General features: G+C 43.9%; 8 protein-coding genes and 1 long non-coding RNA gene across 15 annotated transcripts; 3 read left to right on the top strand and 6 right to left on the bottom strand.

The window, feature by feature from the left end:
* Positions 1–39,322: 39,322 nt before the first annotated feature.
* map3k7 (mitogen-activated protein kinase kinase kinase 7) lies at positions 39,323–54,333 on the top strand. Of its 3 annotated transcripts, XM_076083690.1 has the most exons (18): positions 39,323–39,541; positions 40,121–40,240; positions 40,377–40,487; positions 40,672–40,737; positions 40,896–40,941; positions 42,234–42,372; positions 43,212–43,340; positions 44,828–44,952; positions 45,377–45,507; positions 46,447–46,528; positions 46,937–47,067; positions 47,146–47,293; positions 47,942–48,022; positions 49,828–49,895; positions 51,462–51,558; positions 51,923–51,984; positions 52,295–52,410; positions 52,659–54,333. In XM_076083690.1, the coding sequence occupies exons 2-18, from the start codon at positions 40,148–40,150 to the stop codon at positions 52,837–52,839; spliced, it is 1,806 nt and encodes a 601-aa protein (XP_075939805.1). In that variant the 5' UTR covers positions 39,323–39,541; positions 40,121–40,147; the 3' UTR covers positions 52,840–54,333. The 3 variants fall into 3 exon arrangements, with proteins under 3 accessions (XP_075939805.1, XP_075939806.1, XP_075939807.1); XM_076083691.1 differs by having other exon boundaries at positions 39,323–40,240; XM_076083692.1 differs by lacking the exon at positions 47,942–48,022 and having other exon boundaries at positions 39,324–39,541.
* Positions 54,334–80,329: 25,996 nt separating this feature from the next.
* On the top strand, positions 80,330–171,994 carry bach2b (BACH transcriptional regulator 2b). 2 transcript variants are annotated; one of them, XM_076084002.1, is made up of 5 exons: positions 80,330–80,583; positions 140,485–140,739; positions 154,959–156,470; positions 164,863–165,069; positions 166,241–171,994. In XM_076084002.1, the coding sequence occupies exons 2-5, from the start codon at positions 140,497–140,499 to the stop codon at positions 166,718–166,720; spliced, it is 2,442 nt and encodes an 813-aa protein (XP_075940117.1). In that variant the 5' UTR covers positions 80,330–80,583; positions 140,485–140,496; the 3' UTR covers positions 166,721–171,994. The 2 variants fall into 2 exon arrangements, with proteins under 2 accessions (XP_075940117.1, XP_075940115.1); XM_076084000.1 differs by lacking the exon at positions 80,330–80,583 and adding an exon at positions 95,468–95,556.
* LOC142942296 (uncharacterized) lies at positions 106,389–121,264 on the bottom strand. Its single transcript, XR_012951580.1, has 3 exons — positions 120,628–121,264; positions 107,354–107,513; positions 106,389–107,141 (listed from the first exon to the last, which is right to left on the bottom strand). It is a non-coding gene; the product is annotated as an uncharacterized LOC142942296 (long non-coding RNA).
* Positions 171,995–173,300: 1,306 nt separating the features above from the next.
* gja10b (gap junction protein alpha 10 b) lies at positions 173,301–176,494 on the bottom strand. 2 transcript variants are annotated; one of them, XM_076084004.1, is made up of 3 exons: positions 175,611–176,494; positions 175,133–175,538; positions 173,301–173,339 (listed from the first exon to the last, which is right to left on the bottom strand). In XM_076084004.1, exons 1-3 carry the CDS (start codon positions 176,492–176,494, stop codon positions 173,301–173,303), a joined length of 1,329 nt encoding a protein of 442 aa, XP_075940119.1. The 2 variants fall into 2 exon arrangements, with proteins under 2 accessions (XP_075940119.1, XP_075940118.1); XM_076084003.1 differs by having other exon boundaries at positions 175,133–176,494.
* Positions 176,495–177,440: 946 nt separating this feature from the next.
* On the bottom strand, positions 177,441–188,570 carry casp8ap2 (caspase 8 associated protein 2). The gene is made up of 10 exons (XM_076083937.1): positions 188,249–188,570; positions 186,881–186,954; positions 186,268–186,342; positions 186,016–186,116; positions 185,664–185,738; positions 184,741–184,856; positions 181,927–184,382; positions 179,174–181,838; positions 178,567–178,666; positions 177,441–178,459 (listed from the first exon to the last, which is right to left on the bottom strand). Exons 2-10 carry the CDS (start codon positions 186,912–186,914, stop codon positions 178,397–178,399), a joined length of 5,685 nt encoding a protein of 1,894 aa, XP_075940052.1. The 5' UTR covers positions 186,915–186,954; positions 188,249–188,570; the 3' UTR covers positions 177,441–178,396.
* An 88-nt stretch (positions 188,571–188,658) lies between these two features.
* On the top strand, positions 188,659–241,136 carry mdn1 (midasin AAA ATPase 1). The gene is made up of 102 exons (XM_076083610.1): positions 188,659–188,937; positions 189,218–189,444; positions 189,584–189,808; positions 190,179–190,286; positions 190,508–190,700; positions 190,782–190,991; positions 191,721–191,852; positions 191,996–192,099; positions 192,529–192,643; positions 193,459–193,637; positions 195,092–195,173; positions 195,349–195,444; positions 195,571–195,683; positions 196,144–196,292; positions 196,406–196,466; positions 197,294–197,505; positions 197,600–197,703; positions 198,184–198,328; positions 199,104–199,200; positions 199,991–200,104; positions 200,661–200,808; positions 201,010–201,117; positions 201,607–201,758; positions 202,337–202,515; positions 202,732–202,940; positions 203,026–203,172; positions 203,279–203,420; positions 203,518–203,652; positions 203,979–204,117; positions 204,260–204,392; positions 204,655–204,785; positions 205,471–205,609; positions 205,777–205,891; positions 206,900–207,160; positions 207,264–207,461; positions 207,951–208,159; positions 208,247–208,369; positions 208,521–208,718; positions 209,063–209,170; positions 209,299–209,487; positions 209,879–209,968; positions 210,070–210,333; positions 210,427–210,691; positions 210,786–210,945; positions 211,061–211,177; positions 211,268–211,476; positions 211,569–211,717; positions 212,414–212,613; positions 212,986–213,209; positions 213,327–213,440; positions 214,170–214,299; positions 214,581–214,687; positions 214,852–214,985; positions 215,710–215,876; positions 216,139–216,259; positions 216,458–216,671; positions 217,197–217,437; positions 217,532–217,655; positions 218,222–218,386; positions 218,477–218,691; positions 218,775–219,162; positions 219,663–219,775; positions 220,620–221,295; positions 221,409–221,570; positions 222,205–222,490; positions 222,617–222,855; positions 223,212–223,307; positions 223,442–223,536; positions 223,682–223,806; positions 224,092–224,244; positions 224,414–224,523; positions 224,630–224,703; positions 224,833–225,016; positions 225,118–225,262; positions 225,719–225,865; positions 225,957–226,083; positions 226,431–226,536; positions 227,140–227,255; positions 227,679–228,086; positions 228,159–228,385; positions 228,542–228,679; positions 229,374–229,582; positions 229,930–230,091; positions 231,138–231,275; positions 231,545–231,680; positions 231,834–232,009; positions 232,175–232,306; positions 232,456–232,603; positions 233,244–233,560; positions 233,664–233,822; positions 234,786–234,887; positions 234,970–235,168; positions 235,262–235,432; positions 235,552–235,709; positions 235,853–235,942; positions 236,959–237,074; positions 237,311–237,485; positions 237,735–237,808; positions 237,899–238,013; positions 238,745–238,811; positions 239,786–239,928; positions 240,026–241,136. The coding sequence occupies exons 1-102, from the start codon at positions 188,842–188,844 to the stop codon at positions 240,209–240,211; spliced, it is 16,623 nt and encodes a 5,540-aa protein (XP_075939725.1). The 5' UTR covers positions 188,659–188,841; the 3' UTR covers positions 240,212–241,136.
* Positions 241,137–258,933: 17,797 nt separating this feature from the next.
* Positions 258,934–264,433, bottom strand: gpr63 (G protein-coupled receptor 63). Its single transcript, XM_076084670.1, has 2 exons — positions 263,871–264,433; positions 258,934–260,555 (listed from the first exon to the last, which is right to left on the bottom strand). The coding sequence occupies exon 2, from the start codon at positions 260,438–260,440 to the stop codon at positions 259,244–259,246; it is 1,197 nt and encodes a 398-aa protein (XP_075940785.1). The 5' UTR covers positions 260,441–260,555; positions 263,871–264,433; the 3' UTR covers positions 258,934–259,243.
* Positions 264,434–265,632: 1,199 nt separating this feature from the next.
* Positions 265,633–268,453, bottom strand: ndufaf4 (NADH:ubiquinone oxidoreductase complex assembly factor 4). The gene is made up of 3 exons (XM_076084603.1): positions 268,294–268,453; positions 268,043–268,140; positions 265,633–267,271 (listed from the first exon to the last, which is right to left on the bottom strand). Exons 1-3 carry the CDS (start codon positions 268,436–268,438, stop codon positions 266,966–266,968), a joined length of 549 nt encoding a protein of 182 aa, XP_075940718.1. The 5' UTR covers positions 268,439–268,453; the 3' UTR covers positions 265,633–266,965.
* Positions 268,454–270,467: 2,014 nt separating this feature from the next.
* Positions 270,468–285,717, bottom strand: dse (dermatan sulfate epimerase). Of its 3 annotated transcripts, none has more exons than XM_076084667.1 (5): positions 285,299–285,717; positions 281,304–281,557; positions 276,139–276,378; positions 274,179–274,386; positions 270,468–273,318 (listed from the first exon to the last, which is right to left on the bottom strand). In XM_076084667.1, the coding sequence occupies exons 1-5, from the start codon at positions 285,715–285,717 to the stop codon at positions 271,578–271,580; spliced, it is 2,862 nt and encodes a 953-aa protein (XP_075940782.1). In that variant the 3' UTR covers positions 270,468–271,577. The 3 variants fall into 3 exon arrangements, with proteins under 3 accessions (XP_075940782.1, XP_075940784.1, XP_075940783.1); XM_076084669.1 differs by lacking the exon at positions 285,299–285,717 and adding an exon at positions 277,399–277,415 and having other exon boundaries at positions 276,139–276,364; positions 281,304–281,427; XM_076084668.1 differs by lacking the exon at positions 285,299–285,717 and adding an exon at positions 277,017–277,024 and having other exon boundaries at positions 276,139–276,367; positions 281,304–281,427.
* Positions 285,718–288,358: the final 2,641 nt, after the last annotated feature.

The raw sequence follows: 288,358 nt of genomic DNA, 5'->3' as shown, positions 1-288,358 counted from the left end.
TTATTTATTAATTCATCAAACATTTAATTGAGTTATTGAAGCTGTTTTGACAAAAACAAGTATATAGATTATTTGAAATGATCTCTCATATTGTGAGGAAAGAGCCTGGAACGTTCAAATCAGGGAGTACAAAGTATAAAATAAATACCTACAATTGTACATAATATTTGTTGACGTCATGGTAACATGATATGTTGCAGCAAAGTGCTTTCCCATTCCTATTTACACCATTTCAAGCCCTCACAGTCTATCAAACTCAACCACTTACCAGTGATGTCAGTAAGTCCTTGAGGATTCAGGGTTTAAGACCTTAGGGGGGGGGGGACATTGGGATTGGGCCAATGGCTCGTTAGCAGTTTGTTTGAGAAGCAATGTGGACAGCATGTGGGTACAATCCGGACTATGTGTCAAATTTAGGTCTCAATCATCATCCCCCCCACACGGGGGGTTCCGCAGGAACTTGCTCAACTAATTTAAGCACTGAAGGTCAGGTGTCACCGAAATCATCCTTTTGTGGACCTTAAAGATACGGTTCGGCGATGTCTAGTGAATTGGCATATGACGATGTCCACAGCAGTGTTGTGGTACTCAAGGTCGGTCTTGGTGTCGAGACTGCACTCAAGGCCAAGGTCTCGGAATCGACCGCATTTTGACTCAGTCTTGTCTTGGTCTCAGACTAAGAGGACTCTGGATTTTATTTCAAGACAACAACTTCGACTGCCTGCGCATTGTCTCTGATGAATTTGTTAACATCATTACTGTGATTGCTCATAGAAAACAAAGTGAAATTCCCACACATAAGAGGGAGTTGTCTCATGGGGTACACCTAAAAACGTGCTATAATTTTAACTGATCAAACTATGATGATTTAGTTGAATTCCAAATTGATAATAATTAATATTCCGGCATCCTGCTCCCCGTGCACTCTTGCTGCTCGTCTGTATGGGCCCCATCTGTCTCTACACGAGTCATCCAAACTGATCAAATATGGACACAATGCCAGAGTTATATCCAACAAAAGGATATCTCTCATCTTCACAATTGTGACGTTCTTTTGCCAGAAATGTGTGCGTTCCATTAGCCTACAGATGTTTAAATCACGATGTTGGGCTCAGTGTTCGATGACTGTCAGCCATCGCCGAAGATCCTTATGTAAATAGTTTATACTGTAAGTAGCCTGACTGACTGACATCACCGGTCTTCGACTCCATTGCAGCAAAAGAACGTCCAGCACTAATTAGTGACATAATGCTTTTGTCCTCTACTTGTGCGGCTCCCTTACAATCACTATCGGAATCTCTGCTGACTGTCACAACCAATACAGACACTTTGCACATTTATCCTTGCGAACCACCATGAAATACTGAGGTCCAGCTTTGGCTGCTGGAGTACAGCCAGAGGCAAGAAGTGAGGGAGTGTGGAGGGACGAGACAGAGGCAAGTGGAACTTATTCTGTGTGTGTGTGTCTATATGTGTGTCTGCACAAAATGAGTGCGAGGCTCTCCCTTCACTTCAGAGGAGTCGTCCAAAGCTCTCTTGGGAAGAGGATTTCGGTAGAAGACATCGAACAGGCAGGGAGAGTTCATACACTCGACAGTGCTCCGTTGTGATGTGAATTATGCACTGTGGAGGCATTAGGGCTGAATTATTCACCCTGGTCAAAGGGAGCCTATGGAGACCCATCGCAGACAGTCCAAAAGAACAGAGAGCCTGTTTTCTCTCATTTCCTACAGGGGAATTATCTGATGGAAGATTTCTGAGCAGCTCCTTATCTATATCGAGGTCTGTCAAGGTGTTTTGAACATCTTACTCATGTAGGAGGCAGCTCTTAGTGATATTCAACCCCAGGGGACGCTTCAGTACATTTCACTCACTGGTCGAGCTGCAGTTGTTTGTTAGATTCATTCAATCTTTGTTGTTGAAAAACATATCTAATCCACTTTTTTGTAGTGAAGTTGTTGTGAAGTGGATGTATTGTGTAGTGAAGGGGGGGTGTTGTACAGTTAAGTGGGTGTGTCCTATAGTGAAGTGGGTGTGTTGTGTAGTGAAGGGGGGTGTTGTACAGTTAAGTGGGTGTGTCCTATAGTGAAGTGGGTGTGTTGTGTAGTGAAGTGTCTGCGAGACTGAATCTAGACCCTTCATACAGCCCTCACTGCCTTTACCAACAAGGTGTAGGGCCTGCATGCTGCCTCTCAGTGTACTAAAAGCTCATTGCTAAGGTTTTTGTGTTTCATTTCATGTTTCCAGCAGCTACAGGTATCTGTTTTCAACAAAAAAAAACACTACACTAGTAACCTGTCCAGCAGGGATCAGCAGACGGACAAAAAAACTTTACTCAGGAGGTGGTGGAGACCAAAACAGAGCTAAAAGAGAGTGGACCCAACACGACACGGAATGAATGCCAATGTTGCCCCATGTCTGCTGGAAATTTTGTACGAAAAATACAATGACAGAACAGACTTTAAAAAAAAAAAGAAATGAAGCACACATACAAGAGGAAACTACGAAAATGGCGGACACAGCGACAAAAAAAACACTAATACAGCGAGGTCGAAGTACCAAGCCGACAAAGATGTATCAAAATGAGAGTGAATCTGGGGCTGGCTATCACTTTAAGGTCAATATGTATCTTTACATCTGCAGAGCAACATGTTCTACAGCAGTGGTTCTCAACTGGTCTGGCTGCGGGACCCACCATCACCCCTTAATGTCAAGCCGCGACCCAAATGTTCAACTTCTCAAATGTATTTAATGTAAAGATGGTGCAGTTTGAACCTGAGCTGAAAATGTCCTCTACAGTCGTAGTGTAGGGAGCTCTCTAGTGCAGAGAAATTGTTCCTGTCAGTCCCCGTCCCACACGTTTCACGTAAACAAGTAAAACGGCTTCATGCTTTATTGTGCCAGAACCTCCCTGCACAAAACACACTGAGGTTTTTGCCCTCTTTTGTCCTCAATGTAAGAAAATCCATATCTTATGTAGTCGGTGTCGTACTTGCGTTTCACTCAATTAGCATGAAAACAAACTGTGTGGGTGTTCTTCTATGCTGTGAAATGGCGGGTGTATATTAGCATTACAAGGCATTAACGCCAAATACTGTTAAGAGGTGTGAATAACTCCGCTGCATAAAAAATCCCCTTCAAAATAAAAGCACAGGATTTTTTTTTTTTCTTCAGGCAAAGGCCTGCGACCCACTGAAAACGGGTCCGCGACCCACTTTTGGGTCGCGACCCACCAGTTGAGAATCACTGTTCTAAAGCATTTGATTACATTTTTTTCTGAGTGATTTAGAACAGGCATGTAATATTTCACTTTCAGAAATGTTTAAAAATGTTTAGAAAACCGCTACACTACTGTGTACACTTGCATTGTGTTTTGTGTTTTAACTTTAGGAATTGCTTGGGCAGTTAATTAATCTAAATAAATTGATTGGTGTACCTGAAGTGTACTATTGAAAGATTGGCCCAGACGAGTGGGCGGTGTAACCACTAGTTTGTTTTGTTCATTGATTACCATTTGGATCCTCGGGCTAAAACCAAACCCGATACACATCTGCCACTGCTTGTCTCCTCCGATGTGTGACTCTGTGCTACACAACAGAAGACAAAACCAAATCTCTGTATCATGGCTATATGTCCACATGTCCGTCTTCAATCACACTTCATTTAATGAGATGCAAATATGATGATTTTGCATTCGCGCAGCTGGGAAATTAGACTTTTAGGGCGGGACTGGATTGGAACGATCAAACGTTATTATCCTAAACAAAATCACAACTCATGTCAAGTGATAAATGATACCCATAATTAGCACCAGTTGCTTTCACGTGATTTTGTTGCCTGTGTGTAGTAATCAGGTGAAGTGTGATGCACTAAAGACTCTCAGGGGAATATAAACTGATGAGTGCTAACAAACAGAGGAAACACATTTCCTGCCACCAGCCCTGAAATATCTAACCACTTTTCAGCAAAACGCAACTTCAGGGTGACTTTCACTTCGTTTGTTCTCTTTTTTTTTTTTTGTAAAAAAAACTTTTTTTGTTTGTTTGACGGTGTGACACAATGAGGGCAAGCCGCTAGAACAAATTTGACAATGGCAGATTAAAAGATAGATAAAGGGAATAGATAACAGCAGGAACGATACTGAACAGATGTATATGAGGTGTGGATATGACAGGGTGGTACAAAAGAGCAAATGTGACAGGAAAATATGAAATATTATTAGTATAAACAGCAAAAAGATATGGACATGAACTCATCAAATATGCACTTGGTTACCCACGCACTGAGGATCCCTTTCGCGTGTGTATGAGACGCACTTGGCTTTCAACTAACTCCAATGGAAACCCATCCGCATCATTATTAGACGCCCAGAGCAGCTGACGTAGTATAAAGAGCAAGAAAGGGGATGTTGGATGGGTCACACAAACAGGACCTTCACCCAGGAGACCGGTGTTCTGTGTGAATCCAAGTCATCTTTGACTAATTTTGCTGTCTTTTGATACGTAACTCATGTATATGTAGACTATATGCACAGCAAATTAATGAGTGATGAAAAATAAATTAATATGGTAATGTTCCTGGTCAACGTATCCTAACGTAGTTATTCCTTATTATATTATAATTATTTATATCTTGTATTTATTTTTCGTGCATTTTCCTACAAAAGCAAGCAACAGGTGTCAATTTCCGGCCTTTTCAAAATAAACTTCCGTCTTCACAGGTAACAACTTAGTTAGGGTTAGGCAACAAAAGTACTTAGTTAGGTTTGGGTGAGAGACCGCCATTTGGGTTAAAATAACTACGGAAGTTACGAATTCTATGTGACAAATGAATGAACCATGACTTCTCGTTGTACACGGGGAGCGAAAAAGCAATCTCCTGGCTGAAAGATGTTTTTTTGACCCATCCACCTGCCCTGTGTTGGCTTTCACGACCTTTATACTTCCTGGTTCATGATCAAGTGGATAACATACAATAGGATTTTGTGTGATATCTATGAATTACGCGGCATTATTTTTCATAGGTATAGCTTCGAACGCTGTATGAGAAGAGCCTGTCCTATTATCGCAGGAATGTGTTCTTAGCCCAGATAAGAAGTTTCAATGGTTCCTGCATCACAATCAGTATATCCAACCAAAACATCCCATATTCTTTGTGTCGTTAACTAGATGTCATATCAATAAGCTGAGGGGCCATGTGCGCAGGAAGATTTGCAAAGATTCGCTCAGTTCTCTGTAAGGGATGTAAAATTGGACTCACTACATTTTTGATATGCTAGATAATGTGTTTTTCTTACCTTGTGTATAGCTTATTCATTAATTGAAAATACACAAACTTGGCAGACACATTTCCAATGTTGGAATAAAATCACGAGCAATCGTAAAATCATGTTTTCTTTGAGTTGTGACACGCTGCCGTGATCTTGATCATCTGGTGTGAGGTGGTCATAACTAAGTCATCTTAAATCAGTCAGTTTTTTATGCATGTAATATTATTAGCAGTGTTTAGTCTGGGATCATGCATATATTGAAGTTCAATGACGTGAACATTGTCATCAACCAATAGGTGCGTTCTCTTCAGGTGGCTCCTCCTGTCTGCTCTTTTGTTACTTGCTCCAATACGAAGACAAAAACGCAAACACAGCAGACCAGACACCGTGGTAGCGATGTGTCAATCCCAAGGTAGCCACGCACTAAAGCATACCCTGCTTTATCATCTATTTTATTTGAAATGGGACCACAGTTTACTAAATGAACATCATGCAGTGTTGAAGAAATGTGAAACTACCATCATAAACTCATGTGTACAATGTCAATTTCTGCTCGTTAAATGCATATGGTCTTTTCAAAATAAACTTCCAGCTTCACAGGAAACAACTTAGTTAGGTTTATGCAACAAAACTACGCAAGTGTGGGTTATTTAAACCCAAATTTGCTGTTTCGGTTAAAATAACTACGTAACTGATGTATGCAAGTTACGTGACAATTAAATCAGTGTGGACTTCTCGTTTCTTGCGGGGAACCAACAGCAGTCTCCGGGCTGAACGATTTAAAGTTTGTTTGACGCATCCACCTGCCTTGTGTTATACTTCCTGGTTCATGTGGATAACATACTGTGTTGAAGAAATCTAAAACTAGCGTCATAAACTCATGTTTACAATGTTTAATGAGGTAATAAATGAAAAAGAAGTAGGGTCATTTTCTCATTGACTTCAATACAAGCAGACTTCTTTTTGCAACCAGAGGAGTCGCCCCCTGATGGCCATTAGATAGAATGCAAGTTTGAGGCACGTCTGCATTGGCTTCACTTTTCAGACCCGGAGGTTTTCATGTGGGGTTAGTTGATAAAAAAAACCTCATCGTGGAATGTTTGTAATACTGACAACAGCAGTGTCAGTTTAAAATATGAGTCACATCTGAAAATATATGTTAACAGCCCTAAAAATAAATATTACATATTGAGTATGAGCAGCAGCAGCTGAGCATGGTGGCCTGTGGTGTCAACACAAGCCTTATCTTCAGTCCCCCACATCAACATGTTTCCTATTTGCTGCTTGATAGATGCAACAGCCCAACAGGTCCTTTTCAGCATATGGTGTGATTCTGTGTTTCCCAGCAGGTGGTGAATCCTGCGGTGAGAATACATCCACAGAGTGCAGCAGCTGTGGACACAAGAAACCTTTCTTATACATTTCACTGCAAAGCTCGACACACTTGTGACATGTCCCGTCTTCTTTCACGAAAGGTGACGCTCTTCACAAAGAAAACATTCCTATCCTCTACTGTCAGTTGACAACAAGCACGCTGACATTGACTTGTTAAAACTTTCCTGTCATCCCTGAAAATTTTTCTGAGCCACCTCGCCGGGTGAACAAAATACTTGAGATGACGTCGGGATTGCTGTTTTTCAAAAAAGGTTTGACTGGCGTGTCTTTTCAAGCGCTCATCAGCGGCGCGTAACTTGTGGAGAATGGCGAATCGCGTAGCCGTCGTCACTGAACAAATGTTAGAAAACAAATGTCGCAAAACAAAAACGCCGGCGTGAAAGGGTAGTTCGCTTTTGTCGTGATCCCAGCCTCGCATTTTTTACAGAGCACATAACAGTCCATGTATGAAGACCTGACAATGGTTTAAAAAAGCTGCCCTCCGGAGAGACGCACTGCGGTGGTTGATGGCCCATTCTCTGCAAACGGCGCTCCTTTTATTGCAGGTGACTTCTGAATGGCAGCCTGTCTCTCTCACGAGAATGTGAAGACTCAGTCTTCCTGTCAGCAGGCGCTGCCTACCCTGACATGTATTAGACCTCCACTGAATTAATAAGCTCCCAGGCAAGACAAATCCACGTCCTGTATGGATGTAGCCCTGCTGATAAAAACCACAGAAGCCAAACGATTACCACACAAACGGTAAAAAAAAAAAAGCAAAAACGAGGAGAAACAAATAAATTTGCCCAGGCATGATAGAGTATCCTGAGGGGCTTTTACATAATATTTCAAAGCGCACACACAAAAAAAAAGCACTTCATTTTCTGTTATCTAATAGCACACTGTGCAAGGGAGGTAGAATACGGCACAGTGGAATCTGGGTCACACTTGATTTGAATAGCCAATGCTGATACTCAGCTTATTATCAAGTGATATATTAAAAAAAGGAAGAAAAAAAAGACTGAGTTTCAGGTGAGTCAGAAATGGTGAAAAGTAGAAGATGATACAGTGTGGTTGGATAGGGGTTCACCTGCAGGTCATAGTGGGGGTTGCAATGTGGGTATGTTTTAACAATCTGAATAATCAACAAAGCACAAACTTGATTTCTAAATAAATATTCCTTTTTTAATGTTCACTTGCATTCAGAAGGCTTAAAAATCATAGCTATACATGACAGACCAACACTTATTTTCTTTTTTTAAGGGACAATAAGAAAAGAAAATAATTATTTATTATTATTTAAACGAGAAGATTCATGTAAATTTCAGGTTTGTTGCATACAGAGCTGGAATTGGGACGTGGTTAGCCCAGCTCTGCTTTAAGACTAGGGAAAACCGTAAACTGGCATCGGTCCAGTTAAAAAAATACATGTATCAATTCCTCTAAATTCACTAATTAACACATTGTATTTTGTTTATTTAATTTGTACCCAAACAGCACGGAAGAAAAAAGGACCAGGAACACACCTAGTCTTGTAGTCTTGTCATCACTGTGTCTGCTGTGTCTCTGCCTGCTGTGATCGTAAACAGTAAAGTTGTGGGCCAGACAGATAAACAATGAGCTGAGAGTCAATATAAAGCTCCGTAAAGCCAAGCCAAACCATTTTCTGTGGTTTCATATTTTGGAGAGACCACTTTCACATTGACACATTGCTTTCACATTGTCATTTGATACATTGTTACAAAATATATATATATATATTGATTGTAGCTGCTTTAATCACAGTGATTTTGAAGAGCGTAAAGTGTTGCTGCAGATTGGCGAGGGAATGTGTTCCATTCATTTCAGTTCACTATCGAGGTCAACCTGCAGACACTTGAAGTTTGCACTACGGAGAAGTCTCTGTTTTATCATTGTTTGTTTTTTTAAATCAAACCTTGAACACATAAAAAGCAAACACGGACATTGTGAGAAGTAGAATTTGAATTTGACAGCTGCTTGTATTAAAATATGGCTGTTTAGCAGCCAGCTGCCATGGCATTGTTGCTACACTAAATTATTATAATATAGGCAATTCACAACAATGGCTTTGATTAATTATTGACTCAACAATCAGCGTCGGTGACACATAAAAAAAAATGCCCTATTCATGGCTTGATCTAAATACGAGCGCAATTCATTGTTTTGTTCAAAACGGCATCAGGGGTCCAAATTTGCAATTGTTGATTAATAATTGAGCTCCATCATGTTTTGCTGTTTGCTGTACAGAGTTTTACAAATTGTTTCAAGAATAGTTGTGTGAAGCTCTTCATCACTGATTACTTTTTTTACAGCACAAGCTAGGCCATCAGTTACTTTACTCCTGGTCGGTCGATTTATATTCACATATGCCAACGTTTAGGGCCAATACAGGAAGCAGTAGTGTGTCCTTCTTGTAGCTGTGTGACCGAGCTGTGATCGGACGGTCGATTGTTTGGCACTTTGGATGACGCGTTTCTATTTAGAAAAAAAGTCTATGCTGACCTCTGCTCGATGACACTGAAATGCAATACGCTTCTTCACATTGATTTCTGACACCTTAACGTAGCATGGACAATTCAATAAGTCTTCCATAGAAAATGAACATTCACCTTTTTTCATACTGGAATCGTCCATTATTAGACCTGGATCCGTGACAACCTCTGCTCGGACCACTGTCTGTCGAGGTGCAACGAATCTGCAAAGTGACACTATACCTTCTGTCACCTAACACCAAGTTGAACATCAACACCGCTCAATCCAAAATGAACACACAGCCTCGGTCACACAGCATGATGTCAATTGAATTTGTTAAATCCGATGGGGCATCCATGTAAAAGCCAATGGGGCCAGTGTTGCTGTTGCTGACTTTTGATTTAATAAGGGAATTGAGATGGTGATTGAGGTCATCTTCCTCGCCCGCTTCTTTCAAAAATAGTCTAAACATCTGAGCTCATGAGACCGCCTGCACTCCCACTTCCACACACTGCTGCTGACATCTTAATTTTCCTTCTGCCGTGGCAGGTTTACTCCTCTGCAATCTTTCCGAAGAGGATTAAACACAGGCCCATTTTATTCATCTCCAATTCCAATAGAAATGTTTTAGCTAGTGGCAAAAAAAAAAAAAAAGAAGAGAAATCTTATTTGCTTCAGTTCAGAGGGCTGTTTGCTCATCCAGGAAAATAAAGAGGACTCACAGGTGAAACCTGCTTGATAATTGCTCTATTTTCCACATTCCTTTTCCTCTGCCGTGTTTACACACAGGCCACGGGAAAGAGAAAAGGCTCCACAAGTGAAGTCATTACGCAGGGGTCACAGCCGCTGGCTTCCCGACCATGGCGGGAACTCCGTCGTCTCATTCTTTTCGTACGGCGCCGCATGCCGCTCGGGCTTTCTGCAGCAGACGCATTCAGCCGGCAAGCAACCTGCTGCAGCGGTGCATTCATGAGGTGAAGTACCTGACTGCTCTCCCAGGAGGTGGGCCGCGATTGAGCAACTTTGGCGAGTTCTCGAGAAACAACAGCACTCGGCCCGGGCACGTGGTGGTGGGGGGGGGGGGTTGAGCGTGGACGGGCCGGACTCTGCTCCTGTCTAATCACAAAGAGACGCCGACTCCCAAAGAGATGAGCGAGCGTTCCTGCCTCATTATTTTTTCAGCTCGACACAGGTTGTCACTTTGGCTCAGCGGAGTCAAAAATAAAATTCCAGACTCCTTCCTCCAGACTCATAGTTTGAGCTCTCAGTAGACATCTTTATTACCCTTGCCGGTGGAGGCTGCGCCGCACACAGTGTTCCTGCTTTTTGACAGTAGAAAGACATCTTTGTTCTTTCCTGTGGCTTGGGAAAACAGAAAGAGTTGCATCTGATAATATAGGGGGGGTGGGGGGTTCAAAATTAAAGATTCAATTTTACTATAGCTGATTACACATTATTGTATCAGGTCATCTATGACACGAAGGCGATCAATGTCATTGTACCGGATTTCTCAATGTGTGCCCTTCCTTTACTACAACTGCAAAGAACTTTATTAGAAACATCCTCATATTATAGACCTATGTATTAATTAAGTATTATTTATCATATCATAGTAAGAAGCCTCCCTGTTGCCTGCTCTGTGTATGTGGGAGAAAAGTATTGCATACCTAAGCCACCTGGAGGCAGTGATTATGCAGCTGGTGGTTGGGTTTGCTGCAGCACCTCCAACACCCCTACTTTTACTTTTTTTGTCTCCCTGCTTATGGGTTATTGAACAAAATGTTCTTGCATTTCATTAAAATTATGTCTGGGGTTGCAAAATCAATTTTAGACCTGCAATTAGAATCCTGAGCCATTCCAGGTTGGGAACGTCTGTCATTATCGCAAGTAGGCTTTAAATTGTTGAGTTTCATTAACGATAACTTAACTTGAATATATAAAATTAAATATATAAATCCCTTATTAGTCCCGCAGTGGGGAAATGTATTCTCTGCATTTAACCCATCCCTAGTATATAGGGAGCAGTGGGCTGCTGAGAAGTGCCCGGGGAGGAGTGAAGGGTTCAGTGTCTTGCTCAGGGACAAGTGGTAGGCAAGGATCGAACCGGTTAGTGGACGACCCTCTCTACCCCATGCGTCACGGTCGCCACTAAAAAGAACACGATGAACAGCATATGAGCAGTAAACTGGAATTATTGAAAGAAAACAGTATTTGTGATAACAATTGCAAGTCAGCGTGGTGTGTATGCCATGCCTCTGGGTGATGCTTCAAACTAACAGGACTTTCACCCAGGAGACCTCTGTTTGTGTGGCATGTGAAACCAAGTCAGCATTGACTTATTTAACAGTAGATTTGTTATGTAACTTACATAGCCACAAAGTCACAAACTTGCTTATATATTATGTAACAAACTTACTTATTTTATGTATCCAACTTATTTTTCAAAACAAACACTTATTTTACGTAACAAACATGCTTATTTCAACCCAAATCACCAGGCGCCTTTGTTGTGTAAGTAGAATAAAAATCTAAGTAAACCTACGTTGGAAGTTTATTTTGAAAAGAGACTTTATGCATGTAATAAGCGGAAACTGTACTTTTCCTATGAACACGGAGGTTTATTTTGAAAACACACCAGCGAAAACTGACACGGCGTCCCCTACACGTCCAAAACTTTGGGTTGGGAGTTGTGAGTGAAAACATGTTGACTGAATTTACCATGCAAGCCATTAGAGTACAGCTTATTTCACACCCACTCTGTGTTCTGTACCCTGCCCTACTACCAAGTTGTCTTGACTCAGCCATTATTAGGCCATACGCCTGCTTCTATTTGAGAATTGACAGTATTACCCATTCATGTGAAAAACGCCCCTATCGTCAGCACAAAGTGTACAAAGCTCTGTTCTTCTAAATAGCCTCTCAATAGGACTCTTTCATGTTTATCTGCTGTAATGAATGCTCTTTTGCAGGTGAGCATGCTGAGGGAGAATCTGCAGTGGGTCCCCTGACAGAAGAGAAATTTTAATTAGCATTGCTTGCAGTTTGGGTCACCAACATAGACATCCATCTGAGACTGTTCAATATTTAATTAAATGGCTCTTGCTTTACACCTTTGTTCACCTCAGAACACAATTCCCAGCAACACCTTTTATTCAGCTTCCCAATTAATCAGTGCAAAACACTTAATGAGAAACAGCTGTCAGAGCAAATACACAATAAATCCCAAAAGCATCAGTTTGCTGTCGTCCTAAGTAATATCAGGTGCCTAAAGTGCTACGCAGAGGCTGAAGAGCAACAGATTTCATATCATGTTCAACAGAAAATGCATCAGTGTTGTCAAATCCTAGAACATCTTTTGACGATGTCTAAAAGGCGGGTTGGGGGGCAAACTCATCACTCACTATCACCCTCATCTCATGTATTATCCACTTGCACTGAGGAATCTGAACTGTTTATCTTCATCACTTGTCATATCAAAGTAACATCAGGAAGAAAGTAACACAAGTGTAATGTGTGTACCGGATTTGGAACATTAATGTTTTTTTATTACGAATAACATACAGTATCACTTAAACACTGGCCAGCATCTATTAGATTCTTAGCAACAATAAATTGTACATTACTCAAACGCACTGCAAATTATTAATTGAGTAGGGCTTCATGTTTAGCCCAGTTGCCAGGAAAAAGTATTGCCATTTGGATGTTTTCTGGGAACCACGGATACGATGAATGTTGACGTTTTTGCATTCGGTCAGACCAAGTGACATATTACAACATGCGACCGTTATTGAAAGTTGCAAGGTATAACAACGAGAATGTCCAAGTAAGGGCGGGGTTAGACGGGTGGTGGAGGTTAATGGGTGAAACAAGCACAGGACTTTCACCCAGGACACTGCTAGTCTTGTCCTGTGTGAAACCAAAAGTAAACGTTGGCGCTTGTTCTGTAAAGTTACGTAAGAAAGTAGGCTTCGGGCAGTTGTTTTTTATTTACACTCGTTATAGTGTTACGGTTGTTACATTGCGTTGTTACATTGCGTTGTTACATTACGTTGTTACATTACGTTGTTACATTACGGTTGTTACATTACGTTGTTGCATTACGTTGTTACGAAGTTGTTTTGTTGCCTAAACCTAACCAATTTTTCACAACGTTAAGCACGTGACACGTGCATTTCTGCAAGCGTGATACAAGGCAGATTTGTACTTAGATATTCAACGAATTTGTGGTTCAGACATGTTGACGTTTAACTTATCCCGTGGTTTGCAGAAACGTACAATGCCAATTTTATTCTGTCGACTGGGCTGTCTCGCTTGTGCATTTCAACAGGACACATGGTGGTCGTTAATAATTTTTTTGACATTTTTCACTCCTGGATGAACCTACCAGTGTCAAAAATACATCTACTGTATAGTCATTTGAATGTTTTGTGAGTTTGCCTCCTTGTTTAGTGCGATTCAAGTGTGTCCTCTCTCCTGTTTGATCGCAAGGATTATTTGGAGGTTTAGTCTTTTAAGTCCTGTTTCATTTTGCCCGTCTAGCTTGTTAGCATTTAAATGGCTTTTTGTAATTGCCTAGGCGAATCTTGAAATAACATGAGGTGAAAAGCTTGTTTTTTTTTTCCCGCTCCTCCTCTGCACTCCCTCCTTGTTGTTAACCTCCCCATTCAGTCTCAAGAAACAAACAAAAGAAACCTGTCAGAAATTTGGTTCACTTCATATGATTCACGTTGCTGCTGCGAGTCTGGCTTTGATGCTGGTCTTTGCAGGAACACTTTGAGTTTTTCTAGGCCCCCCCTATATGGAGGACATATTCGCCAATTATTTGCACAAAACCCCTGGGAATGAGCCATGAGAGACTCTAAAGTGCAGCATGCTGCTAGTGAGCACACATTGCAGTCGCAGGAGCTTCTTTGAATGTGTTGTGTTTGTGAGGACTGTATAAGGATGCCTGAGATGGCCTGCGGGGAAAGCCCTTATCTTGTATTTACACATAAGGACTTTGGGCAGGGCATGACTTCATTTTTAATCTTTAAGCCAGCTATTCCAATATGATTAAATTCAAAACAGGAAGCTATAGACGGAAGTGTGGCCCAAACATCCAGCAGCACTAACCCCTGGCTGTCCACAGCTATTATACAGTTACGGCCAGCAATCAAGGAGGCCGCGAGAGTCGGAGCTCAAGGAAAAATGTTGTTTTTTTGCCTGTGAGAGTTGCGACGCTCACCTTCTGAAATTAAGACTGGATGCGCTTTTTTTCATCTGTCGGGAAGCACCATTGTTTTAAAAAGAAATACACAGAATCACCGACTTAAATTAGCAGAGGAAACAGCTTTGACTTTCAGACTGCTACATGCCTGTGGGGCACACTTTACCTGAAGTAGGAACTCTCCTTTCAAAACGGAAGTGTTTTTTTTTTCCCACAGTCAAGATAAGTCAGTGGATTAATGTAGAATCAAGCACTGTTAAAAAATGTTTCTGCATCCTACTGATAAGCAGGTAGTATGTTAATAAATATCAGCAATACAGCATACACCATTGGAGGGAAACGGCTCTGTGACAAAAAATGATAAACCCAGTAGAGAGGAAATGCGACGCACTACATTTAATGTGATATGGGACATGATTACAATGCTAACGCTCGGTATAGCGGCTTTAAGTGTGATTAACAGAGATAGGTGAAAGGTGGGCCCTTGTAGGATCGCCGTACATATCAACACATTTCACACGTGAGGAGCATTTGGAAGCGTAGTAAAAGCAACTTTATTGATTCCTGAGGGTATTAAATTGCAGCAGTGAGGCGTGAACATAAGAACAACAAATGAAATGAATGGAAATAATTAAAAAACAAAGAAGAAAGTAGGGTGACCAAATCCGAATGCTCAATTCACTCAAGCAAAATTGTCAACATGCGATCATCCACCTTGTTTATTTCATTACCGTTATCTGTAATTGTGTGTGCAAAGGTAAACGCAGTATAGGCTGCATAATTCTGTGTGTCTTCCATATGAGGAGTTTTGATTTTAGTAGTGTGCATTAAAGTGACCCCAGCCCGCTGCCAGAATCTTTTTTGGCTATCTGATTGTTTTTACTCATTCCGCTGTTTGGGCTCAACTAATCAGTGAACGTTGGTTAACTTCAAACAAAGCAACCTGAGCCACGGCATGTAATGAAGGACTCCGCGTCCAGGTGCTGGGATGACAGGAGGTGGATATTTCAGTGCTGTCATGGAAGTGTTCAAAGAGGTCGCCCACTTCCCACTAGTGGACGTGAACTATTATTACCATGGTAGCTGATTGACATTCATATATGAACATGATAGTGAATGAACGAAACAAGGGAAATACTCTTCATGTAGTAAATGATGCAGTCTGATCTGGAGCTCACAGCTGATATGTACGTGGTTTGTTTTCTGCCATAGTTACGGTTATTATTGAATTACTCCTTGTTGCTTCCACGCTCCACATTAATATATATTCATTAATACATTCGTTGAGAGTCCTAGTTTCCACCCTACCGTCACGATTCAGTCATGTTATAATGAATGATTCTGCTCCGTGAAACGAAGAAGTGGAAAATTGTGAAAGTGGAAAGAGATGCAAGACATTTTAGGTCATTATCACCGTTATCATCTGTACCATGAGACTTAATAAAACTGCAGGCCTCAGTGGATTTAATCAACCCACTGCCTCCGTCTTGTACAACTATTACCATCGAATGAATCCAGCCTGTCCTCATTTGCTGATTCCCCCAGTGATTCATTGTGGCTTCACTTTACGTTGGCGGTCTACAGTATTGTCTGCGTCTCCAATGTCTTCCCTTGTTCTCCCGGGCAGTTCACTCACCTCCCGGTGAATTAAATAGTTCCAAATGAAGAGCTGCCAGCAGCTATTCACTGTGAGCTTCTCTTCCCCCCCCCCTTCCCTTCCCTTCCCTTTTCAACATCTCTCACAAAAACACAAAGGTGACCTCGGAGCCTTGTGTGTACCTCAAATCAAAAGGAGAGGAGTTGGGAGATACAAAAAAAAACTGTCAAGGACTTTCAGATGTTTCAAGTAGCCCATGTCTGGCTAAATAGAAAAGAAGAAGAGAAAGAAACTTAGATGTATTCTGTACTTTTGCTCTCTTCAGTGTCCGTACCATTCTGTCTGACACATGACGTGTTGTTTAAGTTTGCCGATTACAAATAATTACAATGCAATACTGATTCACTGAAGTTACTTAGTATTTTCTGCTAGTTTTCAATTACTTTCATATCTTTTTAAAGGGTTTGGAGGGGAACTGTTTCAACTCACAGGAACATAGGAAGGAAAATACTGCACATGTGGCGGCCGCTTATAAGCTACCTTACGCCTCGGTTCCCGTACATGCAGTCTACTCAGTGAGCAAGAGAGAGAGATTGATTTTTTTTGCAGTAATGTTGCTAATACAACAGCACTACAAAAGCACTACAAAACTGATTAGCCTACAGGGAACATTTCAAAGGCCAGGCCTGAAAAACAGACAGCTCCATTGAGTGCTTTAATATCACTGTTGGCCCTGGGGCACCCCCTGTCAACGAATAGCGACAAATCTTAAAAGGAGTGTCCTCCTGATACAATACAATATGAAACTCATCAATATGAGACAAATCTGAGGCTGTACCAATAGTTCAAAGCTTCAAAGCTTTATTAATTGAAACAAACACAGGACTTTCACCCAGGAGACCACTGTCCGTGTCCAGTGTGAAACCTAAAGTCTACGTTGACTTTTTGTCACGTTAGACGTTAGTCACATGACTCATTAGTAGTCAAGCACAATCTTTTCCTGACCCTAACAAAGTATATTTTTGTGTAAACCTTACTTCCTGTAAAGACGGAAGTTTATTTTGAAAAGGCACTATGCATGTAAAAGACTGTATATTGATACGCCATCCCTGATACGTCCAAAAGTGATGCGTTGAAGCATTGGGGCCACTGACCAAGCGTCGCTATTTGATTAGTTGGGCGCGAGAATGTGTTTGTTATTCACAACGGTACACCAATTGAATACTGCTGCACACATAATTGAAAATACAAAAGTAATGCATTTTTAGTTTTCAACTGCCTTTGGCTGATCTGGTGATGATGTTTTCCTGCGACTGACCTCCCTTGTCCACCCATGAAAGAGTGTAGCACAAGATCAAGTGATTTGCTCTCACAAATTACTTAAAGCTGTATTATTAATAACAATGGATCACATTACTATGTGTAATATGAAATGGGAGGGGCTCGTAAATATAAACCCACAAAGAAATGATCACCAGCTGTGCAGGTTTCCCCTTAGCTCTATGAGCCTCTTTTATCTCAGTGCTTTGGTTTTCTGGCACTTTTATTGGCCCCATTTCCAGCAGCATTTTTTATTTGTTTGTTTTTTTGTGTTAAACCCACTGTACACTTCCTGCCCAGCACCAAACAGCAGACAGGCACAGTTAGAGACTAGCTGGTGAACATAGCGGAGCATTTAGCAGCTAAAAAGACGGATAGTGTTTTTTCTCAGGAGTTGGTGGAGCAAAGCTAAAAGAGACTGAATATTTACTTACATTCATGAGGTAGACTCAAACACAACTCCAAATTCTAATATATGTGTCTGCCCCGATGTGTAAGCAGTAGCAGTGCTTTGCTAATGTCGGTCACATCAGGTTCTCTAGCCATACTATGTCTACTTTATCTGAGATAAAGGTCTGAATAATACAATTGTATGCCACTCACTTCGACTCCAATTTATTTCAGGGTGAAATATTATGCTCTTGTAGTATATAAAGAGTGAATTATTTGCTATCACACTAGCCATAACAATAAGTTCAAAAGATGTTTTCAGCTTGGCCTGCAAACATCAGTGAATGCAACATTAAAGCCCATGTGTTAAATGTGTATGTGAATTTTACCTTTCGTCAGACAATCCGAGTGAAAACTGGAGCGCAACTGGATGTGTTGTTTTCTGTTCAATCATTCGGATTATACCACGAAAACCTTCAGATATTTTTACATTTTACCCAGGCAGCAACCTCCGGTTCTTCAAAGTGAAGCCCGACAGTCTTAAACTTGAATTCTTTCTGATGGCCAGCAGGGGGCGACTCCTCTCGTTACAAAAAGATGTCCGATTGTATAGAAGTCTATGAGAAAATGACCATAGTTCTCACTTGATATATTGTAAACATGAGTTTAAGGTCTGAGCTCTAGCTTACCATTAACTACCCATTAATTGCCTATTAAATCAATAATAATAATATATCGTAATTATAATGATTTCTATTATTATTATTTAGCAGAATTATGATTATTGTAGAATAGATGAAAGCCTATGTTATGCTATTGGTAACAATATTGGACAAGGTGAAATAAAGGTAATTTAATAAAAAGGCAACAATAGCACTTCATATCATTCACATTTTTATCAGTGTAATAATGGGAAAAAAAAATTTCAAAGATCCAGAAACTGTATGACTATAAGGTCCACATGAGTGAGTGATGCAGCTGGTCATGCAGCAGGACAAGGCCCTTCAGCTCTCGCTCTCTCTTCTGCAGTGACATCCTTCAGTGTTTGCTCCCCGGCAGAGCTGGATGGCACAAGGTAGGGCAATAAGGAGCGACGGCGACAAGAAGAAGGAGTGCTGTCGTCCTCGCACTCAATCACCGTGAATTCATTTTGGGGGAGATGGAGGAAGTCTAATCAGTCTCGCAGGATCACCCGTGGATCCTGTTCTATTCACAACAGCGGCATCTGCTCCAGCTGCATGAAGCGTGGCACTCTCTGCGGCGTCGCTCCCCGCTCTCAGGGCGGAATGACGAACGCTGTCTGTGCCCTCTTTTCCTCTCGCTCCTGTCAAAACACTATGTAATTATGTTGAAAGTTCCAATTTCGGAGGGTAAGAGGCCCGTGTTTCTTTTCTGTCTTTCAAGTCCCAGCTGCTCTGCTAATGCCTTGTAAAACTCACGAATTACCACCATAAATAATCCTTTAAATGAGGCTTAAAGTACACAAGACTAAACCTCAGAAAGGAGTTGCAGGCTGCAGGCCATGTGTGGTCTCAAATCTAAAATGCATTCCTCATCATGTTTGCAGGTAATTGTTTTCATTTTGCTTTCGTTCTCATTATGTATTTGTGTGATTCAACACGGACAAGGTCTAAAGAAATTGGGTATAATGCAAACACTCCAATTTCATCTTTGCAGAGGTGGAAGTGGAATGTACTGTAGAAAAAAATGCCTTATAAGGTCATAAAGTTGATTTATTAAACCACTGCTGCTACTCCGTCTACATCCAGCGGACACTACAGAACAACATTAGCATTTCAAGTCATGTTTCTGATGAATGAAAGTCCAATATTCACTCTCCTTTTAGCTGTTTCCACTATGTTCTCCTGCTAAGGCTGCTTTCATCCAGTGTTCGTAGCTTTACTTATGAAAAATAATGTCCTGATATTCGTAAATATTCCATAACATCATTTTGTATGTTATCCACGTAATCACGAACGAGAAGGTATGAAGACCGCAAAAGGGGAAATGGAAGGGGAGGTGAATGGGTCAAACGAAATCTAGTCTTAGACTCAGGAGACCGTTGTTCGTGCCCCGTGTGAAACAAGAAGCCAACATTGATTTATTTTTTTACATAACTTGCATACTTCAGTAACAACACAGTCATTTTAACCCAAAGGAGGACCTTTTACGAAATGTGTGTAGTTCTGTTGCCTCAACCTAACTTAATAGTTCACGACCTTTACATAAACCTACCCAAGTTTTGTTGCCTTTACTTAACAAAGGACTATTTTGAAAGGACTATGCATGTAACGAGCGTTAATGTGCACATGTTGCTGGCTTTTGAAGGAAAACTAACAAAAAATGAGTAACTTTACCTAAGATATCAAACAAAGGACTATGAGGATACGTTGACCTGCTAGCTGACAAGCAACATTTAAAGGGCCAGTGTCAAGCATTTTGGGGGATCTATTAGCAGAATTGAAATATTCAGAGCTCCGTTTCCATTCATGTATAGTCCCCTGAAACTAAGAACCATTGTGTTTTTTGTTATCTTAGAATGAGTCCTTCACATCTACATTGGGAGCGGGTGCTCTTCCACGGAGTCCGCCATGTTTCTACAGTAGCCCAGAAAGGACAACACAAACACTGGTTGCGTCACTTGAAACGAAAAACATCTGTAAAGCTCTGGTATTTCATACGGTTATTAAATTTCAATCTGCAAAGTAATTAGGATTTATAACTACTTTTAGTGTTACGGAGGGATAGAGTAGCATACCGTGGTAATACTCGGAGTAGAAAATACAGAGTAAAAGTTTCTTTCCACCACTTTTCACAACATATTTTGTCTTAGATTAAAACAAAGCTCAGTCGTAGCTTGGACTTGACCCCATGTGCTTAAAGCTTTGTGTATATCATTTATTTTAAACTCTAAAAATTCAACTCGTATCAAAAAGTATTGCATTTCCTAAGATCAGCACTGCAGCTCTACAGTGTTCTCTTTAAGCATCAAAAATCATCATCCATTTTTCCAGTCGTTCGCTGGATAATGGTTGTAAGGAGAAACTTTGTCACAAGTCTGTCACTACCACCCAAGATGGGTGAGTAGATTTCCAACAGCAAAAAAAAAAAAAAAGGGGGCAATCATCTGGTGTGTGCGCATGTTATTTTTCACAGAGATAGTGTTTTGATTGCCTGGGGGGAGGAAATGGTATTATTTACTACAAAATTGCCTTCGCTTGATCCACATTGGGTGAACTGGCAAGCTGAGACTAAATATGTCTTCACTCCTCTGCGCCTCATCCCCTCGACACAAGCTCCCTTTTTTCTGCTGCTATGAGGAGTGAGGCAACACTCTTTACAGTCGGAGAAGTGCAAGTCTTACCAGTTCTCAGCTAGATGGCTGTGTCAAAGGGCTTAGTGGGAATACTTGAACACAGCAGGGCCTGAACAACACGTCTCCTCAGATGAGTTCTTCATAGCAGGATGGGCTTGGTGTGAGCGGTTCAGGGCCTCTCCTGACTGACCGCCAATAAGAAAAAGAAAGACAAATCTGTCTACTTTGAAACTCTCTCCCCCACATTTTTTGTTCTTTCAGCATGACATCCTCCAGCAAAAAAGTAGTGGACTTTCTGTTTTGATATTCTTTTCTGTAATCATCACTGGCACCAATTAGCGGCTACGCTCTTGTCTCGTGTGGGCAAAGTGTAAAAACAAATAGCAGGTGCGAGATGAATCACTCCGGCTTGTGAGAGCATTGAGGGAAGATAAAATGAACGCATCACTCATTTCCTGGAATGCATACTTGGGCATATGCAGCAGTCTGGATGACGAACCAAACCCAGAAAAGGGCCTTGAGGCGAGCTCTGGTTTGTGCGAAACAGCTCGCCATCGCTGCAAAAAGCGGCGGATACGTCCCAGGGAACGGATTTGACATGCTGTGTTTTTGTTTGGATTTCCAACTGAAGTTCATATAAAAATGTCGTCCCCACTGAGCCGGTGGAAACATCACTATAATCAAGCGGCAAAACGCACTCCGCGAAAAACACAGTGGAGACAGAGGTTGAGCCGTCTCCATCAGCTAAATCACTGTGCTAATCAATGGCAATAAGCTGGGGGCATCACGGGGGACGTCACCCCTCCTTAACACTCTACCCTTACATATCAAATGGCAATTAATTCCTAAAATGTGTTAGAAATTGTCTAATTACCACATATGCCCGATACTCCCGGTCGCCGTTCGGGTTTAAACGGGGGGGGATGAGTGAGCTGGTAATGATGCTCTGTTCAATGCGGCGCACTGCCGCAATCTGGCGCGACCCAGACACTGTTCCTAATTACAGGCCTGCATTCTGTATACGGCATCATCATTACTGCCGGGAGAGCGAGGACTCGTCGGCTCCAACTGCAGCCATCATCAGATGAGGGATCTACCTGCATGCATGTCTTTTATTGTTGTTTTGCTGTGTCAGTCTGACTTATATGTTTTACATACTCTGCGTGCTTTTACGTTTTGTGCTTCCGACATGTTTTTAGTGTCTAACAATGCAACATAGTCTCTAGTCCATGTTTCCATTTAACATAATATTCCCTCATTTATTTGCTTCGTATGTGTTGTTTTATGAGCCTCTGTGTTGCATGTCTTAGTAGTACTTGTCAAGTACAAGGGTGTCCTGAATGATGTTTCTACTTATAGTAATATTCTATCTTCTTTTATTGTTTCTGCCTGCTTTGTAAAGGGTAAATAATGCATAACTTTGTCATTTTAAACTTATATTCTGTTTTTTGGGTGACTTTGTAACATCTGTCCAGGGACTACAGATGAAAAATAGCCTCTGGCGCATTAACAGGAATGTTTTATTAATGTGCACTGTCAAATAAACCAATAAAATAAATATTAAATAAAATAAGCACTGTCTTGTCCTTCGGGTTTAAAAAAAAAATAAAGTACTGCACCCAGTTTTTGTAACTTCACTTTTTATATTTTTGTCACTATTCCAAATGATATGATTTGCATACTATATCATGTTGACATGTAGCATGTACACGGCCAGATGATTGAGTACCACTTTTTAATTAGTCACACTTAAAGGTTGATTATGAAAATCAGAGCTTTTATTTATAGTGCAATACAAATTATCAAAGGGAACACACACATATAAAACATATGACACAGCACAAGATAAGCCTGAGAACTAGACTCAAACCAACCAAAACAAAAGAGTAAGAAACAACGGGGGCAGCAACAAAAAAACAACAACAACAACTGGAACACAAGTGTTTAGGTGTGTGTGGGTGGATTGGTTCTTGGGGTGAAAGATATATCTAGGGTGACGGCTGAGAAGGTGGCTAACAGCTAACAGTGCATACAGCGCTAACAGTGCTTACAGCGCTAACAGTGCAAATGACGGCAACAGTGCTGACAGAGCTAACAGTGTGTACCTAAGGGGGAACCGGAGGGTGTGTGCTACGCTTCTGTAACTGTATGACCACAGTGCAGGGCGGCGGCCATGAGCTAGCCCAAATGGTGCATGCTCACATGGACTAACATGCACTAAAAGGCATGCGTGGTCCGGCTACGTAACGAAAGCACAGAGAAGATCGGACTATAACACACACACAGAAAGAGAGTGACAATTTTTGTCAATTGCAATTAGTCTCAAAGATTGCAAATCAAAGTTAGTGTTAAGAATCTGCCCAACATCTTCATAAAACTCATAATCCATCTTTACAGAACACAATAACACTGGCAAGAGGAACTGATAAGGACTCAATATGATATTATTCATGAGGATTGGCTTCCCTGTGATATCATTTCCAGTCATCTTTAATGAGTAAAAAGAGATGCTCATTATTGATTGCGCTGTACAATACAGCCAAAACATTACCCTTAAACACAAGCTACAGGAGGTTTTACCCAGAGCTATGACCACTGGCAGTGCCAGGGATTTTGGGTAACGTACTGTCGCCCTTTCTTTTCTCTCTCGTGTTTATTTTGGAAAGAAATGATGCCAGGGCTGTAATCAAAACCAACTCAATCGAGTCCAAGTCAAATCGAAGACCAGAGTCTAAGGCAGTCGAGGCTACGTCAGCACTGAGTCAGAGGCAATCGAGAGCGAGTCAAGATTGAGTCCAAGGCAGTCGAAACCGAGTCCAACGCAATCGAGACTGAGTAAAGACCAAATCCAAGGCAATCGAGACCCAGTCCAAGGCAATCGAGACCATGCCTAGTCCTGTTCAAAGACCATAATAAGCAATCGAGTCATTCCAATGCAAATTTGATCTACAAACACGATTTATCTATGTTCTAACATCAAACTAAGCAGTGCATATAATTTAGGATTCAGGACCACTACAAGTTCCTATAGGTATGTTCGCTTTCCACCTCGGACACAAGTGGTAGGATTTAGTCTGCAGCTACTTCATTTGAGTTACATTAGTAGAACAACCAAACCTTAAATAAAAAGTATTTGCTTGATTTTTCAGATGTTTCCAATTGCCCAGCTCATTAATATAAGACACAAGCGCAGGTATCTTTGTTACCGTGCGTACACAGCACATCATTTCGGATAACGCAGACAAAATGCTTCGTAAGATGACAGACGGGGAAGAACCCCCAATACGACAGCCCCGGCTGTCACTCACTGATGTTTCTCATTAAAATGAAAATGGATTTTGAGCGTGACATTGCATGCAGGTCGCATCACAAGCCTGTTTCAAGTGAATGTGAGGTCATGTTTGTGTTCCTTTCATGTCCTGATACCAGAGGAGTGGATGGCACACACTCTTCTTTCTGCTGCCTTTGTAGCTGCATAATGAAAACGTCTCTTCACACTGTGAAATTTGAAACGTCTCCTTTCTTGGTACTGTTTCTGCCGGTTGAAAGGCAAAACAAAGAATGGATTACCTTCCTCTTTTCTTTTCTTTTCTTTTTTTTTTTACAAAAATTTCAACAGCAGTGCTCTCAGTTATTTTATCTAATCCATCGTTTGAGTTTTCGTCTCGGTCACAAGAAAGCGATTCTTTTCACACATACAGGAAGATGCTCTGATTTTATCTCGCCTCCTGGCTCATCTCGGCTCCAGCTAATGCTTTTTTTTTTGTCCTGTTCAAAAGCAGCTCAGGGTTGTTAGCTTTTGATAGAACGTCAGAAGTGGTTAAAATCCTAATAACGGCGTATGTCATTTCGTGGGCGCGCGTAAACCATCGCAGAGAATGCTTACATACTGAGAATGAGTGTTTTCAATGTCACTGGCAATGACAATCAGTTCCCTCGGCCGGTGTTCGTCACGCGCTCCGTGCGTGCATCCGTGTGGGGCCATGCAGTTAAATACAATCCGAAGACGTGGGAAATCGCAAGGAGAGCTTGATTTAGTTCAACCTGCAGAAAAATACATTTGCAGTGTGAAGCGGTGAGATGAATGAAGTGAGGTTCAAAATCTTCGCTCGGGGTTTGCAGCTTGCAAAAGCACCGGTGGGTAGATCTCTGCCATTATCAGTGAAGGAATCACAATTATTCTCCAGTGATACGGAGGTTTATTACCGTCATACACACTGGCTGTGAGTATGGCTTAGCGATAAGCGCTTGTTGGTCATACCTATCTGCACTCATGATCGTGTTATCAAGCAAATGCACATGTTAGCTTCCATTGTCGGCCTTGGCGACGGAAGGCCCGTTGAGGGCTTATCATTGTCAATAGGCAAATTCAACTTATTTCACTCCCAGGGCGTCAAATACCGACTCTTGGTCAGCGCCGCCCTTGGCGTCTTGATAGCCACGAACAAGGCCCCCTTTAGCGGATGTATGAGACTCACCAGGCTTTAAACTATAGCGCAATCTATGCTCGACGCATCCGCGACCTCTCCCTGCCCATTCAACATTCTCCAGCTACGCGGATTTGCGGAGAAAATTGGGGGACTTTTGAGGAAATGTGAGAGTGACGGTTTGCCGCTGGGAAAAATCTGCAAGGAGTGTAACAGATTCAAAACGTTTCCACCTTTCCCACGATTCCACGTCAGCTCAAAAGGCACCACATTGAACGGAAAATGAGCTGCAATGGCGTCACATTTTTTGATGTTCAAATATTATCTGCCCAAAGAATTCCCCAGTGCTTTTGTGCTTCTTGATGCAAATTCAAATATGCACTTTTTTTTTCGTGTAGCATAAATGGACTACAACTGCATTTAGTTGTGCAACCCTGTGTTGCGGAATGACAATAGATAAACCCTCAAAACTTGAATCCTTTTGTTACCATGTCATGTTCTGTTGCTTTGCAGATACAGGGAGTCAAAAGGGAGCTTGGAAAAAAATGTCTTTCATGTCGTGGATGAAATAAAACAGGGGAAGTCAGGTGAATTGTGACAGCAAGTTACAAATCCCTGTGAGCCATGTTGCTCCACTTCACATAAAGCAGATACTGTACTGATGATTCAATCAATTGAGGTGAAAATCAATGTGAAGAGAAACATTGCACCATAATGTTTGCATTGCAAACCCGGCTATTTTATGTACAGTGCTCTGCAACTCCTGTTGTTGCAGAGTAGATTCATATTTTTCGATAATGTAAAACCTCTTCTTTTTTTTTTTTGGAGCAACTTATGAAAACAAGTAAGAATATCTTCGATACATGCAGTCGGCCGTGGTCTCCAGATCACTTTAACGTTGCCCACCAGCTCCAGTTACGTGATTGAATCTGATGAAATGAAGAATTCGATTAAAGCCGTGCAGAATTCGGGTAAAGTAAGGCGAAAGTTCTCATTTCATTTTTCATACTATAGCGAGACATGCAGGAAATGAAAAAAGAGAGGGAAAACGCTGACTCGAACATTGGAGGGAAAATACAGAGGAAAGCTGTAACTCAGTTATGTTCTTCCTGTGGAGTAGACAATATACATGTAGACTGCGGCACCAAACTGAGATGTGGATAAGAAACAATGATAGTTGTGTCCAATGACCCGAGAGGGAGCCACCATGAGGAGCAAATTAAGCCTCATTCAGCTCATCAGGGAGGAAAGCATGGCTTGTCGGTTTCGGGGAGATTACTTCAAAATCTGTAATTTACCAAATGACTAACAGGAAATAAATTAAAAGACATTCTTAGTACTGTCAATGCAGTATAGTTTTGTCAAAGTAACACGTATTCAAGTGCATACTAAGAAAAGGGTGGAAAAGGGGTATTATATGGTCTTTAACCTTCATTTAGTGCCACAAAACGTAAGGTTCTGGCCACTGGTGATGGAAAATAATAAAATTGACTGGATCGGGAGTAACCATTAGAAGAAACAGCGATTTAGCATTGCACTTCGAGTTGGGGAGATACACATTTGAAAAACGAATGGTGCAAATCAAAGCAGTGGCCTAGTATGGGTCATGACCCTGGATCCTACACTTCCCATGAGTAGCGCCTTTCACTAAACCCAGCCTGCCTGATAAAAGCCCAAATCTTTAATACTCCACACTCTCAGCTTGTAACCATAGACTGCATATAAGAAGTGGACTTAGTCGCTGTGACGTCAACCATCGCTTTGTGGACTCGCAGCCTCAATTTTGGCCATCGCCATCTTGGATTTTGGCTGCCGCCATCTAGCTTCTTTTTTTTTTTGCAACCACTGAACGGAAGTGACCATTTTTGGACTGTGGAGGAGTGACGTCGGGGTAGAGACGCCATATATGGCTCTGGTGGACCTGTCAATCACAAGGTAGCCAAGCCCTAAAGCGCACTCTGCTTTATCGTTTATCTTACTCTTAATGGGACCATCATTTACAAAATGGACATCATGCTGTATTGAAGAAGACTGCCGCCTGCATGCTGTCTGTTACAACTATGATGTCCCATAGCAAATCTAATGTAACCCCATAGTGATTTCATCATCTTATATTGTCCCGGATGGGTTTACATTGGAGTTAGTTGACAGCCCGACGCTATCCAGTCGGTATCAGACGCTGAGAGCCATGACAGGACGCTAGTATTTGACGCCCGGGGAATGAGACCAGGCTGAGATATGTGTGAAAAAACAACATATTTTAGCCGGCATAGCAGAGTGATGTTTGATTGATGCCCAGTGATGTTTCCATATGTGGCTCTTTCACTAAAATCCACAGAAGCAAGCCCTGACAAGCTCTGTTAAATGCCCTGATCTATTGCTTTTACATAGGAATAGATGTCTGCTGCTGGCCACAGAGAACACGACATCGTGTTGGAGCTGGAAAATAAGCAATTTTCGACTTGGCATAGGGCCTCCTCTATTGGAAGCATGGATATATGTGACCTCTGCTTGACAGTTTTGCTGATGTGCCTGCTGAGGCCGGCATGTATAAATGAATCTCAATTTCCTTTATTAATTTCAAACGTCACTATAAATTTGCGTCTAAGTGGACCTGACCCAACGTTTCAGCTCACTACCACACAAGAGGAGGTGACTCCCATCACATTTGCACACATTGTACAGAGGACACCGAAAGTTACCTTTGACTCCTTAAAACCTTTACACATAGGTGGCGTTTTTTTTTTTGCACATCAATATATTTTCACAAACTGTTGTTTTTTGTCATGAGTTAACACAGAGCGTGAATATTACGCGCCAAAACAAGCAAGAAAGTTTTTTCGGAACAACCGATTACAGACCTATTCAAAATGTACACTATGGTACAACAACACGGGGCTTCCTTAGTCTGAAATCAAGACGGCAAACTTTATTACTCCTTCCAACTTTGACAAAGGCAGCGTGGACCAGAGCCACCTCTTCCCGTCTTACCAATTTACAATAAAAGCTCTAGACATGCTAGAGACATGCTCTCAGACAACTGTTTACCAGAGGGAACTCCAATTTTACTCAGAGTATTTCCCGAAAAGGAAACTCAATGAAATAGCTTACAATAGCTTAGGCTCTACAATGACAGCTCAGACAGATTGCCAGACAATTCTCTTGGTCAATCGGATCCTGGTAGTTGGTCTTTCCATTAGACAAAAAAAAACATCCACTAACATCTGTTTTTTGTCTTCAGTGGGAAAGGTTACAATCTTTATTCATTCCTGGGAAAAATGACAATTGTTTATTGGTATTAATCGTCTCCAGCGCCGATCGACAGTGATGGAAACCTAACACACACGTGCAACGTGGAAATTTTCCTTCCTTTTCCGACTTTGTGACATGTGTTGAAGTGAATATATAATAAATAACAATAACCGGGTTTTTGACAATTGTTACAATTTAATAACGTACAAAGCATACAATTAATATAATATACAATCATTAACTCTGGTTTGGTCAAAATACAGCCTAAATTCATTGAGGTAAATCTCACCACAGACACCATTGACAGAGACAGTGATTTACCTCACTGATCATTGTAAAACACACTTTATTCGAACTGGACACAAACTAAATAAAACTCTTCTTTGTTGGTCTTTCTGCAGTTCCAGAGAGACACTGAGTAAATAATGGATACAAAAAAAAAATGACCACTATAACATTGTCACTGTTTATTAACCTTGTTGTTAGCTCTGTCAGCCACCAGCTCCGCCTTACCCGTGTTGAGAACCGTATGGAGGCAATAGATATGGATAGATAGAGATTCATTATTAAAATATTGCAACATTATTTGAGTAATTTCACCTTGATGACAACAATTTTTTGACAGAAAGCGTGCATTACAAACTGTGTGAGTGTTGAGTTTGAAAGACATGGATTTCTTTTCTAGGCAGGAAGGGTCTAATGAAATAAACCGCTGAATTGGATTATGGGAAGTGTAGGATTGACAGTTTTCGGAGCTTCTCCATACAATCAGGGGCTAAAAGCCAGGATATCTCAGCCTCTGCAACATCAATTTTGATTATTCTTGTTTTACGTCTATCGTAAGTTCCCCAAATTTACTCGATACCAAATAGATGCCTCTTTAAACCCTTTAATTGAATTGTAACTGTCTGCAAGTCCTGCCATCTGCACCAGTGACAGGTCTGTTGTGGAGTTTTCAGAAGTTTGGTGTTTGAATCTGCCACTGCAAAACTTGTAACACGTTCAGCTGACTGTGATACAACTTGGGAGTATGCCGACAATTTAAAAAAACGAAAAAAACAAACTTGGCATGAGAGCAGAGAGTGTCTCTGACCACAGAGAAATGTAAGTTTTATACAGATGGATATATTAATTATGTACTGATGGATATATTAATTATGTACTAATGAAAATGCTAGTTGTGCTGTAGCTTTAACATAGCTAAGTAACCTTCAAATCAGTGGGAAATGTAGCTTTTCAATTCAGACTCCAAGTACAACTCCAGCCAAGACTGATTCCTATTGTTGTCTAAATCAACACAATCTGGCTTTGAGTCTCGCTTTGGCCTGTTTCATCCTAAAGGCAGCTGGCCAAAGCACGACTGCAGGCCAGATTCTGTGTTTTCTATGAAGCTGTATGCGACGAGCCACATTTTCACACGTGTAGGCAGGGCCAAGATATTCGCTTCTCCCCCCTCTGCTCCCACGGATAGTGATCTCAGAATAACCCACCAACGCCACGTGACAGCCACCGGCGCATTGAGCCTGCCAGAGCCGGTGAGGCCCCGGCAGAGCAGGGGAATAACTTTATCTGAAATATGATGGCATCTGTCTCTCAAGCAGCAGACTCCTCATTACAGGCAGTTTCTTTCACTGGTTGTTCAGACATCAGCTGTCACAGTTCATCAGCCATGCCAAGGTAGGGGCAAAATAAGCAGCTGCCACAAGTCTCCTCTGCTGCAAAAGAAGCCATGTGGAGATAAATGCTGGGCCACAGAGCTCTGCATACACTCCAGACCCCTCAGTCACTCTGATGTCGGTGCAGTGTATAACCCCACATTACCATTGAGTTTCCGTCGGCAGGATTAAATGGTGATCGTTATTGAGGAAGTCGAGAGAAGAGTTTAGTGTTGATGTGTCAATGGACTGCTTTTATATAGACATTCTTAAAGTTACTACAAGGAACTTTTAACAGTCAATTTAATACTGATGCATCTGCATGCATAAGTAAACAAGACCATCAGTGGGAAGATTGTCCATTTCTACATCGTTACTCTTAATGCTTGTCATCTGTGCAACCAGGTCTGACTCAGACAAAATCGTGCCGGTTTAGAAACTCCTACAGCTCAGACTCCAGCGGGGCCTCTGGCAGCGACCAGCGCACCATAGACAGACCCAGATCCGGCTTTAATGCCGCCTTCAACCTGCAGTCGGAAGCTCTTGCGGGAGGTGGAGAGCTCTGCAGCTGGCAGCAGCTGCTCCTCCTATGGCCAGGAGCAGAGCTTTGCCTTGCTGCTCCGCTGGTCCCCGCTGGGCCAATACCGACACCACACTGCTGGAGGGAAGAGAGACACGGCAGAACCAGGACGTAGCAGGGCAGACTCTCAGACCCTGCTGCAGTAAAATGTGAGGTTTTCTGGTGCTCATGAACACTTTTGTCCACAGGGACCGCCAAAAACAACATAACGTTTAAAAAAAAAAGAGAAGTAGAAAAGAGTATTAGTAGCTTTAACTGAATTTAAAGCTCAGTCATATGACAGTGGATATTCATTGTAATAAGAGACAGAATTTTAATCTTGCTGATTGGATTTTTTATGATTATTTTTTTTACCTCGGGAGCTATAGTTCACTTCTCTCCTTGCATTTTTATGTCTTGTCCCTTGGACCTGTTATCAACAAATCAGACACAATTGTTCATCTTTTCTACTGATTCAAACTCAGCCACAACGTACACCTACCTTAATGGTTTCAAAACATCTTGCCAAAGCACTGCAGCTGGCTAACCCTGGCGCATTTACGGGGATTAATTTGCGTAGTCCTTATAAATAGATTATAAAAGAATTGAAGTCAATGTCCATCCAAGTCTTGAAAGTGCTCCAACAGCCAGTCGCCTGACATTGTCACTGCAAAGAAAATGAACTTCCCCCTGCATACCTGTCACGTAAACACTCCCCGGCGTTGTACAGGTGCCGGAGTGAAAGTCTGGTCAGGCGAAGAGACTGTGCTAAAGGGTGGCCATAATCCCCCTAAATCCCCGAAAGGTTGTACGCCTGACCCAGTGGCACTGAAAAGAAATGAGTTCCTCGTACTGTAACGATTTCTTACGGGGATTCTGAGTTGTGAAGGAGTGGCTCCAAAACGCCGTCCACTTTTCCATGCTGTTTCTTATCACCTTCAAAAGCAGTCCTGCAGATACTAGGAGGAGCAATCACAAATAACAAGAACGCCCTTGATCCCTGTCTGACCCCCCTCTGGAGACAGCCACACTCTGCCCCTCTGAGTTCTCGCCCCGATACTGTCCGCCGGCTCAAGGGTATGGACACTACCTTATCCCATTCCTCCAGATGCACTGCTGCACTGGCCGCTCGCTTGGATAAGGGCCCCGTCTTTATCGGAGCTGCAGACTCTTGACTCGGTGACTACCAAAAGAGAAGATGCCAGGAATAACTGATTCTATCAACTTGTTTCTGATGTGGAAAGTAGTGTGTGCCAAGCACAAAAAACAGAAAAAATACTCATTTTGGATGCGCTGTTGAGGACACAACCAGGTGAAATAGGTTTGATAAATGAGTATTTATCAGGAGCTGAGTGGGAGCAGTCGTAACTCCATTTTGAGACCGGGCTATCAGACGTTCTTTAAGACGACGTCACGGGCTGTATGAAAAGAATAACACCACCAAGCTTCTAAATGAGTGTAAAACCACTTCAGCTTTGAACCACAGTGTACCAGTGATTTGTTTCCATAATCATATACTCCAAAGCCAAAACAAATCCGCAGACAGGCCTGTCAAGCTGGTGGCTCCGGATGAAATGTAGTGTTTACCGAGATCAGTCCCACGGGAGCTCTTTGGAGAACTAATCTACAGCTCTTGATGCTATCCAACCGTTTGGCAATTTGTTTAAATACGATTGATGCCCTTGGAAAATATACATATGAGCAGTGAGCTAAAAGCAAAAAACAACAACAGACAAGGCCTTTCAAGGAAGGATTGACTGATATGGCTGGTTATGCTCAATGTGGTGACTTTGTTTCAGCCTCAGACACATATAAAGCTGAATGCTAGACATTCCATAATCCTTCTGTTAGTTATCTTGTTAGATAGAAGTCTGGATGGAGAGAGCGTTGCATGAAAGGCTCTGGGGGAAGTGAATGACAGAGCAGCAAAGTTTGGCTATTATAATTGATGAGGGAGTGTAACTGTTTTTTAAGCTATTAAATTGGAACAAAGTTTGAAGGTCTGGAGAAAATATTAAAAAGATAAATCTCCCAGTGTTACTTTGAACCAACTTTATTCCCGGCCAAAAACGCTGATATGGGACCATTCTGCAAACTCCCACACACAATAAGTTCAATGCCCACTTCCAAATTCTTGCCTTCCAGAATATCTGCCCAGGGCTACGGTTAGGGAAAGGTTTTGGTTTGGGTAAATTAAAAAGGCAAATGGTCAATGCAAGTCGTAAACTAAACCCAGTTGCCAGGAAAAAATGTTGGCATCGTTCATTTCTGCAAATTCAACAAATTCAACAAAGCTACGTGGTATAATAACAGTATAAGATGCAAGAAAGTCAACTAAGGATGTTGGGTTGGTTGGTGGGTCCAACAAACACAGGACTTTCACCCATGAGACCGCTGTTAGTGTCCAGTGTGAAACCAGAAGAACATCTTGACTGTACGGTCATTACATAACGTTACTACACTTTACTCGTCACGTAACGTTCAGTAAGAAAGTTCGCTAAGAGCAGTTGTTCTTTTGTTAATTTAAGGTAGTTTTGTAGTTACGGCAGTTAAATTACATTATTATTTCTACAGAAACCCTGATCTTTTTTCTAACCTTAACCAAGTAAACCTGACCAATTGTTCGCAATGTTAACCACGTGGTATTGTGCGTTTCCACAAGCATGATACCAGGCTGATATGAAACATATTTAGGAAACTTGTTTCAGAAACGTTGACATTCAACATATCCTGTGATTTTCAGAAACGTACATTGACAACTTTTTTTTCTGGCGACTGGGTTCTGCATAGAGTTGTTCTGATACTGATACCAATATCAGAAATGCCTGCGATACAGCCTAAAATGCTGGATTGGGTATCGGTGTTTGCGCGAGTCTATGTACACAACCCATATCACATCATCCTATCATTTATCAGCTCATTTACGTTAAACAAGAACAACAACAACACGTGTCCCTCGCTACCCGATCTGAACATCCTCTCCAATCGGTACTGCACATGCGCAACTCTCATCATCAATGAGAAAAAATCGAGGTGACTCACTTAGTACCATTTGGGCATGTGCTAGCAGAGAGTGTAATGTTAGCCAGAGTTAGCTTATTAATGTAATCAATTTTGCAATGTTTTACGCTGGAAAATCTGTCAAACTAGACAAAAAAAGAAAGTTCTATGGCATTCGTTCTCTATGTATTTGTTCATGTTTTACATGGTGTTTAACCTGGGCCAGGCCATAAAACAATGATAGCATACATTATTGCATCAGTTTAGAGTGACGTTACGGTCCAGATTGTCCATATAGGGTGACCAGGGCCTGTAGGATTCATGTTCGGGGAATATGTCGCTGAGGCTTAACTGAATGTCCAGTAGGCTACTTCATCAAGTCAACCGGCGGAGAAAAGTGGCTGCTGGCAGGTTGACTTAGGGCTGAATTAGCACCATTTCCCCGGTCAGACAAGTGAACACGTATAAACGCGAAAAGCCCTATCTCGAGCCAGTGTTTAGTTTGTCCTTTCTGGGCTACTGTAGAAAAACAGCAGTGCAACATGGCCGACTCCGTGAAGACGACCCGCTCCCTAGGTATAAAGATCTCATTATAACGAAAAGACAATGTTTCTTATTTTCATGTGATTATACACTGAAGAAAACAGACAAAATATTATATTCCATCTCTTTCAATAGATCCCCCTAAATGCTTGAGCACTGCTCTGTGCCAATGGAATTAGGTCTTGGACACGATTGTGTTATCATTGATATTTGTAGGTATGTGATTTAATGTCTCCCCTCTTATAATGTTGAAAAAGTACCCCTAAAAAAAGGTCTTCACAGTCTCTCAGGCGGATTAATTCAGTCTCTACCTGTTTTAAAAAGCTTCAGCGCATCATTTAGGGAAACAAAATGTAATATGTGACATCAGCATAGCATTATATGCCTTTTTTTAGATAACAGTAAATTCCATACTCGAAAATATTGAAAGATGAGCCGAACGAGGCACAATATTTTGAACTCATTAAATATTAGGTGAAAAATATTGCTACTTTCAATATAACAACCAAACTTGTCTGAGGCTATTCCAGCACATCAAACAGAATCACCCAAAAAGTAGCATTAGTGTTCAAAATGAAAAGGTCTTCCACTCCCCCCCCCCCACCCCCAGATACACCTGGGCGGAGAAATGATCCCACACGACAACCAAGGGAGGGTTGGCGTTTGCGTGGGGCGGCAGCATGGGGCCCCCAGTGCTCTCCTCTCTCAGGGCCACTTATCAAGTCTGATGCATCCCAGTCTTGGTGGAACAATACAGAAAGGTCATTCTCAGCTGGTAACCCACTTCGCCCCCCCTCCTTCCCCCGTCCCCCTGCCCCTGACGAGCAGTCGGCCTGTACCGTGGTACAGCCACCACCAACTGTGACTGACTGGAGCCGCTTTGTCACTCGGTGAACAGGAGGGACAGGAGGTCGGAGTGGCAATCCGATTCAAATCAGCCCTTCAAGTGAGAACAGAGAGGCAAATAATGCATTCATCTCTACCCTGAGCTTTGAACATGCCTCTGCTGTAATAGTCCCATCGCTACAGTCTTTGCAAGGGCCTTCTACAGTGTTTAAGCCACTCTTTCAGGTGTAGTTCTTTGATTCACACTGTGACTCTCTATTGGGTATTCGTGCCGGGGCGCGAGCTGCAGAAGCGGTTCCTAAGACTAATACTAATTAGCCTCTGGGATTATTTTTCAGGTGCCGCACTTCATCCGTCAAATAAATTCCGGCAGCAAGTGAACGCAGCATTTAGATGAAGTTAAAATGATTTTGCAAAATGACTTTTTGCGCCGGTCCCCAGTGTCTACAGTGTTTAATTGTCGCTGGGGTGCAGCGGTGGGAGTTGCTCCACTTATAGAAAATGATTTGGGTGAATATCTGCAAACAGGGGTCTTTTTTTTTCGCCCCCCACCCTCCCCACTATAATTAAACAATGTAAGTCTTATCTGGGGACAGGGGTATCCATAACGCCAACCTGGAGCACTTAAAAGCCATAAACACAAGACAAATGTTCATCAGCTGCACGAGTGAGCCATAATCAATCATACGACTTATAGCGGAGGAAACAGATTATTTCCCGTGCAGGAGAGTGCTGATGCTGACATAAGAATATAAATGAATGCTTTCTAATTGTGAGAAATTCCCGTGCATAACCGGCACACAAATACTGCTCTTATATAAGTGGAGGACAAGAAGGGAGCTGTGATTGATCACTATCAGGCTCATCCATGGGAAGTACAACAGCAGCACCCTGTGGCCGTGGGAACACATGACACGCTGAGTCCTCCTGTGCGTGAGAGATCAGAGGGTTTAGAGAAAGTAGTACGTTTATTTATATAGCACATTTCTGGAGCAGAAATATTGATATGATAAAATAAATACATTTGAAGCCAAGGCGCGTCTGAAAAGGTAGATCTTGAGCTGCTTTTAAACCTGAGAGACCCACATAGACCCATTTGTTTTCCTTTTTTAGAGGGAACAGGGGATCTTTAGGGGGAGATAGCAGGTTAACAACATGCCACATAGAAGTACCATTTTTTAACAGATTTGGTGTGAATTTTTTTAATTTTTTTCACTTGAGAATTCATAAAAATGTCAAAAAAATCCCTCCAAAATACCACATTAAGACATCAACACCTCGAGGAACACCGTAGGGAAAAAACCAACAGAGATTTGGTGTCAAATACTTTTGACATTTGGTAATTACTGCAAGAATTACATTTTTTTGGTGATTGGATGGCGAGCATGTCTGTTCTGGAAACGGCTCAGAAACCCCCTTTATGTCCATAAACCTAGGAAAGACATACATCCTCTGAATGACCTCGGTCTTTGTGGTTGTAAAGTTTCATGAGGCTGTGATTACCCTCGAGGTCACAACAGGTCATTTTAATGTCAAGTTTCAAAAAGTGCAACGTGAAATGGCCACTATGGGGACTAACATCATCACACATGAATACAACTGGGCTCATTGTAGTCTCAGCTTTCTAGTTATACAAGCTTTATTTAATTCAAGATTAGGGACCACAGTGTGCAGTAATATTAAAATACACATTTTAGAAAAGAAATAAGTGGGCATGTCTATGAGGGGGAGACTCATTCAAACCCATTTTCAGTCATGTATCTTGTGGACCCTTGTGAATATGGAATTGCCAGTTATGCCCTCACCAAAAACAATGCAGCTTTTGAAACATTACTAAGCCTCCTTCCCAACAAGCTAGTCACAAGCACGACACGGATGGTAACAATGGCTTCCAGCTTCATATGATACCAGTATCTTCAACCGAGCCCGCCACAGCCTCTCGGAGACAGTAATGTTGTTGGACGGGATCGCGCAGGTCTCGCAAGTGTCCCTAGAAGGGAAAGAGTTCCAAGGTTACCAAAACCTGCGGGTGATTTAGGCCTGCAGAAGGCCGTTATTTAGTAGGGATAGACTTTCAAAAGAGAAGGCATTGTTATCAGTGAATGAAAGGCCAACTCCTGACTGAAAGAGCCATATTGATATCAGTACCGCCCTCAACTATCCAGCATCAGTTACTTCAGGCATACCTGGTCCTTTAGCCTACAGTAGTCCAGTGTCAAAAGCCACAATGAGAAACCAGACTGAAGCTCACCGAGAATATTCTGCTTATCTGCTCGTCTTTTTCCAAGACTTCCACTATTAAAAAAGGCATCTTGGAAATTGGCATATAAATGCAACCCTGTCTAGCAGGGTCTGCCTGAATGCATTGTGCAGCCCCGGTGACGGCTGTATTTTGTCCTCTCAAGCATCCCATTAATTAAACTCCATCCCCAGCTGGTAAATGTGTTTGTTATTGCAGGACTCAATATCCTCATGGTGCTGCACGCGCGCGGCTGCAAGCTGTGAAGCGTCACCTGTCCAGAAGGAGAGCACTTCATCAAGTCCGGGTCCTCGAAGATTTTAGGTAGCTCGGAGTCAACTTCCTGTTGACCGCAGGTCCCAAACCATATGCCGGCGTAGTCCCCAGAAAAACTGCCAGGTGAGAGGGTTTTAATCACCTTTGAAATGAGTGATTAGAATAATTATTTCAGGGGAGAGGGATGGCTCCTGCTATTAACAGCCCTCTGTTCAATATCACAACAAATTAGGTCGTGCTCATTAGTATGAGTTGTGCTTGCCTAGTGGTTTGGAAAGCATCCATTGGGAACCTGCTTTATTACTTCCCGTGAGTGGGGCATGTAATTAGCATTCGTCAAGTGCTGTGTTTATATAATGCCCCTCCTTTACAAAATGAAATTTTGATGTTACATAAGTGTAACTTACTTGCCTGATCAAGGAGGGTCTCCCTTGCGAGGCTAAATTGTTAGATTATAGGTCGGCAGAACTTCCTCTTGAACTCAAAGTCCGTGGAGAAGGACTTGCAGAGATGCTGCGAATCAACAGGTTGTGTCAAGTCAGAAGTCAAGTTTATTAGCTTTTATCACATATTAAATGGCCCACTGAGACATGCAATAATTGTAGATGAGCCAACCTGGGAGATCTACAGTATAATAGAAAAAAAAAAATCTAAGCACATAATAAAAAACACAATGAGGAAAACCTTGGTAGGGGGAATTCAAAAGGACAGAGGTCCCAAATGGACATAAAGTTGTACCAATCAGTAGAAACACAACTTACAACAACTGGAATAGAATCAAACGGTGGCAAAGAAGTGTTCAGATATTTTAGTAGTCAAAGTATCAAAGGTAAAAGTACTCAGCAGGCAGCAGAAAGGCCCCTGTCAGTACTGTATAATGCATTATCACACTGGATACTGATGCATTCACATGTAAGGAGCATTTAAAAGGAAATATTCTTTGTCCTTGCATTGTTGATGATGTTGATACTGTAACTTGATTGTATTCATGCCAATGCATCTTTAACTCCGTCAGTCAGTTCTCCAGGGGAGCAGAACCAAGCCAACAACCAGCCATTCTTTATTATGTTAATCATGTGTTGAATAAATCTTAAATTAATCACTTGTTAGGCGACTGTTCTCTTGTCTTTTCTTCTAACATTTTTAACAAAAATATTGACTTTTGAATTGCCGTAGGATTAGAGTGGTGGAATATAACTAAATACATTTACTTAAATACTGTAGGATACTTAACCACAGTTTTGTGGTAGTTTTACTTTACTTGAGTATTTCCATTTTGTGTTGCTTAACACTTCAACTCCACTAATGTTTCATTCAGCGGGCAATACTGTAGTTTGTGCTCCACTATATTTTACTATTAAAATTACATTTTGAATCACGGTTTTCATACAAAACAAATAATCATCTTGAAAAATATGATGCTTTTTTTATAGCTTAAACTATCACGCAGTATATACATTTGAAAGTTACAAAAAAAAGTTACAATATGAATGAGAGCCTTTCCTTTTTTAATGAATGAGGTCTCCTGGTCAGTGTGCAGGGGACACAATTGCAGTGCGCACACACTTCCTGATGGAGCTGCTCCTGCGAAGAATAAAAATACACTCCTAGCAAAGCCAGCTAGACGAGTTGTGAAAAAGTTATGTCTGGCTGTCAAGTGGATAGAGAAAGACTATTTTTAAAAATGGACGTCATTCCTCGGTTTTCTGTACATTAATAGCAGAAAATATCCCCATGTCCAGAGAGCCACCGGCACTGGTGACAAGACAACTGCGAAGGGTTGGATTGTTAAAGCTAATTAAGTCCCGGTACCTAGCGTTAGCAACCAGGCTAGCCAGCTAGCGCAAACTGGCTAGCCAATATACTGCAGGCCTTAAGTATCTTGCTTTTACTCGCGAATGTTGTATGGTACTGTTAAAATGTGGTCAGCACTAGTCTGTAATAATGCTATAGGCCCGTATTACGTTGCAAAAGCTAACTTCGAGCACTCTTTGGTGTCAGTGACAGTTTTTGCTAGGGCAGCTACAGCTCGCTCTGCTAGCTAAGCTACGCGGTTAGCCAGTTGGTTGACTGCATCACACTAACGTAGCTGACAGGAGGCTAACATTAAGCCGTTGAATCTTGTTTGAGAGGATGTGTAACCAACCGTGTGGCCCCCTTTTAAAGTATAGCTAGCTAACCGTAACGTTATTCATTATGTTACTTAGCCACGTCCCTGGCCGACGACAAGTTAGTCTACAATTGTGCCATTGTGGTAGCTAGCTAAATGTCTTGAAGCAAGTCTTCTCTTTTGCCCAATTCAACTGTGAAAAGGTGTCAACATGTGTGTTCTTCTTGTCTGCTGTTTGCTCTTTTCAGTAAGCTGCTAGCTGACGTTAGCTAGTAATGTCTCTAACGTTGCCATCCGTCGATATACTTGAAACACCTCCTGGATATCCATTTGAAGAAATCAACTATGAGGATATTGAAGTCGAGGAGGTGGGTTGTGTTTGGTTTTGTGGTCTGACACCGACTTAAGACCAAACGCTCATGCTCTACATGAACGTCCAGAAGACAAGGAGCTGACGTTTACTTTGGAGTAATGTTAACTTTCTGATGTACTGTCCCTATTCAGGTGGTGGGGAGAGGAGCTTTTGGGGTTGTTTGCAAAGCCAAATGGAAAGGCAACGATGTCGCGATCAAGACCATCGAGAGCGAATCGGAGAGGAAAGCCTTTATTGTCGAGGTATTGTTGTGATTGTCTTTACCCCACGACCGCAATATGTTTAGTTGACACACAAACACACACACGCTCTGTCAAGTTCTAGTGGGACAGAGTTTGTGTAATGACAGCCTGTGTGATACATATTTGTGTGCTTAAAGTATTAAATAGCATGCATGCAGATGACGTTTTTCCTCTTTGTCTCCAGCTCCGGCAGCTTTCGCGTGTGAATCACCCCAACATTGTGAAGTTGTACGGCTCTTGCAATAATCCAGTAAGTTGGCTGGACTTGTATTACATGTCACGCTCTCTTAACCGCGCAGCCACATCGACGATTTGACTCCCCAGCAACGGCATGTCCCAGTGCGATCCTGTGTGTTTTCTATTATCTCTCTGGTTGCGTTTCTGATGATTTTTCCTCTTCCCTCTCAGGTCTGCCTTGTGATGGAGTACGCTGAAGGCGGGTCATTGTACAATGGTGAGTTTACACTGCTGTATTACAGATGGCCGCATTTGTCTCGCCTTTGCTAGTGGTGAAACGGAACACAGCCTTGCACAGACATGAGAAGCAGCCCTGTTCAGTTTTTACCCTCCCACTGTTTGCATGTTCAGTCGTTTGTCCCAGTTCCTTGATAATCTAGTCTTTGCACAGTGACATGCGGCACAACCTTGTTTGTCCCTGCAAGTTAATATCCCAACGGACCTGGGAAATAGGGAGCTGTAACAAACAGCAATATGCATTAATGTTATAATGTGTTATTAAAGATACATATGTGTCTGCAAAGTTCAGCATCATAGAATGTGTGTGCATGTGACCCCCATGACTGTTATGTTATGTTTTTAATAAGTTTAACTTAGTGGATGTGGGCCACTAAAGCTGACCAAATGTATTACTCAAATTTCACAGAATTTGGTTGGCACTTGGATAATTCTTTTTATTGCAATTTGGGTCTTGTTTTGACAGTTTTGACCATCATAGCTATTGGTAATAATAAGACTCAGTCGATTGTTGAGGTCTGAGAATGTAGCGACATCGTTTGAAAGAAGTTACATGGGGTCGAGAAATGTGAGCAGATGTCGGACGGTCGACAGGTTTCAATCAAGCCCCCAGGCCTGCTTTCACTGTGACCTGCTGTACATACAGTTCCTCTACAGTGAGGGGTTATTATCGACATCTTGGCGTGCGTGTTTCGTGAGCATATAGGCCTTTTATCTGCTTTCCCAGGACATCAGTGGCTGGAACGGCTTTTATTCCCAAAAGGTTTCGGATCGGGATGCTTTTGTTGTTTCCAGGATGTGAATCCCACAGTGTGAGACGCTGTGCTGCGCTTCACACTTCACAATTAGCTCTCCTCCCTAGTTACCGAATCTCTATCAGAGTTACTCTCGGGGGCTACACTATGGGCGCCATATTGCGTTGTGAATGCTGATTTTGAACAATCTGTTCTCAGTTTTCCCACCTGGAATAAACTTGTGGAAAACGCTGACAGAGAAAGTCGTTAAGCCCTGTGTGTTAGCCTTGTGTTCAGCCCCCTTTTCGAAACACAACAACTCCCAATTGACCTAATCTTGAGACCGCTATGGAAACGCTGACAACAATGGGATGAAAGGAACCTTTAAGTTCCTTGAAAAGTAGTCCCTGGAATAAAATACCCAGGAACTTCTTGCTTGGAACAGGGCTGTCTCGAAGCCCTACTTCCTGCGTGGTTCCTCTCTGTAGGTTCATTGTGTGTGGTGGTGGTGGTTGTGACTGTGCTCTCTTGTCCACAGTGCTGCATGGTGCTGAACCCCTCCCCTATTACACTGCTTCCCATGCCATGAGCTGGTGTTTTCAGTGTTCCCAGGGCGTGGCCTATCTCCATGGCATGAAACCAAAGGCTCTCATTCACAGGGACCTCAAGCCACCCAAGTATGCTCCTCCTCACCTCACTCTCTTGTCTCCTGTTTCACTGTGCCAGCAAAGTGCCCGGTGGTTTCCCCCTTTTTCTTTGATTTACTTCATGTTCAACAAATATTGTACTTTTGAAATTGATCTGATTATTGTGTGGCAGAAGTGTAAACGTTTATATCTTTACATATGGGGTTATTGTGTCTTTACAGAAGTGTGCAGAGGTGTCAGAGTAGGCAGGGTTTGAACTTGTCTCTCAAGCTCTTCTTTAAAAGAGAGTTTTCGTGTTTATTTTGAACACTCTGAACCCCATTTAACTCTGAAGTCCTGCGGAAGTAGAGAGAACTCAAACGTTTGTGCAGTGTAACACAGTTATGATGCCATATATCAAAGAAAAAGAAAAAACGGCTGCACTTTCACTGAATGTTTGTCATTTATTTAAATGAGACATGTATAAAAACGTCTTGTTTTAAAAAAATATTTATATTTTAAGCTTGGATTTGGTTATTTTTTCTGATGGAAGCATATTCATATTGTTTTACGTGAAACATATTTCCATACATGCACACACACACACACAGAGTATTTCTATAAAAAGGATCCTTTTTCTGAGCTCAGAGCTTTTAAATGAAACAATCTGGGGGAAAAAGAAGGCGTCAGAAGTATAAAAGTTTTGAAACCACTGTGTGTACGTTGTACCTGTCGCTGGTTATAGCACTCTTTTATTCCAGCACTTTTCTTTTTACTCAAACAACTCCGAAAGTTAACTTTCTTTTATTTTTTTAATTGATTACTTCAAGTTCAAAGCATTGTCAGCATCTAATAGAGTTTATTTCTTGCTCTTTTTGTTTTTCTTCCAGTCTGCTTCTAGTGTTAGGCGGCACTGTGCTGAAGATATGTGACTTTGGAACAGCATGTGACATTCAGACCCACATGACCAACAACAAAGGAAGTGCAGCATGGATGGCCCCAGAGGTATTTGAAGGCAAGTATGAGTGGCATTCCAAGTAGTTGAAGAGCTTTGGATACCTGCCCTGTTAGTTGTTGTTTTAACTAAATAGTGTATATTGTTTGATTTCTGTAAATGCTCACAGAATCACCACAAGCCAATGAAACCAGCTCACTAAGGACAGGATTTGAGAACTTGTTCCCGTTGAGTGCTTGTCTGATTCGTTGAGATCGCATATCTCCGAGCCAATTGATTCCTCTTAGTGATGTGCAACGTCATTGTCAACTGTCAGAGAAGTTGCTATTACCCTGAGGGGAAGCACCCTCTTTCCTCCCAGCTGATGCTTACATCTTAAACAACTAATCTGTGTTGAAATCAGCAGGAGAGCTAGTTTTTGTTAGCCGTTAGCCGTTAGCAGCCGCTGGGCAGCTGCTTGGCAGCTGCTTGGCTAAATAGCAGAGCTAGCAGCTAATGCTAACAGAGGTTACAATGATTATGATGGGTTCAATCTCTGATTGGTAGAAATTAGTATTGGGCGAAGGTAAGGGCGTAAGGGCGTGTTATCTTGTAAATTGCCGTAAAACTTGACCTGTTTTAACTTCCTATAACTAGCTCTGAGCAGCTTAAATCATTGAAAATATTTACCAAGATTTGACATCATTACAGTACATCGTTTGAATTTTGTGTTTTTTATGCAAACGACCACTATAGATGACAATAACAAAGTAAAGGGATAATATTTAGACTCTTTGACGGATTACACTGAATCAGCAACGGAATCAATAAAGAATCGATAAAGATAAAATCTCATGAATTCCCATCCCGGCAGCTCACTCATTTGTATATGCTTTGTTCTTGCACCCACCTGTGCCTGTTCACCATTAGCTTAGCGCTTGCAGCATCGTGGCACTAACCCTTGAGTCAGCATCAGCAGCCTGACTCTGCTGCTCTATTGATGGTGGTCTCCCAAGCACAGTGAGACGATGAATGGAGTGATGCCGCTGGCTTTATTTCCCCCAGGAGATGACGGTGTAAAATGTGTGTTCTCATTCAGCCAGGAGCCTAATGTACTTCTACATGATGGGACGGGTTCTTGGCCGTTACCTTGTTTTTGGAGGCAACTTACAAGACTCCAGTGCGATTAAACAACTCACTTCTGCCCTCTCTGTGAACTCTTTACAACTAATTTGCATCCGCTTTACCCACACAGCAACTTTTTGAATAGGTGCGTGATGTGCACTTAAATTCTGCAATAATAGGCCAAGTAATTAAGCAACACAGGAGCCGCTCCTCGGTTAAAAAATTGCTCCCTTATTCTCTTCCTCGTCCTCCTCCTCCTCCCCCCTTGAAAGCAGAGATGAGATAAAAGCTGCTGTGCTTTCTCTGGCTCATCCTCTCTCTCATCTCAAACGTGCCACGGAGAATTACCTTTTTATCAAGTCAGTCAGTGATGTCAAACGCAGCCTGTCCGCCCCGTTTGAAGAGGACCTAAGTGTTGCTGTGTCTTCTGATGTACGTTGCAGGCAGCAATTACAGCGAGAAGTGCGACGTGTTCAGCTGGGGGATCATTCTCTGGGAGGTGATCACTCGCAGGAAGCCCTTCGATGAAATCGGAGGACCAGCCTTTCGCATTATGTGGGCCGTGCACAACGGTGAGTCACTTACTGTGTGTGTGTGTGTGTGTGTGTGTGTCAGGTGGGGTGGGGGGAGGAGGAGCTATAGGATGCAAAGGCCATGTCCAGCTGTCAGCTGCTGTGAGCCTTCAGACGTGCCCGCCCCGCTAGGCCTGCTGGGAGACTGTGAGAGTATGAAGAGCCTGGCAGGAGAGTGCAGCTGAAAGGCATGTTCACCTGTGCTAGTGCGGAGATGGATGGGGGGGAGAATACTAATGGGACACTAATAACATCTGGCCACAGGTTTAATATTTGAATCTGCCTGCCTGAGTCATTATGGTTGGTGCAGCGGGAGACGGGGGATTTAGCATAAATATGCAATATTTATGTCTGGTGTGATGGTAAATGTTGTTTCTTTGTTTGACTGTTTTTTGTTTTTTTGTTTTTTTTCTTACACATTCAGGCACAAGACCTCCTTTAATCAATAATTTGCCCAAGCCCTTAGAGAGCCTGATGACCCGCTGCTGGTCTAAAGACCCCTCTCAGCGGCCTTCCATGGAGGAGATAGTGAAGATCATGACTCATCTAATGAAGGTAATCTGCTTCCCCCTTTTCTCCCAGGCTTTCATTAAACTGGAGCGGATGAACGGGATTAGGTAAAGTTTTAATGCGACATAAAGTTACAGTACACACACTATCGTTTTCCACAGAGGTGTTCTTGTCATTAGGCCGTCCCTCATTGATATGAATGGGGTGGATAAAAGTAATCATTTCATTTCGAGGTGTTGTGACTCATTCCTGCAGCACTGCAATCTACATCCTCCAAAACGACCGTACAGTTGAATCAACACGTCTCAGTTTAAGCAAATTCATATAGTAGCAGTAGTTTTAGGTAGGTACCTAATGAATATAAATATTTGAACTTTGATTCAGCACGTCATTACCTGCAAGTCTAACTCGTGATGCGGTCACTCCAGCAGCTCGGGAGGAATATTTGCTGATTCAGAGTTTGTGTCATCCTGGAAAGCGGCCTGGCTCCTCATATTGACAATTTCCTACGGGTCACTCCCCTGCACATCCCTTCTCTGTTTATTCATTCAAACACACTTGACACTTTACATTACACTTCATCATACTTGTATATAGTACTGTTATCTGTTTGTTGTGCACTTTATTTTATATTCTTTTATATTCTATCGTTAATCTTAAAATGTTTCTAGCCAGACTAAATGAGAAAACGAGCACTGTGGCTTATGAAAGTGCGCTTAGAAGATGTCTTTCTTCCTTTCTTGACAGTAAACCATCAGCACATATGTTTACTGGTAGTTTAGCTTTTAGATTGAAGCTAAAAATCACACGTCTACTGTCGAAATCCGGTGGTTGGTCTTCATTGCTTTCGCACTACAAATTAACCCACAGTCCAATTTAGAACAGAACCGAAACAGATGTTTTCAGGCCATCTCTGCCCAAATAACGGCGCAAATAAGAGGTACATAATATAAGAATGAAAGTCATTTTTTCTTCTTTTGGCAGTACTTCCCAGGATCTGATGAACCCCTGCAATATCCATACCAGTATTCAGACGATGGGCAGAGCAACTCTCCAACTAGCACAGGTACGGGAGTCCCACCAGCACAGGAAGTTGATGTTAAAGCAGTACCCGGCACTTACTGCACGGCTGTCCATGATGCAGACACACACAGACGTTTTACTCACTGTTGCCGCCGTTCAATGCTGCCGATCACAACCCCCTCTAAATCCAAAGTCGCTTAAGTTTGTTACATTGTAGTAACAACTTTGCGTTTTTAAATCCCCAGATAATAGGTAGGTGGAGATCTGTGATTGTCTGGTATCGCAAGACTCCTCCGTTTGTCTGTTTTTTAATTATTTTGAGTTTTTTCAGTGTTGTGAAACACCAAATATAAGCAGCAAATGCATTGTAAAATCTTAAAAAGGCACCACAGTTGAGAAATTATGAAAGCTATAAAGCCTCTCTCCTGTCCTGCGTCTCGGGGAATGCCAGGTTCCTACGTGGACTGCACCGGCACCAGCACAAGCAGCAAAAGCGACGCCAACATGGAGCACAGTGATTCTCAAGGGAGCAATGACACTATCAAGATCACGCCTCAGTTCGCCCCTTACTTCAAGCCAAAGGTAAACCAACTCTTCAGTATGATTAAGTATTGTCCCAAACAGGCTCCTGTAGTGACGGTTTGTCTTTGGTTCCCTCAGACAGACCCGCTGAGGACTCTGCCTCTGTCCAGGGGGGGCAGCGTTGAGAGTCTGCCCGCACGGACGCAGTGCCTGGCGTCGTCGGACAACAAAAGAATGAGCGCCGACCTGTCGGAGCTGGAGCCCAAGATGCCGTTTACGCCTGCAGGTAATGCCAGACATTTACACGGCACACGGAAGCAGGAAGAGGAGCTCATCGAGGCAAATTGGGCACGTCGCTTATGAGATTCAGAATGTTCTATTTAAATAAGAAACGTTGCACAGAAGGCATGCAAGTGTTATTGTCAAGTCTTGTTGAAATGAGGCCTCTCCCAAGTCCACAAGAAACTCCTCCCATGACACTTTGTGTCAGTTTATTTTTCATGTGCTTTCATCACATAGAGTAGATTGATTCCTCATATAAACACAGCCATGTCCCCCCTGAACGCTAAGGCAGCAGAAAGACAGCAGACTCACCAGTGCTGAGGAATTTACATTTGAGCACACAGAGTTCGTCAGGGCTTTTGTTGTTGCTCTTTTAGTTTTGTCACACTTTGATGCAACGTTAATGAATGGAGTTCGTGTAATTCGAGCACCGGCGGTCTGTGTCCGAACGCCCCGCTGTCGTTTGTGCCGAAAAAAGCAGCGTCTGGAAACGGACGTGCATGCTGCACGTGCACTGTATGCTCTGCATGTGCGTGGCCCACGATTCCACACAGTCCTGCCGTGGGCCCCCCCACCCACCCACCCAGTCTGTCTTAGTCCGCATGCTTGTCGTGTTCGCAGCTGTATGTGTGTATGTGTGTGTTTTTCGCAGCACGTCCGCAGTTTAAACGAGGCCACCGTAAAACGGCATCGTACGGCACCATTCTGGATGTCCCCAAGATCGTCGTCACAGGTATCTCTGGGGCCACTGGGCTTCCTGGTGACCGGGTGGAGCTGGCTTGGCTTGGCTGTTGTGGGTTGCTGTGCTCTCTGACGGGGCTCTCTCCTGTGTGTGTCACTCCATACGATACCAACCGCGGAATGTTCATTCATATTAACGATGTTGCATGTTAAGGGCAGTCTCTATTTTTAAGAAAAGGATGTTATTGACCCTTTGCTAAGCCCCGCCCCCCGCTGCTAGTCTGACTAGCTGTCAGAGCTACCGTGGAGCCCACACTGTCACTAACTGCACTCCATGAATATATATAATCGAATATTTAAAGATAGAAGCTAATGCTACAGATCACAGTGTAAAAGGGTCCCACCACATCACTCTGGCGGATGCTACACTATGGTTGGCCGGTCCGCTTTTCGAGCGGCGGGACTTAGCAAAGGGTCAGTTGAGCCGGTCCTGGAGTAACACACATCGGAGTTGCCTTTTTGTCTCTGTGTCTTCTGTGATTTTCCAGTTGGCAGAAGCGGGACATGAGTTAATATCCTCATCTGGTGTCACTTTTTTTTGTTACACCCAAAATCTAGTTCCAGCTCATTAAGTGTCCGTCACCTGTGTCAATAACGACACATTTTGAGCTGACTCCAGGGCATCCAATCATTAGATCCGTTGGGCTGACACAGGTGAGATGAACCCTTTAACTCACGTCCCCGTCCTCTCTGTCTCCTCGCTGGCTTGGCTGCAGCAGATCACGAGTAACTCAGTGCTCCAGTTCTCTGCATTTCAGCTCGTCCTTGCCTTTCATGCATCGAGGACTTGGCTGGTGGGTTGTTGTTTTTTTGGTGGGTTTTTTCTCCCCCTCTTGCTCTCTTAACATCCATTAACTTTGGAAAAAAACTCCTTTTGATTAATTCCTCTCACATTGAGGGTCAGAGCTATTATTACAAGCAGAGGTACCAGTGAAAGGAATGGGGACAGCTCTAGATTTCAGGAAAAAAAGGGCTTTTATTTTGAAACATGTTGAATGTAATCCGGTGACGAAAGGAGTCAGCTGATGCATGTTATTACATAGTGCTCGTGTACACGAGGTCATAACTCCTTGGTAGCCATTGAGTAGTGATGTAGCGCTATACAAAGTTCACCATTCGGTATATATCTCAGGTATGAGGTCACGGTACAAAACCTTTTCAATAGCAGGAAAATTCAATTCAGTTTCATGACACACAAAAAAAAATAACTGTAGAGAGTTCCACTCAGTGTATTACAACAACAGAGGAGGCCGAATCTGTCCAACAAGTTCTTTGTGTTCTCTTCAGTGTGCTTGTCTGTTAATGTGTTGTGCCTTCAGTGTGTCGTAGACAGAGCTTCTAGATAAACCCAGTCACTGTATTAGCTTTGAGTGAGTAAGTGAAATCAACTTGATGTGTCCCATGTCATGTAAAGTTTGGGAAATGCGCAGACTATGGAGTAAAAAACGTGTAATCCCAATACACATGACATAGTCGTGTTGCATCTTGCTATGTGAAACCTGGGAGTGCTATGTTATATGCTGTATATTGTGGTTGTGGGTAGGTTTAGTCTACGGTGGTGTGTGTGTGTGTGTGTTTGTGTGTTCGTTGTGCACCGTCAGAAGTGCTGGGTGCCTTTTAGCACCTCCGTCCCTTCTGGCCGTGCCACAGCGCCGTGTAGACGGTCCAGCACACGGAGGGTTAAATCAGTGCAGCTGTCCCCGGGGCACCAAACATCCCAGCATCGCTGTCTGCTAGCTCTGCCGGGGTCTCACTCTCTGTCCCCCCCCCCCCCCCCTCTGTCCGTCCTGTCCACAGCCACATGCGAGCCTCAGAGACGTCGGTCCGTGCAGGATCTGCCAGGCATCGGCACAGAGTCCAGCCAGGTAAGACACGGTCACTGTTGGGATCGAGAGCGGATAGGGGTCGGTGTAGCTGCGGTTATATTTCAAAGATAATCTAAATTAAATTACTCTCTGAATGAATGAGGCATGTGTACGTGTCAAAGTACATGAAAACAGTTACTGTGGGTAATATATATATATATATATATATATATATGTATATATCTATTTATTTTTATTTTTTTTCTCGTGGCATGTGTAATTGTAAAAAAAAAAAATACTTTCCTCAAACTTGCGGTCATTAATAACTTCTATTGTACTTTGCTTTGCTGTTATTGTCTAATGAAAGAAGACGGCAAAAATGGGACTTGAAGGCTTTTCCTTTTTATTCCCATAAAAACTAATTTGCTCGTATGTAGGCCTATAAACAAATATATGAATACACAGACTGTATCTTACGCCAACATGAAAGACTTGGCTTTATTGAGACTGTCTATCGATCTCCTGCGCTGCGTTTCAGCACCCGGGACAGCACCACACACACCCGCTACACAAACAAACCGAGAATAACTCATAATATTTACTGTTGATGCATCATGAATAATGTGAGATTGATATTCCTTATTTCACGGGCTATTTCGATTTTTAGGGTAATGCATAGCCTATTTTAAAAAAAAAATCAATGTCAAAAGCACTTCCATTGTTATTTAATATTATTTAACATGGAAGCTAATAAACACCTCGTCTTCAAATGTAAGCTTTATGATGCTCGGATGAACTCCAGCAGAACCCGACCAAAGGGGTTTATCTCTTTGTAGTGCCGCTGTCATCATTCCTCCAGCGGAAGCCGTGTGGATGTGTGACTGATGCCGTCTTATCAAGAGAGAGAACCCCTTTGGGAGGAGAGGTCACGGAGTATGACACGTGTCAGACGAACAGCCCGGCGCTCCTTTTTTCTCAAACCGCTCTGGGCTTCAAACGGACTCCGGGGCTCGGGAGTGTTTCTCCTGCTTTCCCAAACATTTGTCTCCATTTGTAACGGATGTAAAGCCACAGCTCTGTGCACTCAGAAGTTCATCTGGAGTTCAGCGTGAAGACTTTGAACACAAATACTGTTCGCTGAAGAAGATAAATCGCGCCGTGCTGCCTGTTCAGATTCCCAGTAGCGTGACAAGTGCCATTGATCATGGAGTTGTGTGTTTGTGTGAGTTTTGCTTTGTTACCGTTCTGATTCTATTCCCATGTTTGGATCCAGAGAGACACTGAGACACTAACCTCAGATTCACTGCATACAAAACAGTCTGTTTGTTCATTTTAGACCAATGTTCATTGTTTGAATTCTCCTTATTTTCAATGACATTCTATCACACCATCCCTTTGATGGCTGGACGTACTAATTGCAAGCGGACACAATCACAAATCTCACCAGTACGAATGGAATTCAGCTTCATTTGGCCCACGCCTCCAAATGTGCATTGATAAGCAGATTAGAGCGGCATTATTAGTTTTTTACTTTTTATTTTTGTGGTGGCCCAGGTCACATGTTGCCACTCAGGAGCCGTGACTGGCTCGCCAGATGACTGACGGGTGTCTCGTGTCCTCTCTTAGGGGAGCAGGAACAGCAGCCGGTCCTCCAGTCCGAGTCTGAGGATGATGCCTGACAAGACGAGCAGCAGGGGTTACTTCTCCCCCGACGAACCCACAGGTACTTGCAAAGCCAAAATGATGTGTTTGCATAAAAGTGTTTCCTCTTTTGTCTTCATAAGGCCAGTTAATAACTGGTTCCTGCCAAACAGATGCAAGTGTGAACGCCCCCCTGACTGGCATGCATTTTGTTAATATTTTGCAAACACGCCAGTTGTAACAGCATCTGTGTCATTGTGGCCAGATGTTTTTACATCTGTCAGGCTCCACTGGAGACACTGTAGTGTTGGATCACTGATTTCGGGTCAGCCCGAGCTGAGGAGGCGGTCAGAAAGGTTATTTCTGAGGGTGGTGGAACAGCCGACACCGTTCCCGTGCAGTCACAGAGAAAAACCAACTCTTTTCTCTTTCCTCTCTTTCCTCAGACACCAACGGCTCGGACAACTCCATTCCCATGGCTTATCTCACCCTGGATCACCAGCTGCAGGTACACCGTCGTCGTTTCATTTAAATATTGTCCGATCGCGACTTTAACTTGGGTGGTGTTGCGGCGCCGCTCTTTTCCTCTCAAAGATGAGTTGAAGGGCATTGTGAATGACTTCATTATGAAGGGATTAGCCCTGAAACCATGATGCTGTCTGAAAAGTGGAATGTGCATATAAATACACGTTGGCAGCACCAGTGAGATGTTTGGCGTATTATTAACTGCTCAGACTAGCCGGTATAAATACATTCTGCCGTCATGCGCGGGCAGACGTCAATTAACAGCAGCATGCGTGTTGTTGTTTTTCTTCCAGCCTCTCGCTCCCTGTCCCAACTCCAAAGAGTCCATGGCCGTGTTTGAGCAGCACTGCAAGATGGCCCAAGAATACCTGAAGGTGCAAACGGAGATCGCCCTGCTGATCCAGAGAAAGTACGTTGACTTGCAACAAGTGTGTTGTGTACTACGCTGCAGATGGTAAAAATGACCAATAATGATACAGATTCATGCCACTCAAGTGAGGCAGCGGAGGCTCCAGAAACGAGCGGAGCAGTAATTCACTAAATTCATTAAGTCTAATAAATTCCACATGTTAGTTTGAATCGATCCGAAACAAGCGCCCCAAAAAACAGCAGCCCTCGCTATAAAAGATAACAGCGCTTCATATCCCGTCTGCGCAGGAAGGAGCTCATCGCTGAACTGGACCAAGACGAGAAGGACCAGCAGAACACGTCCCGTCTGGTGCAGGAGCACAAAAAGCTGCTGGAGGAGAACAAGAGTCTGTCCACGTACTACCAGAAGTGCAAAAAGCAGCTGGACCTGATCCGGGTCCAGCAACAGAAGAGACAGGGCACGTCGTGATGAGACAGAGACGTCTATGAACTGCTACCAATCTCCCCCCCCCCTCCTCCCCTCACCCCCGGCACTATAACACTACCCACTCATTCTCTGCACACACACACACACACACACTGTTCCCAGTCCAGCTTTGTAAAGACCCCCGTGTCCTGTATGTCGCCTTGTAGACCCTCGACGTCTGTCCAGCAGGAAGATGACGTCCTCTGTACAGACATTTGCACATCCTCACAGTGTATTCTGTGACCGCCGACCAAACAATCACTCCAGCCCCACGGACCCTGCCGCTTCGCTCCGGGGGGGGGGGGGGGGGTTGGACCTTTCTCGGGCCCCCCTCCCTCCCCCCCTCTCGGGTGCGACGGCGGGCCGACGAGTGCGGGTCGTGTGTTCCTACATGATTGCTCTCAGGGCCCTCTGGGCTGCCCGGTCGGTGTGCGTCCACGCCTCAGCAGCCGGGGCGGCCACACCGTCCTCCAGAATGTGAAAAAAGGCTTTTTCGGGGGGGGGGGGGGGGGAGTGTGAATCATATGCAAGAATCTTCGGAGATCGGTGAGGTATGTTTGGAACCTGTTCTGCAGCGCGTGTGCGTGGAATCCCTGTTATGCAAACCACACACCCCTTAAATCAACTTATTTATGTCCCCCCTTTTCCCCTTTTTTCTAATTGTGAGCATGAGCCCTTTCCCACAACCTGCCGGGGGTGGGGGGGTAAAACCTGGATGCAGCGTTAATAATCTGCTCCTTATGCTCTTAAAACAAAAACACATACCGAGCTTCCCGAGCAAACACGGGGAGCTGCGGATTCCCCTTTTTATTTGGACTTCAGTATTGTTGTTTTTTGTCTTTTCTATTCAGTAGTTCACTTTGTACGATAGCTCTTGTGTCATTTCTGCGTTACAACATGTTTTATCTGGTCTGGGAATGCCCTGTATAGGGAGCCTATAGCTCCCTATACAGTATCTAGTTTGTTTTTAAGTTCACATGTTGCCTTAGAAGTTGCCTGCATTTTAAGTGCTTGTTTTATGTGACATGTAGTGGGGATAAAAGCAAAAAAAAAAAAATAGATATATTTTTTATGTAATGGACAGTGAATGAAATTGTGAGCGAGAAGGATCGATGTCAGTAAGCTGATGATGTAAATGCGTCCCACCAGCTTTACATCCAAAACATGACATGTACTCTAAAAAGAATGTGATTTTTGTTTTGTTTCTTTCATATCCCTCAAGTACTTTTTGCACAATCACTTTTCTTTTTTTCTTCTTCTGGTCATGTACAAATTTTAATCTCTCATTGAAGCAATTCTGATTTTAAAAGGGCAAGACTTGACGAGTCTTACTTTTAAAATGTGTTACTGTACAGGACCTCCCTCCGTTCACAAAGAATGAATTTACCACGCGCACACCACACTGTTCATGAAGTGTTTCCTAGGCCATTGGGAACCGAGCTACAGTACACGGCGGTGAGCAAGGCATTACGAAATAAACTGAATGGTGAAAAAGTTTCACTTCTTCCATGCGTGTGTGTTTGTGGCGGATGCATTCATTTGAAATCATGAATCATGTTTCAAAGTTATGATTATTTATTTTTATCTTTAATTTGTAATTCCTATAATTGTAATGTCTGTAGTGGGGATGCTCCCCCGGAACTCTGTTCTCAACGGGAACCGATAAAACAGAAGTAAATACCCGGAGTATCGTTAAGGTCCGGAGTTAAAGGTTCTGCTATCTCCGCGCAAAGCGGTTAGTACAGCGTGAGACACGCAGCATGGCAGCGAGAAGAAGTGTGGCTACATTTTACTCCAGTAGATGCTGAGAACTTGTCGTTGTCTCAAATGCATTAAAACCCTCACAAGAGAGGAAACACCAGCGATTTCTCAAAACATTTGGGGAACACGCAGAACATAAATGTGCAGAAATGCACAGTTTTCTACCGTTTGTCGAGCAGCCGTCCGTCCTCGTCCACTGCAGGTAACGTTAGCGATGCCATCGGGAGTTTGGTAATAATAACAGGCTAATGGATGAAAGCTAGTCGCTCAGCTAACTGTATTTTAAGGATTTTAATGAACTTTATTTAGCTAAAAATGTTTATTTTATATATTTATTGATTTATTTACATTTGTTGTTGGCATTGAAATTGTATAGTCTACAATAGTGAGTTATTTCAACATTGCTGCTGTTGCTGCTCAAGAAAGACTATTTGTTTACATAACAATAATAAAGTTATGTCTTTTTTTTACCCAAAATAATCAAAAAGAACCGATAAGAGTATCGAGAAGGAACCGAACCGATAAGCGGAGTAAAGTGTATGTAGAACATAAGACAGGTTCTGACAGTTCTAGCCCGACGGTGGAGCACAAATGGTTGTTTTTTTTGACCGCCATGCTGGGTGAACGTTGTGTTGTAATGGTGAAAAGTCAGGCTGTCGTTACGGATTCTGGCGTGTTACACGATGAAGACCGTGAACGTGAGCATCGAATGTTCCATCAAAGACAGAGAAGCAGAAGTTAGACTCCGTTATTTTCACTAGACAGGACTAAGCACGTTGTTTAGCCTGTCTATGCAACACCTCGGTGGCTAAGTTTAGCCTTAGCCGCTACAGACGGCTAACGGTTACTATTGGCCGACGCCATACGTGATGATAATAAAATAGCAGAGTTACTTTCACCGGCTCTCAGCAGCAGTTGAATGTTCCTTATACTTGCCCTGCTATTAGTCCGGCTTTTGTTTTTGTTTTTAATAACCAATGACAAATTTAGATTGTATGGATGCAGTCTTGGAGGTAAATGTTCGGATACCCACATACTTTTGATTATTTAGCATACACCCCAAAAGCGGTAAGCACCCAATTAGGCGTGTGTCCCATTTGCCTTTGAGATGATTAAATGCGCCCACAAGGGTTAACAGCTAAAACCCAGAAACATAGCACGTGCATCCGGAGGCCATTGCAGTACAACTCCACCATGTCCCTGCCGCAGTGTCTCCGTCCAGCCAGCAGGTGGTGCTGAACGTCCAGTCTTTGTCATTAAGAGGAGCTGCGGAGCTGTTTTTCTGCAGACAAAGAACCGCGCACCTTCAGCCCATCAATGGCCGGGATCAAAGTCAACCTTTATTATGTCATGGCCGACCTACTTCATTGATTGTGCGAACAGCCGCTCCTTTGAATTCAGCTGATTTTGATGTAATAAAGCGACGGGTTCAGTTGCATAAGCAACCTTTTGATAGCAAAGGACCCTGCACGTGACCTGGTTGTCTGGTTTATTTCACAGTCGGAGAGCTCGGGCTTCTGGTTCACACGTCGGCCTTGGAAATCATCTCAGCGTTGGTGCTGACAAAGGCCCCCGTCTCCGTTAGCCGTCTGTGTTTTGAAGTCGATCGCTAAATGGGGAACAATGAGTCATTTCATTGTGGAGGAATGATGTCATCTTCCTTCTCCAGCCAGGTATTGTGCTTGTGCTCCTGCTCGCCCCTCGCCGAACTGGTGGAAATGGAGGAGGACGGCGTATTGCTGCCAGCCTCGTCCTGTGCTCTTTTGTTCTCAGAGGGACGCGCAAGCGTCGGGTCCCACTGTGGGCTGGTTATGGGAAATCAAGGGGTGGGGTCCGTTAAGTGCGTGTGGCCCGAGGAAGGGAGGCTACTTTCTAAGACTTCTTAGAGCTCGCTTCTTTACATTCCTGTATGTAGAGTAGAGCTGGGTGATGCTTTTGAATTATTCCTAAACAATACCCAATAAGTGTTTTGGTGAGGACTAAAAGCATAACAATACCAGAAATACATCTTTTAAAAAAAGACACTCTAAAATGTAACATAGTAAATGAAATCTGCTACTCTATGACCACATAATACACCCAGGTCATGTTTTTGATACTACAGATATCTTTTGTCCAGCAACTGAAAAAGGTTTTCGGGATTCAACACCTGCTTTTAGTGCGTTTACTCAAAGGCACTTCAGCAGCACTGGTTCAAGCGCATGAATGACTCACTTTTGGCAAAAGGGGGAAGTTGATGTTGCACTAGAGTGTGTGTGTGTGTGTTCGATTGTATCTATGGCAAGGTAGCCATGGAAACTGGGTGACATAAATAGGCTAGCGCCGAGAGAGAGAGAGAGAGAGAGAGAGAGAGAGAGAGAGAGAGAGAGAGAGAGAGAGAGAGAGAGAGAGAGAGAGAGAGAGAGAGAGAGAGAGAGAGAGAGAGAGAGAGAGAGAGAGAGAGAGAGAGAGAGAGAGAGAGAGAGAGAGAGAGAGAGAGAGAGAGAGAGAGAGAGAGAGAGAAAAAAAAAAAAACAGTTTTTAATAATGGACAGAATTTGGGTCATAACGTCTTGTATGTTGGCCTATAAATTGCGCCGTGTGCCAGTTAGGATTCCATTACTCTGCGCGAATCCCCCGGTCGGTCCTCCAAAGCGGCCGCGGGCGTCTGTGTGAGAACTCGAACGAGGCCTCCTCTGCCGAGTCAAGGCCGCTAGAGGAGCCCAGAGACCTCCACGTTCTTTGTTTACTCCACTTCATGCATTATGTAATTACGCGCTGCGTTTTTAGCTACAGTAGCGGGCGGCAGAATGCTAATTGAGATGGTGAATTAACAGCGCTCCGTCATTCTTCATTCATAATTTCACCGCCGGTCTATTTAGAGGGGCACTAATGAGGAGGAGGAGGGGAGGGAGAGTTCTTCTGATGCTAAATTTGTTTTGCTGTGATTATTATTATTTTATTTTTTTTAATCGACTTGCCGCATCAGCAGTCCGGAGAGAGGCCGTGAATTAACGCTCTTGAGATTCGTCGGTAGCAGAAGGTGAGACGGGCCGGGGCTCTCCGCGCAAGCCTGCTTTTGGAGGACGCCGAGGAACGACTCGGCGATTGAATTTCCACGCCGCACACTGTGTGGAGGGCGACGAGGGGGCCCTCCACCCACTCACCAAGGCACAGCCTCAAAACCAGTTAGTCACGGGCTGAAATGGCCATCGGCAAAGCTCCCTTACGCTTACAAACTGCAGCGGACAAAACATTAGACTCAACTGAAAATGTCGGTTGCAGTGAGGTACTGCGGTCAAGTCAGCAGACACTCAGATCTCCGTGGTCAACTCTGCAGACACTTAAATTGTAGTGCACATATACGCTGAAACTTACGGTAAACGGCACAGATCGGGAGCGAGCGAAGAACTTTGCAAAGTTAGCGGAAATATTAACGTGAGACAACTTCCGGTTTTCTACAGACGAACATCCGGTTTTCAGAATAAGATGGCAACAAAGTATACATATTGCATAATGAGATTAAATTAATTATATTCACATTAAGTATAAAACATGCTACCTGCATCTCCTGAGTTGAAGGGAAAATACACTTAAATTGTGCGTAAAGTGTCTTTATTCTTTGATTTGAGGGTTGCTGGAAGTTAATAATACCTGACTGACGGTCAATTAAGATATTTTACGAAGCAAAAACTCTGAACTGAATTTGTATCTTCAAATGGCACATTTTTTAAATGTTTAAGGTGCTATAAAAATGTTTTTCTCAATAATTCCACACGACTAATGCATATATGTTCAGGACAAAAATGGGTAATATCACAATATTTAAGGTGCTACAAAATATATATTTCTCAATAATTCCAGACAATGACTGACATATATGTGTTGGGGACATCGTTGACTCCACCCACACTGAATATTAGACATTTTTACTGTCCCAATTAAGAGATATTTCAAATTAAAACTCATACATTTGTACCAAGAAACGGGTACATTTCTGAATATTTGAGGTGCTATAAAAACTATTTTCTCAATAATTCCAAACAATGACTGATGCATATAAGTTGAGGAAATCTCTGACTACACATATACAGAAAATTAAACATTTTTACTGTGGTAATTAAGAGATTTTTTAAAGTAAATGTCCTACATTTGTTCCAAGGAATATCCAATAAATGAATATTTGGAGTGTTTCCTCAATAATTCCAAACAATGGTTAATGTATACAGGTGCATCTCAATGAATTAGAATATCATCGAAAAGTTAATTTATTTCAGTAATTCAATTCAAAAAGTAAAACTCATATATGATATAGATTCATTACACACAAGGTGATATATTTCGAGTGTTTATTTCTTTTAATGTTGATGATTATGGCTTACAGCTAATAAAACCCCCAAATTCTGTATCTCAGAAAATTTGAATATTACATAAGACCAATTTAAAAAAGGTTTTTTAATACAGAAATGTTGGCCTACTGAAAAGTATGTCTATGTACAGTTTAAAGTATGCACTCAATACTTGGTCGGGGCACCTTTTGCATGAATTACTGCATCAATGCGGCATGGCACGGAGGCGATGAGACTGTGGCCCTGCTGAGGTGTTATGGAAGCCCAGGTTGCTTTGATAGGGGCCTTCAGCTCATCTGCATTGTTGGGCCTGATGTCTCTCATCTTCCTCTTGACAATACCCAATTTTCAGTGTGGGTGGAGTCAACGATGTTCTCAACACATACATATCAGTCATTGTCTGGACTTATTGAGAAAATACTTTTTATTACACTTCAAATATCCATTTATTAGACGTTTTCTCAGTTCAAATGTATGACTTTTACTTTGAAATATCTCTTAATTGGTACAGTAAAAATGTCTAATTTTCAGTATGGGTGGAGTCAACGATGTCCTCAACACATACATATCAGTCATTGTCTGGACTTATTGAGAAAACTGTTTTTATTACACTTCAAATATTCATTTATTAGATATTTTCTCAATTCAAATGTATGACTTTTACTTTGAAATATCTCTTAATTGGTACAGTAAAAGTGTCTAATTTTCTCTATGGGTGGAGTCAACGATGCCTTGATTACATATACATCAGTCATTGTATGGAATTATTGAGAAAAAATATTTTTGTAGCAGCTCAAATATTGTGATATTAGCCTTTTTTTGTCCTGAACATATATGCATTAGTCATTGTGGGGAATTATTGAGAAAAACACTTTAAAAACTTCAGAAATTTGCCATTTGAAGATATAAATTCAGTTCAGAGTTTTTGCTTCGTAAAACATCTTAATTGACTGTCAGTCAGGTATTATTAATTTCCAGCAACCCTCAAATCAAAGAATAAATACACTACGCACAATTTAGGTGTATTTTCCCTTTAACTCACGAGATGATGGTATCATTTTTTATACTTATTGGAATATAATTCATTTAATCTCATTCAATATGTATACTTTGTTGGCATCTTATTTTGAAAACCGGATGTTCGTCTGTAGAAAACCGGATGTTTTCACGTTAATCTTTCCGCTAACTTTGCTAAATCTTTCGCTCGCTCCCGTCCTGTGCCGTTTGGTTGCGTTTACCGTAAGTTTCAGCGTATAGGTGCACTACAATTTAAGTGTCTGCTGAGTTGACCACGGAGATCTGAGTGTCTGCTGACTTGACCGCAGTCGGGAGGTCCTGTGTTGAAGCACTTAAAGAAGGTGAAGTGACAGTTGAAACAAAGGCACTGAGATAATAGAAGTGGCAGATGTATTAAAGAGTGACGTATTAGTGGGCAACACAGCTGTTTGTATGATATCTTAGGAAAGGTCACTACTCATTTTTCGTGTGTCCAGCAACACGTGTCAATTTTAACTTGAGACATGCACACAGTCTTTTCAAAATAAACTTCCGTCTTCATAGGAAACAACTTGGTTCGGTTCGGTCTGGTACTGGGGGGGGTGTTTTTTGTCTGGTGTTTTTTAGACCACACCCATCCACCTCGAACTTTACCTTCATCATGCTAGTAATAGCTTACTACAGCAATTAAGTCAATTTGTTACTGTAACCAAGTGAAACTGACGGGGTGACACTATTGGGTCCGGCGGACCAGTAATGAGGTGCACGGGCCTGATTAGGTGAAAAGATGCACCTGCTGGCAATTCGCGGCCGTTGTCTTTCTCTCCGCCGTCACGAGCGGCTGTGTGTGACTCGGCTCTGTCTCCGCCGCCACAAGCGGGGGTGCCGAGTCCAACTACTTCCTCTCCCACAACAAGCATAGACGTAGCGTGACGCCGCATGAGAAGTTGCGTCGTTGGCGCAGTGTCTGGGAGGCATCCGTTACGGAGGGGACAGCGTGTGTTCGGGGGAGGTTGACTCGGGTAAATATATTTAGAGTGGAAGGGTTTTTCTTTATGGATGTCGTATGTTGGGAAATTGGGTATAATTAAGAAAGATGTAATGTTGTGTGGTTTTTAGAGCTTCCTGAGCAGCTTCCAATGGTAGCTGAGGGGGAATCCAAGTGGGGGTGGCTGGGTTGCTGAACATTCGGTGGGTGGAATTACAATCTTTTTGGGTTTGTTTTCTGTTTATTGGCAGTTGTTTGTGATTACTTATGTTTTTGTTTTCATTTCTTTTCTAGTTAGTGGGACGCTGCCTTGGTTTGTTGTTTTGTTTGTTTTGCTTTAAATTGTTTGAGGCCGATCTTAGTGCACGGTCTGTGAACTCCTCCTGCCCGCTAAACCAGCTGTCACTGGTTGCTTCACACAGTTAGATTGGTATTAATAAAAGATTTATATTTGTATAACACTGCTTCCTGTGTGGACGTGCCTTTACGGTGTTTTGAATCGGATTTCTGTGGTAACGGGGGGTGCTACAGTTTGGCGCTGTGAGTAGGGTAAAATTAGGCAGTGACAGTTTGGTTGGGCCTAGTGCTGGAAGGGCAGGACTGGTGCGACGGCAATAGATTTTAGACCAAGGCAGTGGGTCTCACGAAGTCTACACAGCTACAAGAGCCGGGACAACATCAAATCCGGCCGGGGTCGTCAGCTGGCGTGGACGGTGCGAACGGTGAAGATGGAATATCTTCGAGAGGAGCTAGAGGCCCTGAAAGAGAGGGTGGTGTCAGACAAGGCAGCTATGTCGGCCTTAAAAGACATTAATGACTCCTTGAATGCACAGTTGCAACAACATGGGTCTCCTGTTGCATCCAGTGCCCCGTCTTCCCTACAACCGGAGGAAACATCAGGGGTAGTGGGGGATGGTGCTGCTGGTCCGAGGGGTAGAGAGCGTGTCATTTATGTACCAAAAGAAAAAAAGTGTCCGGTGTTTAATGGGGGGTCCTGTGCTGAGTTTTATGAGTGGTTGGATGAGATAAATGCAGTTTTGGGTTATCGTCATTTTGAGGATGCTGAGAAGGCTATGTACATTTATGACCATTTGGGAGGGGAAGCCAGACAGGAGATACGATATCGGTCTCAGAGCGAGAGGAGAGACCCTAGGCGCATTCTGGAGATTCTGAAGGAAGTATATGGACAGCCTGATTCACTGACCAGATTGCAAAAACTATTTTTCGACCGGAGGCAGCGAGAAAGGGAATCCGTCAGGGAGTATTCGCATGGGCTGATGGCTATTATTGATGATATTAATCATTGTGACATCAAGCAGGCCTGGTGTAGTGACTTTGCTTTACGTGATCAATTTGCAGAGAACGTTCGGGATTTAGCGCTCCGTAGAGAGCTAAAGAAGGTGATTCGGCAGAATAATAAAATCACTTTCTTTGCGTTACGCGAGGAGGCATTGACGTGGGAAGATGGGGAACCAGCGGGTGGTCAAAGTCGGCGGGTGACAAACTCATGTGAGATGGGAGCTGTGGAGTCCAATACAGTTGTTGCGGCTGCTCTCCCCGAACCTGACCCACTGCTGGTGGAGATTCTGCAAACTTTAAAGCAGCAGCAGGTCCAGGTTGAGAGCACGCTGAAGAAACAGCAGGCTCAGATTTTTGATTTGGCACAGAAAGTGTCTGATTTGTCAGGTCTAGGGATTAGCCGGCCGGGGGTACGTGGGGAGCAGCCAAGGTTTGACGCTGATGGTCAGCCTATCTGTTTTAAATGTCGGGTTGCGGGTCACATGGCGCGACAGTGTCGGGTAGGGGCTCCAAACAGAGGGGCAGCTCCGGTTTTGCGCCATGAGGTCTCCCGTGACAGGTTTGCCCATGTAGCTGAGCAGCAGGGAAACTCTCCCCCCCTGTGGTAATGAGTCCAGCTACAGGTGAGGTTCAGTCGGGCTCACACTTTGAAGTTCCAAAGGAGGAATATGAATGTTTGGTCGGCAAATGTCCAACTGTGGAAATTTTGTTGGGTGATGTGAAAGTTAAATGCCTCCTAGACACTGGGTCTAACGTGTCAACTATTACAGAGACATTTTTTGAGCAGCATTTTAGGCCAACTCTTAAAACCTGTGAGTGGCTTTCCCTGTCGTCGGCAAATGGGTTGGGCATTCCTTACCTGGGGTATTTCGAGAGGGATGTCGGTGCCTTGGGCAAGGTTGCAAACGGGAGGGGCATTCTGGTTGTTCGGGACCCTACGGACACCGCAACATTACATCGCAAAATAGCTGTTCCTTGCATATTGGGCATGAACGTAATCAAGCGGTTTTATGAAATGGAGCAGTTGGCATCAGATGCCGAGCAGGATTCGGCATCTGATTCGGATGAAGTGTGGGGTTTGGCGTTTTCGGTTTGCCAGCAGGAGCAGGCTGTTTCACCTATAGGCTTTGCCTATTCCACCGTACCTTTCTGTGTTCCGGCTGGATCCATGTGTTTTGTACCTGTGTCAGTTCCATCTGGGCAGACTTTGTTAGGCTCATTTGTGTGTGTGGAGTCATTGGGGGCGGGGGAGGGGAGCCTCCCGGGGGAGTTACTCGTTTCCAATGCAGTGGTTCCAGTGGAGAATGGACAGGTTGCGGTGCCGGTGGTGAATGTAGGGCATGTGGATGCGAACATTGCATCTCAGACCTGCCTTTGCTCAATACATTCAGTGGAAGTGGTGTCGGGTGGTACTGCCCCTGTAGCCTTTGAACGAGTAGGGCCGCAGGAAGAGCGAGTCTTTTTGTGCGAACAGACTGGTGGGGTTGCGGAGCGGCAGCAGCTGCCCCCGGAGGTAGCCGCACAGGAATTTCCAGGGCTGACTGTTGAACAGGTACGGAAAGTGAGGCAGCTCCTGAGTAAACATTCTGGGGTCTTCGCAAAGTCAGACATGGATTTGGGGTTTACAAACGTGATAGAGCATGAGATTCCAGTTCTGGATGAAGCCCCGGTTAGGCAGCGCTACCGGCGTATACCCCCAAGTCAGTATGAGGAAGTCAAAACGCATATAGCACAGCTATTGCAGCAGGGCATTATCAGGGAAAGCAGTAGTCCCTACTCCTCCCCCTTGGTGATAGTGAGGAAGAAGGATGGGTCGCTAAGGCTCTGTGTGGATTACAGGCAGCTTAATGCGAGAACACGGCGAGATGCGTTCCCTCTTCCACGTATCGAAGAGTCCTTGGATGCTTTGAGCGGGGCAAGGTGGTTCACCACCCTGGATTTGGCGAGTGGTTACCATCAAGTGGGAGTGGCGGAGAAAGATTGCAGTAAGACTGCATTCTGCACTCCTTTTGGCTTGTATGAATTTACACGGATGCCGTTTGGGCTCTGTAATGCGCCAGGTACCTTTCAGCGGTTGATGGAACGAATTTTGGGGGATCAGAGGTTCCAGTCGCTCCTCCTGTATCTGGATGACATTGTGGTGTTTTCGTCTACCATTGAGCAGCACCTTGAGCGCCTAGATTTGGTGTTGTCCCGGCTGGGGCAGTTTAATCTCAAGGTCAAGTTGAGTAAGTGCTCATTCTTTCAGTCCGAAGTTGTTTACCTGGGACATGTCATTTCAGCTACTGGAGTGGCTACTGATCCGGAGAAGATTCGGGTGGTTGCAGAGTGGCGTCGACCGCAGAGTGTGGCAGAGTTGAAATCATTCCTGGGTTTCGCTAGTTTCTACAGGAGGTTTGTGAGAAACTTTGCTAAGTTGGCAGTCCCCCTCCACACTCTGTCCACACTGCTGTCAGCTAAAGGGGGGAGGAAAGCCTCTTCGTTCCTCGTGTTTGGCCAGTTGTGGGATGCAACCTGTGAAGATGCTTTTGAAACATTAAAACAAAAGTTAATTTCCGCTCCCGTGTTGGGGTATGCAGATTTTAGCAAGCCATTCTTCCTGGAGATTGACGCTAGCCATCAAGGGTTGGGGGCTGTTTTGTCGCAGGAGGGGGAGGGACAGCGACGGCCGGTTGCATACGCAAGTCGTGGCCTCCGGTCGTCGGAGCGGAATATGGAGAACTATAGTGCCATGAAACTGGAGCTGTTGGGGTTGAAGTGGGCTGTTACGGATAAATTTAAGGATTATCTGATTGGGAACAAGTTTACAGTGTTTACTGATAACAATCCGCTAAGCCATTTGAACACCGCAAAGCTTGGAGCTGTAGAACAGAGATGGGTGTCTGAACTTGCTCAGTTTGACTTTCAGTTGGTGTATCGGCCAGGTAGCCAGAATGCAGGGGCGGATGCTCTCTCTAGGCAGTATGCAGAGCAGAGGGGGACAGAGGGGGGAGGAGTGGCACAAAGTTTTCAGGACACACGTAGTGTTCTGTCCAAACCCCATCGAACGGCTCTGTGTCAGGAAACCAGTGCGAGCCCCCAGCAAGCTTCTATGTCTAGCTTTCCCTCATTTGACATGTCGGCCTTGGCTAGTCTGCAGCAGGTAGATTCCGTGATATCATCTTTTCGAACATACTGGGTGAGGGGTGTGAAACCTTGTAGGGACGAGAGGTTGCAGGAATGTGACAGAACAATTGGACTTTTGAGACAATGGGGAAGGATTGTGGAGCTGGGGGGTGTGCTATACCGGAGGCTGTGTGATCAGAAGGAGGGAGAGATTAAGCAGCTTTTGTTGCCAGCGGTATTACATCGAGAGGTGCTTGCTCGCATGCACACTGACCATGGGCACCAAGGGGTGGAAAGAACATTCAAGTTGGTTCGCAGTCGGTGCTATTGGCCGGGAATGTTTGCAGACATTGAGGCTTTCTGTAAGACTTGTGAACGGTGTATTGTTTCTAAAGCACCACAGCCAAGGGTGGTTGCAGCGTTGGGGAGTCTGTTGGCTTTTAGGCCGCTGGAAGTAGTTGCAATGGACTTCACCGTGCTGGAACCGTCGTCAGATGGACGAGAGAATGTCTTGGTTTTTACCGATGTGTTCTCCAAGTTTACGGTTGCGGTGCCAACCAAAGACCAGCGTGCAGTAACGGTCGCAAAGACCCTGGTGAAATATTGGATTCAGCCCTATGGGGTCCCTTCAAGGTTGCACTCTGACCAGGGGAAATGCTTTGAGGCTGGGGTTGTCCAGTGTCTCTGTGGGTTGTATGGGATGAAAAAAAGTCGAACAACCCCCTATCATGCTCAGGGGAACGGACAGTGTGAGCGTTTCAATAGGACTCTACATGATCTGTTGCGTACCCTGCGCCCGGAGCAGAAAAGGAGGTGGGTTGAGTACCTTCCGGAGCTGGTGTATGCTTATAACACCACTGAACATCAGAGTACTGGCTACTCGCCGTATTTTCTCATGTTCGGGAGGGCTCCAGTGGTTCCGCTGGATGTCTGGCTGGGACAGGATAGGGAGGATTTTGACGGTAATGTGCATGAGTGGGTTGAGGAGCATCAGAGGAGGTTGGGCTGTGCCTACGCTCGGGCTAGAAAGAACATGGAGCAGGCAGCGGAAGCTCGTAAAAGGTATGCAGGCACGCCTGTAGGTGATCATCCTTTGCAACCAGGCCAATTTGTGTATGTAAGGAATCGTCAGTTTTCAGGTAGGCATAAGATTCAGGATGTGTGGCTTCCCACCCCTCACCGAGTCATAGCTCAGCTGGGTGGTGACCTGGGTGGTGACCTGCCTGTGTATTCTGTTGTCCCGATTGATTTCTCAAAACCCCAACGCAATCTACATAGAAATGAGTTGCGCGTTTGTGGTCCAGGCGTACAGATGGATGGGCAGGAACCGGGGGACCGGGGAGTTGCTGGGTCCTCACTTCCTGAGGTGGAGTCCGATTCAGACGACTCTATGCTTGCGATGGTCTGGGCCGATGGGCCGGGGAGCATTGTGAAGGGAAAGGGGGAAGGGGAAAGAGAGAGGGAAGTTGGTTTAGAAGGGCTGTCTCCCCCCCGTCCTACGGGGGCTACCCCCTCTGTGGGCGAGGAGGGACGGAGTGCAGGTGAGAGTACACATGCCCTGCATTCACCACGGACACTGCCATCACCTGTGCCTTCGCCATTACCTCCACTTCGGAGGTCCAAGCGTGCTACTGCGGGGGTTCATTCTAACCCGCACCGGCTGCCGAGGTCTGCGGTAAGCCATCTAAGGGGGAAGGTTGATGTGGGATCTGGAGGGGACATATGCCATCAGTGGGACACTGATTGATTAAGGGGGGGGTGGATGTAACCAAGTGAAACTGACGGGGTGACACTATTGGGTCCGGCGGACCAGTAATGAGGTGCACGGGCCTGATTAGGTGAAAAGATGCACCTGCTGGCAATTCGCGGCCGTTGTCTTTCTCTCCGCCGTCACGAGCGGCTGTGTGTGACTCGGCTCTGTCTCCGCCGCCACAAGCGGGGGTGCCGAGTCCAACTACTTCCTCTCCCACAACAAGCATAGACGTAGCGTGACGCCGCATGAGAAGTTGCGTCGTTGGCGCAGTGTCTGGGAGGCATCCGTTACGGAGGGGACAGCGTGTGTTCGGGGGAGGTTGACTCGGGTAAATATATTTAGAGTGGAAGGGTTTTTCTTTATGGATGTCGTATGTTGGGAAATTGGGTATAATTAAGAAAGATGTAATGTTGTGTGGTTTTTAGAGCTTCCTGAGCAGCTTCCAATGGTAGCTGAGGGGGAATCCAAGTGGGGGTGGCTGGGTTGCTGAACATTCGGTGGGTGGAATTACAATCTTTTTGGGTTTGTTTTCTGTTTATTGGCAGTTGTTTGTGATTACTTATGTTTTTGTTTTCATTTCTTTTCTAGTTAGTGGGACGCTGCCTTGGTTTGTTGTTTTGTTTGTTTTGCTTTAAATTGTTTGAGGCCGATCTTAGTGCACGGTCTGTGAACTCCTCCTGCCCGCTAAACCAGCTGTCACTGGTTGCTTCACACAGTTAGATTGGTATTAATAAAAGATTTATATTTGTATAACACTGCTTCCTGTGTGGACGTGCCTTTACGGTGTTTTGAATCGGATTTCTGTGGTAACGGGGGGTGCTACATTACCATGAAATTAGTCGTCTTATCTGGACCAGAATTAGTTCCATGAATGTATTCTAGATAGTTACCATATTTACAGTAGGCCACTTTGAACAAATCCTACTGCTGTAATATTTTCATCAAACGTGATAGAATAGCATTACATACATGATATTAACACAATAGTGAACACTCAAAATATCATTTTCCACAAAACTTGTAAATGTATTATCTGGGCATCGCTACCTTTATCACGACATGACAAATCAACCGTTAGTTCGAGCATGTTTTCAGTCAATTGTCATCTCATTATCGTCACTACCTTTGCCATAAAAGGACAATTGACGAGTTGTATTATAACCTCAACGTTAACTGTGATGTGTTGAGTGCCGAGCAGCTGACCGCAGCAGACGGCAGCGCTGCCTTCCTCATGCTGGAGAGCACAGCGTGAGTGAGAGGTGAGGCGTCATGGTGAGATGAACATCTCCTTCCCGGACGCCCCTCGTGGTTCAGGATATAAAGGATGGGAAGTGATGAGAGCCCATCGTATCGCCGCATCAGCAAGTTCCTCACACCTCCTGTATAGCCACAAGCAAGAGTGTGTGTCAACTCGATTTGTATCCATGGCGGGGGAAGCCTCTAAAGCTGTGTCGATGTGCTATGATATGACTGACATCCTCCGCTGAGGCCTTTTTATTACCGCGGGGTTTAAAGCGCTTCACACCGCAGCATCTTTTCAGCAGCAGGTGAAACTGGCTGTGGGAGGCAGTTCAGACCAATAACAGGCCTTTTTTTCTTCTTGCCGCGTAAACACAGAGCCTGCATCAACCCGCACAGTTTCTTTCCACAAGCAAAGGTCTGGAAAAAAAAAAAAAAAAGGCACAAATAAACAGTGAAATGTCAAGAGGGCTGTTTATTTACTGGCTGGTTCGGCTCGAGGTTTGCAGGTCTGGAGGCGTAGTAAGTGCATGCCGTTTGCATAATAACGGGCCCGTTCACACGGCGAGCTTTGATGCGTCAGTGCTCGATTGCACAGATCAGATGATTTCAAAGAATTGCTTTTTTTTTTTTTTTGTGAGTTGACAATTCTGACAAATTTTTTTTTAAATTTCATGTCATTTTATTAAGACAAACAAAAATAATAACAAAATTGAAAACCAAATACCTACCCAGCAAACGAAAAGTCGAATATTGGTGTCCAGCCCAAGAAGATTCACACCTCTAATGTCACCTGCAATGTGAATGAGCCATGCGTGTGTTATCATTACGTGCACAGTCAAGAAAAATACAAAAGCATCATTGTGCATGAAAATATTAACGTACTCAAGGTAACATGAATGTACCTTGAGTTCACAGGAAACTTAGTTGTTTCCTGTGAAGGACGTTTATTTTGAAAAGATGTATGGATGTAACGAGCAGAAATGAATTTGTAGGAGAACACGTGAAAAATTTGGAAAACATTTGTTTGCACAAGGATACATTGCTTTACTCTACTCAAGACATAGTAGATTTTTTTTTTTAAACTATCTATTCATAGTCGAATGCACTGCTTAAATCTGGGAACTCATTCATTTGTTTTGTCTCTTTTTGGCCACTTGAGGGCAGTGCAACAAGCCATAAACCCAGCATTGACATATATCACCTTCTAAATGTGTCAGCAAACATTTGCCCGTTTACACATCCAACAGACACGGAGCAACAACACCATTCATTTGGACTCATGTTTGTGTGCACATGTTCACTGTCCAATATTTACTCTCCCTTTTAGCTGCTCGGAGTTGGTGATAAATCTCTGGGTTCGTCACTACAAGTGAAACATTTCATATTACACATGTGGCATTGAATAATTCATTTACAATTTGATTTAAGAAATAATTGTTTTAGATTTTAAAAAATATATATTTTACAAAAAATGGGGAAAAAAGAAAAAGGAATGTCCTTGTCAGTAGTTTGGGATTCATCCTTTGTAAAATCTGTTAAATGTAATAATAAAAATCAAATAGCGCCGTGTTTAGCCCCTGTAATCATATTCAGGAGGATGTGCACAGTCAATGGTGTGTGTGTGTGTGTGTGTGTGTTTGTGTGTGTGTGACAGCCGGAGAGTGCCGGTGAACGAGTTTTGGAGTGGGACAGCGCGACAGCCTGTTATTACGGCCCATGTGACTGACAGCGTGTGGGCGAGAGAAGGTAATTGCTGAAGTATGCCTGCGGTGACGAAGGGCCTTGAGGGGAGCGGATGTTCAGCAGACTGAGGCACGCAGAGCGCACAGAAAGGCCCGGCGAGCGCAGAACTGATGACTCACCCCCCCCCCCCCCCCTCGCACCCGATTCACTCCCGTTCTGTTTACTCGGCTCAACTGCACGGCCTCAGCCAGAGAGTGGTGACAGACAGGGAACTGTCGCTCCGACGATCGGGCCGACTTAAAGGATTTCACCTGTTTAGACTTTCTGGACAAGCGGCTTAGTTGGATCCAGGTCCACTTCCCATGTAAACAGCCTCCTGATGCTGGCAGACTGTAAGCCTCTGTTTACCGGACTGACCGGGAGAGTCAGACACAGGTCTAAATCTACTGAGTGCACTCCCGACCATGGAGGTGCTGCAGTGGTTGGGGATTAGATTGCTAGACATCATGTCCTTCTGTTTGTTACATTTATTTATTTGAATGTGTTTGGTTAAAAAGATTACAAAATGTGTACAAAACGATGCATCTGAAATATTTCCATTTGCTGGAATGATGCAGCTTTAAAAATATTTCACTTTAAACACTTTAATATAGCTTCAATGCAGCTGATAACATGTAACGCCATGTGTCATACACAGGCTGCCACCTTTAGTTCTGATAAGTGAAGCCAACGCAGAAGTGCCTTAAACCTGCATTCTCTCTAATGGCCATCAGGGGGCGACTCCTCTGGTTGAAAAAAAGAAGTCAGCTTGTATAGAAGTCTTTACTGATGACCCTACTTCTCACTTGATTTATTACCTCAGTAAACATTGTAAACATGAGTTTATGGTCTCAATCTCTAGTTTCAAGTCTGTCTTCAATACAGCATGATGTTCATTTCGTAAATGATGGTCCCATTTAGAGTCAATAGACCATAAAGCAGGGTATGCTTTAGGGTGTGGCTTCAAAACCGCAGTCAACAAACCAATGGGTGACGATTATGTCCACTTCTTTGGTCATGCAAAACATTTGGGGACTACCCTTGGAGACCCACATAGATCTCTAGATTATTTTCAGGGGGGGACAAGGGATATATCCTTAACAAATAAAACCCAAACTATCAGCATGGCTTTCTTTTTTTTCTTTTGCGCTGTCACACTTTATGATACCAGACTCTGGTATTTGCAGGATGTGCATGAGCCGGATTTAACGGGCGTTGGCGCGCCTGTCGACAGTCAGATCAGCGTCTGCCTCTCAAAAAACACTTGTAGCTTGATATTAATCTCCACCTTTTCACATGATCTATCCATTTGTTTGGATTCGCTCGGTTTCCCGCCCCGAGGGTCAAACCGCGAGCACAGACTCAGAGGGTAAACAACCAAAACTATGATTGGCCGTGCCTCATGTATGCCAAGGAACTGGCACTCCGCCTGTGTGAACTCTGCAACTCGACCCAACTTCGCCGCCCACGTTCATCATGCGTGCCACACACGCGCACACTCGCACAAAATGATGACAACCTGTCATCCGCGGAGGTTCATGCGTTTTACCTTTTTCATCTCTGCAAACTAGCCCGGCCTGTCAGATGGAACCGGCGGTAAACCGGAGGCAGGGATTGACCCCACGGTTCTCTCCACTAAGCCAGCCAAACAGTAGTTCCTCAGAGAACACACACACACACACACACACACACTGGGAGGTGGGCTTTGCTGTAGCATTCCAATAGTTTCTTTCTGTTAACCTCTCTGACTCTGTCAAACCCAGCAGTGGGTTCATTGTTACAATGTACAGTATGTTGTGCACTTAAGTTTGGAGAGTATCCAAGGATGCCAAAAGTCTAAAATGATGCATAAAACATACAGAATAATCCCATTTGAGTGACTGATGCAGCCCAAAAAACCCATTCAGGATTCAAAGCTTTACTGTCATCAGAAGAAGAAGCTGTAGTGAATGATCAAGGCTTTGTCTTCCACTCAAAGACAAAAAAAAAAAAGCTGAAAAAATGACCTCACTGACCCAACAATGAGTCATGCGGTCAAGCTGTGTTCAGACCTACCGAACTTGATTTTTAATTCTTGTTTTAAAGATAACAAACATTTTCTGAATTCTAGGGAAATGTTCATTTGATGGATTGATGCGGCCATAAAAACATGTTCTGTGTTTAAATATATACAGTGGGTACAGAAAGTATTCAGACCCCTTTCAATTTTTCACTCTTTGTTTCATTGCAGCCATTTGCTAAAATCAAAAAAGTTCATTTTATTTCTCATTAATGTACACTCAGCACCCCATCTTGACAGAAAAAAACAGAAATGTAGAAATTTTTGCAAATTTATTAAAAAAGAAAAACTGAAATATCACATGGTCATAAGTATTCAGACCCTTTGCTGTGACACTCATATTTAACTCACATGCTGTCCATTTCTTCTGATCCTCCTTGAGATGGTTCTACTCCTTCATTGGAGTCCAGCTGTGTTTAATTAAACTGATTGGACTTGATTAGGAAAGGCACACACCTGTCTATATAAGACCTTACAGCTCACAGTGCATGTCAGAGAATCATGAGGTCAAAAATTTCTACATTTCTGTTTTTTTCTGTCAAGATGGGGTGCTGAGTGTACATTAATGAGAAATAAAATGAACTTTTTTGATTTTAGCAAATGGCTGCAATGAAACAAAGAGTGAAAAATTTAAAGGGGTCTGAATACTTTCCGTACCCACTGTATACTGTACATAAGTTAGAAAGAGAATATGGAAGATTTGAAATGCCAAAATAAAAATAAATCAAGCAAAAGAATGAAGAGATTTGTTAGAATACACATTGATTTCCTTTTTCACGTGTGCATTTACTGCACTGTGATTAAACGGAAACATTTTTGAAATGACTCACTTCACACAAACACAGTGAAGAGACTGATTTCGCAACAGCTGCAATGTGCAAAGTCTACTCTAAAAAAAGCTCACAGTGCATGGGCAATGCAATCCTCTGTATTATGTATCACATATAACATTATCAGTGCATCGCAATATTGTCCGTGTTCCTCAGTTAGTGTTATCTACTTTTGCATTTCAAAATAAAATGGCCGCTAACTCTCATAACGACACTTGTCATTTTGGTGTTGCATACTGAAACTGTTTGAATGCATACATGTGCCTACATGTAAGATAATTGCATGTGAAGTGGTGTGATGAATGCACATCTTTTTGTTTTTTTTGTGAGAGAAAAACCCTTAATTCTGAAAACTCGAAAACTTAGTATAAGTATCATAAAGTTTCAGTGACATGTTGGAACAGAGAGATAAAAAATTAATGTGTTCAACACTATGGGAAAATGTATTTTTCTAACGTTAAAGCTCCTTATGGAGAATGTTGGAAAAGGAGAAGACAGACCGAAGACGTAGGTAGAAGTAAATTAAACGTGCAAAAAAAAAAAAAACTGCAATAACTTGTTTTTTCGTATGAAAATGACAATGCATCTCGCATCATGCATTTGCATGTTTAGTAGTTACAGTACAAGCATCATATTCAAGATACAGAAATGTGGTAAAGACTGTAGAAAACAGTTTAAATCTGAGTTCAAGAGGTTAAATGCATACATGAATGTCTGTCGTGTGTGTGCATGCATGTGTGTATTTGTTGATGTGCTTTCTTGCATATGCGACATTGTGTTTGTTTCCCGAGGAACGAGAAGCTGCCCTGAACTTAACCTGAGTCTGACAGGTCGGTCTGTTATGAATGGCGGTTAGATCGCCCCCGCGAGGCACCGTCGAGCTCGCAGTAATTGATGTAATCAAAGGCATTTTGCCACAACAGCGCTGCATTTACGTCTTTGTGGAATCTCTTGCCTGGACTTGCCGCCCCGCTTAGCCAGCAGATTCGTGGAAGTTCTCTTTTGGCTGGTGGGATTATATCTGCATGACCGCCAACCCCGATGAATCGCTTGGAAATGAGTCATCCTCGCTCTCGAAGTGAGGACGCTTTGACTGACGTGCATCTTGTTCTGAGCAGGGCTTCTTTTTTTCTTTTTCTTTTTTGCTTGGAACGCTTTTCCTATGAGTCACCGCTTTGAGAAGGTGCAGGATTATACATGTGCCTGTTATGCTCACGGAGCAAATTTACAGAATGGCGCTGGATACAAAAGGTGCTGCTGTTGCTGAATGAAAAGCTTCGTGAAATCCCCAAATAGTTGAGTAAATAAAATTAATTACTAAAAACCTCCTGTACATTGTAGTCCCACAATGTGTTGCAAATGGCTCTCATGGGCTCTTTTAATAATGAGCCTTCTCTGTGCAAACAGGAAGCTGAATACAGCTGCAAGTGTATGTGTGTGAATGAGATCATGCTTTATCCCTCCTAAATAGCGGTATGTGATTAATCTGACGTTGTCACTCAACTGCGTCGCCAGCAGTGCTGCATCCAAGAGTCGTAAATCTGCACTGGCTGATCTCATACGCTGCCGGTAGCTCCACCTTCCAAAGGGAATGCACTCTAATTCGTGTTTTGTTTTGGTTGGGTGGGTGAGACCACTGTTGGTGTCCTGTGTGAAACCAAAAGTCAATGTCGATCTATTTGTCACGCAACTTCCGTTTACATTTCCGTGGTTATTGTAACCCAAATGTTCACTCATTTCTCACGTAACTTCTGTTCTTAAGTGACGGCGGTTCCGAAGTTATTATAACCCAAACGTTGACTTGTCACGTGACTTCCATGCTTAAGTAACGCCACTTTCGCAATTATTTTAACCACAACGGTGACTTATTTGTCACGTAATTTCTATACTTAAGTAACATCACTTCTGCACTTATTTTAAACCCGAACATTGACTCATTTGTCACAGGTGCACTGAATGCTGGTGTTGCTGGTGTTGCAAAGGTACATTGTAGAATTCCACTTATCCTCCTTTTTACTGTTGAATCCTAACTGTATTCCCGAGTCACAAGACGCAGGCAATCGCAAAGTGTTTTAGTTGCCTCACATTAACCATCATTCATTCGCGCAAATATAGTTGAAAGGGGAGAATTTTACAAATTTTGGCAATGGACATTAAAAAAAAACAATCTTATTGAATCTGACGCAGGGTTCATTTGTCTTTACACATCACAAATTTGCCTTTGTCAGCATTTAACAAATTGCCCACTGGGGATGAATAAAGTATATTAAGAAAGAAGAAGAAACCATTTTTATTGTCATATACATATACACGAAATTTGCCTTCTGCATTTGACCCATCCGTGTATATAGGGAGCAGTGGGCTGACAATGATAGGCGCCCGGGGAGCCGGGGGTTCAGTGTCTTGCTCAGGGACACTACGACACGTGACACGTCCCAGTCGAGGATATATATATATATATATATATACACATCAGAGAAATATCAGGAATATCAGATCAGGAAGAGCAACAGAGGAGGGATCCCTAACTCCGGGAACAGACATGCACTTGATGTTGAATATACAGAGAGGTGCATTCATCTACAAATAGCTTCACAATTGCTAACCATATAGGACACGGTGTCTTGGAGCAGCACTGGTACAGTGTTGCACCTGCACGCCTGGTTAAAAAGTAACCCCCATGTCGACGTGGCTGTCATCGGTTGCCTCTCAGTAACGCAATCATGACGGGACGCATTTTCTTCCGACAACTACCCACCAAACTAACATTCCGCTCGTGTTGCACAATCGGCAGCGTCGCCTCGTCCCTAAGCTGACGGGTTTCAGAGCTTCTTCATAGCCTCCTGTCCGCATGGAGCTTCCTCTCTCTGTCGTGGAGGAATGGCAGACGTTTCACATGCTGCTTTTATTAAGTCTAATTGGACTTCCTGACATAAGAACGCAGTGTTTGTCCATAGTACGGGCACTGGGCGGGAAGGCTAGGCCAATGCCTTCGCTCTGTGGACTCTTTCACCCCCTCTCCTTTCCCCCTCTACGTTTCCGCCACCCAACTTCAGTCAGCCGCCTTTCTTGAAAAGGCCTCGACGGAGAGGTCATCGAGTGCAGAAATGCCACCGCTTACTGTGTGTGTCTATGCATGTGTGTGTGTGTGTTCAGGGACTCCATGCTCTGTAATTACATTTTCCTCATGCATTTAAGTGCATCGGGAGCATGAGCTAGATGTTGACTGTGAATGCACCGCGCCGAGACAAAGGTAGTCGAGGCTCGTCTCCCAGCCCCTTTAGACACGGGGTCCGCTCCCGGCTGCTGAAGGCCCCCCCGGCCCAGCTTTTGCTCAGCTCCACTTTAGGTTCCACTTCAGATGTCTCAGAGGTTTCTGCGTGGATGAATATGAATATGAATACCTTCCACTAATCTAGGGGATTAGCCGCTGGATTGTAAAAACGGTTTCTCTGGAACCCCCCCTCCACAAAAATCAGCCCCTTGACAGATTGCAATTCTCCTTTTCAGAGCTGTACTTTTTATTTAGCATTTAGCTCCTCATTTCAGTGCACCTTCTGTCAAATTTAACTTTTAAATGATCAGTAATGCATTCATTTCAAGCGGCAGTATGTGCAGGCTGCAATGAAATCTGTGGCCGCCGTCTGAGTTTGAGGTAAGCTGATTTTGCGCATAAAAAGTATCATTTGGATTAAGCAAATGGCCCCCCTGTCTGTTATAAAACATGTTTGTTGAGCCTGTAGAGGAGCAGCATGTTTAGAGTAACAACTACAATTTGAATTCTCCTCCCCTTTTGTGTCAGGAAATATAAACTATAAAGATAGTGCAGCTATTTTGAAGATTTATTTTTTCAAAAGAGCATTAAACCGTTATTAAATAGTGTTTTCACCCTATTTTTCGGTCCACGTACAGTTAGCTAACAATGGTTAGCGATTAAAGCTGTGTGTGTCTTAAAAAGCTATGGTATCGTGGTGAAGAGAATGGGTATTGTGCAGAAGTATGGATTGCTATTGTCTGGTATTACAGTCACAAGGCATGTGTTGTATGTAAGGAGGGGACAAGAGACTGAGATGGACAGAGAGCCACGTTGGTGCTAAAGAGTTACTGAAAAGATGCCCAGAACCTCGCGGTGTAAACGCCATTTAAATAGCTGTAAAGTTACGCAAAACTGGAGACTAATGTTTTCTTTTGTAGTTGTGCCGCTAGCTTAGCGCAGCCGAGTTAGCTTTGCTTGCTAACGTTGGCGTCAACATTCGCTGACGTTTCAACACCTGCCAAGGTGTGTGCGACTTTTGTGGCCGCTAAAAGTGCACAGACGAGACATTTTTAAAAAACGTGTAGTTCTCAAAAGCACCCGCAAACTGCGAAATGCACCCCCCCCCCCCCCCCTAACTGCGCTGCCGAGCAAATAGCGTCTCGGAGCTACTGCTCTATTTAGCCTACATGTATTTAAATTAGGTAATATGCAGACTTTTGGGCGCAAAAATTGTCCCCTTTCTATGTCAATCAACCTCATTGCAAAAGCAGTCCAATTCACAAAGATTAGCGCTAATGGCCACATGCAGTTACAATAAAATGGTTATTAGCACCTTTGCACCTCATGTGAGGAAGTATTACCCGTTGGCAGACACCGACAAGTGTATAAGGAACATAATACAAGTTGTTTGTGGTAATGTTTTAGCTGTTAGCTGAAAGGTAAGCTAGTTCATTGCTACAAGAGTCTGGGTTAGTTGTGAGAAACCGAACCAAAGCGGAATTTTAGTGCTATCTGTGGGCCAAAGAAGCCCACGCTATGCTGTTTGTGTTTCAGAGAAATCCGCTCCACCATTTAATAGAAGGCATGTATGACTAGTTTGTATCACATTTTGAGCGCATCGGCTCAAAAGAGCTCGAAGAGACAGACAGAAATGTGAAATATGTTACAATCACCCCCGATCTCCCCTAGTGTAGCATATGGAGTTCAGGTTAATTGTATCGCATCAGGTTTAAAGTCATTGGGGCTGATTTAATAAAGAGAATTCCTGTGAGTTAAAGATAGGAATTCAATCATAATGGCATTTTTGACATTCATTTCATAAGTTGCCCTTCTCATCATCATAAAATGACATCGTCACCTCCCTTTTGCATACAGTGTGCACAAGACTTTCTTTTTCCCCCGTGACTCTCACTCACTTTAAAGCTTTCTCCACGCCAATAACAAACGCCTGTTGGTTGTTTTGATGTCAGCAGCCAGCAGCAGCACCATTTCAAATCGCAAGTTTAATGCATGCGGTAGCACAGGGAGCTGCTCTTTGAATGCCACTCATTGAACATCCTGCGAGAAGTGACGGCTGCCGTGAAGAAGGGGGCCGTCTGCTGCGCTGTGATAATTCATAATTACATGCAAACTCCTCAGGGGTGGTTTTTGCATTAGAAATTAAAACATCTCCAGTTCGCTTGTCCAAATAGGATGTGAGCTCCTTCCAGAACAAAAAAAAGCAAAAGATAAAAAAGACTGCCTCCCTCACATGGCTGATGTTCAAGCCAAGCGGCGCTCTCGGGCTTACCTCCCTCCCACCACCTCGCTCCGCTCATTTAGCATCATGCATTTCCATTTCTGTTTGTTTGCTGTTTTCACTTATGAAAACTTAGAAATGAGCCCCTTTCCTTATGAGTTTTCTCTCCGAATACGTTCACTAATACCTTTGTTTCACTAAAATGAGCGTGCATATGCACTTTTTTAAACAGCGATAGACTCTTTTCCCATTGCCAGTAGAGTACTTTATATTGGATTTAGCATTTATATCAATACAAGAACCCCCAAAACATTGGGAAATAAAAAATGTTACACGACGTCCTCCCTAAATCCATTCTGCCGTACAATTGGCCACTGCTATTAAACCTTTTGGTACCCCTTTATAGGCAAGACATATGTGACCGCTCGTCGAACCACGGTTAAATTACCAACCGGGCATATAGGGTAACTACCCAGCAGCCCCAGACCCCTATGGGCCCCAATCATCTAAGGTTCAATGTTTGTCAGTTTGGTTTTGTAATTTAAATTATTGCAAATAAATAAAAAACCTGTTTTCAGGCGAGCTCAAGCAATATTTGTGAACATGAGCTAAACAGAAAATGCATCCATATACTCCGAGCATTCCCTTGGCTGCTCTCAGTGTCATCCATAAAATCTTTTCCAATTCACCGTCTTATGGAGCAGCTCCGCGCTTTATACTCGATGGCTCTAGTTTTGGGATTTGGGTGAGAGTTCTTAATGGTGACTAATATGTTTGGAATGTCTTAGACCGAAGGAATAACATGTATGAATTTTTGAAAATGGGTGTATAGTTCCCCTAAAATCAAATAACCACAAGCTAATTTTCTTCATCAGGGGAGTAAACACCGGAGAGTAAGCAAAAATATATAAACAGAAACACATCACACAGCTGCAATCTGCATGATTAATGAATCATCCAGGCATAACACTGTGGGATACTTCCCAAGGTGTGCTTCTGTGAAAATAGAAAAGGAACAGCTGACAACAAACATGCTGAATCAATAATACCCCCCCCCCCCCTGTAAATCTGTAAAATACATGAGTTACAAAGGACGAAATGAAAATGACAGAACAATACAATAAGTAGACCAAAAAGGTTTTTTTGAAATAGCGCCTAGAAGCAAATGTGGGGGCTGTTCACACTGTCTCTGTCTCTGTCTAGGGATATGACAATAGGATTAGGAACAAGTTGTCTCTTTATGATGTGTAAAATAGAACCTGTTTTTTTTTTAAACAGCAATCATTATATAAGAAAGAAGAGACTCACACAATGTTTTTATTTATCCTTTATTTTTGCAAGGGAACCTTATGATTTATGATAATCAATTTTAAGATCGTTTGCCCCCCCCGCAAAAAATATTTATAGATATAATATATAAATATATATATATTTAATATGTTGTTATTTTTTGGATGGAAATGAGTTTTATGGTGGTTTCAAAATTCAAAACATAAGTAAACACTGGAGTAATTATTCTTCACATTTGCATCTGCAGCTTGTCAAAAATGCCTTGTGTCATCTTTCACCGTCATATTCCTGCTGTGTGTGTGTGTGTGTGTGTGTGTGTGTGTGTGTGTGTGTGTGTGTGTGGGAGGAGAAGGAGGAGGAGGAGGAGGGAGTGCGGTGGGGGCTTTTCGGCCGCCGAACCAGCGAGCACGAGGGGAGGGACTTGAGCGAGTAGCCGCTAGTGCGATTCTCCAAGCTCCGCTGCGCACGTTCGAGGGAGTACGCGCGCGCCCCGCGCGGGCACCAACGGCAAAGCCGCGCTGCGCTGACGATGTTGTGAATGAGGGGATGGAGTGACGTCAGCGGCCGAATGTCAACAATGTAGCGACCGAGAGTAGGCGTTCCAGTCGAGTGTAACAAACAGCGGAGACGGAGCGGCACGCCGCGCTGGATCACCACGCACGCTTTACACACACACACACACACACACGCGCGCGCGCGCAGTCGGCAACAAACGGACCTTGGAGTCACACTAGACGTTGTTTTTTTAATAGAAGAAGTCACCGATATCTGCAGCCCGGGAGGCTTTGAGGAAGCGACGAAAGCGAGTCATCATGTGAAAGAACTTATGTGGGAAACGGACAAAAGCGCTGGAATACGAGCAAGAATAGGAAGTAAAAGGTGAGTCGCCGTGCACGTTTTCTACCTCTCTGATCGATATCTCGCCGTGCTATGTGTGCGTGCGTGTGTGTGTGAATTCACGGTTTGTCAATCTCAGTCTATTGTTGACGCTCTCGTAGAGCCCAGTTGCAAACTTGCATAAGTGTCGCAGCGGTGGGCTACAGAGCCGGGAGAGTCCGCCTCACTGTGATGTATGGGGGTCAAAAACACACAAAAAGTCACTTATAGTAGAAAACCGCATGACTCTTGAAAGCTTTTTTTTTTGGCGGCGGTGCGAATATTGAAAGAGTGTATATGTGTCGGGGTGTGAACGCGGGTTCAGGAGTGAAACGCAACTCTGTACCACATCCTGTTATGTTTTGACTCAATATGCGCTCCTTTTTTTTGTTTTTTTTTTGCTCTCTGGGGTTTTTGATAAAGTATATGCGTCGGTGATCCCGGAGGAGGGTCAGGCATGCCGCTGCTTCTACGAGCACAAAAAAAACAAAATAAAATCCCATAAAAGAAGTCGCTGTCTGTCACTTGCAGCGTCATTAATTAAACACCTCCCTCACTCACTATATGTACATTCATCAAATGAATCTGCAGCTGAATAGAATGCCTATTATTGGTACTATTATGATTATGCATTGCACTTTTTCTGCTCTTTCCCAATCTGAAATGATGTCATCACCTGCTCATTATTCCACATGAAAAAAAAAAATCATCAAAATATTTGCTGTGTAAGGATGAGCCTTGTTTGCTCCGACAGCCAATAGAATCGTCTCAACCGCTCGACGGTGTCGTTAAAGAACCCATATTTTCATTATCATTAACCCCTTATGTAAAAATCATAACAAAAAGCGAGCGCTTCTCCCATCGACTTGCCGTAAATAAAAGAACACGTTCTTTTGTTGTTTTTGTTTTTTGTGAATCAATCAAGTGGTGACTGTGTGCATCAAAACAGCTGCGCCTTTACGCGCGGTCCTGCATTGTCATGTGCATGGTGTGCTGCAGCAGTGGCTTAGTCAGTCCATGTCAGTCTTATGTTATGTAGGAGCCAGCGATGTGGTGGTGAATTATGCTGCGGTGCGAGGTGATGATAAGGTCTCACAAGTCGATATAAATAAAATAAATAAAAGAGTTATGTGGAGGGAAACATATTTCTTTCGTTGACAATCCCTTAACAACCCACTTTGACGCACGTGAGCCATTACAGATACCCTTATTCAGTGTGACTTGTGTGTGTTGGTTTTTTTTGACACAGTTTAGCTTTGTTTAGAATTAAAGATCCACAAAAAAAGGCGGAATGAATTGTGTTTTATTTTGGGATACTATAGTTTGATCGCCACGTGTGCCACTTCGCGATGAGGTGCGCCCGAAAATCATAAGGGAGTGCAGTGTGATGCTGCCATTTAATGCGGTGATACAGCATTTTGCGGGGGTGGGGGCGGGGGGGGGGGGGGGGGTTAGTGACATCCACGGCATCGCAGCCTCTTTGTCTGTTTGTGCTGATGCAACGCGATGATGATGATGGTGGTGATGATGATGATGGCACCGAGCTGAGGGGATCGCAGCATCACCCCCCTTCCTCGACTGTGATGCGTCGCGTTTTGTGCCGCCGTTATTTCTCTGCAATTCTGCCGCTAATCATCGGGCTGCACGAGCCCGAGCTGTAGATGTGTTTTTTTTTAGCGCACGCTGAAGGTGTCGTAGTAATATTGGCATTTCAAAAAAAGAGAAGAAAATGACTACACGTTTGGTCGTTCTGTGGCACCGCTCTGGCTTTCACAACACGTGCGTGTACAGCACTCATGCGCATGTTTTTACGCAGGGGAGAACCTTTTGTTCTGTACAGTAGCCCCGCTGCCTTTCTTTTTTTTTCCCCATGCGTGGCAATCCACTGCTTATTTTAAGGGGGAGGGGGTGGGGGGTCCAAAAGTGTGTGTAAACCCCACAGTGACTCAGTCGGGCTTAAAATGCCACTTCATCGTATCTGCCAGCGCTTTGTTTGTCCTGCTTATAGATTGCCATGTGAAATATCGAGTGATATTTATTCACGGAGTTTTCTTTGTCCGTCAATAAAGACAGGAATGCAATCACATTTTGACCTTGGTGGCATAGAACATTTTTCTTGTGTATTATTATCTGTTTAATAGGTCAGTGATTCATATGTCGGTGCATTTGTGCAATGTTTTTCAGTCTGCAATAAGACATTTAACGTTTTGCAAATAGAGAATTTAGCTTGTGTTGTGTTTTGTCTTGCTGGAAAACCTCTGATTTAGACCGATTATTTTAAGACTTCGCATGTAATGGCGGTTTTTTTTTTGGAGGCATTCCTCAGCTGGTACATTCATCCAGAGGATACCTCTCCGTTGATGTCCAGTCATTCTTTATCTCCCATTTATTCATCTTCTGGAAATATGTCTTTTTATGATATTTCAGCATTACTTCTTACACAACAATACAATACTGTCATCGCTCTAGGGCAAGGCCATTATTGAAATCGGTATCGAAATGGGAATAAGAATACTTTTACGCCATTGATGTACTATTGAGTTACAGTATCGCTATGTATGCAAAATGCCATTAAACAAACAATCAAATTGATGAAGTGTGTCATGCATTACAAGCAAAGCTACTGTTTACGTCTGATTAAAATTCCATAAGAATGATTCATTTAGGCAGAATAATAAATACAAAAATATGAGTGTATTATCGCATATAATAAATAATATGATTTCACAGAATGTCAGTAAACAACTATATAAAGCTATTGCCCAGTTGTTGCGTCACCTTTTTTGAATTCCCCCTCTCGAAGTTCTGCCACTTCACTTGGTGTCAAAGCTGCATTTAAAAGTTCCCATATTGCAATAATTGGGACCTCCATGGCCCTCGCTTGTGATTATTAATCGCAGCTCAATCCACGAAGATGGCAACAGCGCAGATGTGGAAAATGGGAAAACGCCGACCAATCAGAGCACACTGTGCTTTTTTTCCCGGAAGGGGGCTTAAAGAGACGGGCGCGAAAACCCAGCGTTTCAGACAGAGCATGAATACAGGTATATTCAGACAGACAGCAGGAGAAAAATAATGTGTTTATGGAACATTAAAGCATATAAACATGTTCTAGTAGAAACCCCAAATACAACTGTGAACCAGAAAATAAGCATTACATGTCCCCTTTAAAAGTCTCATTAGTGATGTGGGTTTGGATCAGTTACTATTTTTTCGCTTTACTTGAAGCAAACAATGACCACTTATATATTCGTCGTTATATATTAACGGTGATTATAATCCATTATGAAAGTTATAATGTGCAAAAAAAAAAGTCAATGACAGCAATTATGAAGTAATACGAAACTTGATCCTCTACGACGGCATGCACAAATTCTTTATAGTACGTTGCAGTTATTTTCTGTGTATTCAATGACGGTCAAAATGCTGTTAAAGTTAATTAACCTACCAACCATGGTAGGTTTTAATCAAACTCCCCCCAAGTTGCCAAAACCCCTAAATTCCCAGAAAAAAATAACGCAAACATGACTTCAATGTTACTCAATGACTTCAATGTTACTCAATGTTACTCAATGTTACTCAATGACTTCAATGCTACAACTTCCATTTGGCATGTTTGACTAAAACATCCACAATTTGTAACAACAACAAAAAATATGCACAAAAAATTTCGAAGCTTCCTCCATTTCAACATTCTGTCACAACTGCAAGTCAATCAAAATAAATGAGGCGAGACCCCGCATGTCGTCCTTTATTTATTTTTTTAAAGAAAACACAAGTCAATGTTGTTGTTATATAACAAGTTGAGCTCGGCTTGGGAACATGTCCCAGTCTGAGCGAGGCTGTTTTTGGGGGGATCTCGACATAATGAGTCCCTCCGGGTTCCCAGCCACAGCTGAAATCCCACACGGCAACAGGATCCCCTCCATATGACCCCCCCCCCCCCCTCATGCTTTCCACTCTGAACTGTACCATCCAGGGCTATAGCTCCTCCAGCTTTCCGCTGAGCCCGTGGTAATCACGTTTTTTTTTTTTTTTAAATGTTCCTATCAAGCTAATTGAAATGGTGATGACGAAAGGAGCCGCCCGCTTGTGTTCAAAAGTAACCAAGCACTTGCGGGTTAATGATTCATGAAATTGCATCTCTCTTTGTGGGGACCGTAGCAGCCCCTTAAGGTGCTGAAACCAGCATCCTTTTTGGATTCTTATGAATCGTAGAAAAAAAACAAAAGCGAACCCTCTTTAAAGAAATGAACGGGAAAAAAGCCGCAAATCCCCGTCGCCGCTTTTCCCCTTTTTTCTCTGCATCATTAAAGGAGTGTTTGCATCACTGAGGATATTTGAGTAACCCCCACCAGCTCAGCTCAGCTCAAACATCCAAAGTCAGTGCCTTGGCCAGAAAAAAAACAACATGTTCCCATAGCTCTCCTACGTCAGCACAAAGGCATGTTTGACTGGGCTGCTGCCAGTGTGAGGCGTCGATGGAACAGCAGTGCTGGGAGAAATCTAAGATCCTGCCGCACGTTACACCAAGGGCTATTGTTTCCTCCCCCCCTCCTCTCTCGCTCTCTCTTTTGTGATCCCTTCTTCTCCTCCTCGGCCGCTCATTCGTCTTCTTCCCGCCGTTCGCGGCGGTGACGCACGCCCGGCACCACCGCTCACCAACGTGAAATCAGATTTGCATTATCCCGGCAGACCCAGCTGCCGTCAGCCCTCGGTTGCGGCGTTCGGTGCCTGTCTGTGTGTTCGACCGCTCAGCGGAGACACTTGCCAAGAAGCTATCAAATCTAAAACACCACAGGCTTGTTTTGTTTTGGGGGTTTTCTTTTTGTGTGTGTGTGTGTGTGTGTGTTGCCTGTAATAAATTCCCAGGACATGCAAGTCACCCTGCGTCAAACCTTTTAGGATGACTCTCCAGCGGAGAGCTTCGCCCTCTGACCTCTTGAGCCGATTCCCTCTTTAGCGGGCCTTCCCGCGGTCGCCCGTCACTTTTGCGACCGAGCTAATAGAATGATGCACATCTGGTCCTAATAGCTTTGCAAGAATACAACATTGGAAAAGGGTGGAAAGAGGGAGGGCAGGAGGTTTAGTAGCCATTGAGGCAGTTTAGAAGAATGAGCCGTGTGTGTAAAGTGGCGTTCGGTGAATGCAGAGAAAACATTTAGCGCAGTGTAATGATGACCTGTTTGGATTGGATTAGTGCAGCACTACTACTACTACTACTACTACTACTACTACTGGCAAGGGACTGGAGAGCATTGCAGAGGTCTGTCTAAAGCGAGCCTCTGAGACGAAGGCTCGGTTGCACCAAACAAGAATTCGTTTTTTCAAACCTGATCCAATCACTGTTTATCTGGAAATCACGTTGCACCAATCCTTTTAAAAACTTGCTTCAAATGAAGAAAGATTCCATTTAAACCTCTCTTTGGATTTCAATTTAGTTTCAGTGAAAAGTAAAAGTTTAGTTCAATGCACCAAACACACACACTTGAGGAGGCGTAACTTTGAAAATCGGCTGTCTTTTTGAGATGGATTGGGCAAAATGATCCAGCTCCTCGAATAAAGTTAAGGCAGAGCTACTCATGTGGCCCCAGTTACCCGGTCATTTTCTTCTGTTGTCAGTTGGACAGTTCCGTTGTGAAATTGCCACTATATTGATTTAAAAAACGACACTTCACTAAATCCACCCCTGAAAGGCACACTCGAGTGCGCTGTCCAGAAACATCAGTGAAATACACTTAAAGATTTCCAGGCGTGTTAGTCGCTTGCTCCGACGTAACCACCGCAGTTATAAAGCAGAGCATGGGTTTAGTTGGCAAAAGTATTTTGCTATTAGTGTTTAAATTAACATCAGGTGTTACACCGGGGAAATACAGTCTAACACTCTATTTGCTTGTGTGGACTTCAGGGAAGGGAAGTTTGGTTTTGAGATATGCTGCTAACTAATACGTATAGAGAAAAAAGAACAAAAAAGTTACTTAATCATGATAAATGTATTTAAAGTTATTTTATGAAGTAAAATATAAAATAATTAAAAAGAATTTGCTGTCATTAAGACCTCAAAATCAACAAATCAGCACGTATAGTAAGAGTTAAGTAAAGTCAAAGTAAATGTAGTAGGATAAGATAATGATCCCCAGAATGGAAAATCAGGAGTTGCAGAACAATAAGTACATAGAGAAAAGTAAAAAAACAAGTAGTAAATTAATTAAGTATAAAAAACAGAACGAGTAAGAATTAAAGAATAGAAACTATACAAGCTTGAAAACTCAAAATATGCTCCACCAGTTCCACCAGAACATAAAAGTTGCACAACGAGCTTACACAATTGGAGCTCGAAGTTCACATGCACGCACACGCACACACACACACACACACACACACAGTGTACAGTAAAGTAGACGTCCAAACTCAACAAATTGCGAGAGCGATTGTGCCTATACCACTCGGTGGTAAAGTGATAACTTAGACCTCAGAGTTACTTAAACTCCTTCGCTAAAGACTGAAAAAGTTGCATTCTCTAGCGATTAGAAAACGCACTAAGTTGTGGTTCTTCTGCTTTTAGCCAAAAGACTCTAACAAGCTGAGCACACCTGTAAAAACAACTGACAGAATACAGTTATTATTTTTCTCTAAATATATGACATCTGTGTAGATGACGTTAGAGTGAAAAAAGTCGGTTTCGACCCCTCCCGTCCCCCCGTCCTGCACAGGCAGAAGAATGCTGTTGTGTGCTTCTTCCTCTGAAGTTTGAGCTCATATCCTTATGTGACTCCATTTGGTTCTGTTGAAGTGCACAATGCAACAGTGAAAATGTTGCCATTGTTGTTGCAATCCTCACTGTTCTCTGCCATGATCAAATATCATATATCTGTTGTGGTGTGTATGTTTGCTGAATGCTCAAGCAGGAAGTACAAATCCATAAACTGCCCTTTTTATTTTAACAAAGGGATAGAAGTCTGTTGATGAAGACCATGTGATACGGTCGAAAAAAGTCCAGAATCAGCGGACCTTGAGTGTAGATTGTGTCAACTGCGTTTCCAAAAGTCAAGAACGAACAGCCAACCTCAAGTTCGATGCAGTTTATTTTGAAAATAATCATTCAAATTTTATTTTTATAAAGCTTTATACCATTTCTTAATGACATATCCGCTGTCAGCTGTAAAATATATGTTGTTAGACGTATCTTTATTACAAAACACGTACGTTATGCAAATGTTACGTTTTGGATTCTTATCTTCAGCATTGGCTTCTGAGTCCTGTATCAGACTGGCACATCATTTTTTTTGCACATCCTACCTTCAGCATCGACCTCAGATTCCTCACTTCCCGACCAAAAGCCATTGTCTGTGTTTTCCGATGAGTCTTCCTGAGTTACATCACAGTCACGGACCCCCCCCCCCCCCCCCCCAATCCCTCGGAGTAGAGGAAGGTATTTCAAACAATCAGCGGATTCCTAGTGAGGTCATTGTTTTAGTGAAGGAGGGGAGGGCCCTGGGATGACTATTGATCACTACGGTACTCCATGTGATCTCTTGTTTGCTTTGTGAGCTCACATAGACAGACAGACAAATAGTCACAGATGACAATGAGGAATGCTCGTGGTTCATGCATTAGTTCATTATCGCTGCACGGTTGCAAACCTGACAATAACATAAGATCATGAACTCTACGGCACAACATCCATTTCTAAAGGAACCGTTCACTCGCGCTACAACAAAATGTCACTAATTAACGTGAACCCTGTAAATCGCACAAACTACAGGAGGAAATTCTTTCCACTCAGCAGTATCACACACTCAGCCAACTATTTGTCTTCTAGAAAAGAAAATACCACTGTGTATTATTTTGATCTTAGAAACAAAAGAATAGATTGTATGGACCTTCTCTTCAAAAAGACCAACGAAGTCGTCTTCCTCTAAACCAGTGGTTCCCAAAGTGGGGGTCGCGACCCCTAGGGGGGGCGCGGTGGTACTACAGGGGGGTCGCGGCTTCATCACCAACCCACACACACAGACGCACACATACACCGGTAAAACAATATAAAATAACCGACGTGACATGCACTGTGTTCCAACCACGCCACCAGAGCGGCTCATGTCACAGACCGACTGTGGCAAAACCTGCGAGAGCGAGAGCGAGCGCGCGCCCGAGCGAGAGAGCGCGAACGAGCGAGGGAGAGAGAGAGTGAGGGAGCGCGAACGAGAGAGAGACACACAGCGACACAGAGCGAGAAAGATACGGAGCGACAGAGAAAGATAAAGATAAGAGAAGGAAGTATGTACAAAGATGGACAGATTTGTGACTGGTCTAAAGCGCAAAAATATTTTATACAGTTCATGCATTATAATGCAATTCATTAAAAACCAAGACAAATTTGGGGTCGGGTTGCGGGGGGGGGGGGGGGGTGTCCAATGTTCCTATATCATCAAAGGGGGTCTTGACAGAAAAAGTTTGGGAACCACTGCTCTAAACTATGTCACGCTTCGCATCATTTCCTGACAGGTACTGATTAGCAGCTAGCTTGGTAGTTGTCGAGTGAATGACCAGCAGCAGTTGACTTGACATTCAATAAAGTTTTGTAATGTATTTAACTTTCGTCAAGTACGCAATGTAGATTGACTTGCGTACGGAACTGAAGATAGATAACAAACACTTATTTTAACCCAACCAAGATCTTTTACTAAACCTAACCAGGTACATTTGTAAGCTAAACCTAACTAAGTACTTTTGTTACCTTAACCTAACTAAGTACTTTTGTTACCTTAACCTAACCAAGTACTTTTGTTATCTAAATCTAACCAAGTACTTTTGTTACCTTAACCTAACCAAGTACTTTTGTTATCTAAATCTAACCAAGTACTTTTGTTACCTTAACCTAACCAAGTACTTTTGTTATCTAAATCTAACCAAGTACTTTTGTAACCTATACCTAACCACAGACGCGGTTGAAAAATGCTTGAAAAAGCACATTATAATATTGTTTAACGCTCATCACCGTCGTTGCTTTGAATTAAGAATCATCCAGAAACAGTGTTCATATTATCATGACTCTGCATGGCTTGAGAGGTCTATTAGATTTGTGTCTTGTTTTTGGGTGGAGGGTGGACCCCCCTCTTAACGACTTAATGTGTTTTGAGACGGTTTACAGTAAACCCAATCACATCTCCTTCTCTGACGTTGTCAAGGCAATGGAGTGTAAAACAACAAAGCGTGTGCAGTGTGTGGTTTGGTGAAACAGTGCAGCTGTAGAGGAGCTCGTCTGAGGGAGGAGAAGAGGGTTGGAAGGGGGGGGACATCCTGTGAGACCAGCACAGGTGGTTGGGAGGGGGGTTAGCGTAGTGGTGGGAGGGGAGAGGCGAGGGGGGGGGTTGTGGGCGTGGACGTGCAATAATGTGCCCACTTCCTGTACCGAGCCCCTGTGCTGTACTGTAAAACAGTAAGCTTACAACGAGATCAGCAGGATTTGCCGGCGGTGGCTTCCTGCCATTTCACAGCAGGCAGTCATAGGTGGAGATCCTGTCTGTGCACTCTAGTGTCCCACTGTGCCTCGTACTTTTCCTAATGATGGTGTTTTTTTTCTTCTTTAATGGCTGAGGACAAGGGGCAAGAAAGGGGAACATTAATTCTGAGAAGAAAAAAAAGCAGTGAAATCAAAGCATTAAAAACCGAGAGCATGACGTTTACCCCGATGGGTTTTCCATTCGTTGCACACTCACAGATGTGGAATGGAAAACATGAAAGTCTTATGTGTTGGGTCGAGTCCACGTACACAGCCGTTCCTGTGGGGGAGCGATGTGTGCGCGGATACTTGACAGCCAGCTTAAAGCTGATTTCATCCTGTAATTTCAAGTGAATGAGCGTGTAAAATGGTATGGGTATGTAAAATGGGCGGTAAAGGCCTGGGGTCGATGGAGGGGACAAACACACTCAGGACTTTCACCCAGGAGGCCGTAGTTTGTGTCCCGCGTCAAACAAAAAAATGTTGTTACGCAATTTGCACACTTAACTAACGCCGTGTTTCAGACGTTGCGTTGCTTGAACCTAAAGTTGTTTTGTTTCACCTCACAACATTAAGATTCACTTTCACAACGTAGTAGTTGCATGTTGGCCCGTCTGAATACGGAAAGTATAATTCGTACCAAAGGTTTCACAACAAAAAAAGCTAAATGTTGATGTTGTACCCCTGAAAAAAGGGGGATAAATAATCACGAGAGTGATATGATGTTTTTCCTCAGCAAGAACTTTACTGCAATCGTTTGTACAAAAATACAATCATTTACACAGGAAGAGATTTACAGGAGAGTAGAGAGTACATACACTATTTATGTTAAACACTATTCAAAGTATTACTTTAGATATTTCCCCGAGCACAAACTAGCTTACATTCAGTACTGTTAAAACTCTCAAAGTGCATAAAACATATTCTACAGATAAAACAAATAAAATATCACTACTAAATATTACCGTCTGTGTACATGTGAATTCACAAAATGGTGGCAGTAGACGCAGCTACTATTACACGCGGGAACTCACGTAAGTTACACACACTACAGTACTCTCTGTAAAACTTAGCTCTAAAGTACCCAAAAATGTAACAACATTCTCTTAAAACATAGGACCATGTTAGCAGATTCATACCGACATGTTAACGCTGTTTAAAATCCACAACATACCTGAAAAAAGGGGGATAAATAATCACGAGTGATATGATGTTTTTCCTCAGCAAGAACTTTACTGCAATGAGGAAAAGATCGCGATTTCCCCGAGATATGTGGGTGGAGACCAAAGCAATCGATCTCAGACTCAAGATCAAGACCACTATGTAGATCAGTTTAACACTACGTATCCAACTACACAATTCAGAACAAAACAAACGATGCAAGAAAACACAATCTTATTATCTCAACCACGTATTCATGTGTGATGTGTTTTAACTCCTGGTTTCCGTAAATCGTAAAGTTATCTATGAATGATCCTCTCAATCACATTACATTCCACACAATAGACCATGAAATTACTATTTTCCTTAACTTATAAAAATGCATGTTTTCCAACTTGTCACATTGACATGTATTATTATTATGTGCTACAGAATTAGCCCAGAATGTTATACTCCAAGAGAGACTAACTGAGTAAGTAAGAAAAAGACAAAAAATGTCGCTCTCTAGCTCCACCTCCAACCTATTTTCATTTTCCAAAAATCGACGCTGGCGTCCCGACAACTTTGACAACTTTGACGTTTCCTTTTTCCCTCCAGTCTACAAATCACATAAACGAATCATTCTAGCTGAGGAAATGATTTTATAAAAATGAAGTTATTTATTCATAACTATCATAATTTTCTCAAGAGACTTGCTCATTTTGCGGATGGAGAAATCACAACGGCGCTAGAAAAAAACCACACCCCCTCGCTCTATGTATCAAAATCAAATTTTCCAGCTCTATCTGCCAGAGTGCGCTCGCTCGCTCGCTCGTTAGGAAGAGGTGTTAGAATGTAATCCCGAGTAACGAGAGGAAGTGACCCCGGAGCACAACGTTTTATGGGCGTAAGAAGACGGATGTTGACGTCTGATAGCCAGCAGTTACTGATTCTCCCAACAGTCTCAAGTAATAAAAGATGGTTTTAACGGTGTGACATTCACAATAGGTAAAATAAACATGCGGTCAGTGTGAGCCCTGGTGAGTTTGCAGTGGGGCAGTGTGAACCCTATTAACCCGCATCGGCTCCGCAGTGAGGCAGCTGACTGTTGTTGTGTACCTGCAGCGGTCACATGCGCTCCACCGGCCGGGCCAGTGTCATGAAGGACAGACGGTGAAAGGTCAACAAGTTGCAGTTGTTGGACGGTCCGCCATTGACACTGAGTCACAAGATCTGTGTCAGCCAAGCATGTCAAAACAAGCCTGCCTCTGACTTTTAAACCCGTTACTCCTATGTTTGATTTTAAAGGTTTAAATAAGAATATTTTTTTGTCCTCTGTTTCCAGGAAATTAGATTAGAGTCTTAAGTGGTTCGACTCCACATGAGAAGTTGTCTCAGTCTAGATTGGTCCCTTGCAGTCAGGCACTTTTGAAGCAGTGGTACCCACTTATCACCTTCCATTGTGAGTGTGTGTGAGTGTGTGTGTGTGTGTGTGTGTGTGTGTGTGTGTGTGTGTGTGTGTTTGTTTGACTCTCTACTCACTTGACAGGGTACTTGTTCGCATTTGCTCTCTATTTTGTGGCTTTGACATGTGTAAACTGCTTTTCCCACAGTTGAACGAACATGATCGACTGCGATATTAACGTTTAAGCTGCGGGCTTTGCTCATAGAAAACATAACGAATCAAGCGGTGCCTAAATGAACAGCCAGCCACCAGGGGGGCTATACAGATGTCTCGGCTTCACTTCCGTTTGCTACTAGAAGATGCACTGTGAACAAGGTTTGATACTCTGTACTACGGGCACATCATGGTCTGTACTGATAAAGTCTTTCTATTTTAAGGCGCAGTGTGTAGGATTTGGCGACATCCAGCGGGGGAGGTTGCAGATTGCAACCGACTGAAACTTTCCCTGTGTGCCAAGCGCGTAGGAAAACCACGATGGGCGATGCGAAAAACGTTAAAAAACGTGAATGGTCCTATCTAGCTAGTGTTTGGTTTGTCCGTTCTGGGCTACTGTAGCAACATGGCGGCCGGCTCCGTGAAGAGGACCCACAATGTATGTAGACATTAGCATCTCATTCTAAGCTCACAAAAACGCAACAATTCCGATTTTTAGGTGGCTATACAAAACAGAAACCATACTTATTAATAGATCCCCCTAAATGCTACACACTGTCCCTTTAAGACAACACAGAATCATCAGCGGGAGCTTTGTGTTTAAAGTTTAGTTACAGAGGCGTTCCCGTAAAAGACAGAGAGGAGGAAAGATGGAGAAACAAAGGCAGACGCAGGGAGAGTCGGTGAGAGCGGGGATCAGTAGTCATGGCTGCATGAAAGGTTCCAGGAGCCGGCCATTTAGATGGATTACAGTAGCGCAGCTTCCCTTTTCATCTCACTCAGAGGGTTGCATCTGGAGGGGGGGGGGAGCAAATTGGTTCCCATCATGCTTAGCAAGTGCTGCCCGGTCTCACTCTGATGGCTGTTTGCACATGTGTACGAGAGGAACGTTTACGCTGCGCTTGAAGCCAGCTCTCACAGTCTATCTCATCCTCCTCCGAGAGCGACAAGAACCACAAACAGGCTCATCGGTGGCACTATACGCTCGGCAGCTTTCTCCAGACATCGCGATATCTGTGTCGCAAACGCACAGCTGTTCAGTGGACACCGAACAAGAGGAGAACGGGGCGAAATAAAGAGATTTCACGACTGATTTGAAAATGAAAGTGAACCACAGTGCTGTTTGCTCTCACTGCAGTCTAGACTCAAACGTAATCATGTCAGACAGTCGACAGTCATTCCACTTGTGTCATTGTTTCATGAATTGCTGAATAAGACACGATGAGGCAGACGTCTACGCTAATACCAAATGAATCGGATTCAGTGTTGGGTTGATTTGTACCGGTAACAGAATACATTTCCTCAGCGGCACACATGGCAGTCGAGATAAGCAGTTGGAAGACAGCAATTTTCGATTTTTTGGGAATTATCGTCATCTTTTTAAAAAACAGTGTTAGTCAGTTATCATGATAGCTTTATTGACCGGTGAAGACCATGAGATGTGGTTGAAAGCTCTGGAAACCTTAAATTGACATTTTTCTTGTCAAAACAACAAAATAAATGAGCACTCAATTGACGTATTAAATCAAAAAGAGATTAAAATAATTAGGTGCAGCCACAGATGTTAGGGTATTTCTTTTCTAAAATCTAATTTTCTTATAATTTTACAACATAATTTGAATAAAAAAATACAATCAAAATATATTAACATTTTTATTTTTATTTACAAAAAGAAATGATAAGAAAATAAGTTTATGGATTCAAAATACATTTGTGGCTGCAGCTAATTATTTGATTACTCACTGATTAATCTATCTTTTTCTTTTCAATTAGTTCTTTAATTGAGTGTTAATTGTTGAACCTGGAAGTGGTACTTTGACATGAAACATATCTCTTTTTACGTCCACTTACTAGCTTTTTCAAGAGCTTTCAAATGCATCTCATGGTCTTCATTGGTGGATAAAGTTTTCATGACAGCTGTGCTAACTCTATCCACTGATGAAGACTGTGAGATGCAATTGTAAGATTAAAGATTAGGGCCACATGAGTTTAAAATCAGAAATCTGAGAATGAACTCAGTTTAATCTAATTTTGTTCTTTTATATAAAAATAAAAGTTTAAAGAATTAACATTTAAAACTCTTTGTTACTGAGGAGATTTGGAAAAGGGGGGAAAAATAGGTTTTTGGAATTGAAAGGTTTGTGTGTAATATGAAAAGTCTGGTAATGGATCACACATACGGTAGCCCCTATTTGTGAGGTTGCACTGCAAAAACATTTAAAAAGAAAGATTTAATGAAATTCAAATGTATTAATTACAAACAAATTAAATTAAACAGAACAAACAAAAGCATGTCCCTTGTTTAGAAGCAAATTAACTTAAAAGTTTCCAGAACAGCAATACTGTAAAATCAAATCCCATTTATTTTTAACAAGCATTTTAATCTTCCCTATTTTTCATATCAGTCTTGATTCTAGAAAATTCCTGAAACAATCAAACTGAAAGCTATAGTTTACAGGTGTTTAACAAATTAAATACAAATATTTATGTTATACATTAATATAATAAATAATAAATTATAGGTCTGTTTTCACGCTGCAGGGACGCCCCCCCCCCCCCCCCCCCCCCCCACCCACCCCTCCGCCCCCACCCACCTGCCAGTCATGTACCTGTGTCTTTCTGACTGATGGTGATGTAGACGTGTCAGTGTGACTGTATATGCATGCCCCCTGGATAAATGATCACCAATCGCCGTCGGAAGATGAAGGACAAGTCTGTAAGTAACGCTGTGTGCACTCAAACTTCTGTTCATTGTACGTCAAGACGTTGTTGTCTGTTGGCAGGAAATCTGTTTCTTTTTATTTTTTCCTGTTGCGGTTAGACAGCGTGAAGCTGAGGCAAACATTCGTGACACACGCAGACAAACAGAAATTCAGTCTGACTGCTTCATGATCTTTATTTATTCAAAATGTCATTCCCAACAGCAACGAAATGCATTTATTTATATCGCTGTAAAATAATGCCATGCTTTCCTTTCTGTTTCGAAGTATCAAAAAAAAAAAGAAGATTTTATGAATCAAAATCTTTCCAATAAAACGGATGATTCTGAAGTTCTTGAAGACAGATAATACCGCTGTGCGCTCGCAGACAACAAGTGACAACCACAATGTTCCAAACTGATAAATTGTGTGCGTTTCCATTTATAACTAACTGTTGCAAAGGAAATAAAGCTTCCTTCTCTGACTTCCTTTGCAGGTGCTAGAATAGCAGCTGTCGTAGACTTAATATTCAATGATAATTGAGCCAACTGCGTCTTTTTCGTTCTCTCCCGTGCTCGTGTAAATCTTCAAACAAACCTCGTCGTCACCGTTAAAACTCGTAAAGAATAAATGAAGGAAACGTACATTTTGAACCCTCTAATAATAGATCCCTGGCAAGATATCCCATTCAATATGTGCTTGTTAAAAGGGAAACTATAACTCTTAAGGTGACACGCTGCCCACAGATCTCTTTATGGCAGCTCTCGTGTGTATATGAAGTCAGAACTCTTATCCCGGCTTTTCTCAAGTCTTCTCTCGAAACACAAAGGCGTTCTTTGTCCTGGAGCTGTTAGTCTCATAGCCTAGAAGTTTGTGACTTAGCGTATATATCGCGGGGTTAAAGCTGCTGTAGTAAAGAGTACAAGTTGTCAGAGTACTTAGCACAGACCACGTGGAGTGCTGGCATCTGTGTGGCACGCCCTAAGACCAGCTCAACGTGGAGACTTTTACTTTCTGGCAGCTGCGGCGTGCTGATCAGGCCTTTGAGACGTGTACCTCCAACTGTAAAGTGCATGTATTTGAAATCATAATTCACTTTTACTGAGAAATCAAGTAGATATGTGTCAATTCCATCTCCTTGTCCTCATTTGAGGACAGCTCCCCTTATACTAGTGTTCTTCAGTTGGCTTCATAGTCTGTATAAAAGAAGTGGACGTAGTCGTTGCGACGTCACCCATTAGTTTGTGGACTCCGTTTTTGAAGCCTTGAGTTTGGCATTTTGGCCTTCGCCATCTTGGCTTTTGGCCATTGCCACCTTGGATTTTTTTTCCCGCCGTCGCTATATTGGCTTTTGGCTGCAGCCATCTTGTTTTTTGGGAACCAGAAGTGACACAAAAGGGTGGGGCTTAGTTCAACCGACTGCTGAAACAGACATTTTAAGCGTGTTGTCACAGTTAACTTTCATGAACGGAAAACAAACTGTGAAAGGGTCAAAGTTCCAAGACAAAAACATGAACCTCACAACGCCGTGGTAGCAACCTGTCAATCACAAGGTAGCCCCGCCCTAAAGCATACCCTGCTTTATCGTCTACTTTACTCTAAATGGACCATAATTTACTAAATTAACATCATGCTGTATTGAAGGAGACTTGAAACTACAGATTGAGACCATAAACTCATGTTTACAATGTTTACTGATGTAATAAATCAAGAGAGAAGTAGGGTCATTTTCTCATAGACTTCTATACAATTAGACTTATTTTTGCAACCGGAGGAGTCGCCCCCCGATGGCCATTAGAGAGAATGCAAATTGAAGGCACTTGTGCATTGGCCTCCCTTAACAGACCGTGAGGTTGCTGCCTGGTTGCCTTGAACATTTGGTGACTGATGATATCGGTACTGCAATTTGATTTGTGCAATATCTGTGTTTGTCCCCATTACTGCTCACTCCATAACATACAGAGTGCCGAGGTCACCTATTGGAACATCTTTGCAAGGTTGCATAAACATTGGAATGCAGTCTCTTTAAGCGGTTTAATATTTCTTAACTCTTCTACCTAGGGGTGTAAGAAATGTCCCAAAAAGGAAGCTAAAATCCTGAATGACTTCCTGCTTCCTGTTACTCAAACAATGTTTGGCAAAAAATTGAGAAAATGGAGCAAAACTGGAGGAGACGCATGTGCCAAAAAAAACAAATATACCAAAAAATGATAAGTATCCCAAGTATCCAAAGGGGTTCTTCCGTCTCCAAACTGCATTCAAGACACAAATCCCCTCATTTTTGTTGTGCAAAGAGATACAGACTTTAAGGGATTCCATAGTCTCGAAGTACACTTAAGAATAAATCCTCATTAATTTAAGGATATTTCCTCAAGCATTAACTTGAATTTCTGCAAGTCCCCTTTTTGTTTTAATCACCAAGAAAATATTATTTTCAAATGCTTTATGCACCTGAGAAATACGTGACCAGTTGTGTTTGTTCAACATCTTGAAAAGAGGCTCTGTGAACTGCCGGCCCTCTGATCCAGGCTGAGCGTATTCGGCGGCGTGTGTTTTTCACGGAGCGTACAACCCTCACATGGCCCATATCTGGACGCTTTAAGCGCCGCCGCTTGTTGCCGGGGGTTTGTGCGAGGCCTCTCTGAGCCTGTCCGCCTGTCTGCTTCCCATGATGCACCTCCCCATCTCCAGCCTGGCGACGGCAGTGAAAGAGGCCATTGTTCCTGTCACTCCGAGGCATGTTGCATGCACTTCTTACACGGAGTGGGAGAAATTATTCCCTTTTATGCCCCCGGAATGTCTTGTGAATCAATCATTTCTGTATGAAGAAACGCTGCTCTTTCCTGTCATTTGGCCACAAATGCGCTCGTGTTTGAGGGAAAGGGAAAGTATTGCATAGTAAGGAATTTGGGGGGGGGGGGCAAAAAATAAAGACAATATTACAACACCTCGTTTTGTGCTAATTTCCTTCCTCATTCAGGCATTTTTTTCCATTTTTAGCTCTGACCTTGAGCGAAAGACCACCTCCGGAGCCAGATTCAGACGTCTGATCCTCTGATTGAATCGAGCGGCCCATTAACACTTTGCAAGAAAACAAGTGGCTTTCAGGAACTCCCCTCCCTCCCAGTGCCCCCTCTTCTCTCACCGGGCTCTGATTGATGCGCAGCGAACCACAGTCGGAAAAGCTCGCGGCTCTTCTCGTGGATTTTTCCTGCATGGCACAATGTTACGACGATCCTCTATGCGCTGCGCCATGTGCAGTGGCATCAAAACAATACAAATGTAAAAAAGGTGGTCTCCTCGGGCAGATTATTCATGCCTCACATACCATGAGGGCCTTTGAATCCCACCCCCACCACCACCACCAAACAGGACGTTCTTTGCTTTGACGTGCGTGAGAATGTCTGATTCTCTCTGTTCTCTAGTTCCAGGCCACATCAAATCCTTATAAAAGCGAGGCTTTCTGATCCTATATCTGAATCTTTAAGTGGCATGAATATAAAAAATGGCTACCCTTGTTTTGTTTTTTTCCGATCCAGAGTCGTAGGAGTCCTACTTAGATCTCTACTCGGGGTGTAAACCAAGAGTGCTACGCACAAGTCACCAAACACTGCCCTATCCGTCAGCGGCGAGTCTATTTTGAACCCTGCTGTATCACGTATCGCCTCTCGCAATTTTCTTCCTTTGTTCAGGCGAGGAGGGATATTTCAGGACACTCTCGGGTGGCGTGGGAGGCGAGGTGAGGCCAGGCCTCTCCCCCCTGACAATTGATCTTCCCCTCCGCTTGGTGTGTGCATGTGCGCGAAGGGAGGTGAAGCCCACGCCTGCCACTGACCTGTTGCAAGGGGTTGAGAATGTGCTCTCCCATTCATTAGGCTGGGCGGCCCGCGCTGCCACCAAGCGCTTTCACTACATCTGCGTTTGCGGTCTGGGATCGAATCCAGATGGCCGTCTGGAACACCCGTACAGACCGCGTACGAGCTTCCCATATGGCAAACGGGAAAGGGATATTTAAAGGAGCCTCGTAACCCCGAGTTGGTGAGGTGAAAAGCCAGCCGTCATAGGCGGGGACTTGATGCGCTGGATCGGGACAACATCCCACACTTCTAGATAGTCTCTCCTCAAAGGCATTCATGGTTAACCCCCCCCCCCCCCCCCAAAAAAAAGAGAGAGCTTGGGAAAGCAGGGTGGGGAAAAGGGGCATCAGACGCTGTTTCGTTTTGGCTTCGTGTAGCTCAATCAAATTGCAACATAGAAATGTTGCATACATGCTGCTGGAATCAGTGGAACTGACTCATCGCTAACAGTATCCAGTGACTCAGTTCCTATGAAAAATGCTCTCCTCACAACCTTCTCACAGTCATCAAATTCAGACGAGTGTTCCAAGTATAGTAAAGCACTGATTGTTTTTCTATTGTTCCCATGGTCACAGAGCTGACAATGACACGTCAGAACACACAGGCAGAAAACTTCCTCAAAAAGTGTTTTAGAACATGTGTGCAGGACCACCCACACACTGATGGTATTTGTGGGTAAATAACAATATGTAACGTGTAGTGACTGCATTATAAGCCTATGAACGAAGAGAATGAAAACCCGGCAAAAGCAGCCGAAGGCTCGAGGGGTTGAAGGGTGATGAAAGAGCGTCAAAAGTTGTCGAATAATATTCCATAGAAACTTTATTTAGAAAGCACCAGTTGTTGAGTTTAGAGTTCCAGTCAATGATCAGGACAGGACTTAATCTCCTGGAGGGAAAAGCCCACAGACTCGTCTGCTGCTGTATTTGTTTGGGTTGGGTTGTGACCATTTTATCCAGTCTGCTGCCGCTGCTCTGTTTTGCTCCATCATTTTTTTTTTCTTTTGCTGCTGCTATGAATGTGGCGGGGGAATGTGCGGAGGGCGGGGTGACAGAGGAGGGGGGGGGGGGCAGGAATTCCTCACTCACTTGGCTCATCTTGCATTTGCTCTACTCCTTCGCCTGCGCATGGAAAAACAAAATGTTTTGTTTGTGCGCTCTCCTGAGGGGGTCGTGAGCGCCATCCCTGTTTTTTCAGGCATCGCCGGGACCCGGGGACGCTGCACAATGTGGCAGCCCGGTTTAGCGGGAGGAGCGCCATTGAGTTCATTAATCCGCCTGTCGAGGGCCCCTTTTTTTTGCTTTTATTTTTAGCCAAAATCCATCAGGCCTGACAAGTGGGGCAATTTGAGCCAAGTCGAGGGAAGCACTCCAGGTCCTCCCTCCACAAAGTCAATCTTCTCCTCCCCTCTTGGGGGGAAAAAAACAAAGCTCCGGACAGCCCCGCTCCGGGGCCCGGGGTTTTGTCGAGTCATGTGAGATCATGTACACAGAAACACAGGAGCGGTGGGGGCCCGAAGACGGAGGGGGGTGAATGAGGTGGGTGGGGTTAAGGCCGGGGCCAGCAATGAGAGCTAAAATCTGCTCACAGGCCAGCGGGACAGCAGAACGCGGCGGTGCTGGCCTTGTATAAGGTAATGTCTAGAGAGCTTGCTGGGGTGGGACGTGTGCACAGATTTATTTTAATACACTGGCGCTCTTGCCAGTGGGAGGAGGGATGTACAGCGTGCCAGATCGTCCCAAGACCACTGTCACACTTCGGACCAGACGGGACTTTTTAGTAGACAAACCCACCACAGGCGAATTTTAGAAAAACACAGAAAGGAGGCAAGTTTCAGTCCAAGTTTGACCTTTTAATCTGCATGATCAGACCGGGTGTTTTTTTTTTCCATCCCCTGAATGCTGTCGACCTTTACCTATCATGCCGTCTTCATGCGGCCGGACTAGCTCCTCTCACACATGCATGTTTTGAGTGAGTTGCCCTGCAGGGGAAATCTGGATTTGGCATATCAGTCTTGTAGCATCGCGGTGATATGGCAGTATGAGTAGGTGCCTTAATAAGGTAGTTACAGTACGCTGCACACAGGTGATAGTTTGCTGTAGCTTCACACCTGCCGCTAACTAATGATTTATGAATTATTAATGCATCTTTTCATTTTTATGTATCATTTAATCTCAAAATATAATAATTACATAATAGTGATATGATAATAAGTGGATTACCAAATAGTTATTGATTGGGTGTGAAAGCTCATTCTTACAGTTGAAAGCTCAGGAAAACAGAAGTAGTTGTTGATTTTATTTTATTTTTATAATCGATGAATCAACTAATGGTTTAGGCTGTCCTCATACACTGTTCGTATCTATACCTACGAAAGGCAATGCTCTGTAATTTGTATATATGCCACGAAATCCATTCATATGTAATCCACGTAATCGTGAACCAGGAAGTATAAAAAGCGCCAAAGTCCGCGTATGGAGGTTGGGTTGAATGGGCTCAGTCCAAAAACACAGGACTGTCTTACTGACTTAAGTAACGCCACTTTCGTAATTATTGTAACCCAAAGCACAATCTTTTTTATAAACCTAACCAAGTAGTTTTCTTGCCTAAAACTTGTTTCTGTGAACGCTACACACTAAGCAATCAGCGTGTTAGCATTGTCATTGTGAGCACGTTAGCAAGCTGACATTAGTATTAGTGTTATAGTAGCACAACTGTGTCTACTCAAAGAGGTGCTTGCGTGGCTGTAGACTCTTGTTGTGCAACCAAAGACGGGGCGAGAAAGCATGCCTATCCAGCATCAATAATTTAATCTGAGCTAATTTTGGAGTTGGACTGGCACAGAATGCTACTATCAGGTTCAGTGTTAACTCAATGGCTGGTAGCCATGTGCTGTGATGCCAAGTGAGTGTAGCTTGGGAGTAAAGTCCGCTCCGAGAAGAGAAAACTCATTTTTCTTTTGCATTAAATTTCTTCTTTGATAGCAGTATTACCTTTGCAGGAACAGTCACTAGCTGCTTTTTTTTTTTTTTTTTTTTTACATGATATTTTCCATTGTGGAATTAAACTGTTTAGAGGACGTTCAGTGGGTTAATGCTTTTTATAGCCTATAAAAAGCGGCAACACTCTCACAGGACATAAATCAGCACAGTCTGGTTCCTGTGAGCACGTTGGAAAACAAGGCTGTACACTGCAGTGGCAACCCCTATTCACCCCTCCTTGAGTGATGAAGGTCGCCGAAGAGGAGAGTTAATGACCAACGCACAGGGCAGTTTTAATGAGCCCTGCACAAGTGTTATTTAGATGCCATCATAGCATGTCTTCCCACTCCCGTTGAAGCTGTCAAGAGGCTGTATATCCTCCGTCTGTGCATGTGTGACTTTTCTGGGTCTGGGAACTTTACGCTTCCATGGTGCTATGTATGTTCATGGGGGGGGGGGGGGGGGAAGCGAGGGTTGCATCTCATTACTGTACATTATAGCTCAAGTGTGTACTGTAAAGTTGCCCATTGTGTCAGCTGATTTATCGTAGCCTATTAGCTGTGTTGCACCATCCACTTTTATTTAACGCTGATCTGCCACAGAGCAAACGGCTCTATAAAAGAGACATGGTGAGGTGACAGGAGTCTATGGGACAAATGTGTAAACCCTAATGTCCGATTAGCAACCAAGCTTGTAACTCGCCATTAGTAACAAATTCATTTGTAGAATTACACATAAAAGGATGATCCAGAACTCTTCCACACAGTGGGGCAGCTTATTAATTAGACACTGGTGTTGGATCATACTCGGTTTCGGCTGATACCCAAAGCCCAGGTATCGGTATCGGGACTGACAAAATTGGATCGGTGCATCCCTACTAGGTATGTGTGAATGCAGCATTAGTGGTTTAAGTTAGCTCTCCAGCTACAGCAGTTCCCCAAATAGCTCTGCAAGTAGTCATTACCTCAGCAAGCTCCTAGCACCACCTATACACTTCTGTCACTTATTGATGCAGTCCATTAGACCAGCCCTGCCCTGGTAGAGGTTCAGACTCCGACCCCAGTTTGTACCGCAGACCCTCTGGTATAAATGTCAACTCTAGAGCCAAGCTGAGATAACCCTGATAGCATATCTTACATCATCAGGGGTCAGACTTGACAAAGCTCCTCTCCAGGCAGGGAAGTCATTGCGGTTTTTCACCAGATGAGTCGTGCTAAACCGTGATGAGTAAACTTGAGTTGGACATGGACCAGCTCTAACACAGGCCTGTCCACGCAAGATAGAGGCAACGACCACATTCTGTCTGTACATTGATATGTTGTGCTATTACTATGAGTCATTGGGGCCTTTTGATGTCTCATTCCAGAGCCAAACTCTTGAGCCTTGACTGGATTTATCGTTCTCTCAGTATTTGATGTTGTGTGGCATCTAGCTTTTGTTGCCCGTAACCAGGGGTCTATAGGTGGGATGTCACCCCCAGTTGTGAGCACGGTCCACAGGGCCTTCAACCAAGGAAGGTATAACGGGGTGGTGTGGGTGCAAAAGCTACGCCTGTGGTCCGTTTGGCGCTCAGAGCTTACCCATGGTTCCTTCTTTCAGTATGACATCGCACACTTGCGAGGCAGCCTCCAGCTATGTAGCTTTACTCAAAAGAATGGATTTTTTCCCTTCCCTTTGGTGTCTTTCTGTTGCACTCCGTTGTGCCTTGTTGAATTTACTGTTGATTAACTGTGAAAAGTGTAAAATTGCAAAAAGGATTATTGATTAAAACAACTTCATAAATAGCTCACAAGAGACAATAGAATAGAGGGCTGCTACAAATCAATAATGTAGATTTACCAATCATCTTGCTCTGCAATGGAAATGACCCTTCCAAAGGGATGTGGTTCTCCAGACTTGTGGATTCTGTCGAGGATGTTGTTTTCTTCCAAACTATTGATGCATGCAAATTCCTACTGTGTTGTCAAGACCGTAGGCTGAAAGGATGCCTCTGGCAAAAAAAAAAAAAAAAAAAAGCTTGAGGAAGTTTGGGGCTGTATCCATGGTCCATGGGAACTGCGGAGATGGAAACGGAACACGGACAAAAGCGGATTTTCTTTTCTGTAAATCAGCGTTTACTTACCTTCTGACACAGAACGGGGAGGGGGGGGGGCGGCTGAAAAATGTTCTGCAACGTGGTGGAAGTCGGGGTCATTGTTCCGCCCGGTTCATTTCTGTACCGCAGCCCTGGATCCGAGGACCCATCTCCATGGAAACCATTATGTGGGGCAATTGGCGGCAGAACACTTTAGAAATCTCCTCGGAATATATTAGTTACTGCAAAGGCCCCACTCTCCTCACCTTCAACCTCTCGCCATTGTCTCGGAGCTAGTCTACTCCAGGCGCTGTTCTCAGGATTTCAGGCCTCGGCTCAGGAATGCCCGACCTATAGCCCGTCTCCACGCAGGGACGTCAAAACAACCCAGCTGTCGTCGGCGGAGGTTCCAAATCTCCAATAAATAGGCTGAAACCCGCAAACCTGCCGCCCGTGAAGCTCCAATGCCTCCCAGTTCTCCCCCCGTCTTTTTTTCATTTGGAAGAAATCAAATTATAAAAGATTCATTTCACTGACTCATACGGGCCACGGCAGTGCAGAACGTCAATTTCGACTCTGATCGGGGAAATGAAATGATTTGCGCACCAGAGCAAACTAATCGCGTTGTTTTTCCTGACGTGGCAAAAAACAACAAATAAGATGAGGACTTCATATTGAGCATATGTGCTGAGACTCAAATTTCGCTGCTGATTCAGAGTGCTCGACGAATTGTCACGCTGTGCATGTGTGTGTCATTAACTCAGCCCTATACCTACTGAGCAGACGGCTCTGATTTTCTTTCAGTGATATTACCTTTTTGCCCTTCACAGACATTTCCCTCTGGTATTTAGTCGGCGGTATGAGTTCTCAAACCTGAAACCCTCAGCAATCTTGCAGCCGATCGCCACGGATCGCTCAAAGGCATTGAGTTCGAGTGACAATTTCTGTGCTGTGGCCTGATATGGCACATTTTATGGGAGCAGGAAAACAAGCCTCCTAAAGATCCGCTCACCCATCTGGCTTAGGTGATTAGGAAAAGCCGAGGCAGATGGTGCCACGGCCAGATTCCGCATTGCCTCAGGGGTGTATTCATCTGCATGTACAACCGACAGCCAAGTTCGTCTGTGGAGGATATTTATTTTTATTGTGTGACAGGACTGACTGCGAGTGTGAAAGTCGGTTTCTGGTGGAGCTGGCTCATTTACCGCGGCAAGCCGATTGACTGGGTCCCTCAGGATGTTTTTGTTCGGGGACGAGGGAGGGAGGGGGAAGGGTATGTGGACCTTCCCCTCTTCATCTGCGGCAAACACGCTAAAAGTGAATGAGCCACGCAGCGGCCGGCCCTCCCATCCCTGCTGGCAACGGGGTCTGGAAATGTTGACACGCGGAGCTGAGAGCAGCCCCAGAAACCCCAGGAATCCCCCCGAGAAGACACTGGGCGGGAGGGTGAGGTGGAGCCTTGGAATGCGCTCGGAGGAGTCAGTCACTTATTTACTAGCTGAACTCGGTGAACCCTGCCTTAGTCAGCCACTTCCACCACGGCCAGTCTGTCCCACTTCTCCCTCCCACTCTCCTCTCTTGTTTTCTTCTCGGACCTATCCTGATGCTCCTTGTGTAAGTCGGCCCCTCCCCTTCCATCCCTCTTATTGGCAGACGTCTCCGCATCTTGGCCTCTCATTGGCCGGCGCCTTCGCCCATGCCCCGAGCGACCTAATCCAACCCCCACCTGACCCCCGTCACCCTGTTGCTCACACTCTAGCTGAAGCGTTGAGGTCATGATGAGTAATAAAACAAAAGTCAGTGGGAATCTGAGTCAAGCCGGGCAGTGTGTGAAGCACAAAGGGCCATCAGTGTCATTCCTTACATATTCAAGAATTCTGAAATAGATGTAACTTAATAGTTGTTTTTAACTACGCTTTGGTACTATCAGACTGTAGTAAACAGGAAAAACAAGTCTTTAATCTCTGTGCATCCCCTAATCTATATATACATACATCATAGCTCTTCTTGTTATAGCAGGAGACAGTGTCCCCCACGTTCGCGAAAGTCCCAGTGAATTATTGGAGTGTACAGTTACAAGGGGGATTTGAATGGGATCTTTCGCATTTGACTGGCCGCTAAAAAAGTGGGCAGCCTTAGAATGTAGCGCGATACGGAGCTACGGAAGCTTCACACACACTTCCGTTGTCGCTAAAAGCCTCAAATTGATTAATAGATGGATGTCGTGATGATCGTTATTGGTTGAAATTGGTTATAGCTTATGTAAGCGCACGTCATATTTTGATGTACAGGAAGAAAAGATGATTGGATATTTTCTTTTTCATATACTGTTAAATACTGTAGATACACAATATGACCAGGGGTGTGACCTGCTAGGTGGCTCTTTCCGTGAGCGTCCTGTCATGTTTGAATAAAGCCCCATCACACAACATTTATAGCCATACACAGATACCACGTCTGAACATGTTGACGGAGACAGGATCTGGTGGAAGTCGGTCCTCGGCCTGAGACAAGCATCCATGAGAGGAGGTGTGATGATTAATAGCAGTCTCAGTCTCACTGTAACAATAATCCATGACTCAGTGGGAATCCAGCGCTGTCTTGTCAGTGATACTCCCTGCATGTCAATTACCAGCACTGGGAAATGTCAATGGGCTTCATCTGAATTCAGCACAGCAGACACCGGAGCACTGCACAAAAAAGGACAGCGAAACGAGTCGTTAGATTTTCAAACAAAAGTGCAAACAGACAATACTTCTTGAAGACGGAAACAGGAATAGCAAAGTTAGATGTTGTGTGTGTGTGTGTGTGTGTGTGTGTGTGTGTGTGTGTGTGTGTGTGTGTGTGTGTGTGTGGTCTGGACCGTGGATATTGAATGAACAGTCAGAAGACAGTCAGGAACCTTCTGCTCTCACGTCGCAGCCAGCGTGGATGTGTTCAGCAGGGTGCCGTTCCTACTCGCTTTATCACCTCCATCTGTCTGCCGGACAGATCCGTGTCACCGGCTGACACGTTAGTGAACGCTTGCATGTGCTGAGTGTCTTTGTCCGTTAGCAGGATATCTGAAAATATATACATTTTTCAATGGATTTCAAAAAATATTTTTATAAAAAAATTTGCACATTTTACCAAATTAGTTATATTGTATTAGCCACTTTCTTAGACATATCCGTCACATGTATGACATCATCATAATGTGTCATTTTATTCCTGATCCAGAAACATTTTATTTGTATTAAAGCTACTACGAGGGACTTCTTGTGTCTGTGTTGATTCTGGCGGTCCCTGTGGACAAAAGCGGTAATGTCCAGCAGCGTGACGTTGGCTCCCGGGGCCGGAGCAGCGAGGTGGAGCTCTGGCCCCTGGCATTAGAGGAATCGGACCCTCGCAGTAACTTTATTGAAACACATTTATCGGATCGTGCAGCCTTGGTAGAGGTGTAATGCAGAGTATTGACCTGTAGAATGAATATGATTTGATTTGGTCTGACAGGCTTTGGTGAGGTTTTTCATAATGTTGTAGATAATGTAGCTGTTTTTTGATTGCTATTCTGTCCACTTATGAGGTTTTAGGTTTCCAGCATGAAAACTATGGTTTTATTCAGAAAACCCTCACAACCAATTGTTTGGTAGTTTTTTTTGATTAATGACTTAAACGAGTCAACTGAATTACATTTTGAATTTATCGTGTTCTTGTCGAGCCATTGGTGTTTACGAGAAGCTGAACATCCCTCTCACATTAGTGTGCTTTGTTCTTGAATATGCCGCAGGATTTGTCCGCACCTCCAGTGAGACAAATACTCAGTGTGTCTGTGTATGGTTTTGGTTTTGTTGCTGCGATGTTTTACCAGAGGGAGACCTGTCAGTCAAACAGTGTGAGCCGTATTGTCGTGCAGGTTCTGTTTGTGCAGGTGCACCCTCCTCTCCCGTCTATCCGTTCGTGGCGGCCTGCCCTGTTCTTTTCCATATGACGCTTCTTCTTGTGGCTGCTTAAGACCGTGATTCCCTCGAATGACATTTGAGCTTGCTCTGTGTTGTTTTGGCCCTTGGGTGAGGAGCAGGAGACAGACCCCCCCCCCCCCCCAAAGACATTCCACAAAGCCTCCTTTTCCTAATCAACCAGTGAGAGGGTGCGCCTTCTTTTTTCTTTCTTCTTTTCTTTTTTTCTACTTTTCTGTTTTGACTCTCCACATCCCCCCAGCAGCAAAGTAGGTCACACGCTGACTGTGGTGAAGTATGAGGCAGCAGTTTGCCGGGGCCGAGGCAGGTTGCCTCTCCCCTGCAGGAAGCTTGTTGCAGAGGAGAGACGTTAAACACACAAGTTCCTGTTTGACATGTGTTTCCAGCAGCAGCCCCCCCCCCCCCCCCCCCCCACCACCACCACCACCACTCACGCTTCACCTATAGCCGCGTTATCAGCCAGGTTTTGTCGGTTTAACTGCTCTGTGACCCCTTTCCTCCCCTCCCTTCCTAGAAACCAGAAGAAAAAATAAATCTGATGATGCTCTTGCCGTTGACTCTGTGCCCAGAATAACAAATAGTCTTGAGAGATACAGTCAACAAAGACAGGTCCTTATGCAGGCAGCCACACCGCTAGACTGCAGACCCTCAGGGCTGTGAATAATTAACCAGGTGTATATTTAACGATCTCATTCTGCCGTTTTACACTGAAACATCCTCACATTTCCCGCGTTGAGGCCTGATCTGAAAGAGAGAATTCTCCAAGTGAGCTGTCAACAACTTGACAGCCACACTGGCACACTTGTAGTTTCCAAGCTGCTCGGCGATGGCTCTGATTTTTTTTTTTTTTTTGCATCATCAATAAAGTGGTTATGAAGCGCCACCGGCCCTCTGTAGGCTTCCCTCTGGCGCACGTATGCAGGTGGACACATGAGGGGTTGTATTTTTAGGCAAGATACTGTGACCCGGGCAAGTTATCCTCCCGTTACACCTCGCTTCGCGTGAAACTCTAGATAAATAGGCCGAGCCGGAGTCGGCCGGCGATCCCGGGTACCCCAGCGGGCAGCGCCGTGGTGTCAGAGGCGAAGGGGGCCGAGAGGCAACCACGAATGAGTGACAGAGTCCAGGCAGAGGGCCAGCAGAGCACAGGGGCAGAGGAGAGCCGGGGGCACAGTGTTCCCGTGTCACACAGGGGAAGGTGTGCAGCTCAGTGATGTCATCATCAGCAACACACAGAGTAGAGCTTCCTCTCACACTGCTAAAAAAACTGACTCCGTTATAAAGCCACTTGGGCTATTATTAAGTCCAAAAATCACATTTTATTTAAACAAGCCAAAAGAAAAACTTTCTTTGACGCCCATGTCTGTAAAGCATTATAAACATACGTATAATGTGTTATTATCTGCTCATAGCGCTGTATAATTCTAGTGATAGGCATTCATAAATATCCATAAGGCTTTAAAACAAGATTTATAACACATTATAATGCATTTTATAATAACTTATACCGTCAAGTATCACAAAACTTCATTATTACTGGTAAGTTTTTATTGCAAGGATCATGGTGTATTTAGTTACTCAATGTGCAAGCAATCATTTGCTTTTAATAAAGTAAATAGAAAAGTTATTGCAGTAGAATCAATTCGATATATTTAGAATTTTTGTAATTTATAAATATATATATATATATATATATATATATATCTATATATATATATATATATATATATATCTATATATATATATATATATATATATATCTATATATATATATATATATATATATATATATATATATAAATAAATGTGTATATATCTATAGAAAAATATATGTATCTATAGAAATATATATGCACAAATTCTATATATATATATATATAGATATAGATATATATAGATGTATGATATTGTACATTTCCTGGACACTCAATTGAGGAACAATTAAGTTGTCGAGTTGTCATTAACTAGTTTGATACACTAATTGCCTGACATATATTTTATTTTAAATCGTTTACCGCCATAAAACAGTCCTGCATATAAGCTCAGTAAGTTGGATGTGTTTTCAGTTGTAGGCTATGGGAATGTCATTTGTTGGTTGCAGCATGCTAATCATTTCAGTCACTCTTAATTGATTTGCTTTTTTTAAGCTTTCCATGAACACTTTTTCCACTTCTTTTGATGATGATAACAATCAGATTTATTACAAGTAAGGTCTTATTTTTTGTAGTTTTGGCCATACCTTCTACAATTCCGTTCTACCCACCAACAGCTGGGAGCAAGGCAGCGTGGTTTAAATAACCTGGATCAGCTGTTGGCTTGTTTACAAGCTGTCTGATCATCTGACCTCTTGTGATTCTTGCCCCCATCAGACTTGATTGTAACGCTGTCACGCAGATCCCAAAACTGATAGAAAGACTAAAGTTGTACAAAACACAAGAAAACAAGAATTAGTTAGAAGTCTAAATCTGATTTGCAAAGTTGTCATTTTTTTTGCAGTGTCGAGCATGTTGCCGAACTCTTGCAATGTATAAAAAATAGCTTTTACCAAATGCCATACCGTTTACTCATCAAAGTGGTTCTGCCCACTTCCTCAGTGGAGGCAGATATCCTGCAGTCAGGGATGTGATACAGTCAGATTTTATGAATGTTAAACCGCTGTACATTTTCCTGTATGGAAACAATGAGGGGTATTGGGCCCGGCCAACATTTCCACAGATTTTTTTTATTTGGGGGGGGGTTGAAGCGTTACAGTGGGTGATTCACTTTTTCCACTTAGTGTAAAGCTCCCGGCAGCCAAGGGTTTCTCTGTGAGCAGTTTGTTGACAGCGAGCATTGGTGAGACAGCATCTTCAAAGTGTTTCTGCACAACAACTCATCATCACATAGTAACATATTTATATATTTTTTGAGCGGTCCACACCGCTGTCAGCGAATGAATCGCGGCGCGGAGCGAAAAGCAGCTGCTTCACGAGCACCAAAGCGTGTCTTCTTAATGATCGTTTTGCTGCAAAAACCAATTTAGCCGTGAGGGATGGAAAAAAAATGAAAAAAGGCTGCATCTCATTTTGTGTGATTGTATAGGACGGGACTTGAGAATCGCAGCCGCATCGCCCCGGCTCTGATCGATAAACCATGAACGGAGACGGGTGCAGGGGGGATTCAAGAGAGGATGCTGGGAAAAAATTAAATAAACATTGGCTCAGTTTCTCTCGAAGTGTGTGGGAGTCAGTGGGATGAGAAGAGAGAAGAAGAAAATAATAGCTCTGTTTGTTGTTGCTCGCCCGGCTCTCAGGGCTGAGATCAGACTAATCAATAGCGGGGATAATGTGGAGATGAGTAGTATGACATCAATATTAGGCGCAGAGGTCCGGCAACACCATTGTGCCGCTCTCCGTCTCGCCCTCTGCTGAGTAAACAGTGGCTCCCCGAGGAGAAAGGAACTCATTGATGGGTCCCTTCGGCCTCTCCGCCTCTGTGCATTGTTGGGCCTCCCATACACAACAACCTCATCACACGGGGGGAGACACACACACACACACTACCTGCTGGCCAGCACCAATCGATCGTCGGTAAAATACGACGGCATCTTAGTGGTTTGCGACATTGGATTCACTCCCCCCGCTCCAGACTCCACTCCATCCCCTCTCCCGCCAAACGCTTTTTGATTGGATCGTGAAATAAATCACTGAGGTTCGGTCGAGACGGTTCATGTGGGTGATTGAGTGGTCTTCCTCGAGGAAGGTTAGGCTTTCACTGATGCACGATGATTTTACGGCAGCAGAGTGTGCAAGAGTTTGGTTACAAAATGAGACATGCACAATTTGATTAAAGACAAAAGTGATACGTTTGCATATCTACCTAGCGAATCAACTAATTAACTAGAAATAAGGGGAGTAGGCTGTTCTTTTTCTAATCCATAACTAACTTGTTACACATTGGCCCCCTTGGAGTCGTCGAATTCGCTAACGATGCAGATTTCGTTCCCTGGATACCACAAATCGTCTTCAAAAATAGATTTTTCCCCTAAATGGATTTATACTTCTCAGCCCTTGGCAGTGGGCCAAGGCAGTGGGCCGGTCAGTGAAGTTCTCCGTTTGCTCACTTTGATCTTGAAAAATACCAGATGGGTACCGAGGAGAGTTTGAGACATTCATGGTCCCCAGTGGATGAATCCTACTGACTTTGGTGATCCTCTGGCTTTTCCATAAGGCACCACAATGAGGTTGAAACTGTTTCATTTCAACTGACAGATACCTGCTGGACTGCCATGAAATTTGGTTCAGATATTCGTGGCCCCCAGAGGATGAATCCTTACAACTTTGTTGCTCATCAGCTGGTACATTTTTTTATTTAGTGAAATATCTCAACATCTAAATCATGGATAAGCACACAATGTGTATTCCAATATGCCTAGCGCCACCACAAGGTTTACATTTTTTGTTTTGATGGATTGCCTTGACGTTTTGGCGATGGCTACCGGTGGCTATGCCTCAGTGTCGATTGCCGTTGCCCTCCCCCCAAACCCAAGCGGAAATTGGTTAGAGTGGAGGCAATGTCACACTGAAGATTGAAACTGAGTTGACAAATCTGTCCAATATCTACTCCTTATCACAATGTCATAGGGTTTAGAAAGTATGTGTATGGACACAAAAACAGAATTCATGCCATGCATTTGGTATGAAGTTAGAATGTCTTATTTTAAGTACAAAAGCACTTAATTTGCTGATCTGCTGATGAAGCCTCTTTTTGTCTCTGTAATAACTTTAGTTTTCTGCTGATGTGCACATTTTCCGCAATATATTCAGCTCGGGGACATTCTCCTGAGTCCTGTCATCTGACGCTCTTTGTTTGTGTGGACGGCCATGGTGTGGTAATTCATCACCTGCTAGTTGGCCCGGTGTTTTGACAGGAAACACAATACCTGTCACTTTAAATTGGGGATTCAGGTTTATGGGTGAAATCATAAGCACGGGAATTACTTTCTTTTCAAGCATCATGAGTTTTATAAAAATGATTCCATCTTTGGAAACAAATCATTTTATTCGAAGTCAAACAAACGTTAACTTTGTCAAACTGCTTCCAAGGTCAAGACTGAACTTTGAGATTGAACTTTACGAATTGAAATAACAATTTCCGTGGATGTATAAATCTTTCATCCGAATAATTCGCATTAAAATCCGCTTGAAGCGAATTGGACTTGTCAAGATGTAACCAAATAAAAACCAGTTTTTGCGAGTATATTAAATCACCTGTGTAGTAAAAATGCTCTTGCCTGCAGCCACAACTATGGCTGAGAAACAGAGAGGAAGTCTCAGCATGCTCCAAACGAACGCCTCTGATTGGTTAGTCAGTGCACCGGTGTATGGAGAGTGCTTGATTTGATGCCCCAGAGCGAGCACTCGCAACCGCAATATTGCTTTGTTAATTGTGAGATCCAAATCCCTAATTGTTATAATGTGATTTATTTGGAGTCCCCAGTTCGGCCCAGCATCCCAAAGGAATTCCGTTCACATTCTCCAGCGCACAAATTTGGTTTGCGTCCAGTGCTGGGTGTAGTGCGATCACATCGCTAACAGTGGTTGTGTTTTTGCCGCTGACAGGCTCGGATTGTCCTTAGAAGTGTCTGATAACATCACGGAAGGAACTGTGGAGAATTTCAGTATTAAACGCATTATTAGTAGGATTTAATAACACCCCTAGTGGTGAGTAGAAGTGTTACAATAATAAATATGTTAGTCACAATATGTTTCCATATGGAATGTATTATAGGTTTACAATATTCTTACTTATAGAGGATATTATATGTTACAGTATATTAACTCATTGAATGTATTAAATCATAGAAGTATAGTCACTGTAGGTATTAAAACACTAAGAATAGTCTTGAGGGTCAGATAGGGATTCTGAGTGAGGTGTCAGACATGCAGCAGCAAATGGAGGCGACCTCATCGATGGAGGATGGGGCCAGTGGGACGGTCAAATGCCAAGCTGACCAGCAGGACAGAGAGGAGGAGTCCAAGATGTTTTGCGAAGAGCCAAGATGTTTTGCTTAGGGATCGATAATGGGAGGGGACAGAATTCAAATGAAGCCAATCACTAATCGCCACGGAGGGTCATTCACACGTTTTATGACAGTATCGGACACTTTCCGACTCTCAGGGGATACAAAAGACAATGTTTTAGGGAGTTTACCTCAGATCACTGCAGCTCTCATTTTCAGCTAACTGGCCGCGCCGGACTGTGAGGAGATGCGTGTATGTGGTCTCTGCTCTCGAGAACATTACTATTGATAGTTAATTCAGTTTGTAAGTGAACTTTGTGTAGTACATTAAATATTGTTTTAATTTTGGACCGGGTCCAGCTCATTCTTCTGATGCGCGTGCGCAGTAAGAAGCTCGCAGCAGAAGAGTACCTGCGGCCTGCAAGCTCCTTCATTCTAACCCTAACAGAACCCGACGGAGAAATAAAACCTTTTTCTTTACCTTTCTCCTCTGTTTGTTATGTGACTAACCCAGTGTCAGTCACGACATTGAAAATCTTTTAGATAACACCAAGCTACGCTTTCTGCACTCCGGCACGACAAACTCTGACGTCGGCCCTCCTCTCTCCGACCCTCATAGTTTCCACCGTTGTCTTCCGGTTGGAAGTCACATGACACAAAAACAAACGTGATCAAGCAAAAGGTAAAAAAAAAAAAACGGTTTTATTTTTCTGTAGGGTCCTTTCCATCATTTTGTCAGACAGTTGTCAGTGAAAATAAAGGAAGGTGTTGCCCCGAGCGATTACGTTTTAGCCCGTTCAGCGGGCTGCCGTCTGCAGCGTTCACCCTCAATACTTGACCAATTCTAAAAACCGTTAGTAAATCTACGGTGCCCATGATTGCCGTAGATGCACTTATATCGTTTTTTTTAAAACGTTATCAACGTTCTGTGTTGCAATTGGTTTCTCAGAGATGGAGCTGATCCGGAGGCAGAAATAAACCTCGATGCGTGGAGCCAAAGAATAGCTTCTTGTTGGTGCTTAACAATGAGCTTCCTCACGCGTGAGGTGGAGTGGATCCTCCAGTCCGCCTCCCCCACCCCCCCCCCCCCCTCACGGCGAGCATCGCTCCGCTCAATGGATCGGGGGGATGCCCGACGTAATTGGCCGAGCTTTGATGTGACGCTGCTCCACTAAGCCTCTCGATTCAGCACTTAGCACTTCTTAACAATGCGAGTTCTCTTTCATCTGCAAAGCCAATTAATTTGTGGATGTGGAGTAGAATTTCAAAGAGCGGCTGCAGAGAGGGGCAGTAGATATGTTCCTTTTTTCCTGATTCCTCAGCGGAGGACGGTGGTGCGTTGCGGTGCACGATGCATGTGTGCTTGGTATTGAAAGTGGTTTCGCAGGAACGAATCCGAGGCGGTCACACAGGCAGGGGAGCAAGTTCACCTCGGGGAACCTCCGTTTTCTACTGCGAGATCAGTGTTTATCCACAATCATTTTTTATTATTATTGGAGGCAGCAGGCAGCAAGTTCAGTCTCATCAATGGACTTATTTATTGTGTCAAGAGACAAACGGTCCCTGGGGGTCATTCAGTCAGCACTGAGATCTGCTATTAGACTTGCGGAACATTTTCTGACTCATTCCTGGCTTCCTCCTTCATATTGTGACTCAGAGGCACGGGCTGAAAAAAAGTTTCAGACTTTGTGTGTGTGTGTGTGTGTGTGTGCGTGTGTGTGTGTGTGCGCGCACAGGGGTGAGAGACGGAGGGCTTACGCAAGACGCCCGTACCGCATTCATAAAACGATGTAATCAGATTACAAGGAGCTCGAGTTGCCCCGAGATGCATTTCTAAAAGTAGGTGATCCCATTACTGAGACTGTTCGAAGAAATCGCTGTACACGTGGTTTACTTTGTGAATTATTCATATGAACATTTGAAAGTTCAATGCATGAAATATAGATGTGTTTATTGACTCACGACAAGTCGTGCTTTTATGAAAGTGTTAATCCTGTCACCAGCCAGAGCCCATTGGGCATAGAGGTCGTTTAAGGAGAGAAAAGGGGAAAAAATGCATTTCAGTGGTACCTTTTTTAACCTGTTCTTATTGCAGATTTGCAAAGAAATATTTTTGGATGATCTTATCACGGTTCTTTTTCATGTTTGTTTTTAAGACAGCAAGGTTTTTTGCAAATTACTGAACAGTACCACCAAACTAATTCCCTTTTTTTTTTTTAATGATTGCCCTACAAGGTAACAAAACCCCACACCAAATTACTTTCTTAAATTTAACACTTTAAAGTTTGTTTGAAGTTTCTCTAAATATTTATCAGCCCCTTCTTCCAAAACAGTGGTGAAGAACACACGGCCCAAATGCCATTAGTTGAGTTTTTCATCAAAACAGAATGATGACTGGTGTGTTAACTGCATGCTTTCACCCAGGAGACCGCTGTTTGTGTCCCTTGTGAAACCACATTGACCATACACTTGTTACGTAGTGTTAAGCAAGAAGGTCGGTTGGTATTTAGTCACGCTCGTTACGTTGTTACGCTTGTTATATAATGTTGTTACGATTGATAAGTAACGTTGTATAAGAAAGTCCACTATCGGCAGTTGTTATTTATTTACTGTAGTTACGTTGTTATGGTTGTTACATTGCATTGTTACACTTGTTACGTAACGTCAAGGGAGAAAGTCCAATACTACGTTACGTTGCTACATTACGTTGTTGATACGCTACATTGATACGCTACGTGATACGCTACATTGATACGCTACGTGATACGCTACAGTGATACGCTACGTTGATACGCTACGTTGATACGCTACCTTGATACGCTACATTGATACGCTACATTGATACGCTACAGTGATACGCTACGTTGATACGCTACGTTGATATGCTACATTGATACGCTACATTGATACGCTACCTTGATACGCTACGTTGATGCGTTACGTTGATGCGTTACATTGCTATGTTACATTGTTACGTTACGTTGATGCATTATGTTGCTACGTTACGTTGATACGTTAGGTCTTTAGGTTACAATGTTAGGTTTCATTGTTACTTTTATTATTTTAACACAAACCATGATCTTATTTCTAACAATAACCAAGTAGTTTAGATTTCTAACGTTACCCACTTGGCATTGTGCGTTTCTGCAAATGTGTGATACGAGGCGGATATAAAGCGTATTCATCAGACTAACTTTTAGTTTTCGACTGGGTAGGACATCGCTAGGATCCTGGCCTGAAAAGGCAGTTCACTGTTGTGCTTCCAAGCTGCGATGATGCATACATATCACAAAGAATAAATCAGGAAGTCAAAATAATGGAAATAAATAGCAGAAGTAATACATGGGAAGGAAATATTGCAGCGAATTAGTAAACACCATCTATAGTATTATCCACATTTTAGGACTCATTAAGACAAATACTTTACTGAATAAGATATGAGACTTTTGCTGTAATTGTTTTGAAAATAAACAGCGCAAACAGGTCTGACAGGGCCTCTTTAACCCTGAACAGACCTGTTTGCTCATACTGAGTAATCCCCCCCTAACTCTGTATGGGCATTTCACATGGGTGCATGAATGTGTGTGGCCGTGCGTTCTCTATATCTGTGGGAATGGGGAAGTGAAATAGAGTCCAAATGCCCCCACCGCCTCCACTTCCAGTTTAGGTATGTGTGTGTGTTTGTGTGGAAGAATGGGAAGGGATGCATGTCCTGCGGCAACCCCGGTGCTTTGTGAGCTGTTTACGAGTCTCCTCTACAGCCTAGCACCTCCCTCCCTCCCACCACCACTCCGCCCCCTCCGCCCCCGCCTGCTCGGCGTGGAGAGTTGTTGTGACGAGCTCGAGCAACTTTTAGAAACACGGTTTACGGCGGTCGCACAGGATGTGAAAAAGTTCAGAATAAGTCAGCTCGTTGCATGTACCATCAAATGATATCTGGTCGGCCATGTTTACATTAGCCAGCATGAATGTCAGTTCCTAGATCACAAGCAAAAGGAGTAGAACACTCACGATGTACGTCTCTTTAAGAAATTACAAACTCTTGAGGCCAAACAGCAGCAGTCAGTTTAGTTGACGTAAGCTCTTCCCTCAAATAACCTTGAGTCAGTGGAGGGCTGATGAACGGACTGTGTCTCACTCTGAGCTGTTGCCCTGACAGGTGAAGTCTGGGCTGGGGCTGTTTTTATGCTCTTTTTTTCTTTTTTACAAGTTCTGAGAGCTTTAGAGGTGAGAAAAGTTCACCAAAAGAGGCGGGCGAGGACCAGAGGCACTGCTGAGTCACGCTAGTAAACTGTGTTGGAGCCTGTGGAGAGGGACGGAGATCCCTGAGATACTGTGAAAAAGCACGCTCGAGGAATGTTGAGTTGCGGTACTACTTCATGATCAGTAGTAAAATGAACACATACAGGCTAAACCGTATTGCGGGGCAAAAGCCTTTGCGTGTAGAGGATTTCACTTTAAGCTACTTTCACACTGCTTTTTGCTGAGAAATATGTCAAGGGTGCACTAGACACTAGACACTATGAAATATCAGCCCATTCTCACCAAAGGGCGTATGAATGACACGACAAGCATAAGCGTGCAATAACAACTCCGTTCTTGCGTTTTGTCATTTTTTACGTCATGTGGTCCATGCTGACTGCAATGTGCAACGCATACAGGGGAATATGGTATGCTCAGAGCAAGTGCCGTCGGGTCGTTTGTGATGTTTGCGACGTGTTTTCTGTGCTCTTGTTACATTGTTTACCTTTTACTTAGTTTACTTTTTGATTTTACGCCAAACCATGAGGTTTTTTTCCTGAACGTAACTCACTGTTTTTTTTTTTGGGCGAAACAGAACTTCGGCTTTTTCACGGTAACAAGGTTTCGGAGAACTAAAGTCAGGTAGGGCTCTGCAATATATCGATAGTATATCGATATCGTGATAGGGGATCAGATTTCGGATATCGTGATTTGAATTTAAGTTTTGTCTTTTCTTGGTTTTAGAGACTGCATTACAGTAAAGTGATGTCATTTTCTGAACTTACCACTGAAAACATAGTTTGGAATATTATATTATCCCACACCTGCTAATAGATCCCCCGAAATGCTACACACTGGCCCTTTAAGTTGCTCATTTTCACACCTCTCGAGTCTGAGTCTCACCTCACCTCTGCAGCATGCATGTGTCATTGTTTTTTAGTCTGCAAGGCAGTCCAACTCAACTGCGTCACATGATTGATGAGTTTTCCCGATTGCCTCAGTAAGCAGCACTACTCACATTTTAGGTGTTAGAAGCTGTTTCAAAGTCTGAATTCGGGTAAAGTGAAATGTTACCACTTCCTTATACTTTGAGGCCAGATCCCGATGGATCAGTGATCCTGATCGAGGCTTCTGCGTTGGTGATGTATAGAAAAATGACGCTGTCTACTCAGGGGTTAGAGCAGATGACTTTGGCGCTCCATACAGCGGCCGAGGCAGGCGTGTGTGTCGACGGAGTCTTTGAACTTGTGTTGGCTGCGTGTCGATGGCTGGCTTTACATTGGAACATATTGAGCAGCGACTCACAGGGGTGGGGGGTGGGGGGGGAGTGGGACATGTGTAGGACTTCACCGTGGACGGAGGGCAGAGAGAGAGAGCAGCTGGTTGTGGCTGAGTACCTGCCTCTGACATGTGGAACAGCACTCATTCATCAACTCCCGGAAAATTAATCGCCTGCTATCACATCATCCCTAAGTGCGTGCTCTTATCTCATTGTAGCGTGAAGAGGTTCCATTGTGTGCCTCTTATTCTGCCACGTCCGCTCGTTCATCTGCCCGGCCTTAGCTGTTATTGTCGGGAGTTGTTGCAATCTCTTGACTATTCCTTTTTGCACAAGAAGATCTTCACTTGTAGTGTTCTCGTTCAGTGTGTCGAAACTCTGATTTAAACACCGAGCTAAACCACAGTTAATGAAGACAGAGTCGTAGTAATTTTCACCCTTTTTACTGTCACTTTGTTCCTTTAACATGTGTGGTGAAAACTGAAAATACAAACAATACAAAATATTCAGTCTTATTGTAAATACAAACATACATAGATCATTTGAACATCAACAAACATTCATAAAAAACACTGGCATTGTTCCAAACTTACATATAACACAAACCTATCTAAGTGACACATCAAACCCATTTGTCAAGACAACTGTACTGATATAAAATGCCCACTATGTCCAATGTCAAGTAGAGTACTTACAGCATTGCTCCTAGGACGCTTCCAGGTGGATGCGAGCAGATTACACCTCTGAGCATGTGGCTCTCTTTTGTTTGACTTCAACCAATGAAGCTACCAAAACCGGAAGTGACACACCGGAAGTGACAAAACCGGAAGTGACAAAACCGGAAGTGATCATGACTTGAACGAAAAGACAACATTACAATACTATCTTTTCGTTTTGTAATGAGCATAAACAAATTATCTATACAAAGTAGAAAAAATGCCTTTAAAGGCAACACATCACTATTTGCTTCCCTATGAAGTTATTTACACCTCGTTTGCCGGCAATATGTCTTACAGACACAATGGACACTTAAAATAATGAGGGGACAAAAAAGAAATAAAGAAATAAAGAAATATGTCATTGACGATGTGAACACACCTGTATTTTTAAATAAATTGCTAAATGGGATGATTACTTAAATATGTAGAGGACAGGAAAGAAAGGACACCATGGCCGATCTCCAATCCATTAAGACATTTCTGGTATATCACAACTTGGGTGTTAGTTCAATCTCTTTGGTAATCACTCCTAACTGTAAGAATAACATTTTGCGCAAGTTAATTGCTGAGATCTGATGACATCACTAAAAACAGGGTTTGACTCACTGCACTTACTGTTGGTGTGTCCCGCGCAATGAAGGACAATTACTGACATTTCTGGTGCGCTCACTTTTGGTTTGACCTGTGTGCAGCGAGGTTGCTGTTTCCAGGTATCAGCAAGTCATATCAAAAACTACAAGTTGTAATAAACCAGAATTTAATTATTTAGCAAGAGTAATCAGTAAATGTACCTCATTGATACTTTGTGATTAAGTTGATACCATATACTGTATACAAGAAGTGGACATAGTCACCGTGACGTCACCCACGTTTTTGAAGCCTCAAGTTTTTGCTGTAGTTTTTGGCCGTCGCCATCTTGTTTTTTAGCTTTATAGCCATCTTGGTTTTTGGTCGTTGCCATCTTGGTTTTACAACCGAATGCTAATATTTTTAGGCTATTAAGTTTCATTAACTAAAAACACACTATGAAAGTGGTAACGGGCTAAAGCACACCTTGCCTTATGGTCTATTTTAATCTAAATATGACCATAATAAATACTAAATAAAAAATCCTGTTGTATTAAAAAAGACTTGAAACTAGTGATTGAGACCCCAAACTCATGTTAACAATGTTTACTGAGGTAATAAATCAAGTGAGAAGTAGAGTCATTTTTCACATAGACTTCTGTAGAATCAGACGTTTTGCCACTAAAGTAGTCGCCCCCTGATGGCCATTAGAAAGAATGCAAGTGTAAGGCAGCCTTGGCTTCACCTTTCAGACCCGTAGGTTGCTGTCTGGTTACCCATTACAATACCTGTGAGCACCTGTGAATATGTTCTTACATAAAACGAAAGAAAAACACGAATTTAGAGGCCAAAAAAAATGAAAGATTTGTACCACATGTAAATATGTTGAAAACAACATGCATCATTTATTTTTGTTGTGAAGTTCCCATCCACTTTGTGTTAATGTCTCCAAGATTCTAGACAGTTAGGAGAGTTTGATCCAAATAAAAGCCTGAGGGGGGAGTTCATCCAGTCTGTGTGTGGTCATGTTTGTCCCCACCCACCTCAGCAGATTAGCTGCACAGCTAATGCTTAGCCGGGCATAAGGCAGTTCTGAAAGAAATTAATCGGCCCGCTCTCCATGAAGGAGTTGTTTTTAACACTTAAATCCTCCTCCTAGTAGCTCAGATTCATCATACATAATCATCTTGATTGCGGTCCTAGATATGCTCTCATATATGTATATATAAGACATTTCCGTTGCCACAACTGTTTGATGCAGAGATTTGTTTTTGTTTTCATAATGGAAATTTAAAGAGCAAAAATAATGACAGATGAGACATAAACCTAGTACACGCTTTAACATGAAGCTTTTTTATGTTTATTTTTGTCATCTGGCAAGTTAAGGGTCATTATAAAAGCTAAAAATAGCCTCTTACGATAGTGGACTTGCACGGTCTGAACCATAAACAAACAAATGGCAATTTCTCCGCGGCCCTGTCTGCTGCTGCTGCCAGCGTTCCAGGGAGCAATTTGTGGTGCGCAGGGAGGCTGACCCCGGTCAGGAAGCGGCGGCAGGATAAAGACGGGGCCCATTTAGCCCTGTTCGGGAGCTTCAGAGTGGCATCCTCGCGGGCCACGGCCACAGACCAGCCGAAGCGTTTAGGACGCTCGAGCGGTGATGTGCATCCATCATGGCTTCCAAGAAATGTGTGCCCACTAGAAAAAGAGCCAAATGTCCTCCCATAGACCGCCGTCCAACATGTCACTTCTGCCAACGCTGTCTCTCGTCCGCAAATAGCAGCAGCTTGCGTCTGCATTTTATGCTTTTATTTTTTCTGCCAGAGGTTTCTTCAGTAGCACTCGCACACACCAAACTCTTACGGTTTTTAGAGCAGGGGTTTGTTGATCTGTCCTTCATAGTGTGATTTAAAGAACATTTTATTCCTAAAAACATGGCCACAATGGATTTGTTTTGACTGTTGACAGTCTTTTTATTTACGATTTATGGAGTAATACAAAGGGATATTAAATCCTCGGTAAAAGCCTTTCACTCTAAAATGTGAACTAAATGAAACAACAATTTTTGAACCTGGCTTTATCCAATGTTAAGATGATCCAATGTTAAATGTATGCACACCAGCACACATTTAATAATGGCCAATTTGCATATTGAAACATAAACTTTCAGAAAACTTGTAATACAAGAAAACATTTGTCTTTAAGTAAGTAATCAACATTACCTATTACCCTATATGTTTATGAAGTTTCTTTTTTTTAGCTAGTCAGTGATTTTGCCATTTTTGAGCTGTTGGAAATTCTCCAAATCTCTGACTCAGCTTTTCCCACTCTCTCACAGTTACAGTCCGAACGATATGACCTAAATGTGGTTCTGCACGATCGTCACCACACGTCATTTAATCCAACGTTAATATGAGACATATTGTTCGGTGTAGCTTTAAAGGAAGAAAATAACAGAACGGGAACACCTCTCTGACTGGGATGGAAATCTGAACCACTTACTCTAAAAACAACATTTGCATATGAGTAACACCAATTCCACTTTGATTTGAATGAAACAGCATTAACATTTCCCTCAGTCACTCTTTTCATGTTTGCTCTGAAAGGGTATTTTGACATGCAGGAGAGGACTAAATGTTTTCTGTCATACCAAGGTTCTCTGATTTTAAAAGCGGTTTGTGTAGTTATCTTTGTAAGGAGGTGGCAGATATGGACGTTCAGTTTGGCACCATGTTGTATCAGTCAGCCTTGATGCTCTCAAGATTTTTTTTTTATACGTCGGCAGACTAATTTCCCTAACCTGCGTTGGTCTGTCGACCTCAATGGCAACGCAGACAACAATGAGCTGATGAAAGGAAACCTTTTAGTTCCTTAAAAAGTAGTCCCGGTTAATAGAATTACTCAGGAACGCGACTATGATGGCACAACAAATAAATGGCAGAACACAGGCTCTCTGGGTGATAAATCAGATACCTAACAAAGACTTAGTTTTGAGCGTTTCGGTTCGCTCCGTTTTGAAGTATGAGAAAAAAAACACAGAAAATCCCATCAGAAGAGGATCGATGTGTGAAAACAGACTGGCTGTGTGTCGCCTATAGACGTGGTGCTTTCAACTGATTATTGGATTAGTCGTTTCCAGCCATGATGGAAAAATCAATCGCTCAGAGAAATGCCATTCATCCATCCATACATAGGCCTATACCGTCGGTGTCTGTGCTGCGCTGAGCTCTTTCTCCTTGAACCTGTTACAATTCAGTGTTTTAATCAAGAAGAGAAATCAATAACCCCATAGATAAATATTGATCTCCAAGCATCGACTGACTGTGAAAAAGACTGCGACTGAGTTATCGGAGCGGCGGCCTTTTCCGCGCGTCTGTGTTGAAACGTGTGCGGATGCAGCAGTCAGCGCCCTCTCTTCACCCAGAACTGCTGTCATAACGGCGAAAGTCACATCGCAACACTGTGTTTAACAGATTGCTCTAATGGCTGCATGACACAGTGTACATAAATCACAGGCCGGATCCGGGCGTTGGGATCAGGAGGGCTTAACGACTGAGTGGCTCTAGAAAAAGAAAAAAACGTTGATGTCACAGGTTGTGGAATTACTTTAATGCGACCAGATGGACAGCATCGCCGCGGGCTGACACAAGCTGCCTCCGAGTTTTCAGGGAATTTGAAGGAATTGTTTCACCTTTTAATGTATTTGTGACCCCCTTTTTTTTCTTTTACAGTTGGAACCCAGTGATCAAAACCAGTGCTAGTGATGTCAGTTCCTCCTCCCTTGCGAATATATTTCCACTGTAACTTGTGATTGCCTGGGCGTGCGAAGGGGGGGGGCGTCCGATACACGAGTGCCACTTTCTCTTCTCGGGTTGAGTCATCAAATACCGAAGCCGCGAAACCGCACTCTTTGTCACCAATCTGCGCACACTCGAAACTATGACCTTTTCATTCTGTGCCCTCGCACTTGATCTGATGCAGCCACGAGGGCTTGTGTCGGCGTGTGTTTCGCAGCCCCCGGCTGACCCATGATGCACCCTGATGCTGTACAGTGGATGAATGTCACATGGTGTATATTATGAATTAATGTCTGTCAGGAGAGCACACGTATCTTTGAGCACGTGTTTAAAATGACACACTGTTGGATTTGTGACTCAGTTTTGTCGTATTATTTCTTTGATTTTTTGGTCACGCCAGATCAACAGCAGGGCCATCTCTCGAATCACTGAAATCAGCTGAGTAACGATTGCTTCGTTTGAAACTTGCAGACTCTTGCACATGATTCAGGCAGCAGTGCTTCACACCAGATGCTGTGAAATGAGCACAGCGGTTACAGAAACCACTGAGATTACAGAATACACAGAGACGAGTAGAAGCAGCTCCTGAGGTCGTGTACGCTGGGGTATCTGATGCTGCAGTACATCACCGTAGGTTGCCCGTCGATACGTTGGCAAAGACATCACAACGTGTTTTCTCGTGCGATGCTGCAGGTAGTCAGCTCTCAAACCCTACTGCTCGCTGGCAGATGAGCCTGGTGCCACCACTGGCTGAGAGTGCATACACTACACATTAAAGACAGGGTAGGTGATTTATGTTAGAAACTTTTTCTTGTTGTATTTATGGAAATTCTCTTCACATCCCGACGGCGATCAAAAAAATCGAGTGGCTTTGAAGAGACGGGCTGTCGGTTTCGCCGACGACAGCTTTTCTCGCCAGATTTACCGATCTAGAACCAATCCAAACGTTGACGGTGTCATTATTCTACAGCCATTACGTTGTGCATTCAACATTTTACTTGATAATGATAGGTTAAAGACAGGGTAGGTGATTTATGTTAGAAACTTTTTCTTGTTGTATTTATGGAAATTCTCTTCACATCCCGACGGCGATCAAAAAAATCGAGTGGATTTGAAGAGACGGGCTGTCGGTTTCGCCGACGACGGCTTTTCTCGCCAGATTTACCGATCTAGAACCAATCCAAACGTTGACGGTGTCATTATTCTACAGCCATTACGTTGTGCATTCAACATTTTACTTGATAATGATAGGTTAAAGCAAAAAAAACTTGTCTATTGTCACTTTATTTAATCTCAGTTGGGACGAAGACTCTTAATATATGTAATGAGTCCTGTTTTTTTTTTGAAAAAAATAATCTTGCAGTTTTGGGGTTATATTTTTTTTCTCAAACTTGCAAAGTATTCACCTACGTTATGATTCCATCATTAGAAGAACGAGTTATTCTTTCAATTTCCTGATACAGGTGGCTATTTGATACCTGGGTTTTGGCACCGATACGACACCAAAATTATTCTCTTTTCATTATCTTACTTTGAAGAATGTAAACATGTGTTTCGTAACTTCCTTTTTTTCATTAAAAAACAACAACCTTTCAGCCCATTGTGTTGAGACTGAACCATGAGGAAATATTTGATCAAAGGTTAAAGGAAACCGGAGCGATAATTTGCCCAAGCATTCGGTGCCAACCCCTTGATACTTGGTGGTTTAACAGTATCTCCTTGTAAATATGAGAAAACATGGATTACTTTCCCTAGTGATGTTTTTTCCAATCCAAAACGTGTGACATTCCTATGCAGCAGAGACTTTGTGAGGGGGTGGTGAGAGTGGATGTTGCTGCATAGTTTAGGCTAGTAATAAATAATAAATAGTGAAAAACACGTGCTCACCGTTATCATCCTTTCTGTAACCAGGTGCTTTGAGAAGCATAAAAGGTAATCATGTACTTTTATAACACTTTAGAAATAAAATAATAATAATTGGTTGATAGTGAAGGTTTTGACCATTTTGCATTTTATCTTCACATATTTTGATGCGCATTTTGAAGTATTGCATTCGAAAAGCGGTATGGGAATGCAAAAGTTGGTAAAACTTTGTCAATTGCGACAAAAAAATAAATAAAAATGCTGGCTTGTGGTGGTTTTTGCCTTTGTTAAAAAATAATTGATGCGCTAAATGGGATATGGAAACGCCTGTGGCAAATAAGCTCTGACTTGTCAAACATTTAACTGATCAGACGTTGCGGCTGTCGGCATCTTCGTATATGTACATTTGTATTGTCATCACCTCTAGACAACATGAAACACGGCCAATACGAGCTGACATGAATGAACAATTAAAACTTCCTCATTTTCTCTCATGAATGGTTAGACAGCCGAGGTGACCACCGAGTTTACACGCTCCAGACCAGTTGATGGTAACACGTCTAACCCAAATTTCTTTTTTTGTAACATTTAAAAAGTTTACTTAAAATGTACTGGACAATTGAATTGAAACACGGCTACTGAATGATACTGTCACTGAGTTTATGTTTCTTTGTTTGGTTGATAAAACGCTGAATTGAAGATGTGTTGTATATGACATTTGTAGGCGAAAGGGATGCATGGTCGTTTCTCTAACTTGAACCCAAACTTGTGCCGCTACCCTTAAAAACGAATCGCTTCACATGACGATTGCATGACAACTGTCGTCACGTGATTATTTTTCATGTTTGAGCAACGTGTTGTTCACACAGCAGAGAGGCTGCACGTCAGAGCTCTTGTTACTTCAAGACACGGTGTTGCAATGTGTATGTGTAGGTACGCTTGTCTCTGTAGTACACCAACTGGTCACACAGTTCGGTCCCCATCGCCATGTGTGTGTGTGTGTGTATGTGTGTGTGTGCGCATATATTTTCACCCTCACATCACTTCCTAAATTAGCTCCCTCAGGGTGGCTGCTGCTGCCAGTGGGTCATCTAACCCGGTATGGCCATACCCTGGCTGGGTAACGTGATTGTGTTGCCCCCCCCCCCCCCCCCCCCTCCTCCTCCTCGTGACCCTCACACTGACAGCGACGGCTGCCCGCCAGATCCGTAGACATGCGCCACCCGAGTGACATGTATGTTTTCATGTTACCTTAGAGTACGCAAACCAGCCAGGGAAAAAAAAAGGCTTCCTTCAGACTGGGAAGGATCCCTCTGTTATCACGGTACAGAGTTGTGCAACAAATACGGATCGGCAAATACTTTACACTATACTGTTCCTGAAGCAATAAGAAGAGGGACTGTCAGGTACATGTCCTGACCTGACCTGACCAGGGACAGGAGTCGGCCTGGGTCAGCCTAATTGGGTTCTGGCAGAGTCCTGTTGTACTGCCTCAGGTCTCTGGTCTATGTGTAGAGAAGAATGTATATTGTCTTTTAGTCTCCTTTAGTGTCACCACAGCTGCTTTTTATATGGTGGCACATGAAGCTGCTGCCAGCGTCGGTGTTTCAGTCAAATTGGGTCTCGGATAAAGTTTTACCACTGTTTCGGGTTGGGTGCAATTTTTTGTTTATCAGCTCCGGTGCACTGTGTGCCTCATCAGCCACATCATCATTAGATGCTCGGAGCAAGTGCTCCTGGAGTGTGGTGATGATGGTTTAATATAATGACAGATAAAACCCACACAGGGCTGGTGGGAGTGGATGGATGGATGGATGGGACAAACAAACACAGGACTGTCACCCAGGAGACAGCTGTCCGTGTCCCACGTTAAACCAGCGACGTGATCTTTGTCTTTCTGTTCGCAAAGTTTCACTTTCACTTTACAAACAGTATATTTAACCCACTGTGACTGTAGCAGAGCGCCGTAGTTTGACGGGCATGGCTACCCAAGGGTCCTGGCCACCATGCGTCACAAACAAGCACAAACAAGCAAACAAGCTTGTTTGTGAATGACTGAAAAGAAAGGAACCACTCACGTGGCCTTCCGGTCTTTTGTGTGTGTGTGTGTGGTCTTTCACCGCACCTAGAAGAAGAACAGAACAAGGTAACAGCGAAATAAACAAGGAAAAATTGTATGTGAAAAGGTGCCAGCATGGCGTCCGGCTCGAAGCCCTGTATTCTCAGACGTTGCGTGTCTCTTTGTGCTTGTCAACGGTGCGTTACAATCAGTCACATCGGTGGATGTTGTCTTTCATCTTCCTCGCCGCCCGGCATTGCGGCCCTTTTTGATCTCAGCGGGATATTTTAATACCATTGCGCCGGTGTTGCACATTTCTGCACGTTTCTACAACAACAAGAGCTCTTGCATGTAGTCTCAAAAAATACTTGCAAGAGCAATGTGAGAAAAAACAACGTGCTTTTTCTTTGCCTTATCAATACCGTTGTACCCTGCAGCCCACTCACTCATAATCACATGATCACACACGCATGCGCACACATACACACACTTGGCTTTGCACACAAACACACACCCACACACACATACATGCGTACAGACGTGGCTTTTGAAGGTTTCTTTTGACGTGGGCGATGCCTCTGTGTCAACTCTTTCCTGTGGGGAGACTTTCCACTTGCCTTTTTTCCATGAGTCCTCTGAGCGTGAGCTTTTTTGTCACAGTTGACGGCTGATTTTCAACTTCCTTGTGCGCGCTGAATTTATTGTTTGGAATAAAAGGCTTCCACCTCAAACCCTGCCCCCCACTCGGCGCTCCATCCGCTTTTTTCCACCCGGGCCCCATTAATAATGCAGCACATAATCCAGTCTCGGGCACACTCATGCTTGCAGCCTCTTGGCCTGCCAATCACTGGCCTAATTAGCACAAGATCTGCTCCTTCCCTGGCTGCTGCTGGAAAAACAGACCACATATCCGAATCCGAATCCCTCAAAGGCCACTTTCCCTCCCGGCAGTGATGCTTTCTGGCCGTTTTTCCGCTTCCTTCGTGAGGTGGTTTTCCGTACTTGCTGACTGAGTTGACTGCAGACACCCCGCTTGTTTCCTTGTTGATTCAGCCAATCGCACAGGAAGAGGTTTAGACGATCGCATTGTTGTGTGTGCAGGTGTACCTTGTCATTGTCGGTGCGAATATCAAGCACGGGGCAGGAAATGCATAAAGCATCTGCTATTCTTTCTAGATTCTGTCAGAGACTTAGTCTATATTTATCTCCGCCAAGGAGGTAATGTAGCTACAACGCTAGCAGTGCCGACAGGATTGGCAGTGTTAACCTAGGGAGGGGGGGTTCAGGAGCATTTTCTGCACGGGTAGACATTATTTCACTATATCTTTAGATTGCAAATAGTTCTTTGATGCTACATTACTGCTCCCAGTGTTGTATGTAGTACCTTTGCGAGATTGCGAGAATCATTTTACTGCATTTTTAGGCATCTTAACTGTTGTGCAGTAATGTATGGCTGGCGTTGGGTCAAATGGAAACCAAAGTTGGTTCTTAGTTGAGTCAAACCAAAATGTTGGGCAGACTGTTCATAACTGAATCACAAAATATCAAAGACATTTGTTGTCAGATATATCAAAGAGGAGATTAAACAAAGAGAAATGAGCTTGAAGATTTTCTGACGACCAAGACGGAGCTGGAGACGTTTGAGACAGCGAGCTCAGTCTATAGATAACCCCAGTGTTTCTATCACATGTGCAGCGTGTTACCATATAAGACAGCAATATGACTCACCCCGCTCACTGACCTACTATGTGGGAAGTCATGATTCATGCAAGTTGCATTTGAGCAGGCAGGGCCCAAAAATACTCTGGCATGCCATCACACAAACACATACACAACTATCGCAAGCACACACTCGCACATACCTCACTTGCTCAGTCATACTCACCACCCACAGATAGGCTCAGATGCTGTCGGTAACACACGGTGAGAGACATTAGAAAGTTGTCAGAGCAAAGACTGGAATAACAAGATGACTGGATCTGTGCTGATGCCTTTTTGAGGTAATGCCAAACGTACGCTAGCAGCTGACAGTTCAATTGTTTGTCTATTTTTGTGACTTTGAATTGATGGTAAAGATGATCCTTGAGATCTCCTAAGTCAAGTCTGGTTTTAGTGAAACTGATTTCATAACATTTCAGCCATGCAAATAATACCTCAATGGCATCTGCTTAAGGAAAACTGATTGGGCTCTTTGTTGTTAGTCTTAGTCAGCAGAGTACATCTATTAATAGCTTCTTGAGTGCTGTCGTGATAGCTGCAGACACCACGATGACGGCAAGTTTATGAAGTCGTCCTGAAACCTGTTTCCACATCCTGCACTTTGGTTGTCTTTCTGTTGATCACAGGGATTAAAACAGTCTAAGATGCTTCACTCAAGCTTTCACCCCGCAGTCTTGCTTTTCTTTCTTTCTCTGATGTCAAAGGCATAAGCCTCGACGCATTTTTAATGCAGATGTTGGTCATCTCTGATAATGAGTTTCTTAGTACGTAATCCAGCTGTCTTCGATGGTTTCCGTCCTGCTTGTGCTCCTCGCTAATTGTTTCTTTTAAAAGGTAAATCTCTGCGGTGGTTTGAGTATTGATTTCACGTGGTCGAGGTCACTGCCTGGACCTTTCTATCGCTGGGAGATGAAGTAGCTCTGGTGTTAATTGGGCCGATTGCAGATAGATGCAGGTTTGTGCAGGCGGACTCTGGCTCGCTCTCACAGCCGGCCCTATTCATCAGTGTCAGCAGCAGGTTTGGTCCGCAACTCGGCGGCACCCAGGGGGGGCGCTCAGCCTAACCCCAGTCACCTGACTAGACTAGAACTGGGTTATGCTAAATACGTTCCATGAAGGGCCTAAGAATTCGATCAAGGACAACATTTCGAGTCCAGTTGAATCTTCTGCATCAATACCTCGTCCAGGCGGAGCTTTCTTTGTTCAGTAATTGATGCTGTAGTGTCTTTGCTCAGTCCCCAGATCGAAGCACAGGGAGACAGTATTGATTTCTATCCGGAGCGAGAAGCACCTGATCCATGTATCGATCCAGCCTTAGCCTGAGATTACTGTGCCCTCAATGTAAGGTTTTACATTGAACTTTCTTGAACACTGCCTATTGTAAAAACTGTACCTGTCACATCTTCAAGACACCAAGTGTGAGGGATCTTTTGCTGTTCCGCAGTAGATTTCTAAGGATCTGTTTTTTGACAAGACACGGTGGTCTCCTGAAAATCCCATTCCCATTCCACAAAACTGCATTATCAATTGCGGTTGGAGGGAAACGTATTTTCAATTTAGATTACGTATGTTTCTAATCTAGTCTGCAGAATCTGTGTAGGGTGAAGATCTTATTTTAAGGCAAGGCATGATATTTTACTAAATCTAACCAAACTAATTTGTTGCATTTTTGTTTTGTTTCAATTTATAACGTTTATAACTGCTATCGTCCCATGAAACATAATTGAGTTTAGTTGTATGGGAACGTAATTTGTGTTGTAGACGGTTTAATTGCATATGTAAAATAATTGAAAAACTCTCTCATTACGCTTCGACATTCCTCAGTATGTAATCCGCCGAGCATCAGCAGTGTGTCTCAGACGTGTTTGTCTTGCATATGTTATCTCAGGATCAATATCAGCAGCCCAGTGACCTTCTGAAGGGCTGTTTAGCTTATCAGCAGAGAGGAGAATGAGGAGCCTCTGCCCTGAATGTTTGTGAACTTTCTGTGGCCGGAGTGGAAAGCCCCAAAAAACTGCTCGCCTTCAATCTTGTCTCACAATCTTAAACAAAGGAGATTACTTCAGGGATGATGTTTTTTTGCTTGTTTGATTGCAAAACAATTTCTTCTTTTCTACGTTCCTTTCCAATCGTTCTTACTTCAAGGTGTGAAGTAAGAAAAAATCTCACCCCCTGGCAGATTGTTGACAACCTGGCAGATGTTGAATTCATTACTTACTTCCTAAATCATAGTTTGCTTGTTGCAATCCAGAGACACGTCAGGCTTCCTTCCTCGCACCGAGAATGACCTTAGAAGAATTGCGATGAACAGCATGCTTTTTGTCTGCCAACAGTTGCAGATGAAAAACCACATTGAGTAATGAGAAAATGTCGTTTTTCAGGAACTAACAACAACAGCCTTGTTTTAAGTGATGACAGTGCACATTTATTGGCACTCAATGGGTTTTGCAACGGTATCATAAACCACAGAGGCCAGAGAGTTGCGTCGACCCGAGGACAACCACGTAATCCTACTGAAGTTACAACATAACAGTGATAAACCCTTGTAGCAGGTTTTAAGTTAAAATGTTTTTACACAGCCAATCTTAGATGATTAAATTTATTTGGATAATATTACCATTTGACCAGAATCTTCCACAATGAGCGTAAAGTAATAGAATGAAAGAACCAGAGAAGGGGGTGTAATAGCAGAACGGCCAGGGAGATATTTGATGAAAGTGAGGTGCTCCGTCCTCATTAACATTCTCTATTATGGCCCAGATAGACCAATCCCAGTTTAATCAATCCCCATGCCTGGTATCCCTATTGATGTTGTAATGACCCATCAACACGTTTCTTTTTGATGATCTCTGCAGTTCATCTTGCAGCGAAGCACTATTCTGGGTATGATTAGCAGCACCACCTAGGCTCTTGATAAATATTAGAAGAGACCATCTATGGTGCATTAAATGTATGATGTACTGTATGCCGAGACATGCATAAACATGATCTGAAATGTTGTTCCAACCTTGTAAACTAAAAATCTCATGAATTCCAAATGTAGTGTTTAGAAGTCATTTCACGGAAAGTCAATGTGCTACGTTAGCCCGGTGACTACACATTTATAACAGACCGCCTGCAAAACACACTGGTTGCTTTGGAATGTGAAAGACATTTGCATTTACCAGACAGGCTGGGTTAAAGAAAAGATGGACGCATTATGAGAAATGTAGTGTTTTTGGAGCTCAACCTATACTGAGCCTACCTCAGGTGCTGGGACCCATGGTGGAAAATGTTTATACCGCTTCCTTATCGATAAATAGTGTTTACAGGCCACTGTATTATACTGCGCAGTGTATTGTTTTTTCAAGCATATGGTTTATAAATAAACATATATTTATTACATTCTCTACAGTCACACAGCCTCCAACAATAACACCGAGGTAAACAATACTACCGTAATATTTCGATATAACTGTAACTTATGAAGTTAGGTAACGTAACGTTAACCAGCAAATAACTTGTACTAACCTTATGAGTTTGCTAACTTTAGCTAACGTTAGCTAGCTATGTCAATGTCGTTAGCAATTAACGTTAACGTGAGCACAACAAGAGAAAAAAAAAGCAAAGATTTGATGTAAACATTTCAGCTACGTCAATGTCAGTTTGCTGACTACATTAGAATAGCTAGCTAACTGCCTATTTGCTTTATTTCATCCACTGGTGGCTATTAGCTTGCCAGGCTAGTGCAAGGCCTTTTCTCTCGTGTCTTGCTATCTTTTGCGCTTACCACAAATTACATAGTAGAATATCTTGGACCAAAGTATTAAAACCTGTACTATCTATCACTCTGACCAACGCTGCCTCAAAAACCAATCTGAGGGTATGTTTCCATATGGGGAAGCAGATAGTTTCATTTGAGGAAATGAAACCCCTCCAAAAATATCACCTGCATGTTACATTCAAAGACATACATTACATTGCATTGCATTATGACTTTTGTGGCGGAAAAGGCTTCTGCTTACATTTGTTTCGATTACAAACACCGTCGTAAGGCAGACCTGTAAGTGATTTTCATTTGAACTTAACATGGTAATAAACTCCGGATTAAGGCTTCCATTTAGCTGCCCATCATCACCTTGCACTGCTCCAAGGGCAATCGTTGCCGTGGCCTAATGTGATAATTCCAATTAAAACCATGTTCATCCTCAGTGTAATTACAGTCACCGGGTGGGAGTCCTTCCCCCTTAATTGTGCACAGTGACACAGTGTTCATGTTGGTCTGCCTCCAACTGTACTGGCTCATTGGATAATGTTATTAGACTGCAGCAGCAGCGGTTGAGACTAACGTTGTTTATTACAAGCAGCCGCAGGGAGCGTTTGTGTTTTGTCACGACCAGGCCAAGTAGATGTTCCACTTGACAAAACCATCCCAATAACTCAAGAGCTGTTCAAATTATTTGTCCCACAGTAAGCTGTGTATCAGACCTCCTTTTGCAACAACTCATCACTTGCAGCTGGTGTTTATGAATGTGCCTGTGGGCCTCATTCTGCTCCGTGCTGATTCATTGTCCCCCTGTCTGAGGCACTTCAGGAAAATATAGAAAACACTCCCAATATGTTACTATATCAGGCGAAAAGAATATGTGTCCACTTACCAGCAAAGCTTCTGAGAAATGCAATCTGATTTCAGATTTCTCAGAAATGGAGCAGCTTCTACTTTATATTAAAGGATAGCCCCTGGTATTACAACACTGTTCTTATTTTAGTAAAGAAAACAACCTGAAAGGAACTTGCAATGTTGATTTTGCAGAAGTGTCTCAAAGCTTCCTAAATGGTAAACAATGTTTTTTCTTTTTCTTTTTCTTCATGATAGGAGCAATCATGACTCTGCCGTCGGGGGCTCAGTTCAGCCCCCGAAGTCTTGTCAGTGTCCGCCCTCGCTCCTTTGTATATTCCGTTCCATCATGACCTCTTCCTTCCTCACACCCTGCAAAGTATTCTTCTGAGGCCCAGAGAGAGAGAGGACACACATCACAGAGCACATCATGACACACTGTCAGACATAACCACCCACCCCTCCCACTCTAAGTCCCCAAACTAAGACCGCGTGAGATGAGACAGTCAGACCAAAGCTGACTCAGGCATCCTGCTGGTTGTCCTGTTCAGCTCACCCATTGGCTGTGTAAATGTGTTTTCCATTGTAGTCTTAATTCAGCTCCTCTAATGTATTGATGCATATCCCAGCTGTGTTTCCATGGTTATATTAAGCGACACCTGTGATCTGCAGATTAAACATGGCTCACAGTTTGTGTGTCGCAGATGAAATAATGTGACAGGAAGCCTGTATCAATATTTTAAAATTCTGAAAATATTTTCTTTTCAGAAGTTACCTTAAATTGAGGTAAACGGGGGCCACGTTTAACAGCAAGACTATGTCAAAACTGCACCTGATTGTGCCCAAAATGTTGTGTACGACTCACTGAGATCCGAACTCAACTCGAGCCAGGCTACATCGGCATTTGTTCCAGCTGATCGGATGCCAATGTGAGTAAGATCCGATCTTGGAGCGTACAGACCTGCCAGTCAAAATCGCGTTGAACAGACGAGTGTAACCAAGGCCATAATGAAAGCATTGTGAAGTACAGGAGGCTACCTTCAGCTCCCTCTTATGCACAGAGGTACTGTGTGTGGGACTATTTGCACACACGCGGTGCACCATACCTCCACAAACATAATTGCTGTAGAGCTAACGGGTCTCTAGCCACATTAGTCTTCATCAGCCTCCCTCAGATCAGCAGGCGTGATCCAGGAGCAGCCAGCAGTAAACCCTGAAGTCGGCTCTGGCCGCTGCTGGAGCGTCCTCATCACCACCACGCTGTGCTTTTGATCTGCACAGAAATGCGAGCAACTCGCCGAGGAGGTTGGCGGCGGCGGTATTAGTGTGGCAGAAAGAGCTGCCGTCAACAACTGTCCCAGGAAGTCAGAAGAAATAAATCTTTTGCAGCCATCAGCACTTCGAATCAGAATTCTGCCACAACCGGCTATTTTGTGGTGCGTTTGTCTGGGTATGTGTCTGTCTGTATGAGTGCGTGTGTGTACGGCTATGCTTGCACTGTATGTATGCATGTGTGTGCCTTGTGTTTGTGTCATCCTTGCATTTTCCTCCCACTGCAACAAACCCGTCTAAAGTCCAAGAGTCCAAAGCCAATGTGCATTCCAGGGTAGAAATAGCATGTTTGGATTGCTCCGATCCTTGCAACCGCATCTGGAAACATTATTCTTGGAAGACGGGTCATTAACTTAGAAAGCCAACGGAGAAATGTTTGGTGGAAATAAGCAAAGTATACAACAGTTTGGACCAGCCAGAACCACAGGAAAGTCTGGACTGACATAGTTGTTCCACAACAGCCCCTACACCAGACTTAGTCTGCCGTAGCAGTGGACCGATCCAGTCAAATCATTGCTACAACCCTGTCCCAGGTAAACATCTGATTCTACAAATGGCCTGGTTGTGATGAAATCAGTGGTGCAGTGTAGCCTCGCAAAGGCCAGCCCACGATTTTCACTTCCCCCTTTGTGGACTAGGCTCAGTACGCATTTGCTTGTGTCAGACGTCATTTCTAGTAGGCTGCACAGCAGATAGTAGATGATTGAAAGGTACTCTCCGATGTTGATGAGACATCAAACATGACCCCTTCTTGCACCCGATTCGACAAGCACCGCTGTCTTTCCAAAGATGCTTATCATTCTCAAAAATGCTATCAACTGTCGCCCAAAATCAGTTTCATCATAAACCCTGAGGTCAGAAATAGGTCACACAGTCCCTGAGTCATTTGCATATTGCACCTGCAATGCCTGGCCTATATATATATATATATATATATATATATGGTTGTGACATTTGAGAGTTTTAAAAGGTGACAAGTTACGTCATCAACTTAAACACTTCCCACTGCAGTTGGTTCCACATGTAAACCTTTCACAATCAATTATATTGGTCAAAAAGTTGTCAAGTGAATGCTTCTACCACTTCTCGGCTGTGCACCATAGACTCTCATTAAATTGTTTCAGGTGTCCTTCATTTTGAGTAGCCCTAAATCCACGGAACGGCTGGTTCCGTGGATTTAGGGCTAGTCGTGGTTTAAACGTTGTGTAATAGTGGTACTCGTTATCCCGGAGAGGTTGGAAAGAGATATGCGTTTCTAAAACGTTACATTTTCTACGTTAACAACCTGTGGAGCTAAGATTAGCAGGGTACGTTAGCGCATCATAAACTAGCGTTTGCACTTCTTTGCTACGCTATACTGAATGTACACACATGCTGCTTTTGCTTCTATATGATTGTAAAAGTGAATACAGCTGCTGCTGAATCAGTTTGACAATCTTTGACATATCCTTCAAACACATATTTTAGACCTTTCTGTCATCTTCTCTCAGAAATCGTTTTTTCCAAAAATAAGTATTTTCCACTGAATGAATTGCCTTTAGAAGGAAAAACTGACACTGCCAGTGATCTGAGCTGACCAGTTGAATGTTTGCGTCTTCTTATGGAGGGATGTGGGGATAGCTGTGCTTCCTCTTTTTCAGGAACTCTTGCTCAGCATTTTTCAAACATCACAGTGTGAGTCAGTGAGAGCTTTGACTTGCTTATTTAGTCATTGCCAACCCAAGGGAAGTATATATTTTGTGTATTTTCCCTTTATTTATTAAAAAAAAAAAGTCTTAAAAAAACACAAAGTGAGCAAAGATTCCATTTCTATTCATAAGAAGCCCGTATGACCCAAAAGCTATCAATCAAATACAGCAAGTAATACGACATGAAAACATCAAGCACTTCAAATCACAGCAAGGAGAAATTTAATTATAACAATTCCATGATTGAGGACATTTTTTTGTGTGTACTCACATTTTCTACATTTGTCTGAAGGCTTGCAGATCAACTAAAAAAATAAAAAATAATTTTCTGAGGAAATCTAATTTGGAGCGCTGCGCGAAACTAGCACAAAAAGACAAAGTCACCCCGTGTCAAGGCATTCATTTTAGCAACAAAAAAAAAAGAGCCATTGATGGTACTTGAGTGTGAGCAGCTTCAGTCTGTGCGGTGTTGTGAGAGTGTTAGAGTTCATGTCAAACTTGTGACCACAAGCCCCGCATGTAGCAGAGAGCATCATCTTGGTGCCGAGCAGCACCCTCATGTAAAGGCCCCTTGGATGAAGTTATGTGTCTGTGTGTGTGTGTGTGTGTGTGTGTGTGTGTGTGTGTGTTTCTGGTTGGGATCTCTGAAGGGAAGATAGCTCTGCGCCTGTCATCACAGGGCGAGCGGGGTGGACAGTATGGGGGGAACGTGCTGCTGTGTTCCTGGAGAGCAGAGCTTTTACGGCGTTTCGTAGTGTGGAGCTACGCTGACTACAGCCGCTGCGTCGGTCTGCCTCACATGTCACCATTGTTTTTGTTCACAAGCGCATCAATATGTTTGTGAAGTAATCTGAAATCATGGGGAAAAAAACAGAATATTACGAATATTCTTCGTTGTCCCGTGCCAATTTACAATGTTTGTGTTTTATCATAAGCGCATTGATTTATTTACTGCCGCTGCACGTCTTGATTTACAATACAACTACACTAATATATAACTCCTAGCCTACTATAGTGTAGGTTTTCGGGTCAAAATATGTGGTATACAACATACTTAATATCTCTGAGGCGCTGCATGCAATGTGAGAAGCTAACCATTGTGCCGTTTCAATGAGGGCTACGATTGTGTCCCTCTCAGATACTTTGTTGCTGATAGCCGTCCACTGGCAATTTCTGATACCTTGGGGTTGAGTCTGTCGACCAATCAGAGGCTGTGTTCCTGACTGTGCGTCTGCTCTGAAACGCATCAAACATGAGATTTAACAATAACCTTATATGGCAATATAGTACAATATGGTAACTGTGGTCCATGTGGAATAAATGCTCAGAAATCTTGTAGGTTTCAGGCAAAATCACACATGTTGTGGGCTGAGAGGGTCAGTCAGGCCGTGTGTTTTATTAATACATTTTGGCTATATGTGTATCAGTATATATATATATAAATACCAAATTGTTGAAGTATTGCTCTAATTTTATAGCTGGTTTAAGTTTTCACTGTCAGGTTGACATGATAAAGTTATTAAAAGCCGTTGGTAAAACGGCTCTTTTTGTGCCCATATTATACAGCATTTCTTTAATTGTTCCCAAACAACCTCTGCGCTGTCATGGGGGTTCTCATCCTGTGATGAAGCTGCTCCCTGTTCTTATTATTCCCATTCCTCTCCAGCTAATGTTATCTTGCTGAGTGTATCCAAGCTGCTCAGCATACCTTTACAGTGAGTCCTCCTTAGATTACAAACACATGTGGATCTCCAGAGCCAAAAGCAGCGAGACATTACTTTTAAACTGGACTCCGTTACCTTTAAATGTAATTGCTTTTTTTTTTAATAACATGTTCTGTGTGATCTCATTCGTCGACGTGATTACCCTCTTTGTGCATGCGATTTGAATGTGCAACGGGAAGTGTGTGAGTGGAAACGTATGGACTACACTCAAAGCCAGAGTGATTAGTGTATGGACATCCTGCGCGGGTCCACACTGAGCAGGGGCACGCACGACGACGCTTTTGCCGGCTTTTTTTTAAACGTTAAAGAGGCGGTGAGCGTGAGAAGCAGAGAGCGTCCGTTAGTCAGGCTTGCATGTGTTTGAATCATGAGGCTGACTCGCAGCAGACCGCCGGGGGCTGATGTCAGCCCTTGCGGTATGCGCTCGCTGGCCTCGGCTGTAAACTGACCCCCCTCCCCCTCCCCTCTGTTGTGCTTCTATTTCCAGGGCGTGAGCGGAATGTCCGTGGATGAGAAGCCTGAAGCCCCCATGTATGTGTATGAGTCGACAGTTCATTGTACCAATATCCTCCTCTGCCTCAACGACCAGCGGAAGCAGGATATCCTGTGCGATGTGACTGTCCTGGTGGAGGGCAAGGAGTTCCGCGGGCACCGGTCCGTGCTGGCCGCCTGTAGCGAGTACTTCCTCCAGGCGCTGGTGGGCCAGGCGGAGAATGGCTTGGTCGTTAGCCTTCCGGAAGAGGTACGTCCATCAAACGCGTCGTTCCTCTGACAGGTTTCTCTCTTGCAGGGGCTTGGAAGTGCTATTGACTTTGACACAATGCAACCCTGAAAGTCCCCACTGACACCAGGACAAAAGCAATACTAAACCAGGCTCTCCGTACACTTCCCCCCCCCCAGACATCCATAGCCACACACAGAGATGTGTGACCACTGGACTAAGGCCCTCTATCCACCCTCCACCTTAAGCAACAAAACAGTTAACTTTTGTCCAGAGCAACATTAACAGCTGTCTGATAAAGCCCAACCACATGAATCAACACGCACTCAGCCACAGCTCACAGCTGCAGCAATCCTGTCCACTGGTATTTTTCATATTTATATTGATGGAAAAACCTTTCAAATCTCTTGGGGTGCATTCACACCTATTGGGCCCAGAACAAGGGAAAATTTCAAATACATTGCTTCCTTTTAGTTCTGGTCCGATTCATATTCAACCCTGGCTTTTTACAAAAGAACCAAGATGACATGAGGTCATATGGGCCGACAGGTAACTCATTCACTAGACAGGTTTGGTTTCATCCTGCATCATAAGCGCTAAACCCACAGGGAAATCAAATTGACTGACAGCAAGTTGTGTTGCCTCTGATGAGAATAGTTATCCTCTCTAGTGTCACAGAAATGACTGATAGTGAGCATTATTAATCGGGACTGTTATTACAGCAATTATAGCGTCAAACTGAATTTTGTGTCGTGATAGGGGGGGTTGCCATGTTTTGATTGTTTCCTTGCTGTAAGAACTGTTTTCACTCCTTTTCTCTTTCTGATTGACCAAAATTCCCACACTTAACTTTTTTTGGCAAGCTCCAGCTAACGTTGGTACAGTTAGTGCATTAATTCAATATAGTAGCCCTATGCTTCAAACATTTTTTACTTTTTTATGTTTAATTACGCAACAAAAGGACTTGGCTAGGCATAGGAAAATATTTAGATTTTAGTTAAAATATGTTTTTTACTTAACCGGCTGTTGGTAATTTATTAAGTTACATAACCATACTGACATAACCACACTGAGAAATGGTTTTTTTTTCGACTTGGTCTCCTAGGTGAAAGTCCTGTGTTTGTTTGACGCAACCATTCACCCCGGCCTCGGTGCGTCAGTATCGGATGCCGAGGGGCACTGACCATGCGTCAATATTTAATAGGTTGGCAGTCAGAAAGGGTTGAATATTATTATGTTGTATAAACAGTGCCATCCTAATAGTGTCCCTTTTTTTACCTAATAATTTGCCATGGTAAACGCATTTTTTGCTTCATTTGTCCACTACACACCAAATAGTGGTTGAGAAGGTTACTTTTGATTTAGAAACATTTAGATTTGACCATAAATTCATTTGAGACTATAAATAAATCCTAAAATTGTATTGACGTATTCATTTTTTTTTTTTGAAGACTGTGTGTGTTTCCCACTGGTACCACACACTAAACTTTATTATAGTCGTCAGTATACATTTACATATACATGAAATTTGACCTCTGCATTTAAGACATCCCTAGCATATTGGGAGCAGTGGGCTGCTGAGGGAGCGGTTAGGGGTTTAGTGTCTTGCTCAGGGACACTTCGGCACAGGACTCATAGCAGCTGAGGATCAAAGGTCGTCCGCCGACCTTGCGGTTGCCGGACGACCCCATTATCCAAATGTCTCGCCTTAAAGTTGCTTAATTCAACATTCAGAGCATTCAAATAGCAGGAAACTATTTTCTATTTGAAGTATAGATCCAGTTCCCCCTCAGGTTAACACTGTCAGCTCTGTCAGCACTGTTACCGTTGCTTGGAACTTTAGCAATGTTAGCTTCAGCCGTCTCCATGTTGAGAACTGTTCTTTCGTATGAAGCACCTTTAACTCCATCGGCTTCATTTTTTGATGTATTATTATTACTTCCCAACTTCTTTGTTGAGTTATTTTTGGTGTCTTTTGGTGTCACTGCCTTTTGTCTGCTATGAGAGAGGATGGCAGTAAAACAGTGTTTTAATTTGACGCGCAGTTCGCAGGGGGGAAAAAGACTCGGTGAAAGGTGTGAGAAAGTGCATTATTGAGCATATAAGGCTGTGATTACCAATTAGCACCTGTCAGCTGCAGCGTTTTCGTGGCGAGATTAACGCCACCTCCGGCTCAGCGCTCGTCAGGTTTAGCAACACTCCTCGCTCTTGCTCACCTCAGCTCTCACACTGTCGATCCCCCCTCAGAGCTCCTCCACTGCACACATGATGAAAGCGCCCCGCTGACGTATTGATGTCACACCGCCGCACTCGCACACACTCACATGGGCGTATACATACATGTGTATGCCGTGAAAACTGGGGCACGTCCCGCATGTGCTGTGGAGTTGTGGCTCCTCGCTGGGGCCGGCGCACATTAATAAAGTAACGCCTGTCAAACGACTTTGTCGCTGCGCTCATTGAAAAAGAAGTCGGCGTCAGATTGTCGTCTTATGTGAAATGAGCATCTGGGGCTTTTTTTTTTCTTATCTTTTTTTTCCTCCCCCTCCTTAACTCAAAGAAGGGACTGCAGGGAAACGGCTCCTGGATGCTCAAAGCCGCATTTCTTTTCATTCACTCACTGCATACATGAATAATGCATGAGCTGCTGCGTGTTTCAGGTGTGAGATGGAGTGTGGAATGTAACATCTTTCAATGACTGTCTCTTTAATTTGCCGGAGAGAGAGACTCCATTTGAGGTTTTAACTAAGCCGTCTTCCCTTTGTCCATCCCTGTTCCTTTGGACAACCTTTCACATGAACATTGTTTTTATCATTTTATCTAAAGGGGCAAACAATAATGAATATATCGGCTTTATTTTGTCACAATGGACACTTAATAACTACATCATAATCAGCAATACACAGCTAATGGTACCATACACTATCACTAGTGCTGTGTCTTGGTACTCAATAAGGTATCGACCGAAATTACCCAAGTAGCTAGTAGTATCGAAACTTCTCCGGGTTAACGATGCCTGCATTTGATCCTTTTTGTGGCCAGATCTCGAAAAAAATTACTATTTGTATGGTTTTGCTCGTAGCCAATCACCGCAATCGTTACATCGATTTAATTTGGTTCGTGATTGGCCCGCTACTGTGGCAGCTACAACCCATACAGCCGGCTCTAATCTTAGAGATGTCTGAACCGGCGGCTAGAAGCTAACAGCGCAAACAACGGCAACAGTGCCGACAGAAGAGTTTTAAACTTTTTTAATGACACCCAGCCCTAATTATGACTAATGTAATCAATGTCAGTGTCAAGAAATTGTGAATAAGGCAATTTCACAGTAACAAAGGTGATCTCCTTAAAATTAGGAATTGGTTGTTAATTGTTCATTTTCAATGTTTAAGGGTCTAAGTGAAGTAGTAATAGCACAATTTAAAAAAAATATACAAGCATAAGTATTATCAGAAAAATAATGTGCTATACCAAAACGAAAAGTACTCATAATGCAAAATGTCAAATGTAACAGTGTATGTTAAGGTATATGTGTTTATTATTACTGATGCGTTCATATGTAAGAAGCATTTGAATGTTGTAGCTGGTGGAAGTGCAACTCATTTTAAACACTGTTAATGTTGGTCTATATATCTTTATATTTTGTATGTAAAGTGACTAATAAGTACAGTACAGCTGTGAAATAAATGTAGTATATGTCGGGATGTAGAAGTATGAAGTGGCAACACATGGGAAGTGCAAAAATAACAAAATGGCTTAGAAACAAAATTAACTTTGCCAATGGCTCTTTTTTTTTTACTGTATTCATCTATTTAAGGTGGAATTTCCCATCAAGTAGCATTCTTCTGCCCTGTTCAGCAGATGGTACATCTCTATCTGACTGTCTAGACTCCGTCGCATCACGGAGGAAATGTCATTTCGTTAACGAGGCCTGTCAAGGTTTTTTTTTTACGGTGCCTGTCACCCTCTGCTTTTACGGTCAGTGACTGAAGCAGGATGACGCATCCCTGCCTCCTGTCTTCCCTCCGATGATGGGGGAGGGCTGGGGTCGGCTCACAGAAGCAGCCTTGAGCTGTGGCTCGGGTCACGAAGGGTATTCCTTCAAGCAGCTATACCGACGGCCGCCACCTATGTGTAAAAAAAATAAAATAAAAGGCCTCGGCTCCCCGCTGGGGGAGAAAGGGGGAGGTTGGTGCAGATGAAACGTGAAACAAAGACCACCTCCCCCACAACCTTCATCACCCCTCTCTCGTGGTCCCCGCCGCCCTCCGGAATAGTCGGGGCCGAGCGCTGGTGAGTGACATCATCTCTATCTAATGTGATTGTGGCAGCCCGTTTCATCAAGGGGTTTTGTTGGCCATCACATCATGGGAACAAAACAATCCTGCTTTATCTCAGCGCTGCTGTTGTCCGGGCCACCCGGCCAGCAAGGGGGGAAGGAACAGAGGAGCACTGCGTCCATGTTGGGCGACGGAGGCTTCACACACACAAAGTGTTTCTCTACATCATGTTTCTTGTGAGTGTAAGAACAAAGGGGGATTCATAAGAATCAGCGTGCCACAAATGCAAGCCAGGGAGAAGATTTTTTCTAAAGAGAGCCCTCCACTGGAGAGGAGCAGTCATCACTGTGACAAACACAAATGACCTCCTTATAGTTGAACTGTAATCAAAGCTGTGACTCAATCCTCACTGCCAGGATCACAGCAGACTGCTGCCTGTCAGCTAGTTATTAGCGCGGCATGTTGCCTTAGTTCGCCTGTAGAAGAGGCTGATGTTGAGAATCGGATGATGCTCTCCTAAATAGTAGCAGAAACCTCATTTATTGTAGTAATTACGTAAGCAGATAATTGTTTTCATTGCAATGACCGTCTGCTGCCACTTTTATGCTCGTCTGACATCCAGTTTGGTTGTGTTCTGACTGGCTGGAACGATTAAAGCCTGACCACTGTGGGGGGTGGTGGAGGGCTCCAGAAGGTGGCGGATCATCAGTGCTACCATTTCTGGTCTCTTTGAGTTTTAATTCTGGAAAAATAAAAATCAGGAGAAAGCAGCACTGTGATTCAGCAGAGCGCTGGTCCACAGACCTCAAACCACCTCCTGTTTGTCAGTTCTTTCCTGAGTCATGAGCCAGGGAACACTGCACATTTTTCATCTCAAAAGAAAACACACACACAGTTCAGTGTATCCACCTGCAGTGTGTCGCAAAGGATTTGCTGTGATTTATTTTAAAAAGAGTAAAAGTCTAAAGTGCTGCTTGTGTTCTTTACACCACGCAATTCGGAAATGTTGGATGGAACACTACAGAGATTGTTTTTTTAATGGATTACTGAAAAGTAGCCTGAGCAGCAATGATGATGGTGGTTACGGCCAGGGTTAGGTGTAGGGGTGAGAGATCTCCGATGGCTCTCCACACTTTAGTCCATCGATGAGGCACTTTGGAATCAGAAGCCCAAAAATATGACACTCAAGACTCCATACGGCATGTGGACCCCATTCAGCAAGGAAGGACCCCCAAACCAGTAAGGGTCAGTGGAAGAGAAAGATGAGAGAAGCAGAATACAGAAGACAGTGGGATGCACAGCTGGGGTTATGCATCCAAGCTGAGACGGTTTGGGTCTGAGCAGATTAAAGACCAGGGCAGATTTCCAAGACATAGATGGGTTAGGTCAACAGAGATGCGGGTAAGGTTTAGGGTAGGATATTCAACTATCCCTTGGACTGCATGAATGTACTCTGCAGTGTGACAATTAGATTAGGACCATAGAGTGTTTATAAGAAGTGGACGTCGTCACCGTGGCCGTCGCCATCTTCTTTTTTTGGAACCAGAAGTGACACGAGAGGGTGGTGCCAAGTACAACCGAATGCTGAATAATACTTTTATTAGGTGACCAAAATCTTACAATTAACTTCCATGAAAACATGGACAACGCTGTTGTAGCGACCTGTAAATCAAGGTAGCCACGCCCTAAAGCATACCCTGCTTTATCTTCTATTTTAATCTAAACTATCATTTACTAAATGAACATCCTGCTGTATTGAAGAAGACTTGAAACTAGTGATTGGGATAAGGAATCAAGAGAGAAAAGGGGTTCATATTCTCATAGACTTCTGTACAATGGGACTTCTTTTTGCAACCAGAGGAGTTGCCCCCTGCTGGCCATTAGAAAGAATGCAAGTTTAAGGCACTTCAGAACCCGGAGGTTGCCACCTGGATTGCAACATATCTCGTTTGGAAACGTGACAGTGGTGACGTCACTAGAGGAAAAAGTCTGGGAGTTTCCCCAGCAAAAAACATCCACTGGAGACCATGAGGTTGCTCCAAAAATTCCACGCTAATCTACTTGTAGGTCTGGTAATATCTCATTATGGATCAAAGGCAATGTAGCCAGTAGTTGTTGAGATACATTGGTTTGAGCCAAAGTGTTGGAGACAAACACTCGTCTTAGTAGCCACTGCCCAAAGACCTATTTTGTTGTGTGATATAGACCAGAGACAGGCAAATGCAATGCTCTTGTGGTGGTTTAGTAGGGTTGATGAGTGACCTCCATCCACCACCCCAGGTCAAGCAGTTGATTGAGGCTCGACCTGCACAATGCCGGCTTATCTGAGGGGGCCTCACACAGACTGGCCCCTACACAGAGTGCCTGGCCAGGAACACTATCTCAGAAATACAGCCTATTAGACAGATGGTGAGAGCCGGGAACCAGGCAGAGAGCTCTGCCTTCCTTTAAAACGGGGGGGGGGGGGGGGGGGTTGGGCGGTGGAAGATGAAGAGAAGGCGGTGGCGAGAGGAGCGATGCGTTGCGTCGGTAGCACTAATACCCAACCCCCTCGGTCCAGCGGGGGGTCTCTCTTTCTCTGCCAACGCAAGGGCACATCTCGTGTCGTAAGCTGACAAAGAAAATGCCGGGTCTTTGTTTGAGTGTGAGGGGGCGCTGGGTACAGGACCACCTTGAGCCGTGTTTATGCTCTTTGTATTTAACTTCCAAACCCGGCGTTTGGAGGTTAAATACAGAGAGCAGCTAACATCCCTCTTAATGAAAGGAATAAACAGACTGTCATCAGTCTGGGCTGGAAAAAAAACCTGCCACACACAAGGCATGGTGGACAAAGCAAATGCTGGACACCGGAGCTGAGAGTAGCCTGGCACAAACAGCCCAAACACTGGTGTCTTAAACAGGGTAGAGGTGGGGTCATGTCCTACCCAGTGTCTGGCCGGTACAGTAAGCTGCACTGGGAGAGGATTAGGGCGTACACTATCTGATTTAATCCACTGTCAGGGGGAGGTTTACTCACCCGCAGCTCAACACCAGGAGCGTCTGAGCTTCTGCTTGTCACTGAGGATGACACTTTCCTTACGTTTCCAAATCTCTCCACATCACCGCGATAATGTATTCACCGTGCTGAGGACCTCTTTTCACTGGCAACGCATGATGCCTCACTCCTTTAACAGCAGGCCAATATCAAAATAAACTGCATATCGATGTGTTAATGTTGACAGATATGCAAGTGTATAATTACACTGTGTTTATAGGCTGCATGTAATGTATTTTTACTTTTTCTATTCAGTATATTAGTATCAGGTTGAGAAGTTACAATTGGAGTTGAGACTGTTTGAAATTCATTTTTATACAGTACATTGAATAATTCAGCTGTACTTAACAACCAAATCTGAGGGGCAAGACATTTTACGTAATGTTTGTGTCAAAAATATGTTCATCTTATATTGTTTTAAATTTATTTATTTTATTGAACCATGAAGTTTTGTTGCCGAAACCTAACCAATCCTATGTGGCATTGTGCGTTTCTACAAGCGTGATACGAGGCTGATATGAAACGTATTTTTTACGCGTATTTTTAATTCACAAACGACGACATTCAAAGTATCTTTCGGAAACGTTAATTGCCAACTTTGTTTTGTGTAAAAAGACAATATTCTTACTTACAGTACATTTCCAATGTACTGCAGGTAGCTCGTCACATCAGATTACACCTGACTGTTTTATTTTTAACAGTATGTCATGCATTTCTCAGTATAATTTCTAATGCAAGCTGTAGGACGGATAGAAGCTGTCTGATAGGTTAGAAAGGTTACTGTATGTCTGCTGCCAGCTGTCTTTACAAAAGACTTTCCTCCGGCCCGGGTGCTTTTCTGTTCTGCAGCAGGCCCTTTGTCCCCACACATTTCCTGTCATCTCCTGCAGCACGACAGCTTAACCCACAATGGCGTCATGACAGCGTACAGTACAGCGCCTGTTTCGTCTCCACCAGGGCCGTGACGGGGGCCCCTTACTGTTTTGTCTGCAAACACAGAGGTTGATGTCAGGTTACTCAGCAGATCTGATGTCGAAAGCGCCGGCCGCTCCCTCCAATGAAGATGGAGTGTTTTTTCCCCTCGCGCTCCATTGTCATGCCATGCCATGTCCTCATTAGCATGCATGACATGCAGGAATTCGCTGGAACACATTTGCATAAATTAGCCCTCTCCTCCGCGGAGGCGAAAGGCCGATGTAAGAGAGAGAGAGAGGAGCACCGGCTGGGTGAGGGGAAGAGGGAGAGTGACTTGGGGGAGGACAAGGGAGGGTGGTGTAGTATTGCTCAGCCTGTTTATGAAAGGGTATTTGGCAGGCTTCCTGAGAAAAGTCCTGCGAACAGTCCGGGGTCTATGATTGGCCGCTGCCTATAATTTCCTGCCCTGTAATGGTATCGTCTGTCCACTCCAGACGCAGAGCAGGGGCCTAAAATGGCCCCAATCTGTCCTGTTGATGAATTTGTCTCTTTGTCTTAACTCATACGCTAAGTGCTGCTAACAGCTGAAATGCTTCAAACGTCACGGCGGCCATGGCTAACGACCAAGAAGCGCCGCGTGTATCATCCTCTTCCTCCTTCGACAGCTTCCTAGCTGTGATTTTGTCTCCCCTAACCCCTCTCATTTTGCTCCGTGCTCCGTCTATCCTCCCTCACATTTACCCATCCTGTGTCGCTCACTTTACGCTTTCCTTCATTCGGCCGCTGTGCCGGTTGTAACAGTGGAGTAATCACATATGGTGCAGGGCACACATAAAGATGCGCTCCCGCAGGCAGCAGCTGCTGATACTGGCTGAAAATAGATCCCTGGTAGGCTCAGCACTTTTCCTCCTGCAGCTTTGCTGTTTATCAGCAGCCCTGGATGGATGCAGCCAGCCAGCCTCATTTAAGCCGCCACTGCCTCGCCGTTACAGTTGGCGTGGCCAGATCTAAAGCAACTAACTGTGAGTGTGTGTGTGTGTGTGTGTGTGTGTGTGTGTGTGTGTGTGTGTGTACAGAGAAGACGGGCACTTCTACAGGCTGCCAGAAGGATTGTGTGTAGTTCTTTTTGTGTGTGTGCTGTATATGTGAATAGAAGAGATCTTAATTTGTATGTCAATCCCCAACACACAAATCACGTAATATAAAAACATCATCTTTGGTGATGTACAGAACATCAAATACCAGGACATCTGGCTCACAGTTTTAAAAATGGACGCTGCAACCATGAGCAATTATGGGCCAGCCCAGTGCCAGTCAATACGTTTAATATCTTGCGGCAATAGAGGTGTTTCGGTTTAATTAAAGAGCGACCCTGTTAACCGGTGACTCTCGGCCAGACGTGGTCGAGGTTGCTCGTAGTGACGGCAGCTGTTAAAAAGCACTAACAGAATACGTAGGTGTCAATCCATTTTGAATACACACTCATCAGTGTTTATTTTCCACCCCAGGGATGCATTTGGCTGAAAGTCACACAGAAGGTCACAGTTAACGCGGTCACTCGTTAAACTGAAACACCTGTTGCTCTGAAACGGTTGTTGCATATAGAATATTTTGCACTGGAAATGTAGACTTAGTATTCATTAGTAAATATTACAAAGATGTCTCTGTTTCTTTTATGGCTCATACAGCAATGAAGCAAGGCAATAGGTTTTCACTCAATTAAGAGTCCATGTTCAGACATGGCGTGAAGCAAATTTTCACCTCCTGTTATTTGCTCCAACTTGCTGCTGGACTGTTTGTGCAGTCTGCTCATCAAGCGTGCCTATGGCCCCTGTTTACACACAGCATTGACGTAAGTCTTGGGTGATCCCATCACAAGTGGACAGCTCCTAAGTACATGTGTGAATGCACATAAGATGCCACGAGGATGCATTGAGATCCGATCGCTCAGACCGCATTCTGAGGTGCACCACCTGGATTACATTTGCATATTTTGGCTTCCACCTTTTTTTCTTAGAACGTTCAGAGAGGAATGACCAGAGTAAAGTCGATACAAAGTTACAGTGATGCACAGCTAATACTCACTTTGTATCCTCACAGGAATGTCTTCTGTGGCTCTGAAGGAGCTTTGTCAAGTATGAGAAAATAATGTGTAATAGTAAAAGGCACATACAGTTTATAATCATATAATTTACAGTGAAAAAGAGCACGCTATTCAGATTCAATGGATTCAGAAATGTGAGTCTATGTGTGTGTGTGTGTGTGTAAGTGTGTGTGTGTGTGTGTGTGTGTGTGTGCGTGTGTGTGTGTGTGTTCCTGAGCAGTGCTGCAGTGATAGTGTAGTGGATGTGCTGCGCTCATCAGCAGAGCAGATAGTCCACTCAAAGCCTCTTCCCTCCCCCAATCCCTCACAGACACACACACTCCCACCCACCCATTTACCCTAGCATAGGCACGTACACACCAATCCCCCCACACCACCCCCTAACAGATATGGAGTCAGCAGCTTCCTCTCAACAATGACTGATGTGGCTGGTGCTGTCGGTCTGTTAGCCGGAGCTCACCGCACCGTTGCTTTAGACCAGGGGCATGCTGGGAGGCGGCAGCCTGTGGATGCACTGGGTTAACGCAAGAAGGATGCAGAACCAAAAATGCAGAAATATCTTATCTTAAGTGTTCACAGTAGTCCCCGTCACACATTACACACTGTATGCAAACAGATGTGTATTTAGCATATCACACATCTGTTAAGGCCGGTGCTGGTATGATGTTTTACGATTTGGTAAACCATTTGGCTGTCTGTTGCCACGTCACGGCAACAAAGCAATTCTACGGATGCGAAACTCAAAATGAACATGAGAATTAAGATTTAAGCACTAAATGAGTGAGCACATCTAATTATTCGACTGGAAATTTACCTTTCTCTTTGTAGCATGTTTGATTAAATGTAGATGATAAGGTCACAAGCAGCAACTTCTAAACCCATCTGGGAAATAGTCCAAGCTGTCGCGGGCCAGTACAAAGACACACTGAAAGATTTGACAGCTGCTGCCGTCAAGAAGAAGCGCCTCACTTCCCAGTAGACTGCAATAAGAAACACATCTATTTATAGCTTTTCAAGAGGCAGTCTTCTAATAAGCAACAGTGGTTTGTGGAAAAGAGGGATGTGTAATGGAGGGGGCAACACAATAAAAGAGCGGTGGAAGTTACAGACCAGGCGGCAACCTCCGGTTCTGAAAAGAGAAGCTAACGCGGAAGTGCTTTGAACTTGCATTCTTTAAAATGGTTGTAAGGATTGTATAGAAGTCTATGAGAAAATGACCCTTCCTCTCATCTGATTTATTAACTCAGTAAACATTGTAAACATGAGTTTATGGTGTCAACCGCTCGTGGTTTGGGTTAAAATAAGTATATTCATTCATTAACGTTACGTAACTGGTAAAGTGCGGAATTTACGTAACAAAACTAGGGGGAGAGCGTGTTGGAATTTGGGGGTTTTAGCAACCTGGACCAACCGGGGGGGAGTCTATATAGGTCGATTCATGTTTTTTTTACACTCAGTATATCTAAATTTGACTACTTTTAGTTGTTTTCAAGTGAGGAAAGACGTGGGCTTTGGTTGAAATATTCAGAATAAGCTCGTAAGTATACCTTGAGTTTAAAACATTTTATCCACTCTCAAAAAAATTAAGAATTCAATGTTTCCCCATTAGAATTTTATTCCTGGCAAAGGGGGGGGGGGGCCTCAGTGTTTCTTAAATGCTGGCTTCTGACAACGTGTACGCTGCATAAAGTCCATTATAAATAAGAGCAGCATGACTGTCAGCGTGTGCTCAGTACAGTCGTAGACAGTATCGTACGGCCACAGTTGGAAGCCAGAGGCAGTTCAGTACAGTCGTTCTGACACATTACCTTGCAGATCATGGAGTTTAGCTGAAAGTCGAGTTGGGTGTTTTACAATTTAAATCTCTGATTTCTCTCATATCTCCGCTTTAATCACATAATCCCCTTCTGTATTTTCGGGGTCATGTTCCATTGAAATTGGCACAGGCAGATCCTCCATTTGGTTGTTAAGTTCTGAGCCTCTAGCATGTATTATCTCTGATTTCACACAGAACGTCTAGAAGTGAACAAGTAAAGCAGTCGATGAAATATGGTTTAAACATTTAAACAGAAGCAGCAAACCTATTGCACATTAGTATTCATCTTCCTGAAAATCCACCAAACCAGGTGATTAAACACATTCTTAGACCCACTCCGATGACCTCAAGCTATTTTTTACTGACATATTTGTGTTTCCTCATGCATATTGCTAAGTTGTTTTTCCAGGCGGAAAAAGCCACAGCACAGATTCTGTGGTTTTTGAAGCTCTTTAACTAAAGAGGGAAAATCCTGTTTTACTAGTGCGTCTGGCGGAGGCCGTTGGAGCAGTGTATACCATTCCACCTAGGGTAATTTGTCTTCTTGTCCCCCCCCCCCCCCCCAAAGGACAACAAAACAATCAGTAAACAGGGGGCTCATTAAAACCGCATTGTGCCGCGCATCCCCTACATCTGCGAGGGCTCCGTTAAGTCTTGTAAGAAAAACTTCACATCACTCAGCCTCTGAAAAGGTGCCTTGTAAAGCAAACAATGCCCGTCTCAGATTCAAAGCGAACTCGCTGCAATTGTAGTTTGCGAGCGCACCTTTTTCCCTGCATGTGGGATGATTGCATTCCCCCGAGCGCCTAACACTAATGTGTTTGTCACCAGCGAGTGAGCCGGGATAAAGCTGCGGGGATTGGTTGCTAGAGCCCGAGTAAAGTGGTGAATGCAACCTAGTGTGAACCTCACGCTGATCTCCAAACTGCAGACAAGCCTCGTATTAAAGCCGGCTGCTCTGGCTCCTTTCTCCGGTCTGTGTGCTTAGTGACAACAGCAGCAGAGGGCGGCCTGGACTTCTGCAGGCTCAGGAGTTTACCTAATTATGTGGCATTAAGTCTAAATGGAAGGCTTCCCTCTGTCATCCCACGCCACATGGCCGCAACGGGGATAAGCCGTAGTCTTACAAACCATTAGGCTTTACAGGCACTTGACCTGACGACGCAGGGCACTCACACAGAAAGTGTGGCTGTGGGGCCGTGCCCTCATCGGGGCACTTACAGTACAGTGCACTGCTGGTCACACTCAAATCAGTGGCAGATCTCCAAAGGTTAAGCCAAGCGGTTTTAACTAAAGGTGCCACGTGTAATAGTGGCTGGGTATCAAACCTCAATGTTTTATTTATACCTCCAGCAGTTTACTCTCAAGTTCCGAAAGCTGACATCGAATGTGTGGTCAGGTTCATAATTTTGATTAAATAGTCCCTGAATTAAATCAGTTTATTTAAAAAAAGAAATTTGGCTTCCTTTGTTAAATTAAAAAGTTTCTCATATCAAGTAAGCATTAATAAATCAATTATTGAAAAAGTCTTAGCTTTGTATGGGTGTCAAAATCTTGGAACTGACATAAAACCTCGAGCTAGAACTTCACTGAACAAGTAACAAAGATCTTTGCCGATTCTTTTAGAAGAATAACCATCACTTGGCCCTTCAGTTAAGACCACATTGTATACATAGATTCATCTACAGTGAATACATGCAAGTGTATGAATATAAAGCAGCACTTGTGCCTAGATATCTTACCTCAAGTAAGTGAGGGTTTTGTAAATGCAAAGCAGTGACGGGGAGTGGTTGTAGGCGAAACCAATGATATGACCACGGAGCAGACAGTGGTAGACTACTGGAATGTCCCACAAGTTGCTGTTATGACCATGAGGCTGGACACACAACCTGCCAACACTCACAGAACACCAGATCTTATTTACTGCTGGATAGAGAGTTCAGTGCTGACCTGATGAAAAGATTATTAACCGGTACTTTATAGTGTTTGTTTATGGTCGTTGGAGCTGTCGGGTTGTCTCACCACACTCCAAGTGCTCTGAACAATGGCTGTGCTGATGGTAATGCTGGCAATTTCCCTGTTTTTTTGCAGGTCACTGCCAGGGGATTCGCTCCATTGTTGCAGTTTGCCTACACTGCTAAGCTGTTACTCAGCAGAGAAAACATCCAGGAGGTCATCCGCTGTGCTGAATTCCTGCGCATGCACAACCTCGAGGACTCCTGCTTTCGCTTCCTGGAAGCTCAGCTGCGCAGTGAGGAGGATGGCTTGCTGCTCTGCCACAAGGTGGCGGCGGAGGTTAACAACTCGGAGGATGAGAGCATGCAGTCGGAGGCGGAAAAGCCCGCCTCCCCCAAGGCGCGACGGTGTGCCGACGCCCTCGCCTCCTTTGGACACTCTGACGATGATCGGCTAGCAATTGCCATTCCCAGTAACTTCACAGATGGCCGGCTGGACTTTGATCGGCACGGAGCGTCAGACCTGCCGCGATGCCCAAAGTACAGGAAATACCAGTGGGCTTGCAACAAGCACAATAATGACACCTCCTCACACACCAGTACCTCAGGTTTTCCAAGCACATTAAAGGAGAGCAGTGTCAGCGGGGCAGTTCCGGGTCAGGGTAGGCTGCCTTTGGCACAGATCAAAGTTGAACCGCAGGCAGAGGAAGAGGCCGTCTCATTGTGCCTGTCAGGGGACGAGCAGGAAGTCAGGGATAAGGACAGTGAGACAGCCATGGAGATGGACACCCCCATATCTGTGGAAAGAACCAAGAGAACCAAGTCCCCTCCCTGCCTCCGAGCCTTCTTCAAGAAAGGGGTGGACCTCCCCAGTCTGCCCGACACATCACAGCAGCTATTCGCCAACAGACTTGCCTGCCCCCAGGACAAAGGAAACTCTCAGGGAGATCATAAAAAAGACTTCATGCCTTTCACTGGGGAGCTGTGTCTGTCTGTTACATCCCCAAAGGATGTGGACGGTTTCCCTGCAGGGTTGTCCCTCAAGTCCGCCTCCTGCGATGGGGTCTGCAAACAGGAAGCTGAGCTAGATCGCCGTAGTGTCATATTTTCCTCAGGGGCCTGCAACCGTCTGGGAACCCCAGCACATTCCTACCCTGGTGGGAACTCTTTGGAGATGGAGCTCTCTGAGCACATGCCAAAGAGCCTGTGGGCGGGAGCCAGCCAGTCCCTCCCCACCTCCCAGACCTATTCTCCCAACGCCACCTCCACCGAGCCCCCTCTCCTGTGCCGCCCACGACCCAACACCAGCTGCCCAGTGCCAATCAAAGTGTGCCCGCGCTCGCCGCCTTGTGAGACACGCACCAGGACTTCCAGCTCCTGCTCTTCGTACTCCTACGCGGAGGACGGCAGCGGAGGCTCCCCCTGCAGCCTGCCCCAGTTCGAGTTCTCCTCCTCGCCATGCTCCAACGTGGCACGCTGCCTCAATGTGGACCAGCAGGAGCAAAGTGTGGGCGGGGATGTCCTTTTTAACCAGGTGCGGCCCAAGATCAAATGTGAGCAGTCCTACGGCACCAACTCCAGCGACGAGTCGGGTTCCTTCTCAGAGGGAGACAGCGAGTCCTGCCACGTACAGGATCGAGGGCCAGAGGTGAGTGTAAAACAACTGTCTCTCACATGTAGCGCACAACGTAGCCATTCCACTTTAATTCCACCAAGGCTAATTATATCGCAGTGCCCTGCTCTCCAGGTCTGCATTAGCAGTCATTAAATCATCATGTAATTGAAGCGGGAGTGTTCAGTACAAGATTTACAGCATCACCAAAGGGCACAGATGTGCTTTGATATTATTAATCTGCTTTATGCACTGCTGGAGATCTGTGTAATGAGTTTGAATATGTGAGCCCAAATGCACCAGGACAGCCTAAATGCAGGAGGCTGTGGCGCTGTCTTTTAAGACTGCGATTGGTTCATCACCGTAGCTGAGAGCAGCGTGCGTGTGTGAACAGCGCTGCAGGCCATTGAAGGCTCAGGATCCTCCCAGGGTAGGACTGCCCTCTGGAGTGATTCCCTCTGGCTCTATCCTTCTCCCTGCCAGTGCCAACTACCCTAACTAGCTCATCTTATCCCAGCAGAAACACCGACATCTGTAATCCGCCCCTATAAATATGCATAATGCTACATCTCAATCAAGCCTATAGCTGACTTCTGACATTTCTGATCTATATTGGCAATTAGCGGTGACACCCAGCCGCAGTGAAGGTGTGTGCGGTGCGTCGCAAAGCGATTAGAACCGATACATTATAGCAGCGATGTACTACGGCCATTACGTTTTAATGGCCGGCGGCTGCAGTTAGTGGGCGAGAGGTTCAGCTCGGTCTCGCGGCGGGACTGTAGTGTAGCTCGACAGTGCTGACAAGGATGAATAGCCAATCCTCTAATCAGCCTCCCCCTAATCCACCTGGGCAGACGTCCTCCAAGCTGCAGACTAGACAACTGTTTGTTGTTGTTTACTGGGTAAAGATCAGTGAGGGACCCTCCAATTCACAGAAGGAGCGCATTGCCGGTGTAATAATATCAAAATGAGCAGATCTCCCACCTGAGGGACGGTGAAAGGCATTAGATTCAATTTACACTGAATTGCTTTGCTTCCTCATAGCGCTGCTGTTTACCCGCGTTAATGATTAAACTTTCCATCCGCGGCTCAGGCCTTTCACTGACACGTGCCGTTAGTGACGGGTGAAAGCCTTGTATCTCCAAAATGTCTCTCAAAGGCTATTAGGAGCTTTTTTTTTGAGTTTCCCTGTTTGGAATTTGAAATGCTTTTACAATAAATTATATATCACTACACTCAGCTTTTCACATGACACTAGCATTGTCACATGTCTCTCTCTAGACTGTGACGGCGCATGTCGAGCTTGAACTTCCGACCTTTTGGCTCCGAGTTACCGGCGAGGCCATCTTGACTCTCACATAGAGCGACGTGTGCTCGAGGTGCACGCAGTATAATGTTCGATGAGCTTGGTGTAGAGGACTGCTCTAAGTGTTCAGGAGGGGGTGAGCAGAAATGGAGGGCGAGAGAGAGAGAGAGAGAGAGAGAGAAAGTGGTGCGTTGCCATGGTGATCAGATTCAAAGTGCAAGTCGGTGTGTTGTAAGGGTTGGAGCTACATGACAGGATTTTGCTTTCCCGTTGGAAAGAATTCAGTTCCACTGCTCAAACAGAGCTGCGAGATAAAGAGGCTCAGCAGTAATGTGTAATTATTACCCTCATAGCGTGGCGCACATCACCCTCCGCCATTAGATTTATGGGCTTTCCAAGGGCCTGCTGAGTGTGCTACTGTAAATTATATTGGATTGATTCACGGCGCTGAGCTATAAACCCGGGAGAGCAGCCCAAAAAAAAATGACTGGGAGACATTTCAGTCCCCTTTGTCATTTCTTTGTGTGGGGTATGACTGTGTTTATGTACGTGTCAGCCATTGACGGCGCTCCATTACTCCACACAATATCCTCTTGTCAGATCTCTATTGACTCACGCAGGGTTGTCTGCCAGCTTTCCACTCGCTATCGCGGGCCGTTGATAAGCTCCTTCATGAATGAACGTTCCCCAGATCCGCCTGCACTACGACTTTTAAAGCGGAGGCAACGGAGAGGTACTGACAAAGTGAAGCTCGGTGTTAGGTTGCTCTCCCTTGGCCTTTGTGGTGAAGAAGTGCTACCTCATGCTTCCCGGGCCAGCCGTTTTCCTACCGCCCCTCTCTGTGATTTGGCCGTACAAACAAACACGGGGGGAAGGCTGGGGCCTCGCCGTGTTTACAGGGCAAATGGCAGCAGCTTCGGTAAAAATAGCTGCAGCCCCGGACTGTGGACTGGACACAGTGGATCCCGATGAGGAAGGAAGTTGTTAAAACTGCAGGGCGGTCTGACCGAAGCCTAGTCATTCAAGGTAGCCAGAGTCACTCGAGGTCTCTGGGCAGCTCCTGCTCTGTGGTTTACGAGCAGTTGCATCTATATGAGCCGCATCTGAGAACTATCAGCAGCTTCACGCAGCAGACTGCAGCACAGACTCTCCTTAAAAAGAGAGACGAGCCGCTTTTGAAAGAGGATTACCACGTTCCTCTGTTACCAATGAAAAGTTTGACCCAAGTGTGGCTCCTCGAGGGGTTCGATGGATGCATCGTCCCACTTGTGGTTTAGATGTGACTGGATATGGTCTTACTTGTATACTGCTGCAACAGCAATGATGGAATTTACTATTATATTCAAAGAAAGTCATGCATAGTGTGACGGAGATACAGAAATGTTTTGGAAATATTCGAGCTCCTACCAGGTGGGGAATCCTAGCAAACATAGGGTAAATATTGTTGTGTCACTGACATGACTGAGTCAGTTCACTGACTTAATTACTCTTCCTTACAACGTCGCTTTCACACTTTTCAAGTTCTTAGCGCACACATCAGAAAGTGGCCACTGCAACCAGTGTTCTGCATCTTTACACAGCTCACTTTGCACTTCAGTCTGTCTCCCTCTCTCTGTCTCTGTGTGTGTGTCTCTCTCTCTCTCTCTCTGTGTCTCTCAGAGCTCCAGCTCCCCGGTTGCAGTGTAGGCGTCGAGCTCATTCTAGCGTATCGTCTGACCACAGCGCCGAAAATATTGATCTCAGAGCGAGTGGGAGGAAGGAATGAGGAAGTAGTCCTGATACATCAGCACATTGTCTTTTTTTTTTTTGTTGTTTTGTTTTTTTCGTATCAGGCAAAAGAATGAATGTGTAACAGGAAGTGCACGGGCCTCAATATCAGTTCTGCTACCCGTGCACAACGCCAGAGAACCTTTCCTGTATGATGTGGCTGTGGTCCAATCATAACGTTAGCTGTGGAGCAATAGTAGCAATGGTATGCATAAGATAACTGGTGCCTTTTGCACTACGGTTATTTGATAAATTTATCCATTTCATCCACAAGGGCGTTGCATATTAAAAATGTACCTCTTGTAGTACAGGACGCCTTACTTTTTAGCCTGCGGTGTACGCAGAGGGAGGCTTGTTCTTATTGAGCAAGAGGAGTGCTGTTTACCCAAGCGTTTTACTTTGAAATCTATATTTATCTAGCTTGATGCATTTACGGGGAAAAAAACAAACTAGGTTCAAAGAAATGAGACACAGTGCCTCTTCATTACCCCCCAAATCGGCCCCGGAGCGTACGCCGTGGAGCGCTCGGTGGAGCGGGACAAATATAGACACCAAACGGAGGAGATGTTTTTTCATGCTTCTTATTTGTCTCGTGTGCGGAGGAGAGGATGGTGTGTGTGTGTGTGTGTGTGTGTGGGTGTGTGTGTGTGTGTAGTGTGCGATCGGGATGGAGTGGAGGATCCCCGGGATGCTGAGTTGCAGCGTACTGTACGGTACGTGGGCCCTCAGGGCCGGCTGGGGCAGAGAGACAACTCCAGCTGGTAGTCCTGGAAGAACTGAGAAGTCCAATTAGCTTCCAGCTATACTTTACAGTGGTAATCTGCAGGAGTCTTGTGTTGGTTTTGGCCACGTTGTTGCAGCTTGGCGGCCAGTGCTGGCTGTGGTGCTTTCTTTTATTTGCACTCGAAGAAATTAATTGGCAATCAAACAGTGAGTCCACTGCTGCAAGTTTGGTGTAGTGTTTTGTTTGTTTTTTGGCACCTTTTTTTAAAAATAAATTACTCGTTTATTCTCGCGTTTAGTCCAAACAAACTGCAGCTGCTACTGCTGCCAGTGAAGTAACAAGCATCAGATGCTGCTTGCATAAATAAAGCTTCTTACGAACGTAGTACAGGTTGATGTTATTTATGATTCATTCTGTAGAGAGCAGCCAAACAGTCATTTATTTAACTGATCGTGCTGCAGATTATTGCTTTAACCCCCCCGGACATACACAGCTGCTGCTGAACCTCCCCACTTTATCTTCATTAAGATCTGACTCCGGATAAGAGCGGCGATGCTTTCTTTATAATCCCATTTACAAGCATGTGAGATGCAACAGGGTTAATTACAGAGATGGTATGAAACACACACAAAAAACGTGCAGAATTCTAAACCCCATGGCGCACGATAAGATCTAATTTTATTTCATTCTTAAACGATGGTTAAAAGTCACCAAATCTGACAGGGTCGGATTAGATCACTTTACTAGCATGCAGCAAAAAAAGTCATCGTGACTTCCCCCATTGGTTTGTGGACTGCCGTTTTGAAGCCTCGAGTTCGGCACTTGCGCCGTCGCCATGTTGTTTTTGCCACAACCAATGAACAGAAGTTACGATATTTGTGAAGACGTACGTAGAGTACGTCCTGGATGCACACACAAAAAAACATGTTTAAAACATCCGGCTGCTCCATTTTAAAGATAACTTTGCATTTTTTCGTGAGATTTTTTTTACTCCTATGATATTAACGTTGTAATAAACCCGAACGTGTATAGAATGAGAGTCAATATCATCTCACCCCTTCGACTGAATCTTCCACTTGACCCACAGATATAGTGTTTTCGACCCTGAATTTTCTAACAGCGCACAGTGTCGGGGGCTGAGGTCTAGCACAGCGCTGGTCCTGATGTCGGATGAGCCCTACTTTACATTTCCATGATGACCCAGAGAAAGAGAGTGACCGGCGAGGAGGAGGCTGAAACGAGGAGAGCCGAGAAAGAAATGCAAATCCGGGACAGTTGGCCGTGAATTCGCGACCGCCGTTGAAGTGCACTCTGTCATCCCCCAGCCTCGCTGCTGAACTGGGTCTCGGTGAAGCGGTTAAATATAGCCGTCCCCTGTGTACCGGCGGCTGGTGGATGATGAGATGATGAAGGTGGGGGGGGGAGGGGGAGAATCCATCACAAGGTCGCAGCGTCCCCTTCCCCCTTGTTTCTTTTCCCAGCCCCGGGGTTTTGGCTACAGATCCCATCAGACCCATGTAGGCTACCTGATCACAAACAGAGTCATCCCCCCCTACTCCCCCTCTGCTTTAGATGAAGCTGGCAGCCCATGCTGATGTTTTACAGCTTTCTGGACCCCCCCCCCCCCCTCCCCCTGCTCCTCTGTCTGAGGATGGAGCTGTCATGCCCTGGCAGAGCAGCGTGGAGCCCAGCGTGGCCCTGAAAGCTCCAGTCGTTATTTATTCATGCATCTGCATGCAGATGTCGAGCTGAGATGAGAAACAGGGGCTCCTGGCGGCTCGCGGGGCTGCACTTCTAATGAGGAAACTCGAGCCATTTTCCCCGCTCGGGGGGAGAGATTGACATCTAGATTTGCTCCTCAGTGAGGAGTAATTTGCATTCTGTCATGAGTAGGCGCTTCATCCCCCCCCCCCCCCCCCCCCCCCCCCCCGCCGAGAGCGCCGCTTACACCAGGTGACGCCACGGCCACCGCTGTGTACCGCTTGGCGGGAAAAATAAAAATGAAACCGAGCTGCCGCCGCCTGCGGTCATCTGAGCGGTTTGAGGGTCTCCGGGGGAGCATCTGCCCCCCCTGGCCTTGAGCAGCCAGGTACAAGCGGGAGCGTGGAGCCGTGCTCCTCTTTCTCCTTTGTTTGTCTTCCTGCGCTCCTCAGAGGCAGCCACGGGGAAGGGGTGGAGGGGGGAAGGGGAAAAGGGAGCCGCGGCTCCTCTCATCTCTGCCAAGCTCTCGCCGGCTGTCTTCCTCTGGCCCTTTGTTGTGCCTCCACCTCTTTCGCTCGCCGCCTAAAGCTGCAGGGTCCCTGGTGCACGCAGATACCGCTGGTGGTGGATCAGCCTGTGATGTGCTTATCACAAGGTTTGCCATCACCTGAGGGAGGGAGGCCCGGCTCATTGTCGCTCTCCAAAACTGTGTAATAAACACTTGATGTGGTGTCATATCAGTGAAAGGGAACCACGCAGCTTTTCCTTTTTGTTTTCTTTTTTTTTTTTTTTGGGTCTCCAAATCTCTGCTGCGTTCATTCCCGCTAATTCTTTTGTTCCGCAGAAGGATGCCGCTGGTTGCCGGTGTAGATATTCATGCCCCCAGAAATCACCTGACACCGATTTGAATCAGGTTGACGAGTCACCCCCCCCCCCCCCCCCCCTCTCCATCTGGCACACTGGCACCCTTCCAGCTGCTTAGGGACAGATGGAGAGGTGACTCTTTTCTTGGATCACCTTTCCCCCTCTACTTGGGAATGCGCTACATGTGAAATGGAAGGCGGAGGGAGCCGAGGCTCACCGAGTCCTGCTCAGGGAGGCGTGCGAAGCGGCGCTCTCTTGCCACCTTGTGGTCGGGCGTAGGGGCTGTAAGCGGGCACGGTGATGCATCGACTCACCTTGGACGTTCTCCTCTACGCACCTGGTGACTTTAGCCGTAACCCTTCATTAATCTACCCCGCTGAATCACACAGGAGAGGTTTATCGAGGCGAGACGCCGCCAGGGCAAAAGACATCGCCTTTCATGCACTGGTCAATTAAGATTTGCTTCCATATCATCTTTCAGACTAGTGGGAAGGGAAGAAAACACCAGAAATACACATTTAGGTGTTTATTTTTCTACTTCGTCTATTTGTATCTGTGGATTTCTCCTAAATTAACCTAAAGTCAGCGTTAGAAAATGCCTCATTTGCATAATTAAACATAACATTTCAGAAAACTTGTAATACAAAAAATTATTATCAATTTAAGTAATAAACTGGGGGAAGTTTCATGATGATATCTATTAGTTGAAATGTGTTCACACAAAACATTTTATCCCTAAAAATTTTTCAAAAAAGAAACAAGAGTTTTGAACCTGGATTTATCAAAAATATACTTAATAAATTACATTATATCATAGTGAGATCTATTCGTTTTTTTTGTTTGTTTTTTAACTTTGCACCTCGGGTGTCTCCTCTTTAGTTACATATTTGTTATTTGTTTGTTTTGAGTTGCGAATCCTGTAAAAGTGACTGCGGCTCCAAAAGTATGTAATAAAAATCTATTGATAAATTGAATAAAAAAGTCTAAACAGATTAATTAAAGAGCATCTTGAGACTAAATCCACTCTTTTGGCTTTGTTAATCATATGCACAGTCACTTTTTTACACTATAAAATGACTTAGATCCAAATCTGTAGTGTGAACATAACAACAGGCAGCATTCTTTGAAAAAGAGAAAAACCCCGGTGCCAAAATCTGCAGTCCGTAAAATCCTCTCCACACTTCCAGTTACATAACCCTGGAGGAATACGAAATGTTCTGTATTTTAGGCAAATTTAAAAATACTGGGTCTCAGAAAATATCACAGTCCTTCGTGCACTGTCTGTGCATTAAGCCTGGAACAGTCGCAAAAAATGCAACCAAGTAAACAACCGGGGTGACGTGAAGGGGCGGCACAGCGGCAGATGGGGTGTTAAGTTGCTCTTCAAACTGTGAGTTTTATTAGTAACAATAAAAGAACAGATCACATGTAAACCCACACAGATTCCACTTCTATTCCGCTGATTGGACCTTTGTGGACAGACGGACGTCTGACTGACATCGCCTCCACTCTCCCGTTGGCTTTGTTGCACCCGTTTCAGAGCAGCAACTTACACCCCTCATCATCCTATAGTTCTTATTTCAACCTGAGCAGAGATCTAATCAGCCAGAATGACCGAAAACTTTTCGGAAATATTTCCGTTTTTCATGTAATCGTGTGTCCGGCTCTATCTCACAATTCAAGTGTTTCCTGCTTTAACATTTACATGATGGAAAATAGTTTTTTTTGCAATTTTTCCTTTTGTTATTGAGCTCAATAATGCGTCCTTAATTTAATTTAGAGTTGCACAATATTGGGCAGCAAGCAGCAAATAAGTTGCAGCATGATGCCTTACTAGACATCGTGCGTCCTGTTACGTGTCCATTGCACATGCGCACATCACAATGTTGATGCTGAAGCGATATATGGTGCAGGCCTAATTTAATTCATCAATTAATAATTACGTTTATGAATCAAGATTATCATTATTATTATTATATTTTGTACATTACCACTTCCGTCCACCTTAATTATTGCTCAATAACAAAATAAATTACAATTCATTTTCTCCCTCTTTTTATTCACAGGTGAAGCTGCCTTTCCCCGTCGATCAAATCACGAATCTTCCACGGAACGACTTCCAAATGTTGGTGAAAATGCACAAACTGACCTCGGAGCAGCTCGAGTTCATCCACGACGTGAGGCGGCGGAGCAAGAACCGCATCGCGGCGCAGCGCTGCCGCAAGAGGAAGCTCGACTGCATCATGAACCTGGAGTGCGAGATCAGGAAGCTGGTGAGTCGACCGCTTCTGTCCGAGTCGCCCACCTGTCACCTGTACGCTGTGCTGAAACTGCGATGTATATTTTCGGTGCAATTCCTCACCCTCAATGTACGCCCAATAAAAGTGCTTGTTTTTGCCACGGACATGCTCCGATTGCTACTATAAGTGTCTGACAACATCATGGAAAGGACCCTATAGAGAAATAAAATCTTTTTTGCTATGTCCTTTAGACACTTAATAACAATCTGAGCATGTCAGTGGCACAAAACAAGCAGTTTCAGCGGACGCACATTGACGGCGAGGAATTACCCAGAGCGGTTACGTTGCAGTCCGTTAAGCGGCTGCCGTCTGCGGTGTTCTCCCTCAATACTTTGACCAATTTCAAAAAATGTTATCTGCCATTGGTCACTTAGACAACAAAAATATGGGAAAATATGGATGAAAAATAACAATGTTGCCCTTTAAATAATCCCAATGTAAGTGATGGGGGATAAAACACAGTCTTTGTTCTGCGCAAACATGGATGCCCATAAGAACATGGGCTTTGTCTACCTCTGCTGGCATTAAGTAGGAACTGCAACAACATCCCATCTGTCCTCCAGTCCCGTTTATTTACAGCAGCCTCACAGACCAGTGACATAATATTGCTTTCATTTGCATTTTTTGGCCACAAGAACAACGCCCTTTACCCCCTGAAGCTGAACTGTTTTTTGCGTTCTCCTCCTCGGCTCTGATTGGTTGATCGTCTTTGGGCGGGATGGAATCTTGCAAAGGCCATTAGGAGCACTAAAAGGAGGCAGAGGAACCCGATTAGTTCACAGATTATCTGTCTCGTGGACAGGATATAGTGAAAGTTATGTCACAAAGTTAATAAAAGTAAATTGTTTTTGGGAGGGAATTGAGATCAAGAGAATCTAAAGGTAGAGAAGACTTAAAAACTTAAGCTAATGGCTAAACTAAGTTTTTGCCGATTTATGTCCAAACACACCACTTCCTGTTTCTCTCTTCACTGTTAGCTACTATGATGTGTCCGGTGTGGCGAGCTAGTCTCCCAAAGTCTCATTTGATTGGATGATTTTTTTCTTCTGTAAATCATTTGAAACCGCGACAGAAGCTAAAGGCGCTCTAACGTCCGCTTCACCTGGACTGCCTAGTAAGTCATCTTCTGTGTGTGTGTGTGCAGGTGTGCGAGAAGGAGAAGCTGCTGACGGAGAGGAACCAGCTGAAGGCGTGCATGGGCGAGCTGTGGGAGAACTTCTCCTGCCTGTCGCAGGAGGTGTGCCGGGACGTCCAGCTGAGCCCCGAGCAGGTCCAGTCCCTGCACCACTACTGCCCGGTGCTGCGGCCCGCCAACGACACCCACGAGCCCAAGCCCGCCACCGCCAACAACAACACCGACACCACCAGCATCGACCTCACCGGTCGCTCGGCCTCGGCCACGCCGGAACCCAGCCTCCACGGGTCGCCCGGCGGCCCCTCGGAGAGCGAGCCCGACTCGGCCGTCAGGAACAGGGCGGAGGACGGGGACATGGACGGCCAGGACGCCGGCTTGTACACAAAGTCGGGGCTGTCCGTGGAAAAGTCCAACCAGGCGGTGACGGTGGATTTTTGCCAGGAAATGACTGACAAATGTACGACTGACGAGCAGCCAAGGACGGACTAAGTAGCGGGCAGTTCTCTGTGTCGTATTTTTTATTTAATTTTACTCTTCTGACAAACCCCCCTCTCTCTCGGGGGTCGCTGAGACGGTCAGCCTCTGCCAGTGTTCACTGAAAAACAAGCTTTGTTTGTATTTATGTCTTTTTGTGCTGTCTTTTTTTTTTTTTTTTTTTGAACGGTCGACACTAAAGTTGTCTTAACAGCAGCAATACTGTTCTCCAGGTATTCTCCTCTTACCATGACAGAGTGGGAACTTCTCACCAAAACGCGTACAATGGTGCTATACTCGCCCCGACAGCAACCTCTGCGGAGGAGACTCTGTTCTCCTCGAGTCACAACTCAAAGTTAAACCTCATCGGACCTAAACAGCAGCTCTCTTTGTCTTTCTCTGGTGTACCGACAGTATCTCTGTTCCTGCCTTTTCTCTTTCAGTTCTTTTTTTTTTTCACCCACTCTCTCTATCGATCTTCTCCACGTCTCTCTGTCTCTTTCTTCTCTCTCGGTTCTACTATCGCTATATCTCAGTGGCCCTTTTCGTCACAGCAATTCAAACTCAGGAAAAACAACAACAACAAAAAAAAAAAAATGAAAGAAATCCTCTGAATGTTCAACCTAATTCATGAAAAATGAGAACACAGCTTCTGCACACACGGTGGAAGTCGGGACGCAGCCAGACGGTAAAATGTTCATATGCAAAAAAAGAAACAAAAAAAAAGAAAATGTCTCCACGCGTCTGCCGTTTGTATTTCCGTGCGGGAGAACTTTGTACAGGCTGTAACCTGAAAACATTCCTCCTTTGCCTTCCTCAGCACTGAATTGAAAGGAAAACGTTTTTTTTGTTGTTTTTTTGCAGGCGGTTAAATGGCTATTTTTTATTTCCCACTCATCAGCAATACCATTGTATTTGGATGTTGTTCCGGTGACTTTCAAGTGCTTGTTTGGCAGAAATGTACATAGTATGGAGCATGATGACTGTAACAGTGGTTTTGTACAGGTAGAGGCTTAGATGTTTCTTTTTTGTTTTCTTTTTTGTCACACGGGGTTATATCAAGCACCTTTTTCTTTTCTTTCTTTTTTTTTTTTGTTTGCTGAGGGAAAATCTTTGCTTTTTTGCTGTTTCCTGTCCAGCCTAACGAACGCCCCACCCTTCAAGGTGAGCGTTCTTATACTCAGGAAATCGGCTCGATACACATGCAGACACACACGTGCAGCACACACAGACACACGCGTCAACACGCGTGTGAAATTCTGGAGCCCCCCCATGCATGTTTAAAAGTTAGACCTTCAAAACTCCTCTTTAAATGTGAAAAAAACAAAAACAGAGTTCTGCCGTGTGTCGTTCGGAGGAAATCTCGTTTCTTGTCAGTATTTGAAAGACGCTATTCGTGTTTACACTCTCGACAGACATGCTGCGGTGTTACAAATATAAAATGCAAAAAAGCGCCGCCAACATAGAAGTGACGGGTAGAATTTTATCCCGGATGGAAAAAAAAGAACACAAAATATTGACTTAAATCAGGCACTTTGTTTCCGGCCCCAAGCGCTCAGAGCCATTTAGCACTTCAACTTCATCTTTGTGTCGGACCCCTTTAAAAAGTCTCAGACTGGAGCACTTAGATTGGCACTTCAAGATGAAAACATCTCGTTGATGTGATTAAATAATCACACAATTCAAAAAGTATCTCTATGAAGAAGCCGCGTATGAAACCCTGAACGTCAAAAGAAGCTAATGTTTCAGTATAAGGAATTGAATAAGCTAACTCGGATTTCATTTTGACGTGAAAGCAGTGTACGTGTCGTCCGAGTGATTGAGTAACAATCATATTAAGATAGTAACACGTTTTTGCCCTAAACTGTGCATTCGTTTGAGCATCCTCCTTTGTGACGTGCATGCATGCCGCCTACAGCCGTAGGCCTAGTTAGTTTGTCTAGCTTATGTTCGTAAGTTCCCTCCGGAGCTTTTGAAAATGATATTTTATTTTGTTGGAATGTGAAGCTTTATTCATCGCTCTTTTTTTTTAAAAAAGCCCCAATAAAGCCCCAATCCAAAATGGCGACTGCCCCGTTCGCTCAATTGAGAACTGAAGCTAATGTGGCTAACCTGTTGGCTAGCCGCTGTTCCCCTAGCTTCTGTACATCGGCGTCATCTTTCTTTCTCTGCTCTCTTTCTGGAAATAGAGAGACGTGATCCCGAAGTTTAGTATCCTCGCTATGCTTTACTTTACTATACACACCGGGGGCGTGACAAATATACGGCACGGAAGATACTCGCCTGCGAAAGTGACGCATCAAAACTTTTCCCACCATTTTAATAAAAGGTTAGAATGGAGCGTCTTAACTAAATTGATGATTAGCCGAAGCTTCTGTAAGCTGTTTTATTAAGTTTTCTTTTAGCAAAATGCTAATTTGATTATATGTCTAGGGCTTTTATTGTGAAAACAGAAGAAGTGGATCTGGTCTGCCGCTGCGTTTGTCAAGATTGAAAGGAGTGACAAAGGTTGCCGTCTTGATTCGGACTACGGAGCCGCCATGTTATTGTACACCGGAATGGACGTTTAGAGTATATCCGTTCCGCGCAACCTGATTGGTTGAAGCCTTCATTTGCGGTGCGAAAGCTAAGAAAGATCGGGAAAAAAACTTACGCCGCCAGAAAATATATTGACGTGCAAATTAACCGCACGAAGAAGAAAAACAAATGCCCCGGTGTGTATTCCTCTTAAAGATTATTCTTAAGCTAATTCCTAAAACAAAAATCTATTTTAATCGGCCAAATAAATCTGGGATTGGGGCTTTAAAGTGTGGATGACATGTTTGGAAATGTTTTCCCCCTTTCTTTAACTGATGTAAATTTTAAAAGTTTAAAAATTTGATGTCTCGTGTGAGACTGTTTCTGTTATGCAGCCGAACAGAGTAAGTGTATTTTATAAACCTGTCTTTAAATTCTTAAACGACTGGTACAGTGACCCATATATGCACAGACACACACACACACACACACACACACACATGCGCAGGTATTCATACAACACACACACACACACACAGTACATAGCGCGGAGCAGTAGTAGTTTTTTTTGTGGAACCATCACAGAAGCTTCTTTTCTGCAAACGTTATGCAACTCATTTCTATGCGCGTATACTTTTTCATTTGCTTGATCTTGAAATTGAGGAAGCCCTCTTTCTGTCTGGAGAAAATGAATGTGTTGTAGCAAAAACTATTGCCTCTGGGTGTCTCCTCAGATGTCCTAACAACACCACCAAGACCACGTTCTTGTTTTTGCATACAGCAGAATTTTCTTTGATACCTGTGGAATGTTGATAATTCACCTTAACAAACCCCTTCGATCCCCGTAGAGCTATGATGATTGGATAAACAGAGGCTCTCGAAGCGCTCTCTGCAGTCAGAAAAGCTTTTCGTCTAGACCTCTAAGCTCCCCGCAGTCTTGCTCGCTTGCTTGCTCCAACACCGACTGTTTGGTCAAAGTGCAGTAACAGGCGTCCCTTAAAGACACGTCCTCTGTTGTTAAAGGTGGTCGGTTCAAGGTTAAAAAAATGAATAAGTTCAAATAAAATTCTCACTTACGTCTTGTGGCATCTAGTCATGCAGGGAGTATGGTTTTTATTTGGTGCAGCCTGTTACTCTGGATAATCACACTGCTGTGAACAGTATTTTGGTTTCGTCAGGCAAACTCAAAACTTTGGTGAATAAAACCCAAACCCATATGCATGGCTAGATACAACTATGAGTTAAGCGAGAAAATATGTTTTTTTGTTTTTTTTATAATTTTGGGTGTCACTCTTGTGCAGATTTATTTTGGACTTGCTTTGTTTGGCCACTTGGGGGCAGCAGAACAAGCTGTAAACACCACATTGACATATTATCACCTTATTAAGCTTTAACGGCTAAAAGCTTAGCAAAGGGTTGCCTACTTTCCCATGGAGCAGACACAGAGCAACATTGTCATTCATTTGATGTTGTGTTGGTGTCCACCTGATGAATGTACGTCCAGTATTCGCTCTTCTTTCAGCTCTGTTTTGGTCTCCACCAACTCCTGAGAAAAATGCCGATGCTGGTTGGAAGAAAAATGGAGCTAAAAGAGGCAAAAAAGTTCTGCTGGTTCGTAGCTACGGGCAACCCTTTCCACATTACACATCCATTCATATACAGATATTGATTAGTGCAGCTTTAAAATGATGTACCAGTCATAATAAGCATGAACACCTCACATTTGATCCTCAAGGTTCCTTTTTTTGGGGGGTTATGGCCATTACAGCAGATTGCGGTTGCTGTAATTGAATGCTCGTACCTCCTTTTCTTTTTATTTGCGGTGTATTTGTCTTGTTTCGTTAAACTATTTTCTTTTTTTGTTGCTGCTGCTTCTCTGAAACAAACACTGGCTTTTCAACTCCAAAGGTTGTTCTATAAAAGAATATGAACAAAAACATGATTCTCACAGATTGCTCAACTGTATTTAAAAAAGAAAAGAAAAAAATCTGGTATCCTGGCCGAATGCGCAGCCTGAGATCATTAAACTATAAAAAAAAAAAAAAAAAAAAAAAAAAAAAGGAAACTGTTTACAAATAGGTGTCATGTCATGTTTGATACATTTTTTTTTGCCATGTAAAAATCGCTCGGTTTAATTGGACTGGTTGTCAGTTTTTTGTGTAAAGAGACAGACAAGCTCTTGGGATGGGTCAGCATTACATGGATACAAGTGCACCTCCGATATTTGCCTTAGAACTTGCAGAGGCCATAGTTCACATTCAAGTGAAGTGAGTGTATGCAGGGGCCCGGGCCCCCATCCCTGAGTCACCAGTGCGGACTTTCTCACACTTATCTACCTGTGAAATCCTTCATACCTCTCATAACTGGTCAATGACTGTATCAGCAAACTGCATCAGGTGTTTTTTCTACATGCTTTTTACACAGATTATATGGATTATTGTATTAGTAGATTTTGGTGCATCAATTTTTAATGTAAAAGCTCGTAGTTCAAGTTGTCGGGTTTTTTTTTTTCCTTCATTTTTCTAGATGACTGTTTTGTGTTAATATTGTCAATTTGAAATAGCTGTTATTTGCTTATTCTCTACTAAGAGTTCTTACCTTTATAATTTTTAAATGCTACATGACCCTAATTAATTAAAATGACTTAATAACCATTGTAAATACGGTATTGTGCAAACCCCATTTTCATTCATTTCAATTGCTAGTGTTATATAAATGACTCTTTTGTCTAGACACCATTTCTCTTTATGAAATAAAGAAACATGCATATCACCTTCCGTGTTTTGTGGCTGTTTTTGCTCCGCCTTCATTTTCTATGAGCGGTGAACTTGTGATGTTTGAGAAATACTTGTCTTTCTGCTCACGCAGGTTTTCTGTAGGGAGACTTTAATTCCCTTTAAAATGTCTTTGTGGGTCATTTTTTGTAATGTTAGTCAGCTCCAAAGAAGGGAATGTTTACTTGTTTCTCTACTACACTAACACACTGACTTGAGAGGATACACTAGTTTACTATTTAAGTGCATTTGACTACCAATTGGTTGCAAATGAGGGGAGATTGACGGCACCATGGTTAAAGGGGCACTGATTCCAGAGCTCCTCCCTGATTGGCCGGAGACAGCAGCTGACAGGGTATGAAAGGTCAGACCAACTAGTTCTTCCACTCTCCATGAAAAAATGGAGGCAAACCAGTGTTTTGTGTACCGGAAAGTTAATTTTCCCTCATGTGCTCGGTCTGCTTTCATTTTACCCATTATGCAAAAGAGAGCGACATCTTTTGGACAACGTTTTGGACGGAGGCCGACCAATTGGCTGACATCACCACATCCTGCCGCAGCAATAGCTTGGTAAAGAGCCCACTGTATGCTTCATTAAGTCATTTATAGACTAAACCACACACCACTCAGACAAAACAGTTTGGTCCTGCTGAAGAGGGGAAACATGTTTAATAAAAAAAAAAAACAGCACAACAGAAACATTCCCCAATAAAAAGATTACATTAGTGAGATATATTCATGAACAATATCAGGCTACTCTCAAAATGCTGAATTTGAAGAGCCCCTTTTCCTCCAGCTCATCCTGTATGATAAACCATAAGGAAGTTCCCTCATCTTTTTTTTTTTTGTGGTTGCCAATTCCACGATCTTTAATTACAATCCTCAAGTCAAATATCTTTGCAGCAGGCCTTTGGTCTCATTATATGAGCAGTCACATATGCTTTGAGCCAAATATAGTAATCTTGATTTCATTCAGCAAGTGGCTTGCAAACTACCAATACAAAAGTAATCAGGCGCTGGAGATATCATTTTGTATTAGGACATAATACACAGGGAAATTATTAAGCGTTTTTTTTTTTTCTCCGCGGAATGTGTTAGTTAACATGTTTGAACTGAAGCTCTTGTTCAGGCACAATACATATAAACTGTATTCACAAACGCGCTCTCATCCCAACTGTATGCACGTGCTGTGAAAACACAGAGTTACAGTTGGGAGACGGGATGAGGCTCCCTTTGCGATCCGGATCCGTCGGTCCCTTTAGAACTCCCGTTTTCCTCTCGCTTGGTCCCAAAACCTGGTCAATTTATTTCTTCATGATGGAGGACAGCTCCAGAAGCATGCTCTGAAAGAAAGAAAGATGTGTGGACAACGCACGGTTAGTATTCAAATCGCAGACACGAACGCATTTCTCCAGCAGCAGCCGAAAAAAATCTTGTTTTCTCTCTGAGCCCCAGTGGAGAAACGTTTTCACCTCGCTACGGTGATGTAGACGTGTACTCCTGGGTGTGTCAGGACCTTGTGACATCACTGGTGGGTGTGGTTACAGGTGCAACAGGGCACACTTCTGACCACACCAGAGGCGTGTTGCTAGAACGTACCCACCGAAGAAGAAGGGTAATTTACAAAAAAAGACGCCAATGTAAATATTTAAGGACATGTGTGAAAGAGAACAATGTCCGGACATTTAAGATATTTCCCATATTCCTTACACTTCCACATTTTCGAGCTAATAAGGGTTAAGGGGGTTAATCGGAGGGGTGGCGAAACATTTCATCAAGATAGAAAAGACAGGCCAAAAATTAAAACACAAAATCAAAATTTTGGGTTCGACATGAACTCGAAAGTACAGCAGTTTTGGAGTTTTCACGTGGTAGATTTTAGTATTTTTGTTTCATCTGAGCTCATCTCACGCGGGGGTTCTATGCTTCCCAGATATCAAGCAGGCTAAATATCTGGACCTGTTGGGGAGTCTACAGGTTACAAGACCACACCATTCATACAGAGAAAAAGCTTTCAACTGGAGAGAGGAGTTTTTATACGTCTAAATAACGATACATCAAAGAAACTAAATTATATATGCTTTTTTTGTATGACTTTACTGTGTTATAATTAAATGAAAAACATGTTACAGGGGCCTCCGTCTTTAACTACTGAATGCAGTAATCAGTGGCGTCCAGCAGAGGGAAACGAAGACCTGCCACCACTAAATGCAAAGCACCGTCCTTAGTTTTTACAAGGGAGATTTATCTCTTTTTGAAATGGAGACGCCCATATCATGAAAACAATCCACTGACACTGCTTAGTGTCCTTCTCATGAGCTGATGGCAGACACACATGAAATGGAACAACATATTGCATGTTCTTTGTTTGATTTGTTTTTATTTAGGCCTTTTGAACCTTCCATAAGTGAGACATTGCATTTCCTGGTGTTAAGTTACTTTACTGGCGACTGTACTACTTGGTGAATATCATCAGTGTACGATACTATCAGACGGTTGTTGCTCTATAGGGCAGTAAGAACTGAACTGAACATTTTCTAATTTCACAATGACAATAAATGTATTCACAATGGAATTGTTTTCATACTTATAGATACCGAACGAATAGATATCACCATAGAATTCCCCAGTTGATTACTAACATTAGGACAATTATTTCTTGCATTAAAGGTTTTCTGAAATAAGTTAAATATGCAAATGAGGCATTGTTTTATTAAACGTGCTAATTTGCACACATTTCAAGAAGAGAGATCCTAATATGAGCAAAGCCAGGTTCAAAATTATTGTTTCATTTTGCTGACATATTAGTGTCAAAGGTTTTTACAGAGGGAATTTTGGATATAAAAAAAAGCATCAAAACAGACTTATAGAGCTTATACAAGTTTAAGAAACAACGTGCCAGGGGAGGGTTAGTAATAATAAGTCACTAATTCAAAAAATTATAATAATGATTTTTAAGAAAGACGAGTTATGGGCCTTTTAATGTTTATACATTTTTTCTGATAAATATTATACATATATTAACTGGCCCCTGGCCTACCATCAATACGCAAATTGGCCCCGTTAAAAAGGTTGAGTATCCCTGCTTTAGGGCCACCAGACATAACATGACTGGATGACCATTTTTGGCTCTCACCATGGACATCCTCCTCCCGCCTGACGAAGGCGGCGGGGTCACCGCTGGACTCTCCCCCTGGGAGTGCTGGGCCTCGACGTCCGTTCCGCTCCGAGAGCCTCCGCTGTCGGACGTGGAGGTCAGCTTGCTCTCCGACAGCTCCCGGGACATGAAGCTGCACTTCCTGGCCGTCGGGTGGTAGTCGCTCTCCGGAGAATCACTCATGTCGCTGAGCTCCTTGCAAACGCTCACCCTGCTCTGCTTCCTCTGCGGGATCCTCAGGGTGGCCGGGATCTCCATGTGGCCGCCCATCAGCGTGGGCCGGGGCCCCGCGTACTGCGGCCGGCCCGGGGCGTGAGGTCCGTTCGACTCGTCGCTGCTGCACGAGGGCTTCCGGTTGTCCGGTCGACCCTGGCCGTCGGCTTGGCTCACCGGTTGCTGGTAGGAGCCGCCGGAGCCCTCCTTGTTCTGGGCGGCCGCGAGGGCCAGATCCAAAAGCTCCCTGTGAGCATCCGACGCGAAGGGGCAGGTCATCTGCGTGAGCTGCATCAACCTCAGCGGCGAGGAGTTGGTGAGCATGCTGACCTGCTGCGCCATGGAGTTTTTCTTTGACCTGTACACGCTGTCGTCGTCTCCATATTTGTATCCGTATCCGTACAAGCTCTGCTTGATCTGCTTCACCCCCAGGTGGAAGATCTCCAGGAGGTTGAGGAACAAAGAGACTCCGGCAATGACCAGCATGAAAACCATGAAGATGTTCTTCTCGGTCGGCCGTGACACAAAACAATCCACGCTGTTGGGGCAGGGCAGCCTCTCGCATTTGTACAGAGGAGACAGTCCAATGCCATACAGGGCGCACTGGCCTATGATGAAACCCACCTCCACCACAGACCTGGTTAAGATATGGAACACGTACGTGCGCAGCAAGGAGCCCCTAAGGGGGGCTTTCCTCACTTTCTTCTGCTCGTCCAGCTTCCTGAGCTCCCGCTCGATCCTCTTGTGGTCCTCTTGGACGGGGTCGGTCCCCTCCAGCTCGGCTTTCAGGAAGGCTTTCTTCCTGTGCCTCTCCTTCTCGAGGGACCTCAGCCGGTACAACGCGTGCCCCATGTAGACCAGGGACGGGGAGGACACGAAGATGACCTGCAGCACCCAGTAGCGGATGAGGGAGATGGGGAAAGCCTGGTCGTAGCAGACGTTCTTGCAGCCGGGCTGCTCCGTGTTGCAGACAAACTCGCTCTGCTCGTCGTCCCACACGTCCTCGGCCGCCACGCCGAGCACGAGCATGCGGAAAATGAAGAGGATGGTGAGCCAGATCTTTCCCACGATGGTGGAGTGGATGTGGACCTCTTCTAAAATACTCCCTAATAAGTTCCAATCCCCCATCTTCTGTCACATAATTCTTATCTGTCAGTGGATAAAGAAACAGTTTTGTAGGCTTTTAATCAAACGGAAAGGCCAAAATAATTCAATAAACGTGTTTTTACTTACATGTTTTCTAGTGTCCTCATCTCAGCGTGGAGCCGCGGACTCATCTGTGGAGACATCACGGGCTCAGTGGGAGAGACCCCACTGTGCAAATGTAGCTGACACTATTTCAATCCCGTTACGATCTAGGACTCCAGTTTGAACCCATCGATCCGGCACATGGCCCCGTTAATGCCCCGAGGGTAGTTTCACCCTGAACACTTTTAACAGGACAGTACACTGAAAATAGCACCAACTGAGACGTCAATACACAGCCATGTACAATGTGTTCTACGCTCATGCTTTGTGAGGCACAACAGTGTACTTTCAACCCTCGGGTCAACAGGGTTTTGTCCCCGTTTTCAACCCGCGCAAAGCAGTTACACAAAGAACCGGTTTTCCCGGTTTGGTGTGGAAGAACTTGAACTTCATTTACCGCCGATGAAAAGGTCCCATATTCATGTGTTGCTATTGAGATTGGCATGGATTTTATTTGTGTAATTAATAACACCGACAGCTTCGCATGCGTTTTAGACGGTATATTTTAGTATGGCAGTGAAACGGGAGACATCGGCCCGAAATCTGGCTCAAAAAAATCCAGCAGCCATCTCTGCTCACCGTCCTCAAATTCATGTCACTGGTTAGTCTGCAAGTGACATAACCCCCCGCCCGAAGCACTGGCCTCGATTTTCCACACTTTGTGGCCCACTTCATGAATATTTGTTTCACAGCGCTACAGTGTACGCTGCTCCCTCCACTGGTGGGGAGATTTTTTTACTCCACCAATTTAAAACGATGATTTCACACAAAGTGTTGTTAATTCAATTCCAATGAATAAAAATTACGAAAACAAACGGACAGCGGCATGAATAAATAAAACTTTATTTTCAGTCAAGAACAACACACAATATTCACAATATTGCATTCCATTCTGTTCACAAGCAATAAGGCGAATCAAACAAAGAGCCACTCGGGCCCACAGATAAAAAGTTTAATTTGTATTAACAGATAAGGTACTGTCCTGTACATGAATTGGACATGTAAACACTTTAACAACCACCAAATATTTCAAGCACCCCCCCCGTATACAAATACATCCAGTAAAATAAGATCCAAAGCAGAATTCTGTCAATTATTCTATATCAGTCCCACAGCTTGAGCTCTACTAATGGGTGACGCTTCGAGTGGTTTCCGGTGAGCGTCCACTACTTTTAGGAACTAAAAAAAAAAAAGTCACTTGATTTTAGGAACATTTGAGCATACTTGAACCTGGAAGTACCGTAGTCCGAAGGCAGTTTTTCCCTACTGTACTGAGAAGAACACGAGTGTAGGACTTGAGGAGACTACCGTTGTTGCGACGCATCGTATCTGCACGGTCGGCGTCTTTAAGATGCTGCGCCGACTGAGGACAAAGTGACATCATATCCGGACCTGATACTTTTGTAGTGACAGCAGTGTAGATTCCTAAAAAACCCCAAAGTGCATCAAAAACAGTAATACTGATGACCGTTCACATCGATCTATCTCGTCAGTCGTGCTGAGTAACAGTCCGTATTGTTGAATCCTTTTTTTGGGCAGAGTGACGAGAAGCCGGGCTAAATCGTCTGCTCGTGTTTGTACTGGTGGGACGATGCAGGGCTCTAGATCTGGACAGGAGTGGCCTACGTGGGGATCGATCCTGTGACGACCCACCCGCTGCGTTCACCTCTTCCAGCGCCACGTCACATGAACAGCAGCCAACATGCCCGTGTTGGTGCCACAGCGTCTGCATGGGAACGCTGCGATACGAGGACTGTTTGCGATAACGCAGGTCAAAAGGGATCAAGGGTCCATCTTCTCCTGTTTCTTAAAAAGCTTCATGAGCTGGTTGAATCTGTGAGCGATCTGGTGAAAGAAAGGAAAAAAACAGTTATTGCATGCTCCTTCATCACAGGCTGTGCCATCATATGCGTCGCATAACTACGACAAAATAAATAAAGAGACAAACTCACCTGCTCTGATGGCTTATTGAGTTTCTCTGACAAGCCAGAGAAAGTGTCACGCGAGGCACCTTTTCTCTTCAGCTGGATGAGAATGGCTCGGTCTTCATCTCTGGAGGGGAGGAGCAGAATACGGGTGATGAGTGTTAATCCTTTTTAGGGACACTGGGCCTCACAAAAGAACCACTCGTACGAACAGAGTCACTCTTAAGGGGCTCGTGCCGCGTTCACCGACATTCTTGTATTTTGAATTTGCAATACTGGCGTCAACATGTCTGGGAGAAGACTTCAGACTCTTTACTTAAGTGAAAGTAGCATTACTTCAAAGTAAAAGAGTTCAACTATAAGTAAAAAATACAACAACAAAAAAGTACAAAATGTCCATCAAAGGTACAACATATCCCTCTGAAAGTAAAATTTTTAATGGAAATACAATTGCACTTAAAACACAGTACTTCAATCCATACTTTCGTAATATTTCCAAACACTTCAAATTTGACAATTTATTTTCTGAAATATTGCGAGGATTGGTCAAAATGGCAAAGCCATTGCAAAGGATGTGTTTGTTGAATCTCTTATTCACAAATTCCTGCGGAATGAGGAACAACCAGCTACTGACCTGGTCCACGCCATCACCACCTCGCCCTTCTTCCTGACGACGTTCTTGGCAGAGAGACTGTTGGGGGACAGCGGTGCCGGGGAGGATTTGGATCCGGTGTCGGAGTCGTCCCTCTTGCAGTCGGACACGACCTCCTCGGCGCTCTCCTCTTCCTCCTTCCTGAACCGCTTGGCTTTTGTGCTCTCTTGGCGCTTCCTCCGCTTTCTACCTTTGTCGTGATGCCCGCGGTCTTTCTCAGGTGTGCTGCTCGTGTCCCGTGCAACGGTGACACCTCTCTCCCTCATCGCCGCTTCGTCTCTCTCGGAGTCTGAGGCATGCGACGCCGACACCTGGACCTCTCGATTTGTTTCAAAGCTCTCAGCTGGTCGACGCGGACTGTTATCCGACGCAGTTTTGGAGAGGCCGATCCTCTCCCGACACAAAAGAGCTTTTGAGGGACTTTGTTGAGTTGGCGCTTCTTCTCCGTGACTCGCGTTCTCATCAGCAGCGACCGTGATTTGGACTCTGTTGTGTAAATTGTTGTCCGAAGTAGTTTTGAGCGGATTTTTCAGCTTCTGTGAATCTCCAGAAAAACAAACTTCTGAGGTTTTTTGTTGAATTGAATCTTTTGTTAGTTTTGAGCCCTCATCTTGAGAGGTGGCAGACGGACTGTTCTCTGATTCGTCCCACCAAACCTCTCTTGCTTGACCGTCTTTGGTTTCCGCGTGGTCTCCTCCGTGTCGCTCGTCTTCTTCCGTTAGTGTTCGACTTAAGCTGTCGTCAGCGGTGAGCGTGGTATCGGCGCCAGTGGCCGCCTGACGGATCTTCACGATGAAGTGATCGTTGGACTTCTCCATCACCAGCGCCTGCATGGGCAGGTCGGGCTTGAACACGAAGGGTGTGGCGAGCACCTCGCCGCTGCTGCTGCTACTGCAGCTGCTTCTGGAGCAGCAGCTGGAGTTGTCGGTGTCGAGGGCCAGGTGGATGTCCTGCTCCGACGCGTCCTCCCCGTCCAGCAGAGCGTCCTCACTTATGTGAGCGCTGAGGACGCTGTCCGGGGTGGAAATGAGGCGCATGCTCGACGGCTGCAGGAAGCTGAGGTGGCTGTCGGACTTGAGCGGCGACGGAATGGTGAGGGAGACCGACAGGTCTTCGGATAGTATGGAATACGTCCTGTGTGCGGCCGACGGCACTTCTAACATGCAGCTTTCGTCGAACAGAGCCGGATTCAGGTGGATCGGACCTCTGGACCGCGGGGACGCCAGCTTGCGAGGGGAGATGCTGGACCACGTCGCGATGAGTTTGGAGGGCGTGTCGAATTTGATCGGGGACAGCAGTTTGGACGGAGAGTCAAATCTAGTCGGCGTCGTGATGGTGATGAGCCTCTCGCCGTCCTTCCTCGGCGTACCGAGGGGCCAGGCGGTGCTGTCACCGCCTCCGACGCCGCCGGCTTCTAGCAGGTCGGATCCTTGCAGGAGACACTTGAAGATTTCCCCCATTTGAGTGTCCCTCACTAGGTTGAACGTTAAACTGGAGGCTTGCTGCTCCGTGAGAAGCTCGAAGTCGGTTTTGTCGAGCACAGAGCCAGTTTGAGAGACGACCAAAGACGATACGTTACTCTTTTTCTCTGGAGTTGAAGGATTATTTTTCGATGGGTGGAAGACGGCCACAGTTTGTATATTTGGGTTATTTGTGGGACGTGGGTCAGCGTTTCCGTTTCTTTCCGCGTGCGTGATTCTGATATCTTTTCCTCTGCTTCCAAGGCCGGTTTTGTACGGCGCGACAGCACAAGGCCTGATTCGATGCAGGCTGGTCGGAGCCGAGTGTGCCTCCATTTGTTGATACTGCGGCTTCTTCGCAGGAGGCCCTCTAGACACCTTCTCCTTTCCGCTGGGCCGGTTGTCCTCAGCGTGAGCCCTTGCTGGTTTGCAAAGGCTCTTCAGGCTCGTGTGAATGTCCTTAAACAAGTAGTCGACTTGGACGTCTACGAAGTCCCACAACCTTTGCTTCAGGTCGACCGCCTGCTGTTCAAAGATGCGCTTCACGATACCATTATTTGATACTTTGCCGAACACAGACGCGATCAGTTTCTTCATGCTGGATTTCAGCTCCTCTGCCTGACTGCATATTTGACCGAAATGAGCGCCATCAACAAACTCTAAAAAAGACTCCTGGAAATTGTCCATCACACCGTAGAAGCTCTTCTTGGGAAAGGTTTTGTGGAGCTTCATGTACTTTTTTCGGATCTCGGCACGGACAGCCTTGAATGTCTCCATTACTTCCTCCGTGGTGGAAAAAGAGGCTTTGCTTGCTGCGGGACAAACCGTTTTAAAGCGGCTCTTCGGGCTTCGTGTTGATACACCGGCTGTTTCTTTCATTGCAACACACCTTGCTTCAGATTTCCTCTTCAACAGAGTCTTGGGACTTGGCTTGTTTCCGACTGGCTGTGCCAACTTCGCCCTCTTGGTTGCGGGAGCAGGAGAACCCGCGGCCGCCTCGTCGCTTTCGCTTAAAATTTCCCCTTCCTCCAGGTCGGCGTCGGAGAGACTTGAAGGCGGGTCGGACATGTGTGTGTGCGTGTCCAGCGGGTTTTGGGCGTCATGGTTTGCAGGAGAACCCGGATATTTGTTTTCTTTGTTTACGTCCAACTTCTTTGAGTTGGCATCAACAGGAGTACTGGAGAAATCTGCAAAGGAGAGAGGAAGCAAAGAAGTTTATAGAGACATTCAGCATCTCATAATCAGGATCAAGCAGTTATTTTTTTGATACGTTACCTTTCTGAAGGCTCTTGACATGACTTGGTTTTCCATGAAGATGGAGCTGACTTCTCTTGGTTATCCGTATCGGGCTCCTCAGAGGGCTAATGACATCGGGGATTCTCTTCAGATTGCTCAGTGTGCTCATCATGGAGTCCTCGTCGTGAAGCAGCGGCACAGAGCTGGAAGGCGCGATGTTATCCTCGCGACCATTTCTAGGAACGAAGCTCTTTTTCGGCGTGAAATCGAGGCCGGCGTACTTCGGCGGCGTCTCCCCCGTCGTACTGCTCACTTTGGACACGCCGATGCAGCCGGCAGAAGAGCTTGGCTTGGCTGCGACGCCGCCACCATCGTTGCTGTCTTCGTTTGTCCGTGTCAAAACGTAAATGGCCTCGGGCAGACTCAGCCCTTCTTGTGGAAGGGAGTCGAGGCTTATTGTGCTGGACACGGCGTCTGCATCCTTAGGACCATCTTGCACGCGACCGGCTTCTTTCTTGTGAGTGGAGACGGAAGCAGGAGGACGCGGTCCTTGCCGACAGTCCTGAGGTAGAAGAGTGAGAGAAACTTGCTTATTCTTGAGGTTGGCCTTGTCAGGAGCGTCTTCAGCTGCAGGATTTTCCCTCAAGGGTGAATCTTCTTCCACTGAATCCACAGGAAGGCTCTTCTGTCCTGCGGTTTTAGGAGTACTGCACTTCAGTTCGACACTTGGATCAAGCACGACGGGGTCTTTAACAGCGACAGATTGATCCGTAACATTTCCAGCATTTGCTTTTTGTGAAGAATTGCCCTTGTGTTGTTCATAAATGCTTCCAGATGTGTCCCTGTCACCATCTGCAGCCTCCAGAGGTCCACAATCCTCTACCTGGCTGTATGAGGCCAGCTCGCCCTCGTTGTTTCTTGAGATACCCGCTGCTTTTAGAGAGCTAGTCTCTGTTGACGTTGGTGTGAGATGCGATGTCATCCGTTTCGCTGCAGCATCTGGGTGAGCTGAGGTAGTTTGGGCTGAATCGTCTTCAAGTTGCCCGTCAGCAGCAGGAGCGTCACTCTGGTTTTTGTCCTTCTCCTGGACAGCTTTGGCATCCTCATCTCTCTCGTGCGTCTTTTTGGAACTCTTCGGAGGGCTCGAGGATTCTTCTGCCGAATCTCCCAACCCCGCTTCCAATTCACTGGTGTTCACTTCATCGATCACACACATGTCCTCGATGTTGGGCTGTGAGCTCTCATCGTCTGGTCCGTCTCCAACTAGCTTGTCCGCTGGTGCGAGGTCGCCCTGGCTGGCATCGAAGGGCAACAGTGGCTTCTTAATCGGTGAAAGGGTGAGGTTCAATGTTTCCATGAAACACAACTTCCTGTTTGGACTATTTTCCCCCACAGAGCTTTTCTCAGTGACATTTGGTTCTTCGGATGATCTTTTTATGGCCTCGTGTGTCTTTTCCCGTCTTTCCTTACTACCGACGTCCACTTTGCCCTGGTCGCATTCTTTTGATCTTGCTTTCTCACGTTCCCTGCTTGTGCTTCTCTTATGCTTTCTGCTGACTTTATCTTCATGTCGTCTGTCCTCCTTCCTTTCATACTCCTTTGGCGGTCTGTCCCCTCCCCTTTCTTTGGTGAACTCACCGCCGCGCTCAGCGTGTTGATTTGAAGAGGACTTTTTACGGTCCTTTGACTCTGAACTTCTGACATGTCCGTCACTGATCTTGATTTTCCGATGATGTCGGCCCTCTTTAGAGCTGTGAGCCGCACTATGTTCGGAGTCTGATGGGGACATTTTGGCTGCATCTCGCCTCCGTTCCCGACTTCTGCTCCCTTTCTTGTCGTCAGAGGACACGGCACTCTCTGGTGGAGGGCTTTTAGACCGGTCCGATCTGTTCCTGCTTTTACATGATCGGGAGTCATAATGTCGTCCCGAGTCTTTGTCTGCTTTGTGAGACCTGTTTTTGTCAGTGGCAGAACTGTCCTTGTTGGGATCTGAACCACTTCCGTGTCTCCTGTCCGTCGACTCGGATAGTTTTTGACATTTTTCCTCTCTGTGCTTGGACTTGCGCTTCTCTGATTCACTGTGTCGGGTTGATGAGCTGCTGCTGGATTTCCTGCTGGGCGGATCACTTTCTTTCCTGGGGCGTTGAGGGGGATCGCTTGGAGGATGACCCTCCCTGGGAGGTGAAGCTCGTAGAGGTGGAAGTGGACAGGATGGAGGAGGAGGAGGAGGCAGTGGTGGCGGAGGACAAGAGGGTAGCGGAGGGCAGGAAGGTGGCGGAGGACAAGAGGGTGGCGGAGGACAAGAAGGTGGCGGAGGACAGGAAGGTGGTGGATAAGAGGAGGGTGGCGGATGAGAGGAAGGTGGCGGATGAGAGGAGGTTGGCAGATGAGAGGAAGGTGGGGGAGGAGGAGTCGGCCTTATCATGGAACGCTGACTGGACGATTTTTGATCCCGCAGATGATTAATGTGAGATCGGGGATGACGTTTGTCTGACCTAAGGAAAACAAAGTGGATTAATCATTTAACGTAAATACAATCAGCAGAGATAGCTCATAAAGAATAATAAGCTATTTGTCCTCATTTACCTGCCAACATAATCTTTTACAATTCCTACATGGAATTACATTATCTTATTATGGAGTATTTCATACATTACATTAACATGGGAATAGTGTGCGGTTATTGGTTGACGTCACCTAGCTCTATGCAGGTTTTTTTTTTTAAAACTCAATAATTGTTTCCACACAGTTTTAGCAACTAAATCAGGGAGACTGTCGTACGTCTCTCGTTGAGCGAAACGTTTTAAGAGACCAACTCGTGAGTCGACCAGTTGATTTAAAGAAAACACTTACTGTTGGTTCAGCCTCTGAATCTCAGCATCTTTTCGTGTCACCTCCTGTCGTGCCGTTTGTAAAAGTGCAGAGATGTTCTTTTTGAGACTGCAGTTCTCAGTGTTCAACCCTGTATTCTGTTGAGAGAGAGAAACATGTTAGTGCTGTAGAATCTTTAGAGGAGGTGGGTTTTGACAACCATTTTTACTGTTAAAATTGAACACTATCAATTATGACAAACTATCAAAATTTGACCGTTGCCCTGTAGGCAGCTAACCTACAGCAACTAAGAACGGCAGTGAGTTGGGGGAGACAAAGAGATCTGTGAGCTCTCTGAGCAAAACAATGTGTTATATGTCACATGAGACGATGCTGTCGAGTTAAACATAACACCTATTTAAACACCTCCATAATGCCGGCGTGCAATCTGAAATAACACACTGCGGCGGCATTATGCCGATGCTGTTTCGTTCGGTGTGAAAAAGCAAAGCCTGTGTAACGGCGGATCTTCTTTGTGGCAGTATTGCCGAGTCTTTGTGTGAAAGAGGCTGATGACTGAAGGGATGAAGCTCCAGAAATCTGTTAATAAATCAGTCAAAGTTATCTGTTTGCATAGGTATCGCTGTATTAAGGTGAATGGCAGGGCATGTATTACAAATTAAGGAAAATATGCTCTTTTAGGACCTGGTTACTCATCTTCCATTGCAGCATTAGATATGTTTTGAAATGACAAAACTGTTTTGGAGGCTTGTGGCTGGTCAAGATATCTCTCTATACAGCCGAGGATTATGATTCTTCACGAAATACATTTAAAACCAATGTCGGAAATGAAAATCAAAAAATATGTAATCATCTGCTTTTACATTTTTCGGACTTCCGCCTGAAACTTAATCACATTTCAGCAATTATGCAGCCATTTGAAGGTTAAGGAAAATAAAACAAACCTGCATCTGCATCTGCTCCACTCTCCTGCGCAACTCATTGATTTGGTTTTGAGCGGCTTGGTATCTGGACTTCAACTGCACACAAAACAACGAGAAAAGGATTGTGAGACAGTTGGCCAGCTGACAGCAGCACTCTCCGAGCATCAGAGCATCCTTTAACATTTGTTGTGTACGAGACGAATTAACAGCAGGCTGTTAACCAGAGGGGAATCTATTGTCGCCGCTTTTCACTCCAGACCCAAGTCCTCACACATCCCTTCTAAACCAAACAATGCTGCGACTTTAGCAACACACGTTTTCATTTATAAAATCAGGTCAACGGAGAGAAAGGAAGCATGGAACAACAAATCACCTCAGAGTACGACGTCTCTCTGCTCTGCTGTTCCTCTGTGACAATCTCTTCATAAAGATCCATCGAGTCTTTCAGCTGAGACGCCTTCGGGGGTGACTTCTCTGTGACACGCCACAATGAGACAAATCGCAATAATAAAGCCTCAATGTTGGACGAAGGAATCTGTGCTGGACTCATTTGCCCAGCGTTAGAATATTATTTGTAGTGATAACATTGTGCCACAGCTGCGAAACGTTCAGAAAGGACTCTTACCTGCATTGCTGCTAAAAGGGATATCCATGCCGTCATAGATATCCACAGAATCCTCATTGGCATCAGGTACAAAGCCTGTGAAATGTAATATACATGTTATTAATGTATGTCGTCAGTTATGTACAGCTACAATCAACCCTTTTTCCTCAATTATAAGACTTAACCCAAAATGATGGCTGTGTCCCGTCCACAATCACTCCAACATTAATTCCCCAATGCTACATTTTTCATTCCCTGTTTTAAAAGGCACTATATAGAGCATTCATTTTATTAGAATTAATACACAAAAGTATTTATTTTGGGTACAACATATGTATCTACATTTACATCTCTACTCCCTATATTGAAAACATTAAATGATTTTTTTTTCTGTGGGAAAAATGTACACAGTATATTTTGGGCAAGCATCTTCGAAGATTTTCCAATTTTAATTTCATATATGCAATAATCTTATGACACTGAATTGGAGTGAAACCACTTCTGTGGCCACTGGTAGAGACATCCGCACTATGCCTATATATTATATGCTACAATAGCCTTATTACAAGACAAAATTCCTTATAATACACAAATAAAACAAATGTAAATGTGTGTGTAAATGTTTTTTACTTACGACCAGAGGTATTGTCTGTGTCGATGTCGTCCATTCTTCCCAGTGTCTCTGTGGCTCAGATTCTTAAGGAGTTCCTGACAGCAATGCCAAAGGAAAACCAAGTTATAGAACAGAAAGCAGAGACAAGACCACAATTAAACAAGAACACATTTAACCAATCCACCATTGATTAAATGTGTTAATATACCAATCTTAAAGGAGCACTCCACCAATTTTACATATAAATGCCAGTGTACTAGCTGCTCAACTCAGCCTGGAATTTCTTCAGTGGCTCTGGAGAAGCTTTGAACGTGACCCGGATGATGTCATCTGAGTAATCTCAGCAGTTACTAAGCTACAATACATTTTGAACACAGGCCTCGGGCTACAAACCAGAGTTATGGTAATCAGTCTCTTGTTTGTCACCCAACTCAATGAAAGTAAAATACTAAATCACCATACACTGGATACAGATAATTAAAGTTGGGCAATATGACAAGATATACTAATTGGGATGTACAATTAATTTCCCATAGTGTTTATACCCTGGAAGTCATCTCTTTATTTCCTCTAGTTGTATTAGGTAAATGTAGGCAATGTTGCAAAACAATGAGCAGAACTACTTTATGGCAATTTTATTTGGATACTACATCAACTAGTACTTTGAGTTTGTATTTGATTTGGTGGATTTGCCAAAAATGTAAATGCCAGTTCGGTTGTTCTATCACGAAGCAACTTCCTAATAGATTTACCCACAACATGTACGACACGAGTTAAACATGCTTCTCTCTGTAGTGGGCAAACTAAGGCTCGCCACTGTGTTGTCAGCTAACGCTCGAGCTCTTTTGTTCACTTCTAACGCTGCTCTAACAAAGACCACAGCAAAGGACAAAGCCTCTCAACAACAGAGCAAAGCAGAGTGAAAACAAGAGGAAGTATACTGCTGAGTTTCATCTTATGTGTGAATATCGCTTCACTTTTTTTTAACTTTCTGCCCCTGGCCTGAATGTGATACGCTGCGCTCAGGCTGAAGCTAGCATTAACATCACTTTAGCTAACGTTACCATGGTCCCGTTCTTAACTCTTTAAAGACACACGACTTTAACTTCTCCTGAAGTTTACACCTGAATCGGGCGATACATAAGACAGAATGGAGGGCGTTTTGTTACGTTACTGTTTATGTTATCCTTATTAATAAACAGGCTTTAGTCAGTTAGACCACTGCTTGCTTTATTCAATCCCCGTGCTACCAATGGGTTAGGAACTGAGGGTACAACCGGAGAAAGTACTCGGTGGGTAAGTTTGGGATGCTGATGTGAAACATATGTACCGGTCAGACACTAATCAAAATCATATTACAGTTAGCTAGCTATGAATTGGTTGACTTACTTGTTTTGCGTATTGTTACGTGTCCTCCTGTTGTTTACAACTGTAATGTCGCGCCAAGACTTCATTGCACAGGAAGTAGCGACATTTCCCGCGGTATGTCACTGCCGTGGGTGTGTTCTCGCTGCTCTTCGGTTACAGAAAATATTCCTAAAACAGGGAGTGAAACCCTCAAGGAGACCAGTTGTACGGCGTCTCGCGGTCTTCTCCAGGGGTTCAGGGCCCCCCTACTGCCAATTGACATAGACGAAAGCATTAAAAAAAGCAGCAGATTTGGCAGCTCGCTCGAGCGAAAGTTGTTCCGCCCGCGGAGTTGCGCTGTGCTCGCGTCGCTATCCGGCACGTCATCAGAGCGCGACGCGGCAGGTGGAATCCAACCCTGACCCGGAAGGACTTGCGCTTCGCTCACATGTGGACAGGATCTTAATGCCAGAGACGGGAACATGCATGTGTGTTGTGATACAAGCCCAGACAGACAAGCGCGTGATGAACCTCGCAGTTTGGTTTAATAATCAGTAAATTGGGATACCTGTTCATTGAACGCGCGAGCTTGTTTTCGCTCTAGATTGCCAGCTCCAGAGGCGACCAATGATACGATGGAAAATTTAGAATTGAGCCTTTCATCACTGGGTACCATATCCAGACATGTTGCCAAAAGTCACAACGAACTGAGCCAATATCTGTCAAAGCAGGTAAGACATTTTCATTCCTGGCTTGTACGGAATAAAATAATGTGTTAATAGAGTGTTTTCTTTTCGCGCTGACTCAAAACGTGTCCTGCGTGCAGCATGCTGTTCCCTTCACATGTCAGTAGTCACTCCTCTAATGACACACTTGAAGTCCATTCTGCTGCCTTTTTAATCCCCAGGATGTAAATATTTTCCAAGAAATATTGATTTCTGTGTATATATTTTTTTAATGTTAGCCAATCGGTATTTAAATTGGAACCCATCCCATATGACCTCTCCTCAGATATGGAGCCAGCAGGACAGGCAGTGCATTCTGGAGTGTGTGGCCCAGCTGCTGTTGGAGAAGGATTACACCTCGCTGATTGCGCGACACCTGCGGCCGCTGGTGTTGGACCTGTTGGAGCGCAACGCAGAGAGGGTCAAAGCTGGTGGCAGGATCAACCATGACCTCCACGAGCGCCTGTGCGTGGCCCTCAGCAAACTCCTCGGGATCAGTCCGGATGCGCAGGCGTAAGTGGGAAGCTGGGTCATCTGGCACTCAAACACACACACACACACACACACACACACAGAGAGATGCATGAAGCTTAGCTAGCATTTCTGCAGGCTGCATCCACTCTGACCAACTCTTATACTTCCTCTCCGCAAGGTTTGCTGCAAGGTACTTCAACGATGCCCCCCCGGTGTTTCAGCGGCTCTTCTTCACCAGTGAAGAGTCATCAGCCGTTCAGTACGGCCCCAGGAGGATGAAGCTGCGGGACCTCATGGGGGCCACCCTGCGTTTCCTCCAGAGTGACTGTGCCAAGTTTCGAATGCTCTGGGACTGGAGTCCCTGCGTATCCCAGCTGCTCACCAGCGATGTCATGGTTCGAGGGTATGTAGCTGCTTCCTCTTTAGACCCAGAGAGGCTTCATGGGCCGTGCAATGTAACAAATTGATTGTTACAAGCTGTTATACACTCTAAATGGGACCATAATTTACTAAACGAACATCATGCTGTATTAAAGAAGACTTGAAGCTAGATATTGAGACCATAAACTCATGTTTACAATGTTTGCTGAGGTAATAAATCAAGTGAGAAGTAGAGTCTTTTAGACTTCTATACAATGAGACTTCTTTTAGCGACCAGAGGAGTCGTCCCCTAACGACCATTAGAGAGAAGTATAAGGCACACTATTTTTGCATTATTTCACTTGTTTGCCCAACAAATTAAACATCTGGTATTTTCTCATTGTCTCCAACAGGTACACTGCACATTGTTTAGCGATGGTCTCTCGCATGACTGATAATCAGAAAACCATCTTTCTGAGAAAGGTGCTGTCGAGCGATGAGATCCTGCATATGAAAATTAAGTATGTACCTTTTTGTTTTCCCTTGTTTTTATCTCGTCGTATGTCGGGCAGAATATGGAAAAGTTTCAATCAGCTTGTGGAAGAAGTGATCTGATTCCTTAACTTAAGTAAAAGTACTCATCGAAAATCGAAGAATACTCAATTACAAGTAAAAGTACTGAACTCAAAATCTTGAATATAAGAACAAAGTGTCATCATTTTTGTTTTTTATCCTTCATTAGAGCTTTGGAAGAAACTCAGCAGCTGGAGGTAGAAAAAGCCCTGGTGTTAGCCAATCAGGGCTCTGTGATGTGGCGCCAGGAGAAGGCTAATAAGTTCACCAGGGGCCAGGTGGTATCAGAGGACCTGTCCCAGAATGTTGTGGCAGTCTGTGGTGTAGTGCTACCCAGGATAGTTCCTAGACAGACTGAACAGGTACGCGCCCTTTGATTTGTCCCATAAAATAGTCTGCTGTCGATCTTTTTTTTGGTCCTCATGTTGATTTTATTTTTGCAGAGGAACCCAAAAGATCTGGTGCTGGTGGACTCGACCTGCCGTAATCTGAGAAGACTGGCATTGGCTGTGGCTTCCCAGAAGCCAGTGCTGCTTGAGGGTCCTATTGGATGCGGCAAAACCGCCCTGGTTGAGTTTATGGCTGCTGTCACGGGACATACTAAAGCTACAGACATCCTGAAGGTCCAGCTTGGAGATCAAACTGACAGCAAGGTGAGAGTGAATGGAATCAGTCTGACTGATTTTACACATAAAATTCAGTTTACTTTGGCTGAAAAAATTTAACAGAAAGCCTGCAATACAACCTGGAAATGTGGAGTTTTGAAGGGCCAAGATAGCCAAGTACTAAGTAGTATAATACTACTTATTATTGAAACCTCGCCAGTCAAACGATACCTGCAATCAATCCTTTTTGTACCCTGATCTAGAAAAAAACAATAAAGAAATTTGTATGGTTTCGCTTGCAGTCAATCCCTGCAAGCGGCTTCGATTTAATGCGATGTGTGATTGGTTCACTACCGCAGCAGCTACAACCCGTACAGCCGTCTCTGTACACGGAGATGTCTGAGCCCGGCGGCTAGCAGCTAACGGTGCGAACAGCACTAGCGACTGCAACAGTGCCAGTGTCACTTTAAGGGTACTGGCATTGACACTGGTATCGTCATGTTTTAAACAATATCCAGCCCTAGTATGGAGTTGCATTATGGGAATTGTAGGATCCAGTGTTCTTGAAAGCTTGGCCCATACAAGGGACTAACAGTCAGGGTATCTCAGCCTCTGCTGCTTTGATTTTAACCATTCTTTTTCCAAATATGTCTGTTGTCTGTCTACCAACTTTATGGATGTTCAAATACTAAATTACCTTGAGTGCCCCTGTTTACATTCATTGGTGGTTCGATGGAGGGCTGAGCTTTTGTGAATTCTTTTTTGTTGGACTCACAGATGCTGCTCGGGATGTACCGTTGTACCGATATACCAGGGAAGTTTGTGTGGCAACCAGGAACATTGACACAGGCTGTATCCAAAGGCCAGTGGATCCTCTTGGAAGACATTGACCACGCACCTCTGGATGTGGTGAGTTAACTTGTTGAGAATGGGTTTGCACCAACACATCCTCTGAGTAGATCCTTAATAAACAGCTTAATGCGAGACTAAGATGTTGTGGATACATCATTGCAACAACCCACACCTGGACTGAAAACGTTTTTTTTTTTAAGATATCGGTGCTCCTGCCTTTGATGGAGAATAAAAAGCTGATGATTCCAGGACGGGAGGATTGCATCGATGTTGCTCCTGGATTTCAGTTCTTTGCAACAAGGAGGTAAGAATCTCACTACATTTCAAACGTGCTTATGGAACAGCAGCTTGCATTGATTGATTTTTGCTGGTAACCTGATTATCTTTCACTTTTTGGATGTGTCTCACTGTCTGAACACGTCAATTTCTTATGAAAACAAAATCCTTCTCTAGGATTTCCTCCAGTCGACCTCTCTGATCTGTTTGCATCGTTAAGATCTCAGTGAGCTTCAAACAATGTAGGTCGTACAACGACTTGTTTGAATTCCGCGTACACTTTAACTGATAGTGATTTTATTTTTAGGTGTCTAAAATAAGTTGCGCTGCTTTTCTAGAGAGAGGATTTGGTAAAGTTCAAACTCAGCCGACTTTTGATGCCTCCATGTACCGATCCAGTGGCCAATCACCGCATAAAGCGGGCATGATGTGATGTGAGTATGCTCGTGTGTTGCAGGATGTACCTCAGCGGTGGCGGTTGGCACAAACCACAGAACTCTCATGCGGCGCTGCTGGACAAGTACTGGACCAAGCTGCAAATGGGCAACATGACGCGAGAAGAGCTGAAGAAGGTGAGTGTTGGATGAACCGTATTGTCCCAGAGGGGGAAGTCTGTCTCGGGCACAGTGCTACAGTCTGTTGCTTTTAAATAGAAATGCTACAGTAACAGTAAGAGGCATTTGACGTTGATAAAACGGCAGATTAAAGGGCTAAAGTGCTTGTGTGTTTATTATGTAAATATTTGTATATATATTTAATTTTTAGTTCAGCAGTTTACGGTATCTTCAAGCAGGTGGTTCTACACTTTGGCACACAGTCTTCTTTTTGATACAGCTGTTCGCGTCCCCGTCCCCCCGACGGCGTTTTTTTCCTAGTTTTGTACATCCTCGATTGCTTTCCCCGCCTCCTCTCCTCACGTCTCAGTCCCGACCCACAAGAGATGCAAACAGAGCAGGTGAGGAAGAGACGCGAGGAGTCGAGGCAACGGGCATTTAGCAAACGGTGAAGGGCAGAGTGGTTGGTCATCTTAAATAACCACAAGTTGCGAAAACAGAAGGAACAGTTTTATTTGTAGAGTCCCGGCATGCTTTTGAGATCATTCCGGCTGTGCGTCACGCTTCTTTTATTCGTCGCGGGGGCCGAAATGACATCCGTAAAGTATTAGGGATGCACCAGTATTGGATATCAGACCGATACGGACTCAAATAGCAGGATCGGGTATCCAATTCTCTGTTTATTTACTGAATACATTATATACTAGAACTTTAATTCCTGTTTTAAGTTTGGACCAATTTGTTGCTGCTTTTAAAAGGTTTACGCTTGAATTGAAATTCCTGTTAATTTAGAAGATGCTTTCTTCTCTCCCTCTCTCTCTTTCTCTGTGTAGGTGCTCATCAGCAGGTATGCGAGGCTGACGGTGGTGGCGGACCGGCTCCTGGATATCTACTGCCAGCTGACCGGGGAGAGACACTCTGACCCGGACGCGAGCAGCCTCCAAACCCCTGACGACGGCCAGCAGCAACAGGACAAAAGCACGGCGCTGGAGGGGAGAGCCCTGTCGCTGAGGTGAGGCCCCCCGCTCACCACTCGCTCTGCCTTTGCTTTCCTTCGTCGGCTGTTTTGATGAAATAACATGACGTCTTATCCTGAGATAGTGATTTCAGGAAAAGACCGAACACACCACACTCGGCTAGTCTTTGCTGAATCATATATTATTCTGAGACGCCTACCCAAATAACTTCGTAATGATAAACAGAAACCTAGTTATCGGACATTTAATTTGACTTTATTCATTAAGCCTTGTTTCAGAGGGGAGAGTTATTTGTTTGTTATCTCGCACTAACCAATCGGTAGCGAGTGACATATCCATCCTGCCGTCGTTTTCGGACATCCGATCGGAGCAGTTCACTGTGATTATTTTCTCAACAGTCGAAGAAATATGCAAATGTCTAAAGCGCCTCACAACAACCTGTACAGCTATGTGGGACGAGTGCCTCCCCTTTAAAGTTGTACTCAAGCCATTAATCATTGCACTTTTGCTCTTGTCAGACACAGATATTAAAAAGCATGGCAAAAATCTAATTTAGGTCCTTAGTACACCGGATCCTTCATTTCTCATAATGCAGCTCATCTGTGTCTTTCTTTAGGCCGTCCTATAATCTTGAGCCTAACCCAAGAAAAATAACCCAGATAATGACATCTTTTTCTTGAGAGAGAGAGAGATATATATATATATATATATATATATATATATATATATATATATATATATATATATATATATATATATACACACACACATAGAAGACATTAAGGACCACGTGCCGTACACAACCCCATGTTACAGAATGTCTGGCCTCTCTGCACCATAACACCCAAACGGCAGCGCTTTATCCCGACAGCCAGCAAAGGCCTTACATCATCAAAACTACCAGGCGGTCTGCAGCAGCAGTCTTTAATTAGCTTTCCACGGGCTGCTGCTGTGCTCGATGGATTATCGATCGGACCGTCCTCCGTACGACGAGCTGGAATCCCACATTCTACAGGTCAAACCGAGGCATTCTCATTGGGTAGCCGGTTTGTAAACAAGTCCTCACGGGACATCCTGCAAAATAAAAACCTTTTCACGTTTGCGACGGCGTGACCCCGGTTTGATATGTCCGCCGCCTTGAGGGTAACTCGGCATCAGAGACATCACACATCTGCCCTGGTGCTTTTCCGAAGTTCCCATACGCTGGGATGCGGGTGCTAATGAAGGTTCAGCCGTGAAATCAATGTGTCTGCAGTTTCCATGCTCTGCACTTCAATAGCACATGTATGCTTTTCACGGATCAATGTAATTAGCCGCATAGCTCGGGCCTGCAATGCTCGTATGTGTTGCTCGTTGGGCTTCATGTGATTAAAGAAGGCCTCTGTGAACCGGCCGCCACAGCGATGCTGGTATAGTTTTTCACCGCGTGAATGTTGAAATGTGGCCCTTTGTTTTTTTTCTTGACGCGCCCTTCGTTGTGATTCCACAGGGACCTGCTGAAATGGTGCGAGCGGATCAGCGTTAACTTTGACGGCACCTCATCGGCCACGGCACAACACGTCTTCCAAGAGGTTAGTGGGTTCGATCTCTTGACAAAGTAAGCAGATAAAGAGATAAATAACTTTCCCGCACAGCTGCCAGAGAACAGCATTTTAGTTGTTTAATTCAGTGCCGCAAGTGGTGGTGATTCAGGATGTATTGTCTTCACTGACGGATGCCTTTTTGGTCGGTGCCCCTCTTTGCCAGGCTCTTGACTGCTTCACAGCCATGCTGTCTCGTCCTGAAAGTCGACTGCGAATGGCCGAGATCATCGGAAGCAAGCTCAACATCTCCAAAGAGAAGGTGACCCAGCCTACTTTGCCAGAAAACTAATTTGGGGGGGGAGATGCATTTCCCATACCTGAAGGAAAAACATCCAGCACCTTGCTGTGTCCCTTCTTTGTTTTACTATCTACATTGTAATTCCAGGCCCAGCACTTCTGCCAGATGTACCAGCCCGGCATCTCCGTGACCGAGCTGGAGGCCTCGGTGGGCCGTGTGACCCTGGTTCGAAAGCAGACCGAAGCGGTGCAGCTGAGCGTGTAAGTAGGACATCCTGCACGGAGCCCCCTTTGACCCTTGTTTACAGCGCATCAGCTGGTCACTGTGCCAGCCTTCACCTACTTATAGAACCAAACAGACCCCCTGCTGGCAAATTGAATAAACATTGAATTGATTATAGTAAACACATCCATCTAATAGCTCGGCCATCAGATCGTGCCCAGATATTCGCATTGATTTTTCCATAAAGCTAATATGAATGGGCTCCGACTGAAACAAACAGCGTGTGACTTTAGAGACCATTTCACACTCGTAAACGCAAACATTGACACTAGAGATGTAACGTTTTAGGATTTTTAAAAAGGTATTTTTCCCTTCAAGCGTGTTCAAGTAGTCTGTATTTTATGGGTGAGGGGGCTTGACTGTGACACCAGTATCTACATACAAAAGCACACCACTGAATGTGTAATCAATAAGTGTGTTCTTTATTGCCATGAACAGGGACTACCAGACATTTGCTGCCACACGTCCCTCTGCTGTGCTGCTGGAACAGCTGGCAGTGTGTGTCGCCAAAGCGGAGCCCGTTCTCCTGGTGGGAGAGACGGGAACGGGCAAGACCTCGACTGTACAACACCTGGCCAGAGTCACAGGTCTCTATGTATAAACATCTGTTGTTTTTTTAAAAAGCAGCAGCCTGTAAATGACTTCACGTGGTTCGACAGCACCCCTGATTCAAATATTCCCCGTTGTGTGTTCAATGCAGGACACAGGCTGCGGGTTGTGAACATGAACCAGCAGAGCGACACTGCCGACCTGCTCGGAGGGTGAGTGGCACACAGATGTTACTTTAATATCACATATTCCATCACAAAGATTTCATGTCTTGGTGAAATAAAAATGAAGAGTCTGTCATCTTGATGGATAATAACAGTTCTTACCTTCTTACAAAAGGGCAAAATCTAACCAACAGGCATCCGATTCAAACAAAAATTCACTGACTTAAAAAGCAAGTGAAGAGAGTTTAAGGAAAGCAGCTGCCAAATTAAACAAGCAATCCACTGTTTACAGGGTCTCTGGTTGTGGGTGAGTGTCTTCCCCTTGTGCCAGTGTACCGTTAGTGGAGGCCCAAGCCGTATAGCTGGGCCCACTGGAGGGGGAAGGGAGGCACGGGAGAACCAGGACTGCGAGTGGCAGACTGTCAGACCTCTGCTGCAGTAAAATGAGAGGTTTTCTAAAGGGACTCTGGTGCTCGGAAACACTGCTGCGTATGTCCACAAGGACCGCCAAAATCAACACAAAATTAAAGTTCCTTGTAGTAGCTTTAAAGTACAGTTCATTTCCATATTATGGTGCATGGAGGTAACTGTATTGATAATATTAATACACTCATTTGTAATAATCTGCTCAGGGACTACAGATGAAAATGAACTCTCCAGCTGACTCATTACACATTTACATTGAGGTGGAAACTAAAATGCTGATTAATGTGCACTGTTCCTGGTAAATAGATGCTCTAAACGTTCTCATTCGGAGCATCCTCCGAATTACAGTCACAGTTCTGTGTCGTTGCCGGTGGATGGCAGAAGTTTTGTTTTGGAGCGAAACTCCAGGCGGCAACTGATGTTATTATGTTATTTTCTGTCCGATGCAGGTACAAGCCAGTAGACCACAAGCAGATTCTGCTCCCTCTGCGGGAGGCCTTCGAGGACCTGTTCTCCCAGACATACTCGAGGAAGCAGAACCTGACCTTCCTGGGTCACGTGCAGACCTGCTTCAGGGGGAAGCGCTGGCAGGATCTGCTCAAACTCATGGACCACGTCTGCAAGTCGGCTCTCACCAAGGAGCTGCAGGATAAATCAAACGGTAGCGTGCTAGAAACAATACACAATGATAACAGCGAGCATATTGGCTTCTGTAGCGCAGCGAGAGACTGATGTTCCCTGTGTGTTTTGTGCAGCTGCCTTGCTGCAGGAGCAGTGGGAGGCATTGGCTGCCAAGCTGAACCAGACCCAGCAGCAGATCCGAGCCTGCGAGGCGGCCATGGTCTTCGCCTTTGTGGAGGTAAAGACCATAAAGGGGTAGTTCTGGTGTTACAAGATATTTGTTAAAGATATTCTTTGGGTTTGTATGATTTACTTATCCATAGTCAGCGTATGAGCTACAGTAGATGACGGTCGACACGCCCCCCAGTTCAGAGAAACAGATAATGGTCGGAGACATGAGGTAAACAGGCAAAAATATCCTAAATATAGGGCACACTGCCAACTGGTTTAGATTTTTTAAATATGTTTTGCAGCTGCTCCCCGACTACAGCAGTACATTGCTTTTCTTCCGTTCTGGTACTCCTGCCTGTTTCTCCAAACTGGGGGTGTTCCAACCGCCATGTATGGATCCCTGCTAAACTAATGATTAAGGTGCATGCCATACCCCTTTCTCTGTACTGTCAACTGTCAAATACATGCAGAAAGCCCAAAAAAGGTTAATGTACAGGGGTGTAGAGCCTTGGTGGAGCAGCTCTGACCTCTTTGTGTTCCTCCGTAGGGAACATTAGCTCAGGCGGTAAAGAAGGGCAACTGGATCCTGCTGGATGAGATCAACCTGGCAGCAGCCGAGACCCTGGAGTGTTTGAGCGGACTGCTGGAGGGCAGCGCCGGGTCTCTGGTGCTGCTGGACCGTGGAGACACTGGTGAGGACTGCCGTCATATCTGAATCCGGTTTCAAATCTGTTCATCAAATCCAAATCCCTGATTGAATACATTTAGATTCAGCTTTCAACGTTTGTTGTTAACCCAGTGAAAGCAACAGTCAGCGGCAGCTGTAAAATAAAGAGCTGCTAGAGCAACATGCTAATTACATGAGCAATTATGGACACTGCATTTCCCAAACATACAAGAGAGGAAACCAGGAGGGTTTTTATTGCAGAGTGTAGCCAGTATCATACCCAGTTGATTACTACAATTATTTTTTGTATTACAAGATTTCTGAAATTTTTGTTTAAATATGCAAATTAGGCATTATCTCATACCGACTTTTGGTGAATTTAAGTGAAATATACCGATGCAAATAGACAAAGTAGTAAAATACTCAACTCAATGTGTATTTTGGATGTTTTCTCTCCTCTAGTCTGAAAGAAGACATGTTATGAAAGCAAAACAGCCAAAAATCTCAAAATTGATCAGTGCATTAAAACACAATACAGCCTTTTAGGCCACACAGCATTTGTACCAGCACCAAAGCACTACATTATTCATTAATCAACCAATCATCCACTAGGTCTGCTAAACTTCTCACGTGGCTAACTTTTTTGACTCGACACTTGATGTGATGTTCCCACATGTGACATTCAAAAGATCACACTGATTTGTGTCATTGTGAATCAAAAATATTTAGCCATTCTGCATTGTGTTTTTCTCATATTCCTGGGATTGTTGCTAATATTATTTAATTTTTTTTTATCACAGAGCCCCTGGTCCGCCACCCAGACTTCCGGCTCTTTGCCTGCATGAACCCAGCGACTGATGTGGGGAAGAGAAACCTGCCTCTGGGCCTCAGGAACAGGTGAGAGTGTGAAGAGGTGACGGCAAAGTGAATGTCGTTGTCTCATTAGCTCCACGCTAGACTGAAGAATTATTTCATTTTAGTTTGTAGAAATAACAGACACGCCGAGCACATTAACAACTCCATTTGTTATCTTTACTGCTAATACGGGACATGGGCAGCAGGCTTAGCAGGGTTATCCGGGCGTCAGTCTCCCCAGCAGCTTTTTCCAGCTCTTCCTGGGGGGCACCGGACTGGCTGTCTGTCTCATGCTCCATTTTACTCGTGAACAAGACCCGATATACTTGAACTCCCTCGCTTGGGGCAGCGGCTCAGTCCCAAACCGGAGGGTGTGATCCACCGTTTTCTGGCTGAGAACCGTGGCCTCAGACTTGAAGGTGCCGACTCTCATCCCGACCGATTCACACTCTGCGTAAAACCGGCCCAGTGCGTGCTGTAGTTCACGATCGGAAGGATCCAACAGAACCACATCATCTGCAAAAAGAGCAGAGAAGCAATTCTCGAGGTCCCCAAACCTGACACTCGCTATACAAATAATAAAATGTACTTATCAGGGATCATTAGAGCAGGGATTGCCATAGTTGTTGCTGTCACAGGCTATCTAACGGTGATATTGTGTGTGTGTGTGTGTGTGTGTGTGTGTGTGTGTGTGTGTGTGTGTGTGTGTGTGTGTGTGTGTGTGTGTGTGTGTGTGTGTGTGTGTGTGTGTGTGTGTGTGTGTGTGTGTGTGTGTGTGTGTGTGTGTGTGTGTGTGTGTGTGTGTGTGTGTGTGTGTGTGTGTGTGTCCCAGGTTTACTGAGCTGTATGTGGAGGAGCTGGAGAACGAGGGAGACCTGCGGATTCTGGTCTCCGACTACCTCAAGGGCTTGAATCCACACAGGAGTGTCACCAGTGGCATCATAAGGTTAGCCTGAACGTACTGTCAGAGCATCAATCAAGTAACCGCTGTTTGAGACACTGCTGAAGGCAACCGTGGCTCCAAAAGTATTTATAAGACAGCGTGTTAGGAGAACATTTCATTTAGCAGACTTTTTATTCCAAAAACCCTATTTGAACAGCTTGTTATATGGCTGTATGCATTTTTATTTATTTTAACGGAATTGAGTTGAATTGAAAATCATGTACACAGAAGTAAAGCACGAGGCTCTTTGTAATAATGATGGAAATACATTATCTGTCATAAGAAGTCAGGCTTCTTTTAAGGTAACTTAACATTATTAGCAATTTATTTCTGCACAGCTTCTCTGTTTTCTTTGTTATTGTTCCATCCAGAGCCGAGGGTGCAGGTTTTTTGAGGACACTTAGTCAGAAAAGCACCATGCCAGGCCTCATCGTAACAAACTCGAGGTCAAACCTCACTCCTTCCTTACTCTTGTGCCTACTTTGTTGCTTCTTTTCTTTTTGTCAGAATCCCGCAGTAGGCTCAAACTGATTAACTCCTCATTTGTGTTTGTGTGCAGCTTCTACCTGTCGGTACGAAAGGAGGCCAACTCGCATCTGGTGGACGGGACGGGCCACAGGCCCCACTACAGCCTGCGTACTCTGTGCAGGGCGCTCAAGTTTGTGGCAGCGAACCCCTGCAACAGTGTGCAGCGCTCGCTCTACGAGGTAGGAGGCTAGGAAGACATTTTCTCATTTACTGCGAGTGATATTGAGATATGCCGGTAGTTTTTTTGTTTTATTTATTTTTAAGGTGTCGGTATATGTGGATGCAAAAGGAAGTCAGGGTCATTTCAATGTGATGGAGCTAGTTGTTTCCGTCCCCTGCATGTATTCCAAGTTGACAGTCTCCCTGATTCATGTTGGCAGGGTTTCTGCCTGAGCTTCCTGACTCAGCTGGACAGAAGTTCCCACCCTGTGGTCCAGAAGCTGGTGTGTCAGCACATCCTGATGGGAAACACCAAGTGTCTCAAACATGTAAGGACTTCTGAGATTTTTTTATGGTAGATTATTAGTATTTGAGCTTTGAAAATATCAACCTTCTATTTAAAAGAAAATAGAAGTTAATTGGTGGACATTTCAGCGACACTGGAGGGTGAGGGAGTGCTGTGTCTGTACTCAAGGTGGCTTTGCTAGAGATGGAGATGAACAGCAGGTTTTCTATTGTGTGGTCTTTAAACGTATGTCTATTTATGTATACATGCTTTATTTGGTAATAGTATTTTTAGTGGACTTTTTCCTTTTCCAAATCAAGGGTTAGACGATGACTAAGATTGGATGTTTTGACAATCTTGTGATTTTATATAAAAACAATGTACTTGACTTGACTAAAGGGTATAGGACACACCATGCTATTTAGGGTTTGTCTAATAGGGGGTTTAGCAGCAGCAGCAGCGTTAGTACCACTAAATAGTTGTTTTTAAATGTCACCCTTTATGTAAACCCATTTTGTTTGGTTTCCTGCAGCCCATCCCGGCGCCCTCAGGCCGGCCCTGCGTGGATGTGGAGGGCTACTGGGTGTCCCAGGGGGAGATGGAGCCGGCCTTGGACCCCAGTTACATCCTCACCGCCTCAGTCAAACTCAACCTCCGCGACCTCGCCAGAGTGGTATCTGCAGGGTAGGAAGACTGTTGGCCAGCTTGACCTTTTGCCCACGATTTCCCCCAAATCAATTGGTTCATCTATAAATATCCAGATGTTCCTTTTGTCAGAGCTAATTCTGGCCCTTTAGTAAAAGATGCATCAGGACAAAAATGTGGTCGGACTGAATTCCCCCCCCTGCGGTCGGTGATCGTCCGGGAAGGAAGCGATAAGCTTTTCATGCCTCTTGTATGGCTTGTGTTAAGGACAGACAATCTCCGGAACTAAATGTTGGTATAGAGTTTTCAGATGAAGCATTAGTGAGGGTCAACGTTGACGTTGAGCTCACAGTCAGGGTTCCAGTTCATCCCAGAGGTGAGGGGTGGGGCTGAGGTCAGGACAAACTGGGAGAACCATTACAGCCATTCCATGGTGCAGCTTTAAGCTTTGCCTTTAATGGAAGTGATGGACCCTAATCATGCAGAACAATCTGAGACCAAATGTGCACAAATATATGTTGAGATAAGATGTACTTTTTGCTCCACAACATCCCTCTACATTGTGCCCATTGACGAGCCTCTCTCTCTCTCTCTCCCTTCATGTTTGGTCCCTGCAGGACTCACCCGGTGCTGATCCAGGGAGAGACGTCAGTGGGGAAGACCAGCCTGATCCGCTGGCTGGCTGCAGCCACGGGGAACCAGTGCGTGAGAATCAACAACCACGAGCACACCGACATCCAGGAGTACATAGGCTGCTACTCATCCGACGACAAGGGCAAGCTGGTGTTCAAAGAGGGTACGAATACTCGTGCCAACCTGTCTTGGAAAAGAGCACAGTTCACCTTTGTTAGGACATTGTACAGTATCTGAGACTTCTATGTCTAGGAGAGATGTGATTTTTTTTTAAGCTCACTAATCACATTATTTACCATAACATAGAGAATCTGTCCACCATTGGTCTCCCATGGCGTTCCCCACAGACTTATGTCAATTGCTTGTCTATCTGCTCCAGGAGTTCTGATCGACGCCATGAGGAAAGGCTACTGGATCATCCTGGATGAGCTGAACCTCGCCCCCACTGACGTCCTGGAGGCTCTCAACAGGCTACTCGACGACAACAGGGAGCTCTTTGTGGCCGAGACACAGGAAGTCATCAAGGCTCACCCCAGATTCCTGCTGTTTTCTACCCAGAATCCACCTGGTCTCTACGGTGGCAGAAAGGTATATTCAGTCTGAGAGGGACTGCATCCTATCTAATAAACTCAATCCACTTCTATTGGGTAATCTTTTACCGTCTGATCTCCAGGTGCTCTCCAGGGCTTTCAGGAACCGCTTCGTGGAGCTGCACTTTGATGAGCTGCCCAGTGAAGAGCTGGAGACCATCCTCCACCAGAGGTGCAGCCTGCCTCCATCCTACTGCACCAAGCTGGTCAAGGTCATGCAAGACCTTCAGGTAACTGTGCACTCTTGTATGTTGTTGTATCGATTTGTATTACGTACCTGTTTCTGTACCTGGTGATCCTAACTTCACGTATGAAATGTGTCTTCCTCCCCATCAGTCCTTACGCAGGGGATCTTCTGTGTTTGCGGGGAAACATGGCTTCATCACCCTCAGAGATCTGTTCCGCTGGGCAGATCGCTACAGGCTAGAGGAGCAGACGGACGCCTGTCAGGACTGGCTGCAGCATTTGGCTGATGATGGTGAGGCTTGACAGACGTGCGTCTAAAAATGCCGACCGATCACCAGTGTTCCGTCGGAAACCTGAGATAAAGTTGTTGTCGTCGTTGTCTTCGTCAGGGTACATGCTGCTGGCGGGGCGCGTGAGGAAGCCGGAAGAAGAGGCCATCATCCTGTCCATCCTGGAGAAGCACTTCAAGAGGACGGTGAACCCTGAGAACCTGTTCTCTCAGAAACAGGTCACCAGCCAGTTCAGTAAGTGGAACATTAAAACACTTCACTAGGGATGCACAGATCTGACTAATAACAATACCCGGGCTTTGTGTAACGGACATTACTGAGTCAGTTCACTGATTGTATGACTCTTCGCTACTCGTGCTACTGCTGTTGCTAGTGTTTTAATCACAAATTCCATATTTCTTTAAGTTGCTTTTAAACTCTTTCAAATTAAAAGAAAAAGAGGAAGTGGACATCATAGACTTACAGTAAACTATTCAACTGAGAAATCTGGTAAGAGAATGACGCTATCAAGCTTGTCCGATGAACTCGGTATCATGTTGCCTCGTCGCTCTGATTGGCAGGTCCCTTCATCGACAGCATCGCCGGAGTCCCAGAGGAGTTTCGCCATGTGGTGTGGACGTACGGCATGAGACGACTAGCTGTGCTGGTAGGACGGGCGCTTCGATTCGGCGAGTCTGTCCTGCTTGTAGGAGACACCGGGTGAGATTCAAATCTGCCAGGCCCAATACGTTTGGTCTTTGAGAGGATTTGAGTAAAATGGACCTTTCCTCTAGTTCCCCTGTTTCCTGATAACATTTTTTAATCATGCTAATGTCTTTTTTTTTCTCTGTTCCTTCACCAGATGTGGAAAGACTACAATCTGCCAGCTGTTTGCTGCTCTGGCTGGACAGAAGTTTTTCGCAGTCAACTGTCACCTACACATGGAGACGTCTGACTTCCTGGGAGGCCTGCGACCCGTCAGGCACACGCATCAGGTACGGACGAGTCGGCAGTGGGTAGAAATAGAAATGTAAAAGGAGTGAGCAAGATACATGACAAAATCATAGATGACATTAGACATGTTATTATTCCTGAAACTTATTTTCATGTTAGTAGAAACACAATATCATTGATAACATATAGAATAAGTCAAGTGTGAACCTAATTTACATTCAAGTTTCATTCCTTAATGCATTTGTGTCTCATCGGATGCTCTATAAAATTGACTTTTCTCTCTCTCTCTCTGTGTTTGTGTAGACGGATGGTGAGGACAGCAGGCTTTTTCAGTGGCATGACGGCCCCTTGGTGCTGGCCATGAAGGAGGGAGGAGTCTTTCTCATGGATGAGATCTCCCTGGCAGACGACTCGGTGCTTGAGAGACTCAACAGGTAGATACACACACACACACACACACACAACACAATATACACAGCTAGTCACTCACAAGCAACAAACAACACCAGTAACAGTATATATATATATATATTATATAGTTCTGTAAGTGGTAAATACTCCTCATTACATTACACCCAATATTTCTCGGTATGGCTTACTTGGCCAAGCATCAATAAATATTTCTGCTTAAGACATCTGAGCATCTTAGTCGTCTTCTGTCATCACATCCGTTCACCAGCTCATAGATTTCCATCGCATCATCTGCATAGAGGTGGATTTCTGTCTGTATTGGAGTAATAGCGCTGTTATGTTATAAGCCTTGTGGTACCCGCTTTGTCAATAAAAGGGAGGTGGAGTCTTACAGCCTGAATAAAGAAGCTGCTCTGTAGCTGGTCCTTCGTATCACTTGCCAGACTCTACCCTTTTCTGACCCCTTTCAAGCTTTTAGTAAACCCCTTGATGATAGCTATTAAGACGTATATGCAACAGAGTGCACTTTTTCGTGCCGCATATTGTACTTTTGTTACACCTGGTGTGACATTTCACATGGCATATTTTGCATTTTGTGCTCATATTGCATTTTGAGAGCCTCAAAATCCAACAGGACCATGACACGGCGCCCCGATTACGGCCCCGCATGCAGGTGAATAACAGACAGTGTGTCGTGTTTCCTCTCAGTGTTCTGGAGACGGAGAAGTCCCTCGTGCTGGCAGAGAAGGGCAGCGGGGACAACGACGACGTGGAGCTGATCGGAGCGGCCGCAAGTTTCCGTCTGGTTGCCACCATGAATCCCGGAGGAGACTTCGGCAAGAAGGAGGTAGATACAAAATAATAGAAAAAAACAATAGCTGCAGAACTGCTGAAGGTAGACTGTTTGTCCTTATGGTTTAACATGCTTTTTACAAAATGTGTGTGCTTTAAGAGTAACCAACCAGAACCGTATGAAGTCTGACTTTTTTGTTTTGCTCGTCTGTTTCCCTCCAGCTCTCTCCTGCCCTCAGGAACCGTTTCACAGAGATCTGGTGTCCGCAGAGCAACAGCCGCAGCGACCTGGTTCAGATCATCCAGCACAACCTGCGCTCAGGCCTCTCACTCGATGGTAAACTAGAGAAATAGATCCAGTCATTCACTTGCATGTCCTGATTACAACTTAAACAGTCCACAAACACAACCATTATTACATCATCGTTACATTAATATTACAGTTTTTGTAGGGTCTGAATTAGTTCATGCAAAAATAATGGTAGGTAAGCGACATGAGACTGAACAATAATTAAATCTGTTAGTTGTCAGTTGAATATGTCTGCTAGTTACGTTGTTAACCAGTCAGAGGCAACAGTCACACCTCTTGCACTAATGCAGGGACACCTAGTTGGTCTTCATTGCTTTTGTAGTAAAGATAAAAAGACCCGTTGATCTGTTCTTTTTTTAATTTAAGCTAGCGGCATGGCTCCGCCGAGGTTTACATAACTACCAGGAAGGCTTTATGATCCAATAAAGGTGGAAAACGCAAAACAATAACCGTAAAAACAAAACAAAAATAGAATCCTGCTCCGTAACCAACAGCAGACAGAGATTAGCAGATGATGATCACAGAGGAGCATTTAGGAGCTAAAGTGGAGGATATTTTTCCCAAGAGTTGGGAACCCGAGTTAAAAATTAGAGTAAATATTGATTCATCAAGTGGATTTCAATGTTTCTTTGTGTCTGCTCGATGTGTTAATAAACTGTTTGCTTACACCTCCACCATAACAACTTCGTACGGTGATAGTATACCGACTACTGACAGTGATCGTCTCATTGATTTCACATTAAGCAACCCAACAAGGTCAAAGTTGATATTGATTGAATTTCAAGCACAACAGCGAGGCATAAAATCTGAGCAATGCGCAATACGCGAGGCAGCACTGCCGTAAAGTTCAAAGTAATTGCCGCCTCCCTAAATGTATGGCTCGTGATGGATGGTTTAGACTAGAGGGCTTTAGTCTTGTTAAACTACATCGTGAAACTGCAGACCTTAGGGTTGTTGCTCTGAAGCAAAACATACAGAACAATGACCCGATGAAGAAGGTGTTACTGATGCGTTTCCTTTCGGTCTCAAACGCAGGTGGCGACATCGCTGAGCTGATGCTGGACTTCATCGAGTGGCTGACCCAGCAGGACTTCGGCCGCCGCTGCATCCTGAGCGTCCGAGACATCCTGTCGTGGGTCTACTTCCTCAACGTAGTGTGCGAACGGGACGAGGACGGCTTCATGACCATGGGGGCCCTGGAGGACGACGAGGAGGCGGAGTGGGACCTCAGGCTGGACACCGTCACCGCCTTCATCCACGCCGCGTGTCTGGTCTACGTCGACGGCATTGGCTCCGGTGAGCCGACGGCTTGTTTTTTGTTTTTTTTAGCTCCACTGGGAATCTGTCTCCCAGAGAAAGCGTTTTAAGAAATGTGATCTGAGGCTCCCTTTTCTTGCAGGGACCACAGCGTCCTGTGCAGACAGCGCCCTCCTGGCGCGCCGGCTGTGCCTGGGCTACCTGCAGCAGCGGCTGAGCAAGATGACTAAACTGGATCAGGAGATGCTGGACGCCCTGAGAGTCTACGACAGCAGCCTGCCGCGGGAACCCCAGTGGGGCGAAGACTTCTTCGGCATTGACCCCTTCTACATTGCTTTAGGTACTAAGAATACGCTGCATCTACTGGTGTATGCCCCGCCTACCTCCGCTCATAAGTTGGTTACGTAATTTTTACGACAAATGCTAATCAGTGTTCACACCCTTTTTTTTTTTTTTTTGTCTCCGAGAGACTAGATTGTTGTCAAAACATTCTGCGGGACCTGGTTGTCGAAAATCAGTTACAGATTTTTAGCTTTTGTACTTTTTTATGGTATTAATTCCCCAAATTTCACCAAATATGGTTCACTAACCCTTGATGGGATCCAGATCTAGCTTGCCAAATTTCCAACTCCTTTTTTTTTTTCCTGTTATCTCAGGATTACATTGTTCAAATATCCCCAAATTTGTTGGCATTTTGGAATATTTATTGAAAGTATTGCAGCTATAACTTGCCAATACATTCTCGAAATTACGTCAAATTTGGTAAAGCCTTGGTTATTAAATACTTCTTTAGTAATGTTTACAAACTGTTACCTAAATGTCCACCCAGGGCCTCGGACTGAGAGCCGTGACCTGTCGGACTACGCCATCGCAGCGGGCACGACCGCCGTGAACGCCCAGAGGCTCCTGCGGGCGCTGAAGCTGCAGAGACCCGTTCTGCTGGAGGGCTCCCCCGGCGTGGGAAAAACCAGTCTGGTGACAGCGCTGGCAAAGGCTTCTGGGAACCATCTGGTCAGAATCAACCTGTCGGAGCAAACGGTAAAGCTTTTTATATGAAGGATGCTCAAAAGGTCCCCGATTGTGCTCCTGAATGAACTGATGCTGATGACGTGTGCTCTCTGGCAGGATGTCACCGATTTGTTTGGAACTGATCTCCCTGTGGAGGGAGGAAAGGGAGGAGAGTTTGCATGGCGCGATGGCCCTCTTCTGGCTGCTCTGAAGGCAGGCCACTGGGTTGTCCTGGACGAGGTAAGGACCGCTGTTCAGGTCATTTCTTTTTTTTTCAGTTTTGCACACCAGTTCTGACGGCTTGGAGCCCGGAGAAGACGAATTGTAATCAGACGATGTTGATAAAACCTGCGATGTTAAACTGACTCGGCTCGTTCCTCACGCTTGACAGCTGAACCTGGCCTCTCAGTCGGTGTTGGAGGGTCTGAACGCCTGCTTTGATCACCGGGCAGAGATCTACATCCCTGAGCTGGGGATGAGCTTCCAGGTCCAGCAGGAGAAGACCAAGATCTTTGGCTGCCAGAACCCCTTCACTCAAGGAGGTGGTCGTAAAGGACTGCCCAAATCCTTCCTCAACAGATTCACTCAGGTAGGAAACAGTCGAGAGGATTGCACAAACTTTTTTTTATGTACTTCGCCATTTTCAAAGTTTTCTTCTGTGCTTATTCATTACAACGAATAGACATGCTACGCAGCTTTCGAATGTTGAAATTCAAATGATAACGTCATGTTTTGAGAAATTTTAATTTGTGAATGTGTAAAAAGATCTGTAGTTTTTGGGGGGGGAAAGTTTCGTTAGTATTTCTGAATATCATTTCACATGTACCATGGCTGCTGTCGACCTCCTGGACCTCCTTGAAAAGAGAACTTAAAAAGCAAAAAGACAGAATCGTACCACTGAAGAGGCAATCTGACTTACCTCTGTGTTCTCAGGTGTTCGTGGACCAACTCACGAGCAAAGACATGGAGTTCATAGGAGACGCCATTTTCACCAGCATTGACAAGGAAATCATTGCTAAAATGGTGGAGTTCAATAAGAAGGTAAGCGTTTCTTGTACGACCGCTGAATTAGAGACTTGACTCCGCTGTGCCAGCTGGGATACAACCTGCTAGTCTAGCATGTTTAAAACACTTAAGAGCTTCTCTTCCCCCCCCCCTGCCTCCAACAGCTTGTCCAGGAGGTGTGTGTGGAGCGGCAGTGGGGTCAGAAAGGAAGTCCCTGGGAGTTCAACCTGCGGGACATGTTCCGCTGGTGTCAGCTGATGCAGGCTGACCAGTCCCCAGGATTTTTCAACCCAGGCCAGCACGTAGCCTTGGTGTACGCCGACAGGATGAGAGCGGAGGCTGACAAGGCTCAGGTACAATGTTCTTTGATGGTACTCGAGAGTCCACAAGAAACTTTATCAGTATATCACTGGTTTAGGTGGGTTTTCAAGAAATCCTATACAAAGGGTTGACGTCTGTCGTTTGGATTAACAGTTCGCTGTACATTTATAAAATAATAAATACAGTGTAATATTATGTAATTGCTTTTTTTATGCAAACTGTCATTGGTGGATTCACACAAAAAGAAAAAAAGGACAGCCTTTTTGTGGTCCTCATGCCAGAGCCTGTATTTGAGCATAATAACTTCCCTTTTCTTTTCTGCATCCAGTGACCACCCTCGGTTTTCTTTGTGTTGTTACTGACCCGTATGGAAAGTCTGTTTTTCCACTGTTCAGTCTGTGAAGCTCCTCTTCTTCCACACAGGTTCTGTCCGTGTTCAGGAAGGTGTTCGGCGAGGACTTTGAGCCTTACAGCGGCTCCAGACAGTTCCACATCACGCCACTCAACCTGCAGGTTTGTCACAACAACAAAACCTCTTCCTGTTTGTTTTGAAGCAAATGTTTTAAATTGTACAGACAAAAAGTATTTCTTCTCTCGTGGATTGCTCCCTGTAGGTGGGGTTCTCCGTCCTGCAGCGCAGCGGCGGAGCCCCGGTGGCCCTCGACCCCCCGCTGTCCATCACACACCAGGCGCTGCGGCCCCTGGAGTCCCTGATGAAGTGCGTGGAGATGGGCTGGATGACCATACTGGTCGGCCCCACGGCCAGCGCAAAGACCAGCCTGGCGAGACTGCTCTCTCTGCTGACCGGACACCGCCTCAGGGTCATGGCCATGAACAGCGCCATGGACACCACCGAGCTGCTGGGAGGCTTCGAACAGGTAACCAGGACCTCGCGTGTCTAGCTTGCGTAGCCTCTTTCATTGTCTCGAAGCATCCGACTGCTTCACTCTGCACTCTTTTCCTCTTTTCAGGTTGATATCATGCGGCCGTGGCAACAAGTGCTGGAGAGCGTGGACTACATAGTCGCCATGGTAATAAGGCGTGGCCTGATGTCGCTGGATGTCGGCATCCAGGACACGGAGTTCCTGCTGCAGACGTGGGGTCTGTTCTGCCACTGGCTGAAGGAGGAAGGACTGCAGAGAACCGGGGGGACCATCAACTCCGAGGCGCTGAACAAGCTGGAGATCATCATCCTCCTCCTGCAGAAACTCAACACCAAGCTCAAAGTGTTCACTGGTAACGGCCAAGTAGCGTCTGAAAAGTTTGGTTGTCCTGTAAGTATAAGAATGTGTTTCCGGTGCTGTAACTCGCTTGTGTTCGTGTCCTCCAGACATGTCCAAACTGCAGATGGACTTCACGCTGCTGAAGGAGCGTCTCGCTCAGCTGGAGGACGGCTGGACAAACGGAGGCTTCGAGTGGCTGGACGGTATGCTGGTCCAGGCCCTGCAGGCCGGTGACTGGCTGCTCATGGACAATGTCAACTTCTGCAGGTGAGAAATCATGGGATTTAGAAATCATGGCTGGGTTTTAATCATAGTTTGAAAGGCACTTTTGGAGGTCAAAAATATTGATAAAAATGTCACTGATCAAGTATTGTTTTCGTAGCGCCTCTGTCCTGGATCGCCTCAACGCTCTGCTGGAGCCTGGTGGGTCACTCACCATCAACGAACGCGGCGTCATAGACGGCAAGACCCCCAAAATCACCCCGCATCCCAACTTCAGGTAGTACGCAATATTAGAGCCTGTTCACTTCTTGTTGAAGCCTTTTGAAGAAGTGTGTGCTCAGCTGTGTGTGTGTGTGTGTGTGTGCAGGTTGTTCCTGACCATGGACCCGGCGCATGGGGAGCTCTCCCGAGCCATGAGGAACAGAGGGGTGGAGGTGTACATCCCAGGGGAACATGAGGGGTCCTGCTGGGACACACTGGACCTGAAGACCCTGCTTCACACTGCCGGGGTGACCGGGGACTGTGTGTGTGATCTGCTGATTGAAATACATAAGAGCATCAAATCTGCCATTTGGGGTAAGCAGCTGAATGACGATAGCAAATACATGTGCTAACTAGTCAATCTGCAGAATTTAGAAGACACAAAACGACTGGCCTCTATCTTTCAGATTCCCCGGCCTCGTCAGTGGCCTCCCTGCTCCATGCCGCCACCCTGCTGTCCTGCCAGCTGCAGCGAGGTGTCGACTTACCCAGCGCCCTGCAGCATGCCTGTGGAGAGGCCTACTCGCTCTGCCAACGCACCACCGCCAGCCAGAAGGTATCGACAAGCCCTTATCGACGCTTCCCCAACTGTAATATGTCCACTGTCTCACCACTATGAGTAGGATTTGTCAGTTCCGGATTGTAAACACAACATTCAAAGTTGGCCCCTCCCCTCCCGGCTCAGCGAGGGTTAGGTCTTTGGCGTACCGTGATCGTGGGAGTGAGGGTGCTGTAATTTATCGGTACAATGCTCGTGTCCTTTTTTGCAAAATAATTAGTCAACTGTTTGTCATGACTTTTTAAATTTGTGAATTGAACATTATCTAAAAGTTTTCTGAATCTGCTTCAGAATATGATTTTACAGGGCAAACAATGCTGTGATGTGTGTAAAGGATAAAATAATCATTTAAATATAGCAATTTTTGTCTTTCAGCTCTTTGGCAGTTATCTATAGTGATAATAATGGTCCAAAATGATGTAAAATTGCATAGTTTTAAGTCAGAAACTTGAGGGAGGACCCCCAAACGTATCTTTTATTCACTTTAGAAATTCAGAATTTGTCTCTTTATCCTGCTTCGTAATACGAGCTTCCTGACAGGAACACTGCTCGTAAAACCTGAATGAATAGCTCACACCCTCTCTGTCAAATCATAAATCCAAATGCTTTTCAGCTGGAGCTCAAAGACATCCAGTGAGCACAATCATGCTCCCCAGGGGATGAATAAACATTAGTGTCCTGTTTCCCCTCCAGCAAGCACAACAGGTGATCGAGCAGCACTTGGCCATCCTGGACACAGAGGACTGGGGCAGCGGGCTGCTGTGTGCTGGAGTTTGGCCTGACGGCTTCCCGTCTGCCCTCCTCTCCACGGAGGATTCCTGCTTCTCCGCTGTCCTCAGAGATGGACAGGTCCTCTCATTTTGCCTGAACACCCTCAGCCTGCAGGGCAAACGGTAAGAATAGTGACAACACAATCGCATGTGTCTGTAACGGAAAAGTGCAACACAGGCCTACCTATGTGAATGTACTCTGGAAGGGCCGACACATTATAGAAAAAGGTGTTAACATAAAGATGTGCCTGAATTTGATATAGTGAAAGCACCTAAAGTGGCAGTTGAAACCAAATTTCTGTTAAAAAAAAATAAATACTGAAAGGAGTTGAAGTGGGGGGATAACTTTACTTGTAATGTCAGCTGAAGTGTAAGTGCATGAAAACAGGAGATGAGACTTGAGCTTTGCATTGTCAATTTAACTGAACATTGAAAGGAGTTGACGTGTCAGTTTGCCGCTTAAGGAAAAAAAATGACTGATCGTGTCGTCCACAGCAATCGTCCGCTGAGTCTGAGTGACCTGCAGAGGGCGCTGCAGAGCAGCGGCGCCCATGAAGGGCTGATGTTCTCCGGAGGAGTGGTGGATCTGGCGGAAGGAGACACTCTGAGGCTGATCCCCACGGCAGTCCGGCTGCTCACTGAGAGAGCCTCTCACGGAGACTGGATCCTCCGCAGCAGCTGGCTCTCACACCTGGGGAAGAGCTACAAATATGCCCCTGGTTTGTGACTCGACAGACACACCCACCACCCCGACACTTTACACTTAGAAGTGCAGCGATTTCATTCTCTTCCAAAATAAGGTAGTCCTGAAACAGTGTGGTTCTTGACTCTTCCAGATCCGGCTCTGGTCCAGGTGGAGGCAGGAAACAGGGCTCTGAAGGCCGTGTTTGGTAGCAAACTTGCTGACAAGGGCAAGTCCCTGGCAGAGTTGCTCCAGCCTCACAGCATCGGTAAACTCTTTGGTTGTCTTGTTCTTCTGTTCTTCATTGCAAGTGAAGGTATTTAGTGAATTAGCTGTGACTGTTATGTTGATATGATTTAGTTCACAATATGGAGTTAATGGATTCACCGTGATGGAACATGAAATAGATTTAATGCAGTTTAAGACATAGGAGCAACACACAGACTTTGTAGTTGCTAAGCCTCTTTTTTAAATGTTTTATTCATGTATCTATTTATTTATTTATTCATTTAAATAGATTTCATTAATTCTCTTTCATCATGGTGATTGTGCATTGGCAAATCAAGTGAAATGTCATGCCAATAAGGCCTATTGAATTGAAATGGAAGACTGGATGGGTGGATGAGTGGGTGGGCTCTCTGTCAGCTGCCATTAACTCATTGCTTTGTGTCTCTTTGTTGCCATTTTTGTCTCCGTGATTGTTTTTTTCCCTTTTCATAGTCAATGCGAGTCTTTTTGGTCTCTTCTTTTGGTCTCTTTGCTGCTGTTTTGCATCTCTTTGTTGTTGTTTTGGTCTCTTTGTAGTCACTTTATGTTTCTTTGTAGTTATTTTGAGTCTCTTCTTGGTTGGTATGTTTCCCTTTTTAAGTTACATTTTGTAGGTGAAGGCCAGGGGGGGGGGCCCTGACACTTAATCCATCAGTAATCCATCCATGTATGACTCCACATACTGCTGCCATCTTCATGGAGTATTAACCACTCTCTGTTACTTTGCCAGATGAATACAGGATTCTGGTGGACATGCGATGGAACAAACAGTATCTGGATATTTTGGCTAACAAGTGCAACTTTGAGGACGAGGAGAGATACATGGAGTTTCTGGAGGCCCTGAACGCAGTTGCAAACAGGTACGCTGGGAGGTTTTCCTGTCAACTTTTGTCTGAGGCACATTGCTCACACTCTACTTATGAAAAAACACATCTTGGAAGATTGCTACAGTAGAAAAGTCAGCATATATACATTTGCAAGTGGAAGGATAACGAATCGAGTGCGACACACAAAACGGTGCTAAGAATTAGAAGTGCGATGCTGAGTTTTGTTCGAAAATGTCTCGAAATGTATGAAATGATATTGACTTTTGTTTGTGTGTGTGTGTGTGTGTGTGTGTGTGTGTGTGTGTGTGTGTTAGGATCGTTCTGATGATGGACAGAGAGGAGAGGTCTGTCATCTGCACCTGTGCCATCAACCTGTCTGCTCAGAACTGTGCCCTGAGAATAGCCACGGCCTTCAGCAAAGGTACACACGGCCTTCAGCACCCTTTGGTTTATATGGACTGATAGAAGCAACATTCTTGACACCCGCTTGTAAAACTGAGTTACAGTTTCAAAATGTCTAACTACACCGCATGCAGCATAGTATGTAACTCAGTTTGTGCAATACGTGTTTTCCTCCCCACACAGGGACTGTGGATATTGGTCACCTGCCCCACCCAGTGCTGATGCACCTGCGGACCTTCTTTGACCTGTGGGACTCGTTCACCCTGCAGGCCGTGCAGAGCGGACAGCCCTACATCTCCGACCACATCATGTTTGAGGTCAGCACCCACTAGCTTTATTACTGTGTCACTTTACATACACAATTTTCTTTCGTTTTTACACTCGTCCACATCCTCGTATTTAGACTTAAGTACATTTAGTGCTGTACAACATAACTGGAGTCCATCTTTGTAGGAAAATGTCCATCTTCACTTACAGTTCTTCTAGTAACCTCTTTTCCTGGGTTGTGTGTAGAACTATATCTGCTGCTACTACAACTGCTGCTATTACTACTATTATTAAAAATGAATTGCAGTCAATGAGCCGCAGCCTGTAAAGCCCTGCTGTGGACGGCATGCTCAGTTCCTCAGATTCCTGAAACTCCGCCACTTTACGGAACGCTGTTCGCTTGTTTATTCAAAGGCTTTCCATATTATCATTACTGCTACCATTACTATTACTGCTACTGCCGCTGCTTAGACTACTACTAAAAAATCAAGACCAATAGTATCTATTCCGCTATATATACTATACTACCTCCTTTACTTCTCCTCCAACAGTATTTAAAAGCATTTCTACAGCTCCTATTGTTTGCTAGGTAATGAATAAATAAATAGAACAGGTGGATCAGAATTAAGTGGAAGGTAAGATAATACAAAACTCCGCCTCCTGGGCAAAAGCATAAATTAAATCATGGAGGAAGTCTTTCAATTCTCATGAAATTTCAACGCCCTCGGCCGACCTCACTCATGGCACTCTTACCTGTCGTGTGTGTGTATTTAGATCCTGCAGCTGCTGCAGTGGCTTGATCGATTCTGGGATGTGTGCAGCACACTGCCGGCTGACTCGCAGGGCATCTCTGTGCTGTCTCTGCACTGGCAGTGGGTGCAGAAACACCTCATCCTCCGCCTGCCCCAGCTGCTGCTGGGAGACACCGACACCACATCTGAGTAAGCACTTTTTCTCTAAACTGCCTTTTGTAACTTGAAATTGAAGTCGGTCAATTAGTACTTGCTTTATTTATTTACATTTGCTCTAACATTACAGAGAGAGTATGTCTATAAGATTGCAATAAGACTTTCTATCTCACACATGATATCTGTATTTTGTATATTACTAATATGCTACAATTGTGTTACGAGATCTTTTTTTCCCAATGTCTACAGTTACTGTATTTGACTGACTAACACTTATGACTGTGCTGTGCTCCAGAGGTCACCAGGAGCTGCAGGCGGTCTCAGCAGCCATCCAGACTGTTCTGTCCACCCCGGTGTCTGTGGCTACAGCTCTGAAGGGCATGCAGAAAACCCTCGGGAAAGCTCTGCCGTTCAAGGTCAGGAGACCCTTCATCAGCTCTACTTTTACTACAGTTACTACTTAATTGATTTGCAGATATTTACTCATCATCAGTTGTTGTTTTAATGTTTACTGTTTTTCCTGTGCTTTTTAAGTATTTAACAGCCAGTTTAGTGTAATCTCTGCATCTGAATTACTTTTTTACAAACTAAACCATTTCCATCTTCTTCTCCAGTTGGAGTCGGTGGCCGAGTGTGCGTCTCGGTTGCGGCTCTTGAGCAAAGCCCTGGATGTCAGCGACCTAAGGCTGGACGGCACCACGGGTCCTTGGAGGCAGGAGCTGGTCCGACTTCAGGGCGCCGGGCTCGGGCTGGACATCAAAGAGAGTCTCCTGGAGGCCTGGGGCCTCGTTCTGCTGGCAAACAACCAGCTGGATCCACAGAAGTCTGGTGAGCTGTTGCTGTGTTTGAATGGCGACGTTGGTCACTAGGTTGGTTGGCAGGTCTGTCTAATTCTCGAGTCCCAGCACAAGATATCCTCAACGGTTGCTGGTATTTCGCCACACACTGTGGACTTGCAGGAATTGTTAGATTTCTTGTGGACAAGTGAGACACATGGAAAGGGACGGGTGAGCGGAGATGCCAATAAATCCGGCACACTGGCCCTTTAAAACAAATCACAAGTGGTTCCTGCATGAGGCCCATTCCCACTGCTTTCATGTGATAGCTGAATGAAATTTGCCTTTCATGCTCCCATCAGGATAAACCCTCTTACATATCTTTACATCTGCTGTTCAGGCTCTAAAATACCTAAATCATCATTATGTAATTTGTCTCGTCCAGCACGTTCATATTGTGGGGGTGTCATAAACATTGCATGGGTCACTAATGGGGCATTGAACGTTTTGTCCCGTTCCATCTCTAAGAGAAAACTCCAGTGTGGAATTAAAGGGTCTCCGTGTGAATGTTATACAGGAGTGTTGGAGAGGCTGGTGTCGAGCGTGGAGCAGCAGCAGCGTCAGATGACCTCCAGAGGGCTGCTGGAGATGTGCTCCCTGCCCGAGGGCGAGGAGCCGGGGGAAGGAGTCCACCTGGCCAGAGAGGAGCTGCAGCAGCTCAGCCGCAGGGCTCAGCTCTGGCCCCTGATGGAGGAACTGGCCGTGCTCAACCAGCTGCGACTCAGCACTGACCTGCTGCACCTGGCTCTCTCTCCAGGGTAAAACTCCCATGTCGTCCTCTACAAAGCACAAATATTCATGCAGACAAACATGCGACGGGCTGTGTAGTGAATTCTTCCCGTTGACTTGCAGCGACCAGGAGGCCGAGGACAGCATGCGTCGAGAACTCTCCAGACACCTGCGCTACTGCCTCCAGTCCACACCGATGAACGTCAGTCAGCTGCAGCCGCTGTGGTTCCTGCTCAGCAGTGAAAGGGTCAGTAGTGAAGGTTTCAGTTACAATTTAATAATTCCCTGTACCCGTTACCTCACTGACCTTCACTGTGCAGAATGATGTACGTGTAGAGTTTGTGGTCTACTATGTAACTTGCAAGTGTGATGTTGAAACCTTTTTAATGATGTAATTTTTTTATTTAAAAATCCCCACATCAAACCCAAATTGTTATTCAAAACTACAGTTAAAGTGCTGACAGAGCAAACGGTGTTTACCTGAGGGGGAACCGAAGGGTGGGTGCTGCGCTTCCGCAACGATGCCCAGGTAGGAACGGCGTTATAAGTGGTAACTGTCGTATGAGAGCAGTGCAGAATTGCGGCCGTGAGCGAGCCAGGTATACAGGTCTATTTGCTGCCCTACAAAATATGTGATCCAAACTTTTGAGAAATACACTCCAAATCATGAATGAAAACCAATTATTCAGGAGTGTCCTGGTGGACCCAGGGGTCTAAGATGCTAACTATGTAATTGTTCGTTTCCTGAATCGGATCAAATGCTTCAAACGTAAAGAATGTTGCTCATGATTCCCCGTGACTCTTTTTCTTTAGCCGGCTGAGGAGCTGCAGTTTGTGTGGTGTGAGCTGCTATCGGAGGCTCTGGCCGCCCTGTGGACCAGCAGTGTGACCTCAGATCCCAACCTGTGGCTGAAATGGGACCCGCTGAGTGCCAAGACCGAGCCGTCTCCGAAGCTGCACCACGGAGCAGACAACGTGGTACCGACCTTTTAACGTCTCTTGTTTGATGTCACTGTTTTCATCGAAGGGATTACCTGCTGGTTTAATACGTGTCCATGTTGTTTTTAGGGACCGGCCTTGCTGAGTAAAGCAGTGTGGTCGTGTTGCATGCTGGGAGTGCTCTGCAGCAGTGAGACCGGAGGTCGATGGGAACCGTCAGGGGTGGCCCTCCTCTCCCTCTCCCATGTCACCCTGGGGGAGTGGAAGGAGAGGATCCAGCAGCTGCAGGATGTGTCTGCTGTGTTGTGGGATAATATGGCCCTCCCTGCGCTGGCTGAGTTCAGGTAAATTAAAACTTGAAAAAATAAAATGTTCCTCACAAGCATCATTTTTTTGGGGTTTACTAATCACCGCCATACCTCCCCAGGGGCACAGACTTTAGGCTCCAGGGCGCGGTCCTGCGTCGCCAGCTTCAGAGCATGGCTGACCTGCTGCCTCCCAGTCTGCAGGAGGGCTACATGGAGAGCTGTGAGAGCCTGGTGGAGGACCCTGACCCTCTTATAGCTTCCCAGGAGATCCAGACCATCTTCAGAGACTTCATGCCGCCCAATCTGCTCCCTAACGGCCTGGTTGAGGCCTGCCTCTCCTGTCTGCAGCAGTACGTCCAAAGCAAAGTCCAGGGCTCCAACCCACTGGCCCGATCCGGAGTGTTCTGGGTCAACATGGGCCTGCTGCAGATCAAAGTGTGGACGCCACAGACTATCTTTGACCCAGCTGTGAAGAGGGCCTACAAACTCAACTACTTACAGCAGGAGGTAAGTTTTCTCCTCATTTTGTCATATACAAGTGCATCTTCTGAGATACTGAATTTTGGGTTTTCATTAGCTGTAAGCCATAATCATCAAAATGAACAGAAATAAACGCTTGAAATATATCACCCTGTGTGTAATGAATCTATATAATATATGAGTTTCACTTTTTGAATTGAATTACTGAAATAAATTAACTTTTCGATTCATTGAGATGCACCTGTATTCTGAAACACATTCTTTTTTTAATGTGTACCCATCAGGGAGTACTTGCTGTTTGATTTGATCATATTTGTCTTAGCTGATCTGTCTTGGAATTAGAAGTTAAACTGTGACTGTCGAAAGTCAAAAACAAAGTCCAATTCTGTCTTTAGAAACTGAACTCCAGCATTAAATATTTCTTTGGAATTTTGTTTTTGAGGACGGTGATCACTAGAAGGTGGTTAAAGCCTAGAAATACTCTGGCCTGATGATGGGACGGGCATGTCCCTCTGTCTGTATTACAGCTGGCTCTACTGCAGGAGGAGTGGAGAGGACGCAGCTTGTCGTCTCAGCTGGTGACCGGAGCAGAGCTGGAGGAGAGCAGCACCACTGACGGCTTCCAGCATCCTCGAATCAGGTCAGAACCAGCACCAACTTCTCACCGTGTGATATTATAACTGAGGACTTTTTGCAGAATACGACTGAAACATTACCATAATCCAAGTCTCGGTGTGACCAGGGAAGGTCAGACTTGCTCATGCACCTTCACGACTGGGGATGAAAATTATTAATTTATTCCAAATTCAACTATTCCTGAGAACCATTTATCTTCCACACGCCAAATTAATCGTATTGATGTCTAAAAACTGCACAATGACATCTGACTGTACACTGTGGAGTCTTGAAACCTACAAAAGGGTATATTAGATAAGTCGAAACTCTTACAAAGTGCAGTGCCAAAGAAAAATAAAGGTTAAAGGTTCATGCTTGGTCCGGTCGGTGTGTGTGTATGTTTAATATCGGTGGTGAACAAAACAAACGACCGTGTGGCTAGCTAGCTTAGCTGAAATCACTGGTAGCTAAACACTCTAAACACCAGCCTTTTTAGCTAGCTACCTAGCAGTAGCTAACTCTCATTAGCTAGCTTTCGTCATAGCTAACTCTGTAAGCATTATTAGCTTGCTGACAAAATCAATTGGCTATTGTAGAGTTTATTTGCTTCAGTAAAGTACGGATAATTAATATTACTTGCGCAGTTTTCTGACGAGAGTTAGCTGAGATCTCTTCTTAGCGTGACTCTAATGTGAAACATGCGCAACAAAATCCACAGTTCAGAGTTTCTGTAAAAGGACGGTATTGCCTTACAGCCGGTATGGAGAGGAGGAATGATTACAGTGACCCACATTTGGCAGGGAAGTGATGTACTAAGAGAGACTTGTGAAAAATCATTCAACCACATGTTTTCCGACTTGTTGTTGCAGGTACCTGTGGATCCGTATGCAGCAGGTGAAGGATCAGATAGCTGAGCTCTCCAGGAAGCAGGCCTGCCGCCCTCATGAACCCCAGTATGGCCGCCTCTTCCAGGAGCTGCAGCACTACCTGTGCAGCATCGGCCAGGCGTCGGTTGTGGAAGACCTGTTGTCCCACCTGCTGAAGGCCCTGCAGGGCTCCTCCTCCTCCAAGTCTAGATCATCCGTCCAGGGCCTGCTGAAGGAGGAGGCTGTGTGGCAGAACTCCCAGCAGCGCTTCTGCCAGAGGCTGCTGGAGGACTACCCCCTATACCCCGACGTGGTTGGGCCAGTGCGGACCGGCATCCTCCAGCTCCGGCACGGGATGCGGCTTGTGGCCTCCCAGTTGGCCACCTCGCTCACGCCTGTACCCGGTCTGCCCAAGCTGGTGTCCTGCCTGCTGGCCTTCCCCTCCCTGACACCCAGCCTGCCGTCCTACCTGGCCCGAGCAGACTTCCTCTGCTCCAGAGCTTGCATGGACATTCTGCGCTGCCTGGCGAAGCTCCTGCCCCAGCAGCAGGACCCCGAGCACGTGGTCCCCCAGTCCTCCACACTGCTCCTGAACTCTCTGCTGTACGTGCAGTGTCACACCCTGTCCGCAGGAGAGTTCAGCCCCGAGTCACGCAGCCTCTTCCGACACATCTGTCAGGTCAGAGCTTCAGTTCACATCCGATAGAGATTGATCCCTGGGGTTAATGTTTGAGGGATTACAATTTTTGTCCGACTTTCCAAATTAAATGCTTGCTGTTGCTGACTCCTCAGGCTCTGGTGAACGAGTGGGACGAGCAGGAGAGACGGAAGAGAGAGCGAGAGCAGATGGAGGCCAGTCTGTACCGCAACCGCAGTCGACAGCACGGCTCAGGACTGACTGAGGACGAGCAGGAGGAGAGGGACTTCAGACGCCAGTTCCCTCAGTTCAACCAGGTATTCACATAGACTCTCTGCTCAGAAGCTGAAGCTTCAACAGACGTAGTTGCAGTGCGAAAATCAATCTTAACATTTATCCGAAATGTTTAATGCTCAGAAACAACTTGATTGATTTTGAGGATGAATGAAAAATGTCTGTCAGGTTTTATCATTAGATGGTGAGAGTTATTGTGACCTCTTGTTTCCCTGAACATTATTCAAAAACACTAAATTATTTTTAGAAAAGGGAAATGTAGGTGCGGCGCTATCTGTAATGCTGAAACAGTGAGTAGGAAATTGACAGACAGACAGACGGACACGGTCTTAGGCTGCTTGCTTTTTAAATTATTTAAATAGAACTTTTGGCCCTAATTCTATTTCCCCCATTGTAGCAATTCGCACCATACTGTTTTTTTTAACAGTTTAGGCTGATATCATGTCAGAAATGCTCCTGTGAAAACACGGGTATTGTATCAATTATGATCAAAGGTCAAATGTCATCATTACCATTAGGATTCACCCTCTTGTGAGCATTAACATCCACAGCAAGTTTCATGAGATTTGGCACGGATCAAGATGTCTTACATTAGACCAAAGTGTGACATAGCGACAATGTGCAGTCATTGAGGGGTCTGTGTTCATACTTCATTAGGACTTCGCAGACATCGTGGCCGAGCCAAGTCTAGAGGGCCCAGCGGACTTGGGTCTTAAGGAGGAGGAGGACAAATTCCAGGAGGAGTCCAATGAGGGCAGCTTCCTGTCTCCGGTTGCCATGAACACAGTGGTCCAGGTTCATCAGCGCCTCTGTCTGGGATACGCCCAATCGCTGTGGTACCAGAGCACAATACCAGCCAATCACAGCAGAGAACACATCAAAGCCCTGGTCTCCTCCTATCAGATTGCTTCCCCTGTGATGTCGCGCTTCTATCATCTCATTGGTCAGTGTTTGCTGTCTTGTCATTATTCAGCAGGAACAAGTTTCCATCATTTTCCAGCGGCAAAGCAGAAATGTACTCTTGTGAGCGGAGTATAACTGGATCATGACCCGTGCGTTTCCCCCTCAGATGCTGAACTGGACCAGCAGCTCACAGGCAGTGAACTGCTAGTCTCCGCCCTCCTCCAGAACACCGTGCAGGGCTCGGGGGGCCCCGATGGTCTGTCTGTCGCCTCAGAAGGACCTTATGACTTCTACCAGCAGCCCAACATGAGCGAGGCCCGCCTCTGTCTTCCTGTCCTGGAGCAGCTGAGTGTGGGCGTGAAGCAGAGACTAGACGACTGGCCAGAGCACCCAGCTCTCGTACAGGTTAGTAGCCCTTTTTTTTTTACATCAAGGCTCGCGGTACGTTAGCACGAAGGGATTCAATGTCTTAATGCAAGCAATGATGGATGTGCTTTGGTTGTTCCCAGGATCAAACCGTTGACATTTTCCTCCTGTCAAACTTAAAGGCAGAATCAAATACCACACCAAGTTTTTAACCCACAATGTCCATCTAGAATCGCAAAACTACATGATCTTTACACAGATTAGAAAATCAGTGCACAACATTCCATGTGACCGGTCTGGTCCTGTGGCCTGTAGTCAACGTAGATGTCCTGCTGTAGAGGTGGACTATCTGTCTTGCTATAATGTGCTATCTGTCTCTGTGTGTTGTTTTCCAGCTGACTGCGGTCGTGGAGAGGATCATGGCTTTCAGTCTGGCCAGCCCGCTGGCCAAGTTTCTCAATGGGCTGGAGATCCTGCTCAATAAAGCACAGGTGAGCGCCGTTAGCAGGATTCGTCGTGTGCCGTGCACGATTGCATTAGTGAGCTCCCTCCCTCCACGTTTAATTAACAAGAAAATAAATCGGTGACTATTTTTTGCTCGTCCGTTCTCTGCTGTTCCTGTCAGGACTGGGAGAATAACGCCAGCCGCTCAGTCTCTCTGCGGAAGGAACTGGAACCCGTCACCCAGCTCATTATCCAGTGGCGCAAACTGGAGCTCAAGTAAGACACAAAGGGCTTGAATGCAGCCAGCATCCTCTGTTACATTTGCCTTTAGATACTAGATGAGAGAGAGAGTAAAACTGGAACTGGAGTCCTTGATACAAGTATGTGAATGTGCCCTCTCCTTGACTCTCTTGTGTGGTAGTTGCTGGTCGAGCAGTCTGGACAACGTAATGAAGCGGAACACTGAGAAATCAACCAAACACTGGTTCTCCATCTACCAGCTAGTAGAGAGATATCTGGAAGAACATAGGACGGATGCTAATACAGGTACGTGCACAATGGCTCTGGGTGGGTGTTGATGTGTGTTATTTATTTGAAGCGCAAAAGAAGCTCTGTGCTTTTTACCTGCTGGACAATCTCTATACCTCTGTAAGTGGAAACTAATAGAATATAAATAGCTCAGTGATATAACAAACCGCACGTTTCTACAGATGCAAAATGAGCAAAAACAGGGACAAATATAAACTCCCTTGCACAGTCAAACGAGTGCATAACCCCAAAAAATGATTACACCATTGAAATGTTTTGTCTCCCCGTTACTGTCCTCTCCAGGTGAGGAGGTGGAGCGCCTCTCCCTGTCCTCGGTGTCCTCCACCCTCCAGGCCTTCATGGAGGGCTCCAGCCTGGGGGAGTTCCACACCCGCCTAGGCATGCTGATGGGCTTCCACTGCCACCTCCTGCTGATCCCCAACCAGCCAGGACACGGTCAGCCTCCCTTTAGTCATTTCAAAAATTCATTTGACCTATGTACAGCCAAATGAACCCGATAGTTAAAGGTCAAAACACGGTCTAGTATCTGTTGCTTTTTGGCTGTGAGAGAGGCTGCACTATTGTCGGAGGGGGATGACCTGTTAACTCTTTCCTTGCCATACAGAGTCATTGTCCAGCCTGTTGTGGAACCTGCACAAATACTACAGCCAGTTCTCCGACTGCATCCAGACCAAGATCGGGAAGCTCAGACAGCCCATCGAGAAGGAGCTCAAGGTTCGTATCGGCGTCCTTTGACATCGCATACCCGTACTCTGAAACCTTGTGTCCATACATTTTAGAGCAGCACAGTTTCATCCGTGATATCAATTGTTGTCTTCAGGACTTCGTCAAGATCTCAAAGTGGAACGACGTCAGTTTCTGGTCCATCAAACAGTCGGTGGATAGGACGCATCGGTAAATTATTATCACCACGATTGGTTTGTGCGATGCCGCTTGTTTGTTTGTTTGTTAGGACTTGCTTTGGCAGGACAGATGGCCGCCCTGCCCACCGACGTTGTTCTGCCTGTACTCCTTTTCTCTCAGGACTCTCTTCAAGTTTGTCAGGAAGTTGCAGGAGGCTCTGAATGGTGCGAGTGTTCCCTCTCTGGTGGAACAGGGAAGCAGCGCCAGCTTGGACAGCGTGGACGCCAACCCGGAGGAGACGCCCATCCATCGGGTTCATAAGGCGCTGAAGAGCAGCCTGCCTGGGAAGGGCCGAGATCTGCAGGTACAAGTGGTTTCGTTGTTATCCATTTGATCAAGCTATTGTCTTGTTGTTTATGGTGATGAATAATGAGTGAATAACCTAAGCTGAACTGGTCATTTCAGCTGGAGGGCCCAGAAGAAGGAGTCGATGCTTCATCTCTACAGGGGCGTCTGCCCGTTCTCACCAGGAAGATGAAGAAACTGTGCGTCCAGCTGCTGAAGAAAAACCCAGTGCCCGAGCTGGCCGAAGACCTGGACTGCTTCACTGGTAAGAATCCCACTTTGTAAACAATAAATATCAAAGTCTAACGGACTTTATCATCTATTTGACTCTAAATGGACCATAGTTTACTAAATGAACATCATGCTGTATTGAAGAAGACTTGACACTAGAGATTGAGACCATAAACTCATGTTTACAATGTTTATTAAGGTAATATATCAAGTGAGAAGTAGAGTCATTTTCTCATCGACTTCTATACAAGCACTACTATACTTCCTTTTGCAACCTGGTTGGCACAGACACACACCTCTAGTGGGTCATAACTGATGATTGAGAGGGAATCTTTTTTCTATTATACCTTTTAGGATGATGCAAGGAAGATATTTGTTTGTCGTTTATTTGTGTGTGTTTTCAGGCATTTTTCATTACATCACAAAGCTGCTCAATTTGCTGCAAAGCCCTCGGTGTTAACGCTGTGCTCTTTTCTCCCCTTCTTTCCAGGCGAGGTCATCAGCAACCTGCGGGACCTGCAGAACCTCACCGTTGACGCGTCGGCAGAGAAAGATAAGCAGAAATCTGAGGTGAAGCACATCCTGCAGCAGAAGCAGAGAGCTCTGTCAGATCTCTTCAAGATGCTCACAGAAATAGGTGAGTTTTCCCCCCACTGATTCAAACGTGTTGCATAGTAATTTAAGACTCAGAAAGTAAAAACATCTATTTGTATCATGGTCCCATTTAGGTCTGTCGTACCGTAAAGGCCTGACGTGGAACAGGACAGTCGACCCAGAGCAAACCCTCTGTATGCAGCCGCTGGAGATGAGCACCGCTCTTTCTGCGGTCAGGAACCAGGAGCAGGCCGAGAGCATGTAAATACAACTTGTTCATAGATGCACTAACAGCTGGTTATTTTGGTTTAAGCTAAAGTTAGCAAACTTAAGCTGATGATACTGACTTAGCTTGATGACTTTATGACACTTTTCTACTTGTGCTATTCCCTAATATTGTATACACTCAAGGGTTTTGGTATAGTCTGGCCATTATGGTTGTTAATGTAAGCTAAAGTGAAAAACCTATGAGTCTATGGGAGACTTTATTGAATTTATTTAATCCTTAATGTTACTGAGAAACCAGGCTTAGGTGAGTAGTGCACAACTCTAGATTGTGTATTCTGTGCTCTCTGAAAGACATTTTCTCTGCATCCTCGGTGTTGCAGGTTGTTTACAGAGTTGCTGACAGCATGGGACGGATGTCAGACGTACTTCTACCGTTCATGGGCCAGGAGAAACGTCCTGCAGACATCTCTTCAGCAAGCTGCCAAGGTCAGATACTGATTCTCTGGTGGTCCACAACATAACAACTTTAGTTGCATTCATCACTCTTACAGCTCTCTGTCTGAAAGTTATGACTTTGAAGTGAGAAGAAAAAAAAAATCTGCTTTTCTAAATGTTGATCCAAGTTGTATCTCTCCTGTGTTAATGACTTCAGAACAGGAGAATAAGTTTCTTTTTTGAGAGGGTCATTTTTCGAAGTGTTTGTTGTCGTAATACTCATTTCGGCCACAAGAGGCATGGTACACCTTCAGGTGAACGCTGTTAGCGCTATCAACACTTTTGCCATAGTCTGCACTGTGCACGCTGTTAACACCGCGAGCCACCTGCTCATCCGTCGCCATGTTGAGAGCCGTTGAGTGGCAATCGAAATTTTCCCAATCTCATACAAAGCACCCTTTAAGTCATAAACTCAGGAGAGAAAGCTGTTTAGATCAGACTTCCAAAATGAATCGACAGGTTTCTTTTTTCTCACTCGTCTCTCGGGGTTTCCGTAGATAAACTTCTGCTGCAGTTCCTCAGTCTGTTTGTGCATCCGCGTATGTCGTCTCTGTAGTTTGAATTATGTGTGTGTGTGTTACTGTTTGGTTGTAGGAGCTGGGTCTGGGGAACATAGAGCGCTGCAGAGGATTCTCCTCTCACCTTTTCAGGCTGCTCCTCAAACAGAGGCAACGACTGGCCAAGCTCACTGAGCAGTGGGTCCATCTCAGGTCAGTCTGCCGCCACACGAATATGTTTACAAGACACCGTATGGAGCAAGGGTGTAGGTTTGGTTTCACAAGTGGTTGTATTACGATTGTGTGACCATTTTCTACAACAAGGAGCTATGTCCTTTACGGTCTTATCCTTGATGTTAAACAGGCAAATGGAAACATCTGGATTTTGGAGGTTGATGTTTAATTAATAATAAACCTGGGGGGACATGTGCCCTCATCCCTGGAGGAAATTGCACCTTTAGTATACAATAATAATATAAATGTTTCAGATGTAATTTTACATTTTTACATTTTATGAAGCCATAGATAACCTGTAGCCAGAATGTACAGGATGGATAGATTAAGTTGAAAATGATCCACAATGTGTTGCTGTGTTGTTAAATGCCGGAGCCTGACCTATCGTCGTACCGCTCTTAGGAGGCTAACAGACAGCGTCAAGGACATCAAGGCCAACCTCCAGAGCCCCAGTGAGGACGCAGGTTGCGTCCTCCCGCCCCAGGCCTCTCTCCAGGCTTGGGTCAGCAGAGGCCAGGCGCTGGCTGCCCAGTGCTCCACCCTCCTGCAGCAGCTGGCCTGGCTGCTGCAGTGCTGCCCGGAGGACCTCCAGCAGAAGGAGGAGACCAGCAGCTGCAGGCAGCACACCCTGAGGTGTCCGTCCCCGCTGGCGGCGCAGCGCCAACCCCCCGGCTGCCTGATGCGGAGGGGAGACGCCGCCTGGTGCCAGCTAAACCAGTGCACGGATGCAATGTTGAAGCAGACTCAGAGCCTGAAGGCGGAGCTGGACAATGTGGCGCAGGAGAACGCCGAGAGAGCGCTCCACACATGGTAAAACACCAAGGGTTTATCTGAAATCTGGCGAAGCGATAAGAAAAAAAATGACACTGTCTGTTTCCACAGGAACCATTTTGTCACATGCTGTTCGGCCTTCGACCAGCTGGCAGCTGCAGCGGCTCAGATGCCCGGCATGGAGCAGCTCTTCACCCCGACCGTGTGCATCGGCGGCGCAGACAGCCAGCCGGGCATCACCCAGAGCCTGCAGTATGTCAGAGGACAGGTGGAGGCTAGCATCACCGAGTTCACCACCTGGAAGACCCAGCTGCTCTCCCTGGGACACCAGCACTCAGGTGAATGCAACGAGCCATATGCTATCATTCCTTTGTGGTTATTAATAACCCGACGTCTTGCTCACAGACATGACAAAATTGGACTGTACAGTAAGAAGAAACTCCATTTAGCACCATGATTCCACAGTTCCTCTGCTTATCTACCTCTCCTAACAGATCAGCAGCCTGCCTTCTGTACCGAGTTCTCTGCTGAGCTGGAGACGAACATCAACACGGTGCTGTGTGCTGTCCAGACGCTTGTGAAGAGGAGGGAGAATGAGCAGCAAAGACAGAGGGCGCAGCGTGGGGAGAGAGGTGAGAATGATGCCGTCAGGGAGCAGCAGTTATCGCAGGCTGTTTAGAAGTTCATCTGTCAGGGGGCTTTACTGTGTGCCAGACAAACGTTCCCCACATCATCTTACTGCCAGGTTTGACCTGTACTCTTGACACCAAACAGGATGGCTACATGGACTTTTTCTTGCACCAAATTCTGACCTTTCAGTCAGCATGATGGAAAATGAACAGTTTTGATGCTTCTGTGTTTACTGGAGACATGGTCTTTGGCTGTTATGTCTGTAGCCCACTTAGCATAAAGTGCTGATAAATGTATAGATTTTAGCTTTCCAAAAAAATGAAAAAATTGGACTACGGCTGTCTGAACATGGCTTGACAATAGACGGATGTGTGTAGCCGACAGAAGCATTTCTGTGCAATGGTGAGATCACGTACTAATCCTTGGACTGATGCCTACGACATCTCTATATTATGAAAACTATTATCATTCAATTATGATATGATTTATAGTAGGCTTATATACATTTATATACAAGTTTATATGGTTGGTTCAATGTAAAGCTTCATTTAATGTCGAGTGACTGGTAGCTTAGCTCACTGCACTTTCCAACTAGCTTACCCACCATTGTTGACGACTCATTGTAAATGGAAAAGGTGAAAAATGACAAAGTGTTCTTAATATGTATATTAGATTGTCATGTTTTTGATGTTTCAGGGGGTGCTGAGGAGGAGGATGAGGAGAAGGAGGAGGAAGAAGAGCCCGTGGAGGACCTGCTGAAGCCCGGCCACCTGACTCGACTCCTGGAGGAGGAGCTGGCAGCTGAGGTGGAGGCTCTGTGTGTGGGAGATGTTAGCGGCGGACTGGAGAGGCTGCTGAGCCGCCTGAGGACACACAGAGACTCCTGTCAGCCACCACAGCTCCAGGTACCAAGAACAGCTGCTCGCGTGACATCTAGAATACTTTACTGTCCAGCCGCATTTAAAGTGGACTTGCATTTGATGAGCCAGTGACTATGGTTTGAATCAGTGAGCCCATTCTTTATATTCATTCTCATCTTAACTAATACACATGGCTATGGTGCCTTTAAAAGGATTCAGCTAATTAAAGCTCATATGATGGTGAGCCAGGTAGAGTGATCCAGTTAGTTCTAACTTGCTTCTCCAGACACACCTACAGAATTGATTTGGTAATCCTCGATGAAGTCTTGAATAACAGTGCGCCCTTATTTTGAAATATTGTGCCATCAACGTCTCTCCATGTGTGTGTCTAGGAGGTGAACCGAGCGTGCAGGATGCTGGTGCATCTGGAGCCTCTGCTGGGGATCTACACTGACGTGGTGCGTTACTACGTGGCCGTGTCACTGGGAGCACACAGGAGCACAGGCAAACTGCTGTCTGTGCTGGCCAGCATCTTCACTGAGCTCGCCCAGAAGGTACGGACACCACAAACGTTACTCATTCTCAACCCGGAAAAAAAGAAAGAGGAAGTATTTCTCTCATATATATATATATATATATATATATATATATATATATATATATATATATATATATATATATATATATATATATATATATATATATATATATTGATATATTGATTTTGAAAAATGGTATAGAAATACAGCGAATCAAACACAAAAAATACACTTTATTTTTTTAAAGAAGTCTTTATTAAAAGGCTCGGCAAGAAAATCAAACGAATGAACCCAAAAAGTCTGCAATCTATCGCATGGTAAGAACTGGTGGCACAGGGTTCCTGGGTCTTTTGAACATTTCACACAGTAGCGTGATGTAATCTAGTGGGAGAGAAGTGCAATCTACCAACTGCTGTGAATATTTTCAATACAGGTTTCCCACCCTTGATGTTTATCTTCAGTACCCAGCTCTCTTCCTGCCAGTCTTCCCCCAAAGGGATGTGGTGATGGCCTTTTGAAATGTTGTAAGATGTTGTAAAAGAAATGACACACGGCACCTTTTAGTGTCTGGTTTGAAAGCAGCATGGTGACGTTTCTGCTGTTGCAGTGAGACAGCAGTCACAATTGTAGGAAATGGAATTTATACAATTTGGAAGCTAAAAATGTCTGCTGCAGTAGCTGGAAGGTGGTGTCTATTAAAGGCAGAAATCTCCTAGAAAGATGATACCCCTGCTCCAGACCTGGTTTAAATGCACCATCTTAGCTTATAGAGGTGTCTCGATATATGTTATGGGTTTTAGATTGTGAGGTTATTACCGTACATATATGTCTTTGGTGTAAACAAGTTGTAATAAAAAATAAATGCTATTTCTTTTTTAAGGAAGTAAGAAAGATGATCCTGGCAAAACTCAATTAAAAAACAATTTAAATGCATCTCCAATTCCTTTTTTTCCCCTCGATTGCCTCTCAGGGCTTCCGTACCGGCATTGTTATATATCGGTGATGAAGTTCAACTGAAAGCAGTGACTAAATGTTTGTTGTGGCCCCCCTCCTCTCCACAGGGATTCTGCCTGCCTCAGGACCTGATGGCCGGTGGAGACGGAGAAGGTGCCACACAGTTCCACGACTATGAGGGCGGAGGAATAGGAGAGGGCGAGGGCAACAAAGACGTCAGTGACAAGATTGAGAATGAAGATCAGGTAATTTTACTTCACAAAACTGATTCACTTGAGGTCTGCTTACTGGCTTTTTTTAAAGCTTTCAACTGCATCTTATGAGCTTCATTAGCTGAGTTTGTAATGAACGAAGAGCGATCTCCATCAGCTGCTGAAGGCTGTGAGATGTGGTTTAAAGCACTGGGAAAAGCGAGTAATTAGCTGAGAAAATGCTGAATGTATGAGAAGCCTATCAAATGTCTGGGGTGGACAACATTTCTCATAAAGCTGTCCACGCGTTCTTCTTCTTCCAGGTGGAGGACACTTTACAGGAGGGTCAGGAAAAGGAAGAAGAGGAGGATAAAGGGAAGATCAAGGCGGAGGACAACGCCATCGAGATGTCAGAGGACTTTGATGGCAAAATGCAAGATGGGGATGAGAATGAAGCAGGTAACTTGTCCACTGACCTTATGGGGCCCACTCATTGTTGGGGTTTGTTCCACAAACAAGACTGTGAAAACCTAAAATGATTTGTAAATGAACGTGGAAACGTCTCCCAGAATCGCCGCTGAGTGTATTTTACTTGTTTTGAATGGTGCGCAGGTGAAGATGATGACTCGGCTAAAGAGGAGGAGGAGGAGCTGGATAAAAAGATGGGTGACTTGGGTGAAGGAGAGACGGACACTCTGGATGAGAGAATGTGGGGGGATGATGATGAGGACGATGACGGGGAGGAAGGAAGTGACGAGGAGGAAGAGTCCGGCCAGGGCATGGACGAGGTACACAACACACTATTTGAAACATTTGAATTCATAGAGCAGCAGTTTAAAAGGTGCCCGTCAAATATTTCTAGTTGCTGATTTGAAGTGAATCTTTATTTAAGCCAGATAGATGTAATTTTTTGTCAATGTGCCCTCATTTTCCTGTCAACACTGGATCGTTAGGGGGAATCAGAGCTGGTTGCTAAAGACGACAACTTGGACGCCGCAGACCCCAGCAAAGACAAGAAACACCAGGACAAAGATGAACAGATGGACGTGGAGGAGAAGGAGAAAATCAATGAACAAGGCGATGAGGTAATGTTTTTATTAAGAAGTGAACAAATTCACAGATGCCCCCCCCCCCCTGAAGTTCATCCACAATTAGTAACTGATATTTCCCACACACACATCTCTTTATTTCACGGCTTTGCTGCTTTCTGATCCGTGCTCTTGCTGTTTCCCAGCGGGAGTTTGATGAGGACGAAGTGGACCCCTACCACGGTCAGCAGGACAAGAGGCCGGAGCCCGAGGCCATGGATCTGCCCGAGGATCTCAACCTGGACCAGGAGGAAGAGGCTGGAGACGAGGGAGAGGGAGAAGGCGAGGGCGACGGTGAGAGCCGCACACGAGGCCGGGTGAAACAGTAACACCGCTCTGCAATGTATAACGTGCATATGACCACAGTTCTGTCTTTTACAGTTTTACATTGTGATATTAGTACTTTTACTAATGTAAAAGGCCTTCGCTGCCTACTTCTTCCACCGCTGGTATTAATCAATCACACTGGCTCAGTCACTGGCAACTGAGTCAGAACCCTCTTGTTGTGTCTCCCTCCCCACCAGCCTCCCCCTCTTTCGCCTCATTGAGCTTTTTAAAAGAAGCAGCTGCAGAGCGTTGTAGTTTTGGAACACGGCAACAGCTAAATGGATCGTTTTCATTACGTTTTCCACACCCGTACGGTCTTAAATTAGTCTCAATGCGCACACACAGAAACCAGGAGCATGCACGTGGTACGAGCGCACAGAACAAGCCGAATAGTACAATGGCAACATTTTATAGAAAGAGGCTCCCTGTTGTGAAGTCTATGGTCTCATTTGTTTGTGGTAGTTACATAAACTCAGGTATCACAGTTAATACGTGGAGTCCCTTTTAACACGAACTGTGAAACACGGAGGCCATGACACAGCGTTTGTTTTGGGCATTTGAATCAGATCAGTGAATGTTACAGTCTGGCTTTTTCCCCCCTCTTCAGAGGAGAATCCATTCGACATTGACGAGAAAGCCATGGCCCAGGACGAGAAGGAGGATGGACAGAAAGACGGAGGCGAGGAGGCGGAGGAGGGAGGAGAGAAGATGGAGGAGGACCAGGCGGACCAGCCAGGAGAGGAGAACGACCAGGAGCCCAAGACTGAAGAGGGAGAGAAGGACGAGGAGGAGGAAGGAGGCGGAGAGAAAGCAGAGGGAGACGAGGAGTGTGCTGAGAAAGACGAGGAAGAGGAGGAGAGAGGACAGGAGGCAGGAAGAGATGAAAATCTGACTATTCCAAATGACAAAGGACCCAAACCAAAGGTGTGTGTCAATGAACTGCTGTATCCTTTTGATGAACTCAGAAGCTGTCCACACACATGGTTCTGTTCTGTGTGTCACTGTTGGGACATTCTAATGCTTACAGGAGGAGGAGGAGGAAGGAGCAGGCGAGGATGAGGAGCAGCCCGAGGCAGCCGAGAGGAAGGAGCACAACACAGACGGTCAGACCGGAGAGCAGAGCGTTCAGAGCGACACAGCTGTGGAGCTGGCAGGAGAGGCGTCGGAGAGAGACCAAGCCAAAGAGGTACGCTCCACCTCGGGGCGGGGCCTCGGGTCTGCAGAGGTTTCACCTCACACAAGGGGGGGGGGCATGTTTGAGCCCTCTGGTCTTCATATGTGGTTTTCGCCATTGGCCATTACAGAGCGGTGTGACAGCATCCTGCACTGTAACTTCACACAGTATAACTTTGGACATGTATAGAATGTGGTGAAGAAATCAAACGAGGAGGATAGAGCATTTACCAGCATATTCAAAGATGCATACAAACATCTAATATTGCAATTATGTAGCAACAGAGTTCAGACATTTTCCAAAACGACTTGAAATTTCTTATTGGAGAGAGAGAATCGGGCGGATCATTGAGGAAGATTTGTGGCCTTGTTCTGGTAAAGTCCGGCCAATTCAAGGTCCTGGCAAGAGTCCTTCTAGAAGAAAATATTATGACAATTTGTGACACTTAAGTTAAAATATATATATCTGTCTTAGTGACAGAACCAATAGCAGAGAAGGTGTGGTTAAAATATAACTAAAAAGCTGATCATTTGGACTTGAATGCTATCCCCTAGAGATGGTTAAAGAGATAATATATGATATAGATATACATATTTGGAGCAGAACTTCCTTTTTTCTCTATAGATTTATGGCTATGGAAGAATTTCTCTCTAAAATATTTTGGCTACGACCAACGAAACGGGACATGACTGCAGGCCTCCTCAGTCATGATTACAATTGTCAGTTGAATGCGCTGTATTAAGTATCTCACCGTTACATTATAAACGGTATGTACAGTAACCTTATACTGTATTTGGCTTTTTTAAGATAAAAATGTCCCAGCGTGGCTTTCTGGCGTTCTGTACGCTGCTGGCTCGTTGTCTGATCCTGCTGGATTAGAACAAAGATTCTATCTTATATTATGTGACGTTAGGAAAAAAATAAGCACTCACTGTGAAGTCCATCCGGCATTTTCGTTTTTTTCTGGTTTGTTAGGAGCATGGGAGCGGATCCGCCGATGCCAGCCAATCGGAGGGCCACCAGTCGAAGCTGACGGCGAGGATGGCTTCTCAGACGCAGGCGCAGAGCAAGACTCAGGTACGAGAGAGGAACCTCCACTTCTTACTGCCCTTTGTTCTTCAATCCGTCCGTTTACGGTTAATTTACTGTGCCGTTCCAGAGCTTCAAGAGAAAACCTGGCCAAGCAGACAACGAGCGGTCGACGGGCGACTACAATGAGCGCGTTAACAAGCGCCTGCGTACGGTGGAGAGAAGCACGGATCGCCCCGAGGACGGCAAGCAGAACGACGCCCAGCAGGAGTCAGACCTGTACGAACACATCAAACAGGGAGAGACGGCCTACGACGCCCAGACATACGGTCAGTGGTCAACATTTCACATTTCCAGTGGCCATCAGATCAAGTTTTTAAGTGGATGAATGGACGTCATGTTTGCCTCTTTGCCATTTCCAGATGTTGCCAGCGCAGACCAGCAGAAAGCAGCGGGACCTCACCAGGACCAGGACGATCAGAATGATGAGGATGTCGCCATGGAGACAGAGAAGCAGGAAGAGGACCTCCAGGCCGCTGAGGTCCAGGAGCTGAAGCCTGAGCAGCTGGACTCTACCAAGGCCTCCCAGAAAGGTGACACATTTGGACTTTGATTCTTTAGTATTTTAGGAACTTGTTTTTGGTATGTTTATTGGTGAAACGTGCTCATCCCCTGACATCATCCACTACCTCCTCTTCTTCCCGCCGTGCAGGTATAGACAGTGGGGAGATGGAGGTGCAGAGGCAGGGAGAGGAAGAGGAAGAGGAGAGGTGGAAGGACCGACAAAATACCAGAGAAGAAGAGCGAGCAGCCAGGCGTGGAGAATCCACAATCCACACAGTTCCTGAGCTGCTGCTGGACACCACGCAGGTAGAGAACTACTCTCTCTTTCTTCTTTTCTCTTTACTTCTCTGTTTCACACACACATTTGACATTGGGCATCAGGACTGTGTTGTAACAGTAAACTAATCAAAAAATGCTTACATTGCATTGAGTTGTGTTTGTGTTTGCAGAAAGCAGAGAGCGACCCGGAGGAGATCAGGAGGCAGATGGAGCTGCAGCTGGAGGCCTGGCACAAACAGGCTCGGGGAACTCAGGAGGAGGTGAGGCTGAACAAATTACTCTTGTTATTAAACACGCGTAACAAGTTCAACTTTGCCTCGGTACAAAAAAATATTTTACTTTGCCTACTCTAGAATTCTTTTAGCGGTTAACATTATACATATCAAACATGGATCCAGGGGCATCTCACCACTCTCATGAGCCGTGTTTCCAATCACATATATTTTGAAGCATCACATTGGAAAGACTGAATGGAAACAGCAATTTGATGAAACTTCCTCTGATGTGAAAAATACGCTTGATGGTTGGATGGTGGTTTTTGACTTCGTTGAAAAAGAGTTCATGCGCCAGATGGATTTTGGAAATGTTTGCCGAATAAATTCCGACATGGCGAACAGTGAACTCACAGGATCGATCAGCTGTTTCTGCTGTCGGCGTCCTCTTTGATAGTTCTGTAACGCACGAATGCATGAAGCATGGCCGCTATAAACTGACATGAAAGAACAATTCAAACTTGCCCCATGAAACACATCTCTGACGACCGCTCTCCATCTCTCCGTCGGAACTGACTCGTTTTGTTTCTGGTTAGCTACCTCTACTTCCTCTTCTCCTCCTCGTCCGTATTTTATAACACAACAGACTCTGACCTGCTGGCGCTCGTGTTTCCACTGTTGTCTTTCGGCGACACGTCACCTTGCAAGATTTCAGAACTAGACTAATGTCAAACACCTCTAACAATCTGAGAAATTGCTTTCCCCATTAGTCACTTGGACACAAAAACATGAGGGAAATAGGGTCCAGGTTGAAAAAATACCTACGTTACACTTTGAGTATGCGTCTTAAAAATAACTTATTTTCTTGTTTTTTCCATGCATGCTTTTATAAAAATGATCTTTACATTACCTTCAAGTCAAGGACATTTTGACTAAAGATCAACGCTCTACAATATATCAAATAAGTGTCTTCATAATGAGCCATATCCACGAACTATATCATTGTGATTGTATGACGCCCAGGTTGTAACTGGTCCCTAATCTGTTCCTGTCTGTGTTCCCAGGAGAGCGCAGCAGCCTCCATGTGGCACCAGTACCAGACTCTGACCTCAGCTCTGTCCCAGCAGCTGTGTGAGCAGCTCCGCCTCATCCTGGAGCCCACGCAGGCCGCCAAACTCAAGTGAGGAGCAGCACACTCACCACCTCATGTGTTATAGTGGGCGTTTCGAACGATGCGGTCAAAGACTTGTTGCTCCCATGAACCTTGTGGTCGCCAATTTGCAAGTTACTGGTCTTACTTACTGGTTTTCTTTTATTTTTTTCTTCTGTGATGACACTTCGAGGCCTCGTTGTTTACCAGCGCTAATAAGAGATACGCGCACGCGATCACACATTCATTGTTCCACTGCTCCACAGAGGCGACTACCGCACGGGGAAGCGTCTGAACATGAGGAAGGTCATCCCTTACATCGCCAGTCAGTTCCGCAAGGACAAGATCTGGCTGAGGAGGACCAAGCCCAGCAAGAGGGAGTACCAGATCTGTCTGGCTGTGGACGACTCCTCCAGCATGGTGGACAACCACTCTAAACAGGTGAGAGACGGCCCTGTTGTTCAATCTCTCATGCTGCCTGTATAGAACCTCCTAATAACGACATGTCCACAGTCAGAAAGTGGCTGAATTAAACAAAATAATCATTAGTCATATAAGAGGGAGCGATGACTTTGACTCTTTTTTACAGTGGTAATTGCTTTGCCTGGACCATAATGAGTATTATTATTATAATAAGTACAATGTGTGTGTGTGTGTGTGTGTGTGTGTGTGTGTGTGTGTGGGGTGCAGCTGGCGTTTGAATCCCTCTCAGTGATCGTCAACGCTCTCACTCTGCTGGAGGTGGGACAGGTGTCTGTGTGCAGGTAAGGTTCTGCATGTATAGTGGGATAACAATGAGTTTAATCATGTGTTTAATGTGAAGCTAACCTTTTAACGTCTGCTCGTGCGTCCAGCTTTGGCGAGCAGGTGCAGCTGCTGCACCCCTTCCAGCAGCAGTTCAACGATGACTCAGGCGCTCGGATCCTCCGACTCTGTCAGTTCCAGCAGAAGAAGACCCGGATAGCACAGGTGGGTGTTTCCTTTGTACTGCTCCTCCATCAACTGTCCTTCACTGTTACCGCTGTGTGTGAATTATTAAATTGTAGTGTTTGATGTTTTACAGTAATTAAAATAGGAAGGAAGGAGAGGCAAGTAAGAAAAACTATTCTGGTGATTCATGTTCTAAGTCTGATCTGTGTTTATGTTATGGTTAAAAAAACATTTGCCAGAATAATCTTTCTATGTTCCTTTCATTTTTTTCAGGTTAGGGCTAATTTCAATACATTTCTATCCAAAAGAAAGACATGACAGCTATGCTACATAACTTGCTAACACACAAACTCTGCAAGGAAACATGAATACTTTTAGTCTTATTTAGAACATGGGATAGCCGTGCACTCTCGTGCCCAAAATGAGTATTTCAACAACAAACACAAAAAAAAAGAATTCACCTGCCTAAACTTTTTTTTCTCCACCTGTCAAAACAAGTTTTTTGGGAAAAGCATTTTTGTTTTCAGACTTGCCTCTTAGTGCTTCCGTATAGTCGGGATGAACTGTTTATGGCAAATAAATACATGTTTGTTTTTTTTTACAAGTTTGTCGCATTAAATATTCTCATTCAACGTTTAGTTGTTTCTCTCTTGATTTGAATGTGATGCTCTAATGCTCTATTCGTCATTAAACGTATGATGCGACTGACTCATGTGCATCTCCTCCTGTCACCTCTTCATGCCTCTCCTCTTCATGCCTCTCCTCTGTAGTTTTTGGACACCTCGACAAAAATGTTTCTGGCAGCACGACAGCAGATTCCTGGATTTCTAAACTCCGGTAAGGACTCAACCTGCATATTTAATGACACATCGTGCGTCAGACTGTTGGTTGAGTTCAACCTCCAAAAGCATTCAGCGTTCATAGAAGTATTGACGATCAACAAATATCTGGTGGACTGATGAAGGTTTTAGTACTTTCAGTACCTGTAGTGGAGCAGCTCAGCCAGCACAAGGCGTGTAAACACAGAATGAGCCTGGTATCTGCAGTACCGTCTCTGCCATGCAGAGCTGCTCCTGAGTGTGCACTGCTGTGACAGATGGCTGATAGATATTTCTGGATCAGCAGCTCCAGACATACTTATATAAACTTTCTGCACCATGAAAGACGGGAAGTCGAGTTTAGATGGAACCTTAGATTATATATAGATATCTAACATAGACCTTTTAAAAAAATGTAGGAGTTTCTGAGGGATTCCAAACAACTGTTTGTTGTTCAGCTTTAAAGCTGCTCTTATCAATATTTGTGTGGATGAAATGATTATGTTTAATGTGAAAGGGGTTGAATATAGTGAGGACGCCACAGAGAAATATCAGCCATTTGACAGGGGGTTATTCACGATGATTGAAGAAATGTGTTGTGTGTTAAGTGGTGTCGTTTTTGACGTTGACGTCTAACAACTTACGCAGCCACTGTGATTTCCTCCTAACGTTGTTGCCATTCATGTCGCAAACTTCCTTGGTTGTAGCTAGTTAATTGCTAGCTAAGTAGAAGGATTCCATCCCCATTCTTAATTCTGCCTACAAAGCTTTGATTGGTTAATTGCGTTCAACTAGAGAAACGGCACGCATTAAGAACATCACCAGACCTGTTTGAATGGCGGTTTGAGGCGTAGGGTCCGCTCATGTAAAGTGTTCTTCCCTACCAATGTTGGGGAAATAGTTGGCTCACACAAACGAACCTTTTGTAACTGCATGACCAGCCGCATTGTGTCACATCACCATCCGCTGTTCCTCTCTCACCTCGCTCCACAGAGACGGCCCAGCTGCTGGTCATCGTATCCGACGGCAGGGGCTTGTTCCTGGAAGGGAAGGAGCGGGTGTCGGCGGCCGTGCGGGCCGCACGCAGCGCAAACGTGTTCATCATATTCGTGGTGCTCGACAACCCCAACTCTCGGGTAAGTGAAGGAAGGATTTGGCTTTCTTTTTTTTTTTTTTTTTATGTTCTTAATGTCCAGACACAAAGTGTGACTTAATCATGGTGCTGTGCTGCAGGACTCCATCCTGGACATCAAGGTGCCCATATTCAAAGGGCCGGGAGAGCTGCCAGACATCCGCTCCTACATGGACGAGTTCCCCTTCCCCTTCTACGTCATCCTGCGAGACGTCAACGCCTTGCCGGAGACCCTGAGCGACGCGCTCAGACAGTGGTTTGAACTCGTCACCGCAGCCGACCAGTAGAAGCCATCTTTCAACAGGAAAGGGAGAAGTGGGCAGCAACCAACTGCACAATGCCACTCTGCTGCCAGCCTCTCAGCCACAACTCAACAAAAATCAAAGGACTCAAAACAAAAAAAAGACGGATTTGCCGCTGTACATGTGCCTTTATTTTCTTATCTTTACTGTAGAATTTAGTAGAGTTTGATAGCAACCTTTGCTGTTTTGTCTTTGTTATCAGGGGAATCCTCAGTTTATTTTGTAATGTAACGAGGATTGCTTTAACTTGCACGTCTGAAATGAAATAATGAAACAAAAATGTGATTCCCTTTCTTGTGAAACACCTCCAGTGAAGAGTCGGTAAATACCTCTGTCCCCCTTGTACTATAGACCTGAAATCATGTTTGTGTGGATGTTGTAGTCAGTGTTAAAAAGGTCATTGAATCGTTCATCTTCAATATGAAAAAAAAGGCAACAGATGTGCAGAGCTGACACAGGACAGTTGTTGGATTGTGTTTTAACAGAACCCCTCCTAACTTCACGACCTAACAGTAGCATGTCGGTGTGGTCATGAAGGACATTCGAAGGAACTCAGAAATGTGCCTTGGAGAGGAGAACAGTATTACATCTCACGTCCCACCTGTCGGGGTGATGGATCAGAGGCACGGTCCCATCTCTGTTCTGATGAAGGCCCCAGTGTAACCCACTTTTGTGGTTTAAAGACTCATATCTGCTGATCTTCCATCCATACCGTTTGACTTCTGCTAAACGTGTGTCCCTTAGGATTAGGCATTGATAAAATGTGCATTGAAATGTTTATCAACTGTGTTTTGTATCGTGGACCGACATGTAAACAAACATTGGTCATATTTAAGAGGTTGTTTCTTCATTGCATCCATCTGTTCAACCATGACCTGAAGAATCCTAACAATAAACGGTTTACAAGGCTTTTCATGGCAAACATCTTGCGCTGACAATTCCATAACCCTGATCTGTAAATCATGGTAATTAAAGTCATAAGTCATAGTATAGCATATCAAGTCATAGTATAGCGTGTCGAAAAAAGTCAGTATAGCATGTCGAAAACAGTCAGTATAGCATGTCAAAAAAAGTCTTAGTATAGTATGTCGAAAAAAGTCATAGTATAGCATATATAAATTCATAGTATAGCATGTCGAAAAAGTCATTAAAAGTCATATATAGCGTGTCGAAGAAAGTCAGTATAGTATGTCGAAAAAGTCATTAAAAAGTCATAGTATAGCATGTCGAAAAAGTCATAAAAAAGTCATAGTATAGCATGTCGAAAAAGTCATAGTATAGCATGTCGAAAAAGTCATAGTATAGCATGTCGAAAAAGTCAGAAAAAGTCATAGTATAGCATGTCAAAAAAGTCAGAAAAAGTCATAGTATAGCATGTCGAAAAAGTCATAAAAAAGTCATAGTATAGCATGTCGAAAAAGTCATTAAAAAGTCATAGTATAGCATGTCGAAAAAGTCATAAAAAAGTCATAGTATAGCATGTCGAAAAAGTCATAGTATAGCATGTCGAAAAAGTCATAGTATAGCATATCGAAAAAGTCAGAAAAAGTCATAGTATAGCATGTCAAAAAAGTCAGAAAAAGTCATAGTATAGCATGTCGAAAAAGTCATTAAAAAGTCATAGTATAGCATGTCGAAAAAGTCATAGTATAGCATGTCGAAAAAGTCATAAAAAGTCATAGTATAGCATGTCGAAAAAAGTCATAGTATAGCATGTCAAAAGTCATAGTATAGCATGTCGAAAAAAGTCATAGTATAGCATGTCGAAAAAGTCATAAAAAGTCATAGTATAGCATGTCGAAAACGTCATAAAAGTCTTAGTATAGCATGTCGAAAAAGTCAGAAAAAAGTCATAGTATAGCATGTCGAAAAAGTCATAAAAGTCATAGTATAGCATGTCGAAAAAGTCATAAAAAAGTCATAGTATAGCATGTCGAAAAAGTCATTAAAAAGTCATAGTATAGCATGTCGAAAAAGTCATAAAAAAGTCATAGTATAGCATGTCGAAAAAGTCATAGTATAGCATGTCAAAAAAGTCTGAAAAAGTCATAGTATAGCATGTCGAAAAAGTCATTAAAAAGTCATAGTATAGCATGTCGAAAAAGTCATAGTATAGCATGTCGAAAAAGTCAGAAAAAGTCATAGTATAGCATGTCGAAAAAGTCATTAAAAAGTCATAGTATAGCATGTCGAAAAAGTCATAAAAAAGTCATAGTATAGCATGTCGAAAAAGTCATAGTATAGCATGTCGAAAAAGTCATAGTATAGCATGTCGAAAAAGTCAGAAAAAGTCATAGTATAGCATGTCAAAAAAGTCAGAAAAAGTCATAGTATAGCATGTCGAAAAAGTCATTAAAAAGTCATAGTATAGCATGTCGAAAAAGTCATAAAAAAGTCATAGTATAGCATGTCGAAAAAGTCATAGTATAGCATGTCAAAAAAGTCAGAAAAAGTCATAGTATAGCATGTCGAAAAAGTCATTAAAAAGTCATAGTATAGCATGTCGAAAAAGTCATAGTATAGCATGTCGAAAAAGTCAGAAAAAGTCATAGTATAGCATGTCAAAAAAGTCAGAAAAAGTCATAGTATAGCATGTCGAAAAAGTCATTAAAAAGTCATAGTATAGCATGTCGAAAAAGTCATAGTATAGCATGTCGAAAAAGTCAGAAAAAGTCATAGTATAGCATGTCAAAAAAGTCAGAAAAAGTCATAGTATAGCATGTCGAAAAAGTCATAAAAAGTCATAGTATAGCATGTCGAAAAAGTCATTAAAAGTCATAGTATAGCGTGTCGAAAAAGTCATGAAAGTCATAGTATAGCATGTCGAAAAAAGTCATAGTATAGCATATCAAAAGTCATAGTATAGCATGTCGAAAAAAGTCATAGTATAGCATGTCGAAAAAGTCATAAAAAGTCATAGTATAGCATGTCGAAAACGTCATAAAAGTCATAGTATAGCATGTCGAAAAAGTCATAGTATAGCATATCAAAAGTCATAGTATAGCATGTCAGAAAGTCATAAAAGTCATAGTATAGCATGTCGGAAAAAGTCATGAAAGTCATAGTATAGCATGTCGAAAAAGACATAGTATAGCATGTCATAAAAAGTCAGTATAGCATGTCAAAAAAGTCATAGTATAGCATGTCAAAAAAGTCATAGTATAGCATGTCGAAAAAAGTCATAGTATAGCATGTCGAAAAAGTCATAAAAAGTCATAGTATAGCATGTCGAAAACGTCATAAAAGTCATAGTATAGCATGTCGAAAAAGTCATAGTATAGCACATCAAAAGTCATAGTATAGCATGTCGAAAAAGTCATAGTATAGCATATCAAAAGTCATAGTATAGCATATCAAAAGTCATAGTATAGCATGTCAGAAAGTCATAAAAGTCATAGTATAGCATGTCGGAAAAAGTCATGAAAGTCATAGTATAGCATGTCGAAAAAGACATAGTATAGCATGTCATAAAAAGTCAGTATAGCATGTCAAAAAAAGTCATAGTATAGCATATCAAAAGTTATAAAAAGTCATAGTATAGCATGTCGAAAAAGTCATAGTATAGCATGTCAAAAAAGTCATAGTATAGCATGTCAAAAAAGTCATAGTATAGCATGTCGAAAAAAGTCATAGTATAGCATGTCGAAAAAGTCATAAAAAGTCATAGTATAGCATGTCGAAAACGTCATGAAAGTCATAGTATAGCATGTCGAAAAAGTCATAGTATAGCATATCAAAAGTCATAGTATAGCATGTCGGAAAAAGTCATGAAAGTCATAGTATAGCATGTCGAAAAAGTCATAGTATAGCATATCAAAAGTCATAGTATAGCATGTCGGAAAAAGTCATGAAAGTCATAGTATAGCATGTCGAAAAAGTCATAGTATAGCATGTCGAAAAAGTCATAGTATAGCATATCAAAAGTCATAGTATAGCATGTCAGAAAGTCATAAAAGTCATAGTACAGCATGTCGGAAAAAGTCATGAAAGTCATAGTATAGCATGTCGGAAAAAGTCATGAAAGTCATAGTATAGCATGTCGAAAAAGTCATAGTATAGCATGTCGAAAAGTCATAGTATAGCATATCAAAAGTCATAGTATAGCATGTCAGAAAGTCATAAAAGTCATAGTACAGCATGTCGGAAAAAGTCATGAAAGTCATAGTATAGCATGTCGAAAAAGACATAGTATAGCATGTCATAAAAAGTCAGTATAGCATGTCAAAAAAAGTCATAGTATAGCATATCAAAAGTTATAAAAAGTCATAGTATAGCATGTCGAAAAAGTCATAGTATAGCATGTCAAAAAAGTCATAGTATAGCATGTCAAAAAAGTCATAGTATAGCATGTCGAAAAAGTCATTAAAAAGTCATAGTATAGCATGTCGAAAAAGTCATAGTATAGCATGTCGAAAAAGTCAGAAAAAGTCATAGTATAGCATGTCAAAAAAGTCAGAAAAAGTCATAGTATAGCATGTCGAAAAAGTCATAAAAAAGTCATAGTATAGCATGTCGAAAAAGTCATTAAAAAGTCATAGTATAGCATGTCGAAAAAGTCATAAAAAAGTCATAGTATAGCATGTCGAAAAAGTCATAGTATAGCATGTCGAAAAAGTCATAGTATAGCATGTCGAAAAAGTCAGAAAAAGTCATAGTATAGCATGTCAAAAAAGTCAGAAAAAGTCATAGTATAGCATGTCGAAAAAGTCATTAAAAAGTCATAGTATAGCATGTCGAAAAAGTCATAGTATAGCATGTCGAAAAAGTCATAGTATAGCATATCAAAAGTCATAGTATAGCATGTCGGAAAAAGTCATGAAAGTCATAGTATAGCATGTCGAAAAAGTCATAGTATAGCATATCAAAAGTCATAGTATAGCATGTCGGAAAAAGTCATGAAAGTCATAGTATAGCATGTCGAAAAAGTCATAGTATAGCATGTCGAAAAAGTCATAGTATAGCATATCAAAAGTCATAGTATAGCATGTCAGAAAGTCATAAAAGTCATAGTACAGCATGTCGGAAAAAGTCATGAAAGTCATAGTATAGCATGTCGGAAAAAGTCATGAAAGTCATAGTATAGCATGTCGAAAAAGTCATAGTATAGCATGTCGAAAAGTCATAGTATAGCATATCAAAAGTCATAGTATAGCATGTCAGAAAGTCATAAAAGTCATAGTACAGCATGTCGGAAAAAGTCATGAAAGTCATAGTATAGCATGTCGAAAAAGACATAGTATAGCATGTCATAAAAAGTCAGTATAGCATGTCAAAAAAAGTCATAGTATAGCATATCAAAAGTTATAAAAAGTCATAGTATAGCATGTCGAAAAAGTCATAGTATAGCATGTCAAAAAAGTCATAGTATAGCATGTCAAAAAAGTCATAGTATAGCATGTCGAAAAAGTCATTAAAAAGTCATAGTATAGCATGTCGAAAAAGTCATAGTATAGCATGTCGAAAAAGTCAGAAAAAGTCATAGTATAGCATGTCAAAAAAGTCAGAAAAAGTCATAGTATAGCATGTCGAAAAAGTCATAAAAAAGTCATAGTATAGCATGTCGAAAAAGTCATTAAAAAGTCATAGTATAGCATGTCGAAAAAGTCATAAAAAAGTCATAGTATAGCATGTCGAAAAAGTCATAGTATAGCATGTCGAAAAAGTCATAGTATAGCATGTCGAAAAAGTCAGAAAAAGTCATAGTATAGCATGTCAAAAAAGTCAGAAAAAGTCATAGTATAGCATGTCGAAAAAGTCATTAAAAAGTCATAGTATAGCATGTCGAAAAAGTCATAGTATAGCATGTCGAAAAAGTCAGAAAAAGTCATAGTATAGCATGTCAAAAAAGTCAGAAAAAGTCATAGTATAGCATGTCGAAAAAGTCATAAAAAGTCATAGTATAGCATGTCGAAAAAGTCATTAAAAGTCATAGTATAGCGTGTCGAAAAAGTCATGAAAGTCATAGTATAGCATGTCGAAAAAAGTCATAGTATAGCATATCAAAAGTCATAGTATAGCATGTCGAAAAAAGTCATAGTATAGCATGTCGAAAAAGTCATAAAAAGTCATAGTATAGCATGTCGAAAACGTCATAAAAGTCATAGTATAGCATGTCGAAAAAGTCATAGTATAGCATATCAAAAGTCATAGTATAGCATGTCAGAAAGTCATAAAAGTCATAGTATAGCATGTCGGAAAAAGTCATGAAAGTCATAGTATAGCATGTCGAAAAAGACATAGTATAGCATGTCATAAAAAGTCAGTATAGCATGTCAAAAAAGTCATAGTATAGCATGTCAAAAAAGTCATAGTATAGCATGTCGAAAAAAGTCATAGTATAGCATGTCGAAAAAGTCATAAAAAGTCATAGTATAGCATGTCGAAAACGTCATAAAAGTCATAGTATAGCATGTCGAAAAAGTCATAGTATAGCACATCAAAAGTCATAGTATAGCATGTCGAAAAAGTCATAGTATAGCATATCAAAAGTCATAGTATAGCATATCAAAAGTCATAGTATAGCATGTCAGAAAGTCATAAAAGTCATAGTATAGCATGTCGGAAAAAGTCATGAAAGTCATAGTATAGCATGTCGAAAAAGACATAGTATAGCATGTCATAAAAAGTCAGTATAGCATGTCAAAAAAAGTCATAGTATAGCATATCAAAAGTTATAAAAAGTCATAGTATAGCATGTCGAAAAAGTCATAGTATAGCATGTCAAAAAAGTCATAGTATAGCATGTCAAAAAAGTCATAGTATAGCATGTCGAAAAAAGTCATAGTATAGCATGTCGAAAAAGTCATAAAAAGTCATAGTATAGCATGTCGAAAACGTCATGAAAGTCATAGTATAGCATGTCGAAAAAGTCATAGTATAGCATATCAAAAGTCATAGTATAGCATGTCGGAAAAAGTCATGAAAGTCATAGTATAGCATGTCGAAAAAGTCATAGTATAGCATATCAAAAGTCATAGTATAGCATGTCGGAAAAAGTCATGAAAGTCATAGTATAGCATGTCGAAAAAGTCATAGTATAGCATGTCGAAAAAGTCATAGTATAGCATATCAAAAGTCATAGTATAGCATGTCAGAAAGTCATAAAAGTCATAGTACAGCATGTCGGAAAAAGTCATGAAAGTCATAGTATAGCATGTCGGAAAAAGTCATGAAAGTCATAGTATAGCATGTCGAAAAAGTCATAGTATAGCATGTCGAAAAGTCATAGTATAGCATATCAAAAGTCATAGTATAGCATGTCAGAAAGTCATAAAAGTCATAGTACAGCATGTCGGAAAAAGTCATGAAAGTCATAGTATAGCATGTCGAAAAAGACATAGTATAGCATGTCATAAAAAGTCAGTATAGCATGTCAAAAAAAGTCATAGTATAGCATATCAAAAGTTATAAAAAGTCATAGTATAGCATGTCGAAAAAGTCATAGTATAGCATGTCAAAAAAGTCATAGTATAGCATGTCAAAAAAGTCATAGTATAGCATGTCGAAAAAGTCATTAAAAAGTCATAGTATAGCATGTCGAAAAAGTCATAGTATAGCATGTCGAAAAAGTCAGAAAAAGTCATAGTATAGCATGTCAAAAAAGTCAGAAAAAGTCATAGTATAGCATGTCGAAAAAGTCATAAAAAAGTCATAGTATAGCATGTCGAAAAAGTCATTAAAAAGTCATAGTATAGCATGTCGAAAAAGTCATAAAAAAGTCATAGTATAGCATGTCGAAAAAGTCATAGTATAGCATGTCGAAAAAGTCATAGTATAGCATGTCGAAAAAGTCAGAAAAAGTCATAGTATAGCATGTCAAAAAAGTCAGAAAAAGTCATAGTATAGCATGTCGAAAAAGTCATTAAAAAGTCATAGTATAGCATGTCGAAAAAGTCATAGTATAGCATGTCGAAAAAGTCAGAAAAAGTCATAGTATAGCATGTCAAAAAAGTCAGAAAAAGTCATAGTATAGCATGTCGAAAAAGTCATAAAAAGTCATAGTATAGCATGTCGAAAAAGTCATTAAAAGTCATAGTATAGCGTGTCGAAAAAGTCATGAAAGTCATAGTATAGCATGTCGAAAAAAGTCATAGTATAGCATATCAAAAGTCATAGTATAGCATGTCGAAAAAAGTCATAGTATAGCATGTCGAAAAAGTCATAAAAAGTCATAGTATAGCATGTCGAAAACGTCATAAAAGTCATAGTATAGCATGTCGAAAAAGTCATAGTATAGCATATCAAAAGTCATAGTATAGCATGTCAGAAAGTCATAAAAGTCATAGTATAGCATGTCGGAAAAAGTCATGAAAGTCATAGTATAGCATGTCGAAAAAGACATAGTATAGCATGTCATAAAAAGTCAGTATAGCATGTCAAAAAAGTCATAGTATAGCATGTCAAAAAAGTCATAGTATAGCATGTCGAAAAAAGTCATAGTATAGCATGTCGAAAAAGTCATAAAAAGTCATAGTATAGCATGTCGAAAACGTCATAAAAGTCATAGTATAGCATGTCGAAAAAGTCATAGTATAGCACATCAAAAGTCATAGTATAGCATGTCGAAAAAGTCATAGTATAGCATATCAAAAGTCATAGTATAGCATATCAAAAGTCATAGTATAGCATGTCAGAAAGTCATAAAAGTCATAGTATAGCATGTCGGAAAAAGTCATGAAAGTCATAGTATAGCATGTCGAAAAAGACATAGTATAGCATGTCATAAAAAGTCAGTATAGCATGTCAAAAAAAGTCATAGTATAGCATATCAAAAGTTATAAAAAGTCATAGTATAGCATGTCGAAAAAGTCATAGTATAGCATGTCAAAAAAGTCATAGTATAGCATGTCAAAAAAGTCATAGTATAGCATGTCGAAAAAAGTCATAGTATAGCATGTCGAAAAAGTCATAAAAAGTCATAGTATAGCATGTCGAAAACGTCATGAAAGTCATAGTATAGCATGTCGAAAAAGTCATAGTATAGCATATCAAAAGTCATAGTATAGCATGTCGGAAAAAGTCATGAAAGTCATAGTATAGCATGTCGAAAAAGTCATAGTATAGCATATCAAAAGTCATAGTATAGCATGTCGGAAAAAGTCATGAAAGTCATAGTATAGCATGTCGAAAAAGTCATAGTATAGCATGTCGAAAAAGTCATAGTATAGCATATCAAAAGTCATAGTATAGCATGTCAGAAAGTCATAAAAGTCATAGTACAGCATGTCGGAAAAAGTCATGAAAGTCATAGTATAGCATGTCGGAAAAAGTCATGAAAGTCATAGTATAGCATGTCGAAAAAGTCATAGTATAGCATGTCGAAAAGTCATAGTATAGCATATCAAAAGTCATAGTATAGCATGTCAGAAAGTCATAAAAGTCATAGTACAGCATGTCGGAAAAAGTCATGAAAGTCATAGTATAGCATGTCGAAAAAGACATAGTATAGCATGTCATAAAAAGTCAGTATAGCATGTCAAAAAAAGTCATAGTATAGCATATCAAAAGTTATAAAAAGTCATAGTATAGCATGTCGAAAAAGTCATAGTATAGCATGTCAAAAAAGTCATAGTATAGCATGTCAAAAAAGTCATAGTATAGCATGTCGAAAAAAGTCATAGTATAGCATGTCGAAAAAGTCAGTATAGCATATCAAAAGTCATAGTTTAGCATGTCGGAAAAAGTCATGAAAGTCATAGTATAGCATGTCGAAAAAGTCATAGTATAGCATGTCGAAAAAGTCATTAAAAAGTCATAGTATAGCATGTCGAAAAAGTCATAAAAAAGTCATAGTATAGCATGTCGAAAAAGTCATAGTATAGCATGTCGAAAAAGTCAAAAAAAGTCATAGTATAGCATGTCGAAAAAGTCATTAAAAAGTCATAGTATAGCATGTCGAAAAAGTCATAGTATAGCATGTCGAAAACGTCATAAAAGTCATAGTATAGCATGTCGAAAAAGTCATAGTGTAGCATATCAAAAGTCATAGTATAGCATGTCAGAAAGTCATAAAAGTCATAGTATAGCATGTCGAAAAAGTCATAGTATAGCATGTCGAAAACGTCATAAAAGTCATAGTATAGCATGTCGAAAAAGTCATAGTATAGCATATCAAAAGTCATAGTATAGCATGTCAGAAAGTCATAAAAGTCATAGTATAGCATGTCGAAAAAGTCATAGTATAGCATATCATAAGTCATAGTATAGCATGTCAGAAAGTCATAAAAGTCATAGTATAGCATGTCATAAAAAGTCATAGTATAGCATGTCGAAAAAGTCATAGTATAGCATATCAAAAGTCATAGTATAGCATGTCAGAAAGTCATAAAAGTCATAGTATAGCATGTCGAAAAAGTCATAGTATAGCATATCAAAAGTCATAGTATAGCATGTCAGAAAGTCATAAAAGTCATAGTATAGCATGTCGAAAAAGTCATAGTATACCATGTCATAAAAAGTCATAGTATAGCATGTCAATAAAAGTCATAGTATAGCATGTCAAAAAAGTCATAGTATAGCATGTCGAAAAAGTCAAAAAAAGTCGTATAGCATGTCGAAAAAAGTCATAAAAAAGTCATAGTATAGCATGTCGAAAAAGTCATTAAAAAGTCATAGTATAGTATGTCGAAAAAGTCATAAAAGTCATGGTATAGCATGTCGAAAAAGTCATAAAAAAGTCATCGTATAGCATGTCGAAAATGTCATAAAAAGTCATAGTATAGCATGTCGAAAAAGTCATAAAAAGTCATAGTATAGTATGTCGAAAAAGTCAGTCATAGTCATATGTCGAAACTAGAAAATTGCTACTGCCCGAAGACGTTGCAATATACATATGCCAATATTACCAGTAGTAAGATGTATGATTAAGATATCGCTTCTCTCATTTCTGCATTTGAGATTCATACTCTTAGAAATGACGGGAGCTATCACTCAAAATGCCAAATAAATACCTTTAATAAAAAAAATCTGGAACAATAATCAAAGTATTGAGAGAATATTTTAGCTTTGTATATTATTGAATATTTGCACAGGGTAGGATTCCACTTTAACTTCTATTTTCCTTGAAACCAGGAAATCAGACACCCACTTGTCCAGTTGTACTATTTGTCCCTAATTCCTTGAGTCCCTTTTTCCACAGCATGTTGTATGGATCACTGAACTAACTGGACTGGAGGGTGGAACACGAGATTATGCAGGAAAGTTAATAAATGAAAGAATGTGTTGAGTGAAGAGGACCGGGGGTGGACTGACTACTGAAAACATCACTAACATTCTTTTCTTTTTTTGTATATAATGTGTTATGTCTTCTGTAGTTTGGGGTGGCTTTGCACTTTGCTGACGCAGAGTTTCTGCTGAGCTATAGCCGTTTGAATGGCAGCACGGGAGGGGGGGGGGGGGGGACTGGGAGTTTGAACCATTATTCGAGGGGTTCAATAATGCGCCCCCCCATGTAAATAACACCCTTGCATGTGACTGCACCACGTGCTGCGTAGAGGCAGAAACGTCTGCATCCTGGCAGAACAAACGACTGGTGAGGAGAATATGCACGCGTGAGGTCATCAAACACGCGAGCACACGCGAGCACACGCTTCCCCCCCATCGTCATGGAAACAAGCATCTCCTCGCAGAGTCCGGATTCTTCTTCTTTCTTTATTTTCCACCGAGGCCTCCGGGTTTGGCAAGTGAGAAAGTGTCAAATGAGGAATTTCTTTCTAAAAGGAGATATTCAAAAACAGAGCCACCTACTCTCAGTATGATTCATACCAATAAAAAAACACATTGATTCAAAAGTTAAACCACACCGGTCCCTTTAGACGACAGACAATTTGACTCAGATAGTTCAATGCAGTGGTGGATAAAGTTCTATAATCCAACCTATATTACCATCTCTTTTACATTCTAATGTCTTACTATATCATGACTATTTTTATGATTTATTTGTGACACACTACACTATGACTTTTTATGAATATTGGTGGTTTGATCCTCGGCTCCTACCGTCCGCATGTCTTAGTGTTCTTGAGCGAAACAATGGAAAAGAAAAGGAACTGTTTTTGTTTGCAGCGCACACAGTGTCCTCATTACTCTGGATATTGTATTGTAAGTATTGATTTATCTGTCTATTATTTCCTCTATTAACTGATCCCAAAGACGTTCAGCAAACAATGATGAGAGTATAACCTCACCTCCAGGTCTCCACCTCACCCACCTCATCGCTTTGAGAAAACGCTCAGACTAAAGTGAGCGCATGGATGTGTGAGACAGAGTTCCTCAGTGGGAGTTCTATTTTTAGATACAATTTCAGGGCATACAGAAGTCCTCATGAAATGCAGATTTCTATACATTTGAAAAAAAAATATTAACAACACCAGCATTGACGTGTTTCATCACAGTGCAGTCATATCGTTGCACCAAACATCGTCATACAATCAGTTAGTTGACTGAATGTCAGTCAGAGAGTATTGAGAGACTAACACATTGCTGCTTTTGGTCTCATCATAAGACGTGATGACAAAAAGAAAAATATAGAATAACACCAACATGTCTACCAGAATGGAAATACACAGTTATAACTACATTCATCTGTATGGAGACGGTGGATTTAGTCGTTTTAGTGATAACATGTTGGAATACCGTGACTGGGTTCATCTCAGTCACATTGGTCCCCGTTGGGAATCAGCCATTAACCACCATAACAGCGGGTCCCCTCCACCGATTGAATCATACAGGACCATGTAAGTGGCTCATACAGTAAACATAATCCATGTTTATCCATAAAAATCCCCTTCTAAATTCACCTCTGCACTCTGTGTACGAATAATTACAGGGACTCTGGTTCCATTGGCAGTGCATAGCAAAACAACTACATTATGTATACAAGCGCTTGTGAAATCATCCGTCACTGCGGGCAACAAGACGAGGACTCTCTAAAACCGTAAATATATTCCAAGGACTCTACATTTCACGGAGCAATGACATGAAGAGGATTTACGATCCCCAGAAGATAAACTCAAGGTAACCGAGGCGCTTGTTCCCATCGGGGTTCACAGAATCCTTCACAACACAACAGGTGTGAAAAGCAACAACCAGCTGCTTCTTTGTGAAACATCACAGCCTCAGACGACTGCAGTTACACCTCGCGTTAACATGGAGGAAGGAGGAGGAGGAGGAGGAAAAAAGAAACATGGATGCCTCACTGTCACTTCTGCCAGAAAAAAAAAACAAACACACATAATTTGTACATATTTTCCTGTTCTGGATGTATTCAAATATAATTGTATAACACCAGTAATATTGGTAGCATATTATGTTCTCAAAGTGATCGTGTTTGAGCCAATGGACAACGAAGAGATACCCAAATACCCACAGTTGGAAAACCACAAGTGCCTCTTTTGACTTCATCTCACCTCCTCAGGTGAACATCAGCCGGTCCGCCGTCACCACGCATCCTATCGAGACATGTGCAAGTTTCCCGTTGCTTAGTAATGGTCTTGAGCGCTCTGATTAAAGTGAGCTTCAAAGCTCTGGGCACGCTCATTACTCACTGCTGGCTGCATAATGAATCCCGGCGAGGAAGCTGATTGACAACGGCATCCTTTATAATCAACACACGTCTGGAGCGAATCAAACTCAACTCGTATATCTGTAAAGGTCACATCGGTCACTTGAGCAAGTCTGATAAATGTGCTTGGGGGGGGGGGGGGGGGGGGGGAAACAACCTGCTGACCTTTTTTTCTGGACGGGCGGCGTGATTTATTTTCTTTGTTCCACGTGATGCCACGAGCTGACGGCGACCTCATTTGCTCTGCTTTCATGTCTCACAGTCCACATGGATTAGCTTCTCTTTGATGTGTCTTTTGGGCTGACATTAAAAGGGGGGGGGCTGCTATTTCACATTAAATGTTGACTTGAAATGCAGCATAACACGGGCTGTGTCAGCAGGTTAGACTGTGGTACATATGTACATATGCATCTTAAATAGATCAAGCTTTAACATTTTATTTAGCTCCTTTAATAATTGTTATATACAGTATTTTTTTAATATTAAATACATATTAATATACTCAGACAATGCTTTTCCCCCCCTAGGAATATCAGACGCGTAATGACATTTGCCTCCTAAGACGTTTCTAATAAATAGGAGTCATTTGTTATTTGCCAATGAAGATGCTCTTGTCATTTCTTTTTAATTAGAGTGTGGTTTAATTTCTACAAAGAGCTTCTGGGGGGGGGGTTAACAAGAGTGTTTGTGTTCCAGACTCTCGGTGTGCTGAACAGTCACCAATGCCGAGTGCAGAGCTCACACGCAAACCCTTTGGGGTCTGATCCACAGAGTCCCAGGCCCCGTGTTGCTGCTGTTGTTGTTTCAGACACATTCATCCCGACCTGGACAGAGCAGTGGTGAATGAGTCTGGGGTCTTAAATTGTTTTAGACAATTACAGTGAACTTACCCTTTAAATCTTACGACTTTGATCTTTAAGAACTGTTTATCAAATCCATTGTGACCTCACAATTACAACTTGGATTATGTCACTTTTTAAATAAAAGTTGTGTGTGTATATGTGTGTATGTGAGAGATCTAACTTGATCAGTTATCAAAATGAAATAGTCCTCCAGAAACTGAACTAACATATGTACATATTTACATTTTCATATACTGAAATATTACACAGCCCACCTACATACTGGGCCAATACAATTTTAATATGCGTGTTAAATATGTGTAAACATTTACATGTATTTACATTTGTATGTAGGCTATACGTGCGAGTCCTGTTTTGTATTATTCAGGTTATTTGATCTTATTTTTTTAAGTTTGTCCTTTTTTTTTTTTTTAAATGTAGTTTAAAATTCATAATGACTTATGACATTTGGTGCTAGGCCCTAGGTTCCCCCCGTATTTGAATTTTGTACTTATGATTATTCTTATGATTATTCCGACATTACATGGCTCCAGGTTTGTTGTAAAATTGTCTGATTGAACACACATCCATGTATTTACATGCACCATGTCAGCCCAATACCCACAAACTACCAGAGACGAATATATCCGCAAACTAACAGCCACACAGTCAACTTGGGGCTGAAAGCACACGATCACTTTGATTCACTTCCAACTCTGTGGCGCAAACAGAAACCAGAGAGCTGTTGTTTCTTCGACAACAAACAGAACCGTGAGACTACAAACAAGACTCGGGGCCGGTTGTCAGGCCCGGCATTTAACGATTATCAGCCGCATTGCACAACACACCGCCGGTATGACTGGCAGGCCCCGTTCAAAACCACATGTACGGAGGAGCAATGCATGAACGCACAGCGGAACAAAGCACTCAGCTGAGCCTATGACAGGAAGTAGAGTCCCTGAGTGGAAGGAATAGACACAGGTGACGCACTGGAAGGAAGATAATTAGCGCAGAAGTTGCACGGAGGCGTCGCATAAACACACTCCGACTCCCAGACGCGGCGCCTCTCATATCAAATGATGCGTTCACATGCACAGAACATTGCACATGCTCATTATACCTCAGTCATTTGGATTCGGATGGATACATTAACATGAAGTCTCTAAAGATTACTTAGGGGAACTCATAAGTAAAAGATTTAAAGGGCACGTGAATAAGTAAACACGTATTAGAAACCTCAGGTCAAAGTTGAAACACAAATGTGGATCATAGGAGGATGGATGGAAGTCACTTCACAGGATGAAGTGCTTACACGCCTCAGTATCCCAGCTCATAGGAGCATGATTTTACCCATATATTTACATACTAATGAGGTATTCACATTCAGGTCGACACATCCAGTGCTGTATGGAAGATCCACTGAAGATAAACATCTGCCTGTGACATAGGTCTACGGGTTATATATAATATATAATGCTAGCTGCAGGTAGACATTCTTTGTCGGAACCTTGAGAAGCTTTTTTTCAGCTCCGTCATTCACCTGAACAGCCGCCACTTTCATTCTAGCCAGCTTTAGAAGGAGGCACACGAGGTCAGTGAGAAACTTTCTATTCAATAAAGCACTGGCTCTAGCCAGAGCCTTTTGCGTTTTTTTTTACGTTACCTGAAGGTCAGCCTGTAGTTGCGTGGCACTGCCAGCCCACGGCCGGCTGACTTCCGACGGTCGGCTTCAGGAGCACCAGCGTCGCAGCTGAAGTGGTGTTATTATGGCACGGACGTGCCTCTGAGCGAGGTTTTGCACTCGGCGGCTCACGTAACCGCAGGCGGGTTGAGTGGAGGGGTATTCAGTTGGTTGCAATGTGCAACCGCACCGCTAGGAGGCACAAAATCCTACACACTGTCCCTTTAAATGAACACCATTTCCCCAAAAACCTTTCAGATTTAACCAGTTTTTTGTTTTTTGTTTTTTTTAAGACAGCAGAGTGAGGGCGGATATCACGTATAAAAGGAGAAAACAGAAATTAGCATGACGCATTATGTAAAATAACAATGGGAGCTTTGGATATCTGTACGCTAATAATTTAATTGTTTGTTTTTGTTGAAATTACATTTTCAAATTCCAATAGCAAGTGCTGTTGTAGTAATTAATTTATCTGAATTTAACAATTAGAGAAACCCTCAAAGTGTATACCGCTAGCTCATAGGGAGTCCTTTTGTCTCCTAGTCTACACCCAACCCGACCAATGACCTTAACGAGAGACGAGTGATTGGTGCACACAAAAACAACACTTAAGATAGTTTACCAAGGTAAGAAATGTCCATTTCTTTATTACATTCAACAGTACAGTACACTAAAATTGCACATTTTCACCAGATATAGCAGCATTCTGACTGGCAAATGGACTAATCAATAGGCACACCCAAAACATTTAAATAGAAATACACACGTCCAAATGTGTCGCGGCCACTTTCTGACCATATTCAAAATTCCATTGAAGCTATTTAATTTACATGCCCCATAAAACAAGTTCTACGCAGCTAAAACACACAGTCCCCACCCCCCCCCCCCCTCCCTCCCTCCAAGACTCGTGATTCCAGTGGCAAGAAAAGACAAGTCAAGTCGACCCCAGCAGCGCCTGTCTTCTTAGTACAATATCAAACGAACACAAAATCACCCGTTTTATACTCTCACACAGTATGTGCCGTTCAGTGCATTCCAGGAGTTATAAAAGTGTTTTCATTTACTTTTTTACAGTTTCCTTCAGAAGACTATACTTCACTTAAACCGTTCCTTTTATTTCCCAGAATGACCTCCCCCACCATCCTCAGAGAAGTCGTTTGTACTTTGTGTCGAGTAGGCGGAGAAAGAGCCGTGGCTGTCGCATTACGAGAGCAACACAGCGAGTTCACCCAAGGTAGTATCTCTCAGATGGAAATGTCTCAGCGCTGCATTTTGGTCTACCGAATATAGAGCTCCAATTTGAAATACCTTTTGTTTTCCGAAAGCAACGTGTCGGTAGAACCAAGTAATGAAAACTGACAATTATCAAAAGCTGGTGTCAAATATTTGGACAATTTTGTATTCTTGACTTCTAGTTCCCCATTTCAAAAAACATTTTGCCAACTTTTGACTTTCGGCAAAAAGCTTGTGTTTTGACAACATTAAACACGAGAGAATGTTGGTATTGGAAAAACAACCTTCTGGTACTATCATCGAGCCTTTCTACTGAAGAGGCCGTTGGTGGAGATGCGCGTCTCCGCCGCCTGTATAAAAGAGATACACGGTCCTTTATCTACAATTACTAAATCGAAGGCAATTGTACCCGTTGTTTGGTCTGCTTTTTGAGACACAACAGCCCGCACAGCCGCTCTTCACTCGGTACTTCTTGATATACAATGAAATGAATGAAAAGGTCTCCACACACACACACACACACACACACACACACACACTCAAAAGGCAACTGGACTTCCAGTGGTACAAGACCAGCGCAGATTTTGCATCAGGATTCAAATCTAAAAACTTCAATTCTAAATCACCTGCTGTAAACTGTAACTGTAAAAATGAAGCATGGTACTGCGCCTCCACCAGCAGCAAACACGTTTTTTCAAAATGGGAAGCAAATGGCGAAGGAACCCGACCACAACGAGAGGTATGACAATTGTAGGTTTCACCAGTGATGAAGCCTCTTTGATTGGATGCAAAAAAAAAGAAAAAAGAAGGCCTTCCACACAGTAAGTCCAGTTGCCTCGACCAATCTGATGTCCCATGACCTACTGAGAACCTTCATACATTGTTGCTGAACCTACGATGACAACAGTGAGTCAGACCGACATCAGCACTGCATTAAAACACTGCAGGGGTTTCAATGCACAGGGCCGGAGAGAGGAAATGCGAGGTCGTCCGGACAAAAAAAAATTGACTCCAACTCAACTCTCGCAATGTCATCTGGCAAAGTACTGCACTGCAGTGGCCGATCAAAGCGTGCACTAGTGGATTTATCTGTAGTGAGAACAGTTCAACTCTGCCATTTACCTCGCAGTCGTCAAGATAGGGGAGAAAATGGCGACGATTAAACTTTCAAGTAGAGCTGGGTATTGAACTCAATGCCTTCTAGCACAGACTATATTGTGTGAACCGTGTTCAGATTTGTTAAGTTGTTGTCAGAAGGCCCTCCCCTAAAAAATAGTGAAGATTTAATTAATATTTTGCTAATTTTATGCTGTATTTTCATTTAAGCAAAGTTCTTGTTAAGCGGTTTGTGTTTAACACATTTGGCTTCTTTTGTCAAATAAAAAAAGGGTTTATTAGAAAATCATGTTTATAGTCTTCAAGAATGTACTATTTGGACCCATTACAGTTAAAAACAATAATAATAAAGATATTATGATAAAAACCACGGTGAACAAATGTTACGGTACCACCGATGTTTGACAAAAAGTAAAACTTCCTGGATTGTGGTTCATTTTTCCACTGGTACCTGTAGCAACAAGGCCCCCTTGATTTCACTCTGAACACCTACCAACAGAAGTATACCACCAAACAACACAACAGGTCCAGAACTGCAAGGTACATTATGTTTTTAACAGTGCTTAAGGGTGGATTTCTTTCCTTTAGACCACCGAGCGATGCTCTCCGCACACGTACACCGCGCTCGGCTGTATGCGCCTCTTCGTGTTGCCCGGCAGCTGAGGAAGAAACTTGAAGTACTTGGGCATCAGGTCGAGGCAGGCGTCGCGGAACTTCTTGATCCGCCAGTAGTAAATGAGAGGGTTGAGGGCCGACTTGAGGTAGCACAACCACAGGACCCACGTGCTGATTTGAAAAAAGCTGTCTCTGTGGTAGAAGCCGTCGCTGAAGGTGGCTACCAAACTGTAGGCGGTGAAGGGGGCCCAGCACACTGTAAACACGGAGAAGAGGACGAGGATGGTGGTGAAGGCACGGGTCTTGAAGCTCATGTCTATGTTCATTTGGAAGGGCCTCTGGAGGCTCAGCAGGCCCAGTTTGCTGGCCTGGCTCAGACAGATGCTGTCCGGGTGGCTGTGGATGCGGATGGCGTTGTGGCGGATGGTGTTCAGGATCCCCATGAACGTGTACAGCATGACCATGAAGGGGAAGAAGAAGAAGGCTAGCATTATTACCAACACATAGGTGTGGTAACCGGGCTCAACGCTGTATCCAAATACACACTGAGGGGCCCTGGGGGGGATCTGTAAGGGAGGGGAACCGACAGCCAGGGGGAAAGAGAAAACGAAAGAGAGTCCCCAAGTGACCACTATGAGCACTTTAGCTCTCTGTGGGCTCAGCTTATCTTGCTTCTGGACAATAATGAGGAAACGGTCTATGCTTATTATAAGCAGTATGGCCACGCCCTCCATCACGAAGAACCAAAAGAGCATGGCCGAAACGCGGCAGAAAACGTCCCCAAAAATCCAGCGGGTGGTCACGACGGTGACCAGGGCGAAGGGCATGTTCAGGACGGCCAGCATCATGTCCGCGAACGCCAGGCTCGCCAACAGGATGTTGATGGCCGAGCGCATGGCGGATCTCTGGTACACCATCAGGCACACCACCATGTTCCCCAGCAGAGCCAGGAGTAGGACGGCAACCATGGCGACGCAGAAGAAGACCTGCAGGGGCAGGCCAACACCTGTCTGGCTCGCCGGCGCCGTCGGCTCCGGGGACGACCAGGAGCCCGCGGAGATGTTATCCATCGACGGCCTCGCGGAGAGGTTCAGCAGCCCCGTGACGAGGCAGCAGAGACTGGCGTTGACGTCCCCCGTCTCCGGAACAGTAGTGGAGTGAACCATTCTTCCCCAGGGCGGACCGGCATCGTCGCTGGTGAGCTCACGTTAAACGTGATGCCGTAGGTGCGGATATTCCCGGCCTCACGCAACATGGCAGCGTCTCCATGGCTGCAAGACCCTAAAAATGTACACAACAACGTAGTGAGTGCCAAGTAAGTCAAAAAAAAAGGGTTTGTGAGACCAGATTACAGCAGATTACAATGGAAACACCGATTGAAGTTGTAATGACGCACTTAAAGCAGTGTTTGGATGCTAAACGTAGTGCTCAAAGGGTTTGCAGCCTTTTCCATGGATTTCTTTACGCAGACTGCTTCCCTTCCTTTAACAGAAGCTAATCACAATTTGTTCAGCTTCCAATTTTGTAGGTATCAAAGAACCAGGGATTCAATTACAATGTCATGATTAAAGATTAAATGAACCGTGGAACTCGCACACTTAAGTCTTCCCTTTGTTTTTTTTAGAGAATTCTCTAGAACTCGGTACATCAGAAAATGTGTGCCGGCTGAATAATTTGACCTAAAATTACCATTTCAATCACTCAACCCCGTGTTACCTCGAAGTCTTGAGGAAAACGTTGTTTTTCTCGCATGCATCCGCAGGGATGGAAGATCGCAAAATCCGGTCGTGTGCTCACTTTTTCCCCCGGCATGCGAGAAAAAGTCTTCTTCAAGAATTTAAAGCTCATTTGTTTAACCTGTACACGAAGATAAAAAGGTGAGAACCGCAAATTGACGTTTTCAGAGAACATCTAACGTCCTTGTTTGTGTATGAATGAAACAAACGAGATACAACATGTTGATTCGTGGTCTTTAGAAGCGTTGGTAGGCATACTTTCTAAACTTTGGACAGAGCCATGCTAGCCATTGTTTATGCTAAGCTAGGCTAACCCTGTCCTGACAACAGCACTTAACACACAGACATGTCCTCTCAGTTCGTCTCAGGAAGAGAAAGAATAGTGCATTTCACAACAATGCAACTCGTAAGCATTGGCCTAGAAAGAATGAAAACATCTCCCCCATGTTTGCCTGAAGATGTGATAAGAAACCCTTTTAAAGCTCTTTTCTTAACTGCTGCCAGCAACAAACAGCCAATGTTCAACTGGGGACAAGTCAAATGCTGCAATAAAACTCCCTTATCACTTGTATAAACATTGGACGCTGTTATTTCAGACCGCCTAGCTTCATTTACAATAAGCAGCAAAATGCCAAATAATAAATGTGCTGTGTAGAAAACAGTCCTGTTGGAAGTACTAAATGATTCATTTGCACATAAATGGCTTTTTTTTTTGTAGTCCTGTGTGGGTGTGAAAATCAAGCAAATGCAATTATGGCCAATTATTATGAGAACAGTGCATCTCATGTCTTTAATGGAGTCATGTTAAAAAAAAACACAGGCTGGGATGCTGCTCTGATACCTGGATATGTGTCACTCAACAAATAGTGTTATCTCAACGTCACCAAGACAGTCAAGAGACAAACGGGCTGCAGTGAGGAGACAAGCGGGCTGCAGTGAGGAGACAAACGGGCTGCAGTGAGGAGACAAACGGGCTGCAGTGAGGAGACAAACGGGCTGCAGTGAGGAGACAAGCGGGCTGCAGTGAGGAGACAAACGGGCTGCAGTGAGGAGACAAACGGGCTGCAGTGAGGAGACAAACGGGCTGCAGTGAGGAGACAAACGGGCTGCAGTGAGGAGACAAGCGGGCTGCAGTGAGGAGACAAGCGGGCTGCAGTGAGGAGACAAACGGGCTGCAGTGAGGAGACAAACGGGCTGCAGTGAGGAGACAAACAGGCTGCAGTGAGGAGACAAACAGGCTGTTGAAGACTTTGCTTTATTCATATCATATGATGATGACAAGCGTGTTATCCGCAGCTGCTTCGTCACAATGAAGACCTGGTGAATGAGGGCAACTGGTTTAATGTTGGCCTACTTCCTGCTGCATTCACCTCGCATTTTCTAAAAGGACCGTCCTCGTGGACAGCGAGACTTCGGTGAACGCCACGTCTCTTTCCTTTCAGGGTAGGGTGACCCTTACATGTTCAAAAATAGCCACTTCAGCCGCCGAGCAATCAAGTAAACCTGCAGTAGAAAAATGAATGTTCGGGTACTTGACGTTCAAAAAAAACAAAACACTCTGTGAATTGTTCAAATACTGAACGTGGCAACGCAATTATGGGATGGAGATTCGCAGGGAGAATATGCTGAGAGCTTTTCAGCCACATCTTGTAGCCTTTTATCTCTAGGAAGTATAATGAGGAGACGAAATGTGTGCTGCAAACCGGCACAGTCAGTCCATGGTGGGGAGATATCCTGGTTTACGGCAATAACAGCCTGGCAGAGAGCTTACCTGGTTTATTCCAGGTGGCGTTGTTAAGCAATAATGATGCGTCTGTCTCACTTAATGACATGCGATTTCTGCATATTTTAATGGAGATGAATAATTACAGCAGATTATATAATATAGAGTCTGTGGAGAGAAATTAATTTGCCAAATTGAATACACTGAAGATTAAATCTGCCATTACACAATTACAAGCACGGATCGAGACAAAAACGCCGTAATAAAGTAAAAAATAAGTAATATTCTAATAATAATAATTCAATTGTGTTTGTCAAGTTTATCAACTACTGAATTTAAAGCGTTGAAATATTTTAATTATTGCCATCACCATTAAAAAAAAAAAAAATCAGTATCACTTGATTTCTTTACTTAATGTAACTTTTGAGATTCAGAAATCACCAAATACATTTTAAATTAAAGGATGTCTCTCTGATTAACAGTAATTTCATCCTCCATGAAGGAAATGTTTTGTTTTCATGTGTGTTGGCACCAGGCCTAGTTTTTCTTCACTTTAGTGCATGAAGTTTGATAGGTGTTGTTATACATGGCACATATAAATCAGGGCTGTATTCTGACTCTAATGAAATGCTAATTGCAAGTTGCAAAGTGGCCATTTGTTGGACACACGATGGTGGTGGTGTCCCTAGAGACTGAATTATAATCACATGGTCAAATCACATCCGAGCATTGCAACACCTGACTGCTAAATCTGTGAGGGGAGTCTGAAAATGAACTCAAATATTGGAGAAAAAATGAAATCCATACCAAATACAATTACACCTCATCGACCTCCAGTAAGAGCCATTACAGGCCAACCTCAGCAGCTCTCTCCGTGTGTTAGCGCGTGTATTTTGGACGCCGCACGAGCATATTTTGATTCCGATATTCGAATAGCTTCGACTGTTGCCGTTGTTATGCCAGCAGCAAAAATGGTTGAGACGACAAAAACCAGTGATCCACGGAGAGTTAGCGACATCTCCGTGGACCAGGCGAGGGCAGTGGGTGTTTACGGCTTCGTTTTCGAGATTTGGCCCCGACATATAAGAGCAACAACACGGTGTTGTTGACATGCAGACGGTTGTGTTCGATATTTACCTGCTTCATTCCCCCATGTTGAAGCTCCGGAGCGGCTGAAGTGCTGCGGCTCAGTCCTCCAAATGGTGCATCTCGCCCAAAATGTGTTCCTCCTCCCTCGTTGTAAGCGGTTCTTCTACCGAGCAAGTGGGCCGGTGATGGCTTTCCCCCCCGAAATGCAACGTTTAGGCCCTGTAGCTGTGTTATTTTAATAACCGCCGGCGATGCCACTACACGCACACAACTAAAGTCGGAGATAAAAGTAAAATCCGCATTTGGTTAGTCTCGCTTTTGTTTCCAGAGTAGCACGAGAGACACCGCGCTGATTATCCACGTTTTTTTTTTTTAAGAGTGGGTAAATATTAAGGTTCTTTTTTCTCCATACAGATGTGAGCAGCCCCTCCTCCAGCAACGAATGCATCAGGCTATGTACTGTATGTATGCGGTCCAAATTATCACCACACTGTTACAAACTACGCTCACTTTCGGGCTTTCCGTGATCCGCGGCAAGGCACCGAGCGTACACAAACGCAGCTTCCTGTCTGGACTTTTCAAAATAAGGAGGGGTAGATGCAGAGTGGACTCTAATCCAAAGAACGGCATGTTAAGACTGCGTTTTCAGAAAAAAAGAGAAATGTCTTCAACTGCTTTGGGTTGTATGGACATTTTTTTGTAAAAAAAATTAATGAATTTAATTTAATATTCTTCACAAGAATAAATGCCAGGCAGTGTAGAGAACACTTTAGACAACATATAGGGACATATTTCTCAGAAGGTATACAAAATCAATCAATTAATCTATCTATATCTATATCTATATATATATATAGCTGAGGGAATGAATAATACCCATGACCTCAAACACTTCTAAAAACATGGCTGCACATACTAGGCAACTAAAGTTATGGCTACTTAAGTAAAAGTACACAAATATCTCCTCGCAGTGACAGTTGCATATAGTCAGCATGAAAGGGCATAATAGTCAGCTGACTATTGCGCAAGTGCAGACTAGAATGCTTTGCAATTTCTGTTAGAGTGAAAGCGTAATGCGATTTAGGTTTAAATGCATTAAAATATGTACATCAAAAAAAGGATTAAATTAGTTACTTACAGCTATTATTTTCTGGAGACACATTCCACCATGTTTTGTTTAATATCTATAGTCTAGCTGCAGCTCCTTTTTCTGGACGAGCTAGGTCTTGCTAAAAAGTGACTCTTATTTTGAAGGAAAACATCAGCGCTTCGGGCAGCATCCGCGCTCTCTCTAGTTAGCTTGACGCTGCTCTGTATTCAGCGATAACTGACACCGACAGAAGCCAAGTTGCATGGGCAGGAGCGGACTGTTCGTGGCACACGCCCCGTTTTGAGCGTCGTCCAATAGAAACGACAAATTGTATCCAAATGGGCGTGGCCCGACTGGAGGAAGTGCTGTTTTTGGGCACGTGCGAGTGTGCGTGGTGGGTGGCATAGATGACAAACGGAGCCTGTTATGGCTGAAGTAAGCTCAGCGTTATCAGAATGCCATCTACTGTCTGTCTGTGGGCTACGAACATTATTTTAATATGATTCAAGCACAACATTGATGGTTACTGGTTACAGTGCAGAATTGGGACTTGGTTGACTCCAAATGACTTCAGAGTCAACGGTATTAATAATTGACAGAACCCATTACAACCACTTTAAACAAGGGATACAACACCTGAAATAACAAATAAATGTCTCTGTGGGACAAGCTATGTAGATATATATCTTGACATGTGACAGAAGGAAGCATTGTACTTGATGATTATATGTACATCTTTAATGGCTTTTGTTATCTTGGATTTCTATAACTGATGATGATCTAAATTTCAGCTTGTGTCAAGGGGGCCAGTATGTTTGCCAACAGGCCAGATTTGGCCCACAGGCCACTGTATGCCTACCACTTAATTGAATGCGTGGTGGAAAAGTAATCAGTCTTTTGTTAGCTACCGACCTTATTTTCTTTCTTTATCCAAAACCCAGTCCAGGATATCTAATATAAATCTACCATTGGAAGCCACAGTGGAGTAACAATGCTGTCTGTGTTAGCCTGTAAGAGACGTTACTGTCGGGCGGCTGTGTGGGAAACGACACAAACACAAAAGGCACTTCAGCGAAAACTCTGGGGTTTAGTTACACATGGATTGGATCAGAAATTAGACAAACCTAACAAACACAAGACTGCATAGTTGAATTAATAACTGATAAACAAGCATGCTGATGCCAACAGCTTCAAAGTATCTTCTACTTATGTTAAAATAAATGGCTGTATGATATGTAAAATAGTTTTGGGGCTTGGCAGATATGCTGCTATATAGTCTGTGGTCATCACCATGGAGCAATAGTTTAAAAAGTTTGGTAGTACGCGTTTCTTTCTGAGTGACGAGGGCAACAGTACAGAGCTGGAGTTAGGACATTGGTAGCTTAGCTTAGCATAGCATAACGACTGGACGCAGGGGGAAACAGCTAGCCTGGTTCTGTCCAAAGTTTAAAAAAAAAAAAAAATACACCTACCAACACCTCTAAAGCTCATTTTAACACAATATCTTATTTGTTTCCTCTGGACAAAAACACAACTGTAAAAATGATAATTTGCCGTTTTAGAGGAAGTCACGGGATGCAACCATTTTTTCTTCTTCTAGTTTTATGCTAAGCTAGGCTAACCCCATCCTGGCTCCAGTGCCGTACACACAGACATGAGATTTCGTTCTCACTCTCCTCCCAAAATGTGGAACTATTCCTTCAAACCAGGTTTTGGACCTCTAGCTCTTTCAAAATGTGGGATCTTGAGTATGAACACCATTGTATTTTATCATAGAGGAATCATCAAAGGCACTATGAAGACGAAATGTTTTAAATAAAATACTGGTACTTATTTATTAATTTCTTTGTTTGCTATAGATCAATAACTCAACCTTAGACATACAGCATCCCATGAATCCATCTACATAAACCCTACATTGGGTACAAACTTGAGGCTTGAGAAACTCAATCAGTTACAGTCATGTCGCTCTCACAATGCAATGTATTGACGCACATAAATAAGTCGGGTCATATTTTGTCTAATATGACTGCCATTCACCTACGACCCAGTCCTACGAAGCCTTTATCTGCTTGGCACTGTCAGTCTTGGGTGGTATGATGTGAACCTGGAAGGGGACGAAGAACTCCAGAAGAGCTTTTGTGTCCTTCAAGTCCAGAGAATATTCCTGAGCGATCTTTCCCGGCGTCCATGTCTCAGGCTGACGCTGGTGGCTGCCCAGGGCCTTCAGGGCCTCGACGATGGTCAGCTTGCCTTTGGGAACATCTTTGAGCTCCACCAGGCCGTACGGTTCCCCCGGTAAACTGAATCTCAGCGGCCGCCGCTCCGCCTCGTCACCCGCCGTCACGTCCTTTGAGTTCTGTGCGCAGATTAAGCAGAAGGAAACGAGTCTATTGGCTGGAAATCAAATAAATTCACTACGGACATGGTCCTTAGTGACTTGTGTTCTTCGTCTACTAACACCATAAGGCCAGGTTTAAATACCAAGTGTGTCAAGCTTTCAGAAAAAAAAAAAAAAAACGTAATGATACAATGCGTTTAAACATTAAAAAAACTGCATGTGAAAAGGTTACAGTGTCAAAGACGTCTATGTCTGAAATTAGCATGCTAACCAGCTAGCTCTTACTCTTGTCCTGCTTTTAGTTGGCATTTTGCTCTTTTTTTGTATAAACGATGACTAAATTTACACTGCCATGTTGGGAGCGTTTGCTAACGCGCTAGGCTAGCTGTATCAGCTTTACGAGGCCGTAATATGTCGAGCTGAGAGCGATTTTAAACTAGGCGTGGAGCGCTGCCCTCAAGTGGCCAAAACTGTTAGTGCAGCTGCTATTACCAAACAGTCATTGATGTTTTTCTTGCTGCAAGGGCAACAAACGACCAAAAGCACAAAACCGTTGCACCATACAGCATTTAGCATACAAGTTAACTGTCAATAGTGTAGCCATTTTTTGACCAGGGGACACAGGAGTCTTTTTCCACTTCACTTGTTTACAACTGTGAAATGGTCCACAGCCTAATAACACGAGAGCCTTGTGTAATTTATCTCGAATGAATCAAATCAATTGGCTAAAGCACCCCTCCATCATTAGAGACATTTACAAATATGACACAATCAGTGTCCCGGTCTGACCTCTGCCGCTGCCGGATCTTTCGACTCCACGTACACGGACTTCAGGAGGGTCAGCAGAGGGTCGTTCTTCTGGCTGATTGAGTCCGCCGTCTCCACCGCTGAAACAAACACACAGCATGCTGCTCGTCAACGGTCACTGCAAAGCCTAATTGGTAACGTTACGTCTGAGGCTGGTGAATCAACATGCCATGTACCAGTGTGTACCCCGGAGGAGACAGTTACACAAGTCAGCGAAGGTTTCAAACACTCACCCTCAGAGCTGCCGGCGGAGGGCGGGAGGTTGGCCTCGTATCGGGGTGCTGCTCGCGGCTTTTCCTTGGAGATTTCTCGGTGTACGCGGTTTTCTAGGTTGAAATTTCGGAACATACGCGCTACCCGTGCCCCCATGTTTGACATATCACTGAATTTACCCCGCTGCCAATAAAGTTTATTCAAACTGTCGACGGCGACCGAGAAGGTTCATCTCAGAGTGGAAAGGCGAACACAGAAATTAGCAGCGACACCTGTTGGTTGGAAGAGTGTATTATTTCTCAATTCCTTATTTTCTAAACCATTACAAAAAATGGTTCTACTTGTCTTTTTTAATCTATTATGGAAACACATTTCAGACAGGTGAAGAAGAAAACAAAACCAAGAGGAAATGTTCATAATGATAGTAAAATAATACTCAGTAAATATATATCGGAAACATTCTCCTATATTTGATTTATAATTGTATATCTATAAATATCATGATTTTTATGTAATACTGTGATCCCTTTTTCACGTACACATTTCTTCAGTCTACTGTTTGAAACAAGATGAGCAGTTACACGACCAGCAGATGGCAGCATTTCATATTCTAACACATTCACAATAGCCTCGTAAAAGAGAAGTTTGTCCTTGTTCTGAGGTTCACGGTGCGTCAGTGCCGGTTTGAAATACAAACCGAAGCTCTGCCTTTTTGTCACAATGAGGATTCATTTGTTACTGAGACAAAGTAAATAAATCAGTTATCACTTCCATCCCCCGAGTGCTCTGACCGGGCCAGACAGCACAGGTCACTTTATATATAAGGGAGGCCATATGGAGCACATCTGGAAGTGGTTATCTGCTCAATCATAGCAAAACAACCCACGGCATTTAATTTTTTTGTGAGAAGAGGAATGGAAAGGAATTATTTTCCCTTTCACTCACTAACTGGTGTACGACTCCTCCTGAGTGAGGAGCTGATGAAAGTCACAAACCAAAAGGCCAGAGGCTCTCAGCCAATGAGGCTACTCGGTTCCACCAGAGCTGTGCGCGCACACACACACACACACACACACACACACACACACACACACACACACACACACACACACACACACACACACACACACACACACACACACACACACGACAAATTCAGTGGAACACAGACAGACATGATTTTTCATTGTCATCAAAAAAAGTGCTGTGAAAATGAATTTATTCCATTGATAATAAAACTCAGTACTGATCCCTGATGTTTGCATGTTTTTAATCCAACTTGATTTGAAACGAAACAAAAAGAACACGGCTCCGAGACATGTTGATTCATGTGAGGCTTGAAGGGAAGGAGGAGTCGAGTGTCTAGACTGTTGACTTGTAGAGTTAAAACAGATGTGTATCAGCATCAACATGAAACAAATAAAACCTTCCACTGTGTTTGTCTGAAAACAGGTTCTCTACATTTGGAGAACACATTTTTTTATTTAATGTTTTGGCTATTGAATGGCTGATGAGCTGTGCTTGATAACCACATTCTCTTATAGTATACCTTTTGACATACTATGGTGGCCATGACACCTCAACATGCTACAATTTAAAAAAACAAGGTATGTACTTTACAAATGAGACCAAATAAATGCCTTCAGGTGGAGTTAACAGACTCATTCTTTTCATTTCCTCTCATCTGTAAAGCAAACAGCATGTACACTAGCCTTTCATAATAGACTCAATGTTATAATTAGGCTTCGATTATCAGAACACAAACATTCCGGCATCTCTCATGTGGCTCAAAGACGTACGGCAGATATAAATGTTAAATAAAAGACTGTGGATGAAAATCTTCTGCGACCCACCTGTGGGTCTTTGGGAATGTGTATCAATCCACCACCGAAAATAGTCCCCAACAACTCTCCTCCTGTTTGAGAAGGACGTTGAACGCGACCAGCTGTCTTTGAAATTGACTGAGCATTCTTAAAACAATGAAACGGTTTTTCGTCGTGTCCTGGTGGACTTGCAGTTATTCTGTATTTATCTTGTGTTTTCTGGATTCATAGTTAGACTTCCAATGTGTTTTTTTCTAAATGCAATGTGTCAAAGGCGTGAAGATCTTTTCTTTATGTGTCTGTTTAAGTTGCAGTGCGTGGAGCTGTCTTGGCTACCGTTTACTACTAGACACAACACACAACGAAACCTATGCATGTAGTAATTTTATTTACAATAGCAAGTAAAAAACAAAAACACCATAAAAATATATCTCGCTTTCACATATATACATTTAAATGTATTTCCATGAACGATGTAGACAAATGTCGAGCAGAGATGTGTTGACTGTATCGTAGTGGCTGAGTTTGACACGAGGCCTCTGAACACAACACAGGAACAAACTTCACTCAGACTCGGTTCTAAAGCTCCACAGAAGCTCGTTACATCAGAGGTCTGGTTTCATCTCGGCAATTCATCAATTCCTATTTGGAATCACTTGCTTTTCCACTTACCCATTCGGTAGATCTCACGAGTATTTGGGCCACAGTTTAAAAAAAAAAAAAGATTTCAAGAACACACTTATAATATTCTGGGGGGGAGGAGTCAGAATGTTGTGAGAATACAGTTGTGATTTCTAGAAAAAGTCATAATATTATGAGAATGAAGTTGTCATTTTATAGATTACTATCCTGAGGCAAATTTGCGATTTTGTGTTATATAAAAATAATAGAAAAAGTGATAAGTGGTAAATTCTAGAAGATTATGAGAGCAAAAAAAAAAAAATAATAAAGAAGTCATAATAGTACTATAAAGTCGTAATTGTGGAGGAAAAAAAAAATATTATTCAAATAAAAGATATTATGAGAAGAAAAGACATAATATTCTTAGAATAAAATGCATAATATTATGAAAATGAAATCGTAATTTTTAGGAAATGTCAATTTACAATAAAATGTCCTAAAAATCAATTTTGTGTTCATAGATGAAACCTAGATTTTCAGCCCAGTCACAGCCCTAACTTAGTTAAAGCTGAGCAAGAGCAAATGAGAATCTCACACCATTAAGGCTTTACTGATGGAATATTGTGACTTCTTTTTTTTTCTTTATTCTTACAACATGACCTTTTATTCTCAAAATATTTAAAACATTTATTCTTGAAATCTCAGATTTTTTTCCTTTGTTTTCTAAAACTGGCCCTAACATTGTGTCATAAGATCCGGCTCGGACCGAGGTTCTGGGGTGCAGCGTTTACTTCAAACCCGTGAATCAACGTCGTTCGTTCTGCAGTCTGGACGGAACCCCCCCTCCCACCGCGGTGACGTCAACACTGTGTGTGAGAGCATGACGAGTAGAGGTACAGTAAGATGAAGCAGTCGATCAGAAGGATGGTGTAGAAACACCTCTGCGTGTGCAAACTCCGACCTCTCTGGAAGCGGGTCAGTAACACGGCCAGCAGCAGAAAGAAGGTGGCGGTGTTCAGGAGGAGGAAGAGTCGTATGTAGGAGGCGGTGCTGGAGAGACCCTCGCTCCCGGCCGTGGCCACCATGTGAACCTCCTTGAATTTACGGCCCTTGACAAAGGCCCCCTTTCTGTTTTTGCGGCCGTCCGCATAATCCATGAAGGCCCCCTCTCCCTCCTCTGGACTGTCCTCGTGCGTACGCTTTGAAGTCCTCTGGCGCAGCTTTTTCTCATTCACCTCAATCTGTGCAAAAATGTCGGGCAGACTCTCTGAAAGCTTCTCCCCGAGGTTCACTTTCTTCCCCCCTTTGCCCTTGCCCTGCTTCTTCGACATGGCGAACATCTTCTCTATCACCTCCTCCGTCTTCTTCTTGTCGGAGAACTGGAGGAGGCGCTCCGCGGTCTTGTGGAAGCTGGCGGTGTTGAGGACCTGTCCTAGGATGTGTCTCTCCATCTGCTGGAAGACGGGCTTGACGTGCTGGAGGTTGTCCTCCATCACGTTGACGTATTCCTCCACCTCGTCGGGCGAGCTGTCCTCCGCGCCCGCCGCCGCCTTCTCGAACACGACCTTCTTGTGGTCCAGCAGCACCATGGCGAACAGGGGCTTGTTGATGAGCTCCCCGGTCAGCAGGTAGATGGTGTACGTGTGGTCCTTGGTGGCCAGGTAAATGTCCACCCTCTGGTCGTCGCCGCGCAGGCTGAAGCTCTGTACGTCCACGCCTGGCCCGAAGAAAATGTAGGCCACCCTGGTGTGAGGGTACCTCAACGGCATTGTGACGTTCACATAGTTGGAGCCATTGTACGGGTACCCTCGGGGGTAATTCCAATAACCTACCACTCCTTTGTTGCTGTAGCCTGTGTCGTCCAGCCAAAACATCTTGTACTTATCCTCGCCGTGTGACACAAACGCTCCGTGAACGCCGTCTATTTTTGTACCCTGGAACGGGAGATCCGTGTTGTGAAAGAAGGCGCTCATGGCCCGGGTCGGGCTGTCTGGATGCAGGTGGATGTGGTCCACGAGGAGCAGGAGCTGCGGGTGAAGAAGGAGCAGGTTTCTCTGGAAGTTCCTGATCTTCAGCTCCGGGTTATAAGCGGACTGTCCCTCGCCACGGATGAAGACCATTCCCTGTCTCTCCATCGCGGCTTCCACTTTGCCCTGGGCGTCGGCCGCCAGCCCCACCTTGTACTTCAGCCACTTGGAATCGCAGGCTTCCGTTACCTGTCCAGCCCACGGCTTAAAGCAGCTTCCTGAGACCGTGGAGCTGAACAACACCGCGTTGTTCAACAAAGTGTACTTGGGTCCGTACAGCGCCTCGGTGATGAACGGGACGCCGTTGGGCGCAAACGTGAACGTGTTCTGATCTGGGTGCTCGTGGCCGGCGTTGAAGTTCCTCCACCCTTTGATCCACTCTTTGTACTTGCTCCTGTGAACGATGTCGAAGATGGCGCGGCCCCCCAGCTTCCCGGACTTGAAGGAGAGAAAGGTGCGGTTGGTGTCTGCGGGTAGAGCGCTGCCGTACGTCACCACGCCCCAGTCCTCAAAGTGGTGGAGTTGGGACGTTCCAAAGTCTGACGGAGGCTTGGCAATCAGTCCCGGGTCATACCTGTAGGGCACCATGAGAGGACGGGTATCAGGATGATAGATTACCAACACGGACATCAATCACAAGCAACCACTGGTGGAAAGTCTTTTCAGTTTAAGGCTTTTCCAGAGGTGATTTAGTGATGACATGCTGCAATTAACATTTTTGGTGAACTAACTTATTTATCAAACTGCCTCTTTTACATGTACTGTGGTTGTACGATTCCCTAAGTTTTCCCACAATGCCTTTTCGCAACCCTAAGAGAAAAGCTGTGAGATCAATAGTACATATAAAGATCAAAAGCACTTATATGTCTGTCTGCTAAAGAATAACACAGAGAATAAGAATAAGCTTGTCTGTATAAAAACAAAACGTAAAAACTACAAATTGAGGTTTTACAGGAAGTGCTGGAATTGTTTTTTTTGGCCATGTCTGTTTTTTACATTTCCTTTGTTGCCCGAAGTAAACAAACAAGATGTAACGTGTTAAATGGAGAACTTTGGATTTGTTTAACATTGAACAGAGCCCGGCTAGCTGCCTCCTTTTGCTTCCATTCTTCAGAGGATAAAGCTTTGGCTTGGCTGGTCCCGTGGGATTTGCTGCTTTTTCTCCGTTTCAAATCGTAAATTGAGCACCATATGGTTTTTGAAAGTGGGCTATGGGAAATTATTATCTGTACTTGTCATTACTTTCTAGATTAAATGACTAATTGAAAATTAATTAATCCCAATATCTCGACCATGGCAAGTCCTTGGAAATAAGAAATGAAGGCCGAAAAAGCGAGCTACTTTACCAATAGAGTAGTTTAATAATGGCTCTAAACATCAAAAGAAAACTGTAGTCATATGTTTCCTATTATGAAACCAAATTCAGCAGCTCACCAGATGAACTCAGTGTGAAGAGTACACCATCGCTGGCCTTTTCCAGCCTGCCCCGGCCCCTCCGTCACCCTGTTTTGATGAATCAGATCTGCCAGCCAGTTTCCACTGCCGTTACGCAACACATAGCGATCCAAGAAGACCAGCTGGCTCTCCGGCCCGTAGAACCAGTTGTAGTTGGAGTCTGCGATGGCCACGGTCCTCTGAAAGCCTGTGGAGACGGTGAAAAACACAGAGAGCAAAACGTCAGGGGGCGGCCTTTCACGGAGGTGTCCCGCAGAAATATTTGACATCGTAAATAATGGGCAAACGTGACCAATAAAATGCTGACGCTTTAACTGATGTTTAAGTTTGTGGTGCCAACGATTCTTTGTAAATTCCAACACGCTGCCACACAGAGCTCAGTGCAAAATGTTTGGCCTAAAGTCATGGATATGTAACAAAAGTGCCCCCCCCCCCCCCCCCCACACACACACAGCATGAACCTCAGTCCCCTCTGCTGTGACCCAGCTCAGTCCCAAACCAAGCGCAAATTGTTCACACAGTTCTGTTACCTGTAATTATGTCGGGTAGATCTTTAACTCTGGGGGTGAGAGGCTTCTTAGTAACCAGATACAGTAACTACAGCATGCAATCACAGTCGATCATTTGTCAACCAAAAACAACCGTGAACAAAAAGCGCAACAGAAACACTCTTGTCAAGTACATTCTCTTTGTACAGACACCTGCAGTGAGACGACAGCAGATATGACACTTCAACTCCTATAAGTGCTGACACATCAACTCACATTGTAACTGCTTTAAAAGGACTGTTCACCCCAAAAACAAAAACAAACGTGTTTTTCGTCGATTGTTTTGGTGTGGGTTGCCGAGTGTTGGAGGCATCGGCCGTAGAGATGTCTGCCTTCTCTCCAACATAACGGAACTACATGGCACTTTCACTGGCATTGCGACATCTTTTAGTTCTTAGACTTCAAGCGACACTTTCCACTGCTTTCACTTCCACTGACTTCTTCGAGCACTTCCACAGAAACTTCCAACTCCTCGTATCACTTACACAGCACGGCAGCGCAGGCGGAGCAACTGACACTTCAGCTCCATTCAGTGCTGAGACTTGGACTGGCACTTCAGCTCCTTTTAGTGCTTAAAGTTAAAGAGACATTGCACTCCACTTCAACTGACACTTTACCTGACAGCGTTGTATTTCGGCACTTCCACTTATCACTCCTTTTATCCCTTACACCTGCCGTTTCGGTTCTTTTTGGTGTCTAAACCTCATCTGTTTCTCATGTTCACTTCACAACCGTAAGCAGCTGACACTTCAACTTCATTCAGGCAATGCACTTCAACTGACACTGACCTTTTTTTGGGGCATTTTTATTGGACAGTTGATAGTGAAGAGGCAGGTAGGACACGGGAGGAGAGAGGGCATCGGCTCTAACCATTCAGCCATCGAGGCTCTCCCTCTGACAGTATTTTAACCCCTTTCAGTAATCCTTAGACTTGAGTCTTGAGCCCCTCTCAGCACATTCATGCTGCTATTGTGGCTCCGGATCCAAGGCTCTCCTGGGCTGATGTAATTAGAGGTGATGCTCAACCACAATACAGAAACTGTTGGCAGGGGGGCTAGCCTGACCTAGGGGCCCCTCCCCCACTGCTGCCCTCCCCCTGACCTTCAGACAGACTGAACTTCCAGGACACCACATATCCCTGCAGGCCTCAGGTCAGCTTTGCATCCAGGAAGGTAATAAGTACACGCATGCATACCCCTGTATTGGCTCAGGAGGAGGAGCCGCTCTCCAATGTGGCAGCCTGCCTGAGGTTATGTTCACGTCGAAACCTTATACGTCCAACTTTTGGGATAAAGCATTCTTGTACGGACTAACTGGATGTATTAGCCAGTCGTAGCTAAATTAACCCTTACTCGTGGATTAATTGGCCTGTTGAAAAAAGTGACAGTTACCCGGCAGGATGGTCCTGTACAGGAAGGCGAAGTGTTTGAGGAGCCAGGGGTGGTCGAAGTGGCTGATGGCGAAGTGGCGCTGCACCAGGAACATGTACTGGAACAGAGAGCGGGTGGTGTACGTCCCGTAGGCCACGCCTTCATACAGGGAGCCGTCCGTCACGTCCTGCAGGAGGACCATGGACTTCTCCATGATGGACAGGACCTGCTTGGTCCACAGGTAGGCCTCCTGGAGGTAACCTGGAGCACAGGAAGTGGAGATGGTTTCACAGATTAAATACAGCGGGAGAACACCCTGGATTATGAATGCTTTTGTTCAGTTTTTCGCCCATATACTGAAATAGTGAATGCATCGCACAGGTGACAAACAGTTTCTGGTTGTGTGACTGTGTTTTTCTACCTTTCTGGTAATCTTTAGCTAACAGATTCATATCCTCAAATCAATTAACTAACCATAGGAATATCTTATCTCGACATCCTATTGGTTCAAAAGTCTAATGCTTGACATCTTCAGCGTCCTCTGATGGTGGATACTTCAAATTTTACACAGTATTTCAATATTTGATATGATTTTTGAAAGTATGGTTTTTGCAATTAAGTTCATTTTATAATAAAATAAAATAAATAAAAACCTGATTAACAAAACCTAATCAAATTTGCCCTGGTCTACAATCTGAGAAGCTGCAGAAAAATATTAAACAACATACATGGACAATAACAGATTTTACTCTTTTTATCCAAAGTGGGAGCGCAGTAATCCTCTTTGCAAGCAGGGGCCATGAAAGTGCTTCTCGAATAGAGTCGCACCTGGACTAAAAACGAGAGATCCTGCATTACAAAGTGATTAGGGTGTGTGTGTGTTAGCTTCAGCTTCTTACTCTGTTACCTAAAGAAACCTTCCACACACACACAACATTTACCTGTGGCTATGGAAAGCGTGACACCACTATGGCACACTACAGCGTGTATACTCTCTCACACGCACACAGACTTTACTATGAGAACAGGCGGCCGCATAAACACTCCGGCCTCAGTTCATTGAGGAATCCACGGGGCCGTCGACGGTGACTGGCCCAGCCAGCCGAGTCCGCCCCCTGGAGCCGTCCCCAACAGTGTTTGGTTTGGGGACTGCCGGCCTACACAGAGCAGGTATTTACCATCAAACAGGAACTCTTGGCACGCACAAAGACCATATTTACACAATATTTACACAAACAGAGCTTCACACAGTCCAGGGCCACCCTCCAGAGCAGCTCGGGCTTTGAGACCCTTCGCTACTTTCTTTCCTCAAAAGCAAAAACATGATATTAAAATAAATCCTTATGACAGCTTTCCAGGAATACTAAACACAATTTGTCAGTGTCTGCGCGAAACAATCTGGTTCAAGTAAACTAAATCATATATTTAGCTGCATTGATTGATTTTTTTTGGCCCTCTTGAAGCCACAGGAGCTATTTGGAAACACAAGATGTTTGCCTTCTGGCTTCTGTTTTTGTCTAACGTTACCTTGGAATTAGCCCTTTAAAAAGCTACACAGAGCTGATGGGAACTACAACACTCGTGTGTGCAAAGTAGACATTTCCTGGGATTAAAAGCCTCTACCACATAGACAATTACGCAATTTAGATTTCCAGCTGCTTGCATAGGCAGCATGTTTGTGAAAAGTGTACTGAAACTCCTGTGTCATCAAAACTAAATCCAAGGAAAGCGAGGACACCGTGTTGACCATAGAATTACAACACAGCGATTACTGGAATACCAAAGACGTCAACGAAAAGGATAAATAAGAAAAAGAGAGTCATCACATTAACCCACGTTAAAAGGAAAAGACTTAGGCCCGACTGTCTCCCATGCTGTTAGCCAGGGCGCTGGGTCTGGACACCCGGATCCCTCCCTCAGCACACATCATGTCCAGAGGAATGTGAAAGGTCAAGGGATTTGTTATTTCCAACAACACTCGTTGACTTTACTCTCTGCTCCTCGTCACACACGGCCGATGATGCAATTGCAGGGATCTTGTATACAACTGACCAGGGAGCTTGTTAATGTGTTATTCTGATCTATTTTATATATTAGGGGGCAGGACAGCCAGTGATGAAGTACAATGTTTTCCAGAGTCCGACAGCTCAATAGCGGGGGAGCGGTGCATTCATGTGTCTATTAAAAGCAGTAATAGAGGAAAGGGAAGGAGAAAGAGAGGTTTTTTGGGGGGGAAGCAAAGTTGAGAGTGTTGCTATCGAGGATGAACGCTGCTCCTCATTGGACGGAGATAAAGGGATCGTTTGGGTGTCAGTTTGATTTGAATGTGGAACATTGCAGCATCTCAAAAAATCAAAAAGTCAGCAATTGTCCTTAACGTTTGTGTCGGAGAACCAATAAAGAAGACAAAGAGTTTGTTCTTCTCTTCTGGCAGGGCTTATTGGAAACTTTCCATTTATTCTCAGGCATTTTAGTCAGAATAATATTTGGACGTTAATGTCATCCCTTGATACAAATGATACCTACGCGATCACGGAATGCAGTCGGGCCTCTGCAGAGTGTTCGACGAGACACGAGGCGAGAGTTATATGACGCAGCTAAAAAGAGAAATCACTGCAAATACATCAGAGTTGCAAGTCTCACCATGCCAGTAAACTTTTAAGAAGCTATGTTCTCACCTCTGCTAAGGTGTGACAATCTCATCTCCACACGAGGTCTACTGTAAAGCACACTTTAAGCAAAATAAAACCATGAGTCATGAACATAAACAGAGCACAAGCCCTTCCCCGGGTGACAAAGACAGGCTGGAAACTCACTTTTTCCTCGGCTCGATGCAAAATGTAACGAAGCAAACAGAGGTCCGTGTTCACTGAGCTTTGCGCCTGTTGTTGCCCTCTACAACATTTCTTTTAAAAGCCTCAAATAAAACCACCGTGACCACAGCGGTTCTCTGTAAGCCAGCTGCCATTTAGTTCACGTCAGGGCCGGATCTTTAGTGGCAGAAATCAAAATCCCTGGAGGCAAAGCACTGCGGGCCTTTAACCTCCCGATGGCCTTTTCTCTGCTTGCCTCCTACTCAAAAATATTTAGCGCAAGGATATTGAGGCAATGAGAAACATTCGGCGGTGAATAATGGTGTCAGGTTTCACAAAGGAAGTGCTGCAGAGTCATGTGGAGAACCTCACCTGGAGAACAATTTCAAAAGATTAAGTGCAGCTATGGCAGCTAAACCTCAAGGCTGACTGCACTGAAATTCCAGTCAGTTTCTCTCCGAAGCAGACGGAGAGTTGCAAGTCTCATCATGAAAATGACAAGACATGACCTATATACCACGCAAATGTATATATACAGTCTGAAGACCAGGTGGTGCGCTTCCACTGAGTATGAAAGCATTGAAATAGCGTACTATTCACACTACAATGCTACAAAAGCAGCGTGATGAGGCACAGAGCGTCTCGCGTTTGATGTGGAAAAAAATGTCTTTAGGGTGAAAATGCGTGCACTCGTCACTGTCACTTTATTTTTTTACCCAGCTGTCCAATCACACTTGAGGAGGGGCTGGACAAATAACACAAAGACCAAGAGCTACATCTTATATGTAGGCTACAAGCAGGGTTGTGGTACTTTTCTCTGACTCTGGATTTTATTTCAAGACCACAACTGCGAGGATCTCACTGAACTGCCTGTGCATAAGACTCTAATTTAGTTGTTAACATTACTTTACCAGAGAAAAGGGGGAATTCCTTCCCCCCTTACAGCCCTTATGAAAGCCGTTACATAAGAAAACTGAGCTCTATCTGCTGATGAGCTTTATAAAAAGCTGGTGCGGTACGTGGACTTTAAGTTAAGGGGTTATCTATTGACACATCTACAAAACTGAAGCAAAACATTTAAACAAACGTGGTTAAACTGACAATGATTTCCATAGAATTTGGTCAAACTTACCCTGAAATGATTAGTTCATTGATCAGTTGATCAACAAAAAATGATATACAATGACTCATTTTTTGTAATCTTTCAAGTTCCAGCTTCTCAAACAACATTTGGGCAGGTTAATCAATGATGGACTGATGATCAGTTACAGCCCTACTAACCTTAAATGACTCTATAAACAAGCCACAGTGAGCTGAGAAGTATTGGCAACTCTCTTCACGGGAGACGAGCTAAACCGGTCCGAAATAAGTTGCTGAAGGAGTCGGCTAAAGGATTTGTAAAATCTGCAGAGAAAGTATCTTGGAGGTACAGTAGATGTGAATGAATGAAGCTATATATATATTTATGTGAGCTAATAATCAAAACCAATATCTAGATGCTTCTGAGACATCCGTCCGTGCGTTTGTCTGTCCGACGGACGATTCGAAAACGTAACGCCTCTGGCAATGGCTGTCACTGAGGCATAAAAATTACATTTTTTTACTGTAATCCCTCCACAACTGCATCCTTAGTAGGGTCTAAATCCTCTGAATCAGCCTTAAGACCACGAGACTAAACCTCCACCGTAAAAAACAGACTAATGGAATTCCTTTAGTTGAGCTGAAGGTTCTTAATGCTGAGCAAGGCAGGTTTCTGACCCTTAAAGCTCCCACACAGAGCTGGAATGAGCTCCCTTGCTGAGTGAAGGAGTTACACGTTAATTGATCAAATATATAAAGGGAACTAAAATATCAGTAAACGCTGGGAATCCTCCTTAAGGGAATATGAATATCTTAGCCACTGGTTGTAAAGGTTTCTTGCTCTAAACACACAACACATAATGACCAACACGCTCATCTTTAGGCCCCGCCTCTACGAGGGCGAAAACCATAGACATAGTTAAAGTGACGTCATCAATTAGACTGTTGACTGCTGTTTTGAAGCCTCGAGTTTGGTGTTTTGGCAGTCGCCATCTTGTTTTTTTGGAAACCGAAGTGACACGAGAGGGTGGAGCTAAGTACAACCTCACGCTGAATAAGACAACTGTCAATCATAAGGTCGCCAAGCCCCGAAGCATATCCTGCTTAATCGTCTATTTGACTCTAAATGGACCATAATTTACTAAATGAACATCATGCTGTATTGAAGAAGACTTGAAACTACAGATTGAGACCATAAACTCATGTTTACAATGTTTACTGAGGTAATAAATCAGACTTCTATACAATCAAACACATAAGACATTTCAAAGGCATGACTCCCTATCCACTAACCTTGGGTCATGTAAACCAGGCTTCCCGTGAGCAGCGCCACGCAGTTGGTGGGCTGGTGGTTGTGCAGGTACTGGAACCCCCAGCCCCGGACGTAGGACTTCTCGTACATCAGGCGCGACGCGTTGCCGATCACCTGGAGGAACCGCTCCTGTTGGCCCTTGTTCAAGTACTCGTACAGGAAGTCGTAAGCGGTGGCGAACCCGACCAAAGAGTGCGCCAGAGGAACTTCATCCCAGGGGGCGTCTTTAACCAACCTGCGATAGAAAAACAACGAACACAAGGCTCAAGGCAAGGCATCAAACATAATGTGGAGCACATGGAAAATAAACATTCTACGGTAATCAGGCGGCAAATTTTCACTCTTTAAAATGAAGCCCCTGGGAAAATGTTCGTTATGAACAAGAAGCCCTTTCTTTCTTTGCAAAGCCTTTTTAATTATCCTTACCACAGCTGTAAAGCATCAATTCACTTTGAAAGCAAAAATAAAAAAGATGCTAAATAGCAGTTTGCACCACAAATGCTGCACCATTGCTTCCCAATAAACAGACATTAAAAGTGTAGTGTGCGCAAATTCTCCCCTGGTTTACGGGCGCTAGGATCTAAGAACGCTGACTCCTGTGGGTTTTTCAGGGTGCTAAGTGTCGGCGTTGTAAAAGAGTGAAAGGTGTTGTGTTTGTAATCATTCTGCTCACTTTGGTTAAAAAGAAAGGAACCTCAGATGTGGGACTCAATGAATCAGGCTCGAAATCTAAGGCCGTGTTCAGAGCTGCCATTGACATGTGTCCTGGGTGATGTGATCACAAGTGGACATATTTCAAGTACAGCTGTGAATGCGCCCAAAGACACATCGAGGACGCATTAAGAGCTTCTCGCTCAGACCACAATCTGATGTAATCTGCTCCGCACATGGCCACATTCTTTTAGCAGTGTGTACGTGAATGTGTCCACAAATCGCAGACTCAACAGACGTCCTCTGCGTACGAACTCACTCACGCAACTAATGCCACCATTGGCCTACTAACGTGAGAGCTTGTTTTTTGGGTGAGAGCATAATAATTAGAGTGCATGAATTATAATTGTTCTTGTTGAAGTTTTTGAACCGCAAAGATGATGTACTTCTAAACGTGTGTTGGAAACAAAGCACGAAATGGCAAAGAAAGTGGAGACTGGTTCATCCATTTGATGTTGGCAATGCATTGCTTCCGCATGTTAAGTGGCAGCTGAGGTTTATTTGAAAACCACTTCCTGTCTGCTCATGTAAATGAACACCAAATGGGTCGCTTCTTTACGCTGCAATTTGCCCGTACGGCAAGAAAAAAAAAACGATGGATGCCAAGTCACAGGTGGACTGTATATTGAATCATGCCAAAGCACACAAAATCACACTTCCGTATGTTTGCACAGACTGCGTAGAAAGAAGAAAAAAGAAGAAGAAGCAGGCACCAGTATGCCACAAAGTAGAAGCTCCCCGTCCTAACATGGTTCACGGAGTCGTCGGAGACATAATTGAAGGCCGTGAATACCACAGCCGACTGGTTCCTGGAGCCGCTCTGCACAAGCCCTCAGAGGTTCAGTGACCATAGTGAAAGTGCGGCCAAGGAGAAAACTCACAGTGTGTTCTTAAGTTGTGAAAACACATGCTCGGTGGCTTCTCCTTTCTGCACTGTGGCACACGCGCTGATATTGTGAAAAATGTCACGCAAATTACAATAATACCACACCAGCTTAAACCCCCCACCCCCCTGCCTTGAAATGAGTTGCGGGAAAATACCCTTTCACATGCTGAATGACTGGAGGCAGCCATGCACCACAATGAGAATGATTAATCTATGGAAACTTTGAAAAGGAACAAAAAATTCAAGGCAGAGGAATTGTTGGAATATAGTAGAGTATATCAACAGTGTGTTAAATGTAGTATGATATGTCGTACAACATGTACTGTCTGTAACTACTGATTTATGATGACTATAATGTACTATAACTCAAATGTAGCATAACGGTAGCACAGCGCTAGCAAAGTACAGTCCAAATGACTGGAAGTGTTCAGGTCCAGGATACTTTGGGAGCTGACTTGTGTGGACTCGGGGTAGCTAAGTTTTCCCAGAATGCACTTTGCGTCTATCAGCTGCGATGGCCGAGGACTTGAGCAAGGCTCTTTGCCGTTTTCATTTTTTTCCCCCAACTACTGTTATTATGTGGCTAAATTAAGAAAATAATGTTGAATGTTTGGTCGAATCATTCAACTAATTTCTGTTTAAAAAATTTGGCAAGCGGCCCCACTTCTGGGATGATTGGCCAGTCAACGCACACTGCAATCAAAAATAATAAATAAATATAAATGAAAAATGAACAGAGGCAGTGCCATGTATCGTAAATACAGAGAGAGGTAACTGATATCTACAGCATAAGACTATTTTTGTGAACGGATGATTTTGGTTTGTAAATAACTACACAGGATTTCTGCACGTATTTGATCAAAGATGGTTTATGTTAACAAGTCAGCGTAGCAAGCTAGTTAGCACTAATTCAGTGAGATGATGTGAATAAATGTGAGTGAACAGCAGACGGTTGCCATGGGCCCCGACACTGGATGTAACCACCTTCTCTCCAAGCGTCACTTTTCTGAGTCCTTCATTCCTTTTGTCTTTGAAATAAAAGCCGTGGAGAGCTGCGGAGCGGTGAATGGCTGTAATCCACTTCTCGGGCCACTTTGCACTTGCAAGGCAGAACTAATGTTCATTGAACCTAATCAAATTGTTAGGGAAATAAGGAAGCGCCGTGGTCGGCCGATGACTGCGCGCCGCTCAGCCGTGGCTGACTCTGAAAAGCCCGAGGATTGTTCAAACGTGGCTGAATGGATGGATTCAGCTGACTTGTTGGTTGTACTTCTCACGGTGTGGAGTATGGCAAGGACGCAAGGATTGCAAGGCAATCTATTCGAACAGGATTTAGGAGATCTGTCCTTTGACAATGAGCTGAAAGCCCAGAGTTTATTGTCTGGCAATTGGTTGGTGGTGAAATGATCACCACTGGTTTACCGATTATCTTAAAAATCAGTCATTCAAAGGTGAACAAAGCTCAAAGTTCAAAATCAAACATTCTTTGCTCTACTCTTTGCTTCTTTCTTTTAAAATACTGGATGATGTCAGCTCATTTAATCTCACCATGGCAAATGCTCCCCTACCAATAAATCCAACAACCCAGTAGACAGAAAAAACAAATGTTGGCATTGTATGTTTCTGCAAACCACAGGACACGTTGAATGTTGACATTTCTAAACAAAATAGATGATGGTTTGTGTTAAAAGAATAAGGTAACAACCGGAACCACCGTGAATAAATTAGGACCGCCCTTAGCAGACTGTCTTACGTAACGTTAAGTAACGAGTGTAACAATGTCGCGTATCAAGCGTAAGGTCAATGTTTACGTTTGGTTTCACACAACAGTGGTCTCCTGGGTGAAAGTCCTGTGTTTGTTTTTGTTTGTTTTACCCATCCACACCAGCCACCTGGCCTTGATAGGCTCTCTCACTAGTTACACTGCTTATTATACCCAGGGGTGATTATACCATGTCACCTGTACCCTGAGCTTCAATCTCAGCCCAGGTCCCTGCAGTCAGGCTATTCAGCTCACATCTGAACATTTAATTTCCTTTCATGTTCGGTAAACAGCTGCTAAACATATTTCCTGGAGCGCAGACTTATCTTTACCAGAACTCTGGCCCGCAGAGGAAAACGAGAAACACTCCTTAGATCGGCGCTGACCAGAAACCCTCTGAGCTGACTCAGCATTAATACCCCGGCCGATACACACACACATGAGGGTGGAAACAGATATCAGGTACCATCCGTAAGCTCTGAACAGACACTTATTTGTCTCTGTAAAAAGAAAAAGCGGCCGATGCTAAGAAGAGGGTGGTTCAAATTTCCTCATGCGGAATACTCAGCAATAAACACACTAAGTAAATAAAATAATGAAAAGACAGAAAAATCTACCAACTAGGCTGAGCCGCCATCCTCTCCATGTAGTCCTTGGCCAGGTCGAGGGCCCCCGCCCTGTGCGGGTACAGCACGCAGAACATGGACAGTACGCCCAGGTTGTTTCCGTACACCTCGTTCCAGCGGGCGCTGAACTCTGCGGGGCTCCAGGGGGGCAGGTACATCTCCGGGTGCTCCAGCATGGTCTCGCCCGCGTCGCGGATCCTCCTCGACATGTCCCGGTGAGTCCCCGCGGCCGCGTACTGCAGCTCCTCCACGTCCCCCCGGTTGAAGTACAGCATGGGGTGACCGTTGTAGTTGCCCCCCATGAAGGGGATTCCTCCGCTGGGGTCCACTTCCGCCGCCACCGGGGCGAGCAGGGGCCACAGCAGACTTAGGAAGAAGACTGTGGGGGCCCCGCGGGTGTGGGTTCTCATCGTCTCATCAGGCGGGGGGACTGTGGCCGAAGGAGCTCAGCTGAGAGGGAACAGTGGGGGGAAGAGAAGGATTAGAGAAAGCCGGCCCATATTCTGCGCAGCCTTTTTCTTACAAAAACCCTCGCATTCCTTGAATAATTAGACACAGCTGTATTCCTGATGATGCAGGCTTTCCATAGTAATGTAGACTGAACTAAAAACACTACTGTCCGATCACGTGGGAGTCATTGGCGTCAAAGATTAGACAAATAGTTTCCAAATTCTTAATCCTCTATAGTTCCCAAAAAATTAAATGATACCCGTCTGCTATAAAAACAGCGAAATCCGGATATTGTGTTACACCTCTGCACACTTTGTTAACCTCATATTCACTTCCCAAGATGCATTTCTGAGTTGGTCAGACAGGTCTAGCCACGCACACCCAGATGGCGAGACGAGCAGGCCTGAAGGTCATAAGCGGCCCATTACCGCAGCAGCATCACTCTACAAGCTCTGAGCTGAGCTGCTGTGGTCTCTCTGGTCTGAACATGAGAGTAAATTATATGACCCGAGTGGAGCTCTTGGCAAAGGCCTGCATGCTGGAAAACCCTTTGGTAGTGATTTCGACAAACGTCTAGACTGGGGTCCATTCTAATGCAGCGAGCTGTCCGGGGATTTCATGCGTGTTTGTGGTTTGCCTTTTTAATAAACAAGGAAAGCTCAATTTTGTACATTAATTTTGACATTAGACCTTCACATTCCTCCGTGGTGAACAATGAGGACGGTGGACTTGCAGCCGAGACGAAGACATGAAGACAAGTCCGGACTGAGGATGCCTGTAAGCCTGAATCAGACTGATGTCAGACTGCTTTGGGCTACTTTACTAAACTCAATGGAAAATATTTTGGTGGGTACGTTGTTATTAAGATAAGTGCTATACCAATAAAGTTTATCATAAGTAGGTCTTTGCTACTCAATATTGATTTTGAAGAGAGCTCGTGGCACTTTAAGACATTATTATCTACAGAAGCAAAGCTACACTGAGACACTGAGCCCGTATTTTCATTTTTCATTTATTCACTCAAATAAACAGTGGCGGCTGGTCAATAGAGGGCAATGGGGCATGGCCCCACCTTGAGCCACACAAAAAAAAATAATAATAATAATTATAATAATCATAAATTATACAAATTGTCAATATTTGTGTTTTTGAACTATGGAATGTACCCAGTAATATGTGTAAAATATGATATCTGCACAAAATATATGCTTTTCCTGCTCGTGCTCTCCGCCTGTGTGCACGACACGTCTCAGAACGCGCAGCTAGGGGGGCAAAATCGTTTTTGCCCAAAAGAGGCGGGTCTATGAAGCAGTTTAGCCAATTGCTGATTAAAGATATAAATGAGTGACATACAATTTAGCCAATCAGCGCCCCAAATAGATTCAGTGTGGGGCCAAAAAGATTTTGCCCCCCTAGCTGCGCGTTCTCGTCAGGAGAAGTCTCTACAGGCGAGCGCGAGCGCCAGCGCGAGCACTACTCCTCCAAGTCTCGTTTGCAGGAGATTCTGCAGGCCAAAGAGCTGATCCCAGATCAGCCTGACCCCACAATCAGACAGCAGACTAGTGGGAAAGTGAAGCAGTACATGCGAAGCTTCTCTACTGTACACCAGACAGGTTTGGCTAGCAAGATGACGTCATGCTAATAACTTATTTAGCTTTTTAAAACAACGGGGACAGATCCAGCACGGACAGTTACGGGAGCGAGGGATGAGGAGGTAAGGAAACATGAGAACACCAGGACACACATGGAGAACTCTGTCAAGCTACATATTAGGCAAAGTGAACATCTTTTCTTCTACATAGTTGTCCTCAGTCTCATCTGCTCAACTTGGTCATGGAGGCATCAACATTTAATTGAGATGGTAAATTAACAGTGAAAACTCATCAGAGCTTAATTTAACATCAGTATTCATAATTACACTTCAGGTTTACTTCTCCTGATCTTTACCTCCTATAACAAGGTCCATAGGGGCATCTCAATAAATAAACATGTTATATTATATTATATAAGTGTTATTTACTGCTTTTTTTCGTGTTGGAATCAATGTTAAATATTTAACTGCAAAGTAGTAATGCGTGTTTGATACTTTCATTTTTTTGCATTAAATCATACTGGGATGTTTGCTGAAATTGATAGGATGGCCCTACCTAGAAAATTTTCCACCAGCCGCCACTGCAAATAAATAATAATTATAATTTCTGTAACAAAAGCCATTTTACGTGCATGTTCCAGCTTCTCAAATGTCAAGATCTGCTGTTTTATATCATTGCAAATTGAATATATTTGGGTTTATCCACTAAAACGAGACATTTAAAGACATGCCTCTGGGCTCTGAGAATGGCTCTTGTGGTGGTGTGTTTTTTTTTCCATATTTTCTTACATTTTATAGACAGTGATAAGTTAATTAATTGGAAAAAATGTATAGATAAGTGAATAATGAAAATATTTATTTAATAAAATAAAATGATAGTTGCCAAAACGTAGGTGAAAGTGTTTCAAAGCCGTCTGCACAATGCCAGGAATAAAACTGTAATGGAGAAGTGCAGTAAGGCCTCCACAGGGCTGAGGACCAAACCTCACTATTTTCTGAGCACCGACTGC

The sequence above is a fragment of the Anarhichas minor genome, unplaced genomic scaffold (assembly GCF_050575085.1).
Source record: "Anarhichas minor isolate MPS153535 unplaced genomic scaffold, ASM5057508v1 ptg000136l, whole genome shotgun sequence".
Lineage (NCBI taxonomy): Eukaryota > Metazoa > Chordata > Actinopteri > Perciformes > Anarhichadidae > Anarhichas > Anarhichas minor.
Note: the sequence above shows the minus strand (reverse complement) of the source record. Positions and strands in the feature narration are given on the sequence as shown.

Coding starts and splice junctions, on each gene's coding strand:
- map3k7 (XM_076083690.1), top strand. CDS start 40,148: ATGTCTCTAACGTTGCCATCCGTCGATATACTTGAAACACCTCCTGGA. Junction 40,942..42,233: donor AGGCGGGTCATTGTACAATG/GTGAGTTTACAC, acceptor TCTTGTCCACAG/TGCTGCATGGTGCTGAACCC. Junction 51,559..51,922: donor CTCCCCCGACGAACCCACAG/GTACTTGCAAAG, acceptor CTCTTTCCTCAG/ACACCAACGGCTCGGACAAC.
- bach2b (XM_076084000.1), top strand. CDS start 95,518: ATGATCACCAATCGCCGTCGGAAGATGAAGGACAAGTCT. Junction 95,557..140,484: donor GGAAGATGAAGGACAAGTCT/GTAAGTAACGCT, acceptor TTCTATTTCCAG/GGCGTGAGCGGAATGTCCGT. Junction 165,070..166,240: donor AGTGCGAGATCAGGAAGCTG/GTGAGTCGACCG, acceptor GTGTGTGTGCAG/GTGTGCGAGAAGGAGAAGCT.
- gja10b (XM_076084003.1), bottom strand. CDS start 176,494: ATGGGGGATTGGAACTTATTAGGGAGTATTTTAGAAGAGGTCCACATC. Junction 173,340..175,132: donor GCGGGAGGAGGATGTCCATG/GTGAGAGCCAAA, acceptor TCTTTCTTTCAG/AGCATGCTTCTGGAGCTGTC.
- casp8ap2 (XM_076083937.1), bottom strand. CDS start 186,914: ATGGACGACATCGACACAGACAATACCTCTGGTC. Junction 184,383..184,740: donor ATTCAGAGGCTGAACCAACA/GTAAGTGTTTTC, acceptor TGTTTTCCTTAG/GTCAGACAAACGTCATCCCC. Junction 181,839..181,926: donor TGTCAAGAGCCTTCAGAAAG/GTAACGTATCAA, acceptor TCTCCTTTGCAG/ATTTCTCCAGTACTCCTGTT.
- mdn1 (XM_076083610.1), top strand. CDS start 188,842: ATGGAAAATTTAGAATTGAGCCTTTCATCACTGGGTACCATATCCAGA. Junction 202,941..203,025: donor GTCTCTACGGTGGCAGAAAG/GTATATTCAGTC, acceptor TCTGATCTCCAG/GTGCTCTCCAGGGCTTTCAG. Junction 229,583..229,929: donor GTCAGCCACCACAGCTCCAG/GTACCAAGAACA, acceptor GTGTGTGTCTAG/GAGGTGAACCGAGCGTGCAG.
- gpr63 (XM_076084670.1), bottom strand. CDS start 260,440: ATGGTTCACTCCACTACTGTTCCGGAGACGGGGGACGTCAACGCCAGT.
- ndufaf4 (XM_076084603.1), bottom strand. CDS start 268,438: ATGTCAAACATGGGGGCACGGGTAGCGCGTATGTTCCGAAATTTCAAC. Junction 268,141..268,293: donor CTCCGCCGGCAGCTCTGAGG/GTGAGTGTTTGA, acceptor TGTTTGTTTCAG/CGGTGGAGACGGCGGACTCA. Junction 267,272..268,042: donor AAGATCCGGCAGCGGCAGAG/GTCAGACCGGGA, acceptor ATCTGCGCACAG/AACTCAAAGGACGTGACGGC.
- dse (XM_076084667.1), bottom strand. CDS start 285,717: ATGAGAACCCACACCCGCGGGGCCCCCACAGTCTTCTTCCTAAGTCTG. Junction 276,379..281,303: donor CCTGGTTTACATGACCCAAG/GTTAGTGGATAG, acceptor CCTGTGCTCCAG/GTTACCTCCAGGAGGCCTAC. Junction 273,319..274,178: donor CTTCACACTGAGTTCATCTG/GTGAGCTGCTGA, acceptor GGTGCCCTACAG/GTATGACCCGGGACTGATTG.